The following is a 286,842-nucleotide window of genomic DNA, read 5'->3' on the forward strand; positions in this document are numbered from 1 at the left end:
TAATGCATATATTAACACTAAAGACATGGAAATTAATTGGATTTATTACTCTCACAGCTGCAAAGATGGCTCATTTCTAAGTTTATTTTACAGAAAGTGGCAGGAGGAGTGGGATTTAATAGTCAGCTCAGTTAAGCTAATGAGCCAAAACTAATGGTCTCTTCTTGTTCAGAGAGGCCCTGGCTCAGTGGAGCACCTGAGTGTGTGGCTCTCAGCATGGTGAGAGTCCAAGAGATGCTTGGCATCTGCTGGAATGTTTGCTGATGAGTAGGACATGCACAGATGCTTAAAGTCTGGCAGGAAGAGGAAGCATCTTTCCCAATGGCAGCCAAAATCTGGGATGATCCGTGGGGATCAATCTGTGCTGTCATTTCTGTCCTGAAGAAATGCTCCAGAGACAAACAGACAATGAGAAACTCTGTCCATTTCCAGCCAGGTTCGTTTGCTGCTAATTTACCAAGCACAGCCATCTTTCCAAGAGGTTGGATCCATTCCAAAAGAAAGCCACAGCTCTCTTGTGCTGGCTCCAGCAGGTAGGACACTGAGACAGGGAGGCAGGAGCTCAGCTGCAGCTCAATACTGGCACCAGTGTCCCTAAATCTCAGCCTCTCTCATGTTTTCTAGGCTGCGTCACTTGAAAGGATGTTAAAAAGGTTTCTAAAGGAGCTCTCAGAGATCTGTCCTCTCCTGTAGATGAAGAAAAACAGAAGGTTTTTGATGGGAAAACTGAGCATGGAAATGGTAAGATGAGTGTTGTTTACAGAGCACTTACCTCAACCCTCCGTGAGAGGATTTGGAGGATTTTGGTTGCTTCCTTCCCGAATTAGAAACCAATTTTCTGAGGCAAAGGCAGGCTGCCTTGGGCAGGGAGGTGTTAAACCAACAACAAAAGGGAAAGGTGCAAAGAGGGAACAAATGGAAACTCATTTAACACATAATGAAGGTGCTGAGAGCAAAATTAATCAAAGCAAAGAAGGAAGTGGAGAAAAACGCTTTCATCACCTTTTCACCAAAGGTAGGTCCTGGCTAATAAACAGGAATCTCTGTTGTACAGTAAAAATTTGGCCTAGCTGGAAAGATGGAAACCTGGTGGGAAGCTCATTGGAGTGTTAAAACCATGGTTTTAGGGAGGCTGAAGTGAGGATAAGATAGGGACCTGTTAGAAATGGGAGCATGAGCATCCAGGTCATTGGACTCAGTAGTAAATGAATCTGAAAACTGATAGCTCAATCATCTAAAATAGGAAGTACAAAATAGACCAGCCAGTGTCTGCAGTGGAGCACAAAATCAAACCTGTGAACCATCTGAACATCCCCCCCGAGCAGCTGCCAAAGGCAAGGAGGGGGAAAGGGCCAGATTGTCACAGGGAAACTTCAAATGGAGCAAATCTGCAGGAAAGCTGCCTCCAGCACCGAGACAGGCGCCGGGCTTGTGAGGGATGATGGTGATTATTTGCTATCTCAAAAGAACTCACACATCCAGCAGGGAGAACTGTGGATCAGACCTTTTTTTCTTGGCAGATACAGAGAATTTGATCACAGCACTGAAAACACACAGTAGCTTAGGTGGGAAGTGATTGCCACTCGAAAACATTTGTTATGTGCAGATGGAATAAAATCAAACCCAGTCAGACATTGCTTTGCTGCTCTCTCAGGCTGCTGTTACCAACCTGAAAACAATCATGGGCTGAGTTCAGAGTAAGAATTTAAACAGAAAAAAAACCCCAAAACAACTCAAAAAAAAAAAAAGAAAGAAAAAAAAAAAAAAGAAATCTCAAGAATGATAATAGGGAATATTGAAGAACATTTCTCCATACTAACCAAAAGCCACAATCTGACAAGTGAGGGACTGTTCTAGTGGTTAAAACAATACTTCTTCATCAAGAGGAGGACAGAGATATCCTTTATAAACAAGTGGGGAACAGAGATGCTGAAGGCAGTGAGTACAAATCCAAAGGTAGGGTCTATAGATCATCCATATGGGAAACAAAAGGGGAGGAGACAGCCAAGAGAATTAGGGCAATTGCAGCTTTTTTTTTTTTTTTTTTTTTAAGTACAGGAAAACTTCTTATTTTCCATGTGGGGGGCAATAGCCCTGCAGAAAAGGCAGCAGCAGAAAAGTACCAATTTTTGTGTGTGTCCTTTGAAAACAGCCAGAGGGTCAAGTGACATCACCTGGGGCTGATGACAGAGCTTTCCCCCCAGTGGGCAGTAGGGTGATCATTAGGCTGAGATCAGATATTTTTAAATAAAGGGGTTTGTCCAACCTGCAGCAAGGCAGAACTGTCTGTGCTGGGCTTTTGCCTCCCAGTTTCCCGTTGATGCTTGGCTAAGAGAAGGAGCTCTGGGAATTCCCATGCAGAGGAGAGGCCAGAAAGTGTGTGAGGTAACACTGGGTAACAACAACATGGGTGCAACACCAAAAACACTGGGAGTAGCCTTCCAGTAAATCTCTCCCCCATCTCCACTGGTAGTTATGAGCCAGCTGTGCCATTGGCAAACAGATCTTTCCTGTCCTCCTAAAGAGCAGCAGGATTGGCCTCCTGGATCCCAGAGATTAAATCTCAGGAGGAGCCTGTGCTGTTGTTGCTGGATTTTGCCCTTGGAGCAGCAAGAAGGACCAGGGCATTGGGTGGGACAGGATCTTGCAGACACTCCCCTACAGCTCCTGGGCTTGAGACTCGCTGTGGGATCAAGAGTTTGCCTTTCCAGCAGGACACTCCCAAACCCACCTCATCTGGGTTTGTTAACAGATTGTTTATTGCCAGTCCGGTTTGGAAACTCCATACAAATCCTGCTCAGCCCCTTCCCTGCTCTTCAGCAGAGCTGCAGCCCTTCAGGGAGCTCCCAAAACATCTTCAGAGTTACCAGAAAGGCAGAGTTAGTCATGAAAGCTTTTACTGATGCAGACAGGTCCAGAGCATGGCTGAGCCCAGGGCAGCTCAGTGAGCTCATGGCCAGGCTCACTGCCAGGACAAGGCACCACTCTGCTCCCTGTCCCCCTGCCTGGAGCCACCTCGCTAGAGGGAATGGCAGATCCTCTTTCCACAGTGGGGGACTGATGTCTCTTGTCACCTATTTGGAGGACAGTGGCCATCCTGCTACTGACCCACAAAGCTGTTCCCATTTCCACTGCAGCTGCATGGAAATCAGCTCATCTAAACACCTCCCACGGGCACTCTTGGCTCAGCTGTCAGTAGCTGAGCTGCCCCACTCGTGGCACACGTGGAGAGACATCACCAGTTGGTATCTTCACCTTCCAGTGCCTTAAAAAAATAAGGAAATCTACAGAGAGAGGCACAGATCTGCTGTATTTGTGGTGAGACAAGGCTCTAAGCAATGTCCACACACACCCACCTCCACTTCCCCAGAAAACGCCTGGGACACCACTACAAAAACCCTCATTTATTGGCTATTAATGAAAGCATTCTTCCAAGAGGTGGGAAGGAGCAGGGAAGCTGAGGAGCCCAGCCCAGCTCACCAGAGCCAGGGATGTGGGGCCTGCAGTGCCAAGCAGAGATTGATGCAACGTGAGCAGCCCTGAGCCAGCAAACTCAGGGGATGGGGAAAGAGGAGGCAAATCCCTGCAGTGCACAGCCAGGGCCTGGAAAAAGACATTTAGGACAAAAAGTGAAGGGCAAAGCTTGAGTCACAAAATTCACAGAATCACTGGGTTGGAAGAGACCTTAAAGATCATCGAGTCCAACCCAGCCCCAGCACCTCAACTCAACCCAGCCCTGGCACCCAGTGCCACATCCAGGCTTTGTTAAACACACCCAGGGATGGGGACTCCACCACCTCCCTGGGCAGCCATTCCAGAACTTTATCACCCTTTCTATAAAAAGCGTTTCCCTTATATCCAACCTGTATTTCCCTTGGTGCAGCTCGAGGCTGTGTCCTCTGGTTGTGTCAGTGCTGCCTGGAGAAAGAGCCCAGCCCCAGCTGAGCACAGCCACCTCTCAGGAGCTGCAGAGTGATGAGGACACCCCTGAGTCTCCTTTCCTCCAGGCTGAGCACCCCCAGCTCCCTCAGCTGTTCCTCACAGGGTTTGTGTTCCCAGCCCCTCACCAGCCTTGAGTCCACCCTGAAGCCACCATAAAGAGTCCACCCTGAAGCCACCACACTCCTGCTGGCCCTGGTGCACCAGCCCTTTTTACCCCAGACTGTCATCTAGCAAGGAGACAAGCCAATGGAATAACCCACTGCAGGTTCATTACTGTCAGCTCGCTCAGAATTATGTGTATTAATGACCAGATTATATCTGTTTATATCCTACAAATTACCATAGACTGACTGCAGGCACTGAAACGCTCCTTGTGTGTTTGACACACATAAATAATGGAGGAGCTCACGCTGCATTTGGTACACATGAGTAACCTTTTATCCCTGGCACCCCGGTGCAGGCTGCAGGGACGGCTCGGGTTTCAAATTCCTCGCTCCAGCTGTCATTAGCCTCTCTGAGTGCTGGCGAATTGGCAGCTAATTGATGTCCTTGTTGGACATTATTTTATTGGTCAGGCCTGGTGAGCATCAAGTGGCATTTTAATGCCCTTCTGTCCTTGGCTCCACGTGGCCCTGAGTGTTAAGGCTTGTAAATAATTAACTGCTCTCCAAGAGTTTTAGGAAAGGGTGAATAAGTTGTCCTGGGGGTTCGGGCTGCTCCAGCCCTCCCTGGTGTTGTGACCAATGTGGGCTCCTGGCAGGACCATGGGCTATGGGGAACCACCCAGAGCTCAGCCCTCAGTGATGGTTCACACCATCCTTGGGGGTGGATGGACTTTGGGAATCTGCCATGGGGAAGAGGGAGAAGCAGGAACGTGCAGACAGCTTTAGGAGAAGGCTCAAAGGAAGGTTCAGTGCATAAAGCTGTGCCAGGCTGCCCAGTGCTTGCTGCAGCACCAAAAATCCATCACTGCATCGAGCTGTCCCTGACATGTGGGGAGGAATAAAGGATTTTCACAACCTGCTGTGAGCTGCTGGCTTGTCTGAAACGCCCTGTGCCAGGTCACCCAGGGGCTGGGGCTCAGTGCTCACCTCACTGCTGGGCCAGGGCACTGAGCAGCATCCCCAGCTGGGGACCCAGGGCACGCTCAGGGGACTGTGGGCAGGGAGGTTCTGCTGTTCCATGTTGCCTCAAAAATACTGGCCTTTTATCTTCTGCTTTTTGCTTTAAAACTGGCTAAATAACCTGAAATTTGAGACTTGCAAATCAGGAACAAAAAATTATTTTAAGTGAAACATTGGGAATTATTTACTTCTTTAAACGTCTTCAATTTTCTTTGTGATTTTTAGCAGCACTGGAAAGTCCACCCTCAGCTCAGACCTCCTGAGCTCACTGCTGGCAGACCATTCCCTGTTGATCTCTTGGGATTTCTCCCCTTCCTTTCCCTCCTCTACCCATCACTCTGTAACCCCTGTGGGACAGGAATTGTCTGTTCCTCCATGAGTTCTCTGCATTTGTTCTCAAACAGAGCCCCTGGGGCAGCAGCATGATGCAAAAAATAAATAATTTAAAAATCAAACCTTGATCAATCTCATGAGATCCCTTCTCCAGCCCTGCTTAGGTACTGCATGGGCTTTTCCAGGAGCTGAGTAAAAATGAACGGGCAACTTGAGCACACCAGGCTATTCATACATTAGGCAATAATTATAATGTATATTAACTGCCTGGGTGTTGAAAGAGCCCCAGCATGAGACTGCTTCCCTAATAGGAGACAGGAGTGATAAAAGACAGTAATAGATTGCCTTTCAGATGTGGAATTAAAAGCAGCAGCTCATTAGATTATTTTTTTTTCACAGCCTCTAATCGCAAGTAGTTTCTTTTCAAGTCAGATTTCCATTTCCAAGGCTAAGCTCAGCAACACAAACAGAAATTAAAGAGGATGGGGGGTCCTATTCTGACCTCTCCAGGATCACAGGAAGGGAGAGTAACGAGCTCAGCTCTGCAGTGCAGCCCAGCCCACCTAGGCAGCCTTCTGAAGAGACTGTCATCAAAAGATCAGGATTTGGCAGCTTTTTTTTTTTTTTCTGCTTTTTTTCTCCTTTTAAAAGGTAACTGCAGCCCCTAAATTTCTTTTTTTTTTTTTTTTTTTTTTTTTTTTTTTTTTTTTTGAGATAGCCTAGAAGATAAAGCTTTTGAATTAGAACAATCAAACAAAAAAAAAATCAAGTTTCTTCAAAGCAGTGGTGGAGATTCTTAAAAAACTGACATTTCCACTTACTGATCCAGTTTGTCTCTAGCAAGGAATGGTTTCCAGACAACTTTGGCTGCTGTTTTTAAAAGTAAAGTATAGAAAGCAAGAGAAGAAAGAGCTGGATTTTTGCTGAGCTGGGAAGCACAGTAAATAACATTCATTAGGTTCTCCCAGACAGTTTTAATGACTCAGAGTTTTAAACTGTTCATTCAACATCTTTACAGGCCAAAATACAGTAAGGTTTCAAACTCAAATCCTTTGGCAGGAGCTGCATAATCCATAAAACATTTTAAGGGCAGGAATACAGGGGAGAGTCAAAAAGGTATAAAATTAGGCTGGCAATGGTGTTGCTGGTCAAATTTCATCTAAATCAGCAGCAAAGTCTGATTTTATCTGTACTGATGGCACCTAAAAACACAGAAATCTGGAGCACCTCTGCCTTCCCACCCCCAGAGCCAGGACAGGCACAGCCACATGCAGATTTTGGCTGCCAGGCAGGGGTTAACCAGGCTTCCCCATCCCTGATTTTAGTGGCCAAGCTCTTAAACACAGATGGACACTTGGATCCAGCAGCACAAAAGCTGCATTTTTTTTTTCCCCACTGTTCCATCCATTTCACCCTGGATGGGAAATGAGCTCTTCACAGAGGAGGGTTTACACAAGATTGATGCAGGAATCCAGGCCTGGGGTTTAGGGCTGGCTTAAGGCTCCAAAAGTGGCATGATCCATGTGCCCTGGGAGCAATCCTGCTGTGTCCTGCCAAGTGGGGTGCCAGTGCTGCTGGTCCTGGCTCTGGAGCCAAGGGCTGGTTCTGGAGGCATCCCTATGGGGTATGGTCACTGCAAGCCCACCCCCTTGCCCAGCTCACCAGCCTGAGGTTGGTTATGGTGTTTTTCCTGCCCTCAGCACTCTGTGGTGCCAGTTAAAGAGAGTTTTCAGGGTGGTTCAGCACCTGAACAGGGAGAAAAGTGAAGCCCAGAGCCCAGCAGGGCCATCACCCACAGGAGCCCCTCTGGAGACCTGAGCTCACGTGGTGCAGACCTTGCAGCAGCAGCAAGAGGTGCCAAGGACCAGGTGACAGCTCTGCCACGAGCCAGAGCCCCCCAGAGTGCCCCAGGGTGTCACAGCAGCCATGCCTGGTCCCAGCTGGGGACACAGAGCCAGCTGGGCTGGAGGAGGATCTGCACCCAGAGGAGCACCCCCAAAACCCAAGTGCAGCACCTGGCAGGGAGGGAGCAGGGAGGGAGCAGGGTCAGGGGGATGGAGCAATGGTGGTGGGGCAGGAAAGGCTGGCCCAGGAGCTGCTCCCAGGGATACACACACTGAGCAGGGCCCTGGGGAAAAACAACCTGTGGTGGTGGGGGGGTTTAAGGAAAGCTTTCAGCATTTTGGGACCTGGAGAGGCCAGGGGTGCTGCAGAGGCACCAGCTCATCTGGGGATGGCTGAAGCTGAGCTGACTTTTGTCATTTTGGTGTGAAAGCACTCGGGGTGAGCACAGTCAGGGCCCAGCCCTCAGCTCCAGGGGTGGCAGTCAGGAGAGCACTCTATCTGCAGGGCAGGGCTTGCCCAGAGCTGGTGGGAAGCAGGGAAGGTGCTTTTCTGTGTGCTGGTTTGACAGACACGGGGTTGTGGTTCAGGAGACAGCAGGAGGGGAGGGAAGGGAACCCACAGGATTTCCCTCTCATCAGCCACAGCCACCTCCTCCATCTCTGCTGGCAGACAAGAAAGGCTTTGCAGAAGTCCCTGTGCTCTGGGCAGGAAGGGGATTTTGTCCCTATCACCCCACACCACGGCACATGTGATGGCTTCCCTGGATCAGAGCTGCTCTCCCCAGATCAGGTTTGCAGCTGTGTGCATTTATCCAGGGCTCACCAGCTGGAAATCAAACCCGGGGTCAAAACCAAAAGCCCACAGAGCCAGAGCCACACTCCAGCCTGGCTCTGCTTCCCAGCTCTGTTTGCTCCTCCAGAGGCAAAAGGCTCAAGCCCTTTGAGCATTTACTTCCCAGAAATAGGATCAGGACCTAAAAGTAGCCATTGACTCCCCCCCAACGCCTCCAAAATTCATTTTTGTTGCTAAATATCCTCTCCCTGCTCCCCCTTCCTCCTGGTATCCTGTTGCATGGAGAGCTTGAGCACAAAAAATGCACAGCTGAAAATGAAGCAACCCCCTGAGAAAACCAGGAAACCAACCCAGGAGTGAGCCCTCCCCTTCACTGCTCCCTGTGCTAAATGCACTGGAGATGAGCAGCTCAGCCCCAGAAACCCCAGGACTTCCCATTCCCTCTCTCTTTTATGATTACCCAACCCCACTACAAGCAGGCAATAAAATCCTGCAGCCACATCAACAAAATTAGATCAATTCCATGGTTTCACTTCCTCTTTAAACCTTATCAAATTACTCCTCATCCTGAGGATCCTGGGGAATAGCTCTTTATGGGGAGAGCACAAAATCAAATTAAAGATTCATTCAAATTAAAAGGTTCAATTTTGAAAGAGGCAGGGCCAGGCCAGAAGGAGCTGAGGAAAGTATTTTTTAATGAACTCAGTGGCAGGAGTATCTTTAATAATAGATCTGATGGGGGGACCCTGGAACCTGGCAGCACATGAGGCCTTTCCCTCCACACTGGGATAAATCAAAGGCAGGGGTGTCCCCACACACTGGTGTTAATGGTCCCTCTGAGCCCCAGATTAAATTTTGGTGACCTGAAGAAAAATGTGGCATTGGTCTTATGGACTGGCTGAGCCAAGAGCAGAAGGGAGAAAGCATCTGGGAGAAAAAGGCAAGGTAAGAGTTGTGAAAGAAAATTTATTCTCTGGAAGGATGAGACCTCTGGTAACTTGGCTGTGATCCTTCCTGGTTCTGGTTTGAAAACAAACTCTGCAAGAGAATCAGAGAATCACAGAAGGGTTGGGGTTGGAGGGGACCTTAAAAACCATCTAGTTTCAAGCCCCTGCCATGGCAGGGACAACTTTCACCATCCCAGGCTGCTCCAAGCCCTGTCCAACCTGGCCTTGGACACTTCCAGGGATCCAGGGGCAGCCACAGCTTGTCTGGGCACCCTGTGCCAGGGCCTGCCCACCCTCACAGTCAATAATTTCTTTCTAATATCCAATCTAAACCTACATTCTTCAAGTTTAATTTCTCCTTGTCCAGTCACTCCATGCCTTTGTCCAAAATCCCTCTGCAGCTCTCCTGGAGCCCCTTTAAGCAATGCAAGAGGCTCTGAGGTCTCCCCAGAGCCTTCTCTTCTCCAGGCTGAACAACCCCAACCCTCAGCCTGTCTCCAAAGCAGAGGTTCCCCAGCCCTCTGGTCACATCTCTGCTCCATCAGGTCCATGTCCTTCTGATGCTAGGGAGCCCAGAGCTGGATGCAGCACTCAAAGCATTTTCTTACTGAAATCACCCATCCACATCCATGGCAGAGCTTCCCCATTCCCAGGACAGAGCTGGGCTTCAGTTTTCCTGCTGTTCACAAGGTAATGTTGAAACTGCACTGCTGCAGGTCAGGGCTCTTCCCAAGTCCTGCCTGTCCATCAGTGTCACATTTTTCACTGTAAAATTCTTGTACCAGGATCTGGGTCGGGGTGAGCAGAGCTTGTGAATGCCAGGACTGCAGTGCTGGAGCATCAATGCAGATAATAATCAATGCAGATGCTGATCCCAGCAGCAGGGAAGTTTTCCAAGGCAGTGCAGAAATTGAAGACCTTCAGCCCCACTTTGAAACACCTTCCAGTTTGGGGTGAGGGAGGGAGAAGTTTGGGGGGGTTGGTGATGTGGGACTGTGCCCTTGGATAGTGTCAGGGAGTGTCAGGGCAGCACCAATGTACAGATGTGCATGTAAACACCTGCACATCTGCATGTGTGCCACACTGCAATCAGCCTGGCTGCAGCTGCTGACAGGGGCAGCCCAGCCCTTCCCCAGGAGGGAAAAATCAGCTGGACTCTGCTGAGAAAAGGGAGGAGGATGCAGAAGTCACCTCAGAAAATTAAAGTGAAAAAAAAAGGACTGACTGATCTGCAGCTTGAGGGTTTGGGGCACCCTTTGCTTTTCTCTTTGTTTTTCTCCTCTTTCCCCACTTGCCTCTGTGCCTGGCTGAGCTCTTGCCCCTTCCTGCTGCCAGTTTGCTTCCCTGCAGCCCATTGCAGTTGGCAGAGGCTCCTGGAAAGCCTCTGCATGGCTGGGGCAGGAGGTGATGGGTTTGATGGTGCTGCCCACAAAGCAGCACCACCAGACAGGGATGGAAGAAAAACCATTTGCAGATTTTTCTTAAGCCACAGAGCTCTCCCTCTCCTCCCTCCCACAAGAGTTCCTGGCTCACAGAGAGTGCCTGTCTCCTCTGGCTGCTCCCTCCTCACTCCCCCACCAGCCCAGGAGGATGGGATGGAGCTCTCCCTCCGTCAGGATGGAATATTGGATGGTGAATTTTGATGGAATTGACTGAAAAAGCCTGGAGAGCTGGAGCAAAGCCTGAAAAAAGCCTGGGGAGAAAGACTCCAAAGTGCCTCCAAACCCTGCTCCCTGCATGGGTTAGAAACAGGTTTTTTGATAATTCTCTTTTTCTCAGGGGCTGTTTCCCTGCCTTGCCTTGCCCTGGGTGAGATGTGGCTGCTCAGAGCTGGGCAAGGAGGGGTGTGAGGGCTCAGAGCTGGCAGAGGGGCTGTGAGGCTGCTGGGCTGTTCACTCCAGACATGGGGCAGGGAGAGGAGTCACCCCCACCCAGCCCTGGCTGTCAGCTCAGAGCCCCCTCACCAGGAATTTAAACAAAATCCTTTATTCACAACTTGTGTTTTGCTTGCCATGGAAGCACTTCTGCTTTAAAGAGGAAAAAAAAAAGAGCTAGAGGGGCATGTAGTGATAGGACAAGGGGTAATGGCTCTAAACTAATCCAGAATCCCTTGGGATTGCTGGGTCACAGAAGTGCCAACATCTGACCAGAGCATCGAGGGAACAACTTTCCCTGCTGATGCTTCAGTTTTCCAGCATGGCCATCCACTAAATCCTTGAGCTAAAGTGGATTTTTGTACTTGCTTAAGACATTTTTGTCCTCAGCAAAGCACTGCTCAGGGCCCCCAAATGGGGAATAGTCAAATCCCCTGAGCTGGAATAGCCTGTTCCCTTGTGCTGAAATTGCTGCACTCCACAAACACATTTTTAAATGTTTCTGCTGGCACATGGCAAATGCCCTCAATCCCCACTTGGAGTAGGTCCCTTGGAAAGCAATTTATGATGAGTTCTGTTTCTTAATTAGAATGTGGCTGCATGAAAAGTTATAAAGAGGCCACTGAGGTTTTTTTTTTTACTTTTTACAGCAGCTCCTTGGGGAAAAAGGCCTTGCTTGAAACCATGAGAAGGAATCCAGAGGGCTCTGGCACTCTCCTGATGAACTCAGGGAAGCTGATCCCGGGGGAAGTGGCCAGACAGGCAGCTCAGGTCCATCACTCTTGCCTTCACCCACCCCAAAATCCCCACCACCCCCCTGCAGAGGACCTGCTGCAGGTTGACTTCCACTCAAGGATGTTTCAAAAGGTTCAATTTAGCAACAGATGCAGGAGCACCATCAGTGGTGGCATCACCTCCAGTCACTGCCCCAGCACTGCCCCTCTTCCCAGCTGCGTTGGCCAAGAGTAAATTGAAGAACTGGAATGAAAAATAAAAAAGAACAGAAATGGTTTGTTTCCATTTTACATGGGATCTGGAGGGGTTCAGGGACTTCCATGATGGTGCAGCACTGCCATTGACAGCAGGCTGGCTGAAGACAAGACTTTGCTAGGAGTCAAAAAAAGCTCCAGGAGAGCAGCCCAGGGGCATTTTTCCCTTGCTGCTCACAGAAGTGTCACTGAAGGGTCTGCAAAATTTCTCCCAGCATTTTGATTTTCTCTTTTTATAGCTTCATAACCACTTAAAAACACTTCTTCTGGAGGAGCAGGGGGGCTCCAAAACAGGGAAGATAATAGTTATGAAAGGAAATAATTCTACAATAGGATGAGACCCCCAGTACTCAGCTGTGCTCCTGCCTGGTGTGGATCTGAAAACAATCTCAGAAGGAGATTCATGGAATCACAGAATGGTTTGGATTGGAAAGAACCTTCAAGAACATCCAGTTCCACCCCCTGCCATGGGCAGGGACAGCTTCCACCATCCCAGGTTGCTCCAAGCCCCATCCAACCTGGCCTGGAACACTGCCAGGGATGGGGCAGCCACAGCTCCTCTGGGCACCCTGTGCCAGGGCCTCACCACCCTCACAGGGAAGGATTTCTTCCTTAAATCTAATCTAAATCTGCTCTGTTTCATCTTGAGGCCATTCCCACTGTAAAAATACCTGGATCTACAGATGATGGAGGCAGACGTCTTTCCTTGCTGGCTGCCTTTGCAGAAATACACAGAGCAAATACAATCTGCACAGCAGCTCCCATGCTAAACAAAAGGCAGGCAACAGTTCAGCAGTTTCCCTGCTCCTGAAGGTGGAAAATCTGTTTGGCTACACTCACCCACTCCTCGAGTTGTTGGCATATCCCAAAGGGAGCATGATATCCCCGTGTTCTGTAGGAGCAGCACAACAAACCAGACAGAGCAAGAAATCCAGGAGCAGCACAAAAGCCATAAATACCAACCACAGTGCTGAGCCAATTAGTGAAACAAGAGAAATGCAACCCAGCCTTGGGTTTTCACTCAGAGGCAGGAATGTCTCTGCTGCAGCCTGGGAAGTTCAACAGTGCTGGCAGCTCTGAGAATTCACCTCGTGTAAACTCAGCAGAGATGAAAACTACTCTCCTGCTCCAGGCAAAGCTGCTGAGGAGCTGCAGAGTGGCTGAAAGAAAGTGGAAAGATTAATTTGGGGATCAATGGAGTAGCCAGAGCAGCCAAAGGAGCTCAGCTGGACACGTGAGTGGGTCAGTGGGGCTGTGTGAGCAGTGGGCAGTGAGTGAGAGCCATGGGCTGCCTGGGCCCCTCTCGGGTTTCTGTGGCTGAGATGACTTTTGAGGTATTAGAAAGTCTTTTTTTTTTCTCAGCTTTGCAACTGAAGTTGAGATTCCTCAGTTTTGCTTTTCAAGGTTGTTTATTTTTTTTTATCTGTTACATCCTTTCTCTGCCCTGCTGAGATCTGCCCAGCAGGTCGGGTTGTGGCACAGCCCCTGCCCTTGGGGTGGTGATGGCTTTTTATACTAAAAACTACCTGTAATTTATTTACAATAATTTCCCAATACCATCACCTATGTCAGACAGTCTGTCTCTGCTCTAAACCAATCCAGAAGTGCCACCATCCCAGCAGAAGATGGAGGACAAAAAGAAGGAGAAGGACAAGAAGGACAGGACAGGCCCAGATTCCTCCGTCCTGCCTCTTGAACCCCCGTTCTAAATCCCCAAAATTCTCCTTTTTCACCCTGTGACAAATTAACTATCATTCTACTCAAACTCGTGTGCCTTGTAACTCCTCACACAAAGTTGGTAATTGTTTCCATGGGCTAAAATCAAAGGCACAGGTGTCACTGACTCTGTGCCAGGGTCTCTGAGCCCCTGCCAGGGTCTTGGGTCCTCCAGGGCAGCCAGAGGAATGTCCTGGGTCCCAACAGGTCACAACCAGCACCTGGGAAATAAGGCTGGAATCAAGGCTGATCTCATCTCCTCGCTGAGTGAGGAGTAACCCCCCACAAAAATTACAGCAACCACACTGCTGTGGTACTTGGAAGGTCCTTGAATGGCAGAGAGCACAGGGAGCACCAAAATACCCTGGAAAAGACACACACAAAAGAGGGACAGAGTGATTTCTGGCAGTAGCTCTCACCCCTGATGGAGAGATGTCTTCCAAGCTGGGATTTAAATTCAGTTCCTGAGCTCCTACTGGTTTAAAGTCAACGACTGAAGCCCCAAGCAGCAGAGCTGCTTTGCCTTTATTAACCTGTGACCAAATAAAAGCTCTAAATCAGCTCTTCCACAAAGTTCCTGTATCACTGTCATTGCTTTTTGGCTGCAGGAACCATGGCTTTCTGAAAGTCTCTTTACAAACAGAAGGCACCAGGAACAGGCTCTGCTATTTTAGTTCATACAGACATTTTGGCATTGCAGCCAGTCCTCATCAGCAAGAGAAAATGTAACTCTGGAGACTTCAGAGCTGAAGAGCAGGCTGTGAAACTCCTCATAATGCTGCTGTTTGACCACTCATCACACTCAAAAATGGCATTTAGAGGAGGTGGGATGTGAACTGCAGGCTACAGAGGACAGAGCAGCCCAGCCCAGCCCAGCCCAGCTCAGCCCAGCTCAGCCCAGCTCAGCCCAGCTCAGCTCAGCCCAGCTCAGCTCAGCCCAGCCCAGCCCAGCCCAGCCCAGCTCAGCCCAGCTCAGCTCAGCCCAGCTCAGCCCAGCCCAGCTCAGCCCAGCCCAGCCCAGCCCAGCCCAGCTCAGCCCAGCTGAGGGGATGCAGAAGCTCAGACCTGAGGCAGGGTGAGGTCTGAGCACCCCAAGGCTGGCTGGATCACCCAGGGAGCAGCAGCACAGGAGGGCAGGGGCAATGGAAAGCAGCAAACAGGCTGAGCTGGGCACCTCACCATGGCCTTGCAAGAGCCAAACCCACCACCAAACCATGTCCCCAAGTGCCACATCTAGGGGGGCTTTTACATCCCTCCAGGGATGGTGATTCCCCCACATTCCTGAGCAGCCTGTTCCATGAAGAAATTTTCCCTAATATCAAATCTAAACTTCCCCAGGTGCAACTTGGGGTTGGTTCCTCTGGTCCTTCACTTGCTACCTAGGAGAGGAGACCAGCCCCACTTCACGCCAGCCTCCTTTGGGTGGTTTGCTCCCTCCTCTAGCACAAACCCAGGGATTTCCAGTCATTTCCTGCTGCCACAGGATGCAGGGAAGGGTTGGATGATGCTGGCAGGGAGACAGGAGCAGGAGGTCCTTCTGCAGCCCCATCTCAGCTCAGCTGGAGCAGGGGGTGGTGGGGTTTGGCACATTCATCCTTTGGACATCACCTGTGAGGGGTGCACAGGGGACAGAGCACACCTCCCTTCTCCCCCACCAGCATCTGCAGCAAATCCCTCAGCAGGGACAGGAACAGAGGACAGGGAGCAGCCAGAGAAATTATTTTATTTAATCTTCACTGCAAGCATCAGGAACCTGTGTGTAAGCTGGCTTTGCAGCACCAGCACCCCTAAAGCAGCATTGCCTGGGTGAGAGAGAAAGTTCTCTGTTAAAGAATAAACTTAACAAAAGACAGATTAAAAACTGTCTGCATCTAACTGAAAAACCCAGATTCCTAATTTCTGCATGCTCTGGCTGCCCTGAGGCACAACATGTGAATCCACACACACCAGCCCAGTCTGAGGGCTGAAATCCTACACCCACCACTTTGTCTGAGGGAGGAAAAGTTATCAGATTAAAGATCAGCAAGATTTAAGGACTGCTAGAGCATTTATCACAGTGGGTTTTGCACTTATCTGCTTTATGTACTCAACCAAGACTTACTTGGAGTTGTCACTATTTGGGCTCTGAGGAGGAAACATGCTGACTCCTTCTCCTTTCTCATCCACTGAGACATCTGAGCCTGTGCCTAAATTTACCCAAGAGAAGGGGCTCATTGAAGCTGGTACAAGTATTCTTATATTTAAATGTAGGGATGTGTTTAAAATATCTTGTGAAATTAAATCTTGGGCACAGTAACCCAAAATACTTCCATGTTTCTAAGCTTGTCCCCAGCCCTGCTCCTTTCAGAGCTTCTTTCACATTACTAAAAATGTTTGCACACTCAAGTTTTCCATTTGGTGTGGATAAATTTTCCATTTGGTGTCAGTTTTACCAGCAGCAGCAGCCACACAAACAATTCAAATACTCCCAGAGACATGGAAAACCAGTATTGGATCAGGTGCTTGGGCTGCATCAGAAATGTATGCGTTACTTTTACCTAACCCTAAACCACCCAATACCCAAGCACTGTTTTCTTCAGCTCATAGAATCATGGAATATTCTGAGTTGGAAGTGACCCACAAGGATCATCCAGTCCAACTCCTGGTCCTGCACAGAACAACCCCAACAATCCCCCTCTGTGCCTGAGAGCATTGTCCAAGTGTTCCTTGAGCTCTGTCAGGTTTGGTGCTGTGACACTGCCCTGGGGAGCCTGTTCAGTGCCCAGTCACCCTCTGGGTCAGAAACTTTTTCCTCATATTCAAGTCAAAACCTTTTCCCAATATCCAAAAATCTTTATCCTAATAACCAGATGTTTCATTTGCCATGTGAAAATTAATGATCACAGTTCAATTCCCATTACATCAAACACCTTTTGGAAAAAAAATGTAATCTAAGATGGTCTTTCTCTTAACAAAGACACCTAGCAGGATGCAGAAATAGCTGTAAAAATAACAGAAGCAGCCCAACAACTGTCCTGCATCCATGCAAGTTTGTGCCATGTTTCTGCTGGTGGCCACAGCACAGAGAAAATCCAACCTGTGACAACTGCCTTGCATTTCCTGAAAACCACAGGAATTCCCAGTAATTTCTTCATGTGAGCACTGCCTTTCCAAGCCATCTCAGAGCTTACAAAAGCTTCCTCACAAAGAGGGACGGGCATGGAACTTTTTAAAGGCTCTGCAAGAGGACCAGCCCTGAAAACCCAGATTGGTTCTTCTCTGCTTCTGTTTAGGAGCAGCATTCCCAGGCTGCATTTCCAAGAGGTTTTTGGTTTTACAGCTGTCATGACAGCAATTTTCTCAGCTTTGCAAGGTTCCCTCATATCCTGTTTGAGCTGGCTTATCTCTGTTTAGAAGCCATGTTCCTACATGGTGTTTTTCAGGAACAGATGTTCCAGCTGATCCCACATTGCAGCATTCAATGTATTTCACAGCCCCATTTTGAAACAATTAGCCTGTCACTGCTGAAAGAAACCTAATGCTTGGCTACTTGTTCACTTTGGAAATAAAAAAAAAAAATTAAAAAAAAGAAGAAATCATGAGTAACCTGTGATTTATACTTTTCCCAAATATGCCAAGATGCTCTAAATTTACAGCTCATTAAAATGGCAGCGTGTCGTGGTTCAGCTGCTGGTCCCAAGATTTGTTATCTGGAGAAATAGATCTATGGGCAGAGCAGCTGGCAAAGAGATCTCCCAGCCCCAAAAGTGACCAAAAAAAAAAAAAAAGAAAGAAAAAAAGAAGTAAGGAGAATAAGGAGAATCTTTATTTACACAAATTAAAAGCTAATGGCATCTGTAGCTTTTGGACCACAGGCTGCTGTCAACACACCCAATTTACTGTGCAATACAAGGCAGCCTAATTAATAAGTCCTCAATGGAATCACAGAATCCTAGCATGGATAGACCTTAAAGCTCATCCAGTTCCAACCCTCTGCCATGGGCAGGGACACCTTCCACTATCCCAGCTTGCTCCAAGCCTGGCCAGCCTGGCCTTGGGCACTGCCAGGGATGGGGCAGCCACAGCTTCCCTGGGCAGGAGCTCTGGATTGCAAACACCCAGCAGAGCACCTTGGACCCATGGCTGGGATTCCAGTCACCCTCAGGCTTGGGAACCACCCAGGCACAGGGCCAGTGAATAACAAGGTGCAGGAAATGGCTTTGGTGCCATAAAAGCCAAAGGAGCCACAGGCAGATTTATATCAGGGAAGAATTTGATCCCCAACATTAATACCCACCAAAAAGGAACTTGCAGGCTGCTGTAATAAAATTATTTCCTTTTCATCTCATCGAGATTCCCCCAGCCTATTTCTACTTGGAGGAAGAGATCTCCTGGTCATACAGATCCAGACCCAAAGGAGTGAGCACCCAGCACAGAGCCCATCTGCCACCAACACACACCCCTGCCTGTCCCTACCAGCTTGGCACCTTCTGGTGCCATTTGTAACCTTGTGTACCTTTGTGACCTGCTCCTGGTCAACTCCTTTTTTTCCCTTGGAGCAACCCGGTCTAGTGGAAGGTGTCCCTGCCCATGGCAGGGGGGTGGAATGAGATGATCTTTAAGGTCCCTTCCAACCCAACCCATTCCATGATTCCCTGTGCCTACCTTTCTTTCAGAGGGATGAGGGGGATGAGCCAAGCCCAAGCTGGCAGCCCCTGGCTGACATTTCCTGGCCAGCACAGGGTGCAGTAACAAGGAAAACGACAGCAACCGAGCTTCCAGCATGGAGCAGCTGCCAGGCCACGTGTCCCTGCTGACACACAGCCTGGCAGGGACAGGTCCAGACTGCCAGGCCCAGTCTGAGCAGGAAGAGCATCTCCAGGAGCAGGCTGAGAGCCCAGGCAGGAAGAGCATCTCCGGTGACAGCTCACGAGACAGAGATAGGAGCCCAGACAAGGGTCAGGAGAGGCACACCAGCTTCAATTAACTGAAAACAGCAGAGGCTGCCTGAAATAAAGCTCTTTCTCATATCAGCTGACACTCAAGGCAACTGCATTTTTGATCATCAAAGCAAAACCAAAAAGCTTTTGCTCTCTGCGATTGCTCACAGACCTTCTCTGGGAAGGCATCCTGCCACTCACAAGTTTAGGGAGAGAAAAGCTTTCTCAGACTCCTGGAAGGATCTCACAGCCCAGACATGCCAGAGCCATTCCCTGGTATTATTTATGTGTATCAGATGCAAAACTCATTCCATAAGTGTGTTTTACTCTCAAGCGAGGAGTGGCTGAACTAAGGACAAGAGTGGAGCAGTAATTCTTGCATGGAGCTCTCTGGGCACTGCTAATTCCAGAAACAGATTTAGAAGCCAGTACTCCTCAAAGAAAGGTTGGAAAATGAGGTTTGCTCGTGCAGAGGCTCTCAGAACAACGGTCCTAGTGGAAAATGACCAATGGGGTGGGCTCATTTCTACCAGCCCTGATCCCAACCATCCAGGGATGTGGGGAATGAACAGAAAAACTCACCTTACCCCAAAGGAGGAGTCTCCAAGAGGTGGCTCACATCCTAGAGAGCCTGTTCCAAAAACCATGAGGAGGTGCAGAGGGGTAGCAGAGGTGTGGACACTTTCACTGCCCACCAAACAGAAGAGTCACAGCAACAGGACCCCTGTCTGGCCTTACCTGTTACACACACAAAAATAGTGTTCTGCACTGAAAGGCAAAGCATGGATCCAATATTCCCCAAGGAGTATTTCTACAGCATTCATCACTGATTAAAGTGAATTTGGGTGCCACCATCCCCCCCTAGACTGGCCTTTCTGCCTCTGGGTTCTTGCACTTGACTGGGGGTGCAGCAGGCAGGGACTGAATTACCAGGGTTATAATTCTTGGCTGGGTACTTCTAACTCTGGTGAGGCACTGGCAGAGCTCAGCTCACTAATTCACCTCCATGTAAACATGATTATTTTAAATGAACTCCAGACGAGGCTTAACTGTAAAAACATCTCCAGTTTTTGTAGCATTTTTAAGTGTTCAGCTCTGAGTTGTTTTCACTACAGCAGGAACTTACCCTTTCTTCATCTTACAAAGAATATTTTCAGAATTAATGATGCCCAACACCCCCCAACTATAACACAAAAAGTCACAAGTCTGAAAATTAGGCTGCAGCAGGATTTCACGGTCAGGATTTTCCCTTTCTTAGCCAACCATTCCTTTCCTCACAAACAGGAATGCTTTCAGCTTTCAGAGCCAAGCTGAAGAGAAGTGAAAACACTAAGAGGTATTCACTTGGCTGCATTTCTTTGAGTGTTTCTGGTGCAGGGTTCCCATTACAGCTTGTGAGGAGAAGTGGCAGAGAAACACCGTGTGTACATGGGAAGGGTTGTACTTTCTCTGAACAGACACGTTTCCAGGAGGCAGCAGATGAAAGAACTGCTGGTACTTCAGACAGGGGAAAATAACATCTTGCCAGTTGTGTTTATTTATGTGATTTATGCCTTCCCATTTGTAGAGGGCTTGAGAGAGGTGGATCACGTGGGCTCTGTTTAGATAATCCCCCAGGAAATTCGGAGTACATCAAGAGGGGAGAGATGGGGCTTGTTCTCCTACATGAGAAGGGCTGGGAAGTGGCAGGGAGATGTGAGATTTCCTCAAGATCCTGGAATGAAGTTCAAGGCTCTGATTTTCTGAGAAGATTGAGTGTGGGTTGTGAGAACGAAGCAATTAAGATAAGAACACAAGCAGTTCAGGGTCGGCAGGGATGAACAGTTCTTTGCTGTTATTTACTGGCCCAGTGCAGAGAAAAACAAGGAGTTACTCCCTCAAAGAGCTTTACCTGTCAAACAGTACAAGGAGAAGATGCAGAACTGTTGCTACAAGAATGAAAGCAGAATCTGTCACCCTCTGACTCACATTCCTGCTCTTTTTATTTTCCATAAGAATGCCTCTTTGTGGTATGGTCCCCATCTCAACCCTTTGGAGCCTCCTGGATTTAGCAGGACTTGCAGAAATCAGCCACTATTGTCTGTATAAGGAACCAACACTGGCATTTCACACCCTGGAAAACATCCTTCCCACAGTTAGAGGAGGCAAGAATGCAACTGTTTTTAAAAAGAAAACACTTATGGCAAAGATGAGTTCCCTTAATTGATCTGGGGAAATAAAACAAAGCAAAAGGCTAGGCTGGATGGGGCTTGCAGCAACCTGGGCTAGTGAAAGGTGTCCCTAGATTAGAACCTTTAAGGTCCTTTTGAATTCTGTGACTCAAAATCAGCTGCACAAAGAGCCCCAGCACAGGAAATCCCCCTCAGCCTTGAGTTGCAGAGCTTAAGGGCCAGAGGAATCCCTGAGTCTCCAGCCCCTGGCACGGTGCTGCTGGAAAGCTGCTTTAAACACCCAGCATGAGCAGCCCTGAGTGCTCCTGAAGCAGTTCCTGGGTGTCACAGCCAGGGTGGCACTGAGCCCCATGGCTCAGTGCCTGCTGCTGTGCCACAGGTGCTGATGAAGGGAGCACAGCAGGGAAGGAGAGAGGGAGGATGTGATTCTGGTGTCTCTGTCACATGCAGGATGCTGAATGCCCTTGGCCAAGGGCACATCACACTGGAGCAGTGATTTCCCAGACTGTCAGGATAAAAGGAAGGGAGGAGGAAAAAAACATGACAGGATGCCACTCACCCAGCCAAATCCCCCATCACTGCAAGAAGCAGCTCCCAGAACCCATTAAAAATAAGCTCTAAGTCCTCATTTCAGTGGCAAGATTTTTCCATGGTGATCAGACACTCAGCTCTCTAGGTGATAACAGGCTGCAGGGATGTACAACTGCACCTGCTGTAAGAACAGGCACCAACCAGGGGAGACTTTTTCATCTGACAGCAACAAATTGGAGTGCTGAGACCTCTAGAAGACCCCAGTGCACCCCTGCCTGCAGCCAGGCCAAGGCAATAGGAAGTGTTAGCAACCCTAATTTGCAGGGCTGGGCACCCCTGCCAGGAGAGAAGAGAGCTGAGAGTGTTCTGAAGAGTTCAAGCTGCTGCCTTGTCTGCCCAGGGCAGGCAGGATGAAGACTGGCACTGCTGGGAGTTCACTGCCTTCCTCCCAAACCTCCCTCCTGGAAGCTGGTGATGATTCCAGCTCATCAGCAGAGTAGCAGGATTGCTGCTTCCCAGCTGCTTTTAGGTTTTTGGGTTTTAGTAAAGGTCTTTGCTCAGCACCTGCTCAGCTCTTTATGTGAGTGATTTTTGTATCTCTTCTTCCCAACTGTTTTTTTAGGAGCTGCCCTAGATCTGCAACAGCCTTTCCAGGGGCAAGAGCCCCACTGGCTTTTAGTTCAAGAAATTTCAGGGGCTTCACATCCCCCTTCAAGGTCCTCAACAACTCTGGTGCAGGTTCTGCCAGCCTGGGAGCCTGGGGCCTTTGGGATGAAGTCTGACCAGAAGGACAATGATTCTCTGTCCCAAGTAAATCCTACAGAGGGGGTGAAAAAGCACCTCTTCCCAAAATGACCCTTTCTTGCATTGGAAATATGTGAGAATTACCTCCCCCATGATCAAGGCACCTCACAGGCTTCTGATTCCACTTCTTACTTGACCTTTCTCTCCCTTCTCTATTTTAACTTAAATATGGAGTAATGTGTAAAGAACAAAATGACCCCTGAACTATAAGGATCCCCCTTCTGTACTCACCTCTCAAGGCAGAGAATGAGAGCAAAAGACAAAGCCAGGCCTCCCCTTCTATCCAAAACAAAACAAAAGCTGCAGACACGGCTACAGGACTGTGGGTTTGTGTTATTGCCATCACAGGAACAAAGCCCAGCCCTTATTCTGGCCTCTGCTCAGCTGGCCACACCACCACACTGAGATTTCCATGATTTTATTTGGGATTTCTGGAAAAACCTTTTGTTGCAGTTCCCTAACCTGGCTCAAGGATGCCACGACATTGAGATTTGGATAAGGGATCTGGCCACATTGACAAGAGCAAAAAACCAAAATCCCATCCAAGTCCTGCAGGGTTGGGGGAGGCATCAACACACAATCAAAATAATGAATATTTTGAGGTAACTTATGAAAGACATGCATCTAAATCAGGAGTGCAGCAGAAAAAGGGGAATAAAAAAGAGATCTCCATAGGAACAATCTTGCCAGGCAGGCAAATATCTCAGTGCTTATAGAGAAGCTTTCAGTTCCACACACAAAACACCACTGGGACACCTCTGGCAAGGATGGATTTCCCCTGTTGTAACAATCCCACAGGATGCAATCCTGCCCCCAGTGCTTGTGCCAAGTGTTCACAGTGAGCTGTTAAACAGTTGCAGGGTTCCAGCTCTTCTGTGGCTGCATTTCAGACTGGAATCCAACAGAATTTTTGCACATGTGTCATTTTACACATCTGAGTGCTTAATCCACTGGGAGGAGGTTGGCACACACATCTTTCCTCCATCAGGACAGAAATGTTATCCTGCAGCAATTCAGAAAGCACCTGGGAAGGTCAGCTCATGTTTTTAGCAGCTAATTTTGACAACTTCCATCTCTGAGCTATGAACAGGAATAACAAAAACCTCACTTTTATCCAATTTCCCACAATTCAGATAAGATGGAAGTGTGCACATGAAATTTTTTTGCTTCTGATATTGAAAACCCAGCTAAGCTGAGCAGGGAAGGGTGACACCAGCTGGAGTCCTGTCCAGAGTCAGGGCTGGCCTGGGAGATGGGATCTCCCCCTGTGCCAGAAATCTCATGTCCTACCACTCTCACCATACAGCAGCTCTCTTTTACCTTCAGGAAGAGGAGGAAAAGGGAAAAAACCCCCATGGATTCTTGAGCACCTCACTTCCAAAATGTCAGATTTTCCTCATCAAAGTCAGAAAAAGATTCTCTGCAAATATAAAAGCTTCTGACATTTCAGTTTCGTGCTTTCCTAGCACTGCCAGTCCAATCCATGAGCAAACAGCCTCGTTCCAGAGCTTTCCCAAAGTAAGGCATGAGCAAACTTCACCAGGAATTCAATCAAAGCAAAAAATAAAGCCAGGGGTTTGGTTTCCATGCTACAACCCTGAAATCCAATAACACCCTTCCTACCCCCTCACCTCTCTGCTGCTGAGATTTAACTGAAAAATAGAGCTGTATAGAGGTGGGGTTTTAATACTTTTCCTGGATGGAATTCTATTTGATGCTGTTAAGCTTTGATGACATACCCCAATGAGTGGCTTGGAAGGAATCCATTTAGCAAGCTTGCAAATCATGCTGTTTCAGTTCCGTGAGTGCCCATGAGAAATGTGCATTTTCAATCATAAAAGCTGTAGAAACAAAATGGAACTTGGAGATGCAGACAGAAAAATTCCTTATCAAGGCTTGGCTGTGCTCACAGAACATGTGCTTACCATTTCCAACTCTGGAAAACTACTTACAGGAACCTGAAATACAAGACTGAATCCAAAAGTAAGAAATAGATAAATTTCTAGAAGATACATTTAGGGTTTTGGGTTTTTTTTTTCCATTTCAAAGTTAAAATGGAGACTCAGATAAAAACTAAAGCAACCCTCCCTTCTCCCCCTGGCTTCTCCTAGGAATATAAAGAATTGTAATATGATCCATGCACGGAGTGCCAGATTTACAGAGGTTCCCTTATGTTTATGTGGCAGGACACATTGTTTTGGGGAAGCCTGAAGGAAGGAAAAGCCAAGAGTTTGCACTTCTTTCACCTCTCCAAAATGCTCTTTGAAGAGGAGCAGCAGAGGTTGCAGTGGGGATGAAGGATTAGCAGATCCCAGTGCCATCCATGGTGTAATCCCCACCAGCAGCACATCTTTGAAGCTCAGTGCCAGGAACCCAGAAGCTTCCAAAAAGATCAGTCAGTCACAAGCTGGGAAAGAACACAGCCCTGTGGGGACTTTTAAAAACTGACTGAAAATGGTATTCACTGGGCTTTTCCTGACATATTTTCCTCAAAGTTTTTCCACAGTTCTGTCAATGACAATGACAACACCTTTGATTAATTGCAAGAGAAGATAATTGGAACAAAATGTGAGATGCTCAGCATTGCAGACAATAAAACCCCATGCAGTAATTTTCCTGGGATTATGAGCTGATGGCCTCTCCCACTGGTTGGGCTGCCTCATCCTTTCCTAAACAGCCTCCTTGCCTGTGTATCCATCTGCTGCCTCCCATCCCATCCCCATCCCTCATCTCACAGCTCTCTGCATGTTCTCAATTCAATTACTGCACTTTGTTTAGCAAAGCACAGTCCTGACCCAGCCTTGCAGCCCTGGGCACAGGAACAGCTCAACTGCTCTTTACACTGCAACAAAGGGGACCTGAATTATACATCAGCACCCTGAGCCATGCAGGGGACTGACAGAGCCCTTGGAACACAGCTCCAGGAAGGATTGCTCTTGCAGGGAAGCTTTTTAAGAAGCTCTTGCCCTCTTCACTACATTTCCTTATCCTCTCACTTGTTTTAGTGCAATCACTTCTTGTAGCAACTTGTACTGCAGAGTAAAAGAACGTTTCCATCCTCCCCAGAGCAGCTGTTGTTTATGGAAAGCATTGATTGGGTCAATAGTGGGATTTAAAGTGCAGTTCCACAGAGATCAGCAAGGAGCAGAGCTGTGCAGATCCTCATCACAGCAGCAGAACGTTGAGAAGCAGCTCCCTGCTGGTGCCAGGGGTGGTGGCATCACATGCTGGAACCCAGCTCCCAGAGATCCCATCCCCTAGACTGGATTTTAGGAAGAAATTCTTCCCTGTGAGGGTGTGAGGCCCTGGCACAGGTTGCCCACAGAAGCTGTGGCTGCCCCATCCCTGGAAGTGTCCAAAGCCACGTTGGATGGGGCTTGGAGCACTCTGGGATAGTGGAAGATGTCCCTGCCCATGGCAGGGGGTGGAACAAGATGGTCTTTCAGGTTTCTTCCAACCTCAACCATTCCATGGCTCTGTAGCTCTCATTTGTGCTTTTCCTTTTTTTTTCAAAATGATGTTGCATTTTGCACAAAGCCTGAACCTCTTTTACCCCCACCCAAATCTGCTGTTGGTGTCTCTCACAACAGACAGGCACAACTCTGCAAGGTGCATAAGAGACACCCTTGAAAGCTGAATCCTGGGCATGTGGCTGACCTTGGAGGCTGAAGCTCTCTCTCTTTTTCCATTCAGCCTGCAGATGCTGCAGCAAATTAACTGAACCTTGTGGTCAGTGAGATCAACACAAAGCCAAAAGGAACTTCTAATATTTTTCTGTTAAGGAGAGAGGAAATCAGTGCAAACTCCAGAAAATAAGAGTAATGGGAACTGCTCACAGTTCTAAGTATCTGCAACAACTAAATGCCTCTCCTAAGTGATGAGGAACAGAGCAAAAGTTTTGTTTGCCTTGCTTAGAAAACAGCCTCTTTCCCAGATTTTCTACTGGAACATATCTGAATTCCTGTTTTTCATTTTTCTTGGATGCTGTTTGGGACAGGTGATCCCACCTTCCCCCTGGATCAACCACCTTGTCCTGACAGAGGCTCCACAAAGGTGGAGCAGTCCCTGGGAGAGTGGCACTGTGTCCATGCACTCCTGCTGTTAACCATTACTGTGGCATTCCCAGCTGAGATTGTCATGATTCTGAAGGGCTGAGACTGCAGGAATTATTTTTGTCTCATGAGAAGAGAAAAAAATTATATTAAAAGTGTAAAAAAACAGCCTTACTTACACAATCTCTTATTCACAGGCTTCAAGACGGGGAAAAATCTTTAGGGAAACTAACATGAAATGCTGAGAAATTCTTGGAAGTCTAAAAAAATAAATTCTTCATAATAATGAAACAAATTCTAGAGGTCTTTTTCACAGTTTTACTGGCTTGTCATAGTGGTCTTCTAAGGATGAACAACCTCTGATGATACCTAGAAAGAGAAATTTCTCTAGCAGACTTTGGTTCCAAATGCATTTCCCTTTGGCTCAACATTTTGACAGTACTGATGTGATATTGAGCCAAGAGGTTTTCCATAAGTAAGACACACTTCTGCATTGGTTTTTACACCAACCACTTCCACATTCACTTATAATAATAAATATTTATAAGGTCTTTATTGACTTAAACTCACGACGATTCTGGAAAAAAATTAATTTTATTTGCTTAAAAATAATTGATATTTTCACAGACAGAATCATTAAAAATAATAACAATTTTGTAAGAAAAAATAGTAGAAAATAAACAGTACTGAAAGACTGTTATTTTGATGGAACAGCCAGACTATCACACTAGACAGACAAACCTACCAGTGACAACATCTTCAGACAGAGACTGCCATAAACAGCCCTGAGCTTTAAAATGTCTCTGTCCCTGAAGAATCTGAATCTCCACGTGCACTGCTCAGACTCTGTGTTTCATTGGCTGTGCTCGTGCCAGGCAGCTGCACTGACACCCCTGCTGCAGAAAGATGTGGATTCAGATGAGGGGCAGCATCTCCTAAAAAAAAAAAAAAAAAGGGAAAGGAAAACTGAAGTCATTATTTGCTGTCTGTGACAAATGATTGAACTCTGCTGAAATCATCTCCATTTTTCCATTTTTCATGGAAATGCAGGTACACAGACACCCCTGCTGCCCACAGTTCTGAGGCACTTCAGAGGGTGCTGCTTTAGCCAGCAGAACTCCTTACAAGGTAACAAAGGGATGAATTTCTGTGCACATACAGGATCACAGAAGGGTTTGGGTTAAAGGACCTTCAAGACTACCTCATTCCAAGCCCCTGCCATGGCAGGGACACCTTTCCTTTCACTATCCCAGTTTGCTCCAAGCCACATCCAACCTGGCCTGGAACATTGCCAGGGATGGGGCAGTCACAGCTCCTCTGGGTACCCTGTGCCAGGGCCTCACCACCCTCACAGGGAAGAATTTCATCCTGCTCTCCAATTTAACCTTACTCTCTGCTAGTTTCAAGCCATTCCCCTTTGTTCTGTCAGTCCATGCCCTTGTATGAAGTCCCTTTCCAGATTCTGGATGCCCTTTAAGTACTGGAAGGAGTTCTATAGATACACTGGGTTGTATTTACATACACCCACCACACACACACACATGGATCTATAATCTTCAGCAGGCCCAGAATAATTTTAAATATGTGTGCTGGTGTTTCTGGTGTTTTCCACAGCACTGGAATGGGATCCATAGAAAAGTCATGGGCAAAAATTAATGTATTTAGCCAAAGGAAGGAGACCAGATGAATCAATTCATGGAGCAAGGAGAGGAAGTCATGGATTAGGGTAGAAACAAAGAATGAAGGAACTCAGGAGAAATGGCACTGGCACTCAACTGCAGCAAGAGCATTTTGAGATTTCAGTTGTCCTGGGGGCATTTAAGTGCAGCAGCTACAAGCAAAACAAACACATCTGAGTCCATGTACAACAGCAAAGTCTTGGAGCTTGTTCTTATTCCAATAAACTGTAACAATTCTCCCTTCCTCTGTGGCAGACTAGGTAATTAAAGCACTGTTTTCCCAATAAAACAAAAAAGTTAGGCTTTCTTTCAGCCCAGTTAATTATCTATTATGTCACTGAAGCAGTCATCTGCATTCATCTGACTGGCAGCAAAGCACGCTTCGAATGGCTAATTAAAACAAAACCCCACTGCTAAAATGAAATTCCATGGGTGTTTTTCCTGCTAGAACAGCAGCCAACAGCCTGGGAAATCAAACAGGAGTGAGGCCCAAGACAGTAAAGGCAGGACAGGCAGTGACTGTGCCAGCACAGCCTCTTGCTGTTCAGGAAGGCAGCAGGAGCACAAGAGCAGTTTTTGTGTCCTCAGGGAATCAGCACATCACCTGGAGAGGAAAAGGATTTGGGGAGATCTTAGAGCAGCCTTCCAGTACCTAAGTGGAAGAGAGCTGGGAAAGGATTTTCCACAAGGGTATGGAGTGATGGAACATGGGGGAGTGGCTTTAAACTAACTAAGGGCAGACTTAAATGGGATATGGGGAAGGAATTCCTGGCTGTGAGGGTGCTGAGGACTTGGCACAGGGTGCCCAGAGAAGCTGTGGCTGCCCCTGGATCCCTGGCAGTGTTCCAGGCCAGGCTGGATGGGGCTTGGAGCACTCTGGGATAGTGGAAGGTGTCCCTGCCCATGGCAGGGGCTTGGAATGAGATGAGCTTTAAAGTCCCTTCCAACCCAAACCATTGTGGGATTTTGGGATTCCAGTCTGTAGCTGTGTTTGTGTGATACAAAAAGGCTGCTGAGAAGAAAAGCCAAGGGTTTGTTTGGTCAGACATGAAAATGACACAGTGAAGACCTGACTGTGCAATGCCCAAGGAAACCTGGAAATCATCCTCTACTAAAGCCCCTCTCCAACACTAGATGTAGTTTGATGCTTTCAAAGCTTGACTTTCTTAATAATTTCCACAGTCATGTCACATTCCATGATGTCATTGTTTCAACAGCTGTTTTCAGGTTTGTTAAAAAAAGGGGGAAAAAAGGAAAAAAGAAAAAATGAAAGGAAAAAAGAAAGTAATATTCCCTTATCCCAAAGCTCTGTCAGAACTTCTCAAGTCTTTGATTCTGGGAGTGCTAAAAGAAAGTATCATATTAGTCTGCATTCCTCTAACATACTCTAATATATTTTACAGATATACTACAGACCAATTTTACAATAGTCATAAAGTGCTAAAAGACAGAAAAAATAAAAATAGTAATTCCATCTACTTGCTTGACAGAAAATTTACCAGTTCCTGAGCTATCAAAATATCTTTAACTTAAAAATACCCAAAGTCAACACTGCCCTTTTTTCAAAGGCAGAAATCTGAAGTCTCTGACTTTGTTAAATTCACACAGAAAATACAGAACATGGATTTTCAGCATTTTAACTGTGAAAAAACTGTGGATCTCATATTTCAGCTAAATGGGGGATTCTGCTCCATGACTGTAACTTCCCAGGATAGAAAGCTGCTGGTCCTGAAACTGCACTGGCCCCAAAAATACAACTACCAAGTTACTCTCACATGTGTTTTATCATTATTACCTTTTGCTGAGTGCAACCTCGTGCACACCCAGTGCATAAAACACTTTATATACACATCCAGGGAGGGGTTTGGGAATAAAGACACAAATAGAGGCAGACTGCTTTAAATCCTTGTACAGCCCCTGCTCTGCTCCTTCTTTAATAATGTGATATTCCATTTTATGTCTTTCCCTCATCAGAGAGCAGCTCATAACCAATATTAAGATGGTTTCCTCTTTAACACTGAGTTCCTTAGCAGAATGGTTAAAATCTTTTGATACACCATAAAAATGGAAATGAATTTTTTTTTTCCTTTACAAAGCACAAGAGGGCAAGCAGGCAGGGAATCTTCATGGCTTCCCCCCCCCACCTCCTTTTTTAGAAGCTCTGGGAGTACTCAGTACAATTTTGTAATCATGTAGTTAGGAGTATTTATAAAAATTTTCCTTGTTAAAATCCAATAAATGGAGCATGTGACCTTAGGTGACCTCCAGTTTTCCAAATTCACTATTCTAATAGAATAAATTCCTATGAACTGTGAAAACTGACACTCTTGGTAAGAGAGTGCTTGGCTGGTAGAAACTCATCAGTGACTGAAAACATCTTGGTGACCCACTGATGGAAAAGGTCACATTTCAGATCAGAGATTTTTCCTGTTCTTGGCACTCCGTAACAAATTCATGTACAGTATTTAATTTCCAGACCTTTGTTTAACAGGAGCATAAAAATTAATGGTGTGTCAACCATCCAGTGACCTGTGAAGGGAGTTTTTCTCTAAGAGGTACTGTCACACTCAGAATATGCCATATACAAAGGGTGTCATGAATGTGTGCCAAAGGAAAAAGGAATCAACCACACTGAAGGGAGGTTGGGTTGCTCACACCATATAGCAACAGTAAGAACAAAGAAAAATGTTTAAAATCTTTCTTTTTGAATTTTTCTATTTGGCAAAATAAAAAGACTAAACAAGTCTGACTTCTAAGCCAAATGAAGACCATGTGCTTTAACTCCTCTGACTGGGTGTCCATATCTGAAATAAAACTATTTTAAATCTATCTGGGGATGAAAGAGAGCCATATCTTGTAAGTGAAATTGTAATCATGGAATCACAAAATGGTTTGGGTTGGAAGGGACCTTAAAGACAATCCAGTTGCAACCCCTGCCAAGGGCAGGGACACCTTCCACTATCCCAGGCTGCTCCAAGCCTCAATGTCCAACCTGGCCTGGAACACTGCAAGGGATGGGGCAGCCACAGCTGCTCTGGGCACCCTGTGCCAGTGTCCCACCACCCTCACAGTCCAGATTTTTTTCCAATATTTAATCTAAACCTGCTCTCTTTCATTTTGAAGCCATTCTCCCTTGCCCTGTCAGTCCATGCTCTTGTAAATCATCTCTCCCCATCAAGACAATAAATAGGGAGGGTTTGAAGGATCAGGACCCAGGTTATTTTTCAGTATAAAACCAGAACCATAATTACTGTAATTACCTACCTATTGCTTCCTAAAATTTCAAAACAATCCTCCCTCTATTCCCCAACTGAAGCAGCTCTCTTCAAGAGCAAGAATAAACTCCCAAGACTGTAAAAACAACTCCAGTGCAGTGCTCTCATTCCTTTAATAGCAAGGGCTGATAGGAATGGCTTGTTTCTTCTTCTGCCAGATTCCAGCTGCTTTTTCTTTGTTTATTCCTGACTTCAAAGTTTCAAACACTGTCCTGTCCCAACAAATAACTTCCTCCAGATGGCATTAGCTCAAGTGCTCTGAGCACTGGGATAGCACAGCACCTGCAGATCTAACTCAGCATCTTAAAATCTCCACTGAAGGTGCCTTTTTTTTTCTGTCATTCCCCATTTTGCTTTTTCCCTACATAAAAAGATTTACATCTGGCATACAGTTACAAAGACCATTAGAAGGGAAAGAGAGTTGTCAGAAGTTCTTTACACTAATGGCTAAAGCAAAGTAGAAGAATGAATGTCTACAGGCTCTAAGGTAACAGAATCACTGGCAGTAGAAATATTTTATAGAGTCACTGAATGGTTTGGGTTGGAAGGGACCTTCAAGATAATCCAGTTCCACCCCCTGCCATGGGTAGGGACACTTTCTACCATCCCAGGTTGCTCCAAGCTCCATTCAGCCTGTCCTGAAACACTTGCATGGATGGGGCAGCGACAGCATCTCTGGGCACCCTGTGCCAGAGCTTCACTGGGAAGAAATTTTTTCTAAAATCTCACCTAACCCTGCCCTCTGTCAGTTTGAAGCCATTGTCCCCTGTCCTGTCACTCCATCCTTTGTCCAAAGTCCCTCTCCAGCTCTCCTGGTGCCCCTTTAGACACTGGAAGGGCCTTTAAGGTCTCCCTGGAGTCTTCTCTAAGCTGAACATCCCCAGCTCTCAGCCTGTCAGCCTCTCTGATCTGCACCTCAATTCTCTCTTATCTGTTCCTCTCTTTTCTCCTCTCTCAGCCTCTCCTGTCTGGAGGATAGGATAGCTTGGAGGAACCTGGGACAGTGGAAGGTTCCCTGCCCACAGCAGGGGGTGGAACTGGATGCTCTTGAAGGTCTCTTTTTACCTGTGAGGTCCATTTTGGACCAATATGTGTCCTGGCTGTGTCTCCATGGGTTTGTGTGGTACCACACTGAAATCCACTCACTTTCACATGTGTGGTTGTACAGGTGAGTTCCCAAGCACAGCAACCCAAGAAGTGGCATTTTTGGCCAAATCAAAATTATTCCAGGCTTGCTGGGTTAACACATACTGATAAGAAACATCCATATTTTCATGTAAGTAATTCTAAAGGCTGAGCTGAAAAAAGAAATTACACTGCAATGTCAGTCATGCTACTAATTATAATGATATTTAGCATTTCCAGTTCAGAGTCACAATTAGCTATATTGTGCATACTGGCTATTGAATGTTTCTGGATTCAATGGCTTATAATGTTGAGAGTAGATAGGTTATAGAGCTAATGAATACAATCTTTTCAGGAATAAGCAGGACCATCAACAGGTACTCAAATAATCCAAATTTTTGGGCAAATTATTCTCCATGTATTAGAAATGAGAGTTCCTCCTCCAGAGCTTTTCTTGCTCTTGTCACCTTTAGGTTATTGTGGAGAAGTTGGCCTTTCTCAGCTCTGCCAAAATGTGCTTTTTAGGGCAGGGGCTCTCTTGTTGTTGACATCACCTGGCTGCAGGTGAGAGCTCTGCCTTCCACTGGGACAGAAACACAGAAAACCAGAACAAGATGTCCTGCAAATGCCTGCAGGTCTCTTCTTTAACCCCAACCCACACTGCCCCAACTTAGCTGTTTCTGACAAACAGAAAAGACTCGAGGCAAAACAAGGCCAGATTTCTAGGGCTGAGTTCCATGCAAGGGGTACATTTACAATTAAAACACTTGAGCTGTTTTACAGAAATGGACAGACATCTGGGGGAACTGAGCCAAAAATGTCTGGATTTAAAAGCACGAGTCTACTGCTGGAGCTGAAAAAACATGGTTTCATTCTCAAAGGCTGCAGCCAACTCATAAACTTCCATAAGTGGGCCACAGACACCAGTGGAGACAGAAAACTATATAATGTGAGTTCAGTTCAAGTTCTGACCTAAACTTGGCAAATTCCACCTTCCCCTTGGTGTCATGTACTTACAAAAACCCTGCACAGAGCACACAGAAAATAAACACGTGTATACACACACTGTGCTTGTGCTGTTTGTTTGTGTAGCCCCCAATGTATAGCCCAGCTATAAATATTTCCAAAAAGAAAATAAATGCAGATCCCCAGCCAGTAAAGGAGGGTGGGGCCAGGCTCAGCAGCTAACAAATATTTCAAAGCAGAATATTTGAAAATTGGTTTTCTCCTCCTCTCAAGCTGGAGTTCAAGGTTCAGTGGTTTTTCCAAAACACTCTATATTCCCACCAACAGCAACACTAAACAGAACAAAAACTAGAAATACATTAAATAAACTAGAACCAGATTTTTCAAAATCCTAACACAGAGACCAGCAGGGAAGGGCAGACAGAAAGCAGCTCCAAAAAACATCTAGAAATGAGATTGCAGATTTTACTAAATAAATATTTCCTTTTGGTGCCTAAAATCTACTCTGCTCCATTAGATCTGGCATCTTTTGCTCTGTAGAACCTCTCACTGCTTAACAAATTTTTTCCCTGGCCACATCTTTTGCTGCTGTTTCCCACCAAATCCCTTCCAAAACTGTGTAATGATCTTTCCAAATAACTACAATAATTATTAGCACTAAGAAGAAATATTAAAAGTGAATTTGATTTTTCCATACAGATGGCTGTGATTTTTGGATGTGCAATTGGCTCAGAACAAATAGTTTAACATTTAAGCACTGCAGTTTTTATTTCAAAATAAAAAAAGGAGAAGGAGTTGGTTCCTTACTGGTCCAGAGTCTTTGAAAAACCCCCAGGAAAACGTGTATCTTGTGCAAGGGCCAGGGGGAGGAGTAATCCCTAAATCCACAAGAGACAACCTAGGTAAACAGCTGGTGGAATCAGGAGAATCTGATGAGTGATAATTAAAAATCTGCAGATCTAATGGTGTAATTAATATTTTACTTATTCAGTAAAACTAAGTATCACCTACATACCATTTTTTTTTCTAATTTTATTCAAAATCTAACCAGCAAGTGGACAGGAAGGTAATTTCAAAAGCATATTTCTAGAATATATTGGGTTCTGTCATTCATGTTTGGGGGTCCATACATTTTAATGCTTATATCTGAAACAAAATAAAGAAGCTAAATAAAAAAAGCAACTTGAATGATCAATCATGGGAATTCACACTTAATTCTAAGATAAAGTTCTGCTGAATTCCCTTAGGATGCAGAGTCAGTCAGTGCAAAGCCAGCAGTAGCACTGGCTCCACTGGGACCTTGTATCTTAATGATATTAATTGCAGCAATACTGCCTCCAGCTTATCTGCAGTGTGCCACAGTGCCAGACATAACAGCATTGACAGCCTTCTTGGGGAGTGGCAAGGAAAAGAAATAAAAATCAAAGCATCTTTTAATTCTTAGAAGTTACATGGCCTCCTTTTATTGAAAAATAATTTAAAATATTTGTACCTGAATAATTAAAGTTGAGCGACCAAAGTCAAGTGATGTTTCACCACCAATTAAGATCTGAAAATTAATTAAAATCTTCCCAGTTCACAGCTGAAATGCAGGTGGGGTGTCCCTGTGAGGCTGTGGATCTCCATCCTTTGAAGTGCCCAAGGCCAGGCTGGATCTTGGGGGGACAGTGGAAGGTGTCCCTGCCCATGACAGGGGGATGGAACTGGACAATTCCAGGCTGCCCAGGCCTGCAGATCCCCAGATACCAAAATATCCTGAGGAATCTCAGAGCACAAGTTTCAGTGAACCCCTGTAAGAAGTCACAAGTTACTTTTCATCACTAACAAGTTCAGTGAGAGACCTCAATGAGCTCTCCCTCAAAGAGACAAGAGGTTTTACCCCACGGCTGCAATCTGCACCCAGATTTGACTGAAAGTCAGGGAATGGGCATCAGAAAGAAAAGAGAAAACTTTCTGCCTGAAGGGAAGTGCTGCAAGGCAGAATTTTCTCATTTCAAGTCACTCCTCACATATAATGGAGGGTCTAAATTAATCCTTATAATAAAAAATTAAATAAGGTATACTCAGTATAAAGAACTTCAAATAAAAAGTGTTTTTCTAGATGACCACAAGCAAAATAACTTTATTTCTCTACTCTGAATACTTAAATATTCACATGATCCTGTGATTTGTTTTGATGATTTTCACTAACAAAGTCATGGGATTCCCCATCTGGAAACAGTTTGCCAAGACTCCCTTTACTGTACTGCCATTACCATGATCTGGAATATTAAAAATGCTTGTACCTACAGCACAATTACCCAAAATTTTTGTAATTACACCTTTTCAAAAGAAGATGATGAACATTTTCCCCAGGAACAAAACAAAACAAGACAGAACAAAAGCCAACCCTACAGAGTTTGCATTTTCCAATGGTCAGTCTAAGAAATTCCAGAACATCTCTATGCACATTTCTAGCACATGGACAAACAAACTTATAAAAAATACATTTTCCAGCCTTTTGTTTAGCAGCAGAGGGTGGCCACTACAGGCCTTACCATTTGTGGATATCAATGACCTTTGAAAATGGGTAGGAAGAAGCATTTCTAGGAAGCTTAGGGAGGCAAAAAACTTTTCTGTTAGCTCAGAAAGAGGAGTGAATAAGTAAGCACATGTTCAAACAAGGAAAACATTAAAACACTTCTAATATCAAGTCCAACCATTAACCCCTAACCATGTTCTCCCCTAAACCATGTTCCCAAGTACCACATCCAACACATTTTTTCCAACATTTTCAGGGATAGTGATTCCAACCCTCCCCTGGGCAGCCTGTTCCAATGTCTGATCACCCTTTCAGTGCAGAAATTTTTCTTAATATCTGATCTAAACTTCCCTTGGTGCAACTTGAGACCATTTCCTCTGGGCCTGTCTGTGTCCAGACCCTATTTTGACCTGCTCTTGAAATGAGCACTCAGTGTGATGACAAGTAACTCTGCCTTCACAATCCTGTGACCAGAAACTTGGAAAGGTCTGGGAGTAAATATATGATTTTATCTTGTGCTATTTTAAAGTTTGTTGAAATCTAAAATGATTAAACTTTGTGCAATAGAGATAAGCATTCCTCCTTATAAAAAAAACCCTCAAAACAAACAAAAAAAAAAAAAAAAAAAAAAAAAAAACCAAAACAAAATAACCCCCCAAAAAAACCCATAAACAAAAAAAAAAATCCAAAAAAAATCAAAAAAAAAAAATCCAAAAAAAACCCCTTGGCCCGTTACATGGGAATGAGTAAAACCAAAATTCCTTTGCAATACTTGGGTGAATCTGAGCTCTAAACCAGTAGAATAAATGAGCTGGAGAAAGGTATTGCTCTGCATTTATGTTGCACATGAAGCACAGTGCACCACCTTCTCTACTCTCTCTTAGACACATCAGTGATTTCAATATCATCCCACTCCATCTGTGCTAAGTGGTACAAAACAACAAAACACAGGGGGAACTGCAGGCAGCTCCCAGCAGCACCAGAGAAACCAACAACTCTTGTCAGGAGTTGCAGGGCCTTGAGCAGACCCTTTTCCATCAGGTTCTCATTTGGGCAGGTGCTCTTTGCCTCTGAAGCTGCAGCCACATGCACACAAATTGAAATTTGGGATGCTGGCTCCACCAGTTTCCTTCAGGAAGTTCTGCAGCTCTGACTCTTCCCAGCTCGAGCTGTTGGTGCCAAACCTGGTGAGCACCCAGATCATCCCTCAGTGCTTTGGGCCATTGTGGAAAGCCAGGGAATATTTCTCTGTCTGCTCTGGGGTGTTCTCCCCCAGGGGAGCACTGACTTGGACCCTCATTCATGGAGAAAGTTTCCCAGACTTCAAGATAGACTGGAATCCACAAAAGTGTGAAATAGATTGTAGAGAGCAGTGTAGGTGTGTCACTTGGTGAGAAATTGAGATTTTGGGATTTTTAGTATGTTGTGGATGGAAGCAAGATGGAGGGCACAGGGTGTTGTCCTGGGTTTCTTCTTCATGCTTCTTCTTCCTCCTTGTCCATGGGTTTGGGTGGCATTTTGTAATTGGGCAGAAAAGTCCACTTTGGGGGCTCTGAGGGATCAGTTGTTGGGTTAAAAGGGAAATAATCTAGGTGTCCTTTCTTAATTGGACAGTTTAGTCTTAAAAGACTCTGTAACAAGAGACTGTTGGCCATTTTGTGCCTTCTAATGAAAAGCTGCCAAACTCACAGTAAAGAGACTGTTTTACTGATAAGAAATAATAAACACCTGAGTCTGAACAAGAATTACTGTCTCAAGAGCCTTCAATGCAGACCCAGAGAAACCAACAGGCCATAAGCAGGATTAACAGAGCTTGTTGGCATCTGAGGGAAAATCATTTATCAGTTCTCTGGCTTTAAATATGCCTGGCCAAAACACAGGGAGATGTGCACTGCAAAGGAGCATGCATGGAAATCCAGCCTGCAGGTGTGGGAGCAGAGTGTGGGCTCTGCCTGATGATGGACACAACTTGGAATTATCCAACCACTGAGGCTGGAAAAGTCCTCTCAGGTGAAGGGCACAGACACCTGGCTCTGTGCATCATTCCAGAGCACACACCTGAATTCAGGAGCTGTTACAGGAACAGCAATTACACAAAGCTCCTCAGGAAAGTGGCTTTTGCAAACCCTCCACAAACCTGACAATGGCACAGACTCAATTATTCAGCACAATCCTGATGTGACATGATGACACCCAGTGTGTGCCAGCAGGAAAAGCACAATGGCAAAGGAAGTCTTATCTTGTGTGCCTCATGGAATTTAATGGCTCCCAATATGTTACCTGAAGCAAATTCATTCACATATCCATAACAACACACTCCCAAGCTCAGGAACACTTTCTCTGCAAGTATCAAATAAAGCAATTTGTTTTCTGGCAATTTCCCTCACATGCTACAATAAAACCAGAATCTTAAGGAATATTATCCATTATTTTCTTTCTTTCTGCCTCTTAAATATCAGGGAAGAACTCAGTCTGGAATATACTTAAAATTCAATACATCTCCTAGTTGGGGAATATGTTTTCCCTCATCATTACTCTGTCACTGAGCATTATGCTGCCTACACAAGAGCAGGAGAGAACAAAGGCTTAAAGATCATCTTTCTTTAAACACAACATTTAAGTGTCACTGTTATTTAATGCAATATTGGGGTTTTTTAAAATCTTGGAGGCAGAGAAGACACGTGTTGCAAAATCTCTTGCAACAGGACTGTCTCCTAAATTGTTGGAAGCCTGGAAATGGTCAGGATCATGTCTGGGGCTTCTCTCACTAATTCTGCAATGCAAACTGCAATGTAGTTTTAACTCTACCATTACAGAGTTCTCCAGTCATTCCCTGTTCCTTCAGATGAGAAGTAAATAGGTTAATGCAGATTCATTGTGCATTGCTCTGCATTTTTAGAGAGCTACTTGGAAAGGCAGTAGTGGAGTATCCAAAGTGCAGCTTTATTCACACAACCTACATTTATCATGCACAGAAAGTTTCCTGAAAACCTATTCTAAAATCTGATAAGAAAAATCCTCATTAAGAATCATTTGCTTGTTTAATTTCCACTTATTGAGCTTTAATGTACCATAAAAGTAATAACAACAGTGCCTTAACTAAATACTGCTTGTCTTGTGTTCATTAATTTCAGAAGAACACAAAACTGCCTGTAGATATAGGAAGCTGCTGGAAAATAAAAAGGAACGAATTGCATAAACTTAAATGAGAGAAAAAAAATAAAATAAAAAATTCTTTTTTTTTTTGTGGAACACTGAGTTCAACAAAAATGTATTCTGTTCACTGTACACACGACACCAATGGGAATAAGAGCCAGTTCAAGTTCTAAGTTACCATTACTTGGGTAATGGCTTCAAGCTGCAAGGCACAGCTGTATGGGCCCAGCCAGACAGGCTATCACAGCAATGCTTTGATAGCATGGGGCCCTTAAGTGTCAGGATATAGAAAAGGCAGCAGTTGTTGGCTGTGAAAACAGTCTGATACAAACCAGATGGGGACTCACTTCATGGGCAACACAAAGGAAAACAATTGGCTCATTCAACAAAGTCAGGCCACTGCCCCAGAGAATTAACAGAAGACAATAACAGTCAACCAGAGTTGATGCAAACAAGAAACAGCCATGTGGTTAGGGTTTAAGGAATTGTTTCTCCTCAGACTAAACATAAAGTTTTGATTTCTAATTCTCATATTCATTAATTTCAGTCTCGTTTACAAGCCCCTTCTTCCTCCAAAGTCTTCCGTGTAATTCATGTATGTAGCACCAGCCTTCACACACCTACTTAAACAAGAAAAAAAAATCCATGACAAAGGCAGCTATATTAATCTAATGTTTCCTGAGGAATTCCAAGACCACAGACAACTTTCTGAACCGTGGCAGAACAAGATTACAGATACACAGAGGGTTATTAGACATATTTGCATGCATATGGCAATATATTTACTGATTCTTTTTGATTTGAAATGCATCAAGCCCAATAGGTCACATGCTGGGTTACCAGAGTACAGATGTCCTCCAGTTCTGTGAAGAGTTCTTCTGGTTTCTTACTTAGGTTTTTTTAAGCAAACTTCAGATCAATTATGTTGCCACATAAGAGTTTTGTCAAGCTACAGTTAAAAAAAAATCTATTAAAATAGCTATTACCAAACCTTTTTGAAGCAATCAAAAAATTTAAAAACTGCCTATTTCAGCCATAACTCAAAAAATCCCCAGCCCACTCATCTTTAGAAGCTTGTAGAAGATTATGGTCCAAAATCTTAATTGCTCTTGCTGTTTTATTACAGGAAATATGAAAGTGACATGTGCAAAGGTATTTTGATTACAAATTACTTACAGAGATTGCACAATAACTCAGACCTCTAAGGGCCTTCTGCAATTTCACTCTCAGACTGAAAACATCTGAACTTTCTTTTCATATACTTCAGCCTATTCCCTCTGGCAGACCCTGCACTCTGAGCTCCACAGCAGTGTGAGAGCTTGGATGGCACCAAGGAAGCCACACCTGGAAATCCAAGCAAGGACCTGGATTTGGAGATGTCCTGGATATCTTGTCAATCAGTGTCCCACACATCATGAAACCACAGAATGGTTTGGGGTGGAAGGAACCTAAAAAACCATTTTATTTCAACCCCCTGCCATGGGCAGGGACACCTTCCACCATCCCAGGTTGCTCCAAGCCCCAATGCCCAACCTGGCCTTGGACATTTCCAGGGATGGGGCAGCCACAGCTTCTGTGGGCACCCTGTGCCAGGGCCTCAGCACCCTCAGAGTGAAGATTTTTTTCCTAATTTCTAATCTAAACCCCCTCTGAATGTATGGCTCTCATTTAACAGGCTGCCTCTGGAACGACAGAGGGAGTTTGTCTTTGAAGAAAGTGAAAAAAACCCCTCAGAATTAATGAATAAGAGATTCAGAGGCCCTAATCATCCCCTTAAGTGGTTCTAGCCTTCAGCTGCTGTGGCTCTCCAGCCTTTGAGCATGGCTTCACTTCAAAAAAAGGCCAAAAAAACCAAACCACCACATACTGCAGGTAGAAAAAACAGGTTTTACTTCAGTGCCCTGCCATAAGCACAGAGCCAACATTGCCATTGTGTGCTGTGCTCTCTCTGAGCTAAAACATCTCCCCAGCAGAACCACAGGGCTGATTTCCAAAAGTGCAGCCAAATTCTTGAACCCTCTGCTGCAGGGTTGGGCTGTCACATCATAGCAAGAGAAGACTTTGCCTGCAGTGCTGCTATTATTCATTTTTCACATCATATATCTCGAGGTCAGACCACATTTTCTACGTGCAGCTGAAATTTTGGGTCGAGTCCCTCTCTGTTAGGTCGTTACCAGCAAATGCTGAACCTTAGGAACAGAACAGCCTTTATTTATCAAGCCTTAAAACCTCAGAGACACTGGCACTGATAGTCCTGCATTAAAAGCAGATGAGAGAGGAGCAAAAACCTCTTTAAACCCTGCAGAGGCAAACCCCAATTGCTGCTATAAAAAGGGGTTTGGACATGGTCTGTCAGAGAGCTCCTGCACATAAAGGGCAGCGGGAGCAGGGGGAGGCACGGCTGCCCCGGCTCCCTCAAAGTGAGGATTCCAACAGGAAACTGCTCCCCCCTTTCTCTTTTTTTTTTTTTCTTTTTAATCAGGAAGGAAGCTTCATCTTCAGCAACAAGCATTCCCTGTGTAATCTCCCTGCCTGGCTGGTCTAGGAGCGGGTCCAATTACTGAAATAAGCAACATGCGCTTCTGAGAAGTCACTCGTGCATTTCCACTGTAACTCAAACTTGTAAATATTTCCCATTTCTAACTCTGATTTACGTAACAGGGCACAGTGGCAGCTGTTAAGTAAATTAAACAATTTTCTCAAGATCTGGAATTATGGTTTCAGGATAATAAAAACACACTAAAAGAAAAAGTCAGAAATTAAGCAATTTGCAACAAATTCCATGCTTTTTATTTCTCCTGAAGATACAATGGCCTGACAAGGACAGACACTGCAGCTGTTTTACTGTCTTCAAACAAACACAGCTCTGCCTAACTCCTGCAATATGCACAGTGCCTAAAACAAGGTCATGACATGCAACCCTGAGATTATTAATTTACTCTAACAACCTGAGTTAGGATGGAGTGCAGCAGATAACCCATGAAGTCTAAGCCACCTTGATTGGCTAATTTTGAGCCAAAATAAAAGCATAATTCTACCAGACCTAGAAAAGGTGAGCTACATTTTCATTGTTTGCATCTGGTTGATGATTTATTAATTTGGATTAAAAATACATGCCTATAGGACATTAAAAAAAGAAAGAGTTAACTGGAAGGCAAAGTCATGCTGTACACAAAGAGAAACATTTACTTCCCTACAGCCAAAGCACTGGGGGAAAAAAATGGATTTCACAGACCTGCTCCATATTTTGTGTCACACTCAACAACTTTCACTCAGGTTGTAGAACTGTGCTTAAAACCAGCTCTTCCTTCTTTAAAAGCTAAACATAAGTTTTAGATTAGAGCAGAATGACAGGACATACAAAGGTTCTAAATTTAAATTAAGTTTTTCTAGGTGTAGGGATTTTTTTTTTCTCTCCTGAATGACAGCACAATGATAAAAACCAGAGCACAGTAGTCCACAGACAAAGTTTAACCCATCTCCATCATTTACTACTGTTCCTTGCAAAGGTAGTCACAAAAAGCACATTTGCAAGTGGTATTTCAGAGCTGAGGATTTACTGTACTTCACTTACAGAATCAGTTGCATGGAAGATGAAGAGGGTTTTACTCCAGCTTTATGTTAGGAAATGTTATTCCACAGAGTTACAAAACACAGCCCCATGTGCAGCCTCAGCACTGAGCAACAGGTCATGCATGACAACTTTAATCTTCACTCACCAGCCCTTACCCCATTTTTTAACAAGAATGCTACTTTGGCAGCCTGCATTTCTCAAAATCAGCATGTTATCAAAGAGGAGCATTACCAGTATTTACACAGTGTTCTTCATTTGGAAGACATCCTAGATAACATTTACTCCATGCTGTTGCTTTATTTGAAAATTTCATGGGCTCCTATTCTTAAGAAATTAATCCTGTGGGCTTGGGAACCCTATATTTATATTTAATTCTAAGCAGCCTTTGTATCACTGTATTGAGAAGGTGGAGCTGGACAAACCTGGCTTCTCTTTGGTGCAGGAAGTTGAGGGTCTGTTTACTCCCAAAGCATGTAGAAAAATAAGAAATAAAGTACCTAGAAACAACACTGGTCACCAGCATGAAAACTGCCTGTAATCAAGCCCTTTCACAATCTAATAAGCAGTAGAATTTTAAAAATATTATTTGATTGTGGACACAAATTGTCTTAATATCCATCTTTATTGGCCACTTTGATTCTCTTCATAACTTTGCAGCTGTGCCTTGCCTCTCCTTAGCAGTGCCAAAAATTTACAAAGCATTAAAAAAAGAAAAAAAAAGAAGTTTATTGTCTGAGAATGACAGCTTCTGTCTGCTTTGTAGAAGAGGTCTGGGGGCAGACAGTCAGAATTTGTAAGTTATTCATCACTCACCTCATACACACTCATGTCTCAGGATTTCTCTCCTACCCACCCCCCACACTAACAGCTGGCTCCTTCCAGCTTTTATGTAGTGCTTAAAAAAGCTGAATTGAGAGCTATTTAAGAACAGGTAAAGCTGAAGGGAGTCCAGCTGCCCCTGCCCAGGGCTCAGCAAACCCAGCCCAGTGGGGAGAGCAGAAGCTGCTCCTTCTGTTGTGCTGCTCTCAGACTTGCACCAGCCACTGAATTATAAAAGGCAACATCTGCCTTCCCTACCAAGCAGAAAAATGTAACCAACTCAGCACATGCTGAAGACATAAAGCCTGCATTTCTCCTATCACAGTGCTATATATGTTTCTCCAAGTTGAAATATGTGTTTGTAATACTCCTTGTCTTCACCTGTCACCAAACAGTATCCAGGCAATGTGTTGCCAGCACCCAAAAGCATCAAGACTTCCTGCTCTGATACTGATGCCTTTTATAAGAAAAAAAAAAAAGAGAAAAAGGGAGATAAAAGATCTACTTAAATGACTGTTAATCCAAGTAAGGATGGTCATCCTAGGAAATCCTGTGGTGTGTGTGCCAGCTGAACTAAGCCAGCCAGCAGCAGGTCTGCCTGAGACCTGGAATGGTTCCTGACTCAGCTTAGCTGGTATGGATGCATCAGGCTGTAGACAGAGAGTGAATGAGAAGTGGAAATGCATCTTATTCAGAAATCTGCCTTTGTAGGCTGGAATCTGTGTGAGAAGCTGCAGCAAAATTCTGAATGCAGTAACTCCAACCAAGAGCCCTGCTGGAAAGGGAATGCTCTGAATCATGGAATCACAAAATGATTTGGGTTGGAAGAGACCTTTAAAGCCCATCCAGTTCCAAACCCCTGCCACGGGCAGGGACACCTTCCACTATCCCAAGTTGCTCCAAGGTCCATCCAAGCTGGCCTGGAACACTGCCAGGGATGGAGCAGCCACAGCTTCTCTGGGCACCCTGTGCCAGGGCCTCCTCACTCTCACAGCAAAAAACTTACTCTTCACATCAAATCTACACCTGGCTCTTTTCAGTTTTAAACCATTGCCCTTCATCCTGTCATTCCTTATCTATAAAAAATCCATCTCCCTCCATCTTATGACCTCTTTAAGGTACTGGAAGGCCAGAGTGAGGTGTCCCTGGAGCCTTCTCTTCTCCAGGCTGAACAATCCCAGCTCTTCCAGCCTGTCTCCACAGCAGAGGTGCTCCAGCCCTCTGGTCACATCTTGTTGCAGTGACACACTGAGGCACATCCTTTAGAACAAACAGGAATCCCAATCTACATCCTTTTACCATCACTGCTAACAACCAAGCATGTGAATTAAACTAGTACAAGACCACAAAAATCAAATGTCTGTTCACAACATTATGACAGCAGATGATGTGCAAAGGGATTTCAAACTCAATTATTTGTCTACAAATGAGCAACAGGTTCAGGAGAGACTGTTCTGATTCTCTTGCACGACCCACCACAACACACAGGCCACAGAACAGCTAAACATGCTTACTTTCTAGCTGCACATCAGTTCTTTCTTGTTAAACCATGGGCTCAGAGCTGTGGAACCACTAATTTGTGAGAAACTTCTCCCTCCAGAGAAGAACTAACTGGAAACAGCCCTGGGGCTGATGTAAGCATTAAGTACATGGGGAGTCTCTGTCCTTAGGTGGCTTGCCCAAGCCCATTAATTTTTTGTGTGTGTGTCCCCCATTTATATAAGCAATGTTTGCATGAAAGGGGAAAGCAGGTCAGCCTAGTCAGCCTGCCACCATCTGCTTTTATTCAGAGTTGCTCAAGATCAGTGCCAGTGGGATCAGTGCCCATTAAAGGGGTTTATTGTGTGTGTTTATTTTTTGCTCTTTACAATGAAGGCAACAGCAATTACTGTAAGTTTGTAAAAGTGCATACAAATCATAATCCTCAATACAAAGCTGCTTCAGTCAGATCCCAGCATGTTTACAAATCCTAGACAGCCTGTGAGAAAAGCTGTCCTGGCACAACCATTTCCACAGGCTGGGGAGGAGTGTGGTAGTGTCCAGGAGATCAGAGACTTGTATTTAATAGTTGTTATCAATTCCATCCCCTGTTTGCAATCCACAGCAACTCCAGCTGATTCCCCACCACCATGAGAGTCTTTGACAAAAGGAAAAGCCTCACATTGGAGCTTCACCCCCAGCCAGGCTGACAAGAGATGGATTTATACAACTAAAACTGGAACTGGTGAGAGATCAAAGGTAGGCTGCCAAAGTGGAAATAGCAATTTAGAGCTTTCAGCTAGTACATTCCAAGTCCTGAGAGTGGATATGCAGCAGCAAGAGGTACCCTTTCCTTAAGGAGATTTCTACCTAGGATATGCCTGGTCACTAGAGACAAAAGATACCAAAACCCCAGAATTGAAACAAAATATCAAACCCCCCCAAACAATTAAACAATTGTAAAAAACCCCACCCTAACTGGCAAAAAGATGGGGAAAAAAGGGAAAATACAGAGAATTGCAATGGTAGAACTGTGCTGCTTTGCTTCCAGGTCATCAAAGTGTTTGAAAAGTAAATGCAATTATGAATCTTTTTTTTTTTTAATAAATTCCAATTAATTTGGATGTGAAATCCTTTACACTTTTATGACATACTTCAGAACAGAAAATCCTCTGAACCTTGTGGTGTCTGGCTGATGTGATGTAGGCAGTTCAGCAAGCACCTGGACTAGGCACCAAATGTTATTTGAGGCAAAAAGGGTATAAAAAAAGTGATAGGAAAAGGGGGAATGGCCTTAAGCTGAAGGAGGGTAGATTTAAGTTAGATATTGGGATGAAACTCTTTTATTATATGGGTGTGAGGCTCTGGTACAGGGTGCCCAGAGGAGCTGTGGCTGCCTCATCCCTGCAAGTGTCCAAGGATGGGGCTGGGAGCAGCCTGGGACAGTGGAAGGTGTCCCTGCCCTGGCAGGGGTGGAACTGGATGAGCTTTAAGGTCTTTTCCAACCCAGACCTGTCTGTGATTCCACAATTCCATGAAAAAGTTCCAACTCCAAATGTCCATTGGGTGCTTTGTGCAGCAGTGCCACAGGTTTTCAGCTCATCTGCATGAAAAAGGGACTGGACCCTCAATATTTTCACATTACAGCCCTCATATATGACTGAAATAGCAGTTTAACTGAAGTTTAACTTGTGATCTATAAAACACACTTAGAGGGATGCCACAGGTCACTGGATTAATCATCTGGATCCTTTAAAATCTTGGCTCGAAGAGGGAATCAGATGAGATTTTGTAATATTTTACTTTTGAGCCCCTAAAAATCTGAATAAAGACAAGCAAAAAATCAAAATATTTGACAGTCTCATAAGAAGTAATGCTTTCAGTAGTGATCACATCACTTTGAAGAAGTTTTTCTTTCCCTCTCTGCACAAAAATCCCACCTGCTTCTGGAATTTCACTGAAAATCCCTGCTGCTGTGTTCAGACCAGAGGAGGGGCTTGGTACAGGAACACACCCTGAAATTCAGCAAAAAAAAAAAAAAAAAATTTAAACACAAAAATCTTCTCAAAAGGGAGGGTTTATTCTTTTTACTGTATGAAAATTGCAAAATGGTTCCCTCCAGAGATCACCCAAACACACACAGAGCAGGGTGGGATGCAGGAGGGAGGTGTGAGGATACAGAAAGCTGTGCAGGTGTCATGATGGGGGTAAAGCACCATCACACAGGCACCAAGGGAAGGTAAAAAGGGAAATCTCCTGCCTTTGCACATGGCAAATCCTCAGCACAAGGTCACAGCAATGTCACTGCAGCAGGGAGAGCTGTGACACTGAAGGCTGCAGGAAGAGAAGAACAAACTCTCAGCTTCTTAGAAGTTAAAGGAAATTACCAAGTGATAAAGATTGGCAATACATGGTGTGGACCTGGCCTCCAGAGGAGAATCCCTCCTCCCTGAGCACAGCCCTCAGCAGCAAAGCCTCAGACTGCAGGGCAATGTGACACTGCTTGGGACAGTTTTCTTCAAGTATAAACTGTGTTCTCTTGTTACTTTAAATTCTCCATCTGACCACTTGTATTTCAATTCATTTAGGCACCTCAAAAAATCAAATTACATTCTAGGAATCCAAACAATAAACTAGAGTTGTGCTTCACCTGCCTGTAGTTACTATTCTTCACACCTTTAGGGCAAGTAAATGAGGGGGAAAAATGCCAACTGTATGAGACCAGAGGAGCATTTCCTTGGAAGAGATTTTTTTGGGAATGGCTACAAGGATGTGCAGAGTCCCATGAAATTCCAGCAGTTCCTGCTGTTTGGTTCCTCATGACTCAAAGCTGAAGCAGCAGAACACACCCACAGCAGGACACATCATCCACAGTGACAAATTCACACAAGACTTTGCCTTAAGCTATGAGAAGTCCAACTGCTGGTTAAACATTTTGTCTGAAAAATAACTGAAGTAACTCAGTGGGAAAAGAAGCAGCCACAGATATAAATGACACTCGTTAATAGATAAATAATATTTACAAAAGCCAAGAAATTAAAAGCTCCTTTTCCAAATGTACTATAACACAGCTAAATATTTACTTAGAGGAATTCACAGTAGAAACTCTCAAATGTGGCTAACTGAGGATCTGATGTGGGATATTATTCAGAATGCACACTTTATCACTAATATGCATGTTTTCTACTGCATGGGCTATTGTGCAGCTCGTCTGGACACATGCAGAATAAACAAAACCTCCCTGAGAACTGGCACTCTAAACCACTAGGAGCACCTAAAAGCTAAGTACTACACAGAGAAAAGCCAGAGCCTCTGTAGGAAATGCAGCCCTGCCTTTCCTGACTTGCCCAAATGTAAAATCCATTAACTGAGTGATGTCAATGAGCCACCTGATAGCACAGAGAGGTAACTGGATAGGAAAAGCAGAGGAAAAATAGATCAGAAAACATCCCTGGAAGAGTTCAAGGCCAGGCTGGATGGGGCTTGGAGCAACCTGGTCTGGTGGAAGTGTCCCTGCCCATGGCAGGGGGTGGAACTAAATGATCCTTGAGGTCCTTTACAACCCACACCATCCTGTGAGTCTGTGACAAGAATTCTGAAGAAACCCTGAAAAAAACTTACATGAAACACTTGCCTGAAAAATGCCTTAATTACAGCCAAGTGATTTCATTCCTCCAATTTTTAAGATCTTCTCAGAAATTAGGCAAATTCAAGGAGCAACACAGGCTGCACAAACTATTTCAGCCTCTCAGGTTGTGGTGGTTCTCCCTGCTCTGTGGAAGAAGAGCTCTGCTTTGCTTCCCTGGCTGCTATATCCAGGGTGCTGTGGAGAGTCTTTAGCAAAAGCCTTCAGTGAAATTCAGGCCAAAAAAAGAAACAGCAGGATATTAAGGGAAAAGTAAGCTTTCAGTAGAATAGTCCTTGAGTTTGACCAAAACAGTTCCAGTTCTAAGAAAAAAAAGAAAGACCTTTAGCCTTATCCTAATCTCCTTCCTTCCTTGAAGCATCTGTTACACATTTGCCTCACTCCACAATAGTTTTAAGAAAAAATTACCCAAAACCTAACTCAGAGCAATTTCTGGCTGAAGAAGAAAGACAAAGAAGTATTTAGTTATAGCCATATTTTCAGCATTACAGCTTTCAATACAGCCTAATGTCAATGCTAACACAGAAGCAGCCCATTTTCAATACTGAACAAGGACTATGGAATTTTTGTTTTTATACAGATTGTTTCAAGGGCTTCTTGTCATCTTATTCATTTATTGCACAGATCATCTCCTCCCACAAGCAGTTGTGCAATCTCTCCGTGGCAACAAAGCCAATTGCTTAGTGTCCCAATATTCCTTTCCCATGTATTTACACTGCCTGAACATAATTCACTGGCTGGAGATAAAAAGGAATTACTATCATCAAGTTGTGCTCTCTAGGTCACATTTTGAGAGTCTATGCTGTAGGAAAATAATTAAGTGAAGATACATCTACCTCTGAGCTGCTCATATTAAAGTTTAAAATTGCTCTGCACTCAAGCATTGCCACCTGTTCTTTCATTTTAATTTTAAAAATTCTGAATCCCTTTAATGTAAGCCTGAAAATGCTTAAATCCTGGAAATATGAGCATTCACCAACCACAACAATTACTCTCCTATTAAATTCATGAAGATATATGAAAGAATGGTACAAAGATTAAAGGGTATTGTAAAGCCAAAAATATATATGCATGTATATTATGTACTACAAGTCAATGTTTTCAAACCACTGTCTCCACTGTGTCTAGAGAAGGCACACATTTCAATTAATAATACATCCAGGCTTGATTTTCAGTTGTAACTTTTCAGGAGACTTTACCCTTTCAGGCATGATATTGTAGCAGTCCTGAACTTCAACTTTCATTAGAAGCCATCAATCAACTTTCTTTCAGTAAAAACACATGTTCACTGCAGACCACAGAAATTTTTAAACAACAAAAGAAAGCTCTAATGTGTATATATGTTTATGGCCACCAAAAGATGAATCAATCTTGTCATGTACTTACCAATTACATAAAAATGGCTTTTCAACATCCAGCTTGAAGTCCAAAACAATCTTCCTTTTCTCCCCACACTGCGAATTCACACTTCATCTCAGGGCTTTGGATTTCCTAAACTCTAATACCAACCACACCACTTACCCTTTAAACTCTGAAAAAGCACCTAAATGCTCCTGACTCCAGAATGCTTCTCCATTTCCAGGCAAGCATTCCTTGTCCCTTGCTATCCCAGGGAAGGCAACCATCTGACATGAAACTTTTATAAACAAGGTGCTTTGAACTTATACTAACAGATGTGCTTAATTTTAAAATGTTGTATTTACTTAAACCCACGTACACTTATCATGTTGCAAGCTTTCCTTTTTCTTTCAAATGCTTCTTATTAATTTTTACCCTCAGCTTTTGGCCTGATTAAGGTCTCTGTGGTGAAGCTTAGAGAGAGGAGACATTCTGGTTAATAGTGACAGACAGTTGTTTCCATTCTCTAATCATTGAGATTTTTATTGGCTTATTAAATATGTATACTTTGAATGAGATTTCAATTATCCTGGTATATAAATCATCCTTTTTTTTTTTCCCTCTCAAAGAAAATTGACTACTGCCATCTCCTGGTCACACGTTTTCAGCTCACAGACACAGCTGGGCCATGCCCAAATTCCTTGTGTTACAGTACAGATAAATGCAGAGGTAAAAACAGGTAAACACAGACCTGCACTAAGTTGTGCCATTTCAGCTCTGGATGCTTTTCCACTAATTATCCACAGATAATTTTTACATTATTCATAACTTTCTTCATATGCAAACCGTGGTTTTGAAATCAGGTTCCAAGTCCCACGACCAATAACATTGGCCTGGGGCTTTTCTTACCACTTATAAATATTTGAAGCAGAATAATTCCCTCAGAATTCGATGAGATGTTCTTAAAAAAATTAAATGGAAGAAGTTCAAAGAATTATTTTTAAAAGGGCTTGAAGGAAGAATTTCTCAGTGCTAGGGTGGAGCAATTATAATTGCATATATTGCAGACAGGCAGGTTTTTAGATTCTTGTTCTTAGAATGTAAGATTAAAACTGCTACACAGCTCACTGTAGCACCTCCACAAACTTCTTATCTGCTAAAACAATTACCCATGGCAGTCATGTGCACAGTCATGCTATTCCCACACTGACTTGAACTACAATAAACAAAAGATATTCTCTCCCTCTCTTTCATCATCCTGAACACCTTTACAAACACTGTTAAGCAACCTCCAAAAATAGCAGAGATAATACTTAGTGTCCTTCAGAACAGAAAATCTTTGTTACACACCAGCTTGAAGTCCATCTCATTTTAACATTGAAAATATCTTTTTTTTTTCCACACTTCCATGATCTTAACTTCACATTATCTTTCAGGTCTCCTGCAGCAATCCTGTGTTTTCTCAAGCATAGGAGCCACTCCCTTTATCACAACATCATGAACATCTCCTTTGCTGAACAGCACTCTATAAAGCAATCAAGATTCAGTTGACTACAGAAAATGCACATTGCAATGCTCTTGGCAAATCCAAATTTAAATAAATACTTAATTGCCAAGATTCTCATGACTTCCATACAGATACATTTCATAGAATCATAGAATGCACTGGGCTGGAAGGAAACTTAAAGCTCATCCAGTTCCACCCCCTGCCATGGGCAGGGACACCTTCAACCATCCCAGTTTGCTCCAAGTCCCATCCAGCCTGGCCTTGGACCCTTCCAGGGATCCAGGGGCAGCCACAGCTGCTCTGGGCACCCTGTGCCAGAGCCTCAGCACCCTCACAGGGGAGAATTTCTTCCCAATATTTCATCTGACCCTGCCCTCTGTCAGTGGGAAGCCACTGCCCACTGTCCTGCCACTCCCTCCCTTATCCAAAGTTCCTCTCCAGATCTCTTGGAGCCCATTTAAGCACTGGAAGGGACTCTAAGGTCTCCCTGGAGCCTTCTCTTCTCCAGGATGAATTTCCCATCCTTTCCTTGCACCCCCACAATAACATAACTGTACACACACAGCCATAACTTTGTGCATGTGTATAAACTGCATTCAGAAATGGCTGGAAATGTTGTAGAGCAATGAAAACCAAGTTTAAAAAAAAATCAGCACTCTTATGTCAGTATACAACAATATTTAGAAGTGATGTGCTTAACTGAGAGAACTCTGCATATTGACACTGATTTACCTTCTTGTTGCATCTCAGATTTCCTTCTCACAAAGATAACTCGGGGTCTCACAGCCTGAACATGGGCAGCTCCTTGGCTTTCCTCCTAGGTATCATGCATTAAAATCACATTACAAATCTCACTTTTGATGTCAAAGCACAGCAAGATTACACTCAGCTTCAAGAAACATCCAAAGAAGTTTTTAAGGATTTATTAAACACGTGCACTTGTTCTCCCTACATCTGACTTCAGGAGAATTCAGCTCTGTTACAGCTATTCCCTCTAGACAAACATCCTGGGAGCAGCAGGAATGGATGCAAAAGTGCCATTTTGGACCTGAAGACACAAGAGACTTTCAATTTTTACTCAAAGCATGTAGTGGAAAGAACATAAAATTTCCCTGGCTTTCTTCAATCTCCAGGATATCTCCCTAGGTATTACCCACCTGACTAGTAAGAGAAAGATGAAAGAGAAAAGAAATATAAAAATTTCAGCACTCAGGTTGGAAAACCCAAGCCAAATCTAAAATTTATTTCCTTGGCCATGTTTTTAGAACTGGTTGCTCCAAGCCCCATCCAGTCTGGTCTTGGGACACTTCCAGGGATGGGGCAGCCACAGCTTCTGTGGGCACCCTGTGCCAGGGCCTCCCCACCCTCCCAGGGAAGAATTCCTTCCTCATCTCTAATCTAACCCTTCCCTCTGGCAATTTAAAATCACTGCCCCTTGTCCTATCACTATGTGCCTATCTGGAAGACTTAAACTTTCTCTTAAAACAGACAGAGTTGGGATTATTTTCTGAGAGCATGAAGGTCTCATGGAAATGTGACTGAAGGACACCAGTATATTAAATGAATATTAAATATCAGCAATATAAAAGTTCTCATGGATCCATCTGAAGTGTTTTGGGTTTTTTCTATTGGATTTGTAATACAGCAAAACTCAGTTTAAAGTGAACCAAGCTGCAAACAGAAATTTAGAGATAACACAGATTCATAACCTACAGTTCTGCATTCCTGAAGATTAAAAAACCATGTCTTTTGAAATACTAAACAATGAAAGCTAATGAGAATACCAAAGTGACAATCCCACTTGAAAAATGCAGATTGTATAAAAACATCCATACTTACAAAGGAATATTATGAAAATATTTTGCAACCAAGTGATTTTCTAAGATTTTAACAATGCATTTGGGACTTCAAATTATTTAGATTTACCATCTCTGGCATGTGTAGCCACGCAAATATGACTTCAATGTTCCTGTCCCTCCCATGATCAAAATGATTTATTTAGAATAGGAAGACCTCAGCTTCCTCCAAGTCATTCTCTTGCTTCTTAGAGCTAAGACCATGGGGGCAAAATGGCCACAAAAACCACTCAATTCCTGCATTGTTGCACAAGAATGGACAGGAGGGGTCAAAGTCAAGATGCATTTAGTCTGGCTTTCTGTCTAACAGTGGCTAAAAGCATATATAAATCTCAAAAAAAAAAAAAAAAAAGAAAAAAAATCTAATGCCAGGAATGGAGGAACAGCCAAGGAATTTGGGTAGATAAGAAAATTCCTGTATGACTTAAGCCATTTGTTTTGGACTGAGTGACCACACAGACTTCACTCTTCATGACTAAAAGGCATTTGTTCCTGCCCTGTGGGAAAACTCAGGGCTCTTTCTGCTGGTGAAAACCTGACCTACACACCAGTGCCAGGGAGCAAACAAATCTGGCAGCTCCACATCCCTGCCAAACCCCCCTGACATGAGGATCCTGCTCACTCAGGCTGCAGGAACCACCCAGGCTGTGCCATCACCTGCCAAGGCCAAGGCCCAGCAGGACAGCATCTGAAATCCTGCATTTTCTCAGGTCTCTCAGCAAACTTTGCTCCTAAATAGATTTGTCTTCTGCCTTTGTACCTAGGTGATACAGTTTGATTTCAGTGAAGGCAAACACTGTCTGGAGATGAAGAACAAGATGTGAGAGTCAGTGATTAACCTGTGAGGAAATCCTTCAAGTCTGAAGTGATTGCTGCCTCAAACATTGCACAGAATGAATGAATCATCCTGAAAGCCTCAGTAGCTCCTGCTCTCTTTGCTGGTGTAAAATTACCAGAAAATCTGTTCCTGCAGGCAGGTGACAAGGCAGATCCAATGGCAGAGCTGAACACAGATGCCATCCTTAATTAAAGCAGGGGAAAGCATCATCCTTGTCACAAGGTAGGTAAATGCTGTCACAACAAGCTTTCAAATCACCTGGTACAGGGGTTATTCTTTAATTTCACAGAAGGATGTAAAGATCTAGTAGAGGATATTACAGAATATGGCTTAACCACAGTAAACATCTCTCCTGGATGGGGCAATCACTTGTAAGTATGATCACTTCATAAAGAGTTATCCTGTGAGAAAGTGATGTAGAGTTAAATCAGGAATAACCACACTCAGGAACAAACCAAACCCAACAAAACCACAGAAGGTTCTGGGCTGTGGTTGTGTGGTTTGAAGGGAGGGTGAGTTTTACATGCCAGTAGGCAAAAAAAAAAAAAAAAAAAAAAAAAAAAGAGCCACACTAAGGGTTCAGATGCAAGAAAAAGTTTCTAAAGATAAGATAATGTGTATCTACCTACAGATAAAGGAAAGGATAATATATAATTATCTGTATATCTTCTGTGAAAGGCACATGTGTTACCATCTCTATCCCTGTTACTTTTGGCTAGAATCCACTTTTGCCTGTGAACAGTAATTCCAAGAAAGTCTGTTCTGGTGAGCTCAAAGTAACAGAGGTGTTACATTAAAAAACTTCTCTAATAATGCAGAACATCACTTCAGGTGACAAATTTAAGAACTGCTCAGACACCAATGGCACAATACACATTAAGGCTCAAAACAGACCCAAAGGCAGTTTAATGCAAGATACTTTAGATTATTTTTAATACAAATAAAACATCAAATATAAAAAAACTTCTGGGAAGGACAGAATTTACCCATGAATACAGCAACCATGGTAAGTATACAATGCTTTCAAACACACTGTGAAGCCTCACATACTAGAGAGCAGACTGCCACCTCATTTATAGCTTTTGCCACTTGTTATTTGAATTAGTTAGCAAGTAAACCATCATCTCTAGGTAACAGCACATACTAATAAAGTAGCCAAAAATTAACTGTCTAGGCTTGAAGCAGAGATCAATAGGATGTTCCTCTACCTTTAAGTGCTCTGAGGTTCATCATCCTCACTGCCTTTCCAACCATGCCCCTGGTAGGACTAATGAAGCTCCTGGAATGCTGAGTGGGTTACAACCCAAGAGGGAAATTTCTGTATTTCTATTGTCACCTCCTCAGCCATATATCCAGCATGTTACCCTGCATTTGAAGGACTGAGGCCCTAAAACTTGGGAATGCCCCAATGAATGTTGTATAGGACTGGATCCTGTGAGACCACTGAAGCTGTGAGGAAGTGCAGAAAAGCTAAAAAAAGAAGGTCTGAGCTTTAAAGAAGGGATTTTGTAAGGATTTGTCACAGGAAACACAGTCACCTTTACTGCACACATGCACTTTGCTCAGCTGAATGTGTCACTCAATGAACCAGTTCTGTGATGTCAGGCATGAGAGTGAAACAGCAAAGTTTATTTTCCCAGGTTTCAGTTTGCTCTTTCTGACAAGGCACAGGAAAAATCCTTTCAGCTCACCTGGGACAGATCCTCTGGGAGTGGTGTCATTCTGCAGCTTGGCTGGGCAGCTGGCAGAGCAGGATTTGAACCTGGCTGTGACTCCAGTTCAGCCAAAAGCATTGGACTAGGACTTGTATCTGCATCTCCAAGAACTTCTGCTGAGAGAAAAAATTTCCTTCATGAGCTGGAGCCATAATCTCCTGGTCAACTCATGTGACAGAATGTGCAGCCTTTCAAACTTCCAACAGGGGGACACGCAATGTTAAAGAGAATTATTTCCTCCTTACATGGCTCATTGTATACCCCTTAAATTGCTCCTGAGAGGATAAAAATGAAATAAGAAATACATGTCTGTGGAAATTGAAAGAATAAATCAGCTTTATCATCTGTAGATTTCTAATGTGGCAGCATCTGAGAAAGCTTCAGAGCTGTACAGTTCATCATACCATTATGTGCTTAATGAGCTTTATCACACTTACTGCAAAGAAATTGGAAAAGCTTCTTCATTAAATATTTCACTCCTGTATGAACTAAAAGAAACCTGTATATAGTCTCTTTTAAAGGGATAATTTGCTCTCTAATCCAACATTTATCATGGCTTTGCAGCCTGCAAGTGTGTAAAACATCTTTATGAAAAATGTACTGACAGCTCATGAACTAACTTTAGCCTTCTGCTATCATACAGAGCCAAAGAATTAATTTTAAGCCTAATTAACTATAATCATTGCTTAATTAACTGTAATTATTGTTCACTTTAAGACTGCATGTGCCACATTTCATTTGCATGTTGGTTTTTATATCCCTGACTTTTAGCATTGAAAACAAGGGTTTATAAATGACTGATCATCAAGATGCTGCAATGGACCTACGTGAGCAACACCTTCTGCATCCCACAAATGGACACTGTGTTCCCATAATACAAATAAAAACTGGTCACAAAACTTAAAACAACCCACAAAAAACCACACAATCCCCAAAATTCCTGCAGACACCTCTGGGGGTGACTCATTCTGCCAGAGGAGCTGAGTATCCACTGCAAGGTTTCATGTGCAGAGATGCACACCCTGAAATAGGTGAAGTCTGACACCCATGGTTTAACTATCATTAATTACCAAATAAAATGATGGCCCTGCATTGTAGCTGCTGTGGCTGTCAGGAAATAGTTGACTTGCACTGAAGGACAGGCAATCACATCCCAGTGCAGAGAGAAAAAAGGTCTGGAAGGAAAATGGAAACAATCACAGATCATTCCTTCCAACCTTCACCTGACCCTCCCTCCAAAACCAGATTGTTTTCTTCTATTCAGTGTTGACTTCAGTAACAAAAGGACTTAGAAACAAGGATTTCTGTTCCTCCTTGATGTGAAAACAACTCCTGTCTTGAAAGCAGATCCAAGCTTTTATACAATGTTGTTTCCTTAGCAATGCAACAAATTACTGTGCTGTGCTCAGAGGTGGGGAGGGAGGGAAGCTAAATTAAAAATCATCAGAATGCAACAGAACTCAGTCTGGGATTATAAAGATTATGCAAAAGCACAGGACATTGCCCTATGGTAGTTAGTACAGGACACTTGCCTCCTCTCAAAAATATGCTGCAAAAAAAACTAAAAACAACATTACAAGATTTAGGGATGAGTATAAAAATCAGTAGAGAAACACACTGCTGGTGGATTATCATCACATGCAGGAGCTGGTTTGAAAAGTGTTAAGATATTTACTGGACTGTCAAAAATTTAAAAAATTTTAAAATTGCTTTGTAAAAATACAAGGAGATACAACCCTGTTATGCCAGATACAGCCACGGCTAGTGTGGGAAAGGAGGGCAGAAGGACAGACAGACATAGAGACAGGTTCTGCCATTAACAGGCATCTTCCAACTCCATGGTCCTGAGCACCACTACAGACTTACAGAACCTGAGAAATCCCAGAATGGTGTGAGCTGGAAGGGACCTTAAACCCCATCCTGTTCACCCCCCTGCCATGGGCAGGGACTCCTTCCATATCCCAGGGTGCTCCAATCCCCATCCAGCCTGGCCTGGAACACTGCCAGGGATCCAGGAGCAGCCACAGCTCCTCTGGGCCAGGGCCCCACACCCTCACAGGGAAGAATTTTTTCACCACATTTAATCTAAATCTCTCCTGTTGAGTTAAAACCATTCCCCTTGTCCTGCACTATCTGCAGATGATCTGATCACTGATTTATTGCTACATCAGTGTCCTTAGTGCTGACTGACCTCTACCAACACAGAGTCAAACATGTGACTCAGAGAAATCTCTTATCTCAGGAAACCTCATGCAACCAATTCTCAAAGAACCTTCAACAAACTACTTTAAAGAAAAAGTTTGATAATATATAAAGTATCAGAATATATTTTCAAGGCTGACACTGGTGTAGTTGTCCAAAATGTTAGGTCATAGCTGGTTTAAAAGGTTACTCTCTGTGTGACCAGTTCAAATGTTAATCACTTCAAAACCAAGCAAATATTTTATTTTCTCCAAGATTGTTTTTGCCACGTGTTAAATACATTTAATTTCAATCCACTTCCTACTGGTCAAGGGTTAATAATGTGAGATAAGCTTCTCTTGTCAAATTCATAAATGTGAAAATTAAAAGGACAGAAAAGCAGCTGTTTGATCACTTTAATTTACACAACTTTTGATGAATCAGTGCAACCACGTTTGTGTTGCAACAGCTAAGTAATTATTTCAGTTTAGTTTAAACATATTTAAAAACACAGTCAACAAAATAAAGACTTTCTACATGCTTGCAGCAGCTACATGAAACAATTTTAGAAGCACATTTTCAGATAACAACAGAGAACCTGGGATAAAAAATAAGGAAGAGGAAGAACCACTGCTTTCAGCACTACTTTCAACTGAAATAAAATAAATTTTCCTGCTTTTCCAACAGCAACTCCCTGCTTTGTACAAGATGTGTGTGCCTCAGCTATCCATCTGGGAAAAAAATCCATTTCCACATCATTAGAGGAATATGTGAAGCTAAAATATATTGCCATTTATGAGGCACTGCAGTATCACCACGATGGAGTGGTAACAGCAAAGAGGAGCAGGGCTGAGCAAGGGGACAGAGAGAAGCAGCTTGAAGTGCTGGTGCTAACACCTGTCCAATGGAAACTGCTTCCATCTGTTACTCAGAACTGAATTTGACTTAAAAGAATAACATACACACTTTACAAGTTAACTTTTGTACAGGCAAATGGGTATTTGCCATGATTTTTATTCCAATTGTAGGAAATTGCTAAGAAGAGTGAAGACAAGGCTTGAATTAAATCCACTTCTTGAAAGAGGAACACTAATCATTTCATTGTAGGAATTGCCTGTAAATATTGGATTTTGAATGTGTGGTCTGAAATGATTTCAGATTCTGTTATGGAAAATCCTCAGAATCCACATGAATATCATAGAGAAGAAATAAGAATGTAACTGTAACTGTACCTCCAATTTGGGCAAGCTGCCCTGGAGATGCAGAACGGAGAGCCTGGTATGGTCTGTTCCCAAAGCTCTGGGCAGCTGGATGCTCCATAAAAATGGAATTTCCCATCAGGATTCTCTCCTGTGCCCTGGACAGCCTTGGCCTCTGACCTTCACTGAGCTCCCCAATGCTGCCATCAGAATCCTGCAGAGAACACCAAAACCACAGCACATATAAAAACCCAGTCCAAGTCTTCCAAACCCAGGTATTGTTTTCTAATTACATTAACCCTGAAAGCTTTTATAAACTGAAGTTTATTCCATTTGCATTGGATGAAGAAAACAAGCCATGGAGATATCATCTGGGTTTGAAATGAAAATCTGCATTTATCAGAAGGACAGAAAAGAAACACTTGCAGCCAAACATCATTTATTTTGTTAGTGGTATCTGTACATGATCAGAACCTAAGCTACATTTTTAGCACATGAAGCCTTTGATATTTATAGATTTGGCCACTGTTGACTGCCTGACCTTGAAACATTGGCAGCATCTAAAAGCTATTGACTCTCTGCACTGCATGTCAGATAAAAGCTTCAACTTTCAAGTAGGTTTGGAGGGCACTAAAAATAGGGATGGTTCCTTGGATCCTGACTTTTAAAGCTGCAGGTTAAATCCAGCTTGCTTCCACGTCAGAAAATCAGGTGGAATACACACACACATGTGCACAGTATCAGTCTAAGGCCATACAGGGAACATCCAGGAGAATCTTGATTCTCCTCTGAAGGAGAAGAGACATCTTGCCAGAATCTGGGGGGAGTTTATGAATGACTTGGATGGACAGACTGACTGGTCTGTGACTATGGGAAAGGGAAAAAGCAAAGCAGAGCAGGCAGCACTGACGAGAAAATGGCACTGCAATTACAGGCAGACTTGGGAGTTAACACTGGAGAACGCTTTTCACCAAGTCCAGCCACCAGAGCTCATTAGCAAAATAAAGACAAAGGAAGAGCCAAGGAGGTGAGTCAAGTTGGTAATTATTTAGACTAAACTGACCAAGACAGAAGGAAGAAACTGCATATGCATCAGTAGCATCACAAAAAAACAAGATCTGCTGTAAATAAATGTGTTCATGAACCATTGCTGCAGCATTCAAAGTTCATTTCCTTCAAACATTCCTCCAGCTATGTCAGTTAGAATGAACACTCAGTACAAACTGCTATTTTCCAACACAGAAATAACTCAGATGTGTGACAAAAAAATTGTGATGCAGATAATTTCATTTTTCTGTGAGTCTCTTTTTTTCCTGCCAACTGAATAGGAATTTTTGAGGTTTTGTTCCAAGATCAGTATCAACAGCATGTGCAAAGTACATGTAAACACTTGCTGAGTTGTTCTTCATAGCTCCCTAAAACACTCCTCTGGCTGTTAAATGCAGTGTATTTGTACTGTTGACAGTACAAATACTTAATTGCTGAAATGACAGAAAATTCCCTGGTACTCCAAGTGACAGGACAAACCTGGGACATGGGGACAGTCACACACCTGGAAAATGAGGTACACAGGATGTACAGTTTGTTTATAGCCCTGAGACTTCAGTGTTTTTTAAGAGTTTTACACAAGAATAAAGCCAACAGAAGTGGGATCACTTGCAGCAGGGAATGAAGTGTATGAAGCTGTTTTTACAGCCAACAGCAAGGATAAATTTGAGATATGTTATCTACTTTTGAGTAGGAAAGAATCACTTCAAAACTACTGTACTGGAAAGCTAAGGACTGTAAGTTACCTCTGAGTGCTCTATTCTTTCTTGTACAAAAAGAGGTGCTTGATTTAATTTGGTTAAAAGAGCCAGGACAGGATCCCTGTGACAGCCTTTGCCCATTCTCCTCACCACCTGCCCTTCACTTGGAGGATCATAATCCTAGAACAAAGAAACAAACAGAGAAATCCACATAATACATGCTTCAAAACTGGGTTTTGGTAGGAATTTGAATCATTCTTACTTTAGTTCATAACTAAGCTTTTTTTAACAGTAAGTTTCCACACTGAAAAATTATGTCATGAAAATTCAAGCATTTAAAAATAAGCAAACAGATGACACACTGTTTTCTTTTACCCACAGACATGCACATTCTTTATTTGATAAAAAAGACTGCAACACTTCAAGGGGAACAAGACCCTTCAGGCCTCCAAAGATCAGGGAAACAGTTAAATCTTCACACATCCTCTGCTAGCAACAATCTGGCTGCAGAGCTGCTCTCACCAGCAAGGAATTACCTTCCTCAACCAAACAGCCTGAATTGAGGATGGAGAAATACTAGAAGGAGCTCCAATCCAGCTGACAAAGAGAGGGAAGAACATCTCAGCAAGCAAATGCTCCTTTGATGAAGAGAACTTTAATTTAGGGTTGTCTGTTATCAGAGCTTTAAGCCCAGAGTTTAGGGGAGAAGTGTGGCTGACAGAGGAGGCACCCAAAGATCTGCCAGTCCAGGGCAGTCTCACAACTGTGGTGGATGTTTTGGGGGGGTTCTGTGCAGAGCCAGGAGCTGGGACTTGATCATTCTCCTGGGTCCCTTCCAGCTGAGGATGTTCTCTGATGCTGGGACTGGAATCATGGATGTTCATGGGAAGCTCTGTACAGGGAGGTGTGCCCAAGAATGTGCAGAAATGGGTAGGAAGGATAGGCCAGGAGAAGGGGACTCCTGCTCCAGAACATTAAACTTGCCTTGTGGAGCTTGGAAGGGACCTCTGGGCATTGTCTAGCCCAACCCAGCTGCCCAAGGCAGCTCTTCTTTCAGTGCTTGGCCACTCCACAGTAAAAACATCTTCTATGTTTCAACCAAATCTCCTGAATTCCATCCTGTGTCTTTGTTACTTCTTTCCACCACATATTTATACATGGATAAGGTCCCCCCCAGAGCTTTCTCTTCTCCATCATGTCTCCCATAATTTATGTCACAGCTACATCTTACCAAGAGGCTTTACACAAAGTCAGAGAGGGAAAGTCCAGGCATTTGAGGAATACCAAAAGAGAAAGGGAATGGAGACTATCTTGACTTGGGAGGCTTCCAGAACCATGGACTACAGCAGACATTGGATAAAAAACTATTCTGATGTTTTAAGCAGCTTTAACTAACTCCAGCCTCAGCTAACCCACTTGAATAATTTAATCATGCAAGCAATTAAAAGATGGCTCAAAGCTGCAACAGCTCAGAGCATAGCAATGTTCTATTCTGTTTAAGATGCCTTAAAACTAGAAACAATAAAGAAATGAAAGTGCATAATAGCTATCTCTCACCTACAGAAGTATATGAATTATCCAACTTTTTTAAAACATAAATTAGTTTGTATAATGTGGTTTCTTTTCCTCTGGTGTTCTGAAATTCTAACACTCTTTGTCAGTATGCAGTTTAAAAGTGTGAGTTAAAAAAGTTGGTGAGCGAAAATGTTTAAAGCACATCCAATTCAGCAGGATGCCCAAGGTGGGACCCACATTATCTCTGATTCTCTGTGAAAGAGTTCCTTACCATTTCATTGGCATCTTGGAGAGTACTGGATAAGCTCTCAGCCAGGTTTGGAAAAGATAATCCTCCTTCTGCTAAGGCTGAAAAATATTTTATGTTACAACTATTAAAAACATTCAAGTTACATGACAGGAAACCCAAGCCACATTCTTTAAGTGCAACACTGTGCTTCAGTAAATTTGGAAATTCTTACTGCTGGATGTCTATTATGAAGACATATTTTCATATTTCTTTTCCTATTTCTTACACTTCACAATAACAACTTAGTACCACATGGTACTTAAGCAAGACAAGTCCCAATTATTTTCCAAGTTGATCTCATGACAAAAGAGCAGATTGAATATTTTTTTCTTTAATCAACAGCAGCATTTTGTTCAGTGACAGGAAAAAGAACAACAAAGCCTTGTCAATCTTTGCTAACTGGAAGTTAATGCTTGCAGCTTTATAAGAATAAGAAATAATTCTAATTCTGATTCCCACAGTTGGTTACCTGCTGCAGGCAGTGGCTGTCCATAGGGGAAAAGCACCTCCCCTTCTGAGAGGGGTCTGTCTGTGGTCTCAGTCCCTGTGGGAGTGAGGCTGCTCTCCTGGCTGGACACCCCAGAGCTCACCGTGGGCACAGGTGATGGCACCTGGGCAGGGCAGGGCAGAGGCTCCAAGGGCCTCCCTGGCAGCTGCTGAGATGGGGAAACCAAGGCCTCTGGTTCCTCATCATTGGCCACTGACATCTCCCTGCAAGGACACAACGTGCACTGTGAATACACCACGACACACCCAACAGTGCAGACCAGCATCTTAATTCAATACTGAAAAGAACTAATTCTGAAAAGAACTAATTCTGAAAAGAAACTAATTCTGAACTATTTTTTCCAATGTGAGAGCACAGCATTTTACAGAACAGTTCAAGAGTTAATATGGTTAAATAATGTTATCTGTGAGTTTCTGGTTATAACTAAAAATTACCCTGTGTATTCCCAAGGAGGTAACCCAAAAATTTAAATGCTAATAACACAATATTTCATTGTCACTCTACGTGTTAGTGGCAGGTGTTGCAAACCAAGTACAGTGTTCAGCAGGGCAATGAATAAGGGCTGATAAACCCTGAGAAAGGCCCTGATTTTATATTTTTCTCTAAACTGCCCTTCAAGCAATTAAAAAAAATGAAAACCCAGTCCTGCCTTATCTCAAATGCCTCCTGATGTATACATTAAGCATTTCTTTCTCAGTTTTTGAGCATATCTGTAGAAAGAATATACATATTTCAGTTTTTAAGAAATGAGAAAATTGTGCAACCTGTTGAACTCACACAGTCTCAGGGCAGAATGGCTCTTCAGGGACAGGACTGGGGTTCTCTTCTTCCAGAGGAAGTTCTGCACCATCCCACGGGTTTGGAAGCTTTGGACTTTCCCTTTTTTCAGCCTGGGAGCCCCATTCTGAGACAGGAGGGCTTGGTGTGGCTACTGGGGAAGGTGTGATGACAGGGGTGACCACAGGAGTGACCACAGGAGTGACCACAGGGCGCGTGGCAGCTGCAATCTCAACTCCTGCACGTGGGAAGCCAAATTTCAGATCAGAAAGGAAAGCAGGAAGTCTGTATCAGACAGAGAGAGTCAGTTCTACCAAGCACTTGCAGTTTTTGTGATAGCTTTTGATAGTTATAAAGGCTAGATTAAGAATTGCTTCTTTTAAGTACAGTGCTGGCACCTGAAGAAGTTAGAATAAAACCTCAATTTCTTCCTTAAGGGAGACTGCTCTGCATTTAAAAAAATCAAGCTGCTTTACTTGAAGAGTGTACATTTGATTAAATTAACATTACAAGCACAGGAAGGAGCAAAAGATAGCTATTTTTCTGATGTGAGAAATTGTGGAGGGGTTGGGAAGGGTGGAAATCACACAGACCATAGAAATGTGCATTAATTTTCAAAATAGAGCTGTTACCAAATAAAAGATGTTTGCTTTCTATATAAATTAGACCATAAATTTTTGTAGAACATGAGTTTCCACTTGAATTATAGCCTCAAGAATATTTATCGTGAGAGATAACATTTCTTTGAAGAAGAAAATTAAAGGCAGTAGATTAAAGCATATTTGCTACATCTAAACTTCAATTATTATTTTCAATACCTGTTTCTTTAATTTTTTCATGTTCATGAACATCCCCACTCATCTCTGGAGGAGATGGAGATGAATCTGGAGTTTTGACCTGAGGCAATTCTTTTTCTGAAGGTGGTGTTGGTGGTGGTGTGGCCTGGGGTGTTGGCACTGGAGTAGGCACAGGAGCCTCCTGAGGGGAAGAAAAATCATAACCACAGCTATGATCTCAGTGCAGAATTCCTGCTTTCCCAGGAGCCCCAGAGAGAGCTGAGGAAGAGGGGGAAAGGCAGCTCATCACACAACAGCAAGAGCTGCTGCTTCCATGGATCTAACTCCTCCAGGAAGCTGCACCAGGACAAAATTAATTAAAACCAGTGAATTAAGCATTAAAATTATTAAATTGGGAAATGATTATGTATAGAACAGAACAGACTATTTCAGTTGGAACTACAATCATCATCCAGTCCGACTGCCTGACCAGTTCAGGGTGACCAAAACCTGGAATTTGTTGTTAAAGGCATTGTCCAAATGCCTCTGAAACACTGACAGGTTTGGGATGCCAACTGGCAGAACCCTGGATGCTGAGAATGTCAAACTTCCTGTGCTAAAAGGCACAGACCCACAAGAGAATACTTTATTGGACCTGAAGCCATGGGAAAAGCTTCCAAAATTGATTGATAGCACTGGGATTACAAGTGTGAAGTTTGAATAGAAGTGTGTAATACCACATGGTGGAAAACTTAGAGTTTAAGGTTTTAGAATACAGCAAAATATAAAAAGCAAGATAGAAGTTTTAAGGCAGTGGCTAGCTGATCTTCTTCACCTTCTTCTTCCTGGGTTTGGCTGGTATTTTGTAATTAGTTAGAAAAGTCCACATTGCAGACTTCAGGTGATTAGTTATTGAGTTAAAGGTGAACATAATTCAGGTGTTATTTCCTAATTAGAGAGTTTAGCCTTAAAAGACCTTGTAAAAAAAAGATAGATTTTGTAGCTTGTTAGAATGCTGTAGAAGTCACAACTTGTAAGACTGTAATAAAAAAAAAATAAATAAAAAACATTTGAGTCTGAACACAAAATATCATCTCAAGTGCTTTCAACCCCAAGCTTAACAGAGGCAAAAAACCCCCAAAACCCAACATTTAATGGTACCAACCACCTCTCCAGGAAGCCTATCCCATGTTTAACATTCTCTTGGTAAAGAAATGCTTCCTCATGTCCAGTCTATGAATTCCATTATTATATGGATTTTAATAAAGCATTTGAGACAATGTTAAGGAAGAAAATAATTCATTACATGGATAAAATTGAGTCAGTATGATGATTTTATGGTAAGAAGAACCAGCTAAAAGAAGATTACAAACAAAGCAATAACCAAGACAGCAAAGCACTAAAAGAAGCACAAAGAGAATTGGGATGTTCCTTAAAAAGATGACAGCAATGGACATAAATCTGACAAGCAAACACGATGGCTGTTGTTTGGCCTGCTGTGAAGGAATATGCTGGACCTTTGCAGGCTTTTTCCCAGCCTTGTTTTCTGACATTTCATGAAGAAAACAAGGCAGAGAAGCTATAGGAAGACTTCCAGGCTAATTTCAGAAGAGTATGTTCTCAAGCTGATGATTTTTATTAAAATTTCTCATGGGAAGTGGAACCTGCAGGAACATTTGGCAGCTCACACCCAACTGTGTGACATCCTGAACACCAAAGAACTCAGTAACAGCTGAAATTCAGATCTAGATAGGAAAATCCACAGTGGGAAGGGAGAAAACAAGAATGCATAAAGTACATATTCAAGAAGTTCTGCTATGAGCCGAGTACAAATGGAAAAAGAGGAATGCAAAAACTTTGCTAGCTATCCTTTAACTTGTGCTATCATGCTAAAAAATGTGGAAAGACTTTAAAAAACATAATTAGCTACCTAGGATTCCAATAAAGGCAGGAGAGAATCACTACTACAGCTCAAGGCATTGAGGAAACCCCATCTTGAAGACCACATTATTATTAAAAATGTCAATTAGCATTTTACTATTACCTGTGCTTGAAACCAATCTCAACTGGAAAACATCAAAGTGCTGCCCAACAGCAAGAGTCAAAAAATGGATGATTGCTTTCTTTAGACTAATCAAAAAAAGGCCAAAGAGGAGAAAACTCATCTCTTCAAGTGCACAAATATATACAGCAAGGAAAACCCAACCACTTCAGCTAAAGGATATTTCAGTTTAAGCTGATAAACAAAAGGGAGATCAGTAAATGTAGAATGGATAACAGAAGAGGTTTCTGGGCATCAGAAGAACAAGCTGAGAGGAACATCAGGCCCTTCTCAATCTGTAATGGAGTGGAAGAGATGCTGGGGGGCTGAGGTTGAGCCCTCAGCAGGGAAACCTTTACTTTTGCCTATTGAATCACCTCTTGGTCCCCTGCAGCAGGCAGGAGGAGATGTTTCAGGCTAACTGCACTGCAGCAGAACAGAATGACTGATCCCACATTCAACAAAGCCTTCCATAGCTGGATTTCTAAACACAGCAATCTCCACAAGCATCCCAAAGTCATTACACAACACCAGATTGCAGCACAGTCATGTTGTTATCAAAGTAAGAGCCAGCTGTCATTTGATTATCAAAGGGAACACAGGAAATTATCCTGTATTACAGGAAGCTCTACTCATCAATTAAGCATTTATTCAAAACTACTGAAGTTAAAACTCAGAAAGAATTAATAGTCATTTTAACAGATCTTAAAGAATGGCTGCAAGCCCATAAGACCAAAAATAATATTGCTCTCAGCTTCCATTCCTTATTAGATGAGGAAATTAATTTCTTCATCTCTCATTTGTTTGCAAGAAAGCAGAATAACTATTTTTGGTTGAAAATAACATGAGCTATCTTTCAACAACATGAAATTAGGTAGCAAATCCAGCAGAACTTCAGCAGAAAAGCTTGAATAAAACAGACTCTTACCATCACTGAGGTGGTGCTGGGAGGAAGAGGATCAGGAACTGCTCTCTGAGGCTGGCTGTCACCCAGCATGGTTGCAATGGTTTCACTGAGAGCTTCCTTTACAAAATTATTTATCATTTCTGAGTCCACAGGGACACCAGCATTGACAAAGAGCTGGAATCCTCCACCACCTGCAACTTCAACTGAAAATGAAGGAATGTGAAGCACACAGCCAGGTCTCCCTTCCTAAATCCATGTACTGTACTGCAGCCACTCACTCTCTATGGAATTTTAAACATTCCTTTGCAAAAAGTGATTTTTTTTTTTTAACCTTTCAGATAAACAACAGCAGAGAAACAAATCAGGAGCATAAAAGATGGCAACAGCAAAGGGCAGTGACATCACAGGAGAAATGCTTTTCTCTCCATTCTCACACATTCCTAAGAGAAGGAATTTTTGACATATCTATTAAAAAAGGAAAGGCAAACAAACATTACAGGCTCAGCAAAATGCCAAATGTGATTTAGGTGGCCAATAACAGAAGGTGATTTGTACAGTGCTGTTATTCTAAGTCTTCTTTTTATTTTAAATAATTTCTTTCAATGGCCTTGTAACACTGGCTGTGTCTCCACATAAATTCAGGTGTGCACTGCTGCTTTTCACAGTTTCACTGGTTCAGGATTATCCACCTTTAGGTTGAGGCAACAGCCACCTACACAGCTTGTTAAAATTAGCCAAAAATTGAGCTAGTCCATCTGCAGAGAACAATAATTCCCACTTACCAATGCCAGGGGTTACAGCCTCACTGTCTTCACTCTTTATGGAGCTGCTAATGCTGGGTGCTGCTTCTGTCTGAGCTGGGCACATCTCACTGATAATTTTTGCCATTATTTCTTGTTCCACCCTGGCAGAATAAAACCCATTTAAGTATCAGCAAACACCAAGACACCTAAAAGCACACAAAAGAGCATTCTTGACATAAAATACAAGACAGCTTAAAGGAAAGTAGATAAGGGAATGGAGGTGAGAAAAAAGGGAAGGTTAATTAGGGAATCATTCCTCCTTCCATATATATTCTTTGCCACTTTGTTAAATTGAAACTCACCAATTTACCAACTTGTTTTCTATAGTTTCTCTCTTTTGAATCAGTTCATCCAACACATCAGCAGGCTGCTGAGGAGCAGAAGCCACAGGAGGAAACAAAGGACCATTGTGTTCTGGAGAGGGAACTTTAAACTGGCCATTAAGCTCCAGAATAGGCTCAAGGAATTCTGGAATTTCATCCTTCTCCTCTTCCTGATCCTAATAAATAAGCAGTAAATTAAGTTATGGTGCATTTCTGGAAGGCAATGTCATTGAGGTAGCTGTCAGGTTTTTTTCTTTAAGAAACATTTGTGGATGTAGGACAGCACACAAACCACATTCTCCCTCCTCAGTGTGTTGCAGTTAATTGATACAACTCTAAGCTTAGCAAATCATAAATCTGTAGAGGTATAAAGCCATAGGAACTGCTCAGTAAAACATGATTTGGCTCATATTTCCTGCCTGTGCTGCACAGGGCAGGGAGCCAGTGGCAATGCTAATACTTGAAAAATTTACTTGTGGCCTATGTCAGGTTTCTTTAATGTCCCACCAGAAATGTTCCTCCTCTGAACAAAAAACTTTAGGAAACATTCTCCAGTTACTTGTTGGGTTAGGGCTTTTTTTTTTTTTGTTTGGGTTGGGGTTTGGTGTTTTGGTTGTTTTTCTTAAAATAATTCAAATTTGTTCTTTAAAGTCTCCAATCTGAAAAGACAAATTCATTAACAAAAGTTAACGAGCATGTAGCCAATCAAATCTCTAATGAACCTGCCAGCACTGAAAACTAGAAAATAGTTTACACCTATGTCACATGTGTGTTTACACTTCCATTAACTTCAGCTGCTGAAAGGTAGAAGGTATTTCTGGGCAATAATTCAGACAACCCTCACAGATCTCTTGATTTTAATGTTAAAGTTTTATTCCTAAAAAGTTAGAGAAATGACTTGGTGAGTTAAAATACTTGGGTTTTCCCAAAGATGCCTCCTTCCTTTTCCCCTGGAGCACAAACACAGCACCAAGTATCAAAAAGCAGCCACTAAGCCATCATACAGTAATGCCTCCTGATGAATGAGAACCTGCAACCTCCACTTCTAATATTAAAAACAAATGTCTCTAATAGTAATATGACTCTCTAAGAAGAAAATCTGGCATGCCAGAAAGAGATGAGGAGCTGAGCCCTGATTTACCAGTGAGAAATATGTGATGGTGCATAAAACTCACTGTAAATCTATATTTACTGAGATTAATCTCCAACACAGTGAAAGAAGTAAAAAAGTCTCCTTTTCCCTTATATAAATTAAACTTATTTTCAACCCATAAAATAAAAAGATCCCATGCTATAGATTATCTATGAAAAAAGAAAAACAAGAAGAAGAAAAAGTGAAAAGAAAAAAGTGAAAAGACAAAGAACAGAGAAAGGGGAAAAAAATAACACTTTCCTGTCTCCTTCCCCACGTCAGCATTAACACTTCTCCTGCCTTAACACATTTTAAACCTGCAGAGTTAGAGAGGTCCCTGATGGGTATTACACAAAGAACTGCTGGGTCTTTCTGGATCTTTGAATAGTGATAATCCTCAAAGCAGGGAGAAAACAGAATATGTGTATTTGGGTGATAGACAAAGATTTTTAAAGCATTCTAGGCATAGAAATGAGCAGAGGAGTTGGAGTCAGAAGGCCCTGGGTGCCTTGCAAGCTGCTCAGCAGCTCATGATGTTGTGATATGTGTGCTGAGAACAGTAATTCATTCTGACAGCAAATGTAAAGATGTCTTTGTCCAGCATTTCATTATGTATTTTCCTCTGCCTGCATTACTCCATAAATTTTCTTTGATGTTGCCTATTTAATACCTCTGAAAGTATGCAAAATACAAACATCTGGATTAAATAAAGCAAGTACATACAATACATCTTACATCTATTTAGTAACTCTGACAAACTTTTGCAGCACTACTGCATTTCTAAAATATTTTATATTTTATAGCACACAAATCCATAATAATGCACAAAATCATATTCATTTGGGGGTGATATATTCTCTCTGCTGAAATAAAAAAATAATGTAATAGTCAGTATTTAATTATACAGATTGAACTTGAACATATATCAACTTGTAGACCAATCTTGAATACTCTGCACTCAATTCTGCATTTTGCTTCCCTGGGGACTGTTGAAAATATTTATCACAACCCCCAATCAAAATATGGCATAAATTAGAAAGTCTTTCAGATATGATTGGAATATTAATCACTGTTCTTTATTATAAAGTATCAAGCCAAAATTCTATTTCCCAAATTACATTCAGGTAATTAAAAAAAAAGTTTGAAAGTATTAGATGTTATAGATTAGTTTTGTTCCATTACCAAACATGTGCATGCAGAGTCTTATTAAAGACTCCTGAAACTTAAGCCATGGATTTCTTCTTGATGGATTTCTAAAGGAATTCTCAGGAGCAAGGTCAGGCTGTATTGCAGGTGTCACCTGTGAGCTTCTGTCTGAAGAGTGAAGTGTAAAAATATCAATGTCCTGCCCAAGAGCATCAATGGGAAATGAGGGTTGAGGAAAATACATTTCCATTTATAATACCTGAGCTCTGCAGGTTTCATATTTTGCTGTGGCATTTAAATTGGAAGCAAAAACTCTGAGAAAAAAATCCCCTCCCTTGCAATTAGGGCATATTCAGAGAGAGCAAAAAGTGCATTTAATTTGAAATCCCAGGGAGTTTGCTGAAGGAGCTGCAGGATGTGGCTGCTTGTAAGAATTTGAGAGCAGACTCAATAAATCTGGGAGTCAGTTGTGTGAGCTGAGCAAGTTGCTCACTCTGAAATAATCCCAGGATGGTTTGGGTGGGAAAGGACCTCCAGGACCATTTTGTCCCAAACCCCTGGAATGGGCAGGGACATTTCCACCAGACCAGGCTGCCCCAAGCCTGTCCAACCTGGCCTGGAGCACTGCCAGGGAAAACAAACACAGAAAAAGGAAACAGAAACAAACAAGAAAGAAAGATATTGCACACAAATACTTATCCTACTCAGTCCTAACAGAATTAAACTTTCATAATAAAAGGGGAGTGGGGAGAAGACAATAAAAGCTTTTTTTTTGTATAGCATTTTATGCACATACTTTCATGAATCTGAAGACTCTTTTATAACAATAACTTTGCTTTCTTTTGATGTCTTAAATACCCCTGCCACTCCAGAGACTGATTTTATGCTCCCCCATTGTGTTTGCCTTGCACATTTTTAAGAACATTGTCTGTGTGGTCATAGGCCAAACATATGTTTCACTTGGAACATTTTTGGTATTGTGGTTAAAATAGATCCCACTGCCAAAACTAAAAGATAAAAGCAATCCAGGGAAAAAAAATGAAAAAAGAAAAGATGAGTAACTATTATTCACATAATAAAAATTTAACATTGCAGCATTTTTTGATAGCTCCTAAAATGATTTCTTTAAAGCTTTTTTCTTGTGCTAACAGAAGAACAATGTCCACAGAGATTTAACTCCTCCCCTCCAGTAACATAAGGTAATCTTGCAACTATAAATGAATAAAGCATTTACACACTCTTGATAGACAAACCATCAAATTAGGGCTGTTTTAATGAACTGATAATGTTAAATGATTAACTCATTTTAAAAATAAATCTATCTGTAAGGACTAGGGTTAATATTTGATGTACACTCTAATCCTGGGATCAGGAACACATGGAAGTAAAAAGAATAAATTTTTGAATAAATTTTGATTACACACAGTGAGTTTTGTTCAGTAAAGTGAAATAAAGGCTGGTTCACCAACCTTGTGATTCTCATGACCCCCAGACAAAAGGTCAGCTACACAAAGAAAGGATTTGCTACCTGAAAAAATTAAACTGTGAAAGAGGATCTCAAATAAACCTGTGTTACCATAAACCAGAAACAACAACACTGTCAAGAATTTCTTCTTAAGATCTAATTCTAACCCTGCCCTATATGAGGCTGAAGCCATTCCCCCTTGTCCTGTCTCTCCAGGCCCTTGTCCAAAGTCCCTCTCCAGCTCTCCTGGAGCCCCTTTAGGTGCTCCAAGGTCTCCCCAGAACCTTCTCTTCTCCAGGATTGAAGCACCCCACTTATCTCAGCCTGTCACTATATTCATTACATGCACAGTTTTAAACTGTAAACTCTTAAGTCCTATAATTATTGAGAGAAATACTTGTATTTCTGGTGGATTCTAACATATCCAAATAAAAGCTAATTTTTCAAAAGCTCCTGTACTCACCAACACACAGTAATTTCTAATATCCTCTATAACACTGTAAACAGTTCAGTTTTGCTCACAAAGTGTACTTTTAAAGCTGCTAGGAAAGCAAAATAGTTTCTTTACACTGTGTCTCCAGTTTTGACAGAATAATATAAAACAAATATAAAAATCCTTAAAGGGAAAAGACACCTTTGCAATGGGATTACCTGTGTGACATCAGTAACATCAATGAAGTTAACTCCTGGAAGCTTTGTGTCTTCCTCTTCACTGTGTATTTCTTCTGGAGTCTTACAAAGACAGATTGCAGTTGTTAGGTATTTCATCTTGGGGGGGTGGAAATGCATTAGCAGAAAACCTTCATGACAAGAATCAATTAAATCACACCTTCCACTATCCCAGGGTGCTCCAAGCCCTGTCCAACCCAGCCTGGAACACTTCCAGGGATGGGGCAGCCACAGCTTCTCTGGGCATCCCATGCCAGGGCCTCAGCACCCTCACAATCAAAGATTTCTTCCCAATATCCCATCTAAGCCCACCCTCTGTCAGTTTGAAACCATTCCCCCTTGCCCTCAGCCCTGTAAATAGTCTCTCTCTTTCTTGTAGGGTCCTTTCAGGTACTGGAAGGCTGCAATGAGGCCACCCCAAAGCCTTTTCCTCTCCAGGCTGAACAATCCCAATTCTCTCAGCCTATCCTCATAGGAGAGGAGCTCCATCTCTCTCATCAACTTGCTGGGATGGAGTAATAGAATTTTAAATACAAATCACTATTTTTGTCTACAATCTCTGTCTGATTCAGTGAATACCTGGATCACAGGACTCTGGAGGACTTAACTCCTGAAGTAAGGAAAATGGAATGTACAATAACCACACAAAAATAATCACTGCTTCACCAAGCCTTCTCACACACTGTCCTTATCACTCAGCACACAGCAGTTACCCCTAGGGCTACACAAAAACCTTCCTTGCTGCTCAGATCAAGATTAAAAACACTTCTGAAAAGTTGTAGGGAAAGAGAATAGAGTGGCCACTGCAACACCACAGGCTCCTGGGCTCAGTGCCCACACCACTGAACACTCCACAAGAGCCAAGCAGCAGAGGGAGGGATGAGGAACATCCTCAGAGCACTGAAGCCAGTGAAAACAAGGCAGGCATGGGCCAACAGGGATTATAATTCTTTACAGGACACAGGAACACTGTTTTTCTTAGAGTTTTACCATGGTGATCATTTAATCTTGGCAGAAGAGTGTCTTTCTACAATTTTTCATTTTCTTAAACAAATACCTTGTACTATAAATTCTTTAGAGTAATTACTCCATTTTTCCTAGAACTGTCTCATTTCTCTAACTAAAGAAAGACAATGAGAACTTTGCAGCAATTTACATATTTTCCTTTTGAGTAAGTTTGAATTCCCAGACAATCAGTACCTGTATTACAGCATTGACAGGAGGGAGCAGAGGCTCAGAGCTTGGAGGAACAGGACTTACAGCCCTGGTACTTGAAACACTGTCAATATCAACATTTGGCAACACCTAGAACAGAAAAACAAAAGCATCAATATAAAAATCTTTACATTAGCTTGGCTATTAGCATTGAACTTTTTAGATGTTTCAGTGCTCTCCTTTTCTCATGCCTGTATCTGATGTCAGCTTGGTTCTGAAAATCAAATTATTGTCATTTAGGCACAAACTAACACCAGAAATAGTCACCTCTTCTCTTGCAGTACCTGATTTCTCCTGTTCTCTAATTCCCTGACACTTTGTCTTGCATGAAACAGAAGGGGATTGTATCTGTAATAATTACCCATAATAGAGCAGAGGTGTGCTGGACCTACAAGTGGTTTAGAAGATTACAATATAGTTTGTAATCAAGGCATGACCATTACAGCATTAAAATGTGTTGTATTTCTGTTAAGAACAAAGATTTCAGTGCTCAATTCCTTTGGGAAAAGAAAAATCACCTTAAATATTTAAGAACTGGGTGAAATAACAGCAAAATGCAAGTGGGTGGGATGAAGTGACACAGCAAGGGAACAAAGCACAGAACACCCTACCTGTGTTTAACTCTGAGTTCCATGAATCATTTGTGTCTGAAAGGTGTGTGGGGGAGTGGGTGCAGTCTCAACAATTGGAATCCAAAACAATGAACATGTAAGAAACATTCACTTCCTTGACAACAGACTCATGTAAAAAATGAAAACAAACCCCAACCCACGAGGTAAGGACTGCAAGGGTTGATTAATCAGGAGTGAAACCCTTGGGTTGACAATCATGCTTGAAACAGAAATCTTAAAGGCCAAAGCAATCATCCAAGAAAACTGACATTTATATTTATACTTCTTTTTTTTCCAAGTTTGTTCTGGCTCAAAAATCTCATGAAAAGAATAAAATGTGACACAGATTTTAAAAATACCCTGCATAGGTGACTTAGGAAAGAAATAGTTTTCTATTTTGGCCAAATAATAAAGACAATTGTTAAAATATGAATAAATATATTACTATAGCATGAGAACCACTTGGTCCCTCCATTCCATATTTTTCTAATTCTTACTGAAAACCATCTACTGATGTCCAAGTGTTAATGATGGATCAGGCTGCCTAGAGATAGCACTCATTAAAGTAAACAAACAAATCATCATCACTCTTGACATGTACCTGTACAGAGAGCTGAGGTGGCTCCTTTTTCTCTGATTTCATCTCTATCACAGCTACATTTGGTTTTTTTACCTCGACTGGAGGCTTTGGTGGCACTGGAGGAAGGGAGGTTGTAACTGTCACAGGGTGTGGTTTATCTATGATTACTCCAGCAGGCTGCACTAATGTGTTGCTGCTTTGGGTTTGACCTAAAGACAGTTGAAAAACAATTAAAATTTCATCTCTCCATCTCCAAAGGCAGCAAATTAATAAATTAATTAAAATTATATTCGGTGTGTTTCTAGATTCTGTGTGCAATTACAGACCAATTAAAAAGCCCCCTATTAACTAAACTACAGTAATTCACCAGCTAATTTTAAGCTTTCCCAGCAGAAACTATCAACTCAACACTACCTGCTTTTAAAATTGTTCATTTTTCTTGTCTCTGGTGACATCTACTGCTCAAAACAAGAATTGTGTTTGCCATTCAAAAACTACAAACCATCACCCCCAAAGTACTATTACACTTGGTGTAACAACCCACAAATTTTTGTCTGAAACAGCCTTTTAAAAAATAATTACTTTATTTCAATGCCTATATCATACTAACCCTTCTCAAAACAAGCCCTGTATAAAGGTTCTATTGAAAGTCTAAAACTCCAGAAGTCATGAGAAGGAATTAACTGTGCTTGGCACAGTTGTGCTGAAATTGTTGGGCTGAAGTCATTGCAAAAGTTGAATCCAAGGGCGAGTGATTCAGTTCCTGCTTTGGATACCAAACTGAAAGCAAGAACATGAAGCCTAAAACCAAAATGAATCAAATCAGGTACAGCTAAACAAGTAATTGCTCTGTCAAGGTGTCACCAGACACCCAGCACTAAGGATGAGGAAAACCAGAACATTTTCAACTGATCCCTCAGATTTCCTATGAGAAGGGCAGGTACAAATCTCATGGAATGATTTGAGTTGGAAGAGACCTGAGAGATCATCTAATCCCAAGCCCCAAACCACTGACTTACAGAAGAAAAAAGTTCTATTTCCATGAAATAGCAGAGATTAACCTGCACAGAATCTGCTCCAGGTTATTTGCTCCTACCTAGAGGAATGGCCATGGGGATGAGGTGGCCTTCCAGAGGACCAGAGGCAGCAGGGACATCCTGGCTGGGGCTGAAGAGGTACTGGCTCTGCTGGGCAGGGGCATACACAGGATCCTTCTTCTTAGGGCTGCTGATGACCTTCTGTGTGTGAAAGGAGGTCTGGGTCCTTGCTGACTTCACCTTTGTGCCTGAAACAAGAGCACACAAACTATAAAGGTCACAAAGCATGCACAAACCCAGTGACAACACTGCTGAGCCAAGCCTTCCTACTGAATCCACTGCACATTTTTGCTGTGGGATGGAGGGAATGTGGGAGGAAGTCCCAAAGGGCAGAACCTGAAAGTGCTATAGGTAGATGACAGATAGATGTCTTGGTATTGGCAGCAATGAAGGAGTTAAAATTGCAAATTTTTAAACTTGAATCTAGCAGATAAAGGCACAGAAACACAAAAAGGACCAAAGAACAGCAGTAAGTTGGAATGAAAGGTGTGATATAGCAGCTAAGAAGAAATCCATGATTTAAGTCTGAAATTTGGAACTGAATGTGTGATTTAGCAGCTAAAAAGAAATCCAGAATTTAGGTTTGAAATGCAGCCACAAAACAGACAAGTACTCAGAGGAACAGGTATAATCTGTAAATTCCTGCTTTAACAACTCAGTGCTACTGCAAAATCAAGCCACAGCTAATACCCAAAAGTTTTGACTTCTGTCATCAAGGAAATGCTGATTTCTTGGCCCAGATTTCAAGTGTGCTGTAAATAGCCAGCCAGAAGTAATTTATATGTAAAAATGTCTTAAGCAAAGAGCAGAGGAGAGCATTTATTGCAACGTGCATTTCTCACCATACAGTCATGCAAGGTCTTACTCAACTTACAGCAAACAATGGATATTATTAGGGAAATTATTAACTTTAATATAAATGGATAAAACTGCCTGAAAATCCCCCCCCAAAAGGTGTCAACAATTGTCAATCAGGCAGAAGTGCTTCTACTGTTATTTTGTAGGTGTTAGGATAATGAATTTGGAAAGAAACATGCTGATAACCAACTCCATGCCTTTATTACAGCCAAAAAAATGTCATTTTACTCCTCTGTTGTTTCTAATAATCACCTCCCTGTACCTGCAGCCAGCTAACACGTGGCAATAAGCACTTTTAACTCTGTTCACATTTAAGAGCTTCCTAATTAATTGAAGAATGAAAGTCAATGATTATAAAATATAGGGATAATAAAGATGGATAATGTGACTTTTGTTAGATGCAGACAAGCAGATAAGGCAGTTCACTAATAAAGTGGTATTTTTGTACAGACAAATTATGGGTTATAAGCCTGGAAACAAGAAGAAGTCATAACTCCTCAGTGAGAAAACACAGGTCAGAGAGAAGCATCTCTAGAAAAGGGTTTGTGGTCATGTTGGATAAGCAATGGAATGAGAAACCACAACACAATGCTCTGGTCAACAGGATGGATGTAAGCCCCAGATGGCTCAGCAGAATGTCTGAGATGGAGCAGGAGAAGGCTTCCATAGATGATAACACTGCATTCAGCACTAATTCTCTATCTCTGCAAATATTAAAACAGATTAGACATTAATAGGCACTCTTCATTTTTTAAGGAAAAGTCACCTGGAAAGTGAAGTAGCTGTAAACTGAAGCCAAAACCTCACTACAAATCAGATGATAAATCTGAAGTGTCCTATTTGCTTTTGAAGCACAAGGTATTTTGTGATGGGAAGAAGCAGAATTTCTTCTGTTTTTAAATAATGAGTTTGTGCCCTTCTGCAAAGCCCAGGTTAGCCAAAAAAACTGTTCTGCAGTCAGACAAATGCCTGGACTCTGTAACAGATACAGTTCAGAGGCTTGTGATTTAGAAGAGGTCATACTACATGATCTAACAGTCCCCCTTGGCCTTGGACTTTTGAGTAAAAGCAGAAATTGGCAGTGTATCTGTAATGCTGCCAACTTGTAAAAACAAGGTTTTCTCAGTGAGAATGATTAAGTACTGTATACACACAGCACCTCATTTTAATTGCTTGCAACTTTTCATTTTTCCCTGCAAAGTTTATTTGCACTGGGCAGAAACTAGACATTTAATAAACTTAGCTTTAAAAAAACAGTGTTTTACATGTATTTATCAGTTCATATTATGCAAGAAAATAATTCCAGCTTTTTTTTAGAAATGATCTCTTAATCATAAAAGTGCTAGTTGAATTTTTTTCCTAACTTCCCATAAGAAACTAAGCATTAGTCACCATAGTTTATTTGCAAAGAAAATGGTTGAGAGTTATAAAATGACTGAAAAGAGACTCTCCAGATGGCCATTTCAGTCTTAAATAAACATCCTTATTCTAACACTAATTTAAAACAAGCTCAGTGGACTGCTCTAACAAAATAGAGCCATTTAATGAGTCTGGATTTTTCAGCCAATCAAACCCAAGGCCAAAGATTTCCAATCTTTTGAAGCCTTTGTCACCTGGTACATCAAGGCCAGGAAGGGAATCTGTGGGTGCAGATCTCTGAAGGGAAGAACTCCCCATGCCTAACGTGAAAGAGATTTGTTTATTTCCTTCTTTCTTTGTTTTTTTTTAAGAACCTGGTGCTTTGAAGTGCTCATTCAACCTTGGTGCATTTTATTTACACTCCTACTATAGAGAAGCACAGAACTGGTCCTGATTTTGTTATTTATACTTTGCTTCGCCATAACAGCTTCTTCCAGAACAGCAGCCCCCAAAATGATTGAAGTGTTTTGTCTTTGTGAGACCCATGTGAAACACCAGGGATTTTTTTTCCATTTTATTGGTATGGTAAGGAAAGGGCAAAAATGAAGCAGTTTGATCAATAGTCTTACCAAGAGGCAAAGATAAATAATGCCAGTATCAAACAAACCTCAGTCTCAGTTAAAATCAGAAAGTCTGGAATAGGACACTCTCATTGGAGTGGTGCTCCTTTACACAATGTGCAAAAAATTCCATTTTTCCCTCAGATAAGAACACAAGGAGGTGTCTTGTTTTATTTACAGTCAGGACAGAGACAAAGCCATAACTTCCCATAACTCCAGCCTGATGTTAAATAGAGAAACAAATGTTATGGTGGCTTTACTGTTGCAAACACACGTTTTTCTCTGCATCATGACTTCATGGCTTGGAAGGGAAGCACTCTGGGAAAAGGCTATCCAGAGTTCACTCTGTGTTTTCCAGCAAAGAGCTTTGAAGCTGTTTGTCACACACAGGAGTTCTGCAAGATTGAAGGCACCATTGATCCAGTTTTCCCTTTCATTTCTATTTGTACCCAACAGAAAAAAGCTGAAGCACAGGAGCAGCTCATTCCAACTGCATAGAACCTTTCATTTCTCTGACAGCACTGAATTTCAACTGGTGGTTTCAAATGACCAAATGACCTATTTGTTATAATTAGACTGGGGAGGGGGGACACTCTTTCTGCCACTTCACAAGATATTGTTTCTGGAATGATGAAATTTGCCTTCCTGGAAAGGTTACGACCTTCTGTAAAGGACAAGAGCCCAATAAATAGAGAAGAAAATTCATTTAGGACTCAGCAAAAGCAGAACTGCTGATAAAATATTTTTAAAGAAGTGCTTGTTCTAAATCCAAATCTTAGTGGTCACTGTGTCACTGTTATTACTACCCTAAGTGCTTACTAGCACACATTTCACCCAAAAAGATCTACACAGAATAAATTAAATTATGGGTGTACAGCAGAGCCAAAAGTCAAAAACAGTGTTACATCATGCTTCAAGTGAGTATAGCAGAGGATACACTGTTTTTCACCAAAGAAAAGACATCCAAGAGAGGGCAAACAAAATACCTAAGACACAGGCTGGCAGTTTCCATGTGATCTTTTAAAAAACGGTGAGCTTTGAAAAGTTTTCTAGGTTTTTGCCAGGACTATAACCCACATTTTCCAGGAGGGTGCTGAGAATTGTGAATATTTTCTACCAATAACACTTTCTCTTCACAGATCACAACTGGGCTCCAGAGCACAGGTAAGGAAAGTGCCAGAAAGACCAGGTCAGGCCAAACAAGAGATTCTTGTACAATTTGAGGACTTGCCACTGTGGATGAACATCATAACCACAGAATCACAGAAGGGTTTGGGTTGGAAGGAACCTTCAGGATCAACCAGCTCCAAACCCCTGCCATGGGCAAGGACACCTTCCATTAGATCAGGTTACTCAATAATATTAAAATAAATAAATACAATAGAAAATAAGAATAAAAATTATAATAATAATAGTAATAATAATAGTAGTAAAAAAATCTCCAGCTTCAAACCCCAGCACTGCCTGTCTTCAGAAACACAGGTATGTTTTACACCATCCATTCCAATGGCCTAAAAACATGACTTCATCAAGTGACTGGCTGCCTTCTGATGTTAATCTCTCCTATTTCACACAGAATGTAATGTTTTGACAGCAGTAATAAAAACCCAGGCAGCATTTTTAAACATGGCATTTAAGACTACATCAAGTATATTTTCCCTGCATGGGTAGCAGCAGCCTAAGTGCAAGAAGCATGGAGGGAGCCAGTTAATATTTTTCCATGGATGCACATCCTATTAACTCCATTGTGCCCACCACCACCTTAATCCCCTCTTCCTCTTAAGCCTCTCTCCCATCTCCACACTTTCCCTTCATCATTATCCTTTTTCATGTCATTTCTCCCCAGTAAAATGATCCACACTGTTTTTTTGTTTTTTTTTTAATACCAGTTAAAGATGATTCTTAGTTTTTGCATTAAGAATCAGGTAAGTTTTGTAAAGGTAACTAAGAAATGAAACAGATCAGATTAAAACATTACTAACTCTAGATGAAGTCTATCTACACTGACCTGTGTCAGATATCATACAGTCTCCCTTTGTAATTATTCTTACACATTTTTAATAGGTTAGAAAATTAGGACCCTCTTATCCCAACACTTTGCCATCAAAACTAATGAACAGAATTCATTATTAATCAGCTAAAAACCTTTGTCAATTAAATAACCTTAACAAGCTATCACAGAAAGGATTTCCACTCTGCTTATAACCCTTAACTGGATGAAGAAAAAGGAGTTACTTGCAGAGTGAACTTAACCAATGATTCTGATTACATCTTTGACTGTTTTCATCTTCACACCCATATACTTAATTTTTCATATTTCAACTGATGCATTAGAAACAGGAAATTAAATATCAGACTTTCTTCAGTTTTCAAGTCTCAGTACATTTCTAAACTCTGAATAAATTATGTATTTAAATGAAAAATCACTGGATAAACCTGACACAAAAAAATACATCTTCCAGTGACCTGTAACAAAAATTAAGCTCATTTTTTAACACACTCACTCGTGATTGATTTTAGCTATTCAGCTCATTAAATCTTAGACAACAATAAATACATACTAATAAATTTATCATATTTAGAAATAAGCATTTATTATATAATCTAAAATAAGTGAGAAACACATTAAGCAAAGTTGAAAAACTTCTGATATTTTTTAATTTTGAAAAGAGGATCTTAAACAGAAATAAACTATTTCAAATGGATGGGACCTACAACACCATCTAGTCCAACTGCCTGACCACTTCAGGGCTGACCAAAAGTTTAATTAAAGGCATTTTCCAAATGCCTCTTAAGCCTTGACCAACCTGAGCAGTGACCACCTCTGAAAAGCCACTGCAGCTGCTTAAGCTTTATACTGAAGAGCAGATGAACTAAAATGAACAGATTCATTTCCACAAGGAATTCCTGGTAAAAAACAGGGAAGGAACACCTTGTTCCCATCAAAGAATCACTTACCTCTAACAGTCTCTATCAGCTTGGGTCTGGGAAGTTTAGATTTGGGAGAGGGAGAGTTGAATCTCAGGTAGGGCCCTTTTTTAAGCGTGCTCCGGCGGCCATGGTAAATGGGCTTCCCATAAACTTGAGCCAGATAATCTTCATTTTGCACCAGTGCAGTTCCACCTACAGCTCCCTGATGGACACCAAAAAGGAAATAAAAAGTTTACAATTCTTCATTGATGTAAATTGGAGCAGGACAGAGCTATCACTTTCATTTGGAATTAGTACACCTGCACACACCATTATTTTTCATGTCAGTGCTGAACAGTTTTTTCCCAGAAAAGAAACCAACTACTTGGCAACTCACATCTGCCTTTTTTTCTTTGCTTTGCACATCTTCAGAAAAGTAAGTTCTAAACTTCTGTTTCCTTGTGTTATCTTCCACCTGCTTCTGCACTGGCTGAGCTGGAGGTGAAAGCTTTTTTGTCAAGCCTCCCTGGATGGTTTCAGTTTTCTCTTTAGTTTCTTTCTTGGTCTTCACAGCCCTGAGGTTTTGGGCTTTCTTGTTCCATGGGGCTTTTTGATCACATTTCCCTTGTTCTGAATCACTTTTTGCCATTTCAGCCTAAATAGAAAACATAAATGTAATAAATGGAGATTTTTGTCTTCCAGGCTATCAGCAGAGTGTGTGGGTAACTCTGAAGCTCTGAGAAAGGGCCTGTTCTTCATGTTAGCCAGCAAGTGAGACCAAGGATTTTCATTACACAACCACAGTTTTAAAACAGAGGTAAATATTTTATTTATTATTAATTAATTTATTATTATTATTATTTATTTGTTATATTTATCTTACTATAACTTACTGCATGCCAGCAATAATAGGCAGCTTTCTCATGTTTTCAAGTGGTGAGTAAATCACTTTACTGTGGACATGAGAGAACAAGGCAAGGTGGAAAACCACAAAAATCTGAACTCACAAAAATCTGAACTCATTTTCCCAGCCCCACCTGGATTTCCTCACTGATTGCCTTGATCCACTCATCCACAGTCCTTCGGATACGAATCTCTTCCAGGACATCTCTGAAACAAAAGAAAGAAACATCTTAGGTCAGTGCTTCTCAAATTGCACAGATTTGTTCCTGGGAAAGTAGTGACCTTTAAATGCTCTAATAACAGAAGTTGAGAACACAGACAGTGAGATTCTGCACCTCTACACTGGTGCCCAAAAGGCACCAGTCCCAGCCCCAAATCTCTTCTTGCATGGTGCCACCTGCAAACCCCACTCTCTGCTGGTAAATATTGACATTATTACAAATATTTTAGGAATAAGAGGCAGCCATGTGTCACTTTCTACTTTGATCACAACTGAAAAAACAAGGAAACAAAAATATTCCAACTTAATAAAAAAGCAGGTGACAAATTACTACCTCCTCTAAAAGGTAATGAGGGCAGGTAACATGCCTCAAAAAAAAAAAAAAGCCCTTATACATAAAGAATAACTACCTTCCTCAGGAAAATGCAAGTTTAGATTGTATTTTTATAGAAAATTTCCATTATGATTCAAGCAGGAGTATTTAACACAACTAACAAAGCAAAAGTTCAAAAGCCAAAGATCTGTTGTGAGGTGATTAAATTTTGTAAATTTACAGGTGTATGAAGCCTCTTCTGCTCTGAATAATTAAATTAGGCTTCAATTTTCTTTTTCATGCAAGTTGGTATGGAAATAGTTAAATGCCCTGGCAGCAAAGCAGTTTGTCCAGCTGATAAAGCCTCAGAAATCAGATTTAGGCACCTGACAAAAGTCAGTTCACATCACAAGGGTTGAAAAACATCTGAATTCCAAGAATCAGACAATGATTGCTAGCAAGAGTCAATAAATCCTTTTTGCAGGGAAGGACACAAGTTCTCAAATGTCCAGATTTGGAAACATCAATCTCACAAAGCACTGAATTGCAGGGTCTGACCTGTTTGTAGTCAAGGAGTTACTGAAAGCATACATGGCCTCTCCATCTTTTGCATGAGTAACAGCTTCCAGATTCTCCTCAAGGACTTTTTTATTGTTCTGCACTCCTCTCAAAGTCCTTTCAGCATCTGTCAGAATAGACTTTGGCACTTGGACATTTTGAAGGATGGATGGTTTGCTGACTAGATGATGTTCAGGAGGATCAGGTGCAACAGGAGAATTTTTTGCCTAAAATTGAAACAGAACCTCTAGCTTTTAATCAGAGATTGTAATTTCCTATTAATCTGTTATCACATCAATGGCATCATATGAAATCCTGCCCATGTGCACTATCAGCAACTTCAATTAATCAAGAATGTTCATTATGTTGCAAATATATTTAGAGAAGTCAAAGACATCCAAAAGATCTCAAATAGAAAATTATGGGAAGTATGAGAGGCAATGCTAATGAGGCTAATAAGCATGTGAAAAGATGGCAATTAGAAACATGAAGTATCACAAGCAAATCTCTCCATGTAACACTAATTAAATATAATTAAGAGCCTAATAAAAGCCCAAGTCCTCTAAATATATGCACTTGTTTGGCATCAATCTACCCCCAAGAAACACCGAGCAATACTTGTAAGCTTTAACAAGATAAATCCCTCAGCAGCCCCTGGATCCTCTTTCACTCATTTTCCCTTTTCAGAAGGAACAATGAAACCTCTCACTTTGCAGAACCATTTTGCAGAGATAAAAATCGAGCATAAATTAGCTGCTAAGTACAAAAGCAAGGGACACAAACACAGGAAACAACTTCTCACATTCATTCTCATAGTCCTGAAGAAAAACCCAGGGGCCCATGAAAACTTCATCAAACAGTAAAAAAATTTCAAAGTGATAAATGTACATTAAAAAAAAAAAACCTCAGACCAAAACCAAAATGCCCAGACTGTAAAAACATCAACTGAATGCACAGAAAAAAGAAAATCTCACAGGTCACAATTCAGTTTTGGGTTTAAGGCTACTCTTTCTTCAAATCGCAATTAAACAAAAGTTTATGTTCAAGCAGATGTTCTGCCAAAATGCCACAGCAAAACAGGAATCAACACCCTGATCCCATGACCTAGGTTTTGGCCTGGTGAGTAAAAGACAATATACCAAATTATTTATCAATTTTATAGAGGCTTTCATTCTTAAATAAAACTTTTTGACAAATACTAACTCAGTAAGACAGGTAAAATCTGTGAGAAAAGGTAAGAGATAGACATACATGATAAATTGTAAAATGATGTAGTCTTAGTGAGACCCAGATCATGAAATGGTAAGTGGATCTGTTAAATCTGTAAAAAATGGTAGCAGGAGCCCACACTGTGCCAGTCTGAGACAGCAGCTTCCTGCCTGACATTAGCCCCTCAGGGATTTCCTAGGACTGAGCCAGACAGGAGGAATGTGATCTGTACAAGAGCCACCCTTTAACAAACAGCTGGAGGTGTGCCACAGGCAGGCAGTGATGTCTCATTGCAAACACACTCAAAACTGCTTCAGCATTAGAGCAGTTCATAGAAAGCCCAAAAACCCACAAAAGAAACATACATAAAAATGTCAATTTCATACCTTAATAATATCAGTAATGTCAGTTTTCCATGAACTTGCTTCCTAAAAAGACAGAAGAAGAGCTGTTGAAACTTGAAGGTAAAATCCATAGGAGACATTGGATCAGTTGCTCTGGCCACAATGAATTCCTTGGGTTAGAGCACCACCTTCTGTCCTCAGCTAACTCACACCTTTGCTTTATGACAGAGCTGGGTTCTCATTTACCCAAAAATGTATCCTTTTATCACTCTACAAACCTCTCAGTGATGAGGAGTCAGTAGCTAAGTGTTTAATTGACCCAACTCTCCATTTGCTAAGTCATCACATCTCTGTCTTTCTATTCATCTTTTTCATAAGAGAGATTTCAAATAATTTCTCTAACTGTGTCCTTCTCCCCTTCCTTATCCCATCTCGTTCTCTTGCCTGTACAAAGGTATATTACTTGTTTAAGCTTTTAGCAACAGTGGTAAGAAAATATTTGCAACCTCAGTGGCACCTTTTTCCATTCTTAGTAAGAATGGTTAAATGCAAAATCCACAAAGTGTTACAAAATCTGTAAAAAATACATCAGCTATGCTATATGACAGATGAGGCTGCATTTTATTCAGATATAGCAACAAAAACCAGACAGGTAATATAAAATATTTTTAGGGAAATATGCAAGTTGAAACTTCCAATCACAGAAATGAACCAGCAGAATCAAAGTTAGTACATTTCAAGCCAATTCACAGAGGTGAATTTTCACTTTTTTTCTCCTTTCTCACTGTGTATATCGACAAGGACAGAAAGGACCACGAAATGACAGGTGGAGCCACAAATGGCACCAGGTTAAGAGATAAAAGCCTCAGTTGTGAAAAGCTCCATGTTGCCAGCACAGAAGCAGATCTTACACCCCCAAAGGTACAAAATTCTAGCACAAGAAACAGCACAAGGATTCTATGCCAGGCAATTCTTTGGAGAAAGCACTCAATTAAAAAAAAAAAAAAAAGTGGCAAAATGAGAAAGGAAATGCTTAAATTAGCCCTAAAGCTGACTGGAGATAAATGGAAGACTGCTCTTTCCCAAATGGGAAATTACATCAGCTCTGTAGCTCTGCAGAGAACAGGCACTGAAAATATCCAAAACCTTAAAGCAAACAAATAAACAAACTTATTCTATTTCTGTCCTTCTCTCTCTCTCTCACCTATTTTATGTCTGGGACAATGGCAGTCAGAATCCATTGCACACCCAGGACATTATTCAGGCTCAAAGCTCTTCCACACACAGAGACTCCAATATTTCAATTAATTGTAAACAGATGTGGATCTTTTTGCAGGTGTAGAAGAGCAACACTTTTACTAGATATCAGATCTCTGTTTTTCTCCACATTTTTACTCCCCTTCTTCAAACCCCTGCTCATTGTGATTAGATTGACTTTACCTGCAGAATGTTGTGCATTTCTCTTCTCAACTTGCCAAGATCTTGAAGAAGATCATCTGCTTTTTGCACTGCTTTCTCAATTGAATTGTACCTCCCAAAATAAGGAATTAGGTCTGCAGGCAAACCTTTTTGTCTGAGGGGAGAAACACTCCTGATTACATCTCTCATGGCTCCTGAGGTGGCCCAAGAAAGGATTCAACTCTGAAATCAAGCAGGAATTTACAGTGCAAGTACCAAACTTTCAGATAAACTGGAACTTGCTTTGGCATCTGAAGTCACACAGAGGGTACTGGGTTTTCTCTGTTCACCACTTAACACCTTCAGCCCAATCCTTTTATTTTCAATAGTGAAATTACATCTAATAGAGCAACCCTTAAACTTTAGATATCTTTCCATTTGAAGCAATTAACATCTTTGTGCACAGTTCTAAATTAGTACTTATGAGACATTTCTCACTGTATTAGTGAAATTATAACTTTACATTATTGCCTGGGGAAAATATGCTTCAGATTGCATGGCTAAGAACATTTTTTCACCCATTTTAAAGCTTGGGAATGGTTAGGTGGATGCTGCTCCTGAAAAACACTCCAAGTGCAACCTGCTGACCTCTGAAAAAGGTGTTGTGAGCTGTTCTTAGCAACAGCCTTCATCTGCCTGCAGTTCAACAAGAACCTCAGAATCCTGGAATATTACAGCTGGAAGGGACCCACAGGGATCAGAGTCCAACTCCTGGCCCTACACAGACACCCCAACAATGCCACCCTGTCCCTGAGGGCATTGTCCAGACTCTGAATTCTGTCATGCTTGGGGCTGTGCCCATTCCCTGGGGAGCCTGAGCAGTGCCCAGCACCCTCTGGGGGAAGAACCTTTCCTGATCTCCAACCTAAACCCACCCTGGCACAGCTCCAGCCGTTCCCTCAGGTCCTGCCAATAGTAAAGCAAAAATAGAAATACTCCAGCACAGCTGTGCCAGACTGCAGGACCACACCAGGGACTGTTAGACCATCAGTGTCTAATGCACCTCTCTCAATTTCACTGAAACAGAAACTCCCCCTCAGGTTTGGATTGTTGTGTTTATCCACCTGTCTCTCTCAGTATTCCTGCTCCTTTCATTGCTGTTTAATGCTGTCTTCTTGGAATATTCAGTTTGCTTTACTGGTGTTTCCTGAGAATTCAAAATGTGTTCCACACCTTTCCCTTCACCTACAATGAAGTGAAATGAAGCAGAAAAAAAGAAAGTTAATTCAATATATTTAATATTTTCTTTTCCTTTCCAGGTATTTTACTCTACTCACCAAGGAAAGTAAAATATTTTAAAATTTAAATATATAGATCTATTTCAGATAAGGCAAGTCACTTAAAACCACTCACACTAATCAGTCTTACTGAGATTGCTTTAAATTAGCAAAGCTAGATGGAGCTGGGATGGCAATGAACTGAGTCATTGAGAATGAATCTGTGACATTATGGACAGCAGGCTTCTTCTTTTGTCTTGTTTCATTTATTCCTGGACCCACTGAACAACAAGAATACCTGGCAGCTTTGTAACAGAGACAGAACTTGATCAAAAGCAGCAAAAGAAAATTACTTTACATTTGCTTTACATCTGTTGCTTTCAATACAATAACCCAGAGACCTTGTGGACCCATGAAAAAATGAAATAAAAATTCAGTTTAACCAATAATAATGGCAAAGTTATCGAGCAGCTCCCAAGTTTTACATTATTCTGACTATTCTTCCTGAAACTTGACTTTGAAAAAATATTTCAGTGAGCAGTCCTGCTGAAACTCTATAGATTAAATCAGCACTGTCTTAAGTCTTTAGTTACTTATGAGTAAGTGACTTATAGACAAAACTAACCCTTCCCGAATGGAGATTCCAAATATTCTCAATATATGCATTTAAGTGCCAGCAATTCAACAGAAAATGTCAGAAACACACAAAGTAACCAGCAGGTCATACTGGTTAGGCCAGTGGAGAACAATACCTTCTCTTGTAGGTTTGGAAGTATTTTCTTTTTCTACTACAGAGTTTTCTTTCTCTGAGATTTTCCCATTTTTGGGCACAGGTTCTGGAGCATATCTTCGAGGAACTGGTGTCTTTAGAGGAGATTTTTGTGTATGAACCCCATGACTTGGAAAATTGCTTGAATATGCTTCAGAGAACACTAAAAAAATAAAGTTATTTAAATGCTGACAATTTTCTTCACAGGAAATTATATCCTAGAATCACAGAATGGTTTGGGTTGGAAGGGACTGTAAAGATCATTCAGTTCCAACCCCCTGCCATGGCAGGGACACCTTCCACTAGGCCAGGTTGCTCCAAGACCCATCCAACCTGGCCTGGAACACTCCCAGGGGTCCAGGGGCACCCACAGCTTCTGTGGGCAGCCTGTACCAGGGCCTCAGCACTCTCATTAGAATTTCTTCCTGGCATCTAATCTAAACCTACATTCCTTCAGTTTGGAGCCATCCCCCTTTGTCCTATCACTACCTGCCCTCACAGACTCTAGGAAAAAAAAATCTAGGGAAAAAAACCCCATGCCAGGTCTATAAATTCTGCACAAAAATGCAAAGCATTACTGCACTAGTTAAGTAAACAGGAAGAAAATTTCATACTTCTGACTGCTATCATAAGGGGATTAAAAAAAAAAACCCAAACCCCACTGTAGTTCATCACAGGCTTCCACACAGATCATGTCTCAATAAGATTATTTTATGTCCAGGCACCTCCTAATGCAGACTTCAGTAAATCAAAAGTCTCACTTTAATTTAAACTGGAAGATGCTGGAACATCTTCAGAATGTCACAAAAATTATAAAGAGCATTGGGCAATAAAACAAATTACACAGAAGAAATATTTACTAGTCATTACTGATGTGATACACAATCCAATATTAATGGACACAAAATTAATGCAAAACTAACAGTGAAAGTAAGAATTTGTCTCCACCTTGGGCAGGTGCAGCACTGGCAGGGAATAAACCCCTGTGAGATGAAGGTGCTTCATTAGTGAGTGATCTCTGCTCTGGCTTCTCCCAGTGCCCTGCCAGGGGCCCAGGGGCAGGCACAGGACCCTGCTGTAGGCCACGGGTGTTCACTGCAGAGCTGATGAGATGGGACTGGGAGACAAAAGTACAGAGTATTTCTGGTCATTGAATCACAGATTTGTTAAGGGTGAAAAGACCTTCCAGATTACCAAGCCCAAGTCTTCTCCCAGCACCACCATGTTCCCCACCAAACCAAGTCCTTCAGGGCCACATCCATGATTTCTGAACACTTCCAGGGATGGTGACTCCACCACTGCCCTCTGCATGTTCCAATGTCCGACCACCCCTCAGTGAAGAATTTTCCCTAACAGCCAACCAAAACCTACCCTGGTGCAGCTTGAGGCCATTTCCCCTTGTCCTGTCCCTGCTTCCCTGGGAGCAGAGCCCAACCTGCACCAGCCTGACCTTCCTGTCAGGGACTTGTGCAGAGAAGGTCCCTCCTGAGCCTCCTTTTCTCCAGGCTGAGCCTCCCCAGCTCCCTCCAATCACTCCTGGGACTCCAGACCCTTCCCCAGCTCCCTTGCCTTTCTCTGGACATGTTCCACTCCCTGAGTGTCTTTCTCACTGTTGAATGCTTTCACTTCCTTTGATCCACTTCCACTGAACTTTCTTTCTTTCTACTACTAAGAAACAATCAAAATTATTATAACACTCAGATACAGAAGAAATTATTAACCTGAATATTCATTTGTTGCTCCTGTAGCTTTTCCAGGTGTTGAATCCTTTGCACCATGAAAGCATTCATTTGTTTTTCAAGCTCACTGACTCTCTGCTGGTAGTGGGGTTCCTCATGTTGAGCCTTCACATTTTTTTGCTGTTCAGACACTCGCTGCAGTTGCCTGTCTGTCTCCTGCAGTTTCTGAAGCAGTTCTGAAACTGAGTTCACTTTTGCTTCCAAATCATTTTGAACCTGCAAGAAAGGATTAAAAAAAAAAAAAAAAAAAAAAGGAAAGGTGGGGGAATAACACATTATTGCAGAAGATGGGTGAGCATCAAAAGAACAAAACATCCTTCACAGAATCCTCGATTTGCATCCCAAAATAAACAAAATTCTATTTAGCCATTTAGCCTTAAACTTTTGGTGGTTTAGCAATACTGTGAATTTCTAAATAGATAAACCAAACGTTCTCTGTCTTCTGCCCATTTAGTTAAATCCAAGTTAGTTCCCTCTGGTATACTGGTCAGCAAGTCTGAGATGACAAACACACAAAGCAGTGAGCAGACACATTCAGGCTCTCTGGAGCTACAATTAACAATTTCAGGCTTGTTTGGAACATTTACTATTTTAATAGGACAAAGAACTGCTACTCCCACTGACCTTGAGAAGTGGAGCTGTGGTGGCAATGGCAGCAGCAGTGGCTGCTGCAATGGTTGTTGCAGACTCAACTTCCCTGGGTGCTGACCTGGTATCACTCCCAGCACCTTCCCTTTTTTCTGTGGAGGCACTTCCCAAGAGCTGCACCTTCACCTCCTTATGAACAGGAATAACCTGAGTTCTAGAAAAACAAACATGTGCCTGTAAACAGCATTTTCTCCATATCTCCTCCAAGCAAATATTTCCCACACAGCATTGATATAATGTATAAGCATTTCTCCTGGAAGTTCTGACACAAGATACTCCAGGGAATAAAATACTGAAAGCACTGTCATACACAGAAAAAGAACACTGACAGAGAACTGTAAATTCATTTTGGCAAAAAACTGAAGTGGTGTAGTTGTACAGAAACAGAACAGCTCGGACACCAACAACAATTCACACTCACTTTTGCATTAAAGCTGCTCTCAGAGCCTCCTTCTGGCCAGTAGCATACTGGGAAATAAAAACATAATCTGTGGAGAAGGACAAACATCCTTTGTTGAGATAATTGGCACAAGATATCTATTTCACAGGAAGAGACAAAGTATTATTTCAATACATTTAATTTTGCTGTGAAGAATCTGTTGCCTGCAGGAACCACATCATCTACTGCAACAACAAATTGTTTCCTTTCAGTAAGCAGAAAATTTAAATAATGGTAAGAGTAAGAGCAGTGTCATTTAACACAATTTTTATAGCATTGAATGCTGGTATCAATAAAGTCCAATAATGGTGAGAAAAGCCTCAGTGGTAACTTGAGCTCAGACAGCCCAGTCAATAAAATGCTGCAAATTCTAACTTGAAAACAATTTAATTAAGAAAACCCCAGAAATAGTATTTCCCTCCCATCATCATAAATTACAAAAAAAAATTTCTTAATAGGTGTAAATCATGCTAAAAGCATTGCAGGCTCTCCCTCACCCACTGTTTGCTGGGCAGAGGAGGCAAATGCTGGTAAATCAGGCAGCTGCAGCCTGTGAGTGTAAAAGTACTGATTTCTGGTCTTAACTACGGTAATGATTTGTATTTTTTCTCCTTTAGACAGCTCCAGATCTCCAAGAAACCTACAGAAATGTGTTTTCTTTAAAAAGCCTTCACTTCCCTAAATCTGATTGAAATTGGCAGATTCAGAAATTAAAGGAAAAGACCCTGACATTGTGATTTCTAGGATTCCTAAGGATTAGAAATACACTTTTTTGGTTCAGGCTGCTTGAAGAAAAATATGCCTTCGTAGTAGAGTAATTCACAAGAGGAAAATGGAGCAAAACAAGCCCCTTCCCCAAACTGTCTAGTCAGAGACATGAATATTTGGTTAACAAAAGGAATCTCAACTCTGGCACACTGGCAGAAGTCCCACTCAGTTAATTAAAAAAATGTAATGCCAGCAAGAATTAGATAAAATTTGCAAAATTAAAGAATGCTTGTTACAGTTATCATCTTTTTATCAAAGCAACGTAAGCAACCTTTGAATATTTTCATTCAGAAGTTTTTATAATTAAAAAAAAAAAACTAAAAGCTCCATTTTCCTTTAATTAATCAGTCTCCTTACAAAAAAAAAAAAAGGTGATTATTGTGTTTTACCTTCAGGTCCTCTGCTATTTTCCAGCAGCACCAAAGGACCATCTTGTGCTGCGGCTTCTTTAGGAGGATCCTTCAGAAGAAGAGCAGAAAAAGCAGAGATGAAAGCCCCTGTAGCCAAAATTTTAGAGGCAGATGGAATTGCTGAGCACACAAATGGAACCATTTGCACACAGCAACACAAAGGTCTTGGCACAGAACATTTGAAGACCTCTGCAACAGAAGGGTCTGGACATTGCTGGCAAGAACTCCCATGGCATTTTAGAGACTGAAACTCCACAAACACAGTTCAAATCAAAACCATATATTCTACATGCTAAGTAAGTTTATTCTCCTCATTTATGGCCAAAGAAGCAGTAGTGAAACTATACCTGCTGAAGTTTAGAGAAGTTGCTAATCTTGGACAGCTCAGGATTGTTCACACAAAGATAATTAAGCAGACAGAGAATTAAGTGTTAAATAAATTCCCTCCAAATGCACCTGCAATAACACCACATCAGCAGCAGCTCAAAGAGAAAACGCAGCTGCACAGTTGTGGTGCAGAGGCTGAGCCAAAATCTTTGTGAAATACAAAGCTGTGCTCCATGTCAGGTACAGACAGGCAATGTGTGTATTTGTGATTGTGATATGTGTGGAGTACAACAATGGGACAGTTGTGAATTTTAATAATAACTGAGGAAAGTAAAGCATGGCAGAAGGCCTTTGAACCTATCTTTTGTTTGCAATAACCTTGGTTGATTTAGCAGCATTTGAATTAAAGCATTAAGAATTGTTGCTTTTTGCTTGTAGTCAGGCCTTAAAGAGTGCTGCAATAATAACCCTTTTGAAGTATAATTTTAGAATATTACTTTTATCCTTGAAACTATAGCTTTGGAATATATATAAAGGAAATATGCTTATATCACACCTTAACAAAACAGAGAAAAACAGCTTGAGAAAGGAAGATGAACATCTTCTCAAGGACTTATAGATTCAACCAAGGGAAGCTGAACCTCACTGTTATGACATTTATAGTCCTTGTAATTAAAAAGGTGGACCCACATCTGGGGAGCTGGACTCCACCAGATGGGATTCATCTTTATTCTCTAGGAAACCAGGACCAACATCTCGGAAACTACTACCACCATCTGGGGACCCTCCTTTTTGGGACACGTCCTGAGATCACAATAGTGTATAGATCTGTGACATGAAAATTGGGAATAGAAACTGCTGATGACTAAAAAATTGGAATAGAAACTGCTGAGAAAGCCTACGAGTACCCCTACAAATACCTGTAAGCCCCAACTATTGGTGTGCAGTTGGAGGAAAAACTTCCCCCTCTGTAGCCAGTGCTGTGTTGCTCATACTTTACCATATTAATTAATAAATTGATTGCTGCTTGAATATTGGCATTTGTAACATCTTGTGCTGCTTTTAGAGGAGCTACAGCTTTTTGAGGAAAACAGTGTTCTCTTAGCTTAGGATTACAGAAAGGAGCAGCAGCTTTTCTTACCTTTTGGGATAAAAACATGGGCTCGGAATTTTCAACTGGAAGGAGGCGTTCTGGATATGCTTTGGTGCCTAGGACTCCTAAAATAAAGCAGTTTTACTGTGGTCAGAATCCCTTGTGGTGCATTTTCTGTACAGCTCCACATTTCCCTTATCTCTGAATGCCTAAACACCACGACCCTCATAACACAAATGAGCACAGACATTGAGCTAAAGCTTAAAAGCATCAATGAATACTGTGAGTCTGATTGAGAAATTCAATTTACAGCATGGGGAAACCTCTGAAAAACAGAATATTACTAAACAACTGATGCCTTGTGAAGGCTGACCTAGAACAGAGACTGGACAGAGCTAAAGAATAAAGAAGGGATTTATTAAAAGGCCCCGGCAGATCCACCCTGGGCAGCACAAGAGCCCAGCCAGGGCTACACCCAAGATGAACCAAAATGGTCACAAAAATGGACCACAGGTCACGGGGTTTCACACTTTGATAAGTTCTGCTTCACTTGCATATTGGAGTTAATTGTCCAGTTCCAGCTTTAGCAAATGCAGTCCCATCCCTCTTGTTTTTCTCTCTTCAGCCCACGTTGTTTGTGCTCTTGCGCCTGAGATTTGGGTCATTTGTCCTTGGTCCCCAGCTAGAGAAGGAATGGTTTTGTCTCCCTACTCTGTGAAGAGAGATCACGATCCCCTGATATAGCTCAAACCCACACACTAAAGCAGCACAGAATCTAAAAAACAGAAAAGCTAAAACCTGAGGGATCACATCCTTTAACCAGGGATGTTTAACAGGTATTAAGCATCCCTGCCCCCATGGAGAGGGACACCTTCCACTGTCCCAGGCTGCTCCAAGCCCCATCCAGCCTGGCCTGGAACACTTCCAGGGATCCAGGGGCACCACAGCTCCTGTGGGCACCCTGTGCCAGGCTCTCCCTGCCCTCACAACTCACATCCCGTGTGCAGATCAGCTCGGGAAAACAAACACTGCTGACAGCTGCGGTACGAGACTGCAGAGACTCCTTAATTACTCAACTCCCCCGTGGCTGCAATCGCCTCGCAGCTCGGGTCTGTGCTGAACGTGGCGCTCACGGACCCACCTGCAGCGGCGCCGGGGGAGTCGCGGGCGGCGCCGGTGCCGCCCGGAGCCCAGGCCGGGCTGGCACGGGGAGCTCCGTCCGCAGCCGAGTCCGCGGGGCAGGGCGAGCCCCCGTCCCGGAGCTTGTGCACGGCCACCGGCACCTTCCGGCCGCGGCCGCCGCCCCGGGGCTGCTCCCTGCGGGCCGCCGTGGAGCGCACCAGCACCTCGGCCGCCGTCAGGCTGCCCAGCGAGTCTCGGCTGCCGCCCGAGCCGCTCTCCGCCTCCATGGGGCAGCCTCAGGGCTGCGCCCAGCGGCGCCTTCTCTCGGCAGGGCCGGGCGGGCCGGGAACGGGAACGGAGCCGGGACAGCGGGAACAGCCCCGGGGCTCCGCTTCCCTCCCACGGCTGCAGTCCTTGAGAGAGCACCGCTCGCTCCCGCTGTCCCGCCCTAATCCCAGCACCGATCCCACTGTCCCGGCCCCGATCCCGCTATCCCGGCCCCGATCCCGCTGTCCCGCCGTCCCGTTCCCGCTATCCAGGCCTCGATCTCGCTGTCCCGGCCCGTTCTCGCTATCCCAGCCCCATTCCCGCTATCCCAGCCCCGATCTCACTACCCCGCCGTCCCGTTCCCGCCGTCCCGTTCCCGCTGTCCCAGCCCGGCCGGCGGCACCGGAAGCGCGCGGTGCCATGGCCACGGCGTCCCCTTAACCGGCGTCCGGCGGGAAACGCGTGGGTCCTGCCCTCAACGGCGTCCGGCGGGAAACGCGCAGCCCGAGAGGGTAAATCGGGCGGCGGCTCCGCGCGCGGCCGATTCGCCCGGTTCCGTGGCGAATCTGCGGGGCCCGGCCCGGGACGGGCCCTCCTGGTGCGCGCGCGCGCGCGCGCGTGGCGAATCTGCGGGGCCGGCGCGCGGGCGGTGAGTGCGCGCGGGGCGGGCCCGGAGCGCGTGAGGGAACGGGCGCGCGCTCGCGAGGGACCGGGAGAGTCCCTGAGGGGCCGGGAGGGACCGGGAATGGTTCCGTGGCTCGGGAGGGACCAGGAGCGTTCCCGTGGCCTGGGAGGACCTGGGAGATACCGGGAGCCTCCCCGTGAGGGCCCAGGAGACACCGGGAGCCTCCCCGTGAGGGCCCAGGAGACACCGGGAGCCTCCCCGTGAGGGCCCAGGAGACACCGGGAGTCTCCCTGTGAGGGCCCAGGAGACACCGAGAGTGCTCCCGAGGGTCCTCAATGGGAAATCCCCGCTCTGTGCCCGGTGTTGGGCCGGGGCTTGGCTGAGCGAGTGATTTCCGAGGGAGAGGAACTCAATGTGCCCTTGGAAGGGAGAACTGGAGGGTGGAGAAGAAGAAAAAGAGAAAAAAAATAAATAAAGCTCGACTTGTTGGCCTCAGGTTTTGGTTTTATGGGGTGAGAAGCGTCAGCCAGGTGTGATTTCACTTAAAGACGAGAGTGCTGGCGGGGAAATGTGTATTTTTCCTCAGGCCTGATGCCTGTCCACGTGAGGCTCTCCTGGTGCCTGAGGTCAGGCTGACTCTGGTAACTCACCTTCGGTGCTCGATTTCCACCTCTGATCCCTTCTCCTTCAGAGCAGGGTTCAGGCCAAAGGCAGGAGGCAGTGAATGATAACAAGCTGAGCACCAGCTACATTTGATTATCCAGCTCCTGACTACCCCTTCTCACTTCCTTAAATGCCCCTGGCCTCTTAAAATCGATTTGTTTGGGTGTCTTAAATCTCATGGCAATCCAGTTGTACCCTAGTGAGCCCCCATGATAAAAGAACTTTCTCTACAAGCTGTGGGGAGTTTACCTTGACACAGTTCTTTGACTAGACATTTTTATTCTTTGACACATTTCCTTGGCTTGATGCTTTTACCCTTCTTTATCCTTTTCAGAAACACTTCCATGGTGTCCTCTGTGTGCAGCTGGAAGCAAAGGTTTAAAGAGACATTCCAGCTTTCTTTTTATGAAGTAGATGGTAGTTACAGCTGATTTAGATGGTTCGTGGGGATTACAAGTGTGAGGGATTTATAGTGTCTCTCTATCACTCTTCTTCCCAGAAAAAATGCAGCTCTTCTCAAAAAGATGGGGGGAAAAGTCTTAAACACAGGGCTTGTTTATTTACAGAGGGACGTCTCTTAATGAAATTTCTATGTTTGGAAGAGCCCCAGGGCCTTTCAAGGGGGGAGATTTCCCAGTTTTTGCTCCTTTCTGGTGACCCAGCACACCCAGACTGTGTGTCCCTTGGAGCAGAGGTTTATTCAGAGACCTCTGCATCCTACAGTGTGAATATCCTTGCTTAGAGGGGCAGTGCTGAATTTTTAAATCGTGTTTAGCCCACGGGATTAAACCTGAGCCTGCAGGAGTGGTGTCTGGGCTGGGCTGGCTGAGGTGCTGGGCACTCTTTCATCACCCTTTAAAAGCTTTTTTCAGAGTTGGAGGGAAAGGGGAGAATCAGCAGGAAATCTTGAAAGAACACATTTAGCACATTTTGAAACGAAACAGGTTTGCACATTCCTGGGAATGTTCAGTAGCTCATTTTTAGATGTAAGGCTGATTTATGGCTGAAGGTGCAGCAGAGCTGTGTAATTCCCCTGTGGAATATGTGAAATGCCTGTACAGGGACAAGAGCTTCAGGCACTTCAGATCAGGTGGTGCTGATGTGAATCAGAGCCTTTCCCAGGTGCCAGAGCTCTGTGAAACTCCAGTTTCAATCTGCCATTTCCAATCTTGCCAGATCAGTCACAGAAGGACAGGGATCAGGTTTGCCATAAACACAGATCATGAGGCAACCCTGAGTGTGGGAAAATGGCACCGACAGGTGAAACTTTGAGCTTCCTGCCTTTGGCAGAGGACAAAAGTGCTCCCTGCAGTTTCTGTTTAATTATCCACATACCCTGCCCTGGGAGAATTGTCACTGGTCTTGTTTTCTCACAGGCTGAGAAAGGAGAGTGGAGTTACCATCACTTCCCACTGGTTACTCCAGTGATGGGCATGTCCATTCTCCTGAAACAAATTAGGGTTTAGGAGAGAGGCTGGAGAGGGACTTTGGATAAGGGCAAGGGGTGACAGGACAAGGGCAAGGGGTGGTGGCTTTGCACTGCCACAGGGCAGGGTTAGATACTGGAAGGAAGTCCTTGGCTGAGCGTGGTGAGGCCCTGGCACAGAGTGCCCGGAGATGCTGTGGGTACCCCATCCTGGCAGTGCTCCAGGCCAGGCTGGAGGGGGCTTGGAGCAACCTGGGATAGTGGAAGGTGTCCCTGCCATAGCAGGAGGGTGAAATGAGATGATCTTGAAGGTCCCTTCCATCCCAAACCAGTCTGTGATTCAGTGACCACCTGAATAAAACCTGTGTCCTTGTCACCACCATGTCCTGCAGGTTCTCCTTCAGAACAACCTGTGTGACCTGCCTGTCCGTGAGGAGTTCTTGCATTTTACATCCCAGAATCATCTGTGCACTTGGCCTGCAGTCAGGAGGCAGATGTCACCATCCCTGTGCTGCTGGCAGAGGCTGTAGGGACAGTTCACTCTTGTGAGAGCTCCCTGATGCTATTTTTATTTGCTTCATTTTCTTTCTGTTGTAGAAATAATTGTTGCTGTCTCTTTGTTCATATTCAGGCAGTTTGTGTACCCCTTCCCTCCTCCCTGCTGGGAGACTGCAATAGCTAAAGCTCTCTAAAACATGAATGTCTTGCCCAAAAATTGGCAAAGCAGAATAGAAGATTAATTGTAAGTAGCCCTTGCTAAAGGACTAAAAGAACTTTTTTCCCCCAAGTGATTGCACTTCAGTGCTCATTTTTCTTCCACAAGTTGAATTAAACTAAGGAGCTTGTTCTTGCTGACACATGATATTAGTTTGCATTATCATCTGTGATAACAGGTCTTAGATAATATGGAAATTAAGGGAAAAGGAGACTAGGCCTCAGTCTTCTAGGAAACTTGCAGGGATGCTTTCAAGCCTTAACTTGTTCACTGTGTTGGATTAGGAATGTGAGTCTTCCTTGAGGACGCTTGTTTAAATTCTTGGATCCATGGCTGTTAACTTCTTCCCTTTTTCTTTGTCTGTTTTATTCCATTTTCATTGTTCTCTGTTTTTCTTGCATTTAATTCACTACAATAACCACAACATTTGCTGTAGTTCAGGTGTTTGGTGCAGCTACACAGAAACCAGGCCCTGCACTTTGTGCTGCATCTGTTCAGTCACTGCCAGTTTATATTTGCATTTTTTCCTTACTTTTTACAGATCACATCTAAAGTCACTGAAACTCCAAGGCTAGAAAGTGTTATGACTTTGCTTCTTCCCCAGCTCCTGCCCTAGCTTATTCAGTAAATTTGGCAGCACTTATAATAATAAATAAAGGTATTCTGTAAGTCACATTAGCTGTCTGAAATGCCCAAAAAGTCTTTAAAGGACAGCAATTAGCAGGTGGCTCTGGTAAGGTTTCATACCTGGAATTATCTTGGATGGTTTTTTAACTGAATACATTCCTAACAGGTAACTTCCCTTTGAGTGAATGGCTTGGAAGTTTGCTAGCAAAGATGCATTTAAACACTCTTCAAGGATGCACAAAAGTCCATTCTGATGTAAAATGTTGCAGTTCGTATTTATGTTTTTTATTTAAAACTCAACTTTTATCCTCACCTTTAGGTGACCGAGCCACAGGTGGTGGAACATGGCTGGACAAATATCAGAGGCTGATCAGATCAAGCAGGTAAGATGCTGCATTTGGGAAGGGGGACTTTGAAAGTCTTGTGCTGCTCTGTCACAGGGAGTGGAAGGTGTGGTGCGTAGGGAAGGACAGAAACTCTGAGTTATCTGAGTTAACCAAAATTTCAGCAGGTGACCATTGACAAACAGCAGGTTTTGTGTATGAGCAGCTTTTGCTGCTGAAATCCTCTGACCAAGAGTAAATTTTCCTAGGGACTTGTCCTTCAGATTTTCTTATACCATGCAGCTGTATGTAAGAAAAATAAACACTGATTTAAAATTTTTTAATATTTATTGTCCAAATTTTATTTACAGTTCAAGGAGTTTCTTGGCACATACAATAAACTTACAGAAAACTGCTTCATCGATTGCATAAAGGATTTCACTAGCAGAGATGTGAAACCAGAAGAGGTAGGTGATGGCTTCTAATGGCCCTTTGGTAGAATTGCTGTGCAGCTCTCCAATTTCAGAAGCAACTTAGAGAGTTTTGATCTTTAAACTAGGATACAAAGCCAGGCAGTGGAGTGTGAGTGTCCCATCCCAGAGCAGCTTGGACAGAGCTTGGAGCAGCCTGGGACAGTGGAATGTGTCCCTGCCCATGGCAGGGGGTGGAACTGGATGCTCTTTAGGGTTCCTTGCACCAAAACCATTCTAGAAGTGGTTGTCACACACAGAATCTGCCCAGTCCCCACTGAATATTGGCTGCTCATTGCAATTCTGTGTGTTTCATTCCCTGAGCTGTCAGTGGAGGTTCCTGTGCCTTAACTTCTCATGGACGGTGACTCCATGGACACAGAAGCTGCCCACCTACAGCCTGCATCTCATTCTTTGAGGAATCCTGCTGAAATATTTGTTTACCTGCCCACGTTCCTGCTTTGTAGTGAGTCATGGGAACACAGCTCTGGCTGTTCAATCCACTTCCCTGCACTGCAGGGAGCTCCCTCATGCCATCATCTGCAGAAAGATTAAGCTCTCCATAAGATTAGTTGCATGGTTTTGCTTCTCCTCGCCTGTTGAGAGGCTGTTTCAGAGCCTAATCATCTTGTTGGTTAAAAATCTAATAACCTTTACTTGACTCTGCTGGCAGGAAAAGAAAAAAAAAAGCCTAAAATTTTAAACTAATCATTGCTTTTGAGCCTTTTCTGCTTCCTTGGAGTTCAGCTCCTTACTGCAGGCAAAACTCATGTCTCCTTTCAGCTTTGGTTCTGCTGCCCTGAACAGAGCTCTCTTAGCTTCCCAAGACAGATTTCTTCTTTCCCTATTCTTCTCTGCATCTGCTTTAGAGGAATTCTATTACAGGTCATAATTATTCTGGATTAAAGATTACTTAGGTCCAAAAAATATTCTTAGATTCTTAGAGCAACCTGGACTAGTGAGAGGTGTCCCTGCCATGGCAGGGGGTTGGAATGAGATGATATTTAAGGTCCATCCCAACCCAAACCATTTTCTGATTGTGACCTGCCTTTTTTTGCTTCTGTGGATTGGAGGGGGTTCATGTTTGGTAGCACAGGAGCCATCTGTTAACAGAGGAACTAGGAAGAAACCTTCTTATGGGAACTTCTGCTATATTGTCCATGATGGGATTTCCTGCAGAGCACCTGTCTCTGGAAACAGGACACTTGTCTAGATGGACACTGCTGTGGAAATAGCCATGTTTCTCTTGAGACTTGTAGTTCCTTATTAAATAATTGAGATTAATACCTCCACAGATCCCCTTTGGGATCCTACACTTGAAAAAACCCCACTTCTGATCTCTTTCCCCGCCCAAGTGCCAGTGCAAGTCTGGACTCCCCAGCAGCGGGTCACACACGCCGCTCCCTCTGGCAGCACAGGCCTGGGGCAGCTCCAGGAGTTGTTTCCTAGGGAGACTCCACTCCTGCTCAGCAGGTTTGGCTGTAGCTTGTGCCAGGCTGAGGGCACAGAAAGGCAGGGGCTGGGTGGTGTGTGGAGCTTGCTGGGGTTTTGTCCAGTTCATTTCATCCCATTCTGCTTTTCACATCCCTCTGGACTGAGAAGAACCAAAGCAATGTCTGTGTTCCCAGGCAAAGGGGTTGCCTTTCCTTTCTATCCAAATCTGTTACCTTTGCAGTGATAGCAAGGTTTTGAGCCGTGGCACAGAATATCCAATTAGGAGGCCTGTAGCTCAGAAATAATCTCACAACTCTTTCTCTACACTTTAAATTTGAAAAATACTGTGGATGGAATAGGCTCTGGTATTTATGTTCCAGTCCAGCTGACTGATGTACTCTGGTGGCAAGGCAGGCACCAGAAGGCTGATAGAGCCAATAGGAACGAGGGTAAAAAAGGGTTAACCTGAGTTAGCAAAGAGCAGATCATATTTGGCTGTCAAAACCAGTGTGTGTTTGTAAACAGAATTAAAACAAAATTTACTGATTTAATGTATTTATTATTAATTTCAAAATATGTAGTTCAATTCTACAAGAGGAGCCCAAGGACAAAAGGATGGTATCTCTTGGGGTCCAGGGTGTTTTCCATGGAAACTTTAATATTTGAGTGAATATTTGTAAATGTTTCAGGCATACCAGAAAAACTCAACTTTACATTTCCTACTGCCCTCATCTTGACAGTATGAGATGTACTCACCCAATTGTTTATCCCTGTCTGCACTGATATTTTGTGTCATGGCTGGGGACATGTTTGACTTACTGTCTGAAGCCCTGTGTTTTCCTCTTGCTGCAGATAACTTGCTCAGAAAACTGCCTGCAGAAGTATCTGAAGATGACACAGAGGATCTCCATGAGATTCCAGGAGTACCACATCCAGCAGAACGAGGCTCTGGCAGCCAAGGCAGGACTGCTCAGCCAACCTCGTTAGAGCAGAGCACTGTGCTCAGACTTAAGCTGTGCCAAGAACACTGGGGGATTCCTACTGTCAGGATGTGTGTCCAGCAGCTCAGAGCAGAGCTGTGGGTGCTGCTCAGGCAGTGGGAGCAGAAGGGTTAAACAGGAGCTCAGTCCTGGTGGCCTGGCAGTGGAGTTTATTTCCACAAGGCAATGATGCAGATAAAACTTCTCCCAGGGCCTGGAGTCTGAATTTCAGGGGTGGTGGGAGGGCTCACCTGCCTTTTGCTGAGACTGGTTGAGATGAATCAATGTAACTTGGGGAATACACTTTTTTATTTAATTCAAATAAAATCAGCTGGAGCCATGTACATCTGTGTGTTCTTTCCAAAGAGCCATTTTTGGGACATCTGAAAGCAGCATTTTGTTTGCTGGGGGTTCTTTGCTCAGCTGCTCCAGAATTCTGTTCATTCACTGCTGCTTTAGGAGCTGACAGATGCCAGAGAGAGCTCGGGCAGGGGTGTCCCAGGTTATCTTTGGGTCACTCACAGGGGACAGGGGGGCATTAGCAGCACTTGTGCCTGAGGCAGCTCCTGTGCACCCTTTGTTTCCCTCAGGGAGTCCCGTGGGATCCTCCCAGCCCGGCCTCCTGGCCTGACACACTCCAAGCACTGAGCTTGCTGCAGTTTTCACAGAATTCACAGAATCACTGGGTTGGAAGAGACCTTAAAGATCATCGAGTCCAATCCCTGCCCCAACACCTCAGCTAAACCATGGCATCAAGTGCTACATCCAGGCTTTTTATAAAGACCTTTCTCCTGTGAATGCCAGCAGGAAATACAGGCTCTGCAGAGCACAGGGTCTGTCCTGCTGCTGCATGAGAACAGAGAGAGGTTTGGAAGGCAGCTGGATTGGGTTAGCAAACACAGCAGTGCTCTGGAAGGATCCTGACAGCTGAAATCCTGCGGCCAGGGCATTAGTGCAGTGGAATGACAGTCAACAGGCACCTGTGCTTCGGTTCTCACTTATAAAATACAGGAACAATGAGAACTGAACATCAGGAGCACCAATTTTGAGACTCCAGGTGATGAGGAGTGAACCAAAGCTATTTCCTGTCAGCTGCCAGGTTCTATTATTGATAGAGAGGCAACAGCAAGGAACAGAAAGAGCAGGAGTAGTTTTTTGTTGTTACCTTCTCTGCCTTTCTATCTCCAGCAGCAGCTTGAATGAATTACTCAGCTGTGCAAGCTGTGGATTCCTGGCCCCTGAGGGCAGCACGGTGCCCCCACCACCTGCAGCAGCCACTGCTCTCTGTGCTGCAGCTCTCCCTGGAACCCTGCTCCTGTGCTTGTGAAGGTGGAAGGAGCCAGGGGGAGCCTCCAGTCTCCCATCCCCGTGTTTGTATCTCAGCCCCTTCCTCCTTTGCCTGTGCCTTGTTACCGTGGAGATGGATGAGAGCTCACTGAGACAGTGAAGGCTAAAAACCAGCCCAAATAAGGCAGCAGGTCTGCAGTGTCCTGTTTCTTCAAAGGAATTTCAGGCTAAAACTGTCCAGATTGTTTGCTACCATCAGGCCACAAATGCTGCAGCTAAATTGAATCAATACATGCATAGTAAAGGCATGTATTGATTCAATTTGGAGGTTTTCCTTGAAGCAGTCTCTTTCTGTTAAACATTTGAAAGTAATCTATGATCGAGATTTTCCACTGGATCTTCATCTGTAAAGAGGTGCTCAGAAAAGTGCCTGAAGAGTTTAAGAGATGGAAGTGGAGGATTTTCATGTCTTCTGAACAAAGCACCTTGGAGCTGAAGTGAGGGGGGTTAAAAAATGAATGGTTTTCTCTCATTTCTGTATTTGGAGTTAGGAAAATATTTAAATATTTATTAGGACAGATTTCCTTTAAAAAGGGTTAAGCAAGTTTTATAGGGACTTAATTACCCACTTTCAGGTTTGGATAAGCAGTTTTGTCAAAGCTCTGTTTCTCTACAAAAATCTTGTGGTGTTTCACATCCAGGTGACAGGTTGCATACAGACAATACAAATCTACTTGAGCTTGGAAATAAAATGTCTCCATGTAACTAAAGCATCCAGGTGATAAAAATAATTAATATAAAACAGGATAAAAATGGTTTTACTCTGGATCCTAACAGAAAGACAAGAGCATTTTCTTAAATGCCATTAAGGGGTGTGAGGAGGAGGTGAATCACCTTGCTGAGGCACAGTAGGTGCAGGAAGGGATCCCACTCTGATGGAAGAAGGAGCAAAGGGTGAAAAATGGGAAGCTGCTGAGGGAGGAGTTCTGAAAAAGCTGTGGAAAAAGTGAGCCAAAGTGGAGGTGGGAGGGGAGGGAGCAGGAGGGCAGCCTGCCAAAAAGCAGCTCAAGGAAACTGAGCTGGTAAACAGACACTCATTAGGGGGAGATGCTCACTGCAGCAGCAGTGAGGGAACACAGATCCTTCCTGCTGCAAACACACACAGTTCCTGCTCAGCCCACACAAACCAGAACCTTTTCAGCAGCAAGGGTCAAATGAGAGCCTTGCTCCAGAGTGCCCTGGACAGCACAGTGCTGGCACAGCCATCAGATCAATCAGCTGGAAGATTATAATAGAGGCTCCTTATTCTCTCCAGGATAAAAGCAAAGCCCCAATTTATATAATCCCCTGCTGAGAGCTTCAACTGCTGAGCTCTGTTGGAAGGCAAGAAAAGGAGTGACTGCAGAGCTGTCAGGGAGTGTGGGTGAAACACTGAGTGTGGCTGTGGCTGCAAAGCAACGAGGCAAATCCTGTGTGCTCTGACATTCCCCACTCTGGGAACTGGAGCTTAGCAACAGCTCTTAGTTCAGCATCTTCTCTTAGCTGGCTGGGAAGTCAGCACTTGGCATTTGAGGAATCCAGTTCAAACCTTAGGAAGTCTATTAAGCTCAGCTCCAAAATTACTTGAATGAGTCTGGCCCAAACTCTAAAAGCTGTAAAAGCAATTAAAGCCTCTGACACCTGAACTTGCATCATGTCTGCACTTTCTATTTCCAGAAGATAGCATTAAAAGAACTCAAAAAGTTACAATTCTGCCCCATTTTGGAGGGTTTAAAAAATTATGTTTTACCTTAACTTCACGCTCCTTTGCGTTTTGGTGCCAGGGAAGAGCAGGTTCTTCAAACTAAATGTCAGATAAAATGCATGTGTTACAACATTTTACAGCAACAACTGGAATTAGATCAGGGGAAGTACATTAGTGACTGTTTCTGCAGATTGAACTGTTGTTGAATCACTGGACATATTGCACCAGAAGGCACAGGAAGGTGGCTGGGTCACACCAGAAGGCACTTGGAGGATGGATCCTGGGGCACCAGGAGAGGGCAGGGTCACCCTGGGAGCACTCAGAGACCACAGAGAGTGCTGGGGCACAAGCAGATACTCCTGGGGGGGTTGGAAGTAGATGATCTGTCAGAGTCCTTTCCAATCCAAACTGTTTTTTATTCTCCAGAGACATAAGCAAATATCTTATGGAAGATCTGGAAGAAAAGACAACACATTTCACTGCTTGCCTGCACATGCCCAGCTCCAGCAAGGCTCTGGGGCAGGCAGGACACTGCAGTGGCATCCCTGGGCACTGGGACAGCCCAACAGGAAAGGTTTTATATAAAACCAGCTCTGGGCTGAATGTAACTCAGCTGATCATTCAGAGGCACAGAGAGGTGTTACCCTGCATGGGGATGCTGCCCAGGGCCTCTGAGCCAAAGAGAAATCACATTCTCATCAATTGTTCAGGGCTCTCCAAAGGAAAAGCAGGGAACAAGAACAGCAGCAGCCAAACCACAGCCACAGAGATCAGCTCCCTGCTGCACTGCCCGTGGATAACATTACTCCATAATTATTCCCACAAGATTAAGTGGGGCTGCTCTCACATTCTAAGTTAATCACATTCAAATACCTGCACAGACCAATATAAAATTTCACCTCTCACTGGTTTCAGTGCCAAAACATTTCCTCATCAGAGAGGAACTGACCTGCCCACCTGAGGGAGCCACTGCCCTGAGCACCTGCCCCCATCCCATGCCACTGGGATGGCACACAGGGGTCACCTGCAGGGTGGGAAGCAGAGCATGTGCAGAAGGAATCAAGGGTTGGGGCTTTCCTTTTAAAATAGCTTTATTTATTCATAAGGGAAATAAAGGAACATCAAGAGAGATGGTTTTAAGTTACAGATAAACAAGTTCCTTGTTAAAGCAGAAAGAAAACACACTCTTGTGCAATATAGCAAAGTATTTAATACAAATTCCACATCCTACCCCTCCTTATGAAACTGGCATAGCTGGCAGGAGCAGAGTAAATTAGGTCAAGCTGTACCCAGATGAGGGATTAGAGAAGGAGTTTAGGAACAGCTAAAGACACAGACAGTGCTGGAATGGAAATGTTGTTGGGTTACTCTGAACAGCAGGAAAAGTGAGAGACATCACCAAGCCCACAGCACCAAGCCAGGGCAGTGTCCCCCAGCAGCAGGCTCAGGGTCAGGGTTAAACACAGAGTGACAACCCCCTGCAGGCTGTCACAGCTGCAGCACAGCTCCAGGGCAGCTTTTCTTGGCTGGCAAACACTGACAGAGGGAAAGTGAAGCAAAGCTTCCATGGTTAGTGCAGTGAGGGAGCTGTGCTGGTGCACTGAGGCCAAGTGGCATCAAACAAAGCCACTTCTCATCTCTGAAAACTCCTGGAGGGGATAAGCAACACAGAGGGATGTTAACCAATGTAATCAGCTGCAGAGCTGAAGCAGAACCAACCTCTTCTGAGCCAGAATTTAGGGTTCCTCTGCAATGGGAAGGAGCAGGAATAACAGCATAAACAGCAAAGATAATTCAAAACAAAGAACACACCAAACAAGTCCTATTCTTAGAAAAACTGCTTTCACAATCAACAGTTTGATCCTTCCAGTTTTCTTTAAATGACACCATGGTGAGTATTTGTCATTGGGCTGTGGCTAATCCTAAAATCCACCACTCACTGGCATTGAAACAAATACACCATCAAACTAAAACATTGGAACACAAAAAATAAATTTACATATCCATCCAAAGCAATGGATGGGACTAATAAATAAATACTTGTGCAACTTGGGGAACTCAGAGATCTCCAGAGCAAACAAAAGATCCCAAATAAATCCCAGCTCCTCAGTGGTAACTGATAAAGGTGAGTAATTTTAAAACACTGAGACCTCTTGAAATCCCATCCTATTTGGTGTGAGGCAATATGGGAGAATGACAGATTTTCTCAAAATCTGAGAGCAGCAGCTTAATAGTGTGAGCTAATTACTAAATGTCATTTTCCTTAGCCCTGGAATTACAGTGAGTCAGCCTCTGGCAACATCCCCTTTGGTTCCACTGTTTTATTATGGCCCCCACATCTCCAGAGCCTCACACTGTAGCAAATAATAAAATCCCAAGACCAGAGAAGGAAAAATAACCAAGATTTCAGTGCATAATTTTTGCAAAGGGCATGGAAGCTTTTTTGTAGTGAAGTAAACAGCTCAACATACTTTTGTGAACACATTAATCTTTTATTTCAGCTGGTAAATCTGGCTCATGTCAGATTTCTTTCAAGCCATCAAACCAAACCTGCTCTTTTCTTAAAAAGAAGACTACAGCATTTCTTACTTACTGCTGTTAAAGAATTCCAGTAAATGCTGCCCAGAAAATCCATTTGGCTGCCTCAGCTATCCAAGAATATTTTTAATGGGGAAAAAAAGAACATGTTATGAAAGTAATAATTTTTTAATGTAATATTCCATCTGGTTGACAAACCTGTCTGCAGAGAGAAGGCTCTCTCAGCAGTGAATTTCCTGACTGAGGCACAGGAGTTGACAATCCTTAGATTCAGATTCTCTTCCCAGCTCCACATCAAAGCCATAATGAGTAATTTTGGTTACTCATTATGAGTAATTTTGGTAGCCACTTCTGCATGGCTCCCCCTACAAAAAAAAAAAAAAAAGAGAATACATAACCATTTAAAAAATTTCTGTCTGTTCTAATACTGCACCTTCTAAAAAATTAAATTGAAGTATGCACAAAAGCACAAACAGTGATTTAATCACCTTTTCTGCTGCTCCCTCTGAAGGTCAGACACATCATCCTTCAGGAAGACAAACATTTCTTTGCCCTTGTTATGCTTTTCATTCACTGATAATTACTACTGAAAATCTGTTTAACCTCTGTCCAAACAATCACTTGTTATTATTGTTCTGACAACTCTGCTTCTCTTGCCTGATCTGTTCAGGCTGATTAAACAGGAGAAACTTTCCCAGCCACCAGCAACCTGAGGGAGGAGCCAAAACCAAGCAGGGATTTATAACTGGGTGTTCTGGACTGTCACATGAGAAAATAAAAAACTCACCAGTACAAATGTAGCTGATAGACTTGATGGAAAGTGAAAACTAAAACAAGTAAGGAAATGAATCTAAATGAATCTTACCTTATGTCCTTGCATGGAAGCATTCTGAGTTTTTCCATCTTTCAGATTTCTCCTAATACAGAAGTAAGTTATCTGCCAGCAATCTGACAGTTCTTTGTATCAATTGCAGAAAATGAAGGAAGAGTCTGATTCTCCCTTCAACCTTGTTCTTTTTAACAGTGTTGGATCCCATATCTTAATTTTTATTTTACCTCCTATGGAATCTTGAAAAAGCAAGTATCATTTTGAGGAAAACCTGTACATCAGAAGGCAAGAGAACAGCACAAAGATTGCCAAGAAGGTGCTTTATTTCTGCTTGGTCTCAGAAACACAATCTCATCTCTTATTTAAAAAAATCCCAATTCTGTATAATCATAATTACTGTCTCTTCAACAGGACATACTTCCAGCCAGTGAAAGACACTTTGGAATTTTTATCAACAAGGCTTCAATAAGGGGATTATTGTAGAGTTAGAAATCCTAGATTTTATTAGGGTTTCTTCTTGATTCCACCTTTAGCCCAGGACAGCCCAATTCCAGGTAGTTTTCCCTGTAAAATTCTACAACAACACAGGAAACCACTGCAAACTTCTACTGAATAATCTGATGTGCTCCTTCCCAGAAAGATAAAAGCCAGGGAATCAGTGACATGCTGGGGGCTTTGCCAGTGCCTTGGCAGAAAGTGCATCTTTTCCTGCAGGTTCAGTGCTCTGCCGGAGTAACACCAGCTGTTTTTGGGCTGAGCACAGAGAGGGAAGCAGGTGGGAGAGGCAGCAAGGAGGAAGTTCTCCCTGTCAGTGGGCTGAAAAGGGTTTCCATGATCCATGGGAGCATACCTGGAGCCTTCCAAGCAGGGTTTTAAACATTCCTAAGAGACAGGAGCAGCAACCAGCTGAGAACACACGTGGGGAACATCCAGGCCAGGGCAGCAGCTCCTCCATCCTCTGTGCCTGTTTAAGATCTCACAGTGTGCACACAGGTTAGATATCAGAGATCTGCACAAGATGTCATTAATCCTCTCATTTCCCTGGGTTTTAGATTGCTTCTGTAAATATTAAACATTTGACCCATGTTACTTCCTTTTAAATGAGTATTGCTTTTTATTCGTAGCTATTAGAAGATTAACAAGTAAAAGTTAGCTCTGAAAAAGTCTTTACAGTAATTTAGGGAGATTAACTTTCCTATTTAGGGTAAAGTCCAGACATTTACAAGAACAATCACTTAAATAAAAATAGAATATAAAGCCTATGTTTAAAACATGGCCTTTATTAGCACTGTCTAGTGAGCTCCATATTTATCTTACATTGAAATAGTTCTGCTTTGCTTAAGAAAAGACAGAAAAAGTGCATTTACAAGAGTACTTTTTCTTTAATTTTCTGCGAAAATGGAAGGAATTGGAATCACAAGTTGACAAATGCTGTAAAATGAAATTTCAAGAAACATCAATTTTAGTAATGCTACGCCATCACTAGTGTTTCCTCCTGACCTTCTGCTGTGTGGAACCAGAATATCCTGATACACAGTCTAGAGCATCTATGTTATTACTCTACAGCATATTAAACACAGAAAAAGGGGCTCAGACCCCCTTTCAATGTACAAACATGAATAAAAAAATCGTTTAAAAAATCACTTTTTATACATAATGTATATGCAAACTGCTTTAAATACATGGGTTTGGAAGAGTTATTTACAAGCTGCATCTGCCCGTGGGACAATCCACAGGCAGAGCACACACAGTTGCTTTTACTTTATTGGTGCATCTCAACTTTGGGAGATATAAATTTATTCGGCAGTACAGCAAACACAAGAACTTGTGACAAAGCATCTTGAGGGCAACCCAATAAATTTTGTTCCTCCAAACAAGGTTAAGTACTAGGACTGCCAAAGTTTCCAAATCAAGTTTTATTTTAACCCAGATGCCTGCTGGCAGATCTGTGTGGTGGAGGATATGTAGACAGACCCATTGGAAGTACAGGTTTGGCTACTGGATAACTCCTCCTGAAGAGCCAGAACTGATAAGGATGTTTTGTCCAAAGAGTGAACTAACCTAGAATTTTTTTTTTTCCAATTTTATTAATATTTTAAAAAATACATAAAAATACAACATCCAATGTCTGAATAAATATATTTAACAAGTTGCAAGATACCTTATTTTACACAAAAATTTCAGCTTTAGAAATCTTGTTAAATAACTTCATTGTTGTTATATATTTCATTTTTCGTCTTTTTGTAACAAAATAAAAACTCTGAAATTACATAGAAAAAAGACAAAATATTTTTGTCAAGGGATAAGATAGTCCACTGAAAACCTATTCACAATTCCACTGTAAACATTAATAAACATTAAAACATTTGCATAATTGTGTGCTCAAAAATCCTATAAAAAGTGGAAGACTTATTACAACTGTAGTTTTCAGTCAACTACACTTCCTTTCACAATTTATTTTGTCCCATTTACAGCTTTAAAACTGGGCACATTGCTGAACACATACTTTGGCAGTTCTGTATAGCAAGTGCTTCCACAAAGAGGAACTACTCACCAAGAGTTACCCACAGCTTGGTGAAAGTGCAGCAGTTGCTCAGTTCTTTTGGATAATACTCTGATGTCTGCTTGGTGCACTTGCCTTTTTTTTTTTTTTTTTTTAAGATCACCCTAGAACACCTGAATGCTTCATTGGACATAACTTTGCAAATTTGATAAGTGCCCTTCCTCTGTGTTAGGAAAAAAAAACAAAACAAAACAAAAAGAAACAAACAAGAAACAAAAACAAAACACAATGACAAGGATGTCACGTTGTGCCTACAAACCTTCAGTTACCAATGAGCTTAAGTTCTCTGAACAGTAAATTAAACAAAAGAAGAGGGTAGGAGGGGGGAACAGGTACAGTCCAGCAGTGGAAGTGTGTACAGGATATACTTGGCAATGTCCAACCAGTTGAGTGCTTTCTGTGGCTGAATTTCAGGGTTTATGTCCATGGCAGAGAGCTGCTGGCAAGGCAGAGAAATGTTTATCACCTGCACTCCACAGCCAGCACATTCTGGGGAGGAGAGGATGATGAGGGGCTCATTCCAGTGTCTGAGGAAGCAGATGACATGGATGCTCCTGTATGGGACACTGAACAGACAGAAAAACAGGTCAGCATCAAGTTATCCAAGTACAGCTCACAAGGAAGGTTTCCTTGGCTCTTGGGTTGTGTAAAAGACATCAAAGAGCAGCACAGATACAAAAAACTGATATAGAGGTTTTGCCAATTGCTTTCCCTGCTGTATTCACAGACACTGGATTAACCTTACCCAGTTATTGAAAAGGTAACTCAGATGACTCTGATGGAAATACTTGCACTAGAAAGTCCAAGTTTCTACTACACAGTTATAAAAGAGTCAGCAAACATTTCTGTCAGGTTTAAGTTCCAAAAAGCCAGAAATATTCTTTATAAATATATATGCAAACAGATGGCAACACTTTCCTTTCTTCTAAAATATCATCAGTTCAACTCAAATTGCTGTGAGTTATGCATTTCCAAACAAATGAACTCCTCATGGGAATCATAAAGCAAATCTCAACCTCACCTTCTCTGTCTTTCTTTTTCAATCGTTTCCTTCTCCTGTCTATGGTTGCTACTTCTGACTTCAAGGACATGTAGTATTTTCGTATCTCCTGGAGTTTTTCTTGGAGGAAGGAGATCCTTTCAGTGCTGCTCATATTGTCCAGTTCATCTGCAAGTGGAAAGAACAGAAAAAATAGCTTTGTCAAGGTGATTATAAACAAATAAATGCAGTTCTTAAGAGTATGTAAGACACAGCAGGGAAGATAACACATTTCCATAACTATGCCAGAAAAGGCCCACACCTAATCTGGAATCCCACAATTTCCATGTTTTTCTTTCAGAACAAATTTTCTCACCAATTCCCTGTAATCAAGTCATTTCTAGAATCCTTACTGAGCTGGAAGCTCCATTTGTACACTCTGGGTGAAGCATTCTGGTGGTGGTGCTTGTCCCTGTGCTTGTCCTTCTCTCCATCCTTGATGTGAGGAGAAATCACCCTGGCAGGGGAGCGAGAAATCTTCTGGGGTTTGGATGCATTGATGTGTTTGACAGGAGTACATTTACTGGAACTGTCCAGGACAGGGAGATCTTCACTGTCACTGCTTTGTCCTGCAGGAAAAAAAATTAATTTTAAAACCTCCATCTTGACATTTTAAAAATTGTGGTTATAGTAAAAAAAAAAACAATGATTAAAAAAACCCTGCTGCTTCTTGCTTAGAAGATCAGAAAACACACCCAAGGAAAAATTATCTCAGATTTCATGGATAACCTGATGAGACACAACATGCACTGAACTCTCAAGTGTAATAATCATAATTGATGCAGGAGAATTCAAGGGCTGACTAGGCCTAGTTAAAAAGTAATAGCCAAACTTCTGTAGAGAAATAATAAATAAACTTACCAAATCAGAATATTAAAGCACTGATAAACTGCCTTACATCACTTATTTTAGCTTTCTCATATAAAGCAGACACTAAAACCCCTTTCCTAAAGATTAACCCTGTTTTACTATGGGTAGGTAGCACATGATTGTATTTAGCTATAAAACTGTTTTACACATCTAAAGGAACAATTCAGAAACATGACTAAAACAACAGAAGTTTAACATGTCACAGAAAATTTTTAGCTCATATATTCAAATATTTTATATTCCCACAGTAACTGCCAAGTTCTCCACAGGCATGTTAAATATATCTGAATAGTGTATGTCAGATAAGTAGTATTTTAGTTTGATATTTAAAAATATAACAGTGTTGTCACAAAGCCAAAACCACTGATTCAGTCATGCAATGATTGCCAAAAATTTTGTGACAGGACAAGAGGGAATGTCCTTAAGTTGAGGGAGGGCAGGGATAGATGGGATATTAGACAGAAATTCTTCATTCTAAAGATGGTGAGGCCCTGGCACAGGGTGCTCAGAGTAGCTGTGGCTGCCCCATCCCTGGAAGTATTCCAGGCCAGCTTGGATGGGGCTTGGAGCAATGTGGGATTGTGGAAGGTGGCCCTGCCCTTGGCAGGGGATTGGAACAAGATGATTTTTAATCATCTTGTTTCCATCTCAAACCACTCTGCAATTCTCTGAAAAATGAGCTACAGAAACACAAAAATTCAGATTTCCACAGCAAGTTATAAAATAAACAGCTGCTTGAGAGAAAAACTAGACAAGATCCCTTTGGATGAAAAGCTTTTCCTTAGCATCCAACATTTTTCTGTATTTCAAAAACCTTTTTTCCCCCAGGAGAAACACCTGTTTTAAGACTTTAAATGTGCCCTCTGCCAAATTCATAACCAATCCAATATTTAAAAATGAGCATAATGTTAAATATGTACTAGTTGCTAATATAAATAATAATTTAGACATTTTTCCTAAGTAATATAAAACAGGCAAGAGATTTCCCAGTTGCACTGGGAGAGAGCTCAGAACTCATCTCCAATTTATCACTAATAATCACAATAAATAAAAATGAAAAACCTTGAGAGGGAAGCCTCATTCACAGGAAGTTGTTTGTAACATGAGAACAGTAAGTTCTTACATATATTTACAGGCCAGGACAACCTTCCCCCTCCTTCCCCTGCAGGAATATACCTGTTCCATTCTTTTCATTTTTGGCTGCAGCACTGGTTCGCTTTGGAGTTCGCTTTTGCTTTTTTGCCAGCGTTCCACTATTGCTGTCACTGGGTCTTTTTTGACCTATGAGAGGAAGGAAAAAAATCAAAAATAAAATACATGACACTTGAAATACTTCTGCTACTTAAAAGTTCTTTTTATAAGCAACAAAGAAATCTAAAACCAGACAGCCTGTGAGAGTTGAGGCTGTTCACAGTCTGGAGAAGAGGAAGCTCTGGGGAGAACTTAGAGCTCCTTCCAGGGTCTAAAGGGGCTCCAGGAGAGCTGGAGAGGGACTTGGCACAAGGGCCTGGAGTGACAGGACAGGGAGAATGGCTTCCCTCTGCCAGAGAGCAGGGTTAGGTGGGATACTGGGGTGGAATTCTTCCCTGTGAAGGTGCTGAGGCCCTGGCACAGGGTGCCCACAGAAGCTCTGGCTGCCCCATCCCTAGAAGTGTTCAAGGACAGGCTGGATGGAGCTTGGAGCAACCTGGGATAGTGGAAGGTGTTCCTGCCCATGGAAGGGGACTGGAACAAGATGGGCTTTGAGGTCCCTTCTAACCCAAACTATTCTGTGAATCTATAACCAGCAGACAGAGCAGCAGCAACTATTAGCCAAGTGACACCAGCCTCAAGCCACCTTCAGCAAGGACCAGAGCTGGAGTGGCTCCTCCAGGAAACGCTCACCTTTCTCTCCCGTCTCCCTCTCCTGCCCCGCCATGCTGCAATTGCTTGACGTGGTGCTGGCCTCGAATCCATTGGCAGACTCACTCTCACAGAGCCCTTCCTGAGATTCTTCTGCCACACTGTCCACCTCGATGGTCATGTCACTCTCACTCTTGATGCTGCGTGACTCGTCCTGGCTCAGGGCCAGAGGAGAGGCCACCGGGAAGCTCGAGGGGACGCCGGGGGCTAAGGCAGAGGGGGCAGAGTTGGAAGCACTGGGGTCTGGCTTTTCTGCTGTTGTGTCTTCAGTGCCACTCTTCTCCTTCTCATCCAAGTCATCCAGGTCTACTTCATGGCACAGCAAGGTTTCAGGACCAATCTGAGGCATTGTGTCATCCTCGTCTTTCAAGGGAAGGCTCTCGTTGGCTTCGGCCGGCCGCTGGAAGTTGTCATTCCTCAGCTCCGGACCGTGCGGAACTGATTCCGCCACCAGGGACGGCATCTCCTCGTTTTCAGTTCTGAGGGACTCCTCAGCATTCAGCCCTCTACATTCCTCTGCTCCACTACATTCATTGGTCCTCTCTTCAGAAACAATATTTGGCACTTCCATCTCACTCTCTCGCCGATTTCTCTTCTCAGGTGACGCCTGTTCCAAAGTTTTCCTTTTCAAAAGTTTCTTATCCTTTGTGGAGGGCTCTGTTTCACTTTCAGTAGTGCTGGAAATGTCTTTACAGTCCAAGGAAGACACATCTAACCTTTCAGGTTCTGTAAGAGATTCATTTGTCACCTCTTCCTGGCTTCCTGGTGCAATCTTCGCATTCTCCAATGAGGGATCTTTTGTCTTGCTCCTTCTCCCTTTTCCCTTAGGTGATTTTTCAACCTCTCTTTTGATTTCTTCCATTTGATCCGTTTTATTTCCAAAAATTTGAACAATTTGTTCACTTTCCTCAACTTCCAGTTTCAATGTTTCTAGCTGCTGTACTTGAGTCCTGTCATTTTCCTTCAGCACATGAGAAATCTTTGGGTTTTCCTCATCCAGCTTCTCATCACGGAGTTTTTCACTTTTTTCCAGTTCTGAAGTTTCTGGAGAAAATTCTTCATTCAAATTCTTTTCAGATGACTCATCTGCTTCACTGTCAGATGTGCCAGAGTCTAAAAAAAATTTTAAAAGAAGCAAACAGCACCCTAAATAATTAATTGCAGCATGACTTTTTATTTGAACCTCACAAAAACCCTGCTTTCAGTAATCTATGAGGTCAACATCAGCTTACAGTAATAATTTTAAACTTTAAAAATCCTGCATTACTCAACACACTTGCTACACTTCTTATTTTTACCTAAAATGTCTATGGAACTGCAGTAGTGGTGGTGCTGTCAGGGTTCAGGAAGCATCTGGATGATGCTCTTAACTCAGGTGATTTCGCTGAAGTCTGTGATTCTCCTACTATTTCCCAAATAAGCCAATACAAATGAATTACATTTCATTGCAGCAAAAATAGGATTCCCCTGATCCCATGGATATTGCCTCTCCCACATGACACTACAAAACCAAAAAACAACACTTCCCTCCATGCAGAGAAAAAAGCCCAACCCAAACCCAAAAATCAAAACCTTCTAAAGCTCAGTATGGACATTTCATTGCCAAGCTATTGTACAAATGCTGCACCATACAGAGAGCAAGCATTAGTACATTACCAGGAGATTACTCAAGGACCTGTACTAAAAGGAGACAGTGATTTCACTTCAGTTCTTGTTCAGAGAGGCTTAGAAACACCAAAGATGTGCTGCCATTTGTGTATAATTAACAGCTCTGCTGGATGATGGTGTATTGAGGTTGAGGACTTAATTAGCACAATAAAAACTATCATTATAGCACTGGATTTGGTCTGTTCAGGACTGAAAGGCTCTGGCTGAAGAACATGGGATGACTTGTACAGTCACTGCTCTTGTGTGAGCAAGTTGTGCTCCTCAGTAGTGTCAGCTCAACTGCTTACTCAACAAAATTTACCAGAAGAAAGGAAAAAAAAACAAAAAAGAAGGTAAAAAAGCAAAAAACAAAAAAAAAACCCACAAAAAAACACTGAACTTCTTTTCGAAAAGGTACTGCAAAAGCCTCCAAAGCATACACAGGGCTGAGATCACTCACCGTTTGATCCTCTATCAGAATCAAACATTCCTGAGCTACGTCTGGTCTGCCTGCGAGGTGTTGCTAAAATTAAAATCGAAAGAATTAATTTGTATCGATCGGCAGGAGCGCCCAGCCCCGGCGCTGCGGCCGCGCTGCCAGCCCGAGGGGCAGAGCGGGAGCTCCGGACTCCCACCGCACCCCCGGAGCAGAGGGCAGCGAGCTCAGCCCGGGCTCCCGCGGAGGGCAGCGAGCTCAGCCCGGGCTCCCGCGGAGGGCAGCGAGCTCAGCCCGGGCTCCCGCGGAGGGCAGCGAGCTCAGCCCGGGCTCCCGCGGAGGGCAGCGAGCTCAGCCCGGGCTCCCGCGGAGGGCAGCGAGCTCAGCCCGGGCTCCCCGCACCACCGGAGCAGCATTTACCTTCGCTGCTGGGCGTTTTGGGGAGGCTGCAGGACGTGTTGGATGGGAGAGTGGATTTCAGTGGGGGCCGCCCACGCTTGGATTTTTGTTTCTCCTCGTCCTTCTTCTCATCCTTTTCACCATCTTCTTTATTCTGCAGGGGAAACAGTGGATTTTTATTAATGTTTAACTGCTGATTATCAAACCTCCTGCTCTATTAAAAACTAGACTGTGGCATGAATAACTTTTTTTTTTTTTAATACAGTACTAGAACAAAATTATTGAAATCATTACTTTTGTTTTTTTCTTCTGTTTTCTCTTTGGTCCTCCTTTTTCCACTGGCCAGATAATGCGATCAGCTTTCACCCATTCATCATACCTGAAAGGGAATGAAACTATGCTGTTATCACTGCACATGAAAATGTTTGAATATGAGGAGTAAAAGACTTGAATTAACACAAAATATTTATTAATGAGGTAGGAAAAGGCCAACACTCAGAGTACCCAGGGGTAGTGGAAGGTGTCCCTGCTTATGGCAGGAGGGTGGAATGAGATGAGATTTCCTTTCCAACCCAAGCCACTCCATGATAGCAGAGCCTGTATTTACAACTCATGCACTATTCTGGCCTTAGAAAGGTGAATGACATTTCCAGTCCATAAAAAAACCTTATGGGATGAGGCACAATTAAGGCACAAACGTCCCTGTTTCTCACTGGAGCACTCAGGGGGCTGAATCAGCTCTAAATTGTCAGTTATTCCACATCATACACATAAGAGTTTTCACCACATCATACCTCAGCAGGAAAATGTACCTTTTTTTTTTTTAATTATGGCAATAAACTGAATGAGATTCTAAAAAGCACAAACACACTAATGCTCCTCAAAATCTCCTAAAGGCATTAAAAATGTAAAGAGAACCTGTAAATATTTGGGGAATATTGCCACACTCAAACTTCATGTTGTCACATAAAGCAATTTGCTTATGGATTTGGAATACCACATGTTATATACCAGAAGTATATAAAGTACCATGAAGCATCTTTACAATCCCAGGTAACATTCAATACAAGAATATATTTTATTGCCAAAATTCCAGTGCTTAATACACTTGGTTATAAATATCTTCAGCATTATCAATGGCTCCCTTAAAGGAAAGTTTGCTAGTGCTAACACTGATAGACACTATCAGGGAAGGGGTGAAGATCACTAAGGCAGATGGACACTTGGAAAAATACAAGTATATTCTGACATTTCACTGCAACACCATGAACAAAATCATCAATATTGAAAAGTGAAGAAGTCAGAGCCTGTTATGATGATAATTCAATATGCAGCCACATCATTGATCATATCTCACTTTATTTCCTTAAAAACAAAAGTTTCTTTTGCAAATAAGCCTGTGAACCAAGCAATGAAATGCAATTAGTTATCCTCACCTTACATTCCAACCGTAGTAATGAACTAAATATAAAACCTCCCCATCATCAATTTCTGTGCTTTTAATACTGGCTTCATAAATTTTTTGAGTCTTTCCACGTCCATATTTTACTTTCACTTTGGTTCCAGTCAGGCAGGGTTCTGTGTCCTCCTCATCTTCTTCACCTTCTGATTCTCCTTTGTTCTCAATTTCTTCCCTGCAGTAAAATGTATTTTAAATGCTCACTAATTAGTTACAATCATATTTTTAAATTTAGAGAACAGTCAAGGTAGAAAAAGGCTGCAACAAAAAAATTAATTTTCTGCACCCTGTCCTGTCTCTGAAGCTTGCTCAGAAACAGATTTTTTAAATCAAGAACAGAACTTAGGGAGAATAGGGCTAAATGCCAAAAATATCCAGAAAGTTTTATTAAAATTTAAACACAATTCATAAAGCATACAACTACCTCAAAGCTTAAAGATTATTTTTAAATTAATGTTTGACAATACAACGAGGAATAAAAGTTAACTCTGTGTGTCTCCTAAACAGCATAGGAAAAACTAACTTCAGTTTCTGAAATATTTGATTTTGACACATTATTTATAAAAAAATGGTACTTTTACCATTGGCTTAACATGCTACAGTTTATTAATTGCACATGAGATTGAACTGCCATCACAGCGATCCTCTCACAACACAAACACCATTCCACTGGAAAAAAACTTGATCACAAAAGTGTTCAGCCAAGCTTAAAAGTGTCTGCACAGCTCTTTATTAGATACATCCACCTCTCACTACACCTTTAGCTACTGTTTAAATATTATACTCAAACATATTTTGAAGAACTATAATCAAACCTATTTTTAGCTATAATTCCTTCCCTACTTAAGGGACAATTTAGCATAATTTAGAAGTTACTCTACAAAGAAGTCAGCAAGAAATAAAATACTAAAAAGGACTATGGGTTTGCTTTTAATGAAATAGATTTGTTGGCCTTCAGTGAAAGATCAATTATCTTGTGGCAAGCAACTCAAAGGACAAGTAGCATCCACACAGCTTAAAGAAAACTTTGCTGCCCTGATCATCTGACACACAGTAAAAACAAGGAGCCTGCAGCTTCACCAGCCATCAGCAAACCTTTCAAAGCACAGGAGAAGAGGGATTTGCCATTTCTGTTTCAACTGCCCAGGGAAGTGTCCCTAAGCTGTTCCCACCCTCTCACAGCACCTGGCAGACTCACAGCCTGGTCAGCTTGGTGCCTGGAGGTATTGGTGTGATAAAACACCAACACAGCCTTGGCAAGTAAAGTGACAGTGAAAAATGCAGCCTGGCATCGAGCACAAAAAGATGCTTCCAGAAAGTACAGCAGGCTCTGCAAGCATGAAATAAAATGTTCCCTTCCCTGTCTGTCTGAGTGAATAAGGCTTCTGATTTTCACACTTCAGTAAGACCAAGTCTCTGTCCTCCTGCCTGGAGAACAGCTCAATCATGGCACAGAGAAACTCAGAGAAGGTGATACAAGTTAGTGCTTACCTCTCCCTCTGCCTCTCTTCCTCTTCGTCTGACTCTTTATCAGAATCCTCCTGTTTTTTAATTTTCTTCTCTTTTTGCTTTGGTGTGCTTTTCTTCCCTAGAGGAGTTTCATTTTCTTTCTTTTCTGCATTCTCAGGCGTTTCTTCTACATCTTTGTTTTCTTTGTTACTGTCTTTTAATTTGTCCTGGGTTTTATCCTCTTCACCATCTTTTTTAGCAGGGGCTGCATCACGGGCAAGTCTTCTTCGTCCCTGGAACAAAAATAAAATCAGTTTAAGGACTATTGTCCCCTGCTTTCATAAACTCTCCAAATCCCAGCAAAAAAGTGAGACATGCAATTCCTGTAGAGAAGAAAGGATGGAGATGACAAAAAAATGCAAAATATTCTAAAATAGTAAAATTAAAGCTTTAAGTTTTTATATCTGCTTCATCTGGAATAATAAGGATGAATTTCTGATTAATTGATGGAGGATTTCAGGACATTTGCTTGGACTGTAATGCTTGTTACTCTGATAGAAAGGGCCAAATGTCTTGTTCACCTACAGCAATATCATTATTTGAAGTACTTGTATAGGAATACTGAGGGGAGGCATCTTCGATCCTAACAGTCACCTGTGGACCTCAAGGGCAGAAATTTGTCAGCTTTCAAAAAACTCTAAATATCCCATTTTTAAAAGGCACCTTGAGTACTCAAGGCAGTTGCTGCCTGGGACTATCTGCAACTAATTCTTAGAGATCTAGCACAGGATTATCATTTGATTTATTAGAAGTCTCTTGATAGGATCATTGCTTTTTAGTCAGAACAAGGAGCCAATTATTAAAAAGACAAAAAATTGTTATATTTCTTTATCCTTCTTTTCAGCATTGTAAAAAAGAAAAACAAACTCAAAAATAAATGAATAAAGCTAATGTCATGTCAGGAGGTTCACTGAGGCTGATGCAGCTTGGAACAACACTCTTTCATTTAAACAGAAATACAATACATAATAGAAGCCTCAACCTGTGTTTACACCATGTCTTTTCATCTATTAATCTATAAGGCCATATATTTGCTTGAAAAAGCTGCTTTACAAGGAGGACTACAACAGAATGACATTTTAGTCAAACAGAATCTTTAGAACTTGAACAATTCAAAAGCAGCAATTCTTGTCCTTCAGTAGTCATACTCTGTTGAAGAACAAAAAATGTTCTTTTAACATAATTAAATGAGTGCTACAGTCATATTCCAACACCTTTAAAGTACTGTCTGTATTCCTCATGGTGTTCAGCATCCTCCAGCTGATGGGCCACTGATCTGATCTATGTAGCTACTAACACAACCCTCATCTCTATGGCTTTGAGAGACAAATGAAGGCTAAACTTAATGGTTCTTCCTTCTACTTTTGTCTATATGAGTGTTTCTTCTATTATAAGACAAACTGTGATAAAAACCAGCTCAGAGAAATGGGTTTTCCTTTGATTCTTAGATCCATAGCAGGTTTTTGATATTCCTATTTCTTGCCAGAAGGCTCCAGGTTCCATGTGCCTGTGGAAACCCTCACCCAGAACCAAGTCTGCCCTGCTGTGTTTCTCTGTTCTGATGAGAACAGCTCCAAGCCATCCCTGAGCCACAGCACATCCAACTGAGCCTGAGCAAATCCCATGCATGGCTTGGAATATGAAGGAATAATCAAACCTGACTCTGTGTCCAGGTAGAACAAAATTAACAATTAACACTCAGAGAACTCCACACTGCAACAATTCCAACGTGCAGCTGCTCCACAGGGAAAACTCACTATGGAAACTGTTCACTATACAAGGGGGCTTTGTTAAGGACTAAACAGAAATCAGTTCAGACCACTCACCCTTGGGGATCTTAGTTCAATTTCTTCTTTCTCACTTTCACTGCTGGAATAATTTTCTTCTGCTTCTTTTTTAACTTCTGTTGGGGGCATTTTTTGTTCCTCTTTCACACTTTCCTCCATTGGTTCCACGTGTTTCTGTGTCTCTTCTACCACTTTTGGTTCATTGTGATGGATGGTCCTAAACTGAATGTTTGCAGAACGGCAGTACTCTTCAAAACCATAAAGATACCTACAGACAAGGAAGGTCCCATTTACATTTCATGGTTTATTTTCCATTTATTGAAGTGCATAAAACCTATTTTCCTGCTCAGTTAACTTCAGGAAAATAATAATGAAGAAAAAACCCAACAAACAACCAAACACAAATAAAAATATAAAAGCTAGAAAAGATTTTGAAGTGAAACAATTTCATATCAAATGCTGAAAAAGAATACACAGAGGTGCTTCCTAAATATTTAACTTCATTCCCATCCAGTTAAGAATTCATGACAGTAATGCCATGCATGAGCTTGTTCTCTGGAAACTGCCTGTGCACATTCTAATCCAGTTACAGGTGAGAGAGGTATGAACTAGCTCATTCCTCAAAGAATTAATATGCAAGTTACAACACACTATCACTGTCACAACACATTTTCCTGTGTCCAAACAACATCATCATTACTTCCACTCTAACAGCAACCCAGTACACATTTACCAATTACTCTTTCCAAGGTAAACACTCTTCTCTGTAAAATACAGACCTTAAACATGTGCCCAGTTCAAATCCCACTGAAGAGAGTCTCAATATAGTCATCTTCATTGACATGAATATGAATTGAGTCATTACTCATCCCTATTTCCAAACTTCTTAGGTTTGAGTCAAGAGAATCTCATTCTTCCCTTTTACTCAAAAAGCCCAATTGTTTCTTGTCCAACTTCCAGGAGGATAAACAATAAAAACAGTTTTTATTCAGAAAACGAGCTTGGAAAATGTCATTCCTGAAAGGTTTGCAATGCAAAAGTTACAATCCAGCTGAAAAGTGAGGGTCAGAAAAGAAGATTTATGCATTTGGTCAATGTAAGCAATGATTTTACTATTTAATAACTCTCACATTGACCATAGCAATGAACACAGTTAAGACCTAGTGCCATTATTCTACAAATTCTGCCAAGAATTTATGTAAATATACAACTGAAATATGTCTTTTTTCAGCCAACACCTTTCATGAAGTTAAAGCAAATGGTATAAAATTCTCCTCAATGCCTATGAGATTTAAAGATTAAGGAGTCTCTAAATGTTAATTGCCTTAACTGGCAAAACTGAATCTGCCAAAGCTTATTTTATAAATTTCAGTGGTTTACTCTGAAATGCTGTCAACACAGGAGGAAAGTGAAAGTTTCTTGGTAAAAAATGAGCAGAATTCTGATGTTTTGGAGCAACAGGAACTTCCAGCCCTGATTGCTCCCTCCTTTCCTCCACATCAGTACTGGAAAATGCTCAGAACTGTTCATTAAATGAAGAATATCAACTGCTGTCTCTAACTACCAAAAACCTCTTGAATGCTGTACAAGCTACAGCTAGGAAGAAGAAAGGAAGAATGTTTTCACCACTATCCAATACAAGAACTTACTTTCTATAAGCAGTTTTTACGTTGTAGGAAGCAGCTGAGTTCAAAATAGGAATGCCAAGGTCCATATAAATTTGCTTCCATACAGCACCACTCTCAATCTTTGAGGGAAAAAAAAGAAAACAGGAAGTTTATAGATTTTGTTAAACAAGAACATTAAGGAAAAATATCTAACAGAGCTAAAAAGCCAAAGTCTTTTATAACCATTGAACAGTTTGGGTTGGAAGGGACCTTAAAAATCATCCAGTTCCAACCCCCTGCCATGGGCAGGGACACCTCCCACTATCCCAGTTTGCTCCAAGCCCTGTCCAACTGGCCTGAACACTGCCAGGGATGGGGCATGCACAGCTTCCCTGGACAATCATTTATAGATATGAATGAACAGACATATTTAGCTCAGGGAACATCCAGAACTTACATTGTCACACCCACCCTGCTGATAAACCAGCCTAAAAAGTTTGAAGAGGTTAAGGTCCTTGTAGCCCAGAACTGGTGGTTTATTGATAGGAGTACCTGAATAAAATAAAACAGAAACAAGTTATCCCCAAGAACAGCAAGGTGCCTCTTCCATTTCTTTACCACACATTTGATTACAAGTATTCTTCTAAATTTTAAAATCTGTATTTAATGGCTTAAGGTATGCTCCCAAGTCAGTAAATTCCAATGACCAGTTAAGGCTTCACCCTGCTCTGAATGCATCATTATCTCTGGGTGGTTTATCAACCTCCCAGCTGGCTGCATCCCACTGCTCCTCTCATGAGCAGGGAGGACAGTCAGAACTGCAGGAAGCTCCAGAGAACACCTGAGGAATGCTGGAATAGAGCAGTGTGTGAAGAGATTCAGTAAAACCACCGTGGGCTGAAAGGAACGAGGAAGAAGCAGAGACTTTGGATTAGGAAGAAACACTCAGGCAAACTGTCAGAATGTGGAAAAGCACAAGGACCTGACAGGACATGAATATTTGGGGCAGTTCCAGGGAAGAGAAAGAGCTCAGATCAGCTGAGTGGCAGTGACACACAGAACAGTAATTATCTGCAGAAGGAGAAACCAAAAGTGACTTAGGGCAAGTGGCTGCATACGTAGACAATAATCCTCCCAGCAAGGAAAGAATGCCAAACCTCCTCCCTGCTGCTTTGTATCTTCCCTCATCTTCATGCAATTATATTTGGAATCATTAAAATAATTTTATAGGACTTTGGGAATACTGTCATGATTCCATGAATCAAAACATTTACACTGAGAGAACAGAATGCAGAACAAATCTGCTGGGAACAGAAATCTCACTATAAGGATGGAGAAGGAAAATAAAAAGCAAACAGGCAAGGGGAAAGTCCCAGTACTGAAGAAGTCCTGCACATTGCTCAATCCACACACTGGCTTGAAAAATATTTCATGGACTGAGTCTTCAAATTCATCATACAAATGCTTTATTCTTCTGCCTTGGCAAGGTCCTGACATCCCTACCTGTTTTGTAGTCTGTGAGTGTTTAGGAAAGAGAATGAGAAACCAAGAAAACAGGAAAGTGGGAGGAATCAGGCTACATGAAAGGAACTCTCTGGATTGGCCCAGCAGCAGAATGATTTCTTTTTTTCCCCCCTAACTTAGCCTTTTATTCCCCTAAGGCAGCTTATTCTCCAGAAACACTGGTTATATACACAGGAGGCCTTCAAAATTATATTGGATGAGCTCCAGAACAATTTGCTATAATACATGCTCAATTTCTACCTATGATAAGAACTGGCAATATTGAACAGCTTTTGGATTGTGCTTTTGTGATTCTGTGGTCTAGAACACACCTCCTTAGAACAGACCCTCTTTTACAAAGGCAGCTTGATTTCCCCATTAATTTTAACAACCTCCCACCCTCAAAAAAAGAAAGGGGCAAATATCCAGACTCTGCAAGTACTTCATGTTTCACCCTTAGCTCTGGTCATTTCAAATTCAAATACATCAACATTTGCTGCACTCTGTGCTGCTATGGAAATATCATTCAGGTAGCTGCTGTCAAGAGAAAAGAAAGATGAAAAGAAAAGGGAAAAGGGCAGTAGTTACACCTATAATCTACCTCCACACCAAGGCTACTGCAGGATGAAAATAGCATTTGAAATACAGGACTGAAATGGTGACTTCATGTGTAAAATTTATCAAACCAATATATTCTAAAAGACAAAATTCTGCAGGATTGAATACAGATTTTTAAAAAGGAGCATAAAAGCTTCCATTTCCATGTCAGTCTCATCACAACTGCACATGCCTTATGCAACAGCAGCTCTCCCAAGTCAGCAGGTACATCCTGCTCCCTATGCAGAGCACGTGCACTTCTGATACTGCTCTGAAGCTAAGAGTTCAACTACTCTAATTTATTAAGTCTCACTTAATTCTGTAAAGACAGATGTTTAAAATACACTATTTTCTTGTTGTGGCTACAGGATAAAATAGAATCTTTTAGGTTGTCTCTTCAGGTATCACTGCTCCTTTTGTGCCCAAGACTAGAGGATGGCACATCTCCATTCTGTGCTGGTTGGATTTCACCACCCATGGACAGACCCTACAGCTTCCAGCCTGGGATTAACAGCAGCAGAGCTCTCAGCCATGGCTGTCACAAGCAGAAATTAACCATGGGCTTACTTAAGAGGCGTTGTGAACATAAAAAAGGCTTTGTGAAAGCAAAACAAAACCAAAACACCTCAGGGAGGATTTGAGTTCCCTTTGAGTGCTATGCCATTAAAGAAGTGGACTGGAGATAAAAAAAAAAAGAAGAAAATTCAGTGGTACCTCTGTCTTCCATAAACTTGTAAAGCTGTTGGAGGAAGTTGTCCCTCTCTTCAGGATCAAGCTCTTCCTCAGGCTGTGAAAATAAGTGCAGTCATAAATGAAAACAGCAAATATGCAAAGTAACCGTTTATTTGTACAAAAGCCTAAGAGCAAGAACTAAACCCAAACCACTTCCCATTTGGCCCTGAACCCATGTAATGGTGAAATATGCAGAAAACAAAATTTACTCAAGAAGACTGAAGTGGTACCTCAGGAGGAAAAGAAGAAAATGCAGGTCAGGGAAAGCATCAGTCCATGACAGAATGAATGAGTGACCTTCAAAATGAAAACACTAATACACAGGTGTGCTAGCATACCTGCCTAGCACAGAAGAGGTCTGGTATTTACAAGACTGAAAGAATTCACAGGAATTCCAGGGGGTTTTTTTGTTTGTTTGGTTGGTTTTTTTTGTTAGGTTCTTTCTGTTTGTTTGGGGCTTTTTTTGTTTAACTCATTTTCCTTATCCCTTTAGCTCAGATTGCAGAACAATTCTTTCTCCAACCATACCTGCTGGAGATGCTCCAGACAGCATTTGTTTTATAATTAAGTTCCAATGCTTGATTTCAGCTTATATTTGGAAACACCTTTAAAGTCACTTATATAATTTATTATTATTATAAATTCCTTAGTTTAACCTTTACAACTTAAAGTCTCAAAGAGATAAATACTATGAGATAAATTTATGGCAAGTAATCCACAGCATGAAATAAAGATATTCCTTTTATTCCAGTGAAAATTATTTAAAATACAGTAAATTTATTGGAGGGGGTGGAAGGGGCAGGCAGAGGAAATAATGTCTACGTATCTTCGTGGAACTTTGAGACTCTAGCAGAGACCAAAAAAAAAAAAAAAAAAACAAATCCTTTTCCCTGCAATGCTTTCTGCATGCCACTTTCTTCCTGCCAGCCTGGCAGTTTGCACAAGGCAGGCTGCAGCTGTCTTGAAGGAAAGACGTACAGTACGTGTCAAAAAATCTTATCATTACATTATTAAAAATAACAGGAATGTGACAAGCAGTTCCAGAAGGAAACCAGAACAACAATTTAGATTTCAGTCATCTCTGCATTCTGTAAACTTTAAGCTTCAAGGCAAGGAGATAGGCAGGGAAAAGGGGATGTACATGCTAATGCCCTACTAACCAGCAAGCAATCTGCCTAGCATCAGAATGAATCCCAGCCCTGCCTGCTTCACTGAATTCTGAGCTTCTAAACCCAACAGGGCTCAGCTACAATCAGGCAGAGACAATATCTGTGTCTTACTTCACTAATTTTTCTTCTGGAATAATTGGAGGAAATTAAATGTGTAATCACAACGCTGTACAGCATCAGTTACCATTTGCTCAGCACATCACAGGGATTATATAAGGAGAAACAGTTATCTATAGAATTAGCATGCTCTTCCAGGTTATCAAGTGAAGTATTGCTATAGAAACCACAGCTTTTTTCTCTCCATCCAGACTGCAAAATAACTTCAAGATCGAGAAATTTCTACCATCTACTGTAATGTTTACTGGCTGAAGGCAATACAGCTCAAACTGTGCAAACTAAATACATCTAATAACAGTAAACATCCAGAAATACTTCTGAATAGTTGAATTAAAGCCATTTCTTCTGTGTGGGCACAAAGCCAAACCAGAACTGTAGGTCAGAACAGCAGAAATGCACATTAAAACAGCAATCTTGCAGCCAGAATTTAGCCCTTCCACTGAGACTGAGTTCTTTCAGTTGAAGAAAAGCAAAAAGGGAAGATGAAAAGTGTTATAGGGTGGGGGCATAAAACCTGGCTGCAATAAGCATCCACCTGTGTGAGACATCCTGAAGTCTGCACCTGCTTCTCTCTGTTGATGTTGTATGAGCCCCTTGACAGAGGGAGGCTGAACTGTGCCTGGTACTGATGCCAGAACAGGCACCAGATCCTTCTGAGAAGTCACTTGAGTAAGCCCTGAGTGACTGCCACCACAGAACACATCTTGGACCAGCTGTTCTTTTGCTTCTGGCCAAAATGAGGAAGACCAACCCTTCCTGGATATGCTTACTGCAACATGAGGGTAAGATGCCTTTTTTTTACCAGGGTTATCTGTTTGGAACTGGACATTAAAGAATTCTAAAGAGTGTTTGCTGTTCTGAGTGAGTTTTACTTTAAATATATCAGCCATCATAAAATTATAGAATGAGTTTGGTGGAATGGACCTTAAAAACCATCTAGTCCCAACTCCCCTGCCATGGGGGGTCATCTAAGCTGCTGTAAATCTGCACACAAATCAAGGAAACATCTGAGAAATGCTGATGCCAGAACCTGTGATCACCATCAGAGAGCAAATGGAGAGCTGAAATTCCCAGCACTGTTTTCCAGCAGGAACCAGGATGACAGTGCTGATCTCCAAAACTCACTGCTATTATAAAGACATTTGTGCCCATTTTAGACTGGGCATAAGTAAGTTCACAGTGATAACTGTTTAAAACCAGTTACTCAATAGAGTTCTGTCTGTCCATTTCATTTTTTCTTATACAGATGTTGCAAAAAGGGGGAGACTATAGCCAAAGGTAAGTCCAAGTGAAGGGCAAAATAACATGAAAATTTTAAGCTGCAAGAGTTCAAAACTGAGATCTTTCTGCTGTTCATCCAATACCCACAGCTAAATGCAACATGAGAAAAACTTTTTAGTTTCAGGATGAGAGGCTAAATTTCATTTAAATGAAAATAGATAAAAAATCTCTAAGATTCCCCTTTTCTAATGTAAAGATTGAAATTTTATGGGTTTGAGATTTTTTTTCCTCCTTTCTGACAAGCAGGCCACATCTGTTAGGGAACACTGGAAACAGTAAAACAATAAAATTGACCATGAACATTATCTTTTTATCTTTGTATAATGGACATTTTCTCTTCCCAACTCCATTTCTTATGGTCTTCCAAACAACATGAACAGCATTCATGTATTTTCTAAAACTATCTGGTAAGCACCACCAACATGAAGCACACAGAAATGCATAGAAGGTGTTGCTTCGTTTGGTTTTGAGTCACCTAATTCACCATGAGCTTTGCCTCTGTCCTTAGCATGATTTTCAACAAGAATGTGGCTCTGTTATCCTGACTCATCATTTACTCTACAAAAAGATGTTAAAGCTTCTGTGGGCGCCAACCTTTAGAGCTGAGTGGGAGCACGAAGGATGAAATAGTTTCTTCTACAAAAGAAAGAATGAATCTCTACCTCCAAGCACGTACACCCTCAACTCAGGCAATCCGAGGTGGAGCTACCAGGGACAGATCTCTCTTTTATGCTATAAATAGACTGACAAGACCATAAATGCTTCTGTGAAAGAAATGCAGGTGAAGAGGAAGAGCAGCATACACAGGATTTGGAGTTCAGAGGAAGAGATGATCAAGACAAGCTGCCAGAATTACAGTAAATGTAATTTTGTTGCTTCACAGTTCTTCAATGAGATTTCATCACTTGCACATTTGCTTTCTAACGCCGAACTTGAAAACTAATTAAGGAAATGACAAGAATTAAACTGATTGCAACAAGTTAACAGCTTTAAACCACGTGGAGATGAGCATGGTCTTAAAATGTTAATTTGTACCAACAAGAAACCAGAAATTCCACAAACCAACAATGACTCATTCCAGAGCTGTGCCTCAGTTTGCAACTTCCCTTGGAGTGACATTCTGAGAATGCCTCTTTGCATAAAACTGTGAGCAAGGAAGGCTTTAAAGAACATTTGTGCATGGCATGATGCAGGCTGTGCTTCACAGTAGCCAGAACTCCTACAAATGCACACATGCATGAGAAGGAGGATTAGCTAATCAATGTTTAGCTATTTTTAAAGGCTATTCTGTGCATTACACATCACAGCTGCTTGGGGGATTTTATATATATAAATCACAGAATCTTAGAATGGTTTGGATTGGAAGTGACCTAAAAAACCATCTTGTTCCATCTCCTGCCAGGGGCACACCTTCCTCTAGACCAGGCTGCTCCAAGCCTCATCCAACCTGGCCTTGGATATTTCCAGGGATGGGGCAGCCACAGCTTCTCTGGGCACCCTGTGCCAGGGCCTCACCATCCTCACAGGATGTATTATTTTTTTTGTATTTTTTCTTAGTATCTAATAAACTACTTCTTTCTGGATATCACCCTTCATTAACTTTGAAATTACTCTTTTCCTGTATTGAACTTTCAGAGTCAGCTATTTCAGCATTATTTTAAAATACAGATAGGTTGCAACAGACACGGCAATTTGGGTATGATTTTATGTGACCTCCCACAGTTACTTAGAGCAAAGCCTACACAGGGAACAAGAACTATTTTGAAGCAAAATGTAAATATTTTAATAGTCGACTACTGATTATTTGTAGGAATTTCAAGCCTCCTAAAACACATCATGGATTTCTCATCCTTCCTTTATGGACTTAATGCTAATAAAATATATGGAAATAACTTATCATGAGAACTGAAATCCTTGCTTATTTGCAGAATAGGAACATTGGAAAATGCCTCTGGCATCTTCCCTTTTCAACCATGTAAAGCAACTGTGACTGATTTTTTTGATGCCGTTGTGATGCAAGAACCTTAAAAAGGTTAAATGAATGCACCCCAATTAACAGGCTACACATACATCCTCCAGGTGACTGTCACAAACAAGCCTTGAAGAAAATCCCTCTTAGCAGACACCCGGAGGTGCCACAACTCTGCCCTCAATGAGCCATGGAGACCTGGAATTTTTTTCTGAAGAAATTCCTTGCCTTTACTCTGGTCTTCAGTGAATGTATCTGTTGAGAACGTGTACTGAGAAAATATTTGAAATAACTGCAGGTTAAGACTTTCATTCTAATGGAATCAGAATGGCTCCCAGGGAGACAGAGCCAAACCCAAATATTGCTTACACATCCCCTGTAAAACAGGGAGTATTTCAATATTTAAGTTTGAGAATCAAATGTGATGGATCACAGTGGATTCCACAGCTTCCCCTATCAGCACCATTACCTGTCTGGAATCCTTTGCTTCACTACTTTATGTTTAGATTAGATTCTTCTTCCCTGACAGAACAACTTCAAGACAAGCAAATACACTAGTAAATACAACCTGTTTTGAATAAAAATCAGGTAATGTTCAATATTCCAAAAGCTTTTGTTTCTGTGTGGAGATACTGGAGTTGAGATTTTCTCTTTCCTTTCAGCTGCAGTGCACAGACTGCCAAATGTACCCTCCAAACACAGTTGACTATCTTCCTCTGACATGTTGAAAAATGGGTAAGAAGCAAAAGCAATATTCAGGTTTTTATCTGGATTCAAATTAATGGAATGATTCTTTTAATTTTTATTCAATAAAGAATTTATTTTTATAATACTTCTGGATTTTTTCCACTTTTTATGAAATGTGCTATTAAAATCTTAATAGCTAATAGAAAATAATCCTGAGTTGCACCATATATCACCAAAATTCCAGCAATCTGAACATGCTGAGTAGCTCTGTGTAATGCAATCCCTGTTAGAGGCCATGACAAGCAATTTCCACATTGTCCTCCTTCCCAGTCAACTCTGGACCACACAAGTCACTCACCAGGGGTGAGGAGGAGGAGCACCAAACCAACCCCATGTTTGTTCCCCTTCCTTAGCTTAAAAAAGCCATGTAAAGCCTGGAAACCTGGTAGTACCAATTCTACCACCTCTTGAGATGGTACAAAAGGCAACACAGTTAGAAAGATAGTTTCTGTCAAAATAAAGTTGCAAATTTTTAAGCTAGCTACTGGAAAAATGGCAGGATCTAATGTCAACAGCTACAGCAGATCTCTCTGCTCCATTATCACTATAAAAGATCCTACTTCAGAAAAATAGGATCCTTTCCATTCCAGAACTAGACTTTTCTGACTGACTTTATCCTGTGATTATATATTAAGTAGGTCTGTGTCCATTTGATTATTTAATGATGGCCTATCACGGCTGGGCAGCAGCTGGACAGGCCCTGTCAGCAAAGCTGCTGTGCATACCAAAAGATGGGAATGGGGGGAAATAGAAAAGGTATTTTTAATAATCTTACTTCTACCTCTAATAATATAACCAATTATAGTTCTAAAACAAAAAGCCCACTGAGAATATTCTGGGAGAGGATGGACAGAAGCAATTTTTGACCTTGATTAATAAAAGAAAACACTGTATAAAATGTCAAATTTCAGTAATTTAACATCTGTATTCAAATACAGGCAAAAAAACCCTAATCACTCACTTGTCAAATCTCTCTGCAGCTAGTATTACTGCCTTTCTAGGGGAAAAAAACCCAGAAATTCCTTAAATTCCCTAAATGTTGTCTGTTGCAATATCTAGCACGGCCCACAATTAAAAAGATGTATTTTAACAGCTGAACCAGGAATTTGACTTAATGGGCCATCATGTCAGTTCTGCTCTGACATTATCTAAAAAGACTCATATCTACCCTCTGCTACACAGCTTCAGCATGAAGATGCTCACCTTACATTCCTACTTGTCACCTGGAAATAATGGATTCCACAGTTTCTCCTATCAGCACATCCACCTGTCTGGAATCCTCTGCTTCACAATTTTACATTAACATCCTTCTTTAGAAATAATCTCTATTTCCTTTACAGGAATGCATTTTTTTTTTTTTTTAAATCACCAAGCTTCCCCCTCCCCCTTCTTTGTTTGAAACACACAGCATTTTATGCAATGGGCATGAAAAATTATAATAAAAATGGATACTAGAAAACTAGTACAGCAATCCTTGATTTTCAGTGACTGATACTCTGAAATTTTAACCAATGTTAATACAGACAGAGCAATAGAGCCTGCAACAGCTCACACCTTGCAAAATGTGGCCTATTCAGTCTTTTTCACTGCAAACAGAGGGGAAAAAACCCAGAGGATTTTACATTTCTGCACACATTTATCTCAGATTTATCTCATCATACCATTATTCTTACACAGACATCTACTCCATTTTCCAAAACACTCATAACCGAGCATAAAATTCCCATCTAAAAATAGATTTTTATTGTCTTTTTTTAATTTTATTTTTACCTGGAAAGATCTCCCCTGGCTTCAAGCTCCACCAGACAGTTCCCAGATCAGAAACCCAAGTCAAACCCCCATCCCCAACCACCACGCTCACATCACAGATTCAAGCACACGATCCTTACCTAGCAGCTGCATTCTTTCAAACGTAAAATGGTTTTACTTCCTTTCTATCTAATCTGCCCACTGCCTGGACATATTTTCAGCCTGACTTCCAAATATTCGCTCGCGTTCGCTCTCTCTCCCCGCGCGGCGGCCGCGGTTAACCGGCATTACTTACATTCTCTTCCGCACGGGGGGAAAAAAATAAAAAAAATAAAAAAAAACAACTAATAAAACGAACTAGTAAGACTAAGAAGAACGCGAGGCATTAGATGAAAGGCAGAGGAAGGGCCAGCCCATCTCCGAGCCCCCGGCCAGCCCCGGCTCCCGCGGCCGCTCCCCGCGCCTGCGCCGCGCCCGCTCCCGGTTGCCCTGGGAACGCCGAGGCCGCCGCCAAGCGCCATCGGCCATTCCGTGTGGGAAGGGAAGGGAAGGGAAGGCGAGGGGAAAGGGAAGCGGCCTTTGACCTTCTGCCGACACACACAGGCCGCCCCGGGCCTTCGCGGGTCATGGTTTTGGGGTGTATTGTGAGAATGGCGCGGTGGGGAAACAAATAAATCCCGCAGTGCCTCCTCTCCCCGCCCCCCACCTCCGCCCATGCTTCTAAATCCAACATCCAGGTTACAAGCAGGGAGCAGAAATAGAAGAGAATTCTGTAACAGCACTTCTGATGGCATGAAGAAACTGGTTAACTTCATGGAAAAGGAGCCACTCGAAATATTCGAATGCAGAAAAACTGTTATTATGAGAATCATGGAATCACATTCCACAATCTGGGTTGGAAGGGACTTTAAAGATCATCCAGGTCTAACTCCCTGCATGGGGACACCTTCCACCAGATCAGGCTCCTCCAGGCCCTGTCCAACCTGGCCTGGAACAATTCCAGGGATGGAGCAGCCACAGCTTCTTTGGGCAGCCTGTGCCAGGGCCTCAGCACCCGCACAGCCAAGAATTTCTTCCTCATGTCTAACCTAAATCTCTCAGTCAGTTTAAAGCCATTCCCCCTTGTTCTATTACTCATCCAAAATCCCTCTCCAGCTCTCCTGGAGTCCCTTTATGCCCTGGAAGGGGCTCTCAGGTCTCTCCCAGAGCCTCCTCCAGGTGAACACCCCTGGCTCTCCAGCTGGAGCAGCTTCATGGCCTCCTCTGGAGCAGCCTCCACAGCTCCCTGTGTGCTGAGGACAAAGGGCTCCAGTGGGGTCTCACAGGAGCAGAGGAAAGGGGAGAATCCCCTCTGTCAGGCAGCCCAGGACACGCTCAGCTCTGAGCCACGAGCGCTCATTGCTGGCTCATATCCAGCCTTTCACCCCCAAGCCCTTCTCCACACGCTGCTCTCCATGAATTCCTCTCCCAGTCTGGACAAGCCACAGCACGTCAGACAAAAAGTCCATCCACCACATCATTCTACGATTGCCAACCTAACAGGCACAAGGTCTGTCCTCCACTGCTCCTAAGTAGCATTTATTGCCCTGTGAATCAGTTCATAGTTTCAGTCAACCTCCTGCTTTTGCTTGAAATTTTTGTCTTTTTTAAATCACACTACTGTTTTCTGAAACAAGTTACTTTTATAAAACCTACATACACATGAGCTCTACAGTATTTTATTAATAAGTTATAAAACAGTTTATTGTTTTTATAGGTTTTTTTAAAGGGTAAATTATTTAATTAGGAAATTTAAATTATTTTTATTTTTAGTTTAATAATTAGTTATTTGAAGTCCACAATGTGGACTTTTTTGTTTGATTATAAAATATTACTTAAATTTATGAAGAAGAAGGATTAGCTTTGGTTTTATATTTTTTTTGTTTTATATATATATTACTATGTTTTAAAACTTTAAATTCTAAGGTGTTTATTTTGTGATATTGCAAGTTTTTATTTAAATTATATACTGATAATTTTAGTGTTATTAATTATTTTTGGCAGCTTTCTCCATAGCTTCAGGTAAAATGTAGTGTTCTCTTGAGGTTTTGTGTTTTTTAGTATAGAAAGCTTAAAATTCTTAGTATCTAGAGTTCTAACACATACAAAGAAAAATAAAAAAGGAAATTACAGAAGAGAAATACAAAGATACTGCATTTAAGGTGGAATTAGGTTCAACCTAAGTTTTTAGGTCTTGCCTTTTCTTTTGACTCAAAACCTTTTACTCTTCTCTGCCTTGAATTTAGCTTCTGAGATTTGTCTCCGGTTTCCTCAACGGGTAACAGGAGACAACTTGCCACGGCTCACAAATCCCAACAGAGACAACTGTAGCAGCGAGAAAATGAGCAGGACTGAAAAGACACTGAAGTGAGCTGAGTCTGAGAATAGTATGTTGGAAAGTGCAGGATTTTCAGGCAAGCAAGTCCTTAAATTATCCCTGAAAAATGACTGAGGATTGTCTGAGAATGGCTGAAATTGAGCAGACTCACCGCTACTTCTTCTGTTTTCTCTTCTCTTTTTGGCTCCTCTTCATCAGTTTCTGCAGCAGCTCCATCCTCCTCATCACTGCTGGAGGACTCCAGGATCTCACTGATGTCCATTTTCCAGTTCCGAGGCACACCCTTGGTGCTGAGAAACGTGGTTGCCTCCTGTAGCCCTAGAGAGGAAAGGGCCCTGGCTTTACCTCATCTGCAGCATTCACAGCCACAAAGCATTTTTTATTTCCTTTTCACCTTCTTGTAAACCACAACACCAACTTAAATGCCAGGAATCCATCACAGATCAAGCATCATGGCTTACTTTGCTCTTTCCAAAATACCACGGTTTAGATTTTTAAAAAAAATTAAAAAAAAAGAGCACTGCCCAAAGAGATTTGACATTAATGTTTGGAACAGAAGGAAAACATGTTAGTGAGAAAAGGAGTGATGAGACAGGCACAAGTTACATTTGTAGAATGGAAATACCTCAAATTCTTTTCCTTTAAGAGGAGCTCCAAGGGTGGAAAACAACAAAGCAAAACAAACCCAGATAACCCCAAAATCTGCCCCTCAGTCACAATAAAAGACTTTAATAAAGGAGCCAGAAAAACACCCAAAAGAAGAACATACTGCAATGAACTGTTCAGTGTTACCAGAGAAGAAAAGGCACCAGTTTTTACACTGCTGACAGAAAAACCTCCAGACATTGGTCTCAACTCTCTTTTTTCTTTTTTTTTTTTTGAAACCATAAACCATTAGTACCTTTGGTTCCAAAATATTCCCTTGTAGCAAGGAATGTCACAACCCAATCATGTTCTGCACAGAAAAAAAAGTCCCTTTCTTCAATTTATCTCAAACCTGGCATCTGCTATTTTTTTTTGGCTGTTCTAAAGTTCTTGTACTGTGAAACAGCTATTAAGAACAAAGTAGAAGAGAAATCATGTAATATTAGACAAATCAATCAAAACCACCTCAACCTTTCATTTGAAGCATTTTAAATCTTGACTTGTTAAGCAGCTGCTGCACACCTTTACTCAAACCAGATACTGCTGTTGAGTGAGGATTTTCTTGTTGCTGGGTGGCATTTTTAATTATAATTTTTAATAAATACAATCAAAACATTTCTCCTTAACACATTTCATGTTTTGATGGATTCTGGTATCCATGTCATCTATCCATTCATCCAATTCCGTAATTATATTTTTAAATTAAACATTATTCACAGACTGTTGTTGTGAAGTTTACACCTTGCAGTCTGGGTATCTTTAAAGTAAACAGAGTGTTTTGAGCAACAGCACAAAATTTTAGCATTAGGAGAGGTAACTATATATTCCATTGCTCACTGACACTTCAAATAGACTACATGGAAAATATTCTATTCCTTTTCCACAAATTTGGACTGGATCAAAATAATGAAATAAAAATCAAATAAAGAAGATTTCTACTAGACAAAGCTATATCCAAAGGTTCTCTAACTTCTCCCTTTTAAAATTGTTTACAAAATATCCAAGAACAATTATCAGAAATCAACAGGTCATCATTTATCAGCAAATGTTAAAAGTACCTTTGCATGAATACTTATCTTAAACACCTAGAATTTATTCTAAATTACCTTTTTTAGGAGAGGACTCTGATTTTGGTAAGTTTTGAAGATCTAGTTCCTTAATGTCTTTTCTTGCTATTGAGTAACTGTAAAAGAATAAGATTTTGTGATTACATCACAGAATAGCAAGCATTTGACTTAGAAAAACAGCAATTTCTAAAATTTTCAAGTTATCATTCACTTGCAAGGTCCTTGCTAGCAACTAACTGCCTAAGGCACTTGTTATTGTATGGTCCAAATACAAGAGTAAGTTACCCAAGGTAAGTTTCCAATCTTTGAAATCCAGGCATTAAAGCATCATTAAGTAATTAAGAAAACTTTGTAAATGTCCTTTATTTTAATTGCTTAACCTGCACAAATTTGCAAAGGTTAAACATGCAGGCAAAAAAAAAAAATTTTCTGAACTGAAAATATGCACAAGAATCAACAGCTGCTCTCCAAAACAAGGATCTAGCTAAGAGGAAAGAAGCAAGTCCTCTATTTTCAAAATGCCTTTTTACTAGCACAGAACAACAGTGAAGCCAATTCACAGATTTGCATTGATAGACAGTTGATTTTAATTTTTAAATTACAAAAGTGTTCTCACAGCAAAACATATGGAGGTTGCTCTGTTCCAAAGTCATACTGGATATCCAGTCACTGAGTTACAAGAGAAATCCCAACCAAAATGCAGGGAGAGCCTTACAAGTGAGTTAGTCTAACACATTTTTTTTCCTTCTTTCATTATTTCAGAAAATCTGGAGTAAAACTTCACGAATCAGAGGCTGCCATTTTCTGAAATTAAAGCTATTAGGCTATGGGGAGAAAAAAAAAAATCAGAGCAGATCTAGATGTTCTACCAGCAACATTCAACCTTCAGCACAGCACCAGGCTTATCCAGAAGGCTGATGACATCTCCACATGAAGAGGCCAAAATGAATCAAGTCTTCAGGTACTTGAAATACATTTCAGTAATCAACTGAAATACCTACTCAAAATCATGGCTATCAACAATCAAAAACTGCTCACTTTGAAAGAAGGAGGGTGACAGGTGGCCTTTGGCAAGGAAGTTTTTAGTTACAATGTGTTACCACAGATGCAATGCAATAACAATGAAGAGAAATAAAGGGCAGCAGCCTTTAAAAAAACCCAAAAGCAGTCTTCATGCTCTTATCAATACATAATTCATTATGTAAGACACATCTCTTGTCTCTCTCTCCTCCTTCTCCCTTTTGGAGTGGAGGATGGACTAACAGGACTTTTCCTCCTTCTTGAAGGAATATGATTCCGATTTTGTAAACATTTTCATTAACAGTTCTATTTGAATTCTCTTTTCTATTAAAAAAAAAGTAGATTAAACCCTTACGAAGCATCTAAGCAGCTATGGACATCTGGGCACTGAAAGTAATGAAGCAGATACCCAAATTACTACAACTGACACCCATACAGAGGGTAATTTAAGGCAGTAAGGGAAATAATGAAAACCAAAATGTACTTTAAAGGATAGAAATTATGGAAGAAAAAAAAGTAAAAACATTCAGGTGTTTACACTTTAAGTTGTTGGTATTTTTACATGATGATGCCCCAGAAACTTTTTTGATTCAATGAATTCTTATTGTTACACACAATGGAAAGAAGGGTAAGGAAGCACAGAAGGAGTCAGCCGGAAAAAGACTGTGAATGCCAAATGTGTCCATCCAACATTACAGAAAACTGTACCCTCTCCTTTTGGAAGAAATAACATCTTAAGGAGCAGTATGTGCTGAGTTTCCCCCCACAGATATCTAACCAAAGTGAGCTACCACTTACAATTTGGAATCTGCAAAGGATCGAACCAAACACTGGTCCTTCTTCACGGTGACATCATCATTGCAGCTCGGTGACACAACCTGAGGAGGCAAATAAAACATTCCTTTATTAAAAAAACAAACTACACACCAAAAACAAACAAACAAAAAGCTGATCTTGAAAGGAAAGAAAGATAGACTGCAGGAAAACTGCTGTTTGCTGTTTCTTCTATTATATTTCCAGTATTGGGTAAACAAACCTAGTTCCATTTATACAACTAAGGCCAAAAACAACAAATTTCAAGAAGCAATTTACCCCAAGCTATTGACTTGTTCTGTACAAGCCAAAAAAGTAAAAAATTTCATTTGAAAACTAATCTGCTGAGGTCACATCACAGGATCCTGTTCATTCACTCTGCTTTTTTAGTTCTTGTTCACACAAAATTTTTTAAAAGCATCTATTTAAAATGTCACAAACCTACTTATTTTATACTAGCTTCTGATCTTTGGCATTTAAACTGAGACTTAAGTTGGTTTTTTGGTTTGTTTTGTTTATTGAGGTGTGGATAATATAAACCACTGTGAAATCCACCACATCCTTCCACAGAAGTATCATCTCTAGGTCTAAAGCAAGTGATAAAAATACATTTGCAGTATTTGTATTACCACAAACAGAACAAATTTATATTTTGCTCTAGAAAATATACAAGCAGGCAATGTTAAATGCAAATATATGACCGCCAAGTACTTAACCCACCGGGTCAGAACCATGTTAAATAAAAATCTGTCATTACTAAAGGGAGCTGCAACCAGAACATGTACACCACCACATTTTAAATTGAGGTACATACAGGGGGATAAGGCAGTGTCAACTGTTCACCCTACATTACACCATGTCTGAAAATAGCAAAAAGTTTTCTACAGAAAGCAACTTTTAATATGCACATGTAAACTTTTTGTGTGTATCAATAAGATGCAAAGTGTCTGCCTTTGCAATACAGGTCTACTTGAACTTCTATATTGATGATAAATGTATATTTATTATCAGCAGTGGCAATGAACAGCTGTATCATTTATTGACAGTCAAATAAAAATAAGCACCAACATCTGCTTCTGGAGTAACTGACCACTGGTAGAAATGCAAGCATCAAAGAAATCAGTATTTCACAAAACTGAAAGTCTAGGGAAAAAGACAATTACATTAAAAAAATTCAAATCCCACTACAATTAAAATTCATAAATCTAGATCCTCTTAAACTGCCTGGGAGGGCAAATCCTAACATACTTTATTTTTAGAAGAAAAGTATCATTACACACTGATCATTTTGTATGCAGTTCTAAAACACTTGAATGCCATGAAACTAACTTACACATAAATGTTAATCTCTGCTTTCCTACTCTCCAGAGCTACTGCAAAACACTTGTATTTTTAGCCAACATGGGAGTAGAGCTTAGCCTGACTACATTCACAGCTTTGCTGCAAAAGGAACTCACCAAAGCTGGGTACCAGTCTGCCTTCTCTGAATTACAAGTCACACTCACAACCTTGCCAAGTAATTCATCGTTGAGGCGCCTCTTATCTTCATCCTCTTCTTCACTACTTTCCTCTTCCTTTTCATCTTCAGTACTGAATTATCAAAATGTATAATATTTTTAAGTTTGTCTGAAGTTATTACTTGAAAACCAAAAAGAGCTTACAACAAGATTTTTCTTCCTATTTTGCAAGCTTCAAACAGTTATAATTTTAAGAGCTGAAATTGCTTGAAATACACTTAAATATTAAGTGCACTTACTCAGTAAGAGGAATTTTGTAGGAATTCTTTCTAAGTAGCAGTATTTTACAATAGCCTCATGTTAGAATTGGAGACATGACTCAGGTTTTGATTGTGCACAGACATGAAACAGAGAAAAATGCTCTTCACCCCAAAAGTTAAAAAGTACCTTTTTTTTTTTTACTGTGTTCAATATCAAAAAGGTTAAAAAATCCTACATTTCCTATTACATGGAAGTAGCATAAATATTCTTAAGCATACTACAGGCTAAAAATCCTTCAATTTCACAGTATTGCCAGCATATGACCATATGTGCACAAAATTCAGGTGACAGAGCATTTATTCAATGGGACTGCTTCGGTTTTAGCAAAGAACACTAATGGAAAAGCAGAACACTCCCAAAACTCACACAGGAAGAGAAGATCTTCTCCCTCTATTAGATTTCTTCCCAATAACTGGAGTTCCAAAGTGCTCTGGATTAGTTAGTGGCAGTTGATCAAGTGTCTGCATGGAAAAGGGGGAAATAACAATGGTTTGCAATATCTTGTTATAAAAAAAAAAATGAATTAACTATTTATTTTTAATTCCATGCCCACCACTATCTTACCTCACTTTCTGCAAAGTGCCTTTCTCCCTTCAAGCATAATGAAGTTCGCCTCAAGGTCCTTTCATCACCGTCATCAAAAACTAGGGTGAAGCCAAGAAAACACATCAGCACAAGCTGATCAGATCTCAATCCCAAGTCTACTGCTTATCTCACAATCAAGAACATTCTCTAAAACACCACTTTCAAGCCTAATTTACTCACTCTTTAGTCCACAAGCTAAAGGAAAGTCAGTATTCAGGATTCAGTCTTGGAATAGATGTTCACACAGATATTCAAGCCAGGACAAAGTAAGGCTTCGGGTACAGAAGTCTGAGTGTAATTTAGACATTCTTCTTATCAATACAACTACACATTTCAAACCACAGGCCTGGCTGCATACCAGTTACCATCATCTAGCATTCTCAGGTTTGTTTGGTTTTGTGGGAATTTTTTCCCACCCTATACATTTCTTCCTTACTTATTATCATTTAATAAATATGGAACCTTTTACTTCTCCTCTTGCTATGAGCAATCCCACAAAAAGATCAATGGAAAGAAAAACAAGTTTCTGCTACACTATCAATGCCATCTTACAAACAGATCAAGATACTGGAAACCTGCAATTCCAGGTCTTACACTTGGTAAAGAATATTTGGTGCACATCCTGTTGTGTTATATGTCAAGAACAGAAAGTTCCATCAACTTCCATCGGTACACAGCAGAAGAAAGCTAGAACACTATGAGGCTACTGCAAGCTTTGCCTGAGAAAGATCTATTCTTCAGTTTAGATAAAACCTCCTCAGGAAAGTTTCCTTCAAGAGAAGGAAAGCAAAGTTACCAATTCCCCCTAACTGCAAAGAGCAGAGCCCAGGTGGCTGCAGGCTGGAGTCCCAGCAAGCTACAAATTTATTTGTATGGGGCCAAAGTGCAGAACAGAACACTTCTCTATATTTAAACTACTAGAAACAGGCTTTGTGCACTAGTGAAAGAAAGTTTCAAGTGCTGTGCATAGCAGTATGGTAATTTTGGCATACTTATAAAATTAATTAAGCTGGATAAGATAAGCTTTAAGGTTCCTTCATATTCAGAGTAAATACTGCTGTGGTATGCTCCATATGTTCCACTACTGAATTATCTTAATGGCTTAGAACATTTGTACACACAAAACAATTAACTTTTCCCCCACCAAAAATCTCAAACTACTAAATTTTCAAGAATAACCATTTTAGGGGACAAATGGCTGGTGACTGGCAACAAATAACTTGATTGAAAAAAAGCAAACAGAACCTAATACTTGACAAAAAGACCAAACTGCTTCTTTTTAATTATTATCTCCAAAATTGGAAGCTCAATCTCTTTTTTTAAAGCTAGTCCAGTAGAGGGATAAAGCAAATAAAGCGTTCATAAAGCAGATGAAATATATCAGTTTTTTATCCTGAAAAGATTAAATGTTATAAATACTGAAGGTTAAGTAAAATACCTTCAGTAAAATACAGTTAACTCAAATTAAGACACATAAGGAAATTATGATAATCGAGAGTAACAATTTACACTGTGGACATGTACAAAGAACCTGCAACTGCAAGTGTAGCTGCAGATCATGGAGCAAAACATTCTTGCAGAACAACAAAGTGTAAAAGAACAGCATAAACAGCAAGATTTCCTTATCTACATAAGTGATCACTTTAATAAGTTTCAATAGAGAAAGGATAGCACCATTTGTTATACAAAAATATCAATTATTTGAGTTACTAAGGTGGAGCCAATAAGGAGTCTCTCTAATTAATCATGATGCTTGAAGTATTTCATAATTGTAGCTACTTCAAACTTGCTCCTCCTCTAGGGAAAACACTTGACTGTGCCTTACTGAAAGGGCAACCAGAACCTCACACTGATAAACTCAGCACCTTTAAAAATACAAGCATTTCCTAAACTAAATAGGCCTTGTGGTTTCCATCTCACTTTTCAGTAAAATCTGCTACACCAAAGTACTGCTCATATCCATGTCACCCTGTGAGTGACTCTTTAATGCCAGTCCTAGAGGATTTAAGGGAACGTCTGTCCAAGGCACAGTATCAAATATTAAGGATTCTGTAAATATAAGCAGTAAGGCAGATGGCACAGTTTTTGGCTATGAGATATTTTGAAGCTGTGGTAACAGTCGTGTCAGAAGAACTTAATACACTCTAAGCTGCAAATTCATTCCTCTTTTTAATCTCATCCAGAAGCAAGGCTGTTTAACTCTAGCTAAAATGCCTACAACTAACAACCAAACTAAAAACTTTTAATTTAAATGTTGAATAACTTGTATCAATTACTTCATTCTTTCAACAGGTTATTGCTACAACTCCAAATTCTTTAAAAGCAAAAATCCTAAGGGTTGTGTTTTATAAGGAAGATTTACTGGGCAGGGAGAGGGCAGGAAACAGGAACAGAAGACAAGGAGACATGTGCCCATCAACACAGACACAGAGTGAAGTCATCAAAGGATGTGTTTACAGTGTCACCATTCTCATCTCTAAAGAGGAAATTACTGTCCTGTCTTTCCAAAAAAACAAGGGTGAAAAAGCAGAAGCCCTTGAGGTCCTCCCATTGCCTCATCTCGCAGTGAGCAAGGGCTTGCTGGGGAAACGGGGTGCAGCAGCTGATTTCTGGGAAGGGAAGGATACAAACTAGCCAGGGAACTGCTCACTGCTGCTGAACAGCCAAGGGAGCATCCCCGGAAAGCAGGGAAGGAAAGCGACATTTCTGCCGGGCAGAGCCCTTTCCTCCAAACATGTTCCTTAATGAGGAACACTGACAGAAGGGGAAAAGAGATGAGTAAGCAGCACAACCTGGAGGAACAGTCTCTGCCATAATGCTTGGTCTAGGCCCAAGAACTGAGTCCAATATGTTCCATACAGAGCATATTGAAACAGTGACAATAAAATGGAAATTTTCAGAATTTTGCTGCATCTCGCTCGACCTTGTCTACGATAATAGGAAAGAAACAGAATTGGGTTTTTTCTGTTTGTGGAAATCTACACAACCCTAATCTAGGACAGAAAAATAAAAACAAACTTCCCAGTGGTGATCCATACAACACTTCACAAGAATTAAAAAAAAAAAAGTGTACTAAAAGTTCAGTACCTCAAATGCAACTTTAAACTCACTGTTGATGAGCTGGTATCTTCCATTTCCTGTCTACAGCAGACTTGTATACACCACCAGCAAAAATCCACTGACCCTGTCTTTATAATAAGGCTGTCTCAAGTTTTCATGTATTTAAATGTATAATATTAGCCAGTCAACTAATCAAAATCATTTTTAGGAACTGTGAAGAAGCTTGTCACAAAATACCACAGATCAGTTTGACTACATCTTGTTTAGAAATATATATAGCTATATTATAAACAGATTTAAGGAAAAAAAGAAAAAACCCAACAAGACAGAAAAAGGAGAAGAGAGCAGAACTCTAGAGAGAACATCCTCATGGCAGTTATGAGATGACTTCCACAGAGCCACCAGTGTCACCAGGACAAGGCAGTTCTGTGACACACAAGTGGTACAGGGAAAACAACCCTCAAAGCTGCATCTTGCAAACTTCAAATCCAACCAGCTGGGTTACTGCTACTGCCCAAACCAAGAGAGATTAGATTTTACACTGCAAGGAAACAATTTTGTCTCGTTTCCCAACCCATTGAGAAACTTTTAAGTCACCAAGACAATGAAATGAAAGTACATACCACAAATTAAAGCTGTTCCAGTGTCACTGTGCACACTGAATTATTCCCACTGGCTGCCTGGCAAAGCAGCAATTTATGAACTACAAGAGATGCTGTCTAGGAACATCTTAACTAATGTGTGCAGATTTTGCAGATCTTTGGGGCTCAGCTGTGGAAACAATATAGGAAGTACCAGGAGCTGTGCAGTGCTTGTTGAATGGCCTTGTAGACAAGGGCTGTACTACTGATTCATCACTGTAAAAGGACTTAAGAGCAAGTACTGCACTGTACTGTGCTACTGAGACACCACACAACTCAAATGTACTATTTTTAAATGATTTTAAGTGAGCCCAAATTCCTCTTACAAAAATATATTTGAAATATCCCAGAAAACAGGGAAGTTTGAGTGGCCTTTGAGGCTACTCATAGAAAACTATCACCTCACAGACAAAAGCCTGCTGCCTGAAAATGATTTTTTTGAAATGTTAATCTTACTATTGTTACCCATAAAGGGATTAGAGAAAAAACTCTACCTCCTTGCTTTCCCTATTGTTTGTACACAATTTTAAGATATTTTTAACACTCAGTTCACGTAGTAACAAAGGTGGTTTCAAAAGCAAAGGTTAGATCCAGTTGATTTGTAACAAGGTTCTACTGTTAAAATACTATTTTTCACCACAAAATCTTGCTTGTCTACACACCTGTTCCCTAAACATGTGTAAACACAACACACAGTGCTGTTCTTTTTTTCTAGATTCTCCAGAGAGCAACCAACAGAGCTACTGCAGCATTTTTATGTGCCACAGGTGCACCTAAACAACACATCCCATAGAAGGGCTCTGGACAAATATAGGGTTTTCTCAAAATCCACACAAGAGAATTTTAAAAAGAACAAACTTATGGTGGGTCATGGTGGTGGAGAACACCAGCCAAGTGGAGGCAAACACCTGTGGTTCTGGATTCCTGGATGACACATGCACAGCCCAGAGATGATGCTTGTGCCACGTGGACCTCAGCAGGATGCTGGGAACTGGTCAAACCAGCCCTGCAGACATGGCCAGGGCCTGGCACACAGCACAGGATGGTGCTGGTCAAGCTTTGAAGGACAAACCAACAGCTCTCTGGCATGGATGGACTCAGCTGGCTGTGGGGACACTGAGAGCTCCCAGCATCACTGGAGTAAGAGCTTACAGCTGTAGTGCACCCAGAACCAAGCCTATTCTTCTTCTTACCATAAATATCTCCACAAAGCATCAGAAGAAAACTTCTTTTAAAAATAAGAAAATGTGACTCTAAATAGATCCTGTTAGAAACCCTGCTCCTAAAGTCCTGGGACATCAATGTTGGTTCATCTGCTGATAAATATCCTCAGCATTGGAAACTGGGATTCTCAAAATCCATGGAACACCTTTAATTTCCATGGCCTCACCACCACAGTACAGTGAAGTGATGCAGCTGGAGCTGAGACCACACTTCATAGCCAGAACAAGCACCCAGGTCTCTAACCCTGCTCACACACACTCAACTCAGCATTTTCTGCAAACTGCCACCATGATTTCTTGAGAGGAAGAAGGCACCAACAGGGCTGTGGAGCTCACTGAGGTGCCTCAGAAGTGTCTGAAAGGCAAAAGTCTCAAAAAGTAAAGGATCACATTCCCTTTCACTCTAAGCAGTACATAAAATCCTAATAACTGACAGCAAGGTTTGCTAGAAACTGCAAAGACCTCTCACTGTTTCCCTCTCCTATTTCCTACTCATTTCACAGGAAACATTACTAGAAGTTAATAAATGTTTTTTTATTTCTTTCTTTAGAAACACTTTTCCATTAGTCTACCTAGCAAAACACAAGGCTCAATGTATTTGATCTGGTTTTGTTTGAACTTGTTTAAAGTTGTAGAAATTATGTTCCATAATAAAAAGAGAACTAACCACACACAGATGACTGCCCTGAGTTTTTTCAAAGGAGAGATGACATGGGGCAAACCAGGCCATTCTAACAGCAACTCCTGGATGCTTGCTCAAATGAAATCCTGTTTCTCACTTTCATATATATATATTACATCACTTCTAGTTCTGTGCAGAGGTGATACAAAAGTGTTTCCTCGAAGAACATCCACATAAGGATTTATGTTTTCTGAAATTCTGGTAAGGCTTGTAAGACTCCAGGCAGAGTGTGAGAGAAGGAAAATACAACAATGCACTTTGTAAGGTGTGGTCTGGGTTGTGGTTTCTTTGTTTGTCAGTCATTTCAGACATTATTTCAGTATTTACCTGAAGCATTTTACAAGTTAACAGAGAATCAGGTAGATGGTACACTCAGTAAACTGTAATCTGACAGACCATTTTAGTTCTATGCAATTATCACCTAACAATATATTCAGCACTTCAAAAGCATCAATGCAGCACTTTGTAATTTACAAATTAAAGAAGTTCAGTTTAGATAACTGCATTCTGAAGATATCATCAAATCATTGAATCACTTAGTAAAATCGCCAGGTCCAGCTGAACCATTTATTAACCAAAGAACTTAAACCCCTATTAGTGTCACATCACTTTGGATTTGAGGAGTGCCTTGTGCAGTGACATTTCCCAGACACTTTTAAACTTCCACTCCAAGAAGCTTTTGCCTCTTTACCTGCTTATACTGAAAAGCTGAATTTCAAAGGTAACTTCAGAAGTATTTCCAAATCACAGCTGAAAAGTTCAATAGGACTACATGGCTAGATTAACATCATTGTCATATAAAAGGAGGTCAAAAAGTAATTCTGTTGAAGCTACAATAAAAAGAAAGCCTTGTTTATTCTGGGTACATGAACACCATTAACAGATAGGAGATACTGTTGAAACACACAAACTGATCATCACTGTGGCTCCTGCATTACAGTGGTGGCAAAGGAGCCCATTATAGCAAGCTCAGCACTTCCACTGGTTCAATTTATTGACCAAAGCAAAGTTGTTTCAGGTGACTTTTCTCCTTTACATCTCTACATGAAACAGAGAAACTGATATGCAGAAGTGAACATCACCACCTCTCGCTAGGCACACAGGCAGTTTGTTTTGGCATTTTTTTACACATCTGTACTTAATACTCTGAAAATGTTTCCTGTGTATATTCCTGGTTTCACTATCCAGAGATCAGTTTGCTTTTAGATCACTGAGAAAGAGATGTTAGATAACAGAGAATAAATAGTAAGAGAAATGCTCAAACTACTGAAATACAAGCTTTCCCTTGTGCTTTCCATCACAAAATGTTCAGGGAGGCATCCTGTAAATCTGGAGTCTGGTTAATCCACTTCCTTCTCAGCTCTTCAGCTGTGACTGCATCATTCAGAGAGGCTGTGGAGCAGCACACCCACCAGCTACTAAAAAGCAACCAACTCAACTGTTTGCTTTACCAGCACAATAAATATACACCTCATGTCTATCCAAAACTTTTGGCAAAGACACAATGGAAGCAGCAGGCTGAAGATAAAGCTTATTTTTCACTTGTCAATATTCCTGTACTCAACCTAGAACGCTTTCCCAGTTTTAACTGCAGAAGAACCACGATGCAAAATTGATGATCTGCTTACTCTGGTCAATGTTCCCTGTGTTTTCAACACCAACAAGCAACCCTCCACACAGAACTAACAAAAATGTTCCTAAGATCTAAACCCAACAACTACAACTGTATTCTCATAGTTAAAGCACCATGTAACAGCTCTGCATGTTCATTTACCATAAAATTACTTAAATCCCCCCTGAGCTTCAAACTTTTACAAAATCCTAGCAGTCGTAACATATTTGCATATGGAAAAATATTTTATTTTCTCCATTCTGTCTGTCAAAAAGTATTATCCAGGGAAAATTTCAACAGCTAATTAATCCACTGGTTCAAATTTCTGAGGAACAGCACTTAAATGTGTGAAGTAAAAATCATGGCATGCATGATTTCTCTCTTACATAACTGGGAAGAGTTCAACAAGTTGTTAAATATAAACAACAATCCATTAATACAGGGCAGAGCATTTATTCACTGCTCAAATTTCCTGCTCATCAAGTAAAGATTTTTTGGCAGAAATGCACTGCTCAAAAGAAAAGAGGGGAAAAAAAAAGAAAGCAAAAAAGAAAAAAAGAAGAAAACACAGACAAAACTCATGCCCCAAACAAGGGATTTAAAGTTCACATGTCAAATGTAAGAAGACAAATGTCTTCTGGCCCAAATTCAAACAGAATTAGCTGAAAGTGCTACTTCAATTTGAAATCAGTTGGGAGTTCTACAATTAAAATGTTAACTCACAAACCATGAAATTGTGCAGGACTGTGTTTCTTATCACTTCTGGAACAGAATGGTGAACCTCTGAAAATCTATAAAGGGAAGTTAAAGGTCCGGGGTTGTACCTCGAGTATGTCACATCACGGTACTAAACTAAGCAGATTTTAAATCTTAGGCACTCCAAAATAATCCTGCCTTTCCTCCCTGACCTGACATCCACTACAATTTTACAGCAATGTTATAATCCTGAAGGAAAAGGCAAAGAACAGTGAGCTTTGTCAACCAGCTTAGAGTTAAAGCACTCACTAATAATAATAATCATAAAGCAATAAATCCTTCCAAATTATCTGCAGAGCTTTATCCTGATCCCACCAAAGACAACAGAACCTCACCTACTGCAAAGGAAATTCTGAATTACTGAAAACAGCTTATTTAAATCTTAAAAAGGGGTTAATGAACCAAAATGATTAAGAGTTCATGGGACAGAGGACTCCTCAAGAGAGGATGGAAGAATATGAAGTAAAGCTGAATAGATTTGGTACCCAAGGCAGCTAATGAGAAACACAGAGTTTAAATTTACAAGTCCTAATCTCCAAAGAAATGCCCATGAGTAGCATGTACAGGACAATTAACAGGAGCATGTTCCTTCTAGGCAACCAGGAGGGAATAGAAGGCTCCACTGCTGTAAGAAAGTTGTGCAAAAAAAGGAAGGGTGCTTGCAAAGCTCTCTGATTCAAATTCTGTCCTTTTATTTTTGCTTCTGTACTATTACTTGAATATTCCTCAGTTTTGTCATTCTGTTCTTAAAGCTGTTTCAGAAAAACCTGGAGACCAGAATTATTGAAAATAAGGAAACTTGTCTCACAATGAATTCTTGTTCAACACTGACATTTCGCTGACCCTGCATTCTGAACTTTCTATTTCAACCACTTAACACCACATGAGCCTCCAACATGAGGAGAAAAGTAGTTTTCTATTTTACTTTAGATCATTATTCAAAAATTTTATTAAAGGAAACAGCTATTCACATTATAAATTAATGTCTCCTCTTTTCTTTTTATTATGTGGCATGGGAATCTTCTCTCAAAGAGAAACAGATTCTGTCATCTGTCCACGTTTTCCTTGTGTACAAGCTTGCATACAGTGCAAGGAGGCTCATATTTCAGTCAGTCATTTCATGCCACAGATTTTCAGCTGGAAGAATGATTTTACAAGGTTTATGTCTTAAAATCTGCAAAAATTATTCTGAATTTCACTGAGTGCAACTGCTATCATTACAGGTACATTGTGTCAAACAAAACTTGACTATTCAGCCCCGCAATTACCTGTGCAAAAGCCTCCCTGAACAACAATTAATTATTATCCTGCTTGAAATAGAAAAGGAATCAAGATGTGGACAAGTTTAAAAAAGTCCCCTCCAAAAACTACCTTAGATTGTGCAAAACGAGATGTAATTACTGACATTGTTACCTATAATTATAAATATATTGTTCAAAGATTACAGCCCATAAGAGAAATGTGGCCACTCACCTACAGTGTACCAACTGGCATCTGTCAGCTTGCTGATAACTGCTTCCTGAAAAGATCCATCAGGCATTTTGGTTTCAACCATTGCTCCAACCTGCAACAAGGAGCAGCTCAAGGTGACCTGGAAGCCCACACTCAGAAAATTGATAAAAACACATTGATCCTCTCAGCAAGCCACATTTGCTTTTTAAGACTCCATTTAGCCAAATGCTGCTTTGAAAATTTACTTACTCTAAGACCCTGTTTAGTTATAGGTAAGAACAAAGGTCCTTCAGCAGGAAGGCTGAACTACAAGCAGACACCAAAGCACTAAGAAACTCAGAACATCTAAATTCAGCATGACTTCATCATCTCAAGAAATAAAAAGCCAATAGAAAACAAATATCCAAAGTCATTAATTCATTAGTGATAATCATTCAATTAGTAGTATTTCTTATACTTTAAACACAGTTCTGTCAGCTAGATCAGAATTTTAATAGCAGTCTTGGTGTTCCTGCAGGAGCAACACAGAAAAGACAAATGCAAGCAAGATGACCTTCTCTGAGAACTCTATTTGCATTCAGTGCTTATAACACAGCTCTGCATTTTAGCACACAACTGTTACACAGAATGAAAATACAAACACCTTTTTATATAAAATACATCAACTATTCTAAAACACTGAGTAATTGTATTTACTCTTGTCTAATGGGTTTGAACATGGCTTGGCACTCAAGTTGTTAATTACTTCTGAGAAGTTTCAATGTTTCATTATTTATAAGAAGTTTTGTATTTTCTGAGAAGATACAAAAACAAGTACCCAACACAGAGAAGCATAAACAGCTACAAAAATTAAGACTAATTCCTCAGAACTCATCTAATCTAAAGTGATGAGCCTCCTTCTGTTGATTTCAATCCTGAAGAACAGGAACCCACCTAAACAACTTCAACATTTAAGAGTTTTAGGATGTTTCTGTGATTACCAAAAGAAGGCATGCAATATACATACTCTTAGAGGTCCTTTCACTTGGTCATCTTGCACTAACTGAGTTGAGTTATCCCCCTTCAAGACCACCTGAAAAATATTCATGAACTTTTTAATACACATCTAATTTCTTAATAGCACACACAAAACACAAGAAAAGATATATATATAAAAAAAAATCTTATAATCCACATTAAGATTATCAATTAGACTCTAATGAACAGAAAACACCTGGCATGGCCAATTTTACTGACACGAAGCCCCAGGTATCACATTTTATTTTCAATATGAAACATCATAATTAAAGAACAGGGCAAATCAAACACCAGTCATTCCAAAGCAAGCAAAAAAAAAAAAAAAAACACATTTTTAGGTGAGTTTAGAATTTGACACAATCCAGGGCAAAACTGGAACTGGGCTTCCAGATGAGAAGATTAAGCAGCGGGTTTTTTTTCTCTCAGATTCAACTGTAGCATTTCACTGACAACACTTTCAATACTAAACTACAACCAAAATAAAAACCTCTCTTTATTAAAAATGTATCAAAAAATCACCAAACTGGCCATGATAACAGCATTTCTGCCACCTTGAGCAAGTTTTTATGGCAAAGATGTGAACACCACCCATGTGATGAAAATAAGGGTTAGTTCCAGGGTAAGTAAACTTTGCTTCTGCCTTTAAAATCCTACATTCTAGAAGGGAACAGTGAGGAAACAAGAGTGAACATCAGCTTAGGCATTTTAATTTTAAAAAATCCAATATTTCTATTTGTTTTCAGGAACCAAAAGCTCCAGAAGGTTGCTTTGATAGTGATGTCCAGTTTTCTGGCTCCCCCAATTATCCTGCAAGCAGAGACTCCACTGTAGCTGTATTTATTTATAAATACAACATCAGTGGCATGCCAAAACAGCAGCGGTATTAACACACATTCAGGTTAAAAATGCACTTGATGCTGATACAAAATTTAAAATAAAAATTGCAGAGGGATGAATACAGGTTGTGCTCCTGCTCAGGAAAAGGCTAGGGGACGTTTCGGACTATTTGCACTCTTGGCAAGCGTGCCAGGGTGTGCCTACACATCTTAATTACAGTATCAGGCTCAGCTTGTTAAAACTTCTATTGTTATAACAGAATTGAGAGCCAGCGACAGGAATTTCCACCAAGTCACAGCAGCCTCGTGTAATTCCAAATCTTATCATGCAGTAATAAAGCAACTGATCCTAATGAGAAAAAGAAACTCCTACCTATTAACAGGCTAAATACTCTACCAGACCAAAGATGCAGACAAAATCAAGCTTGTCAGACCTGCATGCTGCTTCCTACAGAGTTTCTCATTAACACACATTTCAAAGAACACCACAAGTTCCCCTAAGTACTTATTAAGAACAAGCAAAAGATTCCAGTATCTGAATGACATTTTTTTCTGTTGATGAAAAGCACTCTGATAAAGTGATATGATCTATATATGTAACTGAAGAGGCTGAGGATTGTTCTACTTGATCTAGGCATTAAAGCACACAAGAGCTTGGATGTGTAGTTACAAAAAGCAGCTTTAACCTCAATTTCTTGGGGATTTTGGGTCACTAATGACTTATTTACATATCTTGGACAGCAGGCACTAAAGTAGGAAGTAGGAAGACTTTAACAAGACAAAGAACAACAACAACTTCTGTATTTACTTTCAGTTTTAACTTGCATTTAACAATGCTTTATTCTTATTCTCACATAGTGGCATTTACTACAGTATTACAACATCAAAATGACAATTTTGTCTTTTGGTTGTTTTTCCAAAAGCCCTGTAAATGAGAATGAATACTATGTTCCAATACCATCCTTGCACAAATATTCAGCTATAGCCATGGCATGCTGCTTTAGAGCTGCATCAAGATGCTCAAAACTTAAAATATTACCCTGGGCTTTGCTAAAACTTGGCCTAAGAAACAAATTATTGTCATCTCTCTTGCTGTTGACTTATTTTTGCATTGCCTTTTCAGTTCCCAACTGTAAAAGTGAGAGTGTCAGTTGGTATGAAATAGAACTTTTGCTTCTGAAGAGATTGCTCTTATTCCTTATTATTCATGTAAAGCCATAATCCTTTATTTGTGACATCAAAACTTATTGCTGGGAAACTGATGCATTTAAAAACAGAAGACAAATGCAGTCAGGAAAAAGAAGCAAGAAAGCTCATTTTTGTTCCGGCATCCCACTAAAAAATATAATAAAAAATAACATTTTCCCGCAAAATAAAGCAAAAAAACCCCCACAACCTCATCCTAAACCAAACAACAAAATATGAAAAAAACCACATTTAAGTGCTGTTCAAAATTCATACAGTGAAGTGATGAACTTTTTCTACTCTTCAGAAGTAGGATCTCCTGTGACAGCCCTTTCAGCACAATGCTTTACCAGAAGCTCAGACACTCACCTTGACTTTCACAAGCCTCTTCACCGTCTTGATCTTTGCCTCACAGAAGGCACCTCGGTACTTGGCACTGACATCAGTCCCCACTGTCAGGTAGGCAGGCTCATCTGCTGCCTGCAGGGGAACAAAAACACAGAAACAAACTTCAGCTCTTACTTAAACTTACAGCTGCATCATCATGTATTTCATCTTACACGAGGCTTTTAGACCTGTTGACTTTTTAATTGATAAATTGTCTGTCCTTGAGAATGCCATCCCAGAGTTCTTCAAAAGGGAAAAAAAAAAAAAAAACCCCAACAAACAAGTTACAGGAAGTTTTGGTTTGTCACTGATGTTGACACACACCTCCTGTCAATGCATTGCAGACCTCTCCCAGAAATGTTTTTGAGGGTATTCACTGATACTTGGGACATCTGCGTATAAAAAGGGCAACAAAGTAAAGGAGCAACTATTAACTCAAGTAGGTTCTATAGAAAAAGGCAACAGACAGCTGTATTTTTTCAGCTATAAGCAATCCGATGGCACAGATTACTCAAAACGTTTGAGATTTGTGTCATCCCAACACTTACAATTAAGTCTATAACATTCTATATATAGGATTTCTTTCCTGGTGACTAAAAGGAGACCTCTAGAGAAATCTGTTGCAATCTTTCAAACATCTATTAACAATTATTTTTCTTTCCTGGAATGCCTTTATTAAAACTTAATTGACAGTGCATTTTTAAAGAGAAATAATCATCACGTTTTCCTTAACCTGGACTTTAATACTCAACATTTCACTTTACCGTGCTCATTGCAACCAATAAACAAGGACAAAATAACCACATTGGAAAGACAGGAAATGGGTGCAGAATCTAAAATAAAATTGGATATGTACGGGGTTTTTTAAAAAACTTGATTATTTCATTCAACTCTGAAGGGAAAAGGAAAAGTTTTGTAAATTATACTGCAATTGTTGAGCCTTTGTACTGAGCAAACCGGCAACAGCAAAGGCGGGACAAAAGCTGTGGTTTTGCAAACTTGCCATAGCAGCTGCTGATACAGGAAGCGTTTAAAGACGGGAGCCCGAAGGACAACAACAACTCAGAGGCGATGAGGATGTTCCGAGCGCTCCTGCACGGCGGTGAGAGCTTTAAATCACCTGCACCTCGCCGGGGAGCAGGAACAGCACTCAGAGCTCGCACCGAGCCCCGCGTTCTCCCGCTGCTGCCGTGCCCAGACGGAGAGCGATTAAAAATGAAATCTCCAGAGCGGCGGGCGAACAGGGCGGCGATCCCCGCTCCCGCCGGAGCCGCCTACCTTCATCGTTAAGGGTTATGTGAGCGATTCCAGCTCCAGGACTTCTCCTCGCACGGGCAACACTGCAAAACAAGAGCGGGGGAGGCTGAGGGCTGAGCGCGGGGCTCCCCGCGAGGGGCGGCGGGGGGAGCCCGGGGAAGGCGGAGGGAGGGACGGAGGGAAGGAGCCGCCGCCCGTCCCGGCCGCGCCGAGGGAGCGCGGCCGCCGCTTCCCGCCGGGCGGCCCCGCGCTCGGTGTGTGTCACGTCGCCATTTGCTCCGCGGGGCTCAGGGGCCGCCGCCCCCCACCCGCCCCGGCCCCCTCTCAACTTTCCGCAGCGCCGTCGGGCCCCCTCCTCCTCCCGGACTTGTGCCTCCCGCCCCCCGGGGCAGCGCCGCAGCCCCCCGGCCCAGGGAGCGCAGGGGCCGATCCCGGGGATACCGGGACAGAGTTGGGGGGTCCCGGTCCCGGGGGTCCCGGTCCGTGAGGGGGGCGGCGCGCGCGCCCGTGCGCTCCCACAGGGCGGGGGAGGGGGGCGGGGGGGGGCTTTAAAGCGCAGCTCCCGGAGCCGCTTCGCGTCCCCTCCCCCGGGACGGCGGCGCGGCAGCCGCAACTCCGCCGCCGCCGCCTCCTCTTCCTCCTTCTCTCCTTCCTCCTCCTCCTCTCCCTCCTCCTCCTCGCGCGTCCCTTCCTACCTGCGAACTCCTCGTTCCGCAGCCCCCGCGCCGCCCGGGCCCCTCCGCAGACGGCGGCGGCCCCGGCTGAGCGCGGCCCCCGCTCCGCCCCCCCTCTCTCCCGCCCCCCTCCCCCCCCGCGCGCGCGCGGACCCGCCCCGCGCCGCAGCGCGAGCCCCAATAAACAAGCGGCGGGAGCGGGGCCGCTCCCATTGGCCGCCGCCCCGGCGCCCCGCGCGCATTGGGCCGCCGCGGACAGCACCCCCATTGGGTCCCGGAGCGGCCCCGGGCGCACGGGATTGGCGAGCGGCGGGGACCGGAAGGACAACGGCGCGATGTGATTGGCTCGGGGCGGGACGGGCGGGAGGGAGGGGGAAGGACGGGGCGGGGGCGGGACGGCGGCGGTAGGGGCGGAGCCGGCGCGAGCGGCACGCAGGCGCGGCGGCCGCGGCGTCGCAGGCGCCATTTTGTGCGCGGCTCTTTCCCATTTTAGGCCGCGGGGAGAGGGAGGAGCGGGCTCGCCCGTGGGATCCGCGGAGGGAACGGCCGGAAGGCTCGTCCTGATGTCCGCTGAGGCGGCACCGCATCTCTTCTCGGCGGTACGACCCCCTCGCTGGGTCTCGGTGGCGGCCCCAGTTGCGGCGGCGATGGCGCAGGAGCGGGCCCGGCCGGAGCCGGAAGTGGAGCGGCCGCCATGGAGGCGCTGGGACCGCCCGCCGTGAGGGCGCGGAGCTGCCGGGGCGGCCCGAGCGCCCCGCAGAGACAAACCCGGGGTGCAGGTAGGGGCTGCCGGCCCGCGCCGCCTTCCCGCGGGGGAGGGCGCAGCTCCGCCGCCCTTCATCGTCCCCGTGACGCGTGTGGGGAGGGAACGCGCCCGGCTCTTGCTGCTCGAGCGCTTCCTCACGGTTCCCTCTGCAGGGAGGCGCGGCAGGGACAGGGATGAGCAGGATGGAGGAGGCTGAGGGCTTCTTCTCGGAGATGTGGGGGTGTCGTGGTGCCTGGTCCTGGAGGTACGGCCTTATAAGGCGGGATAGCCGCACCTGTCGGAGTCCTTGGAGAGAGTCCGGTCTTAGAGACGAGCTTTGACTTTACTAAGTAGGAGTTAGAGGCCGAAGCCTATGATAAAACCAAGTGTTTTAAATTTAGTTTCACATTTTGATATATTATACAGAATTTGTTCTGTGTCTTATGGTAATACAGATGCATAGTTTTTATTCTGAAGCAACAGATCCATAATTTTTATTCTAGAGTGATGAGCATCTTTGATAGTGCTCACTGTAAGCTAAAAGGCATCTCTAAGGAGTCCCTAAAGCAACAGTGGGGGACCATTGTGTTAATTGACAGAAGTATATGGTTAATTCGGGTGTGGTTCCCATGTAAGGTCTGTTTTAAAGGTGGCTTTTGTATTTTACTTTTTATTATGGAGTCTGATGCTTTGGAAAGTGGCAGGTAATGGGAGAATTCTCTAGGGAATTCAGTGAGCAGAGGTGTGTGGTACAGGTAAGCTCTCAAGGTTTAATAGTGCACAAAGTACACAGGACTTGTTTGGAATTGACTGCAGGCAAGGCCTGACATGGAGGAAAGGTCTGGAATTTTGGTGTTTGGATCTGGGTTGTAATTATAAAGATGCTTGAAGATTTCTACAGAATGTCTAAAGGTTGAGGCATTTAGTGTTGAGGGAGCTTTGATTCTGTGCTGTCGTTCTGCTTTAAGCAGGGGATAAACTGGGGAGTATCAGAGGGGAACCTAGAGGAGACCTGGAGAGGGACTTTGGACAAGGGCATGGAGTGACAGGAGGGGGGCAATGGCTTTGCAGTGACTGAGAGCAGGTTGAGCTTCCATATGAGGAAGGAATTCCTGCCTGTGAGGGAGGGGAGGCCCTGGCACAGGGTGCCCAGAGCAGCTGTGGCTGTCCCTGGAAGTGCCCAAGGCCAGGCTGGATGGGGCATAGAGCACTCTGGGATAGTGGAAGGTGTCCCTGCCATGGCAGGGGGGTTGGAATTGGGGGATGTTTATAAGATTCCTTCCAACCCAAACCATTTTCTGATTCTGTGACTTAGGATATATTATGCCTAACCCAAATGTTAACAAAACTTAAAAAATTTCATTTGAATGTGAACTTCTGATCTCTGTGGAATATGTTGGGCAAATCCTGGCTTGGATTGTGAGCTTTCCTGAGGCATGGTTTGTATTTCTGTACTGAGTATAGAACCATTCAATAAATAACAGTTTGTGATTGAACTAATCAGTCTTGTTTCTGATTTCTAGCATAAAAATCCTACCCCTGTGGATGTATCAGTTACAGCCAGCACAATAAGGAGGTTCATGGCACATCACCCACCAAGCTGCTGTGAGCAAAAGGACTTTATTTCTGTATAGCCAGTGAGCTGGAGAGGTGACTTGTTCTTTTATGGTATTTTAAGCACCTAAGAATGCCCAGTGGGCAGCTCAGCACAACACAAATGTTCTCACACAGCTTAGGGATGATGTCTGGTGTCATGGAATGAGAACACTGTGCTTTTGGCAAGGCAGGAAAAAAGTCTAATTTTGATTTAAATATCTTTTCATTGGAATAAGATATCCAGGAATCAATAGTTACTCCATGGTACTGAAATTTTTCATCCTAAATGTCATTGTTAAGCAGCTCTGAAACTTGAAGCCATCCTGGCTGTGCTGGATCTTTGTGCCCCATCCTCCTGTGCAACCCCTTACAGGGAAGCTGTGGGGATGAGTGGAAGAAATGAGCAGAGGAGGTCACTTGGCTGAGCCTTTTCATCATGGCCTGGTGTGTTCACTGCACAGAGTTAACAGCTGAGAAGCTCTAGAGTGGGACAATCACAGTAAGTCCTTTTAGGATCTAATCTCTCTGTAAACAGACACACTGTGAGGTAGGAACATTTCATTTTTTAGATCATTGTTCAAAGCTGCAGTCCTTGGTTATCTGTACTGTGTTAGTACCAAAGGTCTTGTAGATGCAGCGCAGGAGATTTGCCTGGGGAAATGCATTTGAGTTTAGCTTGAACAAATTAAAGGCTTCTTAATTTAAAAACAATTAAAAGCATTAAGGCACTCTAAGCATGGCACTGGTCATTGGTCACATGGAATTCTAAGTGATGGCTGTAAGTAAATTAGTAAAAATAACACACTTAAGCACTTGAAAATGTGTTTGGTGTATTAGTTGCAGAATATATTTTTCCAGAAATCTTGCCCAAAGTCTTCCACACGTGTGGCACTGGATAAGAAAAAGCAAATTGAGGAATGTCTGTATCTTACAGCTCTCTATAAGAACAGCAGAACAAGTCACTGTTGAATGTAGCACGTGGCTTCCTTCAGATCACAGATAAAGTAAGAAGATTTCTGGGATAAGTGAGATGGTTTTATTCTGTTCAGTAATCACATACTACTCTTGACACAGTGTTTTTTTTTTTTTTTTTTGTAGCTAAAGGAATTCAGAATACACTTACAATTGCAGCCAAAATTCTGTAGAAACACTAAAAATATTGGATCTTATTTTAACACCGAGCTTCTTTCTATATAGTGAAGTACAGTGCTACTCTGTCAGACTTTGCAGTTGTTAAGAAGACTTTTAGCTTTTATTTCTGTTTCTGTTGTTCTTTTTCAATGCTCTTCCCCTTGGTGTTTCAGTAGTTCTGCAGATCTGTCTATGTGGAACTGCAGTATTTCTATACAAACTAAGGTCACATGCTTCCCACAAAGCTTTATTATCTAAATGATTGCAAACTGCTCAGAGGAGCATGGTAAGAAGTTATGAAGTGCATGTATAAAGAGAAAAAATCCCTATAAATTTGAAGTTGACAGCAAAAAAATTCAGGCAGTAACAGCTGGGTTATAAAAATGGAAGATCAAACCTTTCTGGTTACAGAGAAAAATTAAACTATCAGCATTAACTTCCTTCATTTTTATAATCGTGTATGAGAGAGGGGAAAAGAAACAAACTAACTTGAATGAAACCTGTTGAATGCTTACTTAAATTTTCCCCAGCTCTGGGGCATTCCTGTCTTCAAGTTCAGAAAATGGACATTTAATTATTCAAACATAACTTCATGCTGATTTTAATCATTGCCTTGGGAGGGTTCTCACTGGAGAAGACACAAAGCCTGGCAGCCCTCAGGAAGCCTGAATTGACGCATTTTCTCCACTGAAGTTCAGTGCTGATTTCTTGGCTCTGCTCTGGGGATGTTTTGCAGCAGTGCAGTATGTTCTGGACATGAGTAATGATGAAAATATTTGTGGTGTAGAGCACTGTCAGAAATATTTGTGTGAGAAAAATCTCAGAATTGGCATTTCTATCAGCTCTGCAGAAATAATACTCACTTTGTAGTGCTTTTCCCAGTAACACCAGTAAAGTGATCCATGCTCAGCTGGCCAAGCTCCTGGCAGCAGCCTCAGTGATCTCCAGGGAGGAGTAGCCCAATTTTCCTGAATAAACCATGTCCAGACTTTGTTGTGTTTTGTGGCTGCAGGTCTGAGCAGAGTGTGCAGGAATCAGTGCTGGGTTCATGAGGGTGGTGTTGGCAGCCCAGCACCAGCAGAGCCCTTTCAGCTCTCAGCTGATGGAGCTGGGAGCTCCTTCCCCCAGCCCATGAGCTGTGGCATCTGTCAGGCAATCTTTTAATGCCAGACAGAAAATGTTCCTTGTTTTAAGACTGATTTGGTAATCTTGTGTTTGGACAGAACAAGAGCTGTGTTGTAAGAGGCTATTTTTATTCTTTCTGGTATGGAATTTTATGATAGCTGACATATTTGTATCAAATGTTAATGTTGGCTAATTTAAGAACTACATGCTTATTGCCAGGGTTTACTGAAGCATGGATTCTGAAGCCAGTTTCTGCATGTTTTGGCACGTGCTGTTAAGTAATCTGAATATAGATGTTTAATTTCTGTTTTGTTGTCTAATAAAGGGATGCAGGATATGGAATCTGATTACAAATACACTGAATTTCTTGTATTATTTCTCAGAACTGCAAGTTCATGTTGGTGACAATAGTTACAGCTATCCTGGGGAAGTCGTGCAGTGTTGCAAAACTACACAGCACTGCAGGGAAGCTGAAGATTTGTGCAGCAGCTTTAATTTAGATGTGGCAAAGGATTCTGTCATCACCTGCAATCAAGTGATCAGCCTGTCTTTCAAAACTTGAAGTAGGTGCTTGAAGTCAAATGAGAATTTAGTTACTGTTCTGGGTAGCACTGCTCACAGGGCTGCTGAAGGAGAATGTTCTTACACAGTTTTCAAAAGAGCACTTTGGATGCCAGCAGTAAAGGTGAAGGATCAGATATTTATATCTACCTGTCACTAGTTGTCTTTCAGGCTTTCTGGATAACATTTTTCATGGCAGGCACAAGACAGTGGTTAGTACCAGAAATGTATTTTGTGCAGGTACAGGTTGCATCAGTGCATCAACCATTCCAGTGTTGTAAATTTAGTTTTTTAATGCTTTTTAACTGGCTTCCAAATTATCTCTGTAGCATGCAGCCTTTTTTCTTGGCTTCTGAGGTGGAAGCTTTATTTCTGATGTAAATTCTTTATCTGTGAAAGTTTTGCTCTTTCAAGGGGAGAAAATGTTTTTTTTACAGGAATGAAGGAATAGTTTTGTTGGTAAATACAGTTACCCATCTACAGGTTGAATGTATTTTATGTTCTTGAAATAAACTTAAATGGAAAACATTTAAACTTACACCTGAATCTCTAAATAGTCTGTATTCTACCTAACAGAGTCAAATCTCTAGTTTATAATTACTGCTGCTGTAGTAAACTCCCATCTAAATCAAATGTACAGGGTAAAACTTGAAAGCAAAACCCATGTGGGTTTGGGAGTGGCAATTACTTATTTCATTGCTATGAAAACCAGCAGGAGAAAAAGTCTTTGAAGTTCTGCATGTTGTATTTGAAGAACCTTACTGCAGTCTTCTGAGTAAATTAAGATGCTGAAATAGAAGCTACTCCTCCATAAATATTTAACTTGTAAGATCTACTTTGTAGCAACAGTGTGGTCACTTATTCAGCCTTTTGTGATACCACACGGGGAAGAAATGTTTACTGGAGAGGTGTCTGTGCTGCCCATAGCTCAAATGTGACTTGCTGCTGGCACTGGAGAGCTGAAATGGGTGTTTCATTTGGTGTAGAGATCTAACTCTGGCTGGATTCATTTCTTTACCTGTGTTAGATTCAGGGTCTTTTTGTCAGTAGTTTAGTGATCTGTCATGGGCAATCTGAAGTAAGAATCTTCCCTGCTTATCCTTTTATCCTACCTGTTGCTAGTTTATATGTTAGACTGATTTTTTTCCCTCACTGCTTCCTGTGAAGACTTTTTGCTGCAGCAGTAGCCATATTAAAAAAGTACAAGAAGGAAATAAAGGTCTTAGGAGCCACGCTCTTATACACCAGTGTCTGAAAAAACTTGTGCAAGTGGCTTGCAGAGTTCAGACTTCAACTAAAAGGCATCTTTCCATACTTGTGGAGATAAAGAACAGGGTTCTGACACTGATGGTGAGTCCTTGGACATGGTCCACCTGCCAGCACAGGGGTGTCTCAGGCTTGCCAGCACTGATAAGCTGGTGATTAAAACACTTTATTGTTACAGATGCAGAGTGTAGAGCAACGTGATCCAGCAGGATCAAGACTGTGGATTCACTGTCCTTCCTTTAACCCTCCGGAAGCACTGTGTGTGTCCCTGAAGTGTGTGTGTGACACTGCAGTCTGTGTGTCACTGCCAGCCTGCAGCCTGGCACAGAGGGAGGCAGCAGCACTGCTGTTCAGCATGGCTGCTCAGCAAAAGCAAGCTGGTGAGGGCCGTGGTTACATGGCCTTTCTTCCAGGGCTTTTGCTTGTCCAGATTATTTTGGTCACTGCAGGTTAATTTACTTTTCAGCCTCAGCTAATAAGACTGCAGTTGGTCAGTATTGATTCTTACTTAAAAGTATTCATGCCTTCAGTCTTTTGAATTAAATGTTTTGAGCTGTAAGTAGCTGCTGTTGGTGAGAACCTACAGTTTAGCCAATGATTAAATTCTGGTTTTTTTTTTTTTTCCTGCTCAGCCATCTTTTCCAAAGCTATTTTTCATTTGTCTGTGTCTTTTGGAGGATATTATTCCAGGTAGCTCATTTCCAGGTGGCCAGGGAGTTGGCTGCCCCATCAACACTTAAGCTGTTAATTAATTGCCAGACTGTGCTGTTTGCTGGAGTTGGTACCTTCAGGGATGTGCTTTCCCCTGCAGTGCTCCTGTGTAGTGTCACTTCATTAGCTACAGCTATAAACAGAGCTGTGTTGTGTGACATTCAGAACTCTGACAGAGCAAAATGCATGGCTTTTTAGAGGGTTTTGTTATTCTGGATCAATGGAAGATGTATTTGTGGGAGTGATCTGTCTTGTCCTTGCAAGCGGCAAACAGGATACACTGGTGTGAGGGTAGATACAAGCTGGGGGAAGCAGCTCTTGTTAAACCAACTGATGGAAAACACATTTAGCTACATTTTGGTTCAGCCTCAAAGAGCCTTTCAGATTTGTTTCTGTTCGTGATGTACATAGAAGTGTTTGGGGGAAATAGGCTCTCACTTGGTGGGCTTTGTTGGCTGTGGGAGCACCTGGGGTTAGAATTGAAACTGAGCTTTGAACATTCTGCTGAAGTAGGTGGTGCTTCCTGTGCTGCTCTTGTCACCTGTTAATGCAGTCTCATGTAAGAGCTCTCTGTTCTTTCTGAATATAATGAAAGGAGCAGATTTCCTGCTTCTCTAAAATCCCAACAAACAAGATAAAATTTAACTTACAAATATTTAGGCATCACTTGGGTGGGTTTTGGGGGTGTGTGGGTGTGTTTGGAATGCATCAGTTTTTGGGTGAATTCACTATAATTGAACCTACTCTTAATCTGGTGAAATTGGAATCCTAATGACTGATTTTGGATCTGCAGACAGTATGTGTACCAAATTACATCTAATTTTATGTAGCAATAAAGCACACCGTGTTCTTTCTAAACCCTTGATTGGCTTGTTTTATCACATTGCCTAAAATGGTATTTGCAGTGGGCAGTTCCTACAGTGTTTTTAGGGGAGACTTGAGGGGATTTCAGTTTTTTCCTGTATCTGAAGATAGGGATGTGTTTGGACTACAAACTGTGTGATGCTGCTGCCTGCTTCATTCTAGTTGTCCATTTTTGGTTGGCACAGCAACTCGTAAGAACCATTTTTAAACAACTGTTTCAGAGTCCTTTAATAGCAATGTACTGAAGATGAAAGAGCACTGTGTGGGGGTGGCTGCATCCATCTGCAAAAAGGAGACTTGGTTTGAGCTTGGTTGTAGATCCTGTGTTCTAAAATACTAGAATGTATTTACAGTAAGGCAAGGCTTAACTCTGCTACCACTTGTTTTCTGCAACTCTGGGTAATTAGACATAATAGGCAGCAAGATGCTCTAGAAAGGAAAGTTACAAGCAGTTGGTCTCTCAAAATAGCTCTCAGTTCTTAAGAAGAAGTAACTTCCTTGCTGCATGCAACTTGAAAAACTGGTGGGCAGAGGAAAAGCTGGTCCTTGTCTTACAGACATGCAACTGAAAGAAGAAAATGAGGGGGAGAGAACAGACTCTGCTGTATTTTTGGTGCAATTACAGCATCGGAATTGTCATGACAATCAAAACTATTTTTCTCTGTAATCTTTCAACTGTGTACTTCATTTTAAGGTCATGCTAAGATGCGTTACTGAATTTGCTGTTTTGTGTTCCCTTGTATGGCTGTGGTTTTATCTTCAGGAAGAGATTTGCAAAACAGCCCTGGAGTTGTTCCAAATCTCCTTCCTTAAGGGTGCCTGGGACTGCACAGGCAGGAGCATCCCAAGCAGTGCTGCATCCACATGGACATCACACTCTCAGCATGTGGGGCTTTAACCTCAGGCCAGCGAGCTATTTTTGGTGATGAGAATTTACAAATGAATGACCCAATGCTTGGCATACTTCAGATCTGCATGAGGCACATTCTGCTTGGAATGTTTCCTTTCTGAGAGTCAGCACCAAATACAGATGAGTAGCATTTCTTTTGGAGATGGCCTCGTGGATGTCTGCCACACAGGAAATTTCATATAAGGGTTACTTCTTACAATCTTGCCATCATTTCATCAGCAGTACTAGCAGTTGTAAAGAGGCTATTATCCATGCCAATAACTTTTATGGCCTTATTAAAGTAGCATAAAATTAATTATCTTGATTCAACAGCCTAAACTTGCTTTTTGAACTCTGCAAGTGCACTTTCATATTCTAAAATCTGCCCTGGTGCAGTCATGGAGATGGATGTAAGTAAACCAGATACTGGAGCCTATTGTTTTGTAATTTGGCACCTGCAGTTCACCTTTTCCCCCTCTTAATTTTCTTGAGCAAAGCTGCTGTATGTGGACTTGCTGACTAAATAATTGTAACAAGGAATGTGACATATCCAGCCTCAGTAAACAGCAGAGTAGTGATTCATCAGGTGCTGAGTAACAGCCACTGGATGTGTGAGACTTAAGGAGGAGGAAGCATCTTACTGAACAGGCTCCTCTTGTGTCATCCTTGGATCTGTACTTCTTAAACACTCCTTGGGTGGAGGGATGACTTTGAGCTGAGAGATGACTTGGTCTGTAGACTCTTCCTTCCTGCTGTTCTGTGTAAGCCCTGTGCTCTGGGTCTTGAGCAAGAACACACCATTGAAACCCTGAAGTGTTTCAGCATGGCAAGGACTGGAGTTCTGCATTCCAAGTGGGTATTTAACTTTCTGCTGTATGATGTGTTCCCATAAATGGCCAGAGTAGGACAAAGTAGGTTACTTGTGGAGCCTGAAGGAAGCAGTGCTGCTTTTTTGCTATCTTTAGATCTGAAACTTCCCAGTGCTTTGGGCAGAAATAACCCAAGCAAGACTCTTAGACTCACCTCTTGCTCAAATCTCTAATTCAGATTTCACCGTGCCATTTGTTTGCCTTGCAAAGCATTTCCACATTTTAGTTACACTGAAGTTATAATTGACCCTTTTCAAGCCAGCTGCAAAAGCTAATTTTAATTTTAGGGAAGGGGATGCAAGCCTTACTTCTGTAGGAATGCACACTGCCTTTCAAACCTTCATGTTGGCTGCCTGATCAGGTGTTGTTCTCTGGGCTTAAATCAAACTCCTGTCCTTAGATGTTGTTTAAGCCTGCAGGATATGGGAGTATCTATAACAGAGCCAGATTTCCCCCCCCCAGTCCTGTAATTAAAAGAGAGCCTCTGCTAAATAGAACCTTTTTGGTTTTTTGCAATTTAATTATTTTGTCTTGTTCTGGAACAGATCTAGTTGTCACCTAAATAATCTCAGATCCAGCTTGAGCCCGTCTGGACCTTGTTCAACAAGTGATTTCCCTCAGACAACTCTATATATTTAGAATAAAATGGTCTTCAGCATTAATTCAAGTTAAATCATGCTTGGCTGTCCCACTGCATTTTAGTTCATTTGGTCAGTGTGGCCATAAGCAGCCACTTCCTTATTTTTTAAAGATTTCTTCCCCTTCTCAACTCCACTGTTTTACACAGCAACAAGTAAATACTTCTCAGTAGCAAAACTCATTGAAGTTTCTGTTTAGCCTATCAACTGTGGATTAAACTAGTGAAACATTATGATGACTAATGCACTACTGTATAATTAGTTAATTTTTAAGTAACTAAAATTAGTAAGTTACTTGTTGAATGCCGTGTGGTTGCCTCATGGAACTGCAGTGTTGCAAAAATAGCTGTCACAGGGGAGTTGCAGGAGTTTTACTGCTGGAATGAGTCTCTGGGCTAGAAATCTATTCTAATGTTCCTGGGCCTTGCTGACAAGAGGAAGCAATGCTGAACCTATGATCAAAAAGAATTCTGCTGTTTTCTGTTTCTAAAGTAAAGGGCAATGTGAGTATTAAAGGAGCTTGTTTAAAATTCTGCTGCCTTTTTCCTCTTTGACCCTCTCTCCCCTCCCAAAAAAAAAGCAAATTTCTTTTCTCACCTTCTAATGCTCAATTTTTTTTTCTTTCCCCATTTGCAGTCAGTGAAAATGAAAGTAGGTTTTTTTCCTTACCATAAAATTTTCCTTAACAGACTGAGTCTATACTTTGGTAAATTAATGATTAAATTTGGAAAGTAATCTGACAGTAATAATCATCTTGGTATTGTTTAACTAAATTTTGCCATGACAGGCAAGACACTGGGCAGCATATGGCATGTATTGCAGTCTGCAGCCTCTTGAAATTGCTTTTCATGGGACTTCTTGCTTGTGGTGAAAAGGTATAGAAAAATTAAGTGTTGATCCTCAAAGGAGCTTTTTAAATTGCCATGTTCTCCAAGAAGTAGTTATTTGGAAATTTTGGATAAGCAAGTAGGTGGCTGTGCACCTCTTATCTCTTCATATTCCTTCAATTTTGTCTTTTAAATATACACAGCTGGTGCTGCTGTTCTCACTGTGCCCTGAAATGTGGCTGTGAGTGTTGTTCCAGCTCCTGTCCCCAGCTGTGAGTGGCTGTCACTGAAGGCATTGGAGGGGTGGATGGGTGGGTGTAGCCACACGAGGACAGCCTTCAGTTTCCCTTTAGCAGTTCACAGTGTGTGCTACAAACATCATGGGTCTGATCCTGGACATGATGATCCTTCTGGGTCCCTTCCAACTCAGAATATTCTGTGATTTTAGGAACAGAATCAAGACACAATGAAGAGAATCAGGTACTTCCCTGCTGCCATTGCCAGGGAGTGGCAGATCTGCCTCAGCTGATGCTGTAAGGTGCTGCTGAGGAGTTTCCTGACTGGCACTGGCCTGTGACTCCAAGAGCTGAGTCAGCAGGAAGCTGCAGTAGTAAATTCAGTCTGGAGCCCTGGAATTCCAGGCTGACTCAGTGCAGCAGCTGTTCCTGCTGCCTCAGGAGGAGGCACTGAAGGAGGCTGCCTGTCCTGGCCATGACTAAGGCTGGCTCAGGCTGGCCCCATCTGTCCCAGCAGGAACTCAGGTAGCCTGAACTGACACAGAGCCACCTCCCTCTGCTGACCTTCCCATGTCACAAAAAGGAAGTAGAACCTGTGCTTTGTAATCCTGCTACACAGGAGACTGGAGAAGGCCAGGTATTTTCCAAACTACCTCTTTAAAAAATAAACCTCTAAGGGAAAGCTTCTGTTTTAAGGGCTGGTGAACATGAGTGTGTAGTCCTAAAGCTGAGGAGTTTGATTCATTACACAAGTATGCATTTTAGATTAGCAGGGCCATTAGAATTTTAACTGCATGTACAAACAAGACTTCAAATTTTAACTGAGTTTTAAGGTGGTGAACAGAACAGTTTATTACCTTATAGAATCATATGAGTTAGAATGGACCTGAAAGATCATCTCATTGCTCTCCCTTGCCATGGGCAGGGTCACCTTCTACCAGACCAGGCTGCTCCCAGCCCCATCCAACCTGCTGTTTCAAAACTTTGAAGTGCCTAGAAGAGGGAGTCTGTTTTCCTAGGAAGTGAGGAATGACAGCAGCAAAGCTTGTTTTTCTCTTCTGGAAAGGTCAACAATTGATGAAGCTGATTCAGAAGTGTGTTAAGATTAACTACAGCTGAATAAAAGAGTTTAAAAATAGTTTGGCTCTTCAAGCATTAATTCCAATTACATTGCTTAATAGATCTCACAGCTTTAGAACTTAACACAAGCACTGTTTTAAATTGAATTAGTTTTTAATTCCTCCTACTCCTCCACTAAGCCTAGGCTGTGTACTTCAGATTAACATTCCTTTAGCTGCTCTCCTGGTTCTTACACAGGCTGTTAGGAGTTGTCAGCTGTGCACATCACCTTAAACTGTAACCTGCTGGAGCTGCCATGTTCTCATCTGCCAAGAGCACTCACACACTGGCTGTCAACAAACTGAGGATTGTGCTACTGGTTAATCAAGGAAGAACAGAGTGATCATTTTTAATATTAAACTATGCAGCATTAACAAGAGACTTGTCTAGTGTATAAACAGATTGTTTTTCTGTGCATTGCCTGGCTCAAATGGAGTGCTTTAGGAAGCAACAGCAGCCTGATGTTTTTCCTTTTTAATGTCTCCTTAGATACAGCTGCTGGCCTGTACATTTTGAAATAAAAGCTAACAGACAGTAAAATGGAAAATTTATTAGTGCAAGTTGGTCAGTTGGTTTCTTCCAACAAGAACACAACAGCATCCCATGCATAATGCATTATAAACAAACCTGGTCTAAGATAAGAAAAGTTGGACTTGTTTTGGAGTAACAATGTGTTACATATTGTCATCGTCTGACTCATCTTCCTCTTTCAAAGATTCCTGTTTAAAAAAAGAAAGTATAATTATAGTCTAACAGTTGTTTCACAATTCAGCCTGCAATAAACAAAACGAGGTTTGCTGCAGCTTCACACCCCTCTCACAGTGTCCAAACCCTTGTAGTCAGCAGCACAGTTCCCATCAGTACACTGACTTTTGAAGGAGAAAGACCCCACTTGTGGCAGGCAGTGAATTAACAGTTTCAGAGAGCAGAACTATGCCTGGGTTACACTGTAGCCTTCCCTACTGTCCCTTCCCAGTAACCCCAGCTCACACTGAGGGGATGTGTGGTGGGATGATACATTTTCCAGGCAGCCCAGCAGTTTGTCAAGTGAGGCACTGCAACAACACCGAAGTCATAACTTACCTTGGCATATTTTTCTGCTTCTTCTCTGATGTCTTTGGGAACAATTTCATGTTTTCCATTGGTTACTGCCAATAAAAAGAGTATGTCTTAATTACAATTCACACAAGGACCTGACATGCAGACTGAATTTAAGAAGCAATGTTTTTGCTTTAGTTACAAAAAAGTTATAAATTTTCTGGAGTGTTTATAGAAATTACAGAAATGCATTACTTTCTCCAACCCAGCTGAGTTCCAGCTCAAAAGCTTTATCCTTTACTTCATCGTGAACTATGTAGATTCTGAAAGGAACAGACAGAGAACAGATTAGAACAGACTGACCAAAAGGCTAAATATACTTTGTTCCTGTCACAGATTTCTTCTGTTAAAGTATTCTCATGATTAATAGAAGCTCTCCCTGTGTCTTCTCCCCACCAAACACCATCACAGAATTTTCCAGGCTTAACTGCTAATCTAACACCACCTTAAATCATTACAGCAAGATGAGATGTTCAAGTTGCCCTAACTGGAACAAACATTAAGATTTAGATAGTGCAGGACCAAGGCTGCATCATCACTGCCTGCTTCTGCTAGACCAGTTATAAAACAGCTTGGATTGTCCTGCATTTCCCCTGCAAATCTTACTGCAGTTTACACCTACCACTAAATCCCAAATCACACACAGTATCTTGTGTCTAATCAGAAGTCTGTTCAGAAGATTTCCAGTGTGGTGTTTATGGCAAACATGGAAATGGGAATTTAAACTCCAAGTGGTATCACAGCACACACAGTGCCACCCAGACCAGTAAAATCACTGCTTAGCCTGTGGGATAGAAATGTTAACACTGCAGTAACAAAATTGATTTGATTCATCCTGTGGCAGAACACGCAAACAAACTGGAACAATCCTGGGCTGAGACACTCCAAGCAGAACTCACAATAACCTGTGGTTTCACTGTTTAGGAAGCCTGTATTTTGTATTTCTTAGTTTGCTTCAGAAAGCACTAGTATTCAGAAGTTGAAGGATACCAGCAATTTCTGCCCAACATGGAAACCTTGGAGATGGTGGAGGAAGGCAGGACAACTTCTGCAGCACTTCCAGTCAAACAAATATAAAGACTGAAGGGAACATTGGTGTCCAGGGAAATGCCCCTCTGTGCTTAGAGACCCTCCTGTCTGCTAGCTGAGGTGATCTCTAGGCCTTTCTCATGCTTCAGCTGGTTACAAGCCTTTTGCAACAAAGTGTACACCTTCACAAGCTCCTGAAGAAATCACTGCTCTGGACTCTGCCTACTATTTTAGGTTTAAAAGTTATTAAAATCTTTGCTATTTGCTCAGTGCTACTAAGGAGCTGAATTTGAGCTGAAAAACACAGCCCTGTCTAGAGCTGCTGCTGAGTTTGAGCTGAAGCAGAACTAGAATAGAAGAATTTCATTATTATGAATTATTTTAAAATGTCTAATAATAATACAGCTATTCTCAATATATTCCTTTAAAGAAGTTCTACTTTGCTTCTTTCCCAAGCATTTGAGTCTTTTTTTTTTTAGGCTGGGTCCAAAATGTCAGCATCATTTGTGGGCAGCTTCTCTCTGAAGCATCAGGTCCTTGTTCAAACAACTCCTACTTCAGAAGCAGCACACCAAGAAGCTTCCCTTCATCTGTCACCTGGTTTAAATATTTTAAAACCAGGGATTAGAGACAGACAGTTTAACACACAACACCCAATTTAAAAGGAACAGCCTCAGTGTGAAACCAAAGCAAGCTCACCAGGCAGGATTTTTGTCAAGTTGGAAAAACAGGTTACAGACTTACATTTTTGCAACTTCTTTAACAACATCACGGCAGGTCATTTCCTTCATCTGTAGGCAAGAGACACACAGATAGAGGATTTCTATTAAGAGAATGTAAATCTTCCACAGGGTCAGAACAGGAGAGGCTGTGCATGTGCTCGATGAGCTTCATGGTCAGTAGCCAAAGGAACAGAAAAGGCCAGAAGCACATTTCTTCTCTACAATGCATTTTCCAGCCTGCTCTATGCAAGCCATTCTTCCAGGGAAGAATCTTGCAACGGAAAGATTCTAGGAAAAAAATACTACTTGGAAATTCCCCAGTTTAAAGCACTCATCAGCTGAAATCGTAGAAGCTACACTGGTGTTGCTGGCATCCTAAAAGCTTGACTTGTTCCTAGATGCTTTATGCTCAACTGATATAAAATAACCACATGGGAGAGGCACCATATAGTCACATGTAATATTGGTATTCCTTCTAGGCAGCTTAGGAATACTTTTGGTCTTACCAACATTTTATGCAAGCAATTTTGGGCTTTAAGTAATGCCCCAAGAGGAGGATATAGTTTAACAACCAACTGCCTGCCTGAGCAAGGCATCAGCATCTCATTTCACATTTTCTCAGTTACATCACAGTCTTTTGGCAGCTTCACAGTTAATCAGAACAAATGCTGGTACAAATTTCCAGGAAATAATAAACTTGTGTTTTGTAGATCAATTTTTCTGGCCTGTGAAGCAGTAATATATTTTCCTATATTTCATTAATGCAGTTTATCATCTCTTCCAATTCCCCAAAATATTTTCAAACTCTTTGTGTGGCAGGCAGTTGTAAGGCACTGGTGAAGGGATTAAGATGACAAGAGTTCATGTGGAATGTCACAGCCCTTTCTGGGGTGAAGCAACAGGCACAGAAGAAATGCCCATGGCCTGGCTAGACATATGTGCCATCACAATCCCATCTGAAGAGGTTCCTTGAACAGAGACCCACTGCCTTTGTGACACTCAGTCCAGAACAGAAATGTAACTTGTGTCACACAAACATTTAAATGATGATGTGTATTCATGCTTATGAAGTTAGCAGTCAAACAGGAAACCCTAAAAGCTCTACTACTGTCATGCATATTTACAAAAAAAGAAAACTGATGTCAATTTAATTTCTGCCATTATCCTTTTCCCATCCCAGGTATGTTAATTCTGCAGACAATGAAAGCAAACAATGTGAACAGTTTTATCCCAGGAGTTAATCATGATCATGTCCACATATCAAAAAGCTGTATTAGTGTCAGAGCTGCAGGAGATGAAGAGACTAAAGCAGTCTCCACACAACTGCAAGTTTTCCCACAGCTGAGTTTACAGACATAAAATGCAAAGGATGTGATCAATGCAGGGCTTTCTTCTTGCCTCCTCAGCTACAGCAGTTTCACACACTGTATCCTCCCCAGCCAGAGCTGCTCTGCAGTCCCCCAACGCAGGTTAAAGTCCTGGCTCCCTGCTTGCCTCTCCCTTTCCACCTGCACTCATCTCTCCCAACAAACAAATCTTAGCTGACCATCAGCTGGATCACCCCACAAAACCTTTTGTAATTTGGGCTTTTCCCATCTTAGCTTTGACAAATTCACCTTGTCAAAATCAGCTGTGACCTGGAAACCTGCCCAGCCCACAGTGAACAAAAGTTATGGGCACGTGGGGCTGCACTGACCCCACAGAGCTGTGGCAGGATCCCACACTTCATTACTGGGGACCCCCCTAAATGAACACCTCAGCTGGGCCCTGTGCCACACCTCTGTTCCAGGTGTGCATTTACAGCTCTGCTGTCAAGTTCCAGGAACTCACATCAGTAACTGCAGAAGTTCTGGAAAATCTCAGCATTGCACAGAAGATGAACTATTTGGAGTAAATTGTGTGTTACCCAACACAGCACTGTCTTTTGCCAATGTGCACACACAGGAATTGAAATTATGATTTCCCAGGTGCCACAATTCCAGTATAAAGATCTAATGATCATGCAGGCTTCTCACCTTTAACATGGTATTCAAGCATCTGAACTAGATTCAAAACTGAGTGAATCAAGTCTAGAACATTCTCAGATTTCCTGCAATTTTTCAGTCATGGCACTACAGCACCATAAATAGGCTATTCTTAAAAATGTAACAATCATAAACTCTGAACCTTTCCATGAACAGCTGGGACATCCCTCTGCAGACCAAAATAAGATATACTTATAACAGAGTTTCACATCAGTACATCAGACAGCCCAGGAAAAGGATTTGGTTCCGTGTTGTCTCCAACTCCAAGGGTGTCAGATATTAATACACATGAGGAAGGTGGAAATCTTTCAGGATTCTAACTCCAGTCAGCTAAAAGGACACTTCAATACTTTTTGGCTGTCTTCTCTACACAGACCAGTTTTTCCTTAGCAAGAGCAGCCTTTGTGAACTTGTTAAACAAAAGAATCATCTAAAACCTTTGGGAAAAAATAAATACAGCACCCTGCACAATGCTGCCCTGTGGTTTTCATTCAGAATTAAAAGCACATTTATATTTTTATATTCACTCACTTGGCTCACTGGCAAATGTACAAGGAAATATTTCACCCACTTCTCCTGCATTTTATGTATTTCAGGCACCCAAAATGTAACATGATAAGCCAGGAATATCTGTCTTGAGACAGCACAACACTGTTACACCATACCTGAAGTTTTTCTATCTCTGTTTTTGCAGCCTGCCTGGCTTTACCAATGGCACAACCCCAATAACCCTAAAAAAAAAAAGAAATAAGCAATATGTAAATGTAATCAAATTCCAGACCCTCTACACCTCTTGCTGTCACTTAGCACATGACAATCCCACCCCACTCATACTGAGAGGCCAAAAACCCTTGGGATTGTTCTCTCTTGGGGCACATCCCCAAACTGCTGAATAGAGCCCAATTACTACATCAGTACCACCACTATTGATAGAAATTGTCCAATAATTCCTGGACAGAAATTTATCAGCTCAAAATGTTGTAACAGATTTTTTAAAATTGCTATTACAAAAATGGAAGAATAAACTAGAATTAGTTTGAAGAGAGAAGTTCTACATGAACTACAGAAGTTCTACAGGATCCAAGCAAATCCCAAGCTAAACCCACCTACTGTGCAAATGTATTTGAAGTGTAAACACATAAAAATTTAGCATTTCTATTTCTCTCAACATCCATGGTACTGCATATACTGCAAGAAAATTTTAAGAAACCCAGCAGTATGAGTGTGCATTGACCCGTGTGTAACACACACCTGAAAATGCAGCACTAACAACAATTAATAACAATTCTACTTTGATTTGGTTTGCTGCTGGCAGGCAGTGCCAGAGGAACAACCCTCTCTTAGCTGCAGTATTTAGAGAAGGGGTATCATTACAATTCTTGCTTTTTTGGAGCAGTGCACGGGAGTTTTCACTGGACACAGCCACATGGATGAACTCCCAATTTCTGACAGACAAGCTTTAAACTCATTTCTCAGACTGCACTTCTAAGAAATACACAGTGTTTGTTTAACAGGAGCAAAGGAGCAGCAGTGATTCAGCAGAGATCTTCCCAGGCAAAAGGAGAAAACAACAGCAGCTCTTTTGGACCAACACTTACTATTTTCCCAACTAGAAACTTTTAAAAGAGGAACTTATGCTAAGATGGAAACATTTTTGACACACTCACGTATGAAACTCCTGATGGATCAATCATGTACAGCTGTGCACCATCATCACTATCATAGGACCCCAACATGAAACTGGAGGAGAAAAGAAAAATTAAAACCTTTCCTTGTACCAATACACACAGAACTAGAGAGACTACACCAGCTTGGATTTCCTACACCCTTCCTGGAGCAGAACCCCTCCTGTCCTGCTACACTCTGTTGAGCAATTTGCCTCACAACAGCACCTGCACTGCCAGAAACCTTTTACTGATCAGTTACCTGGCAGCAGATCTCTGTTTATCAGCCCCTTTGCACCACAATCACATGGGAGCTGTAACCTGCTCTTTGGGTGTCAGGGCAAGCAGGGTGACTGCACAGCAAAGTTCTGCTTTCACCACCAGCACAGACTGAATGGCACAACCCCTCAAACTTTAAAAACCTGGGGAAAATTAACCAGCTCTGTAGAAGGCTGGCAGAGCCTTATGGGAATATAAATTCCTCACCTGGTGTTAGACATACACAATAAGAAAGGGGAAGGGATTCTTTAGGAGATTAACTGTGGGTTACTAATTCCAGGTTCCAAAAAAGAACTCAGACAAGTGAAGCAGTTCCAGCAAGTGTGAACCAAAAGATATTTACAAACAGAGTGTGTCTGCAAGGCTCACCTGCAGCCAAAAGGCCTGACAGCACTGTACAGGGTGTAGGCATGCACATACATGGCCACTCTGTCTGCAAGATGCTGCGTGCGAAAAACAGGAAAAATAAAACAAGGAATAAAATTTCATTCTCATGTCAAGAATAAAAGGCAAAAGCCCCGAGAGCTGCTCTCTTACCTTGAGGGGGATGTCATAGCCATAGTTAGACCTGAAGTTGGAAGCCTCTTCGCGGGCGATGTCTGCCAAGGAGCGCGCGTCTGCCAGGAGCCCCGCCACGGCCTGCAAGGAGAGCAGCACAGCTGCTCACACCCAGCACACACACACACCCCTGCAGGGGCTCAGCATCCCCTGCCATGGAGCAATCCACACTGCCCATCTGCCACCAGCCTCTGAGCGTGCCAATGCCATCGTGTGTTAACAGAGTTTTCCTCTAGGAAGGTCAATAACCGAAGTTACCTTTGTTAATTATCACCTCGTGACTGACCATGACTGCACCAACCCAAACAATGCTGCACATCCCCTGTATTCACAGGCTTCTCTCACACTGCAACCACTCCCTGACACCATTCTCACACCTACTGTGGACAGGCCTGTCCTCCATACACCAAGCTTTAGGAATTCAGGTGACTTCCTCACTGCTGAGAGGAAAACCTCATATGCAGCATGTTTTCCCTAAACACACCTTATTAGGTAATTGTGTAAAAAAGTACCATTTTAACACTTGTGTTCATATTTACATACAAGTTTGAACAACTGGAAAAGCATTCCTAAAAATTTAAAACAGCCTCAATCTTCTACTTTAAGTTTGGATTTTACTTATGTATGTCTTAAAGAATAAATTGTAAAAAACACTGGCATTTCTGACTTTGTACACAGACAATTTAACATTACTTCCTTAATCTACTTATTTTTGATTCTCTGATTGATAAATTTATCCTTTTGAGGGGGGGGGTCACCTTACAATTTCTGCAGGCCTAAGTGAAGTGGCACCTTACCATCCCAACGTGTCTGTCGACATTGAAGAGGCGTTTATTGGAGCCCTCTTCGTAAAGCTTGGACAGGACTAATTTTTCTACTCCAAACACAACTCCATCTTTGCACCTTATCCCAATTGCTGTACTGGAAGACAAGAAAAATGTCAGTTTCTCACAATGTAAAATACTTCACAGATAATTACCAAGACAGAAGAAACAGAAGATTTCTCCCAAGGTAGGTTGGTCACAACTCCAGCACTGAAGACAGCAAGGGGGTGCAAAATGGGCTTTAAGGTCTCTTTCAACCCAAAAATCATCCTGGGATTCTGTGATTCTAATCCTGATCTGGAGCAGACAGACCCCTGGGTGACCCTGCCAATCCATCCTGCTGCCCCTAAAGCACAGCTGGGATTTCCAGTTCCCAACATTCCTTCACACACACTCCAGGGAGCAGAGACACTCCCAGAGCAGCTTCAGCAGCACTTGGATGTCTCCATGTCCGGAGGAATCCCTAGGAAGCTGATACACATTTACAAAGAAGGTTCTGAGCATGCCTCAATCCACATCCCTAAAATGGGCTTTTAGATCAGAACTCATTTTACCACCACAATTTTACCCTCATGTTTCTCTAGTCCATCAGCACTGCTGTAAAAGAGGCCAAAAGAGCAAATATTTGATGCAGACATTTGTATCTTACCTGCTATTCTCCACAGCTTTCATAGCATATTCCACTTGGAACACTCTGCCATCTGGAGAAAACGTGGAAGCTGACAGGTCATACTGAAGAAGAATACACAATTCTCAGGAAGAAAAACCCACATAGTATCACAGCATTTTCAGATCAAGCCTATTCATTTAAAAAATTCAAGACTGTCACTGCTAGAGATGGTGTGAAGTCCCCAAAGCAGGCTGACCTCTCACACAGGATACAGAAACAGAAGAAAACAGAGACTAAAAGCCAGGAGAGGCTATTTCACAGTGCTAGATGTGAAATCACTGAGCATTACACAACACTCCAAACCTCTGGGAGCTTTTGTCTGCCTTAACATTTCATAGAATCCCAGAGTGGTTTGGGCTGGAAGGATCATCCAGTTCCACCCCTGCCATGGCAGGGACACCCTCCACCATCCCAGGCTGCTCAGAGCCCCATCCACCTGGCCTGGGGCACTGCCAGGGATCCAGGGGTAGCCCCAGCTGCTCCGGGCACCCTGTGCCAGGGCCCCACACCCTCACGGGCTGAATTCCTCCCCAGAATCAACCCTCCCTTTCCCCTGTGTCACTCCGTACCCGCATTGCTCTTTGCAATATCACTGCAGCTCCCGACCGAGAGTCCCTCCCCTGCTTCCCCGAAAGCCCCCACTTAATTTAAACGTATGGATCACAGGAATATGTTTGAAATGCATAATGTATATTATATAGAGGGGAATAAGAAGAGTATTTGCCCCCGCGCCCGCCCCGCCCCGCCGCCGGTTCTCCGGGCCTGCCGGGCCGCAGTGACTCAGCCGCCCGCAGCGCCCCGGAGCCGCCGCGCCGCGCTCGCCGCGGGCCCGGGGCGGCCGCGGGTCGGGCGGGGGCCGGCGGGGGCGGCCGGGCGGCCGCGCTGTGCCCGTGGCGGTGCCGGCGCTGCCGCCCCTCACGCCGCACTCACCCCGGTGCCGATGGAGCTCATGGCGGCGCCGCTGCCAGCCCGTCCCGCGCCCACCGCCCAGCAACGCGCGCTCCCATTGGCCGCCCCGCCACGCTCCCGGGGTGACGTCACTATCTGCTACAGCTAATTAGGTATAATGTGACAGAACTCTGCAGCGCCCGGCTAGCTCAGTCGGTAGAGCATGGGACTCTTAATCCCAGGGTCGTGGGTTCGAGCCCCACGTTGGGCGCATTAATTTTGAATTTCTCGAAGAGTTCCAGGAGGGACACGCCAGCTCCTGAGGGATAAAGCCTCGGTAAATCAGTGGAAAATCAGTTTTTGTAAGTGATCTGCATGCAGGAATAACGTACATAACGAAATGGGAGCCTTGAGAAGCTGGGCAGTGACCACTAAACACCGGATCCCATGACATTTTATTTTTAATAAACAATGCAAGAAACAGATGTTAATCAAGTAGTAGCTCTGGGCTCCCCCACAGACAGAGAGAAATTACAGAGATACCTGGATAAAGCAGGGAACTGGAAATGTAACAAGAGCCAGGGTGGGATTCTCCATCTAGGATGGGGCAACCCTGGTTTAACACAGGAACTACAGGAGAGCAGCCGGAGCAGCCCCATGGGAAGGGATCTGGGGGCTTCAGGACAGCAGGAAATTCATCCCTGTGAGGGTGGGCAGGACCTGGCACAAGGTGCCCAGAGAAGCTGTGGCTGTCCCTGGATCCCTGGCAGTGTTCCAGGTCAGGCTGGACGGGGCTTGGAGCACTCTGGGATAGTGGAAGGTGTCCCTGCCCGTGGCAGGGGTGGAACTGGGTAAGGTTTAAGGTCACTTCCAACTCAAACCATTCTGGGATTCTGTGGTTTGCATTGGTCCATCACTGAACAGGATCTCCAGGGAAGTGCTCACAGCCAGCCAGAACTCAAGGAGCATCTGGACAATGCTCTCAGCCATAGGATTTACTTAATGGAGTCCTGCCAGGAGCAGGGAGTTCCACTCCATGAGCCTCAGGGGTCCCTTCTGACTGATGACAATCTGATTTCATGAAAAGGGAGATGAGGGGATGAGATAAAGCCACTTCCCCCAGGGAGCAGCTCCTGCTGATGCAGACCACAATGCATATTCCAAAATCCTCCTCCAGTCAGCAGGACTCACCTGGAGCTGTCTGCAATTGGCCAACACCAAGCTGCTGGAATGGCATCCAGTCCAGAACGAGGAACCTCAGAGGGAAATCCTCCCGTTAGTTACTGCAGGGATTTGTGTCTGTCACTGTCCTTCCTGCTAAACGAGGCAGGCACTGTCAATTTGTCTGCTGGGAGGATCCACAGATCCCACAGCTGTGCCAGGGACAGAACTACAAGTCAGGGTGAAAACCCAGCCATTTCTACACCACTACACACTTGGGTGCGATCTCCGAGGGCTTTTCAGAGCATGCCATTAAGAGTCTTTCTCACTCCTTCAATGAAATAAAAATCTGCCTTAGCAGGTCCTGGGACTCTGCACTTAACCCAGCAGTAAATGGGAGTTAGGAATTCTGTCCCTGCCACGTGAAACAGAAACAGCTGAGGCTGTTCAGTGATGCAGAAACCCCACAGGAGGAGATCTGAGTGGGCAGAAGGAGGATGAGGTGGCAGAACACGCTGGGAGAGGTCCCAGGGTACGTGTGCAGAGCAGCACAGAAATACCCCTGAAAAGGAAGGGCTAAGAATATCCTCAATTTCCTCAGCTGCAGTCTGCTGCAGTTCAGGAAAATGACATCATTGCACCACCACCACCACAGGCTCTGTAGGAGTTCCAGCTCCTGACTCCTTCCCACTGAGAAGTGAAAGAGCTCCCAGCTCCATGGGACTCGTGCTGATGGCAAATTCCTCTCTCAGGAAGCTCTGGCTCAGTTCTTACTGAGGTAAAACATAACCTGCACCCCAAATTACCCAGACTGTGACTGAAAATAAACAGCACAGTCCAGGCTGCATGCTCTGTACACCTGAGCCTGGCTCCCTGTGCCTGGCAATGAGATCCTGTCTGTTTATCCAGCCTGGAACGGCACCAGGAGATGATCTCTGAAACACCAACCTCATCCCACAACTATAAAAACTAACAGCACCTGTTAAGGTAAAATACACTGACAAAGCCATGCAGGAGTCACTGGAGTGCTGCAGCACATTCCCTGTGCTAGGGTTCACCAGAAGAGGATTTCTTTAAATATCTGTTCGACTTGCAGAGTCGTGCTTCAGGCACACAGCAGGTGGGCAGCAGGCAGCACGGGGAGATCTGTCACAAAAAGCATGTTTGTGCCAATAAAAGACTTCACCACCCCAAAAATGTTATATTTATCATCCCAAATTTGAGACAAAAATTGCTCCTCAGGGTAGGATTTGCACCTCAGTCACCATGTAGCCAATGAGTCAAGTTTGACCTCAAACCTGTTTATAATTAATTTATAATAATTTATAGTCTTACACTGCTGAAATCTTTCTTGGAGGAGACATAAGGAGAGGTTGTAGCTCAGCATGATGAGAGGATTACAGGCAGAAGAGTTCTCTACTAAAACTCTTACAACAGGGGAAATAATGTTCCACTACCTTTGCTAAACAGCCCCAAACCATTTCTTCACATGTGACTCAAGGGTGGAATATTTTAATACAGAAGTTGGCACTAAAAATTCCCATAGATGTTTCCCTAGTGCTGTTCATTCTTCTCAACATGCTTAAAATGAAAACATCTTAAACCAAATTCTCTCAGCAATGCCATTTACTATACAGATAAATAATAAACAAATCAGTAGGGAACACTTTGCAAGGGGACAGAATTTCTCCAAAACAAGACAAAAGAGCAGAGTTAAGTTTGTAAACTATAACTGGACAGGGTTTTAAATAGTGTTAGTGCCTACACCCTGACAACACCCACACTGTTCATGTTTAATAGTGCTACACACAAATTAATGAACAAAAACCAAACCCCAAAGCACGTGGGTGCAGTTGAAATGAGGCAGAATCCTTGTGTGGAATTTAAGTGCTTATTTTTCTGTGGAAAAAGCTCTTTTCATCAGCGGTGGGGGTGCTTTTCCAACATCAAACATCATTTCCAGAGGGGGGTTGTTGAGGCAGCACCAGTCGGGGATGCGGCCGGTCTGGCTGTAATACTCCTTGGACACAGAGCGGCTCCCAAGGATGTCCTGGAGAGCTCCAAAAATTGCTCCTGCCAAAGAAAAAAATCTGCATTAATTCCATGGAGAATTTCTCCATCTAGTGCTTCCTATCAAGAATTTCAACTGGGGTATTTCAGCTCTGCCCCTCAATTTAAAGAGATGAATGGATATTGCTGTTTTCCTTCTCAGTAGCCCAGCTAATCCCAAACTGCTCCCATTTATATCCCTGGAAAGTAACTGAAAACAAGGAATCATCTGCTCTCTGCTGACAGCAAACCTGGCCTGGTTGACCCACTTCTTACAACAAAGTTTTTATTTGAAGCACTTCAACCAAACCCCATTTTGTTCAATTTTTACCCCCAAAAAGTTGCACCACAAATTCACACCAGCTGTGAGAAGATTCAGCCCACAGCAGCTGACCAGGGAAGAAAATCATCACAGAATTTGGTGCACAGAAATCGTTCTGGTTTGCTGACCCTAAGAATAAAAGGTTTTATTCACCACAAACCCCACTTGGAAGGGTTTTTTTTCACCCCTGCTCCCCAGTTGTTCCCATTCTTACCTCCCAGCCAGGCCACGCAGTTGGATTTGGCAGGGGGAGTGTGGATCCTGAAGGTTTTAGTGGCAAGAGCTTCCTTGTACTTGGGTTTCTCCACCAGGTGTCTGATCTCAGCCATGAGCCTGTGCAGGAAGCCCGGCAGCATTGCAGTGCCCCCGATCACCACCAGGTTCTCTGCCAGCTGCTTCCTGGTGTCTATGGGGCACTAATGCACACAGGGACACAAAAAAAAAAACCCCAAATAAATCAAACTGCCTGAGCTTGAAGCCATTCAGAGGTCTCTTAGAAAGCCAGTCCATTTCTATGCCCTCCAATTGCTGTTTTCTCATATTTAGCTGGAAAATAACCAAGATAACAATAGAAATGCAAGGGAAATGGCTGGAGGTGCAAAGGTGAAGGCTCCAGGCACAGAACTTCTTAAATAATTTGTTTTCATAAAGAATTCTAATTGAAATGTTTGTCATATCAGCCAAGTCCATGGCTCTCCAATAAATTGCATCTCAGCAAACTTATTTAAATGGCATCAATAGCTACAGGGAGCCAACTTTAATTAACATATATACACCACCACATAATGAAAATTTCCATTTATAGTGGTTTTCTAATGCATTTTTTTCCTAAATATAATCACAAGTGAAGCATTTGTATACGCCAAGAAAAAAAAATCTGTAATCAATTTAATATACTGCCTGCAATAAAGATGTCCAAATTAATTTTCTTCTAGCATAGGTAAACCAGCAGCCTGCAGGACTCAAAGTCTTGAGTCATTTCTAACCGCAGGTTGTCTAAGGCTGGAAGCATTCCCTAAACTGTTTCTAATATAAAAATACCTGAACCAGTGAATCCAAGATCAAAGTGGCAACAGATGTCTCTTCATTATCCTGTTCAAAGAGGATTTCCACCACGGAGTCTCTGTGGCAGAGACAGGAAGTAAGTGAGTGAGTGTTAACGAGCAGCAGAATCACACTGGGCTGAGCTGCAGATAACTCCAGCCCTCTGCTGCCAACACTTTGTCACTCCTGTCACACAGCCCATGCACCCAGCAGTGCCAGCAGGGAGGGTACAATCATGGACTCCTTGGGACAGTCATGGAATCCTTGGAAAAGACCTTTGAGATCATCACATTCAGCCCTCAACCCAGCATCAGCACCTTGTTCACCACTAAACCACGTCCCCAGGTGCCACATCCACACGTGTTTTGAACACTTCCAGGGATGGTGACTCCACCACTTCCCTGGGCAGCCTGTTCCAGTGCTTTACAACCCTTTCAGTGAAGCCATTCTCCCTACCATCCCATCTAAACTTCCCCAAGTCAACTTGAGGCCCTTTACCTTTGTTCTGTCCCCTGTTCCCTGGGAGCAGAGCCCAACCCACAGCTGGCTGCGTCCTCCTGGCAGGAGTTGCAGAGTGAGGTTTTCTCTGAGCCTCCTTTTGTCCAGGTTCAAATGCCATGTTCACATTACTAAACATGTCCTATTATCAGGCTTTGATACTCATTTCTCTTCCCCCATCCCTCCAACCTCTCTGCTCTCATCCTCCTCTTGGGGCTCTGCAGAAACCACTCCCTCCCATGATGGGTTTGCACTGTGCCCAGCACACAGCCTTCATTTTAGTGGCATTAAAAGCATATGCAAGTGTCTCATTAAAATCCAATTTTATGAAAATTTATGTGCTTTTAGAGTTGAAATATATCCTTGTAATGACAAATACTCTGCCATGGCATTTCTCACCTGATGGGGCCAACTACATGGAGAATCTTTTCTCCATCCAAGGGATAGTCCACATCAGGAGGAGGTGAGGGACGCTGGAAACAAAACCAAACATGTATTATTATTTTAGAGCCCAAAAAGGCTGCAGCCACCTCAGAAGAGCAGGAAGAGCTTCATCCTCCACTCACCTCAGCACTGCCATCAATGTTGAACTTGGCTGCCTGGATTTTCAGCCCCCGCTGGAGATCACTGACAAAGCAAGTGCGGACTGTGCAGAGGGGAAGGAAGAGAAGGGCAGAGTGAGGCCCCTTCATCACCAGCAAAACCAGCCATTTTCTTATTTAGAGAAGAACACACACTCCAGGCCCTTGCTGGTCTAAGATATTATCAAATAAATGCAAAGAGAAGCAGTCTCTCCTCTCCAGCAGAGTTAGGTGCTCTCTAGATCATGAGTTAAACAAAGCTGACACTAAAATTATGCTGGAAATCCTGCCTGTCCAAACCACACAAGATTTAAAGCCAGAGGGATGCTCCTAATGGTACCTCAAGGTGCCAGGGGTTGTATCCTGCCTTCACTGCAGGCTTTGCACCATGGCTCCAAATGAGGCATTGCTCGTTTCCTAAACAAACTCCTACCTTGCAACTTATTCCTTACTGCAACTCTTCTACACCCTGAGAATTCCAGAGTTTTCTGCTTCCAGACAACACTGACAGAGCACAGCCTCATTTGTATCCCAGCTGCTAGTGTTATTATACTCTTAATTATTTGTATTTGGCACAGGTGAGCATCTTCCCGATAAACTGCTGTCACAATGAAACAATCCTTCAACACACAGACAACAACAATTTCATCCCTAGCCTGGGGTCTCTGGTTCCAAAAGACTGCATGGAAAACACAACTCATCAGAAAAAAGGAATCAGAAAAGCAACTTCCATTTCACAAAGCACCAGCTGCATTTATTTTGCATTTGACTGCTGGATTTCTTCTTAATTTGACCCAAGGGATACATACTAGTTACTGTTTTCTAGGAAAACACATCTTTTTCTATCTGTTGCACATGTAACAATCACATAGGAATTCATCCAAGTTCTGCCCAAAGAAAGACTCTACTTTTTCTGGTGTAGTAAATGTAGTTCTTGTCTCCTCTTGCCTACCTGAACACACCAAAACATCTTTTATAAATACTTTTTTTTTGGAAAAATTTACTTTAAAGCAAACTGAGCCTTTCTAGTTCATCTATAAACAAGACTACACAACAGTGCAACCCTCTTTCTGTGCCCACCTACCAAATACATCTAAAAGTTGCAACTCAGCAACACAGAGGTTAAAGTGAAAGAGGATTTCAAAACCTGGTTTTGGTTTTGCTTTCAAAGAGGAAGAACAACACAAGTTCATCCAAGAGGTAATAAATACAGCAGAGATGAGAAATAAATTCCTAAATGTAAAATATTGCACACTTGTTATTATCACAATCTACTGCACAATTTCATACACTAGAGTTTCACAAAGCAAACAAGTTTACCTTTTATATCCTCTACTATGTCTTCTGGGACTGAGCCTGAAATAAAAAAAAAACCAACTTAGTTTCATTCTTAAATTCTCTTCCTACTTAAAAAAACCCTTTTGTTCTAAGTTGAATTGCATTTAATAGATTAAACTTTCACTCTGACAGCAGCTTTCAAAGATTTCCAAATAAGAAAAGATATTAAGAACAGAAATATGTTTGTCTTTGCTCAAAACAGACTGAAAAATTACTGCAGAACTTTTGTCTCAGCCTTTATTCCAAACTGCTGTGAGAAGAGGCTTATCATAAAAATAATATACTTGTGAAACTACAGAATCACAAGGTTGGAAGAGACCTTCAGGATCATCAAGTCCAACCCAGCCCCAACACCTCAACTCAACCCTGGCACCCAGTGCCACATCCAGTCTTTGTTAAACACACCCAGGGATGGGGACTCCACCACCTCCCTGGGCAGCCATTCCAGAACTTTCTCACCCTTTCTGTAAAAAACTTTTTCCTGATATCAAACTTGTATTTCCCTTGGTGCAGCTTGAGGCTGTGTGCTCTGGTTCTGTCAGTGCTGCCTGGAGAAAGAGCCCAGCCCCAGCTGAGCACAGCCACCTTTCAGGAGTTGTAGGGAGTGATAAGGCCAGCCCTGAGTCTCCTTTTCTCCAGGCTGAGCCCCCCCAGCTCCCTCTCCCTCAGTCATTCCTCACAGGGTTTGTGTTCCCAGTCCCTCACCAGCCTTGCTGTCTCCTCTGGACATGTTGTTCCATTGTCCCAATGTCCTTCCCAACCTGAGGGCCCAGAGCTGGGCACAGCACTCCAGGTGTGGCCTCAGCAGTGCAGAGTACAGGGGAACAATGACCTCCCTGCTCCTGCTGGCCACACTGCTCCTCACCCAGGCCAAGGAAGAATTCATGCAGTAGGGCCACAGGAGACACAGTGAATCCTAAACCCATTTTATTCTCTGTTAGGATTAACACCCTGTCCCCAGAGCAGTTCCCAGCACAGATGCCCCATGCCAGTCCTTACCCATCACGGAGGGAAGGCTTTGTCCTTTGGCCAGTCCTGTGTCCACTGTGCACTGCTCCAGCAGCTGATACTCCAGCTCCCTAAAACAGTGCCCAGGAGGGTGGGCAGAGACATCCATGAACCCAGCCTGGCTCTCTGGACTACACCCCAGGGACACGACTCATTCCTTGCAGTTACAGCCTTCCAAATATAAACTTAAGGACACCCCATTCCCACAGTTTTTACCACATCAGCAACAGCTGCACAGTTTTAACTCTAAAAATTGGATGATGTTACAGCAAGTTGAGATTTAGAAAAGGAATTTTTGTTCATGGTCAAAGAGGAACTTTCACAAATAAATAATTCGTAACCTGGAATGGGTAACTATGAACTTACTTGTGGATGGCCTTTCCTCCCAGGGGGAGGGAACCCCAGCAACTCAGGATAGGAATTCCCTCATAGATCTACAAGAAGATCAGGAAATTCTCCTTTTTTTCATTAGTTTTCAGTCTGCTGGAATTAAATGCCTTTTCCCTTCTAAAATCCCTTGCATCAGCCACCGTCTAACTACTTTTGTCCAAAATTAATTTCTAGTAAAAAAATTCTCATGTTTCATGACAGCCCCACTGAAAATGAAAGGATACAGGCAGCACTAGGCTTTCTGCATATCCACAGTCCAGCACCATGGCAGAGTTGATCCCCAGTGTCAGGAGAGACATCAGATGACTTGGAGCAAACAAAACAGAAGGTACCTACACAGAAACCAAAAGCAAAGCTGGCAGAAGGAGGAAAAAAGAAACAAAGTATTGATGCCTTCCCTGAATGGCATTTTAAAAGCAAACCCCAAACAACTGTATCTTGAATTATTCCAGTACTAATCTAATGAACAAATAGAACAGGATTCCAGATTCTGTGTCCATCTTCTCTGTGATGCACACCAGGTACTTCAGTAATGATGGATGTTGGAATGGGCTTGTAAGAAAAGCAAGTGTTGGCTATAAAACTCAGGTCCAGTTTCTTATGGTTATTGAAAAAATGAAAGAAGCTGCAGTACAGCTACTTCAAAAGCTGTAAAAACTTGAAGCTGTGAATAAAAGAGCTAGAAAATCCATAAAAGTGTGCCTTGACAAAAACTGCTGCAGCCAAAAAGAAAAGGCTGTTTGAAACATTCTCACAAAAACAATGTGGAAACTCAAGTTGAAATTACATGAGAATTACCTCCTTCTCCCAGAATTCCATAAATCAAGTATTCTAGAAAGCAACAGTTCCATTAAAAGAACACTTTGAAGTGTGAAATAAGAAATTTCAATAAATCCTGCACTTACAGGAAACATACTGACCCTAAACCCAGAGCCAGAAGGTAAAATATTGACCCTGTATTAATAAACCATTCTTTGCACCAAGTAGAAGAATGGAAACCAGAGAGAATTTAATTTCTATCAGTATTAACTGGCTTTTTAACATGTTACAAAGTCTCTCCATCAAAATATGACTGAATACATGAGCCATTTTCAACAAACCATTTTGCATGGGATGTGCTTTAGCTGAGACATTTTATTGCTGCAAAAGGGATTAGGGAAAAAACCTCAAAAAACCAACTCCAATTCTTCACCAAGGTGAAGTCATCAGAAAACTTCACCAATAGTAAGAAAGAATTATGCAGAAGTTTGTGCTTAGTTGGTAAACTGTGCTGTGGAAGGGCAGTGAAGAAGAAGTACTGCAGTCAAACTGGTTTCACTACTTTTTATAGAAAAACCTTAAATTTTCTTCTGTCGGAACTGAAGAAGCACGGAGTCACCTTCTAAAACATTTCATGTTACAACTGAGAAAGAATTAGGTTCAGACTTTTCACAGAATCCCTGACTGGTTGGGTGGGATGGAACCTTAAGGACCATCCAGTTCCACTCCTGCCATGGGCAGGGACACCTTCCACTATCCCAGGTTGCTCCAAGCCCCATCCAGCCTGGCCTTGGACACTTCCAGGAATGGGGTAGCCACAGGTCTTTTTTCCCCACAACTTTTCTTCAAAAAGACTGATTAGGCAGAGCAGGTATTTGATTTCAGGTAAGTTCTTCTCTAAATGAGCACAGCCATGTGCTAGGCAGCTATTGACTGTGGCAGAAATCAGGAGACTTGCTGACAGGGCACTAAGAAGTGTTTAAATATAAATCCTGGCTCCAGGCAGAGCTCAATGGGGATTATTGGATCTGTCTGGGACAGTGCACTGTGAGCTGTATTATCTACAAGCCAGGGAAACCTTACAGAGCCTTGTTAATTGCTGCTGCTGCTTTGTGGCCTCATGAAGAGTCAGAATGGAACAAAAATGGTCTTTAATCCAACTTCCATGCCCTACTTCCTCACACCATCATCTGACTTTTCTTCTTTATGCCTCTCACTCTTTTGTTACTAGTTCCGCTTTTATTTCCCACATCTGGTACTGATGGTAAGCAAAATTCTTCCTGGCAAGTGGAGCAAATGTACACATTTCTGTCAAACACTCACCTCAAAATGCTTGAAAAGGACCCTGGTGAGGGTGTCCCTGAAGTGTGAAGGGCACAGGACTGACTCTATGATCACAACACGCCGGTCCCTGGGATTCACCAGCAGATGCCTAAAAAATTACAAAGATGTGCAAAATAAAACTGGGAAGTATAAGCAGGTATTATGAAATCTATCCTACAATCATATTCCACTTTCCTCAAAAATCTTAAAGATTTCCATTTAGATAGCATTTGCTACAGCAGACCCCAAAGATTTTCACAAATCTAAAAACCCCAATGCTTTCAGGGAATTCATTCTACATTTCTAAATCAATATAAAATAATACAAAAATAAGCCATCAATGGCTTGTCCAGTGTCATAAAGCACATAAGAATGATGATACTCTGATATTCAGATGCTCTGATTTCAGTGGAAGAGGATGAAATTGTCCTGATTTCAATTGCAAAGTGGTGGTCCAGGACAGGAGAAAAAAACAACCCAGCCCACAGCAGATCTGAGGTACAGAAATTAAATCCTCGTTTCCCTGTGATGGCTTTCACTGTGGAAAAATATGGATTGGAAGCAAAGAGAAAAGACCTAGCCCAGTTTCATTATTCACTAAGGGTACTAAAAACAGAATAAAGGAATGTATTGCTGAGGTAAAAACATTCCACAGGCAAAGACTCCTCCTTCCAAACCACTGTGGAGAGAGTTCTGCACTGACAGGAGCTTCAGCCCTACCAAAATCAATGCAACTCCTGAGGGAATGCCTTCCCCTTCCCAGGCCCTTGATAAATCCCTCAGCTGAAAGGTAATTGATCAAACACCTTCTGCTTTTACAGAGCAACTGCTGCTGCAGGACAGGAGCTCTTTGTAAGAGAAGCTGGATTTCAGCACCCCCCCAGCCAGGCAGCCCCTTGCAAAGCCTTATCTCAGTTTTCTTATCTAACCAGGCAGTGCCCATCCCCTGCTCACAGCCCTGGAAGTGCTCAGAGAAGGCCTGGAAGGTCTCTTACCTGAAATACAGCATGTGGATAAATTCCTTCAGGTAGGAATACAGCTCCTCTGTATTGATGTTGTACTGAACCACCTTGACAGGCTGGGAAGGGAAAACATCCACAGTCAGTTCCAATGCTGGCCAGTGATTATTTCTATACATATGTATATGTATGTATGTTCACATATGATATATAAAGATATATCTAAGATACATACATAATATATATTTAATCTGACATTATATATAATTATTCACTCCTGCCTGATTTGCTCTTTGTCCTTAACACACCACATAAACCCACTCTATAACTAAATTCCACAGTTAATTAATGCTAATTTTTCATACAGGCAACTTAGAATTAGTTTTCCAGCCTCTACTAAATGAAAATAATTATTATTCTAATTATTACATAAAATAATAATTATTATTATTATATTAATTAATTATATAAAAATATTAATTCTCAATAAATGCCCTAAAACACAAGCTCCATGGGGGCTGATTACTGGCATCACACTTATCTGCACCTACCCACAGTTTTTAATAGCAGCAGTTAAAATAATAAAAAATATAATAATATTTCAGAATATTTTATTCAGGCAGTGAAAAATGGCTTGTGGTGGACATAAAAAGCATCTGCAAATTCTTACTATGCCATAACACACCAAACAGCATAAAACCAGTTCACCTTTGAGATATCAGGTTTCTTGATTTCACTGGGGATGATGCATCTTGGTCCTGTTTCTCCTGCAAACCCACACCTGAAAGAAAATGTTAATTTTATTAAATTATCTGAAGTCACCACTTGACCCCTTGGGCCTAGGGACCATCCCAGAGTAATGAATGAGGGAATTCTGTTACTGCAGACAGGGGTTTTGCACACAGTTTTCCTATCCAACCACTTGGAGATAAATTAAAGGTGGACTAAAAGATAAAGGTTTTGTATCTTTTTTATTGACTCTCTCATCAAAAGGATAAAAACAGCAGCAACCCCAAACCAAACTTTTCAGAAACCCACCTGATCTTCCTCAAACCCACAAGAACCATGGACTGAAGAAAGGAAATTAAAATCAAAATTATTTCAAAGTTGATTTCAGCCTCAGTGCCTGATACTTGTTTCACCCCTGTCACTCCCAGTAACTACAAATCTCAGAAGAAAACCACAGTTTTCTGTAAAGCTGCTGGACTTGCAGCACTTTTAATGCAAAAAGTCAATTAATGCTTGATTCTGGTATTTGGCAACCATCAACATGTTGGATCATTTCAGAAAAAAAAAAAAAAACCTTGAAACAGAATTTTGACTTTCTTGAATTCAGAATTTAATTTTCTTCTTTTGTCTCAAAAAGATGCTTGTGCAGTCCCAGTGTGAACAGGCAGTTTTCCTTGAACTTTCAGCTAATTTCAGCCTTATTTTGAACAGAACATTTCTCACACAATCCAGCTGCAGTTACTTCTGTGAGAATGAAGGCCAGAAACAGATCCTAAAAACACACTATTCAGGGAAAAGGTATTTCCAAAAGAGGGTTTAATTGGACAAACAATGCCCAAGGAATAAAAGCACACAAGCACCAAAAACTTGGGAAAAGCTGTCAATGTGAATCCACAAAAAGCCACCCATGGGAATCACCTGTCCCCATCTATGAAGGCTCTGTTAAATCCTCCCATTCCCAGGTAACAAAGCTTTTGGCCCACGAGGTAAAATACCAAAAAAAGAGTGAGCATTCCTGCTTCAGCACTCGAGCTAAATCTTGGTTTAGGTTATTTAGATTTATTTTGATTACTTATTTAGATTAATCTAAAACACAAGATTAAAGTCATAGGCTGTTCATTACCAGCTCCACACCACACAGATCAAGACAGAAAGGGGAAAACCTCACATAATTATTCTTGTAAAAATGGTTGGGATGGGAAGAGGACTTAAAAACCATCTCATTCCACCCCCTGACACAAGCAGGGACACCTTCCACTATCCCAGGTTGCTCCAAGCCCTGTCCAACCCGGTCCTGAACACTTCCAGGGGATGGGGCAGCTACAGCTTCTCTGGGCACCCTGTGCCAGGGCCTCACACCCTCACAGCAAAGAATTCTTTCCCAACATCCTACCTAAGCCTGTGCTCTGGCAATGTGAAGCCATTCCCTCATGTCCTGTCACTCCAGCCCCTTGTCCAAATCGCTTTTTAGCTCTCTGGAACCCCTTTAAGCCCTGGAAGGGGCTCTAAAGTCTCCCTGCACCTTTCCCTTCTCCAGACCGGTCATCCCCAAATCCCGACCTCAGCGCGGGGCACTCACTTGGTGAAGGCCTGCCCCAGGTCGATCACCACGGCGGTTTTCTCCCCGCCGCTGCCGAGCCCCTCGTACAGCGGCATCGCGGCGCGGCCTCCCTTTCTCCCTCCTCCCTCACCCGTTCCCTTCCCCGTTTCCCTGCCGTTCCGCCTCCCTCAGCCGCCGCTACACGGGCCCTTCCTGCTCCCCGGCGCGCCGGGCTGCCCGCGGCGCCTGTCCGCCCCGCCGCCGCCCCGCCGCCTCCCTTGGGCCAGCACCGCCGCTCCCGCCCCATTCTACAGGGCTGTAGCGCGGCCGGGAGCGCCGAGGTGCCGGCGGCGGGCGCGGGGCGGGGCGGCCTCCCCTCAGCTCCGCTCCGGCGGCAGCCTGGGCAGCCGCGGGGAGCCGCGCGGCGCGGCCATGAGGGGCCGAAGGGGCGGGCCCTGCGTGAGGGCGCCGGGGGAAGCGTGGCTGGGGCTGCTACGGCTCGAGCAAAATCGTGAAAATTAGAGAATCATTCAGGCTGGAAAAACCCCCCAAGGTCATCGAGTCCATCCGTTGCACCATTAAACTATGTTTCCAAGTGCCACATTCACGTGGCTTTTAAATTCGTCCAGGGATGGGGACTTCATCAATTCCCTGGGCAGCCTGCACAGCCGTTTCTGTGAAGAAATTTTTCCCAATTTTTCAACCTAAACTGCCCGTGGGACAGCTTGAGGCCATTTCCCCTTGTCCCTGTTCCCTGGAGCACAGCTCGACCCCCCGGCTGTCCCCTCCTGGCAGGAGCTGTGCAGAGCCACAAGGTTCCCCCCTGAGCCTCCTTTGCTCCAGGCTGAGCCCCTTCCCAGCTCCCTCTGCCTCTCTTGGTGCCCCAAACCCTTCCCCAGCTCCATTCCCTTCTCCAGACACGCTCCAGCCCCTCAATGTCCTTGTTCTGAGTGTCCCAAAACTGCCCCAGGGCTGGAGGTCCCTCAGCAATGCCAGCACAGAGGGACGGGCACTGCCCTGATCCTGCTGCCACGCCATGGCTGATACAGAAAACAGCCACGTTTAATGCAAAAAGCCATTTCTATGAGGTTAAACGCACAGTACCCTCAGGGTACAGCATCCTCTCTCCTGAGCAGAAATAAAACAACGCGGGGACTAAAAAAGCCACATCGCTCTGCTGCTCCTGGAGTGTGGAGGTTGGGAGTGAAGATGGGAGCTCAAAATACAGTGAGGCTAGAAATGATAAACCCCATGGTGGTCACAGCTTGTGCAGGGCCAGGGGTTGGACACAGTGATCCTTGCTGATCCCTTTCAGCTCAGGACCTTCTAGGAATCCGTGCTTTCAAGACTGGGTGGCCTGAGACAGGTGATCAGAGAGGCAGATGATCAGCTGTGCTTAGTAGTGTGAAAAATTCCAGTCACTTGTTTTTAAAATTTTAACAGTTTAACAGTAATAAAATGGTTATAAAAATAGTAATATAATTAGAGTAGTAAAAATTTGGACAATTAGGATTAGGACAATATGAGAGACAATAAAAACAAAGAGTTACGGACATCCGGGTACCTTTTCTGGGCAAAATAAGCCCAAAAAAGGACCCACATTGACAGAGGATTAACCCTTAAAAGCAACAGCCTGTTGCATATTCATACATCTCATACGTGATGCATAAATTCTATTCAAACACAGGATTCTGTCTGGTCAGTGTCAGCTTCTTCCTCTGAATCCTGATGGCATCTCATCTTCATGGCTGAGCAAGGCGGGAAGAAGTTCATTCCTTCTGATAATGGAGCAATAAATTCTTTTCCTCTGAAAGATTTAGGTGTCCTGTGGCTGCTACCTCACTGTCAGTCCTTTCTTTAGGAAAAAAAGTATCCTACATAGCACAGTTTCTATTTTAACATTATGTTATAACCTAAAACTATATTTAACACACTACTTAAGAGAATTAATACAGCATAACTTTCTAACACAACACATCTAATATTCATTTTAATATTTGCAATAAGCCAATAATAAAATATGCATTTTTCACAGTACAAATAACCTAATCAATAAAAGGTGTTCTGATGAATATTGTCTGTGGTATGTGTCTCTCCATTACTGGATCCCCTGGCTGGGAAAAGGGAATTTCTAACAGACTTTGGTAGTTGTAATGCAAATTTGGGTTCACTTGTGGAAGAGATTCCAAAGGTAGTGCTTGCCCCAATCCCAACAACCATCTTCTCTCCCCTGCCAATTCTCCCCTTCCCCACAATAATCACCCCTGTAAAACCTGCTGCTCTTCAGGCAGTCATGATGTCCAGGAGTGTGACTGTGGCCCTGCTTACACCCCCAAAAGATGAGTCCTGGGTATTTATTTCAGCCAAGTGCACGAGACCCATTTCTTCTTCAGGGCAGTAAAATAAGCATTGAAAAAGCAATTAACTGGGGAGTTGGGTCTAGACATTTGCTCGTTGCCAGCCAGGCCAGGCTGAGAGCCTGAGGGTTGGTGCAGAGGAGCAGAAGGGTGCTAATGAAGGCAGAGGATTTCAGGGAAGGCTGAGGTGACACTGCTGTGCTCTGTTGTTACTGAACCCAACCCCCCTGACCTGTGAGCTGCTGCAGCAGCTTGTGGAGCTGTGCTTTTTGCTGTGTCCCACATCCACACTTCCTATTTGCAGTCCCTGAAGGTGGAGGTGTGTGGGAGTCGGGTGATGAGGGGGAGTGATGTGAGACGCTGAAAGCTGTCACTGCCACCATCTGCTGTGTTGCCTGGGCCAGCCCCCTCACTAGCCCAGGGGCTAGCAGCTCTGCACAAATGCTTTCTCTGCTGCTCCTGTCACAGCCTTGTCGTGTTCCCCCCTTCTGGTCACCCTAAAGTCACCAAGGTGACAAAGCAAGGTCAAGAGGCAGCACTGAGAAGAGAAGGTCCCGGTGTGTGTGGAGCAGAAGTGTGGACCAGGGGAGCTGAAGCAGATGGGGCATCCTGGAAGGGCTTTTGGAGGACACATGAGGAATCCAGGCAGTGCAAAGGGAATGCAGGAAGGGTGTGAAGAAGGGGAACTTTGCAGTGACAAACTCAGGGAGACTCCTCTCAAAGCAAGGAGATCATAATAAATCACAGTCCCAAGAAATCCCTGCTATCTCTCCTTCAGGCACCATCCCACAGCTCCATAGGAGCCCAGGCACTCTTAAACAACCCATCAGCAGCTTCCCATCCTCTCCTAGGAGAGGAAAACTGAGGAGCAAGGACAAGGCTGTAGTGGCAATGTGAGACACAGAAACAGTGATGGGACCAGCACACACCCAGTGGATTCTGGAGGAGGAGGGATCATTGCCGAGGCAGCAGTGGAGGATGCTGACACATGAAAAAATAAACAAATAAAACCCTGCAGTGATTAAACATTGTGACATCGATTTCAACTTGCCTTATGATTTCATGTGGTTTTATGTTTTTAATGGCTTTTAAAATTATTTTTTATGGTTAGTATTTTATGGCCTTCCAGAACATGGAAATGTAGCTGAACTTTAAAGGATATGCAAACAACGAGGCATGAAAATATGTTCAAATGTCATTTCCACAACAGAACCTTAACTCTGCCATGTTTGAGCAATTCCCCAGTGCACCAAGAACATGCACGCAGTGGTAATTACACCCAACTGAGATGGGAATTATATTCAAGAAATTTTTCTGTATTTGGTTTTTCTGTCAGGGAAACAATCCCAGAATTTCCCAAGTGCTCCTAGAGAGATTCTGTTCAGACACAAGGTAAATTTTTCACAATGCCATTGGAATAATCTCCCCAGGGAAGTGTTGGATCCCTCAACATTGTACACTTTAAGATTCAGCTGCACAGGGTGCTGGACCATCTTATTTCAACCGTGATTTTGCCCAGAAAAGTTGTGTCAGATAATCCTTGAGATCCTTTCCAACCTGGTATTCCATGATTCTGATGTAAATTACTACCTGGAATGCTGTCTGCCCTCTCTGTTCAAGGACAGCACAGGGAAGCTGTGCAGTCACTGCCTGGTGAGAACGTGCTCTCACTGGAGTGTGAATATTCTTCCTCTCAAATTCTGTAAAATCCTCCTGAGTATCTATGTGATAGAGGTCCTATAAAGACATAATATACTATACTTAATGTTGTCGCTCTTGAAATACTTTAGGTGTAAAAATTGGAGTAATTTAGATAATATATGACTAAAGTTTAAGCATGATGTTTGCATGATCTGTTTTCATCCCCAGATCTCACCCATTTATATCTTTCTGTGCTATAATTACATATTTATGGCACTATGCTTATGTTTTAAATACAATGTTTTATGTAAAATAACTCCTTAGATATGTTTTGAAAAAATCAGGGGCCCTAGTTGAAACCACAGCCCGTGGCTTCCTCCTGAACATATTATCCCTGGGTTAAGAATGATCAGAGTTTCCTGCTAATCACATCACCATCTTTATAGTCCATTGGAAATCTCCTCTTAAATTATGTTAATCAATCACAGTTAACATGAGTTCTGAAATGCAAGCTGCAGCTTAAAAGTGGCTTAATTTAATGGATGGGCTTTTCAGAGTTATTGATAATAGGAGCCTGAGAGTTAGAGATGTGCCAGGGTTTCATAACAAAATCCATCCACGCCGAGCTGGTTTAATCAAGAAAGCTGCTTGCATAATGTGAAGAGCACTCGCTCTCCCCCGAATATGTGACTGTTGAGGAAACAGATGGTGATGCTAACCCAAAAGAATCAGGCTATAAATACATTCAGGATAACAATATAAATGGAGATAATTATTCACAGTCTAAGGAGACAGTGGGACAATTAAGCCAGCTCGTAAGCAGAATGTCCAGCAGAGTGAAAAGCAGGATTTCCATAACATAATAAGAAATTATTCCCTGGGTGCAGGCAGTTCATTCAGCTCTTGGGAGCGGTGCTACCTCTGACAGGCAAGGAAGAGGTCGCATAAGGACCTAAAAATACAAGAAATTAACAGTAGCCCATTGAAATCAGTGCAAACTTTTATATCATAAAATTATAGACTGGTCTGGGTTGGAAGGGAGCTTAAAACTCATTTAGTTCCACTCCCTGCCATGGGCAGGGATGCCTTCCACTATCCCAGGTTGCTCCAAGCTCCATCCAGCCTGGCCTGGAACATTTCCAGAGATGCAGGGGCAGCCACAGCTCCTGTGGGCAACCTGTGCCAGGACCTCCCACCTTCACAGCCAGGAATTTCTTCCTAATAACCAACCTAAATGTACTCTATTTCCGTCTGAAGCCATTCCCTCTTGTCCCATCACTCCATACCCTTGTAAAAAGTCCCTCTCCAACTTTCTCTCAGCTACCTTGAAGCAGTGGAAGGCCACAATTAGGTCACCCCAAAGCCTTCCCCTTTCTTTTCTGACTGAGCAATCCCAATTATCTCAGCCCTTCCTCGCAGCAGATCTGCTCCATCCCTCTGCTCATCTCAGTGGCCTCCTCTAGACTCGCTCCAACAAAACCAAATTTGTAGGACAGTTCCTTTTGCCTAGTGCGGTCCTTTTTCTCTCCCCTTTTTCGGGATTCTGTTGGTATTCAAGCCGCTGGCAGAAGAAAGCCCCTTTCGGATGTCCTGCGGACTCGGCATTGTCACAGCGCAGCGCTGCGCTCTCTTCCGCGCTGCCGCCTCGAGGTGGCAGCTGCGCAACCCGCCCGGAGGGTTAAAAGGGAATATTTCTCATAAAGAAAATCACTTTTCTGTGCTCTCCCCGAAACAGGCAGCTCTCAGCTGAATTAATCCCCGCGGAGCACTTGGGAACATTGCAAACATAAAGGAATGTGTCCTGCAGCACAAACACTGCGTGGCTCCGGCACGGAGCAGCACGCCCAGCTAATACTCTGCTCCCTGAAAGCCAAAATGCCTGCCCAGACCCCTGCAGGGACTCGGATTTCAGCTGGACCCAGGCAGATCTCAGCAGCAGAGCATAATTATTTTTAATTGGTCATAAAATAAGCGCTCTTTTGTGTCCCTGCATTGGCTGGCTTAGTCTGTTGTACTTGCTTTTAGGTCTCCCTAATCTCTACAGGCTAACTGAGGCATGGACCCATTCCCTCCTCACAAAATCAGGGAATTGCATACTTAGGGCCAGCTTTAGACCTTCTGGAGATCACAGAGTGCTTCCCACCCCTTCCCAGCTCAGGGATTCAAGGGGATCCACGTATCAGCTCTCTGAAGGGAGAAAAAGGATAAAAGCCCCCTGCTTGGGGTTCTGCTAACAGCTGGATCTGGTTCTTGCTGCAGGATTTTGGCTTAATTAATTTCAATGTTTCCAAAACAAAAATGTGTATTTCTCTGCTCTTAACCATCCTCAAGGGGAAAAATGAAAACACTGGTGGTGTCTGGTGCATTGCTGTTTCACTCTAAAACACAGTGGCATCCCAATTTCATACGTTATCCATGGGAAAGACCCCAAAAGCCTCTGTGGGGGGAGCTTTCAACCCCTCTTTGCTATTTTAGAATGGGCTGTACAGGGAGGGATGGACTGGCAGTACTGACACTGCACTTCTTTAAAACCTGTGGATTTGGGGTTTCAGTTTAACCTCAAGTTTTGAAAAGCAAAAGAAAGCTGCAGTTTCTAAAGTCCCTCTGGATATATTATGTGTGTGAACAACCATATGATTCAGATGATGGAGGCTGGACTCAATGATCTTGGAGATCTGTGTTTGATTCTCTGTTTCTGTGAATCTGTGAAGCTGAGGGTTTAATGTCAGAGCAGGGCTTAGGGTCAGCCTGCTTTGGGGTGGTGAGTCCAGTGCCTTTTTTTATTGTCAGCCTAATTTTGCAGTGGAATTTGTAGGATGTGGGGGGGATATCCAAGGGAACTGACAGATGGTTCATGTTTTAGCTGAGACTCCAATATGCACGTGGAGGGCTTCCTCAGCACTTTATCTCTGGGGAAATTGTAATGTGTGGTGCACCTTGGCATTACAACATCGATTTTGTTGAAGGATATGAAGAAGAGTGAGGGCTGTGCTGTGATTCCATTATGGATGTGAGCACTGGTCCTCCTGGGCTGCATTCCCAGAGCAACTGCAACGGATTCCAGTGACCTTGGGCCAGTCAGCAGGAGCCTGGTTCTACTCTGAAGAGTAAGCGTGTAAAAATGGCATTTCCTACTCAGCAGATCTGGGCTCTGTGTGCTCTCCAAGTCACATCTGCTAACTTTGGTGACAAAAATAAGTTCTCATGGTTTTCCTGCTCTGTGAGCACTTCAGGAACACGAGGGCTGGGAAGCAGAAGCTGGATCCCATGCCTCCTTTTAGGATTGATTACTGTAAATCCCAGCCAGCAGTGGGGCTGCACTGGCACCACTTGGCCTTGCCCAGCTTTCCTGTTAGTGCCAGCAGTGAGATGCATGGAAGAAAGGAATCCAAGTAGATTATCCTGACTGAGTTTCAATTGCAGTTGACATTTATCAGGTTTGCAGATGGAGGAAGAAGAAATCTATTCATCCATAACATGGTTACATTCAAAATAATTCCTTGGCCACAAACTTTTTCAAAGTGGAGTTGTTTTAAACAAACTTCCCTCTCTGTGGCAGGGGATGCTGTTCTCACTCTCCCTGAATTACTCATGGCTACTCCATTCCAGTGACTGCTGTTTAGTAGGAAGAGAGGGCCCCCTTTAAAACAGATGCTACCAGCTGGTGTAAAGGTGAGTCTTGTGATGGAGATGTGCACTGATTTGTGTGCTGGATGTCCCCAATATTCAATTTGGGAAAGTCATTCAGCAGCAAAATTAACGGCAACTATTTTAAAATTGCCTTTACCTTCTGTGGCATGTCCTGACATACTTAGGAGAGCTGATACATCCCCTCACAGGTGCCAGGAGTAGCAGCATAAGGTACAGCATTCTGCTGTCAGGACAATGATTTTTTAGTTCATTTTATACAGGCAAAATATATCTTCATATAAATTTTTATGTGACCTAGTCTCTTAATTAGGACGTGCTGTTGGTACTTCTTGGGTTCTGCAATAAGGCAGTGACAGGAATATCACCTGTGAAAGAAATCTGATGTGTCATTACGTTGTACAACAGAGCCAGCTGCTATAATAATACACAGATTTTACAAGAGGCTCTTACAAAAATTAGGTATTGTTATTTTACAGAAGAAGTGGAGGCTGAGAGCAGTGCAATTCAGTTTGAAAATCCTCTAAAAAGGCAGAGCTGGGAATGGGACATGAGTCCCACTCTTTCCCAGCTATGCTACCTGCATGGAAGAATGAGCCTGCTTACATCCAAATTTAGACTCTGACTTCACCTCAGGTGAGAAGTTCTGAAGGGCAAGACCAATAAAGGGTTGTACTGAAATGTCTCAACCCAGAGTAAGGGTGAGAGGGGAGAGGAGTGGATGTTTCTTACCTTACTGTGGAAGTGGGGCCTGTTTTGCTTGGTTACAAAGCAAATGCTCCATGGCATACTGATCTGAGTTAAAAATCAGTATTTCCAACTAACAAACCATAGAAAGGAATAACAAAAGAGAGCTCTCTGATGATTTCTGATTTCTGCCTCTTTCATCATGCCTCTTTCTTACAGTCTGCAGATATTTCTGTTGATAACGCAGAAGCCTCTGATTTTGGCAGGTTATGCAGGGAAGAGAAACTTGCAGCATACAGGGAATGTGCAATTTTAGGCAGGGAAAAAACCACAGATAACCAGCTATTTTGGTTCCAGTGCTTAGGAGTGAAATATTTAACCTTGAGAGGACACAGTGCCAGTCTGGGTTGGGAGTCAATGGCAAGGGGGAAGTGAAAACCTCTCAAGTCTATTAAGTGCTCTGCATCCTTGGAGAACACTAAATCATCCCTTACACACGCTTTACATTTTAAGTAACTTTCCCAATAATTGTAAAGGTTAGATAGAAATGGAACTCAAAACAGCCAGAGTGGTTTGTGTTGGAAGGAACCTTAAAATCATCTCGTTCCCACCCCCTGCCATGGGCAGGGACACCTTCCACTGGAAGATTCCTTGTTCTGAATCCCAGGCCAGTTCTTAGGGGGGAATTGTGCAGCTGCTGAAGCCCAGCCCATCCCTGTGGGCTCTGATTTCTGCTGGAGTGGTCCCTGTTTTCCTGCCCCTTTCCCCACAAACGAATGACTGAACAGCTTGGGAATCAATCCCAGAGCCACCACAAGGTGCAGTGCTGCTCTTGAGAATTGATTTTGGTCTCCTGGAAAATCTGGCTGCACCTTTAACTTGGGAGGTGGCACCTCCTGCCTGGCTGAGCCACCCCCTCTTCTCAGGCCAGAGCCCTTGGCCAAAATGAATTGGCCAGGACAGAAATTGAACCTGTGAAGAGTTTTGAGTCCCTAATCTGGGAGTTAATGGTGTTTAAAACACATGAAAAACACAGCTCTTGCCTCTTCCTTCCCTCACACCCCATCTCCCCTAGAGGAAAGAGGAAACATCCTTTCTTTTCACATATTTGTGTTTTATTTATGAAGATGCCACAGCACTAGAAATATTGATTAATGAATGATTTCCTCGGATTTTACAGTTCAGAGAGGCAAAGCCAAAAGGGACTTTCCCCATTGTTTTAAGTGACCATTTCCTCCCCCAGGCTTAACTCTGAAATTTTTTCTGATGCCTTTTGTCACTGGCTGTCTTTATTGCTGACACAGGCACTTTGACACTTTATTTTCAACACATGCAGGGGTTAGCAATATTTCCCTGAAAAAAAACTGCCCTAACTTGCAACAAATCTGTCTTTTGAAAGTTTTAATATTGGATGCACAGTGCTACAACCAGATGAATTGGGTTGGATCCAGTTTGGTTGGAATCCAGCAGAAAACACACTGTTTCTCTAAAATCAAACAGGTAAAACTTTGGGGTGTGTTTAGAGACACAAAGAGAGCAAATCACTAATATAAATGTTATTATCAGTAGCACAATGAACAGAAAAAAATAATGATCAATTTGTCGATAAGGAATATCTCCTTTTCTTCCACCAGGTCTGTTGCTTATTTTAAGAGCTAAGTGACCTGTGACAGCAGGTTACATCTCCCTTTGTGCAGAAAAAAAAAGTTTATTTTGTAGTTTGTTATCATACCTGGAAGATTCTCTGATTTCCTTCATGTGGTAGAGCATGTTCATTAGGCAGTCAAGATTTTAACTCACCTCTCCTACACCTTCCCTCTAGTCCTTCCTAACAATTCCACCCCTCCAAAATCCCCCCACCCCAGTCATTGCCTCCTGTGAGAGATCATTATTTTTGGTCTCTCCTCACCTGTCCCTGCCCAAATCAAACTCCTTGCACCTGCTGCAGCCCTGGCTGAGAGGGTGTATAAAACCCTCTGTGTGCAGCAAGGATTCTGTGCTGCCCCTAGCTCTGGGGTTAGGGCAGCAAGGGAAAGCTGAACTGCTCTCATCTTTGGGGTTTGGAGTCAAGGTATGGGCTTCTGAGTTGCTCTTTGGCAAAGTGATTTGATGTGTGAGCCAGGACCTGATGGTCTAAAGTTTTTTTTCTCTTGTTAGTTATGGGGATTTTATTGAAAAAAAAAAAATAGGTGGGTGGAGAAAAGCAGAAGTAAAGCTGTTTACCCTTCTCTGTGCTGGCCAAATAGGTGCTTAAAACAAAGCACCAAAAAGGGGAAATTGACTAAAGCTCTTCTAATTCGGATGTTGTTATTTAAGAACTTGTTTCCCTTTGCAGAGGGTGTATTAGGGGAAGGTGACCTCTACAGCTGAAAACACTGGAGGACAATCTGTAATAGATGGAAAACTACTAAAGGGTGCCTTAGGCCTTGTTTTTTCAGCTCCTTGTAAGCAAAGAGCGGCAGCTCCTCGGGTCAGGCGCTGAGGAAGAGTTGGGCGCGGGGACCGAGCGCTTGGATGCTCAAACTTCCCTTTGGAGAAGCAGCAAACGCCAAACGCGGCTGCGGGCGGCCCCTCCCGGGGGCTGCGGGTGTCGGGGAGCACGAAGCCCACCAGAGGCAGGCGGGGGCCGGCGGTCGGGCGGAGCGGGCCGGCCCCCGACACCGCCCGCCGGTGGGCGGCCCGCTCCGCTCCGCCCGTGCGGCCGCGGGGCTGGGGGAGCGCGGCGCCGAGCACCGGGCGGCGGCGGCGGCGGGAGCCAGGTGAGGCCGGGACACACACGTACACAGCCGGCATCGCACCCCCGAGCCGCGTTCGCCCCGGGGTTACGCGTTTTGAATCGATTTGTGTCTTTTTCCGACGATGCTCGCTGCCCGCGGGGCAGCGCATCCTCGGCGCGGCTCTTTGTTCCCGGCGAGCGGCCGGTCCCTGCAGCCCCGGGGGATGGGGAAGGGGCAGCGGGGCGAGCGGGCGGTGCCGTCCTGCCGGGATGGGGGTCCCGGTGGGCTCCCTCGGGAAGTCTTTGGGGGCGGGTGTGTGTTTGTCGCGGGGGTGGTTTGGGGGTGACCGGCGCCGTCCCTCTGTCCTGCTGTGGGCCTGGGCAGGAGGAATCCCCGGGCGGGTGTTCGCACTTGATCCCCTGCCCGGTGGGGAAAGAATGCAGTTCTGGGGTGTAAAGTCACCTGTAAATATGACTAAGGAGGACGGGGAGATGGAGCTGTGCGCGGCAAGCAGGCGTGCTGGCTGTAATCAAGCTTTGAGCTAGCCCTAATCCCCTTCTCTGGACCCTAAGCCAGAAGGGCCGGACAAGGTGCATTTAATCTGCTCTTAAACCTTCACCTGCAGGGACTCACGATCCTCCAGCTCTGCTGTGCGGTGTTTCTGTCAGCGTTAGGTGAGGCGCTGAGATAGTGGAGCGTTTCTTGCCGATTGGAATCTGAGTGCTGTCCCTGTGCTCCCAGGCAGGCTGGGGAGCGGCGTTTCTGTCCTTCTGCTGCTTGGAAACTGCTGCACCCTTTGGCCTCATTCTTCACCCCCCCCCCCCCCCCCCCCCCCCCGTCTTAATCCCTCAGGAATTCGGTAGACCTTAGACTTTTGTGGTGCCGGGGACCTGGCACGGGTCAGAAGCCACGGGGAACTACGCAGCTTTTACTGGCAAATCCAAGTAGGGATTTCCATAGGTGGTCCGTGTGCCGTTCCGAACAAAGCAAGTGATCGCTTGGTGGCTGGCGGATAATGCCTAAAACATGTCATGTCTCTGGCTCCTCCAAGAACTCCAGCTGGAATGCCGAGGCTGGAAGTGGAGGTGATGTATTATGTATTAAGGTGCCTCACTGGGACTGGTGGGAAGCTGGCCATACAGAATATTAATATCGCATTTGTTTGCTTTTAAGGATGCATCCTCAAGGGTAGGCGAGGATGTGCCCCTCTGGTGTGTGCTTGTCTCGACATAATTTTTCTCACCTGACTTCGTGTTGCTGGCTGGCATAGAGTTGTCACTGCTGGGATTTTACTGGTTTCACTGTTGGTGGTGGTCAAACTGGTCGAGGATTGCTTACCTGAAGTGTGTGCTGGAAGGGCATCAGCCCCCAGTTCACTCGGTTGAACTGGGCAAGGACATTAAGCGAGATGAGATGATGGCATTTTTCTCGGCTTGTGCACAAAAGTAGGAGATGGAGCTCTGCAGTGTATTATCTGCTGCCTTTTGTATTCAGCACAAGTAATGAGGCTTGGATGGCATACATTAGCACCCTGTAACAGAGCACTTGACGGCTGGCAGTGGTTTGACTTGTATGTTTTGGCTAAATCTTCACATTAAAAGATTTGCTGCTTTTTTTGTCCGGTTCTCTTACTAAGTCTCAGTGAATTTTCTCAGTGAATTTCGGAGCTGAGCACACCCTGGACTGTTCAGGCAGCCCAGGCTGGCAGCACGCTTGTGCTTGGAGGCGTGAGGAGCTCTTTTCAAAGGCAAGGCAGATTTGGCTGGGGCTGACCTGTTCGTCTCCTGCTCTCTGCTTTATGATGCATGCAGAGTGTCCTCCCTGTGTCAGAGGGATTGTTAGAGCAGAGTTATTAATTCAAGGGAGTTTAAAACTTGTGGGTTTTTTTCATAGTGTTTCCACAATTTGTGTAGAAACATAGCCATAACTTGTCAAAGACAGAAAATAACAGCTAATTTTTTTTTTTTGGGGGGGGGGGGGAAGAGGCGGTAAGGGGGTTGTTTTCTCTAAGTAAGCTGGCTGGGTGAAGCTCTTAAAAAGCTCTAAGAGAGAGTAACTGCATGCAGCTGGGACGGAGGGGAACTTAATCCTTTGCAGCATGTCTCCACAAACCACTGGTCCATGCAAGGAACAGCTATTGAAGGAGAGACATCTGCTCTGCTCTGTGCTGGTCCCCTGCAAGCCTGCCCTGCAGGAGTGACCATAACAGGCTGGGGCTCCTTCTGAGGTGGCTTTTGTTGGGCCCCCCAAGAGCTGATCTCAAAGAAGTCTCCAGAATTCAGAGGGGTTAATGGTTTAATAACTACTGCAAGTGCTAATTGTATGGAGCAGGCAAGCAGCCTGGCTTAGAAAGATCCAACTGAGTCTGAGACTGCCTCAGCTGGTGGCCAATTTATATTTATTGTCCTTCAGCTTCCTGACTTCCCCACTGAGGTAGATGGTTCTTATTCTTGTGGGTAGCTCCTGGAGATGTCCAGTTTTGGCCTGTTTTCAGCCCAGCAGTTCTTTGTGTGTTTTTTTTTCCAGCCTCCCAGGTGTTAAAAGTTATTATTTTCCATGCTGAAGATAAAGCTCCCTGGCTGCCTGCAGTTGCGCTGCCTTTGCGGCTGGAGGAACTGCATCCCCTGGGATTTGTTGTTATTGAGTGCAGGGGAGGTAGCTGGCACTGTCTCTTGCCCTCAGTGTGTGCTTCCTATTGGAAGCAAGGATTAGTTTTCCACTGAGAGCTTGTCCAGTGCTTGGCAGCTGCCTCCAGGGCTTCAGCTCTGAGGATGCCAGGTGAAATCTGGGGACAAGGAGTTCCTGTTTTATGAAATATTGAGTTACTACCTTCAAGCTGCTCACAGGAAAGCTCAGCCTTACTACAGAGGAGATGCTTGGTCAGGGCAGGGTGCTCCAGCCTGGCTGGGGCTGGAGAGCAGGCTGGCTATAAAAATAGCCAGATGGGAAGATAAATGTAACTCGGTGCAGCTTGAGGAATAGCCTGCTCTGCAGCCAGGTACCTGCAGCTTCTGCATTCAGTGGAATTGCTTCAGCAAGGTGTCAAACTCTGCTTAAGGAGATAGCCAGGTCACTGCTGTTCATACACTCTCTAATCCAGCCTCTTCCTAAAGCTAAGTAGATCTTAAGCCCTGACTAATCTTCTTTGAAGTGTGAACCTGTGCCATTATCCTGCAGCAAGCTCTGGGCCACTATCTCCTGCTTTCACTGAGTGTCGAGGTCTAGGTTAGCTTACATCTGCCTGCTGTGGATTTCCTGAGCAAATAACTCTCCAATATGGTTTTTGCCCTATAGAAATGTAGGATTATGACCAGCAGGGCTTTTCAGATTGGTAGAAACAATATGAAGCTGCCCTGAAGGACCTCAGGAACTCTTTTATCAGGCTGGTATTGAGTGCCCATGTTATCTACCCCCCAGAAGGAGGAAAGGTTCTAGTAAATATAGAGTAAGTTTGTTGGGAGCAGATGAGCATTTTGGTTCTTCTGCTAACTATGTCCTGAATATCGTGGGCTATTTGAGAGCCTAGAGCTAGAAAGCTACAAAATATCTGTACAGATGTGTATATACACATATGTATAATGTATATGACTGCAAGAGAAGTGCTTTTCAAGTGCAGCTGGAGTTCTGTTTATGTTTAAGCACTGCTGAAAGCATTTGTGCCACCTAAATGCTCCTAACGTCTTCAGATGCTGTATTTAAAGCCAAACTATCTTAAATAGAGAAAACCCAACTTCTTGATGTTTCAATATGCCTGCTCCTAACAGGCACTTGCTAAAGGGGTCTTGAGGTGAACATGATTTATATTCATCTGCATGGTGAGGCAGATGCATGTAGTTAGGCACTAACAATTTAACTTGCATCATATATTCTTAGTGTTTTTTAATTACAAAAGTACATAAAGAATTAGCCTGGGAAAAGAGCTAAATATTGTCAGTTTCAGCTATTTTTTTTGGGAGGGGATAGAGAAAATAGATGGGTGGCCACCCATCCTTCAGAGATAGAAGATACTAAAAATAAAGTGGAAGGTCTAGGCTGGTGAAGAGCTTTTTGGTGGCTTCTGCTTGTCCCTGAGCGCCTGGTGCATGTGTGTGGCCTGTGATGGGGAATTATTCCAGCAGCTCAAACTGCTGGGATGAGGCTTCAGGGGGCATGGAAAAAGTGACTCAGTGTGCCCTGAAGGCTCAGCCAGATGCTGGAGCCTGCAGTGGTTAATTCTGAGCTGTGTTGCTGCACTCTGTGGGTACAAATGTTGAGTGATACTTCTGGATGTGCTGTTTGGGTGGGGAAATGAGGAGTGTGGTGAATTCAGGGATTTATCCTGGTGCCTGTGAGCAGTGATACTGCACAGGGTGACCACTGCTGTTCTTTGGGAGACTGAGGGGTGGTTCTGACTACCCCAACCTCTTTCCTTACGAATATTTGTTATTCCTGCAGCCCAGAGGGAAGAGAAATTCACTTGGCAATGATTAAATCTCACCTCATTCCACCCCCTGCCATGGGCAGGGACACCTTTCACTAGCCCAGGCTGCTCCAAGCCCCATCCAGCCTGGCCTTGGACACTTCCAGGGTTCCAGGGGCAGCCACAGCTTCTCTGGGTAACCTGTGCCAGGGCCTCATCACCCTCAGTCAATAATTTATTCCTAATATCTAAATCTAAACCTAGTTGAAAAGACATTCCTCCTTGCTCTGTCTCTCCATGCCCTTATCCAAAGTCCCTCTCCAGCTCTCTTGGAACTACTTTAGGCACTGGAGGATGCTCCAGTGTGTCCCTGGAGCCTTCTCTACATTCCAGCTCTCTCAGCCTGTGTCCGTAACAGAGGTGCTCCAGCCCTGTGATCTGCTTGGCGGCTCTTCTTTGGACTTATCCAAACAGGTCAAGCTCTTTCTCACGTGGCGGATCCCAGAACTGGAGGAACACGCGAGAGAAAGAACTTGAAGCTGCTGATGGCTGGAGGCCCTGCAGGAGGGCTTGTCTGTGCCCCTGAGCAGCTGCCAGATCTGCTGTGACAGAGGGATGTTTGTTGTGTCATGGCACTGGTGTGATCACTGAGTAGAGCCTTGGATGGGCTGGTCCTCTGCTCTGGGATGTTCTTCTGCTCTGGAGTGGTGGAGTAGCAAGCCCAGGGCTGAGGCACATGCCCAAGGGAGGTGGCTGGGAGCTGGAGCTGTGTGCCTGGAGGCAGCAGAGCTTGCCAAGGGCAGGCTGTCAGCTGGCTGCATCACTGCTGGCCTCCAGGTTCAGTGCTCTCTTGGAAACCTTTGGTGATTCTGGACATGAAACTTTCTGGAAGTGCCTCGGTGGTGCAGTGCAGCACGGGCACTGTGCTAATGCTGCAGTGCTGCTCTCTGGGCTGGAGCTTCCTCTGTGGGGCCAAGGAGCTCAGCCAGGACATGATGCAGCCCTAAAGCCTCCTGGTGTGGCTTTGGTGCTGTGTTGTCCCCTGCAGACCCGTCAGGTTCTCTGTGCAGGTTCCTTGGTCTCCTCCTGTGCCAATGCACAGAACAGGGCTGGCCAGGACAAACCTGAGACTTCATGGCCCTGACAAGCATCGTTTTTGGATTTGGTTCAGGACCAAAAAGTTGATCCACACCATTGCTTGCAGGTCTCATGCCTGCTGGGTAGAGCATAGCATTCTGCTGTTGGGGTGAGACCTTGGCAGGGTCTGTCCTGGGCTTCAGATCAACATTTGGTTTTTGTCTGGCACCTTCAGGTAGGGTAGGCTGAGAAGAGTAAAACAGATGGGGGAATTCATGGCTTGGAATGTGTGGGAGTGGACTGCTCACAACTGGCCATAGTCTTGGTCTCCCATTATTTAAGGCCCTGGGTCTGTGGTTGATTATGAGTTGTGTAATCGTGGTTCCTTTTTCCCCTTCTAGGTCTCTGGATTTGTCAGCCTTGCAGGCTTCAGGACACATCTCCTCTCAGCCATGAGGAGATCAAAAGGATTTAATATCTGTGTGCTCACCTGCAGCATCCTGCTCTTGTCCTCCAGCCTGCCATGCCTTGCTCAGCCTCTGGAGGAGGAGGAGGATGTGACAAAGGTCCATCATGGCCCCTGGGCAGGGAATGGGCTGGAAGATGAAAGGACAGCCATGGTGGACTTGAAAAACAATCTGGACCCTTCTGTGCAGACAGTTTCTGAAGAGCCATGTGCAGTGTCAGCACAGCCATCTGGGACACCCTTGGGTGAAGCTTTCACTGCAGAAGGAGGAGCACTCCCTGCCAGCCTGAGCCATGTTGTGCCCAGCAGCCAGGGCCTGGGGGGTCACCCCTCTGCTGGGGCACTGCCTGCTGGGCATGAGGAGGAGCTGGCTCCCACTGAGCCACAGCTGGATGAGGATGAAGCACTCAGGGCCATGCTGACCACAGCTGTGACCACGCTGAGCCCTCCAGTCCAGGAGGAGTCTGGTGGCCCTGTTGGTGAGGCCACAACAGAGGGTGGTGTGGCAGTGGAGCCCAGCTCTGCTGGCCCCTCAGCAAACTCCCTTTCTGGAGCCACTGTGGAGGAGGAAGCAGAGAGCAGCTCACACCCCTCAGCTGTGCCCCAGCCCACACTGAGCCCCAGCTCTCCCAGCTGGGAAGCAGCAAGTGACCACCTTGTCATCCCAAGTCCCCAGGCTGCAGGTGTGACCTCTGGGCTGGGAATGCTGAGAGCCCGCACAGGGAGCCCTCTGAAATCCCTGGCTCCACCAACATCTGTGGCTACCAAATCTCCCCTGGTGGCAACTGAGGCCTTCCTTCACCCAGAAGCTGGGACAGGTGTCACACAACAGGAGCTGCCCATGACGGCTGGCACTGGCACCATCCCCCCTATGGACACTGTGCCACCTGACTGGGATGACACCAAACTGGGGGACATCAGTCAAGGGGGCAGCACGTCTCATGAGGAGGTGACAGAGGAGCTGGGGACAACAGAACCATCCCAGACCACCCAGGAAGGTGTGGGGGAGGAAGAGGATGCCACAAGAGCAGTGCCCTCCCCAGTGTCCCCTCCACCAGCGCCTGAGCTTGCCAAGGAGAGCAACTGCACAGTGCCAGTGCAAGGGGAGGAGCTGCCAGCAACTTCCTCAGGCAGCAGCACTGCTTTCCACCCTGGGAACCTGTCAGATGCAGGCACAGCTGATCTTGGCTTGCTGGAAAACATAAGTGCAGTCACAGCAGAGGAGGAGAAGAGCGTCCCTCCGTCACAGCCAGAGGCTGCTGTGGTGACAGATACCCAGCCTGAGCTCTCTCCTACTCTGGAGAGTTCATGGAAAGGTAAAACTTGCCTGTTACAGACACTTGCCTCTCATTTCTGGGATTTAAAGTGAGCTGTGCCAGCAGCCTGGGAGCCACTGATGTCTGAAATGCCTTTACAGGGGTGCTCAGGTCTGTGCAGAGAGCTGCTGGCCCTTGGGACAACCTCCTGCTGTGGTTTCCTCACCCCATGGTGAAGCTGTGGCTGCCCCAGTGCTTGTCCCCACTCTTACCTGCAGGCAGAACTCCTCCTGGGCAGCCTGCCCCAGGCTGATGGGGTCACCTTGCCCTGCACATACCTCCAGAGATGGCTCCTTCAGCCTGACAACAGTATTCCTACTTGGTGCTTAAAATGTAAAGGAAATGCTAAAAAAACCAAAAGGCAGGTCAGGTGTTGGGCATGTTTCTAGGTTGATGAGGACTTGTTAATTGCTGGGCATCTTTATTCTTCCCTCTTTGGCTGCAGATGCAAAAGGATGATTTCCCTTCACTGCATCTGAAAGACCTAATTTTTGCTGTAAAAGAAAGGAAGCTAATTGCAGGCTGGTGCTGCAACCTGACTGATTAATTTCTAGATTAATTTATAAGCACTTGACTTGTCAGCAGGCTGCCTCTTTGCTGTTTCCCAGATGTTGGGGAAAGAACACTGTCTATTGACTTGTGCCACAAAAATCAACCCTTCTGCATAGCTGAGGCTTCAGTGGGAGCTGGACATTGAAGGCTGGCCCTGCTGCTGGCCCTGTGGCTTTGGAGTTGTTAATTCATGGAGTTCTGCTCCTTTCATATTGCTTCAGATGTGTGCTCTGCTGCTGTCAGCTGTCCTGTGAGCCTGCCCTGACACGTGTTCTTGCTGTAGGTGCTGCTGAGGAGGTGACAACAGCTGCCCAGGAGGCTGCTGCTGCTGTGTCAGCTGTGACAGAGGTGCCTGGTGCCACCCAGGGAGCAGGGGCTGCCAGCTTTCCTCAGGAGAACAGCGGGGAGGACACCCAGATGCTGACAGCTCCCAGTGCCACCCAGGTGCTGCTGGCAACTGGTGCTTCCTCCACAGGGAGCCCTGTGGATGCAGAAGGTAGGATTCTGCTTCAAGGACACAAGATGGGATGGTACCTCTGGAACCAGTGTCACACTCCAGTCTCAATGCAGGATCCTTGTTTAAGTGACTTTTTTTTGCTAACCTTTTGCCCTCTGCCTCTAAACCTGGGCTGCCACTGCTTTCTGTGCATACCATGTAATTTGCCAGCATATGGATTTTTTTGTCCCAAATAAGTGGAGTTAGGGGTTAAAAAAAATGCCCAAAGCTTAACAAGCCCCCTTACCTGTCCTTGTTAGCAAGCTGCCTTTAGCTTTAGACACTTGAACAATTTATATTTATGGAGGGAGAGTTCTTACTTCTGGAACCCAAAGCAGTCACAGATTGCTGATGCTCAGTCTAGGAGATAAAAATGTTTCATCAGGGTCCATGGGAGCCAGTTTTGGGGGAAGGACCCCCTCCTGCAGGAGCCTGGCAAGCTCTGGGTGTGGAAGCCTGCAGTGATATTCACCTCCACTGAGGAGTGGGGTGTTGTTCTCAGGCTGGTGTAGCTCATGCAGAAATGCTCTAAGCAGTCATGTTCATGCAGCTGCTGCCTGCTGCTTTGGTGTCACCTTGGCAGGTGCATGTTGGAGCCTGTCTTCCTGACAGGAGTGTAGCAAGGGCTCCCTCACCACGAGGCTGACTTTGAGCTGGAGTGTGTTTCTGTGGTAGTGAGGACCATTGTAGTGAAAATGCTGCTTGGCAGCTTTCCTGGCAGTTCTTGTGTTGCAGGACATCAAAAGAAAAAAGCTGTTTGCATTGTATCTCTGAATTTAGGGTCTGTTTGTAAGGGGGAGAAGGTTCTTCTGGCAGATTCCACTAATTGAATTTGCTTCTGGGATTTAATTATAAATTCAACTAACTTTTATCTTTGTAATGAACTGTTAGATTTGTCACTTGGCTCAGTTCTCAACTGGTGGCTTGGTGCTCTGATCTTGCAAGGGTGTGGTGATGAGTAGTCCTTAAAGCAATGGAATTAAAACCTTTAAGGGTTCCCCCCTCATTAAAGGGAACTTCCTTTGCTGGATGCCCTTGAGGAGAAAGTTTCACTACAGTGGAGTCACATCTCAAAGGAAGCAAAAGTTTAGTAATTTCCTTTGAGTTAAATTTTCATTAAGGAGTTTCTTGGGTTTTTATAAAATCTTGTTATGCTGAATGGTTGCTGTGTGGTATTCTCAGGGTGGCAGGAAGGAAATGATGAATCTGACTCCATGTTCTTAGAAGGCAAATTTATTATTTTATGGTATTATATTAAAGAATGCTATATTAATCTATACTAAAGAATAGAGGAAGGATACAGACAGAAGGCTTAACAAGATACTGATGAAAAACCTGTGACTCTCTCCAGAGTCCTGACACAGCTGGACTGTGATTGGTCAGGAAGTCAAAACAATTCATATGTTGGATAAACAATCTCCAACCAGCAAAACACAGGAGAAGCAACTGAGATAATATTGTTTTCCCTTTTCTTTGAGGTTTCTCAGCTTCCCAGGAGAGAAATCCTGGCCAAGGGATTTTTCAGGAAATGTGACAGTTGCTCTTTCCTGTCTCCTGTAGATCTCACAGATGGGATCCTGGTCACCAGTGAGAAAGCTGTCCCAGCCCCTGGTGGGATTTCTTCTACCCCAGCTGGACAGACAGAGGAGCCTGCCAGCAGAACTGTGGTCCTGGTAACTCCAGCATCAGTGGCCTCCTCTTTCAGGAGGACAGCTGTCCCCTCTGCCAGGAGGACCAGCACAGCTGGCACCTACGGGCTGGACCGCCTGGAGTCTGAAGGTACCCCTGGGCCCCAGGGGCAGGGGAGCTCCTGTGGAGTGCCAGCCCTGCCCTGACAGCCCCCAGTTTGTCTGTTTGCCTCACACCTGTGTGCACATCTTACTGTTCCCAATAAAGGTGTTGGACAGCCTGTGCTCTCTCAGGAGGCACGGGAAGCAAGCAGTGAGCAGTGTCCTGGAGGATGCCTGAGATTCCAGTGGCTGTGGTGGATGGGGGTGGGTTTTCTCCTGGTTGGGGAGCAGCAGTGCTGTTGCTGCTGCAGCAGGGTGTGGCTCTGCACACCTGTAATGCTGGTGTGTGCACCCACTGTGCCAGGGAACCCCCACCAAGGGGTGCTGGGGCAAAGCAGATCCTGCACTGGAGCTGGGCTGCAGCTCTGATCTGCCTTGTGTTCACCTCACCCACAATTTTCCTGCAGAGAACTGTTCCTTGCTCCTTTTCCTACTTGAACTCCTCTCTGCTTGCTCATCCATGCAGTTCTGTGCTCCAGTCTCTGGGCTGATACCACCTGGCAGGAATTAATCTTTCTGCCTGTTTTTGCTCCCCTTCCTTTATCTTGACCTTCTCTTGCCTTAGTGTTTTACTGCAAAGGTTGGCAGCTCTCCAGGGGTGGCACTGCCAGATGGTATTTCTCCTCTGAGTAGAGGTGGGGTGCTCTAGACAACAGCTCATCAGCATCTTTTCTCTGCAGGAAGCAATAACTCTCTCTCCTGTGGAGTTTAGAGGGCAGCAGAAGCTGGGAGTCTTCCCCACTGCATGTGCCTGGCTTGCTGCTGGCTTTGAAGCCTTCCCTGAGGTCTCTGGGACTCCAGCTGCAGCATTTTGCCCTTGCCAGGATGAATCTTGCATGTCTCTGGCAAGGCAGGGATGTGGGGCTAATGGGAGAGTGGCAGCAGGGGAAGGAAAGGTCGTGTGTGTGGGGAAAACCTGATCCTTCAGGCTGGGAAATAAGGTCTCTGCTTAGCAAGAGCAGTGTGATTGAGGAGGCTAAAGTGTTTTATAGCCCTCTGGGATCTCTTTTAGAAGCCTGGGTTTCTGCTTGGGAAGATAAGAGGGATTTCAGTTTCAGCTGAGCATTGGTCTCTCTATTTAATGAGACCTTCTGCACAGGCATATAAAAAAAAAATCTTTCTGCTCCAATACAGGACTGATGCAACTTTCTTGAATTCCTTCTGCACTCTGTTTCCTCTGTTCTGGGCTCCTCTAAAGGCAATATGGGCTGTAGCTGAGGACTCAAGTGGAAATCTGGGTTTTTTGGCTCTGCAGGTGCCTGTTCTCCAAGGGACATGGGGCTCTTTGTGCTGTGTGCATTTGGCAACTGGCACAGCTCTTGTGGTCTAAATCTCTTCTGCTCAGCCTGGACCTCTGTGCAGGGAGCCAGAAGGTTCCTTGGTGCTGGAGATGATGAATCCACATCTTGTAAAATGGGACAATTCCAATTATCATTTGGGGAAAGGCTTTCTGCCTGGGGATGGTGCTGCCCCAGTTAAGCACAAAGGAACATTTTTGAGCTACAGCTCTGCTCTCTCAACATTTTATTTGCTTAAAGGCAATTGAGGGGTATCACATCCTCATGATAGTGGCATTTGGGAGCTCAGCTCCTAAAATTACAGTTCCTGCTGTTTACTCTCAGAATATTTAGATGCTGCTAGATCCAAGATGTTTGGGGGTGCTTTCCTTTAAAGCTACATGGAGCTCCAGCCCAGGATACTCAGGTTTTTGGGGGATGCTGTTGCAGGCACTTGATTGGGTCCCTCATGAGGGATCTTGGCCCTTTGGGGAGGGGCTCACTGTTGGAAGAAGTGCAAGGAGCTGAGTGAGCTCTGCTGCCTTCAGTGGGGTCCTGCTGACTTGCCTCACTGAAGGCCTGGCTCATCATTAAATATCAACCCCTGCTGCTCAGCTCACTCTGTTTCTTGGGGACCATCTGTGCCAAACTGCCTGTGGTTAATTGCATGTGTGTATTCACCTGCCTGGCTTGGATGCAAAGCTGTTTTAAAAATCAAATTGCACAGGTAAAATGAAAATGTCTAGATGAGCTTATCCTCCTCTCTGGTGGACTCTGGAGAGATGAGCTGGGTAACAAATTTCCTCCTGCCTTGACTCCTTGGTGAGCTTGGTTCTACTTTGCCCTTCCTAGTCAGAGAAATCCTATAAAGGGATTATAGGATAGGGGGACAGGACACAGCAGAGGATAAGGCTTGCTTGTCTGGGGGAATTGATTATGTATTTTGTCTCTGTGCCTAGAATTTGTATGTCTCTCTAGCAAGCTGAGCACTGCAGCTTTCTCTGTAGGGCTTCTGGCTACAGAGAGCTACTGGTGTTCAGTTTGTGAGGTCTGCAGGATGAGGTGAAGAGATGAGAATCTGACTCCATGTTCTCAGAAGGCTGATTTATTATTTTATGATATTATATTAAAGAATGCTATACTAGAGAAAGAGAAGATACAGAAGGCTTCACAAGAATAATAATGAAAAACTTGTGACTGATGCCTCAGTCTGACACAGCTGGTAGAGATTGTTTGATTGGTTTCATGTAAATTGTTTTTACTTAATTGACCAATGACCAGTTGGTAAACCAGTCTCCAGACCACATTCCAAGGCAGCAAAACACAGGAGAAGCAATCAGATAATTGTTTTCATTTCTCTCTGAGACTTCTCAGCTTCCCAGGAGAAGAAATCCTGGCAAAGGGATTTTTCAGAAAATTTGACAGTGACACTACTGGCTCAGCTGGCTTGGGACCACTGTGGGAGCCTCTCAACACCCTTCAAAAAGTGACTCTTTGGAAAGAAACCACATTGCTTTTCAACTTGATTCCTGTGCTGTAACATCTGCCGTGGTATTGGCAGGGGTGGCTGCATCTCCCCAGTGTGGCAGCGTTTGGCAGGTGGGGCTTTCTGAGGTGGCAGGACATGTGCCATGCTCCATCTTCTGCAAAATCTGTGCAGCTTTCAGCTGAAACCTGCTTCTAGAGCACACCAGACTCTGGTTCTGTCTCTGTGGGTGAGGGTGAGTCTGTGTCTGGCCCTGCAGACTCAAGATTTGGTTCTCTGGAGTGCCACCACCCTGCCTGGACAGCAGAGACTTGTGGCTCCACAGAGTGGGTTGGGATGGAAGTGACCTCAAAGACCCTCTGATCCCAACCCCTGCCATGGGCAGGGACACCTTCCACTATCCCAGTCTGCTCCAAGCCCTGTCCAGCCTGGCCTTGGACACTTCCAGGGATCCAGGGGCAGCCACAGCTCCTCTGGGCACCCTCTGCCAGGGCCTCCCCACCCTTCCAGGGAACAGTTCCCTCAGATCTCTTGCTGGGAGTGAGCTGCTCACACAGTTCAGGGGTGAGGAGAGCTGCTGGCTGTGGAGGGTGCTCAGAGCTTTGATTAAGGCAGGAGCTGCTGTGCCTGTTGTGTGGTGTCAGGAGCAGCCAGTAGCTCTGAAAATGGCAACTTGAAATCAGTTGCTCCAGAGGAGGAGGCTTTAACCAAGTAGCTCTTGAGTGTGGAGTGTTCCCAATTAATTAGGATGGCTCTCAGCTGGCAGAATTTGGAGTTTCATGTGCATTTGCAGCCTGCTGTGAGCTATTTTGTGTACCACAGAAGAGCTTAGGTTGGAAAAAACCTTCAGGGCCGAGTCCAACTTTTGACCAAACACCAGACTACATCCAGTCTTTTCTTAAACACCTCCAGCCATGATGAATCCACCACCTCCTTGGGCAGCCCCTTCCAGTGTTTAATCACTCTTTCTGTGAAGAAATTCCTCCTGAATACTTCAGAACTTGTAGCCATTTACAGTAATTTATAAAAGATGCTTCAACTCCCCATTTTTGTTTTGATCTGTGACACAGTACAAGGAACTTCTTTTTTTTTTTTTCCTTTGGATGTGAAGGGTATTTTTCCCAGAAATGAAGGCTCTGAAGGGGATTGTTATTTGGACCCTTGACTGTATGGATTAAGATCTGCCTCATTACATCTCTACAACCCTGTTAAAAATTTAAATTAGGATGCAGAGGTGTAAATAAAACAGGCACTTAACCCAGCATGGTTAACTAGCCTGATATTATAGTTCTTCACCAGCTCTTTGGCTATCAATTAAATTGGCAAGGAGCAGAAGACTTAAAGCATGAGCAGAATGAATTATTAAATGGTTTTGGTACACACTTTCCTCTTGCATCTTGTTTATTGCTCCCACTGAAATGGGAACTGCTCTCTGTTGACCTCTATCTTCTTCACAGCAGGTGCTGGCTCATCCCTCCTTTTCCTTTGTAGCAAAAAATGGTGAAAAAAGTGACTTTTTTTTTCTATCAAACCCAACTTTTTTATTTTTTTTCCCCCCTCTCTCTTCTGGAAGTGTTTGATACAGACATGCACAGTTTTTCTGTACAGCCTCAGCCAGGGCCTCACTCCACTCATGGGCAAGAATTCCTTCCTAACCTCCAGCCTAACCCTGCCCTCTGTCAGGTTGGAGCCATCTCTCTTCTCCTGTCATGCCCTGGTCCAAATTCCCTCTCCAGCTCTCTGGGACCCCCTTTAGGCACTGGAAGGGTCTCTGAGGTCTCCCTGGAGCCTTCCCTTCTCCAGGCTCTCTGTTCTTTGTGATGTTCTGCCTCCAGCAGGTATTTCTTAGCCTGACCCACCTTGGTTCCTGTTCTGACCAGGCTTTGTTTGAATTTTGAACTGGATTAGGTGTTTCTAATACAGTTTTAGATGTTTAAATTTGTCCCAAAAAAATGAGAGTTCACTTAAATATCACTTCAATGTTGTAGCTTTCCCATGCTTATCTCCAAGCTTGGACAAAAGCAGCAGATCAACCCCCACAGCTGCTATTACTGAGATGTAATTGGGCTGTGGGAGTGAAAGTTTTTAATGAGTTTCTGTTTGTTTTAATCTGAGGATTAAGCAGTTTGTCCTCCTGGCCCAAGGGAGGTGGGTGCAGATAAGGAGGGCTGTGGCTCTGCAAGGAACATTTTCTGCTGGAGCTGCTCATGGCTGGGGTTCCCCAGCAGCTGGGAGAGTGTTGCTCATGGGGGTTTTTTGGGAGCTTTTGGGATGCTGCAGGAGGGGGATCAGGATGGGGAAGGAGCAGGAAATTAGACTAGAAACGAGCTGAGTGGACTCCCTCTTACTCCTCTTATTGCTCACAGGATCTGAGTTAAAACCTGGAGACTGTAGCCCATAATAACACAGCTGACCCAACATGCCTCAACTGTGGTGGTCCAGGCTGGGTTTGTCTAGAAAATAAAGCTGAAATTAAATGTTTTCTTAACTCTTGGCCTGTTGTTTGTTGTGTTCCCAGGCAGTGGGGTTGAATTGAATGCTTCTGGAAGAAAACACCAACAGCTTTTTCCAGTGAAAATGGAATTAATGTCTCTGCTGGTGGTTTTTTTGTGGGTTTTTTTTTTTTTTGGTTGTTTGGGGACTTTTTTTGTGGTTTGGAAAAAAATGTCCTATGCCCACAGCCCTTTTCCTGGGGAAAACATTTTGTTAAGAGATGTTGTAAACTGTTTATCTGTCTTGTTCTGCCCTGTCCACTCACAGGTCATGGGCATTAAATCTGGACTGATTTGACTGCCCCTCACTTGATAAATCACCACTTTCTTGTCTTCATTTCTACCCTGATTGGTCCAACACCTGTACAGCCAGGGGCAGAAGAGCTGTTCTGCAGCAAGCCAGGGAGCAAACTGGTTCTAGCACGTGCAGTGTGTTCTGCAGCATTTTGGGTGTTTTCTTCCCCTTTAAAATATTGTGTTGCTGAGCTGACTCTCTAGCCTGGCTCAGTGTGAGAGCAATTCTGAGGTGAATACTGCTGGAGATAGAGTTTGGTTTTGTTTTAGTAGGAGATCCTTGATTTAGACAAGAGAAAACAATCTTAAGTTCCACCAGGGAAGATTTAAATTGGATATTAGAGCAAAATTTAATCAGTGAATGGTTGATGGTGGAGTCAGCAGGCCTGGAGGGATTTAAGAGATGGATGGATGTGGCACTTGGGGACAGGGGTTAGGGGTGGCCTTGGCAGTGCTGGGGGATGTTGGACTCAGTTTGAGATCTTTTCCAACCTTAATGATTCTGTGATGTGTAAATCTCTTCTAGGGGTAGGGTTATGTCATCCTGCTTTGTGTGTAGGATCTGACCCACCAGGTTTCCTCCCAACATCCTTTCCCTGTCTCTGTGCAGTTGCCCAGATGAAGAAACTTCCCAAAAGATTGATTTTTCCAGAGCACAGACAACACCACATCCTGCAAATCCCTTGGATGGCTTTGCAGTGCAGGTGACTGGGCTTGCAGAGCCCATCCCAGGGGGGTTTTACTCTGATTTTTGGCAGAATTTCTGTGCCTGGGTTGTTGCCCCACCCTGGCCCAGCACAGGAGCTCTGCTTGGTGACAGCCTGTCCACCTTCCTAGCAGCTCTGTCCTTCCAGGCTGGCAAAGGCTCCTGGCAGCATTTTGGGGCTGTTGGATGGTGACATTGACTGATCACATGAAGGCAGCACATTAATAATAAAGGATTTGTCCTGGAAAGGCCTCCCTGCCTTGACAATCAGCTGGGATCACAAAAGCAGTGCAGAAAGTGAAGCTCAGTGTAGAAAACACTTGGCAGATGCTCCTTAGTGCCTCTCCCTCCTGCTCTGGCAAGAGCTGGGAGTCACAGACCTCCCCATCCCTGATCCTGGTGTTATTTACACAGCATCATTTACAGATTTCCATGGTGGTGGCAGCACCCAGGGGTCACCCTGCAGCACTGAGCACCACATAAAAGCACAGCTGAAACTGCCAAGGATCACTGCAATCCTCTGTGGTACCATTCAGACATCTTTACCCACTGAGATGGGTGTGAGGGAGGCTGGGCAGGGAAAGGACACAGCAAATGGCAACTCCAGGTTTGGTCCTGCAGCTGCTTTCCTTTTTAGTTTGGGTTGGGTTTTTTTTTTTGTTTTTATTTTTTAATGGATTTTTTGGGGCTTTTGGGGTGTTTTTTGGGTTTTTTTTGTTTGGGTTTTTTTTTGTTTTTGTTTGTTTGCTTTTTGGGGGGTTGGGTTTTTTGGGGTTTTTGTGTGTTTTTTTTAATTTTGTTTTTTGTTTTTTTTTAAATTTATTTGGGATTTTTTGTAGGCATTTTTATGGGGCTTCTGGGTTTTTTTTGTTTTGTGGGGTTTTTTGGGTTTTTTTGGTTTTTTTTTGTTTTTTGCTTGAGTTTTTGGGGGTTTTTTTTTGGTTTTTTGATTTTTTGGGGTTTTTTTTGGGGGTGCTTTTGGGGTTTTTGTATGTTTTCTTTGTTTTTTTGTTTTGTTTTTTTTAATTTATTTGGGATTTTCTGTAGGCTTTTTGGGGGGGGCTTTTTTGTTTTGTGGGGTTTTTTGTTTGTTCATTTTTTGGGGGTTTTTTTTGTTGGTTTTGGTTTTTTTGGGGGGGTTTTGTTGCACTTGAAATTCCCTTCGTGCCTCTGAGTGAATCTATCACCTTCCACTGAGAGCCTGTGGCTGCTCAGGGCACAGCAAGATCTTTCTGCTGTGTGTTCAGCCTGACAGAACCATGCTTTCCTGGCTCTCCTGAGCAATCCAAGTGCTTGCAAACATTAATGGAAAATACCTAAATATAGAAACATCATTCTTCAGTGAAGGTTTCTTCAGCTGAAAACCTGCTGTAGCTCCATTGCCTTCAGCAAGGTTATGAGCACAGTAGCTTCAGCTCCAGCTTCTTCCAAGCCATCACACCCCCAAAAATTGATTTTGGGGTTTTTACCTGCTGGATGCTGCTGGTTTGCTTCAGATTCCACAGGTTGTGAGTTCCTGCTGGCTCAGGGAAATGCCTCACAAGGGAGGTGTGAGGTGGTTTCAGTTCTGCCTAAGCCACAGAAATCCTTGTGGATGGGTAGTTTAGTGGTGAAAAGCCTCACTTTTGGAGCAAGCACAAGGTGAAGAAGCAAATCCCATCCTCTGGATCTCACCTGTGTCACTACTGGATCCATTCAGGGTCCCATGATAAAGGCCACTGGTGGCTGTTTCTGTTAATAAAGCTGGAAACCCCCAAAAACTCTGCTTAAAGTGTGTTGGTTTAGCTCAGACTTCTTTCCTTGGGGTTCCCCTGCAGCTTCCCCAGGTAACAAATGATAGGACAAGGAGAAGCAGCCTCAAGCTGCACCAGGGGAGGTTTAGGTTGGATATTTGGGAAAATTTCCTTAATAAAAGGATGGTCAGGCCTTGTGCCAGGCTGCCCAGTCCCCACCCCTGGAGAGGTTTAAAAGATGTGTGGATGTGGCACTTGGGGCTTAGTACAGGATTAACAGTTGGACTCTAATCTCAGAGGGCTTTTCAAACCTAAACCATTCCATGTCACACAAAAATAGTTCACACTGTGCTGCAAATGCACATGGAACTCTGGATTGCTTCTGAATCTGCTGGGCTTTGCACTTTCACTCCTTGCTACATTCAGTCTTTCCCAACAGTTTTCTTTCAGTCTGCTGCTGAGGCCTTTTGAAGGCCAAAAAGGTGCCAGTTTAGGAGGAAAAATGTGACTTTTGTAGAAGGCTTTTGTGTGAAGCACAAACCTCCAGCTTGAGCTTTGGCTGTGTGCTGCTCACTTGCATTTCCCATCTTATGGGAGTGCCCAGCCTTCTGCACAGTTGTGCCTCCTCTGCTGAAATCCCACACTTGGGAAGTTGGTGGGGTTTTTTTGGAAGTGTAGCTTCCTCCTTGTGACCACCAAGTGGTGCTCTGCACTGCACCTTGCAGCTAGGCAAGCTGCTGGCATTTCAGGATGGGGCTTAAAAAGCTGATTTCAGATGCAGGAATGAGGCAGAGAGGAGAAGGGAACGAGCTCAGAGCCTTTTCCTTCCCCCTTACAGGGGCTGTGCTACAAGGATCTCATTATTCCCAGCTCTCTGCTGTGCCTGCCTGCTGATGGATGAAGCTTGGTGATCATCAGATGTGATAAGTAGTCTCAGCACTTTCAATTTGGGTGTTCAGCTTGGCTGCCTGCAGCTTTGGAGACAGGGAGATGGCTATCTGGTTTCACACTCCATCCTGGCAGGTGTGTGTCACTTGGATTGCTAAAAATCACAAGAAGCTTCTTAAACCCTTGTCCCAGAGTAGTTTTTCAGAGATAAAAATCCACTGCCTGTTCTCTCTTGGCTGCTTTTCCCACCTAGTCTAGGGAAAAGCTCTGTTCATGGTCCTCTTCTCTGGTGTTCTGGCTGTTCAGAGTCTCTGCTGCTAAGTTTTGGGATAGTTCAGCATTTTGGGTGGTTTTTTTTCCCCTTTAAAATAGTTTTGTGTTGCTAAACTGAGTCTCTAGCCTGGCTCAGTGTGAGAGCAATTCTGAGGTGATTGCTGCTGGAGATACAGTTTGTTTTTGTTTTAGGAGGAAATCCTTGAATTTGGATAAGAGAAAACAACCTTAAGTTCCACCAAGGAAGATTTAGATTGGGTATTCTAAAACCCTTGTCCCAGAGTAGTTTTTCAGAGATAAAAATCCAGTGCCTGTTCTCTCTTGGCTGCTTTTCCCACCTAGTCTAGGGAAAAGCTCTGTTCATGTTCCTCTTCTCTGGTTTTCTGGCTGTTCAGAGTGTCTGCTGCTAAGTTTTGGGATTGTTGGTAGCTGTGCTGCTCTCAGCAGAGGGAAAAGACCTACATTCACTTGTCTTTGCAGTGAGCACTCTCCAGGTGCCACTCTCAGCTCCACAGCTGTGTGTTTTGTATGAAAACATGCATTTTGACAGAGAAAATTCTGATTTGATTCGAAATGCTGGGCACATTATAATACAGAAACTGCCTGTAAAAATGCAGTGGGAAATCAAGGGGCTAGCTACATCCCTGGGAGCTCCATTAGATGCTCTGTGTGGTAGGAATGATCTTTCCAGGTACCAAAAGCCAGGCTCTGGCAGGGTGATGCAGCTAAATCCCAGCAGCAGCTCATTTGTATGGAATACAGGAGCAGGACTGAAAGGCAGCACTGGGATTGTCTTGTCTGGTGAGCTGAGGAAAACATGCAGTAGTTGGAAGCAAATCCTTGAATTACAGGGCAGGGAGATGCCATGGCACAGCACAGTGGATCAGTGGGTTTATAACAGGCACTGATTTCTCATATTCCCATCTCATGTGATATCCCAATTTTTGGAGGCCATTTAATCCAGGCTGGATTGCCACCAACCTATAGGAGGTACAACTACAGCAGAAATAAAGGGATATTTGGGTTACAAATGTAATAAATAAAGGATTTGGTTAACAGAGGGTGGTTTGTTAGTCTTTCATGCCTGCATGCAGTGATGGACTCTCCCAGGCTGACCAAACCAGGAGAGAATTTTTCTACAGGGCTGAGCAGAGTTGGTGTAAGTTAGATAAAAGTGCATAAATACTGAGTTTCAATTCTCAGCCTTGAAAAAGGAACTGTGAGACATTCAAAGCATGCCATTGTTCCAGATTTTATCTTTCCCTAATGGGTGGCTCCATCAGCAGCTATTAAATAGCTCCAATGCAAATTCTGGCATAGGATGTCCCTGAGACTTTGGTAGCTATAACTTGGGAGAAAAACCTGTGGGAAGGTTGGCTCAGTATTTGCCCTGCTCTGGACTTCCTTCAGCATCTGCAGCCAGTTGTGGCTGGAAATAGGAAAAAATAGGAAAAAAACCCTTTGGTTTGATCCAGTACAGTGGTTCCTGTGTTGCCATTTTAGTGATGAAATACTGGCTTAAATATTTATTTTTCCATATGCTTACAGTACAGACAGTTCTGGAATAAATGGGTATCTGCTGTAGTGGAGAATTCATGGAATCACAGAATGGTTTTGGTTGAAGGGACCTTAAAGATGATCTTGTTTCAATCCCCCCCTGCATGGGCAGGGAGACCTTGCACTGAATTCATGGAATCTCCTCAGAGTCACATTTCTCAGCTCTCCTGTGAACTGCTGGCTATGCTGCCTTCTTTCCAACCCTTTCCAGGTGGGATGGAGCAACCTGGTCTTGAGAGCAGTGTCCTTTCCAGAGCTGGGAAAGACTCAGTCAGAGTTAAACACTGAACCAACTCACTGCTGCCTCCAAGCCTGGAGACCAGGGGAAGAGCTCTCCCTGGAGCTGTGATGAGTTCAGCAGGGAGCTCTGTAGTTACAGATGCCCAGCTGTTGGTACACATGCACATCCTTGTTTGCACCCTGCTGCTAGGAAGCAAAAAAAAAAAAAAAAAAAAAAGAAAAAAAAAAGAAAAAAAATTTGTATTTCCCACTAATTTGAGAGTCTGAGATGACATCTCCTTGTTTGCCAGCAAGTTCCAGTGGTGATGAGCTCCTCCAGATGAAGCCCTGTGGGTGTTTTCCTGCCAGAGAACAGGCACAAGTTCCTGCAGCTGCTCTGCCTCTGGAGGAGCTCAGCCTGGTGCTCACCTAGAGAAATCTGTGAACCTTCTGCCTGCTGAGGTGTTCCCTGACATTTCTTTTCTGTCTCCCTGGCCAGAGGGTGAGGAAGAGGAAGAGGATGAAGAGGAGGAGGAGGAAGAAGAAGAGGAGGAAGAGGAAGAAGAAGAGGAGGACAAAGACATAGACCTGATGGATGAAAGCATGGAGGGTGACATGGATCTGCCAGGCTTCACACTGCCAGGAGAGACCTCCCAGGAGCCCCTGGCTGGCCTGGAAAACCCTGTGGCCCAGCTGGCTGGGGTGTCCTACCAGGTTCCTGACACCATTGAGTGGGAGCAGCAGAACCAGGGTCTGGGTAAGAGAAAAGCCCCTTCCTTCCTTCTTCCTTTACCCTTCACCTCTCCTGCTCTTCACTCTGCATGAGACAATCCCTCCTGCCAGCCATGGGTTGGCTCTCAAGCTAAACACAGAGCAGGTTCATTCTTGAGGAATCCCAGTTCCACCAGTGACAACTGGTGAAACTGGGATGTGTCCCAGACAGCGTGACCTGACTTGTCATTTTGGGGAAAATATGGACACTCCAATCCTGCTCATTCATTCCCAGAGCTTAGTGTTGTCTTGCTCCAAGGTTAGACAAAAAAAAAAAAAATTCTCAGGTGAGATTCCTGGGCAAATTTCAGTTCCCTTTGTCCAAGATGGGCTGGTGCAGGGATATTTGTCCTGTGGGGACAGAGAAGTTGGGTATTTGCTCTTCAGCCTGTTGACTACTTCAGTCTGAGTTCCACCTTTCTGACATTTAAAGAGGTCCATTTATGGTGCAGCCTTGGGAAGCTGTGCTGGCAGTGTGAAGACAAACTTGCAAAGCTTCCATAAAGCTTTATACAGTTTATTCCTGCTGTACCTGCAGGCCCTGTGTTTCATGTCTGGCCTGACTTTCTCCACCTGGGAGTCAGTCAGTGTTTGTATGTGTGAATTCCATGTGCTGCAGGTCAGAGCTGCTGTGGGACAAAGGAGATCTGAGAAAGGAACTTGTCCAGCTTGGCAAAGGCTCTGGAATAATTTCCCAGCATACTCTATTCCCAAGCCAAGCCCTGTCAAACACAGTGGAAACACTTCAGGTGAATTTGTGGGAGCTGAACCTCATCTAGACAGAAGGTCTTTGTGTGTGACTGTAGAATTAGCTGTTCTGAGAAGCCCATCAAATAAAAAAACAAACCCCAAGTCTTTTATATGTTCTCTATCACATATACCTATGTGATTTCTATCACTTCCCCTGAAAGCATAATTCTGATTTTACCTGGAGGTTCTCCTCTGTGATGCTGTTTCCAGCCTGCTTTAGTGATCTTGGCTTCCTTAATTGAATCAAAGATTGTCTTTCAAGAACTGTGTGGGAGGCTTCATTTCCAGACCTCCGTGGGAGGGTTGGCCTTTGAAGGGGAGATGGAGTTTGCAGCAGGACTGATCCCCCCTGTCACACTAAATCCTGCTTGAAAAACACTCTCTTGGGTGCTGGCTGTGTCAGGGCTGTCTCACGTGTCCTGCTGTCCCCCCAGGAGTTGTGTGAGAGGAATAATTTGTGTCCTTAAGGGTTTCTGGTTGTCTTTGGCAAGCTGGGTGAAAGAGGGGTGTGGGGCTGTTGTATGTGACAGTGTCTGCCATGAACTTTGGGGTTACAGAGGAGGTTCTGTGTCAGACACAGCTGATGGTTTGTGCAGGTCTGGGCTGCTGTCACAGCTGCATTTCCAGCTGCTGGAGGAAGAGGCTCAGGGCAGGAGTTGCAGATGTGGTACAGCAGGCAGGTGAGAAATCAGTGACCAGGGCCTGGTGCTGTTCCTCAGAGCCCTGAAAGGGCATCTTTGCAGAAGTTTCAGACAAGGAATAAACAGACTATGTGGTGAAAGGCAGGATTCTTCTCCCCAGCTCATGTTTTATTGACTTCCCTGTGCAGTGTGAGCTGGCTCTGCATCAGAGTGATGGCTCTGAGCACCTGGAGGACTGGGCAAATGAGGATTTTGGTCTTCTCTGGAAGTCCCCAGATCCAAGTCATTGGGATTTCCTTTTGTTTTTAGGCTGCTGCAGCCAGTGCAACACCCATGAGGGAGAGGATGAGGCTGTGGCAGAGCTGAGTTCATTTTTAGGATTTAGGTGGGACTTTTGTGCAGTGCTGTGCTGGCAAAAAAAGAGGGGACACAGTGGGATCAGCCTCTCTGCTTGTGACTCACCCCTCTGATTCCAGCAGATTTCCATTCTGTAAAAAGCCATTTATTCCTTTCCTGTCTAGATGACCTCAGTGGCTCTGTGACACTGCTCCTTCCCCACCTGCAGTGTGCTGCTGCTCAGCAGAACTCCTAAGAGAAAGGGAAATTATTTATCTTTTAGAGGCACAAAGAAAATGGAACTAAATGAGGAGATTGGAGCTAAATGATCTTTAAGATCCCTTCCAGCCCAAGCCACTGCATGATTCTGGGATTCTGTGAAGACCAAGGGCTTGCATGAGCTCACACTGATGACCTAAGGCCATGGAAGGAGCTGAACCCAGAGGGTGAGAGCTGATTTCCTGGGAGTGAGTGAGGAATGGGAGCTGCTTCTGCAGGAGCCCTTCCCCTCTCCAGCTTGTGCCAGGTGAGAATTTCTGCCCTGGTTCCCAGCTCTGGACTCATGGGCATACATCAGGCTGCCTCTGTGTCCATACCTGGACCTGGCCATGTGCTTCTTGAAGGAGTGGGTTTGGGAGAACAGGAAAGGTGGGGAAAGCACACAGCTTGTGTCAGCACAAAGTGAGGGGTTAAGAACAGAAGAAATCCCCCCAAACCTGGCAGGAAGCTGCAGGAGCTGCTCCCATTGTTCTGCTGGAGCACCTGGAGAGACCAGACTCACTGTAAAAGACTTGTTAAGCTTTAGATCTGCTGGCTGGGCTATTTTTCTTTGAAACTCTTTTTCTCCAGGTGATTTTCATCTCTGAAGATCCAGTTCTTTTAATTTGGGGACTGCTCTGTAACTGCTGGACATCCCCAGAAGAGCTCTGTGTGTCTCTTCCTTCCCTAAATAGCACTGGGATGTGAAGAATTTCCCTGATTGTGTAAATTAAGCAGGGTTTGGAAGGGGAAGTTGTTCTGCTTCATCTGGGATACAGCACTGGAAGGGGAGACCTGAAGGAAGGTGACAGCACCCAACAGAGAACAGGCTGAGGGGACAACATCCGAGCACCAAACTTTTACAGTTGGAATTTTCCATTTTTAAAACACTTTGCACACCTGTCTTCCTCCTGGGGATGCTTCTGTCCTCTAGCCTTCAGAAATTTGACATTTAATGCTAAAATCTGTGGTGCAGAAGAGCCCAGAAGTGTTGGAATAGCTGTTCTCAAGCCAGTTATTATCCAGTCTGCTTGCTCTGATGGCTGACACAACTGCAAATCCCTGGAGAACAAAGAACTTGATCCACAAAACAGCTTGGCAGAGCAAGAGACAGTTTGGATTTTTGTAGTGGTCAATGAGAAGGCACTGGAGGAACAGAATCATTAAAAATGTCAGTTCTGGGCAGTCAGATGGTCCCACATTAACTCCAGCTGAGCAAAAGCCATTTATTAGTGCCAGTAATGAGACTGACAGTTTTACAGCCCATCAACTGGCTCTCTAACCAGCAGTTTGTAGACAAAGAGTAAAGCAGAAAATGAGAAAATCTGTGCATTTATAAAATAGAATTTGACCCTCTAAAAGCCGTCCTGGCATCCTGCAGCTCTGGGGAAACAAGGTCTGAATGTGATTTGGGATCTGGTTCGGTGTCACAGGTTGCCAGTGAAGGACAGAGCAGCACTTTTGGACCTCTCTGCAGTCTCTGTGAGGTGGCTTTGGTGTCTCTATGCTTGTTGCTTGATTTATGTGTAGGTGGTGTGGGGTAGGCAAACACTGAACACCTGGAGAGCATCAGAAGAACACAAAGACCAGGTGGATAATTTGAATTTTCAGGGAATAAATAAAAATACCTGATCTTCCTCTGCATCCTCTTTTGTGATGCATGACCAGGAGAACTGCAGTTGGCTGAGGTGGGTTCCAACCTGGTGAGCAGTTTATGGTCCTTTAGTTCAGTGTAGTTTATGGTCCTCATGCATCTTAGAGCAGGTGGTCTTTGCTGTGCAGCTCCAAGGAGATCAAACCCCTCTGCTTCTGCTGCTGGTGGCTTCTTCTCCCAGATCTCAAGAGTGTTTATTCTCTCAGTTCTGTGAGAATTCTTAATTTAACAATAATGAGCCCAGAGGAAAATGGCCTCAGACTTCCAAGCTATTTCCTGATGCCTTAGTGCTGCCTGTCCTCCACATCCCAAGGTGAATAACTCCTGCTATCCACAGCAGGTAACAACAGGAGGTCTAGGGCAATTTACCAAGCCTTTAATTTTACCCCACTGGGGCATGCAGTAGTTTGCTTTGTGCATTTAAAATTGTATGGAGTTGGTGTTTTATTCTTTCTCCATTTAGGGTCCACTTGGTGTAATTTTTCTGTGTTTGCTAACTTGGCTTTGTACTTTTGTCTTCATCAACCTGCAGTTCCATATTACATCTGAATTTACTCTCTGTGGTGGCTTGTGTTTATGCTAGGTGCTATTTTGTATTCTCTGTTTTAACCTAAATTAATTTTTGTCTAGGTCTGCCTTCCTTTGGCTGACCCTTTGGGGTGTTCCTGCATCCACCTGTTCATGGCAATTCCACATTACAGGGTTGTATCTTGTGAGAAGTTGCCTGGTCCCACAGCATTTGTTTTTGATTTCCATCTTCCCATGGAGGAATTGTACACAGGGGAGTTTGGGCCATCCCTGTGGATAGGATTTAGAGATTAAACAAAAAAACCCCCAAAACAAACCCAGCAATTTAGGAAGAAGTTATGAAGTGTGACTATATAATTCTCAACATGTAGTTTCCAAAATAGAAACCATGTCTGTGTTTCATGTACTTCTGTGGGTAGGACATTAGCTCTTACTATAATGGAAGGTTGTATAACTCCCTCAGGTAATGACAAGGCACTTGCATAATAAACACACTTCTGTAATGTGATTTTTTATATATTTTTTTAATATAATGGATAAAAAATATTTGCAGCTCTGAGCAGCTCCTTACAGAGAAAATAGCTCTCGTTGTGTTGCAGATCTGTGGTCACAAATTACACTGCATAAACCATATAACAGATGCCTCTGGTTAATGATGGGGAGGCAGAGGAGCAGAAGGACAGTAGTGGAAGATGATGAATGTTTGAAATGTCATTTTTACAGGAAGATAGGATTAATGCTTTTATGGGCAAAAATAACCAGCATTAGGAAGGCAGGAGCTGAGACTCAGAAATTAGTAATATGTTCTTTAATTGCTGCCCCAAATGGATCTATTTTAAGTACTCTTACAGCTCATGGCATTGGAACATTGGAGTGCCTTTTAATCTTTAATGCATTTATCTCCTTAATCACCCTGGGAAGGCTCATCTGTGTTTTAAAGGTGGTGAGAAAGCCACAGAGAGGCCCAGTGACCCCTCTGGTTTCAGAAGGGAGCCTTTGGCAGAGTGGGGATTTAAAGGAGGGGAATTCAGTTAGTGCTTGGGCATTGCCTTTCCCTTCTGGAGGCAGGATGTGCACAGCTGCATTTCTCCCTGGAATGGACCCTCAGAGTCACCATCCATAGGAATCCAAGGTGGGAGAGGCTGGCAGGAGCCAGGATGAGGAGAGTAATCAGCAAATTTTCCTTCCCCACATGCTCCAAGTGCAGCTTCCTGCAGCAATCCTGTCCTCTGTCCAGGTATTTCTGGGAGTTCTGTGGCCATGCAGGGTCTGGGTTCCACATGGCTGCAGACAGAAATGAGCAGTCTCAGGAACAGAGATGATTATTCTTCCTGTCTTTCTGGGTGCTCCAAATAATTTATACAGTTCCATATGTTCCCCTTCCCTCTCCCAAGCAGCAGTGAAGCTCCCACCATCAATCTGTGCCTAACTCAGGTTTCTGTCCCTCGTGAGGGATGTGCACTCCCTTTGGAATTGCTTCTTTTTTACTTAAGAGATTGTTCATGGGTGCATCTTAATCCTGGAGCAGACTCATATTTAATCAGGTTTGTCTTGTCCAAGGGAATTGTGCTTGCTGTCTGTGAGCAGTGGTGATCCTCTCTGCCAGCTCAGGGTGACATTTGCTGTTTCCACAACAGAGCAGCTCCCAGGAGGGGACAATTCACATCTGAGATGGCTTTTGCTCCTCATCAGATCTAATTCCAAGGTGGTTTGAGGAGTGTGTCTCTCTAATATTCCTGCTTTCTTCAACCTGCACAGCCCTGTGTGGGATCTTGGTCCGTGGGACCTTCCCAGAGACACAAAACTTGGACAGTTCTGAGCCCTGTGGTCCTGACCTACCACCCTTTGGTGCTCTTCCCTTTTTCCATCCAGCACAAGACTGCTGTGCCCTTGGGAATGAGGCCAGTGTCTTTCAAAGGGAAGACAGGAGCAGTGTGTCTGCTCTGTGAGCTGGGATGAGGAGATTCCAACCACGGAGTGTGGTGTTTGCTGCGTCCCCAGGATGAATGAGGAATTGAGAATCTGACTCCATGTTCTTAGAAGGCTAATTTTTTCTTTTATGTGACTATATTATATTCAAGAATACTATACTAAAACTTTACTAAAGAATAGAGAAAGGATACTTACAAAAGGCATAACAAAATACTAATGAAAGACTCGTGACTTGACAGAGTCTGATGGTGATTGGTCATTAAGTCAAAACAATTCACATGTTGGATAAACAATCTCCAACCACAATCCAAGGCAGCAAACACAGGAGAAGCAATCAGATAATTATTGTTTTCATTTTTGTCTGAGGCTTCTCAGCTTCCCAGGAGAAGAAATCCTGGTGAAGGGATTTTCAGAAAATATGACAGTGACAATGGAGCACGAGCCCCTGATGAGCTGGAGCCACATCATTCCTCTTGGAAGCACCTCAGCTCTTGTCCTCAAGGCAGAAATCAAGGCTAAGGGAAGGGGATAGAGATGAGGGAAGTGGTTGAGTCCCCATCCCTGGAGGGATTTAAGAGCTGTATGGATGTGGCACTTGGGGACATGGGTTAGTGGTGCCTTGGCAGTGCTGAGGAAATGGTTGGTCTTGATCTTTGAGGAGCTTTTCAAACTAAACAGTCCAGTGATCCTATAAGTAAATCAGGAGATTAGAGGGTGTCTTGGTCATTCCCAGCTCAGCTATCAGAAGCAGGTGACACAAAGCTGTTGCTCACAATAATCAGGCTGACATTTTACCCTGACATTTTTGTTGGAGTGTATTGGGAAGCAGCAACACTAAAACATCCTTGGATACATTACTTTGGAACACCAGCCCTTCCACAATGTTTATGCATCCAGTTAAACCTGTGTCAGAGGAAGACTAAGCCCATTTGTTACCAGCCATTAAGTGCTGTCTCCAGGGGCTGGAGGAGGATTTTGAGGCATTTTCTCATTTTTGGCTCTGCCTGCCCATCGGAGAATTTATTAAACTGAAGTTACTGGCTATTGCAGGGAGGAGTGTAGAGATCCTGTCCATCCACAGCATTTCTGCTTCTTTTCCTTCAGTTTGGAGAGAGCTGGAATCTGAAGTGCAGGGAATCCTCAGAACTTTGGGCCTGTAAGCCAAAGCTTAGAATTAAACCCAGGATTTGATGTGAGACCTTGGAAGAGGCTTCCAAACTGAGGTGTTAGAAGTGAGAATGTGGATTTGTAGTTTAAAGCAGAGACATACTAAGTTAAGAGGAGGAAAGTTTAGAGTTTTAGAGTTTAAGATATAGAAAAAATAAAAGTAGTTCCAAAGGGAAACAAGAAGTTTAGAATGCAGTGCTGTAGGTTTGTGTGTCATGATTGGCTAAGAAAGCTTACACTGTAACCTGAGTCCTTAAGACAAAATATTTAAGGATTGGGTTAAAAACATAAATATCCTTGTTGGCAGTGTTTCATTGATGAATAAATCCTTAAAAGGTCTTGTAACTAAAAATCTTGTGACCTTCTGAGCCATGCAGAAAAGATGTGAGTGAGCTCACTCTTCCTGCCTGTGTAGACAATAAGAAAAATAAATCACATCATCTAAAAACCTCAGAGGTCTTGTCTCTAAATCATTCAAAATTCCTTCAGAAATCCCCACAGAGAGAGTTGGCATGAAGGCATGGAGAAATCATCTGCCAGGCTGTGGGAGGAGAGAGGGAATTCTGGTCACCATGGTTGATGTGAGAGGTCCCAGTGACTGGGGAAAGTTTCTAATGGATGAATCCAAGTCTGAGGGCTGCTGCCAATCCTGCCTGCCCTAATCCCCATTACCCTGCTAGGCAAAAATTCCCTGAAATACCTGCAAGGAAGATTCAGCAGCTTCTCTGGTGGAAACATCTGTGGAAGACTGTTGGAACCCTGGTTTTACTGAGAATTTCAGACCTTCTGTGCTGACAGGCACTGACCCCCAGGAGAACACTGCTTTTGACCTGGGCCCATGGAGAAGCTTCCAAAATGGAATGATAGCACTGGGATTGTGGGTGTGGAGTTTGGATGGAAGTGTGTGATATCACGTGGTGGAAAACTTGGAGTTTAAAGTTTTAGAATATAGCAATATATATGGAGCAAGATGGAGGTTTTAGGGTGGAGGCTGCTCCTTCTTCTTCACCTTCTTCTCCGTGGGTTTGGGTGGGTTTGTGTAGTTTGATAAAAAGTCCTCATTGCAAACCACAAGTTATTAGTTATTGAGTGAAAAGCAAAAATAATTTAAGTCTTTCTTTAATTGGACAGTTTATCCTTAAAAAGCCTTTTAAAGAGAAAGATTCAGCTCCATTTTTAGTTGTTAGAGTGAAGTGCTGTAGAACTCAGAGTTTGTGAAACTATAATACAGATAAGAACTAATAAACATCTAAATCCAAACAAGAAATACCATCTCACACATTTAATCCCAACCCTAGCAAAAAAAAAAAAACAAAAAAAAACAAAAAACCACCAAAAACTTAACAGAAGCCTGCCCTGCACAGCTCAGGTAGGGGAGTCTTGGGTGATGTCTGTGTACAGAGAGTGTTAGGGAAGGTTTGCTAAGGGGAACTGTTCCTTCACCAGGAGTTGTCAAGCTTTGGAACAGGCTGCCCAGGGAAATGATTGTGTCACCAGCCCTGGAAGTGTTCAGAAATCTCCTGGATATGGTTTAGTGATGGAAATGGTGGTTGGTGCTGGGTTGGTTGGACCTGATGATTGTCATCTTTTCCAGTGTTCATGATTCTATGAAATTCTCCCTCCTTGGCTTGCTGGGTAGCACAGAAGGGCAGCTGCAGCAGCACCAGCTTCTGGATTTCCCAGCACAAGAAGACTCCTGAAAGGCTTTCTGCTGCACCTGCAGTTTCTCATCAGCTCAAGAAAGCAAAGTTAGAAATCTCAGGCACGTGTCTGAGCATTTCTGACCTTCCCCAGCTGTCTGCCTCTATCCATCTGTTTGACACATCCTTTAAAGTTAGCATGTGTCAAAGTTAGTACCTTGGAGCATGACTTTGCATTTGCTGCTCCAGGTCATTTATCTTGGAGTGGTTTTTTTTGCCTGGATTCAGGGATAGGGTCCATCAGGCAGCAGAGCTCTGTGCTCTGAAGGCTGGGCTGCACCTGCTGCCCAAGCACCATCTGGGTTCCTGCACAGCACAGGGAGGCAGGAATCCTTCTGGGCTGTCAGCTCCCTTGGATTGCCTGTCCCCTTGCCCCACTGGAATGTTAATCACGGTCTCTTTGCTCTCTCTTTAGCAGTAATCCTGTCCTTTCCCATCCCTGCAGATTCATACATTTACCTGTATGACACTTCTCAGTGTGCTTTGCCTCCTCTGCCATCCTTCACTTTCTCCAAGTCAGAAAACTTGGCTCCATTTAGGCAGAGGAGCTGGTTTTGAGCCCCTCTCTCCTTTCAGATTTCAGCACTTAGCTTGATTGAAGAGCACAGGCAGGGCTGTCCCTGCCCTGGGTGAGAGTTTTCCCTGTGTGTGCCTGTCTGGGTGGCCTTTGCCATGTCAAAAGAGGCTTGTCCTTACCCTGGAGAAATCACATTTATTTTCTAATAGTGATCTATACTGCAGTGCAAAAATCTGTCTGTTTTCATGGCATTCAAAAAATGGAGAGGGGGGAATGTGAAGGTTCACCAGCCTTGAATTGCCTCTGTCCTTCTGGGGATTTACATCAGAGGCTGATCTTTGGGGTTAAAATGTTGGCCCCATGGCAGAGCTGGTGAGAGAAAAATGGAGGAAAAGAGCTTTTTGCAACAAGTAGCAGGGAGAGAGAGGGTAATTTATTGAGAGGGTAATTTTAAAATGTTCCTTCCTAATGAGAATGTAGATGCACTTTCTGCTTGGACAGTGCAAACCACAAATGACTGATGCTAAACCTGTCTCCCCTCTGCTGTTCACTCTGATTAAGAGCCCTTAAGAATCAAAGGAGATCCAAGTTATTTCCTGGAAGGATCTCTCTCTCTCTAAATATATATACATCCATCCATATATATATATATATGTATATATATATATGTATGTATGTATATATAAATCTATCCATATATATATAAAAATTATAAAAATAGATATAAAACATATTTTATATATAAATAAAATAATAAAATAAATAAAAATAAAAATTATATATATATAAATTATATATATATATGTGTAGAAATTCTGCTCTACCTGAAGAGTGAGTTAGGAACATATATTGGAAATAAGCAAATTGCTCACATTTTTGTCTGACAATAAAATAATTACCACACACCTCCAGGAGTTGTTGTCTTGCAAAGATGTTGAGCATCAACATGAATCACAGGCAGGGGTCGATATGGTGAGAATTACTGGAGGCTTTTGCTTTCTTTTTTCTTTTTCCCTCCTTGTCTTTGAGCAGTTCTAATCACAGCCTTATCCGAGCCTGGGCTGTAATAAAGAGTTTCAGCCAGGCTGCTCCCTGATAGCCTATCATTTATTTTAATATACCAGCAGCACCATCTGTGCTTGAGGCTTAATCAGTGTGGGTGAAGCCAAGAGGTTCTCCAGTCTGAGTCCTTTTTGAGGCTCTTTTTCCCAAATCCCCCTTTCCCTTCTGAGCACTCAGGTGTGTGAATGGATTAGTTTTGCAGGAGTGGCTGCTCACCCTTCTGTTTCTTGTCCCTGTATATTTAGCAGTGTCACATGCTGTGCCACTGTCACTGTCCCCTTAGGCTGGATGTGCTGCTGCACCCCTCATCCCATGCCAAGGTGATCCAGAGGATGCTCCAAGGTCCCTGTCAGGAACACAGCCCAGGAAGCCACCCCTGGCACATGTGGCATCTTGGTGACCCTCCTGTGCTTGTGTGTGTGTGCTGGTTATTGCAGCATTTCCTTCTGCACACTTTGGGACAAGTCTAACACCAGCAGAGGATTTCCAAGACCCCTCTGTGGTGTTTGTGAGGTCCCCAGGATGAGGTGAGAGATGAGAATCTGACTCCATGTTCTTAGAAGGCTGATTTATTATTTTATGATACTTTATTATATTAAAGAATGCTGTGCTAAACTATACTGAAGAAAGAGAAAGGATGCATCAGAAGGCTTCACAAGAATGAATAATGAAAAACTCGTCACTGACTCCTCAGAGTGCAACACAGCTGATGGTGATTGGTCATTAAGTAAAAACAATTCCCATGGAACCAATGAAACTTTTACCTGTTGGTAAACAATGTCCAGACCACATTCCAAAGCAGCCAAACACAGGAGAAGCAATCAGATAATTATTATTTACATTTTTCTCTGGGGCTTCACAGCTTCCCAGGAGAAGAAATCCTGGCAAAGGGATTTTTCAGAGAATATCACACTGACAGCCCTCAATGGTTTTGGTGTGTGCTCTGCTTTAGGAGTGAGGAGAGATCTCAGTGTCTGCCCTTCCAGTCCCACCAGAAGCTGTTTCTTCCTGAGAGGGAGGGAGTTGCTTTGCCCTGCTCAATCCTGGCTTTCCTTACAGTTACAATAAGAAAATTCAGGAAAATTACAAGATAGGGTTCAGTATAAATATCCTGCCAGGAAAATAACTTCCTTGTGGATTCTGTTAAATACAATTTAATTTTCTGGTTAAATACAATATTTAACCAGAAAAATATAAATTATTTTTATATTATTATAAAATATAAAAATACAGTCTCTTTTGATTTTTTGGTTTTAGGGGGTGTTGGGTAGAGGGTCAAGTATCATGTTAGATAGACCTGGTGAGTATCCTGAGGGAAGCAGTGCTTTCTACTTATATCTGCTCTCCCATAGCCAGAACGTGTTCCTGTGTGTCCTGTTTCACCTCTCAAGTCACAGTTTGCACTCTCCATGGTGAGTCAACCCTGCTCCAGTACAGCTGGATGGACTTTTCCAACCTAAACAATCCTGTGATTCTTTAATTGCACTCTGGAGCAGGAGAGGCAGGGAGTTAATTGAACTTTTGGTAGACAGAGGCAGCCAGGAGCTAAGGTCTTAATGGAGCAGACAGAGTCAGAATCTCAGCTGGCAAAACTCAGCATTGCTCTGGTGAATGCTCTGTTGCCACAGCCTTGGAGCTGCAGAGGGATCTGTGATCTTCTCTGGGACCATCCTTGGCTGATTTCAGCTTCTGCCTCCTGACAAGCTCAGAGCAAGAACCACACTGGTTGTTTGGGCCAGGTTGAATGTCTCAAACCCTGCCAGATCAGCCCTGACAGCACCAAGCAGACAGAAATGCCTTTGGGGCAGCTCCAGGATCCTTCCCAAGGCCCTGCAGGGGATTCTGGCCCCAGGGATGTCTCTGGAGCTGTGACTGCAGCTGGTGGGAGCTCCTGGGGCAGTGCATGGGCACGGCCTGGCACAGACAGTGGGACTTGATGATTTTAGAGGTTTTTCCCAACCCTGCTAGTTCTGTGAGATGCTGCAGCACCATCCCTCCACACCAGAGCAGGCAGCCCCAAACTGGAGTCACCTGCAGGAGGAAAAGCACATTAGTGGTACTAATTAACAGCAGCAGTGATTAGTTATTAAGGTTTGGTTAGTCACTTCTGTGTGGGCTCTGAAGATGAATATGAGGGTTTAAAGAACAGTGGGATTTTCCATTTTTTAAATAAAATCTGGATGTTCTTCAAGCTCCTGCCAGCTGTTCCCCTGGATATATTACATAGTGTGGGTGGGCAGGAGAGTTCCCCTGTCCTCATCTCCCTGGGATGAGCCAGGAGAGGTCTGCAGCTACCTGGATTGCTCCTGAGGGTGCTGGAGTCCCCTCTGATGGCCTGACAGCTCAGGTGTTTCCCTCCTCTGCTCTTCACTGCCCAGAAGTTAGATTAGATATTATGAAAATATTCATTAATCAAGGTATTGTCTGGCACAGCTGCCCAGGGAAAGGGTGATGTCCCCATCCTGGAGGGATTTAAAAGCTGTGGATGTGGCACTTGGGGACATGGGTTAGGGGTGGCCTTGGCAGTGCTGGGATAATGGTTGGACTTGGTGATCTTAGATGGCTTTTCCAACCTAAACAATTCTATAGTTCTATGATTCTAAAAGCAGATTTCACTACAGGCTTCCCAGGTGATGAGTGTTGGAGCCATCCTGCCCTGGCCCCAGCCCTGAGCAGGGATGCAGAGATGTTCCCCACAGTCCCTCCAGGCTTGGGATGGGTGGCTGTTAATGCTCAGGGTAAACACATGGGGGGAAAAAGGGCTTATTTATGCCTGGGTAAGTAGGAAAGCTTGGATACTGTTTCTGAAATCCTGGAGAAGATCCAAGGGACACTCCAGTTCCAGGGGGAAATTTAGGCTGAGAGTTGTCTTATTGTTAGTCCTGTAACCACAAGAGAGTGAATTGGAATGGCAAACTGGGGACTTGTGGCAAAAAGGAGAAATTAAAGCAAAGCCTCTGCTCCAAATCCTTAGAGAGGGGAGGATGATCTAGGAGGAGCACTGGCCTGGAGGGATGTGGGGAGATAGAGAACAGAGAGAAAAATAACCACCAGCATTTTGTCTCTGAGTCTCTGTGCCATTCTGCCCCTCTGTGCATCTGGAAAGGGACACAGCAGAGGTGGGCAGGGTATGAGGGAGAAGGAGGAAAACCAAGAGGATAAATTAACATGGATAACCAGAGGAAAATGGGATTGTGTGCAAGGAGTGACTGCAGAGGTCTTGTCCAGAGTGCCAGGAGGGTGTGCCAGGGGAGTGTTGCTGTGTGCTGTCCTGGGGCATTCACATTCTCTGGAAAAATCCCTTCTCCCAAGATTTTTCTCCTGGGAAGCTGAGAAGCCTCAAAGAAAAAGGAAAACAATTTTTATCTCATTTCCTTCTCCTGTGTTGTGCTCATGTGGAATGTGTTTGGAGATTGGTGATTGTTTCATTGGATTCTGCTGTGAGTTGTTTTGACTCATTGGCCAATCAGGGCCAAGCTGTGTGGGGACTCTGGAAAGAGTCAGGAGTTTTCATTATTATCTTTATAGCATTCAGTAAGTATCCTTTCTGTATTGTATGGTATAATATTCTCTAATATAATATTAGAAAGTAATAAATTAGCCTTCTGAGAACATGGAGTCAGATCCATCATTCTCCCTGCCACGGGGATCCCTGCAAATACAACACTGTCCCATCCATAAACTTTTCCTGGAGAAATGTTCTTGGTCACTGCCAGCCTCCCTAAGCCAGCCTGGCCTTTGCTCTGGCCCAAACTGCCTCATCTCATTACAGCCAGTGCTGCTTTTTCATCTGAATCCTGGAGCAAATCACTTCCCCACCCTGTGCCTGAGTCCTGGTGTTCACAGATGGGACAATTCAGTGCTCTGGGGGATCTCATTCTTTTAGCTCCTTTTGGGCAGATACTGACTCTTATTTGCATGCTTGTAGAGCATTTATCACATGTGTGTGTGATCTCAGGTGGCCTTTCAGCTCTCACAACAATAGGAATTATAACAAGAAATTCAGTCTCTCCCTCCTGTGTTACATTTTGCTCATTAAATGTTCACAGTTGCTGGGACAAAAATCTGCAGTGAAGCCGTGGATCAGCAGTGAGTTGGTGCAGGCAGGAGAGTGAGGAGGGGCAGTATCAGCTCTGTTTGCCTTTTTCTGGGAGCATCTGCCTTCAGGGAGGGGATGTGGGGCTCAGCTGATCCAGTACAACCATCCTTAACTTCTCTCCCTTTGGCACCAGGTTCCCCCTGCAGCCCTTAACCACATGCTGGGGACAGAAAACCCAAAAACTGGTTATGAGACTGGCAGGGAGCTGTGACTCAGGAAGGGAAGGGACCTTCCAAAGCACTTTCAAATTCACCAGGTGAATTCCCCAGCTTTCATGTCTTCATACAACTTTACAACACAAAACTAACCAATATTTTGTTCTTCACACAAAACACCAATTTTGTCAGATTATGCCTTTTTCTGACCCAGAGATGGGGCAGCTGAGAGGCATTTTAAAAACTTTTATTCCATTTTCAGTCTCATGTGAAGGGTGAGACAATACAGATGTTATAATTCACACCATCACAATCAGAAGCCAAGTATTTCTTTAATACATTATAAGCATTTCTTGGCCTATCAGCTTTAGCTACACCATGCTGTAAATGCCTTAAATAATCTAAAATTGCCCTTCATGGGTCCTACTACAATGCATCTTTCAGAGCTCTATTTCCCCAAAGTATCCAGTCTTATTTGCAAGGCCACCCTTTGAAACTTGTTTCTAGTTCCATTTCTCTCCCAACAATGCCTGTCCTGTTCCAGGGCACTTCTAAGTCAGCATTTCTTATCTCAAAGTTTACAAACACATACTATGCAAGCCTTCTGTCAAACTTGAAGAATTCTCTACAAATCCATTTCCCACAACCAGGCTCCACATAAAAACCACTTTCATACTGAAATCAGAGATGTGACCTTGTTAATAATTTAACTGAGGGACCAAAGAGAGGCAGCTGAGTGCAGATTTCAGTGGAAGTCTGTCTTCCCCTTCCCTGGATGAAAACTTTGCCTGTTTTTTTTTGTGGTCAGGCTGCCCTGCTGTTGCTGTTGGACTGAGTTAATTTCCCTCCTGCATGATTTTATTTCAGGTCTTCAAGGCACAAAAGCTGGTGCAATAGCACAGAAAGTCATTGCATTTCCAGCAAGGCACCAGGTTTGCTCTGCTCAGCTTCCCAGGGTCTTGTTTGCTGCTCCCAGATACCAAATGGAAATTTTCCTGAATGCACAAATTACCTGTGGGTTCCCAAAGCTGGTTATGGGTCCACCAGCTCACATGGAAATGTGGGGGTTGTTGCTCCTTTGGTTTTGGTGGATCTGTTTCTCTCTTTGAAATGGACTTTAAAATGAGACTTCAGCTCCGGTGTCCCTTTGGGTTCAAGTGGACAAAAAGCATTTCTCAGTCTGGAGGGATTGATAAATCAGGATGTTGGGATGAACTGGTTTGATTCAACAGTTCTTTGGGTCTGTCAGTCAAACCTGTAACTAGGTTATTTAGTTCTTGCCCTAATCTGTCAACTGATTCACAATATTACAGGGTTAGGCCAGTAAACCACTTTTAATGTTTAGGACTAAATTTTAGAAGTGCTCTGCAGTTTCATTGTTTCTGCACCCACACAGAATTTCAGATTTCAGGTGGCCCATAGAGGTTTTGTTTGTGCTGTGCAAAAGGCAGCTCCTCCCCTGGGAATTCCCTGTGCAGAATATTTGCACTTAAAAACAAAAAAAATGCAGCTACTTCTTTAGAAGACTAAGGGGAGATTTTGACAACCCCAACCTCTTTCCTTGCTAATATTTGCTGGCCTTGCAGCTAAAACAAGAGCAGTTCACTTGTGAATTATAGACTAATCTTGTTTCACCCCCTGCCATGGGAAAGGACACTTTCCATTAGACCAGGTTACTCCAAGCCCCATCCTGTGGTGTTGTGAGGTTCTCAAGACAAGGTGAGAGATGAGAAGTTGGCTCTATCTTCTCAGAAGGCTGATTTATTTTTTATGATATGATAAATGATATTATATACTAAAACTGTACTAAAGAAGAAGATACATCAAAAAGCTAAAACAAGGATAATAATGAAAACTCCTGACTAACTCCTCAGAGTCTGACACAACTAGCTGTAATTAGCTATTAATTAAAAACAATTCACATGTTTAAATAAACAATCTCCAAACCACATTCCAAAGCAACAGAACATGGAGAAGCTGAGGCTTCTCATCTTGCCAGGAGAAGAAAACCTGGCAAAGAGATTTTTCAAAAAATGTGATAGTGACACCATCCAAGCTGGAATTAACACTCCAGGAGTGGGGCAGCCACAGCTTCTTTGGGCAAACTCTACCAGTGCCTCACCACCCTCAGCATGAAGAATTTCTTCCTGACTTCTAATCTAAATATCTTCTACTTTTAAAACCACAATGCAATGAGGCCACTACAAAAAATGAGTTTAGAAAGTGTCTTCTGCTTATTTCTTCCTTATGGTTTGTCAGTGACTTCTTTCTGTGTCTCTCTCTGCAGAGTTTGTCTTCCTAGGGGGCTGAGACCACCCTTGTCAAGCCAAAAGCAAATTTTCTGGCCCATTTGGTGGTCTTTGGAAAGCAAGCAGTACCAAGTGGCTCTCAGCACTTGGATCATAAACATTTGCTGCTGCATTGAAAGCAGATTGGCCTCTGAGGCTTTGGGCAGATAATATTGTGAAGGTTCTCTTGCATCAAATTGTTTCTTCATTATTTGAACAGATGATGGCAGCAAAATCAGGAGTTCACTCAGAGATACTCAAAACATCTTTTTAGAGCCACATCATATCAGTGTCCTAATCAGAGAGTGGGCTCTGACCTGCTCCAATCAGGGTAATGCCCTCTCAGGGTAAGTAAATTGTTACTGATTATCCTAATCTGCTTGGAGAAACGCCAGATTTATTCATTTCTGAGTGGCAGGAGTGGGATGGGAGGATGCCCCAGCTCTGGGTGTGTGTTTGGGATGTATTACATTACCCAGACTGGAGTCCCACAGGAGCAGTGCTCTGTGCCATGTGTCAATACATGGGAAGTGTGGATAGCAGAGGATCTGAGGATAAATCAGCCCTTTCACTGCAGGGCTGTGCAGAGCTTGTCTGGGAGGTGATGGTGATTTTATGAAGTTCAGTGGGTGGCAGCAAACATCACCAAGATTTTGGGATGTTAATTTGTCTGCAAATCCTCCCCTGTAACTGCTGATAGGTGCTGCAGAGAAAAGAGAGGTTTTGCTTCACAGCAGCCTCTCCACTGCAATCAGACTTCATACATGAGGACCCAGGTTGGAGGTACAAGACCAGAGGGATGTGGAGGGAGAGCTGGTGCTTAGTTATGGGGGTTTTTGGAGGATTTTTGAATGAGTTAGAGACAGGACCTCAGAGTTTTTTAGACAATGAGATTTATTTTTCTTATCTTTTACACAGACAGGAAGGGTGAGCTCAGCTCACATCTTCACTGCATGGCTCAGAAGGTCACAACACCTTTAGTTACAAGACCTTTTAAGGATTTATTGACCAATAAAACACTGCCAACAAAGATATTTATGTTTTTGACCCAATCCTTAAATATTTCATCTTATGGACTCATGCTACAGTGTAAGCTTTCTTACTCAATCACATTATGACACACAAACCTACAGCACTGCATTCTAAACTCCTTGTTTACCTTTGTAACTGCTTTTATTTTTTCTGTATCTTAAACTCTAAAACTCTGGCCTGGAACTCTGCAAGGGATGGGGCAGCCACAGCTTCTGTGGGCACCCTGTGCCAGGGCCTCAGCACCTTCACAGGGAACAATTTCTTCCTAAAATCTAATTTACCCCTGCTCTCTGTCAGCTTGAAGCCATTCCCCCTTGTCCTGTCCCTCCAGGCCCTTGTAAAAAGTCTCTCTCCAGCTCTGCTGTCAGCTCCCTTCAGTGAGGTCACCCCAAAGCTTCTCTTCTCCAGGCTGAACACCCCCAGCTCTCCCAGGCTTTCCTCCCAGAAGAGGAGCTCCATCCATCCCTCTGAGCATCTTGGTGGCCTCTTCTGGACCCACTCCAACAGCTCAGTGTCCCTCCTGTGTTGGACACCCCAGAGCTGGGTACATCCTGTCATTGGTTTCTCTGGGTCTGCATTGAAGGCACTTGAGACAGTAATTCATGTTTGGACTCAGGTGTTTATTGTTTCTTATCAGTAAAACAGTCTCACAACCATGAGTTTGGCAGCAAAGCACAAAATGGCCAACAGTCTCTTGTTACAAGGTCTTTTAAGACTAAAGTATCCCAATTAAGAACTGACACCTAGATTATTTCCCTTTTAACCCAATAACTGATCCCAAAGAGGATCAGATGCTAACTGGACAAGCCTTAATCCCACATTCCTCCTGCATCCAGAACTGAGCAACAATTCCCACTGTGATTCTCTTGTGATCAAGCACCAAATGGAGCCCTAAAGTTCCTGACACCTGTCCCTGACTTCTTGTGTAACTGTGGGCAAGTAAATTGGTCTGTCATTCAGTTTTCCATCAGAGGATCAGTCAATGTGGACTTTTCCACCCAATTACAAAATGCCACCCAAACCCATGGAGAAGGAAGAAGAAGAAGCATGAAGAAGAAGCCCAGGACAACACCCTGTGCCCTCCATCTTGCTTCCATCCACAACATACTAAAAATCCCAAAACCTCAATTTCTCACCAAGTGACACACCTACACTGCTCTCTATAATCTGTTTCACACTTTTGTGGATTCTACCTTGAAGTCTGGGAAACTTTCTCCATGAATGAGGGCCAAAGTCAGTGCTCCCCTGGGGATCAAGGCACCCCAGAGCAGACAGGGAAATATTCCTGGTGCCCTGGGTTTCCACATCCTGTCAGTGCTGTCAGCTTTGGATCCCCAGCCAGCAGATGAAGATGCTTGTTTATATTAGAGAACTGTTGTGAGTGCAATTAATAAAGCTGCGAAGCTGAAAAGTAGTTGAAGAGCTAAATATCATTATATAATGAGACCTCCTTCCCAGTAAATGATGTGAAAAATGATTTCTTGCAAAGAATAACTAATTGCTGTGGCTTTTTACCCTAATTGTAGATGCTTGATTCTAATTTGTTGTTTGTCATTTCCATGTAAATGAAGAGTTTTAGCTATAATTACTGCATTTATGGCAAACGAGATACTATCATTTTCCAATGCTCACGAAGCACTGGCATGTTTAGAAATAGAAGAAATGAATAATTATCCCCCTTGAGCAGCTCTAGGGAGGGGTCTACAAGTCAGAGTATCCAAACAGGTCTTGCACAAAGGCAGCTGATGCCATTAAGCCTCTTCTGCATTTGGGGAGCCAACTCAGAGACATGAAGTGACTTTCCCAGAGCACTCAGCAGTGCTCCAGGTGCCCAGATCCCTCTGGACAGCATCTTCTTCTCATCACTCTCACAACACAAACGACAGCAGAGCCATCATTTTGGTTGGCACTGAATTTCCTGGTTTGTCCCAGTTATCCCAGAGAAACTGTGGCTGCCCCTGGATCCCTGGCAGTGTTCCAGGCCAGGTTGGATGGAGCTTGGAGCAACCTGGGATAGTGGAAAGTGTCCCCTCCCATGGCAAGGGAGTGGAACAGGGTGCTTAAAATAATGGCATCCTAAAGAACATTTGTTTCCAAAAAATCCCATTTTACTGTGATTTAGTATTTGTACTGTCTTGGATCCCAGAACATCCCAGCCAGGTGTGGAGGTGTTACAGGAGGGGCTATTAAACTGTGAAGGAAGAGGCTCTGACACAAGGAAAAGAAACACAAGTCACCTACTAGATATGATCTCTTTTATCTTTAATATTCCCATAACAAGGTTAGAAAATGGAATAAGAGACCAATTTACTTGCTCATCGTTACACAAGAAGTCAGGGACAGGTGTCAGGAACTTTAAGGCTCCATTTGGTGTTTGATCACAAGAGAATCACACTGGGAATTGTTGCTCAGTTCTGGATGCAGGAGGAATGTGGGATAAGACTTGTCCTGTTAGCAGACATAAGCAAGTTCATTTTCCTTCTGTGACTGACACTGGACAATGCTGCTCTTCCCAAGGATTTGCAGGAAAATGAGTCTCTGTGATAATCAGATCTTATTTTTAGCATCTAATCGATGCTCAGGGCTTTGTGGTTTAATTAGTGGAATAATTGTTGGCTGAAAACACAGTCTAATACCTGTTTTTTCCTTCAAAGGTCAATTCCATCATTTTTGTTTCCAACCATTTGGTCCTTTATTGATCTTTATGTCATTTCATGGGGAGTGCTGCATCTTGACAGATGAAATAAAGGCCAAAACTTGAAATAAGAAAAATATATCCTTTTTCTTAAACACAAAAATGGAAAATCCCCTATTTCATCCCTTGCTGCTGGCAAATCCTTCATACAGTGTCCCCTGGAAATGGGATTCTGAAAATTACTTTTGTTCTTTATGGAAGGAAAAAAGCAAACCAAGAATCTTTTCCGATGCTGATTAATACCGACATGAACTGAAGCACAAAAATGAATTTTGCAGTGTATCTGCTGATCCTTTAAAGTAGATAAGGCCATGAGCTCTGCCAGGAGGGCAGGAAGATCTCTGGGGTTTGCATTTAGAGAGGGCTGAATGAGAAATGTCCTTTCCTCTCAGAATGGGGGAGTACCACGTGGCTTCAGCTGGAGATTTGGGAGGTATTTGATCAAATAACTGATGCCTTAAGTTTTGGCTTTCATATTTTTCATATTGTGTGACTTAGTGTGTGACTCTGAACTTCATATAGAGTGTTAGCAAGTTCTCCTCATAGTTCAGTCAGACAAAACAATCCTTTTCCAGCCCCAGAACCAAGGACACTGGTGCAGCTTCAGCCCCAAAAAGTGCAAACAACAGGGAATTGAGGAGAGCAGTCTGGGAGGATGGGACTGCATCACCTGGAGCTGGACTTGGACAATTAACCCCAACATGGAAATGGACCAAAAGTTATAAAAGTGTGAAAACTCGTGACTTGGGGTCCATCTTGGGTCAGTCTTGTGCAGAACTATGGCTGGGCTCTTGTACTGCTCAAGATGAATCCTCTGAGGGGCTTTAATAAATCCCTCCTTTATTCCTTCAGCTCTGCCCAGGCTCTGTTCCAGGTACCCTCTCAAGGCATCATAACAGCCAACACCACATTGCTGCTGTCCTCCAGATGAAATGAGGTGCTCTTGGAGCAGAGGGCACTATGAGGTGCTCTCCACCTTCAGCTTCTCCACCTTTTCTACTCCTCCCATCACTGTGACCTGACATTTAGTTTTTATTTGCAAAAATCTATTCTGTCTTTGCCAGAATCTGTTCAGTCTTATACCAGACTATGGGAGAGGCTGCTGGGTGATGGAGCAGAAAACAGGCTTGGAGAAAAATGGGCATTAAAAGATAGCACAGGACCAAATTCCATCTTGGGGTAAATTTCCAGGGTCATCCCTCCAGTCATCCCTCAAAACCAGCAGTGATTTTAGGAGGACTTGGTGCCAGAAAGAGTTAAAATACAGGCACAGAGATCCCCACATGGTTTGTGCAGCTCAGCTCTGGTGCCTGGGATGGGATGGTGCAGTTTTCCTCCTGCCCTGTGTGACCTGCTGGTTCCCTCTGATCCCCCAGGGGATGTGGGCAGACTGACAGCACAACACAGAGCCAGCTGGCAGGAGGAAGGATTTCTCTTCCAGGGCCACATCCTCAGCTGCTGTAATGTAATTTCCTGTACAGGTCAGGAAATTGAGGATCTAAGGATCTGCAAGCTAAGGATGGCAGTGCACCTCCAAGCTTCTCCAGAAATCAGCCAGTAAGGGTTGAGATCCTGGAATCTCAGAGTGTTGGGGCTGGAAGTGACCTCAGAGACCCTCTCTGTTCACACCCCTCTGCAGGGTGGTGGCCAGGGACACCTTCCAGTAGCCCAGGTGGCCCCAGCCCCATCCAAGCTGGCCTTGACTGCACTTGCTGGGGAAGGGTAATGTTTCCCCTCAAGGCATTGCCCTGTAACTCTGCACAAGCCACGCCAGTCATTAAATTTGTTGGATTTATATTCTGTTGTATTTAGTTCTTGATAGTTTTACCAAATTTTAACTGTTTGGACCAAGATTTTTCCATGGTGCTTGTCCCAGACTTCTTAAGAAAACTGACTGAAGAAGTTCACCTGCGCCAGTGGATGAGAAGAATAAACCATTAATTAATTTTTTACTGGAGACCTCTGAGAAAAAAAAAAAAAGGTACAGCAAAATTTTAGAATTGAGTGTGCAGGGATCAGCAGAACTCTGGAAGAGGTGTATCAGTGCTCTGGAAAAGCCTGAAAGCATTCTTTCATAGAACCTGCCTCTTCAGCTGCTGCTTCTGGGTGGTTCCATTTGGGTAGTGGTATGTCAATAAACAGCACACAAATGCCACCTTCAAAAGCTGCAAAGTCAAGGCTCATGAGTAAGGAAAGATTTTTCATCTTCAGCAGGACACAGCTTTGATGGGCAACCTCCAGGGAGAGCTCAGAGACCCTTCCAGGGCCTCAGGGGGCACCAGGAGAGCAGGAGAAGGACCTTGGACCTGGGCATGAAGTGACAGGACACAGGGAATGGCTTCAAACTGCCAGAGGGCAGGGTCAGATGGGATATTGGGAAGGAATTCTTGGCTGTGAGGGTGGGGAGGCCCTGGCACAAGTTCTGTGCCCACAGAAGCTGTGGCTGCCCCATCCCTGGAAGTGTCCTAGGCCAGGTTGGAGGGGGTTTGGAGCAACCTGGGATGGTGGAAGGTGTGGGGGTGGGACAAGCCTGTCTTTAAGGTTCCTTTTGTCTCGGGGTCTCTGGCTGGTCAGAGTGACCCTGAGAAAAGTAGAAAGTCTCTTTTCCCAGCCTGGCACTTGATGAAGGAGTCAGAGCTCTTCAGTTCTCAGTCTCAAGGTTGTTTATTGTATCTCATCTATAAAATTCTTTCTCCTGCCCTGCCGAGGTCCACTCAGCAGGACAGCCCAGGACACTCTGCCTGCCCCTGGGGTGGTGTTATGTCTTTATACTGAAAATTACATGTACAATGTTTACAATTACTTCCCAATACCTATCACCTATGTTAGACAGTGAACTTCTACTCTAAACCAATCTAAAAGTGCCACCATCACAGCAGAAGATGGAGGCCAAGAAGAAGAAGGAGAAAGGTTGGACATGCCCAGATCCCTCCATCTTGCCCCCTGAACCCCCATTCTAAAAACCCCAAAATCTACTTTTTCACCCTGTGATAAATTCACTGTCATTCTACTTAAACTATCCTGGCTTGCAATCCTTCATATAAAGGTTGGTAATTGTTTTTTCCAAGGGCTAAATCAAAGGCACAGGGGTCTTGGGCTCTGTGCCAAGGTCTCTGAGCCCCCTGGGCAGGGTCTCGAGCCCTCCAGGGCAGCCAGAGGAATTTCCTGGGTTTAACCCAGACCAATCTGTGTTTCTCTGACAGCTGGTGAATACAAACATTTTCAGCACACAAGAAGCCCATGAGCTGAGGCAGGGTGGGTTCTCCCTGCTGGCAGCTCCCTGTGTTGCTCCAGGAGCTGTGCCAGGGCAGGGTGAGGGAGAAGCTCATGCCACACGTGCTCCAGCAGAGGTGTTGCCATTTCCATAACCAAAGTTTGCATTTCCTCTCCCAGAGCAGACACAGCTTTTGAACACAGTGTGATCAGTAAATATTTAATCACACAACAAATTGTGCCAGCCAGTTCACAGCAACGTCCTGCTGATGCCTTTTTGGATAATGGGAGGTTTTGTACCTTGGCTTGGCTTTAACATCTTGTGCCTGTCTGAGGCCACTGAAGGAGGAACAAATAGATGGTGTGTAGATGTCAATATGTGTTTTGAAGGTCCCACAGAAGAAATGAGTTCACAGAGAAATGCCAAGGCACAAGGGCAGTGCCTTTGCCAGCCTCAGCAAGGGCAGGTAAAGTGGAAAACAACTTAAAAAGTGGAAGGGAAAAGGAAAAGGAGGAAGCACACCTAATGCCATGGGGAAAAGAGTGTCAAAAGGTCAGGGAAGGAGTTGGGAAGTCCAGTTTAGGTCCTGCTTTCTGGGTGAGTGTGCTGAGTTGTCTCCCCATCTCCGTTTCTTTTCCAAGAGACTTGGGCAGGTTGAGGAAGGCTTGGGTTGCAAGCAGGCTTGGGTTGCAGCTGGAGAGGCAGGGAAAAGGGGGTAGATGGTGCAGATCAGGGGCCAGACAGTGCCATGGTGGCTCTTAAAGCTCACTGGGTTAATTCAAAGTTCACCCATGCAAAATTTTAATCTGAAAACATAAATGGTAATTGTCAGTTTGACATTTGTTTGATGATCCAGCTGTTCAAGTCTTCTCCAGTTGGGCAATTCATGCATCAGCATTCCCATCAGGTAGGTGTAGTTGTTCTGGAATTAAAAACATGCTGCCTTCCAGGCAGATGCCATTTTCTTTATTATTTATTTGTGCTAGTAAGTAAATTGAAAATTGTGCTTTTTTAAGGGAAAGGAGCAGATGCACCCTTGTGCCATTAAGTTGTCAGAGCTGAGCAGATGAAGCACGAAACATTTCTGCAAAATTGTTCTCACAAGTCTCATTTGGGAAAAAAAAAGTTTAACCTGCAAGAGAAAGGGATGAAATCTGTAATGGAACAGGGCAGGTTGCTTGGTATGTACAGACTGATTGAAAGTAATCAATCTTTTCCTTATTTTCTGCACTTTAACCAGCTCTCCTTTGCTGAAGGAATGCAGATTTGGAGTAGATATTAGGAAAAAAAAATCTTGACTGTGAGGATGGTGAGGCCCAGAAGTTGATGATCCCCCATCCCTGGCCTGGGGGTCGTGGTGGAGAGTTTTTTAAAGGAAAAGTGATGGATGAAGCTTCATCAGTAGCAGGGTGGAGTTCTGGAATGAAGCTGTAAGTGCTGGATTTGAAAGCCAGGCAACATCTGCAGGGATGAGTGATAATGTGCCATGGAAAACCAGAATTGCTTTAACTGATGATTAAAAATGAGGATCTGATTAAAACAAGCTGATCAGATGAAAGCAGAGTGACAAGACAAAGCAGCAGGGCATCCAGAAGGGGAGGGGGGAGACACAACTGATGGCAGTAGGGCATGAATTATTGATTGAGATCTCCACCAGAAGTCTTTGCATTTCCTTATCTGGGAAGGCAGAGAATGAATGAGAAGAGAACAGAATTATTAAGCAGCTTTATCATTGCATTGGAGTGGATAATTAGGCAATTAGGATTACTAAAAGTTGGCAAAGCAAGAGGCCCTGAGGACTGGTGCTCCTGATTTCAGAGGAGGGTGGAGAGGGAAGCAGGGAGAAGCTTTTGGTGAGAGATTTGGTGGTGCCTTGGGGTGAGGCTGAAAGGCAGAGCCAGGCTCTGGCACCCAGCCCCCTGCAGCTGCCAGGACAGAGGGGCACAGGAGACCTGCAACATGAAAAAGAACTTGTCTGAGGATGGACAGTCCTTGGAACAGCAGCAGGGAGGGAGATCAGGAGTGAAGGCCTCAACATAAAAGGGATCTGGACCCGAGTGAGTGCAGAGGAGACCCCAAAGATGCTCTGAGGGCTGGAGACAGGCTGGGAGAGGTGGGGGTGTTCAGCCTGGAGAAGAGAAGGGGCTCTGGGGAGACCTCAGAGCACTTTCTGATTTTGGGCATCCAGTGCCATACACCCTCAGGTGTCACCTGCTGTCCCCCCCTGAGCCTCCTGCCTGCATGTGCCAGAGCCTGAGCTCCCAGAAGGGTTCTGCTCACAGGGACTGTGACTGTCCCTCTGGGCCAGGTCCCTCCAGAAGGGCCAGGCAGACACCACAGGCTGCTGCTTACCTCTGCAAATGAACCTCACTTCTTTAGCACCAGAGCTTCTGGATAGCTGGCTGCACATCTTGAAGGGGAAAGCTGGGTAAAACTGCCTAAAAATAACACATTGCATCTGGGACTGTCTGAATCCATCCTGGGCTGCTCTGAGGCCAGTGCCAGACCTGTGTGCTCCTCCTCTGTGCTCCTGCCTGGCTTAATCTTAAGCTATATGTTATTTAAAATTAATTTGCAGAGATGCAGACATTATATAAATGACTGAGGAAATGTCAGATTATGTATGTGATTTGCTGAAGTGCTCCACACTCATCTTACTTAGGCTCCCCATGAAACCAAGGGATCAAAATTCAGCTGAGGCAGAGAGTTTGGACCAGCCACCATCCTGAAAGTGCTGTGGAGGATGAGCCAGCACTGCAGACACTTGTCAGGAAATCACACCCAGAGAGACTCTTGGAATTTCTTCAGGACATTCAGTGATCAGAGAAAGGAGGAATAAAGGGGATGATAAAAAATACATGGACTGGAGTATTTCTTAGTAATTATTTGCTTGCCCTCATTGGCAAGTCACCTGGTGTTCTTGGAGAGTGCTGCCTTTTCATGGGAAGGTGCCAGCCACAACCTTCCTCTGCCCAGACCAAGCCAGAATATTAATTATGGATTCTGTTGCATAATTAGAGTCTGAAGCCCAGAATTAATTGATGGTAGCTGCTTAGCATAGATATCAGTTCTGCCTTGGAATAATGCTCTGTCTCCTAGCCACACACAGATGAGTAAATCACTGCAGCAGTGAGTGCTGTTTTGGTGACACTGACACAGGGGTTTGTGATCTCCTGCCAGCTGTTAGAGCAGTGCATTGGTGACATGGGAAGTGTTTGTAATTCATGGTAACCCAGTGCTCCTTGGCTTGTCCTGGCCCCAGCCTGACAGGGCTGGGATCTTGGCTGTGACAGCTCCACACTCTCTGCTCCTTCCCAGTGCAGCCCTGCCAGAGCATTGAGGGGTTTCTGCCTGAATCTCATTAATTTGGGGCCATTATTTTCCTCTAGCAGAGATCAAAGGCTGTGGCTGTACTAGAGCATCCCCTGGAGAGGCACCTAGTCAGGGGGAATCACCTTGGGATGTTTTTCCTGTGGCCTGGGTTGATTTCCAAAGGCACCTCATGGCTGAAAACAAGGCTGGGTTTAATAACAAACAAACCTGTAACAGCAAATAAAGATTTGTACTATGGAGCTGCTGCTTGATGGAGCAGAGGGGAACAAAGCCAGCATCTGTGTTCATTAAAAATAGGTAATAGAATATTCTTAGCTCAGCCCCTGCCTCTGCCTTGGCAGAAATACTCTGGAGTTAATTGCTGCTGTTGTTCAGCTGCAGCAAAGTGGGTCAGCCTTTGGTGAGATCACTGATCCCATGGAATTGTTGGGAGAGGTGTAAAAATAGGCTTTGTGCTGTGCTCAGCTGGGGTCTGGGCCAGCTGAGCACTGCAGGTGCAGGTGTGGATGCTGTCCCCAAGCCCTGGGGGTCTGCAGCTCTGTGGCTGAGCCACTGTCACCACTTCTGGCAGTGTCACACCTGGAAAGGCTGCCCAGGGCAGCCAAGGGTTTCCTTCCTCTCTGGGATTCCACTGGGAGTTCCCTCAAGCTGCACCAAGGGAAATACAGGTTGGATATCAGGAAAAAGAAAGGGTGATGAAGCTCTGGAATTGTCTGCCCAGGGAGGGGGTGCAGTCCCCATCCCTGGGTGTGTTTAACAAAGCCTGGATGTGGCACTGGGGGCCAGGGTTCAGTTGAAGTGCTGGGGCTGGGTTGGATTAGATGATTTTGAAGGTCTCTTCCAGCCCAGTGATTCTGGGAATTCTGTGATTCTGTGAATCCAGGGCATGCAGGCTTGGGCTGGCAGAGGAGGATTGTGGTGGCACCTTCATAAACTGAGTGTTGTATGGCTTAGCCTCTGCAGGCCAGGACTAAGGGTGGGAAGAGCTGACAAAACAAGACCTCTTGTCCTCTTCTAGTGCTGTGTGTGTCCCTCTCCTGGATAATTCATCTTTTTTTCCCAGCTCCCCATCAGAGATAAGTGCACCTGTGCCTCTTTCACACGTGTTCACCTTTAGCTAATTTGGGATCCTTCTGTTTGGTGTTATCCTTCTGAAGGTGTTGTGTTGCTAACACTTCAAAGGGAGCATTCAAATGGCTTTGAACTTGTCTTGGATCTGAGACATAAAACAGCCATTTGCTGCTGGCCCTCCTGTGCCCCCTCCCCACTCACAGAAAGGCTCCTTTCAGAAGGGTGCTCTGAGTGATGCAGACACTGATATTGCTAATTCAAGCTTTGAAGAGACATTTTATAACAAGGCAGGCGTGGAGATCAGGTCTAAATCCATGAACTTTGTGTTGCATTTGGGATTTAACATGCCCTGGAAGAAACATCCCTCAGAAGGACATTGCTGCATCCAAGAGTCCCCTGTGCCTTTAGCATTGTCCTCTTGGAGAGATGAGAATCCTTGAGAAAACACACTTGCTGAGCCCTAAAACCCCAATATTTAACTGTTTATTGCCTCTCAGCTATGAGCAGGAATTTGTTAATACCCTGGCAGATCCTTGTGGGGATTTTGTCTCGGTGCAGTGCAGACACACCCAGTGCCCTGTGGTGTTTGTGACTCCTGCACCCACTGCTGAGCCCTTGCAGCTCTCTGAGATCAGTGAATATCCCATCCCAAAGCACCTGCCATTACACAGTTTTACTTCTCAGCTGTCATATTTCATTTTTTATTTAACTGTCAGGAGAGGAAAGATGCAGTGCTGGCAGTATAAATTTGCTTGTGTTGGTGATTTAGCACCTCCAGTGCCATCCCAGCCCTCTGGAGGCTTCCAGGAGCAGGCAGTGGCTATTCCAGAAAAGCAGGGCAATAAAAGGCAGTGAAAAATACATTTTTAGCCATCATTACAGGCTATACAAAATACAGGGGAGAATATCCTCATGGAGGAGGCCAGTGGAAGGAGATAACTGCACTGAAAGGTTTTCTCCTGGTCAGACACCCTGGTGTGTGTATGAGAAGTGATGGTCAAAAATCCACAGCCTGAAATACTGGGTTTTATTTTCCTTTTTAAATCACTCTGAAGATGGGAATTGCTCAGGCAAAGGTGAGCTGCTTGCCTGCCAACTCCAAGAGTTTCTTGTGTAGATTTTCTGCATTTGCTTTTTCTCATGAATGAGAAAAGAGGAAATCTACTGTTCAGCCTTATCAGCTTGTCAATTTAATTGCTGTCTATTTTAATGTTATCACTATCATTTGCTACTAATTAATAGAAGCAACATGATTGTAGCTTTTATTTTTCTTTATTTTTCAGTGAGAAGCTGGATGGAGAAGCTGAAAGATAAGGTAGGAGGCTCAGTGTTTCAGTTCCTTTCAAAGCAAAGCCACTTTTACTTGCAGGAATAAATAAATTCTTGTCAGTGCAGTTCTTTATCTCCATACAGACAGATGAGAAAGGGCCTAAAATTTTTTCTGGGAGGCAAATGAATCAGATGCTGCTGGTTTAGAGTGGTGTGAATGCACAAAAGCATCCCTGATGGGTTGGACCTAAGGGCAGGAGGGACAAAAGTGTTTGATTGATTTCTCTGCACCAGAAAATGACCTTGTCAGATAACCCAAGTTACTTTTTTTTATTTCCTCTTAACTTATCCTAGAATAGTTTTGGTGGGAAAGGACCTTTGGAAGTCCATCTAGTCCAGCCCCTCTGCACTGAGCAGGGATATCTTCCCCAGACCAGGTGTTTAGGACCCTGTCCAGCCTGACCTGGAATGTTTCCAGGGACCCCAAGGTAAAGAACTTAGTTCCACCCCTTTTAGATCTGCTGCAGATCCCTGCAAGGAGGATGATCAAACACAGCAAAGCTGATAAACAAGGTACCAGACCCTGATCCTTCCTCCCTGGCATCCCAGGGGCTGCTCCATGCAACCAGGAGCTGTGCCAGCCACAGGCACTGATGGCTTTTTAGGCTCTGCTGCCCTGGAGCAAATATTGACATTTCAGAATGCTTGTGAAGCCTTCCAAGTGTTGTGTTGCTGACAGCAGAGCCATGAAGCTGGAAATGAGGTGACAGCAAGAACATTTTGTGACTCGACAGGCCTTGGAAATTCTTGAAGAGGGTCAGAGGCAGTGGAAACAAAAACCACCTCAAGGAGTGGGAGTGATGTCTGCAAAGCTATCCCTGAGCTTAGGCAGACTCAGCCAGCCAGCCCAGCCCTGCCCCTGCTCCACAGCAAATTCCAGCAGCACTTTTACATCAGGTCAGAGCAGAGAAGCAGGGCCTGGGTGTCTGCTCTGCAGGACTGGGGCGGGAGGGTTTCGGGTGGGCTCCTGCCCAGCCTTGCTGAGTTGCCTTTCTGCCTGCACCAGGAGGGAGGCAAGTCTAGAGCAAGTCTGGAGTCCCCTTGGCCTGGGATTCATCCAGAGCAGATGCTGAAAGGACAGAGAGTGGTTTTCCCAGCCCAGGTAAAGAGCAGCCCCCGGGCTGGCAGTGTGCCTGGGGGGATTGCAGCATGCACAGGGCACTGCTCATGCCAGCACATGGCTCAGCACCAGCCTGGGGACATCAGTGGCTTCTCCCTGAGGCTGTAGCTGGTCTTTCCTCTTGTCACCTTGTTGGCCATCTCTGTCCTCCCCTGCTGCAGAGGGGCTGCATGTTCCTGTCTCCAGCAGAGCTGTGGAGAGGCTGAACCTCGTGCAGGCAGACCCTGGGCTGTGGCAGTGCCCAGCTGTCACTGGCTGGGGGCTGTGTACAAATCACAGATGGGATGGGGCTGCTAGGAACAGCCTTGAGCTGTTTTATTTTCCAGCACCAGCCTCCTGACATGGTTTTGACAATGGGAAGATGCCATCAGCTCACATCTCAGGCAGCAGACTAAGAAATTAATGTTATAACTTATGAAGTGAGTTTTTTGACCAATCACACAAAGCAAAAGCACATTGACAGTAGCTCCATCCAACCCACTATAAGCACGTGTACCTTCAGTTAAACAATGCTTGCTTATTTCAAATACAATACCTGCTTGTGAGCCTTCAAACACAATGCACACAGCTCCATTATTCAGCTTAGAACTTCCAATATCTCACTAGATATACTTTTCTGCAGCTTAGGGAGTTATTCTAGACAAGCTTTAATACACAGACCATTGTTCTGTTTGCCCTTACTTTTCTACTTTTTACATGATTTTTCTGCTGACCAATCTCATGGCCACTCCTTAGCTCTAATCACAGTTCTGTTTCTCAGGCTGCCTTTTGCAGCTTTCCCAAAACTTTCTGATTTTATGGATTCCACACCCAGCACAAGCACTGCTGTCACTGAGGATCCACTGGTGCCCACTCCAAAGGGAGACTCACTCCTGAGCCACCTCCCTCCTTTGGGATCTTTCACCTGGCTCACATTTTTCCTTAGAAAAGCCCAACAAAAACCACTCCCCCCCACTCCCAACCAGTTGCTGGTGTCACAAATCACTTCCAAATAAACCTGTTCATCCCATTCCCTCCTCTTCCTAACTGAGTTTTCCAGCACCAGTCTGTGTGCCCCTCTCATTTGCCCCATCCTCTGTTTTATAATCCCTCCACCCAGAAGAGGGTTCCAGCACATCTCTGAGAGAAATGTCCTTCCCTGTCCCTCAGGTGTGGCTGTGGGACAGGAGCACAGGTCAGGGACAGGTTTATGTCTGGTTTCCTGCAGTCACTGTGCAAATGCTGCATTTGGTGGGGCAAATAATGGACATGGAGTTCCTCTCAAGTTCTCTTGCTGTTATCTCAAAGCCCAGCAGGGCCAGGAAGGTCCTGAGCATGGACTGGGTGTATTAAAAGCATCCCTAAAGAAGCTACAGCTTCCCCATAAAGGGGTGAAATGGGGCTCTGGCCTGTGAAATGGGGTTTTCTATCAAGGAAGTGCAGAAGCCCTCAGAAGTTGGGCTGCAAGACACAGAAGGGCTGGATTTGCATCACATCACAGGGTTTTGGGGTATAAAACATTGATCTGGGGGAAACCTGTAAAAGGCCATGGGCTGGTCAGGTGTGATAAAGGCTCACAGACAGGCTGAGGAGCTCATTGTGATTTCTGACATGGAAACTCAGCTGGGCAGCAGCTCAAAGGCATTTGCAGCCTCCCCTCACTGCCCATGCCAGCAGCAGAGTGCCAGAAATAGAAAACCCCACGCTGCACTAATTAGGTCACCCAATTAAGGCACCCTAATTGCCTCCCAGAGACACAGCCTTCAGCTGTGTCCTCACTCACCTTTGTTGGGAGCTGGGCTCAGGCTGCAGCCCCTTCCCAGCACCTGAGCTGGACAGGGCTGGGTCTTCTGGGAGGGGGTTCAGGGAATCTGAGCCATGCAGCTGAAGATCCCTCAGGCTTTGGGATCCAGACAGAGAGGAGCTGTTGCTGTTTAAAGCACTGAGTAGGATCTGGAGGGGCTTGGGGCAGCAAACCAGCCCTCCTTGGGGGAGGAGGGAGGGGACCCTCGATGGGGATCCATAGAAAAGGATCTGGTGCTGCTCTAATCCAAAAATCTAATCTAGTCTAAAATTCTTATCCAAACCCTGATCCAGTTCCAATCCAAACCCTTATCCAATTCTAATCCAAGCTCTGATCCAAACCTGGCCCAAACCCTGATCCAATTCCAGTCCAAGCCCTGATCCAGTTCCAATCCAAACCCTGATCCAATTCCAGTCCAAGCCCTGATCCAAACCTGACCCAAGCCCTGACTCAAACCCTGATCCAATGCCAGTCCAAACCCTGATCCAATTCCAGTCCAAGCCCTGACCCAAACCCTGATCCAATGCCAGTCCAAGCCCTGATCCAATTCCAATCCAAATCCTGATCCAAACCTGACCCAAGCCCTGACCCAAACCCTGATCCAATTTGTGCCTGCCCCAGATGAAAGCTGTTATTGTCATTCTCCAGGTAAGTGTACACAGGCAGGCTAGTGCACCTGAATAACTTTTTTTTCCCCCCACTCCGTGGGTTATGGAAGAGAAGTACTTGTGTTGTGTGTTGTATTTTGTATTATGCTGTGTTGTATTTTGAGAGCACAGGTGAAGGCAGGTGCTTGTAAGCCATGGGCTGAGTCTCGCTGGGAGCTCTCTGGTACTCCTCACAATTGGTGCCTGTGTCCCTTGGCTGGTGTAAAATCCATTTTTGGGGGGTGTAGCTGGCAGAGGGTGAGGCTGTAGTGGCACAGCAGAGGACTGTGGCTGCAGTGTGAGGAGAGGCAGAGCTGCAGGGGGGAGCCAGGCTGTACCTGCCTCCCTTGCAATGCTGAGCCCACCAGCCCAAATTAGGTGAGGATTCTGAGGCAATACTTTAAAATTGGGTTCCTTTTTATTTAAAGCAGTAAAATATAAAACAGCAAGCACTTGGGAATATTTTCCTAAGGATTTAGAGTGTTTAGGTGTGTAATTTTAGATTAGCCATGCTGTCTGTATTTTGTTTTAACGGGCAGTGCAAACACACTGGTCACAGTGATTGAATTAGGGCTGGTTCATTTTACTGTGCTCCCCTTCAGGCCAGCTGAGGGTGTGAGTGCCCTCCCTCTGTGTCACCATCCTGCTGCCATGCAGGGGACCCCTTCCCATGTGTGAAAAACGCCAATCACTTGTTTTTAAAATTTTGAAAGTTTAATAATAATGAAATGGTTATAAAAATAGCAATATAATTAGAGTAATAATAATTTGGACAATTTGGATTAGAACAATATGAGACAACAGAAACAAAGAGTTACAGACAGTCTGGGTACCTCTTTCTGGGTAAAATAAGCCTGAAAAAGGACCCACGTTAACAGAGGATTAACCCTTAAAAGCAACAGCCTGTTGTATATTCATACATCTCATACATGATGCATAAATTCCATTCAAACACAGGATTCTGTCTGGGCAGTGTCAGCTTCTTCCTCTGATTCCTGATGGAGTCTTTAAGCCTGAGCAAGGCAGGAAGAAGTTCATTTCTTCTGATAATGGAGCAATAAATTCTCCTTCTCTGAAAGGTTTAGGTGTCCTGTGGCTGCCATCTCAGTGTGAGTCCTTTCTTTAGAAAAAGTATCTTACATAGCACAGTTTCTATTTTAACATTATGTTATAACCTAAAACTATATTTAACACACTATTTGAGAGAATGAATACAGCATAACTTTCTAACACAACACATCTAATATTCATTTCAGTATTTGCCAAAAGCCAATCATAAAATAGGCATTTTTCACACCATGCAAAGCCAAAACGTTTGGCTCAAAGATTTTGAGTACAAAGCCAAGGAGGCCTCGAGATCACCTTCCTTTGGCAGCCAAGGTTTTCCTTCAAAACAAAACCACACACCCCTCCCCAACATTCCCAACCAGCTGCTGGTGTAGCAAATCACTTGGAAATAATTGACCCCATTGATTGACTCTTCCTAATTGAGTTTTCCAGCACCAGTCTGTGTGCCCCTCTCGTCTGCCACATCCTCTGTTCTATAATCCCTCCACCCAAAAGAGCATTCCAGAACACAATGGCCCATCTCTGAGAGATATGTCCCTCTCCTAAAGGCACACAGTGCAGGGTGTCAGCAGTAAATATCTGTCAGGAAAAGCTGAGTTGTGCTGGTGATCAGCTGGCTCCTGGAGTGAGGAATCATCCCATGCAGGCAGGTGGTGGGGGCTCAAATCCTGTAAACTTGGAGGAAATCACCGTAGGGATAAATTGCAGACCTTGGCTGGTGAAAATGGCTGTGAAAGGATGGTTTTGGGAGTGTTGCTCTGCTCCTCTCTCCTCCATTTAGGCAGGATACATGTCAGGGATGCTGGTTCCTGTGGGAGTTGGAATAGCTGGAGCTCTCTTCATCCTGGGAGCGCTCTACAGCATCAAGATGATGAATCGCCGGAGGAGAAACGGCTCCAAGAGACACAAAAGGAAGGTATGGAAGCTGTCAGGGGAAGGTATGGAAGCTGTCAGGGGAAGGTATGGAAGCTCTGAACCCTCCTGGCTGGAAGGCAAGCTCAGCCTGGCTGGGGTCTGTCTGAGCTGGGGCGCCTCGGTTACGGGATGGGGGCGTCTGAATTCTCTGCATTTGGTTCCTTCCTGCACCTCTCTGATGTTTGTTCTCCTCCCCCAGCAGAGGGAATTTAACAGCATGCAGGACCGAGTGATGCTCCTGGCCGACAGCTCTGAAGATGAATTTTGAGTGGAACTGCAGTGCCCTTGGGAGGGAGAGCCCGTGACTTTTCAGAGGAGGGAGAGAGGGGGAGGAGAAGAACAAGGGACTTTTCTGCTGCAGCGCTGCTCCCTCGGCTGCCCCGGGCAGGGGTGTGTCCCCAGCCCAATGACAATGACAATGCTATGCTCTACGTGTGCCACCCGTGGTGTTTGTTTTGATACAGTAGTGGAGATCTCACACTCGGCGCCTCATTCAGAGCCACAGCTGGAGCTGATCCATGTGGATGGTTATTTTCCTCTTGCCCTGGTGTACTGTTTTGGTCCTGGCTGGCAGTAATCTAATCATAACAATAGCTCTCACCCATCCCAGGAATGGAAATCTTTACTGTGAATGACTTCTGTCCAATTCATTTTAAATGTTACATTACCTGAGCTAGAGTTCCTTAGTGCTAAGATTAGCTGCTCTGCTTAATTAATGAGTTGTAAGCCTGGCCTGTACCCCTGGCTGCCCCAGAAGTGCCCGTGTACAGGGCTCTTGATACAGTTTGAAGCACATTTCTGCCCTTGGGTGCCCCCTCTCTCACCCCTTTCTTCCTTCAGCTCTGCTCCACACTGCTTGGAGACACACACAGGAATGGCCTCTGCATTGATTCCACCTCAGAATTCCCTGTCCATTTCCAACCAGCACTGTCTGTTCCAGCACAATAAATACCAGCACTCATCTACTGATGGCTGCTCTTGCCTGCATCTCTTGGCTTTTGCTCAGTGTGCAAGGAGGTGAGAGAAGAGGCAGGTCAGAGACTTCCCAGCTTCTGCCTCCTCTTGGAAGGACACTAGCTCCAGGTTCTTCTCTTTCCAAGGCTGTGTTCCTACAGGGATGAGAGTGGAGCCTCTGAACCCCTTTACCCCACTGGAAAATGCATTTTCAGCCCCTGAAAGCTGCGTGAACAGCAGCACCTTTGGGGGATCTGCATGGGCCTTGTCTCACAGGATCAGAGAATGGTTTGGGTTGGAAGGGACTTTCAGAGCACCTGGTGCCAGCCCTGACACCTTCCACTGTCCCAGGTTGCTCCAAGCCTCGTCCAGTCTGTCCTGGAAAACTTCAGGGATGGGGCAGCCACGGATTCCCTGGGCCACTGGTGTCCAAACCATGGGATACAGAAAGGCACTAAAGCTTGGGGAGCAGGTGCAGTCACTCTTGAGGGATTTGTGGCTAACAGTGGGAAAACAGGGAGAGCTGGAGAGATGTCAGCTGTGGAGGGGTGAGATGACCCCACTGGGAACCCTTGGCTGTGGGGAGAAGGGTGAATCCATAGCACAGATGGGTGCAGGGGGCTGTGGAGGTGCCCTGTTGGTCCTGAGTACTGAGGGACACAGTGCTTGAGGTGTCAGAGGCTTTGAGCTGGGGAGAATAATGCAGCTTTGCCCAGAAATGCTGACAAAATAGCCAGGAAAAGGGCTGCACTATGGGGCTCTGCTTCCCACTACGGAATTATTTCAATCTGACGTGCAAAACATCCATGTTTCTGAGGGGGGAATCCATGTTTCTGAGGGGGGAATCACTGTTCTGTGGGGAATCATCCTTCCTGCAAGGAACAGTGGCTGTTGGCAGAGGAGAAGTGAGCAGAACAGTAAGGGCAGGGCACACACCTGCTGAGATTCAATCCCTCTGAGCCTTTGGAGAATGGGAGGGAGGAGAGGTTGAGGAGGGGCAGGAGCAGGATTTGGTTCCCTGTGGAGGTGGAGAGGCCTGTCAGATGGTGGGGAAATGTCTTGTGGAAGTGTCAGTAGGATTGCAAGGCAGGGAGGACTTTCAGGAGCCCCTCCTGAGGTGAGCTCTCTCTTGAGAGGGTCAGGGCCAGCTCTGGACATTAAATCATCAGGTGTGGTGGTCAGCTCTGGACAGCCCCTGCTCAGCAGAGCCCAGGCACTCTCCTGAGCCTGTGACACCCACTGGGTCACCTGGACAAGGACAGGTGGGGCACCCTGGTTCCAAAATGCTGCTCTAATGCTCAGTCTTCCAGTCCAGCAGCTGTGTGTGGTACCTCAGTCATCCATGCCATGGGTGCATGGGGAGCAGCCTGGGGAGACAACATTTTTGGGGGTGGGGGGGACTTCATACCCCCCAGCCAGGGCTCCACAGTGCATCTCTGCCTTTTTGTTCCTGAAGCTTCAGCCAGGAGGGTTTTGCCTTGCTAAAAGCAGCCCCACATCTTTATCAGGCACTGACTGGCAATGAAATCCAAAATTCAGGCCTCTTTCTCACACAGTAAGTGGGCACTCCAAGTCAGGATGAAGTTTTCCCTCCAGAGTGATCCCTCCCTATTTCCTGCTAGTTCCTAAGTCTCTTGGAGCTTGGAGGTGCTTGGGAGGTGTTAACAGTCCAGCTGATCATTCCTTCACTCTTGGGGATTGGGAAATCTTGTCCCTTGGGCTCTTTGATGATTTATTCCTGGTAGGGCACGGTGGGGATTGCACGGTGGGTACCTGATGAAATACCTGATCAAACACAGAGCTGCTGGGTCAGTCAGGAGGAGGAGGAGGAGGAGGGATGGCTGAGGAAGGCTGCAGGTTTAAGTAGCCCAGCTGTGGCAGCTCAGGAGGATCCTTGTGGATGGGCTGTCAGTTTGATGGATTGGGAAGGGCGGTGGGGAGGTGCCGTGGCCTTTTGTTGTACTAATAAATCCCCAGTTTGGGAAACACTGCCTTTCTGCAGGGGCAATCCGTTTCCCTGTCTCTCTTCTCCCTCTCCAGCATAATGAACTTGAGGAATTAAAGGCAGCACTGCCAGTCAGAATGATGGAAGTGGGGTTTTACTGCATCTCTGGGGGCCCTGGTGTCCTCAGAACCAGAGAGGACATGGCAGGGGTGGCTTGGATGCTGGAAGTCTGCAAGGAAGGGAGGCCCAGCTGCATGCACAGTTCAGTGTGGGCTCTCTGTCTCAGCCTTAGGAGCTAGGTGGATTTCCCAAAGGTTTTTCTTGTGATCTGTCTGCACTGCCAGGCCTGACTCTGGCTCTGAAATGCTTCATCCAAGGATGGGACCTGAGCACTGCTGGGCAGCAGAGATGGCAGCTGCTGACCTTTTGGAGGGGAGCTTTCTGTGGAATAGTTGGTTTTGGTCAGCCCTGGAGAGTCCCCATGTCTTCAGGATAACCTGGAAGCAATGTGGGCAGTCAGAGCCAGCTGTGGCTCGAGGGAAGTTTGTGGGAGCCTTGGGAACTCAGAGTTTCCTGTAGGGTCTGCAGGTCCTTGAAGCACCAGCACCACTCAGCCCCTTCCCTCCTCATCCAAGGCCAACAGACTTTGGATTGGACTCTGAAAAATATCCTCCCCACAGCTCCTGGAGTTGGATTCATTCCCTGGGGTGATCAGGTGGCAGCAGGGAGGGGATGGGGGGTTCAGGTGGGAGCTGGAGCTCCAGTGGCCCAACACTGCTGATTGAATCTTCGCCTCTGCCTTGCCAAACCAGCAGCTTCTTTTGGAAGAGGCAGGGCAAGAAAGCAGCCAAGAAGGGCCCTCCTCCTCCTCAGTGCTGGCTGAACTGCAGGGCCCTGAGTGCTGAGGGTGGTGACATTGGCCCAGCAATGTCCCTGCAGCAGTAACAACCCCTGGACTCCACACAGGACCAGCACTCGCCTCCCTTTTGCATTCTCCTGACAGCACAAGGCAGAATTTCCTTGCAGGCACTGCACAGCAGCTTTGGCATCTCCAGCCCCATTTCTGACAGGAGGAACCAGCCTGCCTGGCAGCTCTTGCCCCCTTGGAATGCACCTCCACCACACAGCTGCTGATCCTAAAGGTGTCTCTGAGGCCAGGTGTTCACCCTGGCGAGGCTTCTCTGGACTGCTCTGCTTCCACAGAGAGGTGTGAGCAGTCCTCCTGCTTCCTTGTGGTTTTCTCTCGTGGACAGGAGCAGCTCCTCATCCTGTAACTATGGAATGTAGCCCTTTGTTAAAGGAAAACATTGGGGAATAAAAAGCTGTCCATCAGAGCTGACTCTGAGTGCCTGTCTCCCCGAGCTGGTGTTCATTCAGTGTCCCAGGCAAAGCTGGGAAGTGATGCTTGGAGGAATTGAGTGTTGTGTTTCTTTCTCCAGGCTGCATGGTCAGTGCAAGGACTCAGGCTGGGCTTTCAGGGGACGTAGGAGCCGTGGGGACCCTCAGGCTGGCACTTTTTGGGTAGGAGTTACTTGGAAGTAGGGGTTTGCTATAGGCTGGGATGACCCCAAAGTCCCTTGGTGTCTTGGTTTGAAAAGCCAGGAGTGTGCTGAGGAAGGCAGGAGCCTCCCCTGAAACGGAAAATATAAACCCCTTCCCTCCAAATTTTTATAATTTTGAAATTAAGGGGCTCTCAGGCAAAGATATGGAAGCAGGAATAACAATTTTTGTGGTATTTGCAGGGATCCCCAGCACGAGGTGAGAGATGAGGAATTGAGAATCTGACTCCATGTTCTCAGAAGGCTGATTTATTATTTTATGATTTATATTATATTAAAGAATGCTTTACTAAAACTATACTAAAGAAAGAGAAAGGATACAGACAGAAGGGTTAACAAGAATGAGAATGAAAAACTGGTGACTGACTCCTCAGTCTGACACAGCTGATGGGGATTGGTCATTAAATAAAAACAATTCACATGGAACCAATCAAACAATGACCAGTTGGATAAACAATCTCCAGACCACATTCCAAGGCAGCAAACACAGGAGAAGCAATCAGATAATTATTGTTTGCATTTTTCTCTGAGGCTTCTCAGCTGCCCAGGAGAAGAAATCCTGGCGAAGGGATTTTTCAGAAAATATGTCAGTGACAAGTTCTTTATTAGGGAAGAAAACAAAATAAACAATGCAGTGATACAAACCAACACTGCCAGAGTGAGACCATGCCCTGTCCCCCTGTGTGTCAGGGTGGTGGCACAGCCCCATCCCAGGGGGCTCAGGGTGGTGGCACAGTCCCATCCCAGGGGGGCTCAGGGTGGTGGCACAGTCCCATCCCAGGGGGGCTCAGGGTGGTGGCACAGTCCCATCCCAGGGGGGCTCAGGGTGGTGGCACAGTCCCATCCCAGGGGGGCTCAGGGTGGTGGCACAGTCCCATCCCAGGGGGGCTCAGGGTGGTGGCACAGTCCCATCCCAGGGGGGCTCAGCCCTCCTGCAGTGCCAGCTGTGGTTCTGCTGGAGCAGGGATCCTGCACAAGGGGGGAGTTTTCCTCTGCAGCTCCAGGGCTGCTGGAGATGGGCCTGCTCTCCTCTGGGAATGCAGGGCAGCAGAAAGCAGCTCCTCTGGGAATGCAGTGGGCAAAGGCTGCTGGGCTGTTCCCAGGGCAGATTGGATCCAGGTAGGAATGCTTGGCTCCTCCCCTGGGCGGAGCATCTCCCCATGGGATGGTGGAATTTGATCAGCCCTGCAGGGACACTCAGTGGCCATGGACAGCAGAGATCTCCTGGAGGGAGGGTTGGCTGTGGCAGAGATAAAGAAAACTGCCCCATGAACAGCAGAGAACAGCCCCAGCTCTGACAGATGGGAAATAGAACACACAGCCCCATTTCCCACCTCAGACTCTTGGTTTGCAGTGGCAGCAATGTGCCCCAACAGTGACATCTCTGGGCTCACCAGGACACTTTTTCTTTCTGTTTTGTCCTGTTTCTGATTTCTCTGTGCCCAGATCTCCCAACCCCCCAGTACCAGGGTGTCTGCCTGCCCTTCTCCCATCTCCCCCCACTAACAAGAACCAGCAAGAGCTATTTGTCACCGTGTGTGTTTTCTCTAATGGAAAATGGCTTGTTCAAAACAAGAAATTCCCAGGGAAATAGCTGCTTGGGGATTGCATGAACACAATCTTTGCTAATTGGTAGTTGCCAAAAACAATCTGTATATTCATGAAGCTGTTTGCTGCACTGCTGGCTTTTTCCAGTGAAGAAACAAGACCTGCTGAAAGAAGATAAACAATGACAATGTTTTTTGGGTTTTTTTTTTCCCCCTAGGTCTATTTCCTTAGGAAGTTACTCTCTGTGATCTCGCTGCCTCACTCTGAGCCTCTGTCCATCAGCTGGTCTCCTTCTAATGTCCCTGACTCTGCCAGCCAAGCCACGGGGTTGTGAAAAGGGGGGAGAGAAGAATCCATAATAAAAACAAACCAAACCAAACCAAAAAAAGCCAGAAAAAAACCCCCAAAAAAACCAAAAAACCACACCAAAAAAAAAAACCCCACCCAAATAACAAAAATCCAAACTAAACAACCAACCAAACAAAAAAAAACCCAACCAAAAAAAAAACCCAAAAACCCAAAACAAACAAACAAACGAAAAAAACCACACAAAAAACCCCAAGAAAAGCATGTGTGGAGCTGTCCTGAGGCTGCAGATTTCCAGCTTTTTCAGCATTTATATGTGGCTTGATGGAGAGGACAAGCTGGATGTCCTGGAAATCACTGGGGTTCCTGCCCTGTGTGGGTTCCTGAGCCAAGCCCAGGGATGAGCCTGGCACAAGGCTCAGCCTATTTCAGTCCCAAACTGGACCCTGACTGTGCAGAGCAGCACAGACAGCCCAGCTTGGGGTTGTCTTCATCCACGTGTTTGGGAAGGACAAACCAAAGGCATTCCCTGCATGTTCTGGTGGTAAAGGCACACAGCAGGAGCTGTGCTCAGGGCCAGGCACAAAAAACCTCCTTTATTTGGGGCAAATCTCATCCTCCCCCCTGTGAAACCCCTGGCACGTTTGGGGGTCACAAGCACTTTAAGGTGCACAGAATTTCAGTGCACAGGGAATTTCAGCTCGCTCTCAGCTTCTTTAAGGCTCACAGAGGTCTCCCCTTTTTTCCCCCCAGTGGTGATGCCATCCCAAGGGAAGGGTTTGGGTCTCAGCCAGCAGCAGGGAGTCAACAGAGATGTTCCCAGCAGAAATGTTTCCTTTCTTAATGAGAAGTGCAGGGCACCCAGTGCAAATCCACGTGGTGTTTGCAACCCAAGTTTTCCTCCTCCCAGGCACTAGGGGTTTTTTCTGATTCACTTTAAGTCTTTTTGGCTTAGCTCTTGGTCTGATTTCCTGGTAAAAATCTCTTCCCAGAGTGATGGAAATGTGCCATGCTCTGCTTCTGTCCAGAAAAAACTTCTTAGCATGGGCTGAAAGACCTTGTTCAGCAGAGCCTTGATGTCCAGGCAGGACCATTCATGGGTGGGGGAGTTGTTCTCTTCTCCCAAGAAACAAGGACAAGGGGAAATGACCTGATGTTGTACCAGGGGAGGTTTAGGTTGGATAATAGGAAAAATTCCTTACAAAAAGAGTTGTTAAGCTCTGGAACACACTGCCCAGGGCAGTGGTGGAGTGCCCATCCTGGAGGGATTTTAAAGCCCTGTGGATGTGGCACTTGGGGACAGGGGTCAGTGGTGGCCTTGGCAGTGCTGGGGGAAAGGTTGGGTTTGATCTCAGAGGGCTTTTCCAACCTCAAAGATTCTGTGGTTCTCTGGCACTAAAAAGTTGCCAAAGACCTGAGCAGCTCCTGGCAGTGCTGGGCTGTGCAGGGACATAAATGGAGATTAATGGCAGCTTTTGGCTGTCCTTTCCCAAAAATATCCCCAGAAAACTCCTGGGTCTTGCACATGGTGCATGAAGAGGAGTGTTAACCTCTGTGTTGGGCCAGCATTTGGGAGTGAAGCTGTACTTTTACTAATTTTCCAAATCTTTAATATAAAGTGACTGGAAGGGCAAAGTGCAGTCAATGAGGCTCTTCACTAAGGATTTCATCTGAGGCAGAGGAAATGGAACTGGGCAACAAAGGAGGATGATGTTAACAGATTTTATTTTTCTTTAATGGAGGGAAAATTTGTAGCGTGTTAAAAAAATTTAAATCCCTGCAAAAAATGTGATTGTACTGATATAAAAGGAAATTCAGAATTAAATCAAGAGTGTCTGATGTAAATTTAAAACATCTTCTCTTACACAAGCAAAGTCTCAATAACAAAAATATTTGCCAGGATCAGGCTGTAACCTGACCTGGGATTTGCAGTCAAAATGTTTAGATCACTGGATTTAACTGTACTTTAGATCAAGAAGCTGAAAAATCCTTATTTTAAATAATTTGTCAATTAGATATTTTTTCAATTTTAGCTCTTTTCCCAAGGTTCATTCTTGCTGGTCAATATGCCCTTTAAAAGTTATTGGTTTGCTTCTGGAAATCATCTGCCCATGGAGTTGTGCTTTATTTTTTTCCACAACTTAATCTTCAATTATGGAAGCAATATCAGGATTTCTGATTTAATTTTTTATCCCAGATTACTTATACTTTGCATTTTTAATATTAAAAAAATAGCAAATAACAGTCTTCCATTCCCCTGACTTATTGCATTACATTCTTGTCTGGTTAAATCTCACTTGGATACAGGCTGAAATTCAACTGAAATACCCAGAAATTGGATTTTTGTTACAGGAGCAGCAGCAGAGCTGCAGAGTGGGAGCTGCATTGCTCTGTGAACATCCAGAATGGTTTTGTGGTGACAAACAAGGTAATTTGGGCACAGGAGCTGTTTGTGAGATTAAATAACACACCAGCAATGTCAATCCTGCATCCCAGAGGAGTTTGGAGCTGCTCCCACTTCAGCAGGAGCAGGAGTGAAGAGTTAACTAGGTAAAAAAAATTGATATTATATTCAGGACACAGCTAGATCCAAGGAGACCTGCATAAAAAAATACTCTGGCCTTGGGTTTAAAATGGAAAGGAGGGAGGAAGTAAAATGCATCATTGAATCCAGGCTGGAATGAGGGAAAGCTGAGCTGTGCCTCAGTGCTGGGCACGTGGGATTTATTTCTGGGCAGGAGGGTGCCAGGTCTGCAGCTCCTCTGGGCCATGGATTGCATGAGAAAAGGTGGCAGAGCTTGCTGGGTTTGCTGGAAGTGACAGAAAAAGCTTCCAAAGCCACCATGGGTCACAGGATCTGCCTGCTGGGCAGGAGGGCACTGCCAGGGGCTGCAGGAGGGGATGCACAGTCCAGGGAAGACTTTCCTCTAGAATGGAAAGTGAAGAATGTGGCTTAATAGCATGAAAAACAGAGGGCTAATCAAGGGATTTGGCTGCATGCAAGCTGTACAGCAGCTATTAAAAATAAGGATTTAATTGGATATTTGTTTTGCTGTCAGCATGCTGGGCTTAAAGATACACAGCTATTACCCTGAAACATCTGAGTGTGGAAAGGAGATGAGGCTGTGGAAATACTGAGGCATGGGGGGATTTTTTTTGGATAGCAGAGTATAGACTTTGAGGAGACAGGAAATAGGAAAAAGATGTTATAATTTCATATTTATCTGGTGAGCCACAGCAGGGCTTGTGGTGCTGAACAGCATCCACATTATTAGAATCTGCACAGGACTCTCCTGGACACCCCAGCCTGACAGAAACCTGGAGCTAAAATCTCACTCTGGATTGCTTGTGAGCTTCACTGCCGTGACAAACCCTGAGCCCTGGCACTGGTGCTCATGAGAAAACCACAGTTTGGGAATTTTCTGTGGAAGAGGGATCTCAACTATGAAAATAAAATGTTAATGTGGTTCTGTGGGCTGGACATTGAATCTGAAGAATGGTGAAGTGAAGGAAAGGCTCCTGCTTACCTGGCTGTTCCTGAGGTTGTAAACCCATGGCCACTGCTTGTAGGACAAAATGGAAGCAATATATGTAATTTTGGGTCTAGTCAGCAGCAAATGAGTTTATAAGACATCAAAAATTGATGCAGTGGAGAAGGGAAGTGGTGCAGTGATCAGCCTGGATTTAGCAAGTGAACCTGAGCACTGGAAATGCTGCAGATTAATTAAAATCTGCATCCAGCAAAGCCAGGGACCCTGCCATGGAGCTGGCTGGACCTGCCACACTTCAGGCAGCAATGGAAACATTTGCATGGCCGTGGAACTACAAGAGGCACTGCAAGTGTGAAGTGTCTGGGCAGGGACACCTTCCAGAAATCCATTTTAAGTTGATTTAAAGGATGGGGAGGGCATGCCCTGGATAGATAAAAGTACCTGACAGAGATTTGGTCATGGCTGAGCATCCTGGCAGCTCTTGTGCTACCAGGGAGGAGGGAAACTTGTGTCAGGAGAGAAAAGGATGTCTCTGCTTTTAGGAGAGCAGCAGGGCACGAGAAGCCAAGCCCTGGCTGGGATGTAGAGACTGAAGGTCCCATGCCACAGGATTGCTAAGTGATCCACCACCAAATGAATTTCTTCAGCCTTGGTTTTTCCTTTTCTAAGAGGAAAAGTCCCCTGACATGCTCATGTCCCTCTGCCCACGACAGCCAGTGCTGCAGGGCGTTTTTCCTAAATGGAAGTGTCAGAAGACAAAAACATTTTTCTCTGCAGTTTGTTTCTTCCTCTCTGGTATACTGGAGTGTCCAAAGACCAAGTTGAGCACAGATTAATTTTTTTTGTTTACTAAAGCAAATAGCCAGCTCATCACAGGGTGGGTGAGGTGCAAAACTCAGCACCTTCAGCCCCACACCTTCCTCCTGTGCTTCCTCCTCTGAAGAAGGAGCTGAGACCTGGGCACAGCAGAGCCCATGCTCATTTCTCCAAATCCCTTTGCCCATTTGCTCCACCCTGCAGATCATTTAGCATGAAGAAAGCAATTTTTGCCTTTGATACTGAGAGCAGGGAGAGGGGTAATTGGAGCCTGGGAGGCTCAGGAGCTATGGAGCCATCTCAGCCCTCACAGGTCTCTGATGTGCTGTAAAAGCAGAGAGGAGTTACAATTCCTACCCATTTCTTGCCCTGGATGATGATTTATCTTGTAGCCACATGAAAGCAAAATTCCTCTGATCTGGTTCTTTTTTTTTTTTTTCCCCTGCACCTGATCAGGATGTGTCATATTTCAGATTAAAGGGATTTTCTTTGCCAGCGCTGAAGGAAAACCTGTGTGCAACATTTAATTTTTCTGTCCTTTAAAACAAAATCCCCTGTCAGAAGGGAGTTGTTGCCATGCTGGTGTCCTGAGAAATTGGATGCTGAAGGGGATACCTGAAGCATCTCATGAGAGCAAATGGTTTAGTGGATCTTTTTAAAGCTCCTTTGGAGGGGGAATGATGATCCATTTGTTGAGAAGTGACCTGGGATGCAGGAAATGAGGCCTGAGTTTCTTCTGTGGCTAGAGATGCAACAGGAAAATGAGTTACAGGCAGGACAACAGATTTGGTGGCCGCCCTGGGACATGTGGCCTTTGGGATGCCAGAGTGTGGAAATGTCACACGGGGTCAGAGCCCTTCACCATCCCCTCCCCTGTGCTCTGGTCAACAAGTGGCACTTCAGGATGAGATCTGGGCTGAAAGGGGCTAAAAGGGGCTAAAAGGGGCTAAGGCTGCTGCCTTATTCTGGGATTTTTATTTTTACTCAGGTGACTCCTCAAGAGTTGGGTCCTGAGCTGCTTCTTGGGAACAGGCAGCAGCCTCTACTGCACGTCATCTCAGCTCTGTAATAGCATTACACCTCTGGAAATAGCCAAGATGTTCTAAAGTTGACATTTTCCCTTCTTTTCATGGAATAGAATGGCACATCACAGGCGTGGGCTGCATGAGAAACCCTCCTGGCAAGCGGCAGTGCCGCTGATGGGGAGGATGGTGCCTGTGATGTCTCTTTGTCTGCTGCTCCCCTCCAACTCCTCTCTATTAACAGATGCTTTTCAAGGCAAAGAGGGAGGCTGCACATAACCTGAACTCCCACTGCTTCAAGGCAAATCAGGCCCTTTTCTTTCAGTAGCCTTTGGAAGTGCAAGTCACAGACTTGCCAAGTCTCACACACAGAGCAGGGGGAGCTGATCTGCCTCTCGCTTCTCCTCCTGGCTCATCCAGCATCCTTGACTCTGTCAGGAAAATTCATCCACGAACATCAGAGGTTGATGTCCAAAAAGGAGACAGAGGAGCCCTTTTACTTTATTCAAATAAAGGGAGAGGCCATGGGGCATTCCCCTGGGGTCTGTCACATCTTTGGAGGGCTCAGTCTCCTTTTTATCCCAATTTCCCGGCCACATTTCCCTTCTCTCTTTCCCCATTGGCTGAGGTACTTGAGAGGTTCAGACTTCCCAGAATGCCTGATACCAAAGATTCCCCTCTAATGTATAACCCTCCTTTTTAACTTTCAATTCTTATGGAATTTAAGGTTTTTCCTCATTGTTTCTTTCATCTTTCAATGTCCAATTTAATTTATCAGCCAACCTACAGTTTATTTGTAAAAGCAAATATCTTTTTCCATTCATCAATCAGTGGAATCCTTCCCATTGTTTCTTTTATCTCTCAGTGCTGGATTTCATCTACCAGCAGACTCACAGCTTGTTTGTAAAGACAAATCTGTCATTCCTCTCAACTCCACTGCAGATTCAGCTGATTTGGGATCCAGGTGGTGTCCAGGCTGAGGGGAAGTGGTGGCCTGGGGGGTTCCCTTCATGAAACAGCTTTGGCTGGTGACATGGTGTCCTAAAATCACAAATCACAGAATGGTTTGGGTTGGAAGGGACCTTAAAAACCACGAGTTCCACCCCCTGCCATGGGCACCTTCCACTACACCGTGTTGTTTCAAGGCCCATCCAAGCTGGCCTGGAACACTTCCAGGGGTGGGTCAGCCACAGCTTTTCTGGGTAAGAAAAGAATGATTTCTGCTTTAGAGATGCTTGAGATGATCTGTAGGACCAGATGTAAGAGAGAGGAGAGATCCCAGAAAAAAAATAAGGACGTTGGTCCAACATGGGTTTTACATGATGCCACAGGAGAGCTTCAGCCCAGGGCCTGGAGAGCTTTGGTGTCCCTGAGGCTGTGAGTGCTGTTTGTGTTTCAGGGCACAGAGAACACCCTGGGTCTGAACGTGGATCAGAAGGTGAGGAGCAGCTTGTCTCAATCAGAGATGCTCTGCTGCTCTCCTGAAGAAGCTCTCATTTGGGATGGGGATGTTGCAGCAGGGTGTCACCAACTGCTGTCGTGGCCACACTGTTCACACTGTCCCTGCAGCCCCTCTGTCAGTTCGTGGTGGCTCCTGGTGAGGCTGGACACTGAACCACTGTTTCAATGGTCTGTTTGAAAGCACAGAGTCCTTTCAAAATAGTAATGGCCACAAATGAAATAATTTGCTGGGTACAGACAAGAGGCACTAACTGCCCACAAAGCACATGATGTCCACCAGCAGCTCTGGAGTCCGTGGATGAAATGCTGCTGTGACCTGCTCTGCTGTGACAGCTGAGCATTTCCCTGAGAGCATGCACATTGCATTTTTTAAAATAGATATGGCTGGGCCTGCTCACAGGCAACAGGATTTTTTTTTTTTTTGCTGCTCTTAAAAACCTGCCAAGTGCCAGGGGAGCCATCACAACTCTGAGCAGCAGCACAGCCTTCCTCCAAAGAGATCAAGCAGCAATGTTTCATGACTTTATTTAGCTGTATTCATGAAAGACCTTTGCAGAGAGCAGGATCTACCCTGGGTGCATCTTTGCCACCCTCATCTCACCTGCACAGCTCCCAGGGTTTGGTTTCTCCCAAGAATGGAGGAGCCTCTCCAGCAGTGGAAGCTAGGGAGTGTCTGCTGGAGCACCCCCATGGACCCTGCACTGCTGTGCACTTGGATTAGGGAATTACCTGGGTAAGAAATAAACCTGAGAACTTGCAGATTCTTCCCTTGATCTACTGCCACTCCTTGGACTGAGTGTTGGTGGTGAAGGCAGGGGAGGAGAGGTAAAAAAAAGGAAGACAGGGTTTGGTTCTGCTAAAGGAAGCAGCTCATGCCACCCTGAGCAGTGTAAATGGGGAGAGAAAAGTCTGCTCAAGTCCTTGGAGTGATCCAGCAGGACAATTCAGGCTGATAAAGGCTACTCTGGGCTGTCCTGCAGGATGCTCTGCATTTCCTGAGCTGGTGCCATGTCCTGTGGATTGTAAAATATATTTTTTATTCTACTGCTCTCACCACTGGTCTGTGCCACACTCCTGGTGCTCAGAGGGCTTTTTGGAGGGTGCCTGTGGGCCCTGGCTTGGGGCACAGGCAGCAGCCCCTGCTCTCTGAGAGCTCAGCCAATATATGTGTTTTCCAGATGCCATGGGAATGGAAACCAGTTTTTTTCACCCTAAAGAGCAACTGATGCAGCTTTTCCCCTGAATAATGCTTTGGAAAACAAATGGTTAGAGGGCTGTGGCAATTTTCTTTCTTTTTTTTTTTTTCCCCTTTGCTTTCTGGGTGATTGCTGAGCAGACCTTGAGAGGAAACTGCAGGAGGTGAGCCTTGGATTGTTATTTCCAAAGGAAACAGTGCTGGGATCAAAACATCTCCAGCAAAAACTGTCACTCCTGCTCCTCAGATCCTCCTCCCACAGCTCTCCCAGGCTCCCCTGCCTGCTGGGTGACAATTCCAGCTCCTCTCTGGAATTGCCTTGGCTGGAGAATGGAGTTTAAAATGCTCCCAGCTGTGGGAATTTTGCTGTAGCACTTTCCCTGATTTATGAATGGAGATGAGTATGAAAAGAAGCCCAAACCTCCTCTCCAGACCATTTTCATCAGACCCTGGGCAGCATCAGACACCTTCCAGCCCCTGGCCAGAGTGAGGAGGAGCTGGGAAGATGAGGAGCTGGGAAGCTGCCAGGGAGAAAGAAAGCAGAGTTGGCCTTGGCCAATACTTGACCTCTCAAGTGCTCCTGAAGTTTTCCAGCCCCTGGGTTGTAACACATCTCCTCCCCCTTGTATGAATTCCTAGGAACTGCAGTTTCTCCACATTTCTCTGGGGCAAAGGAACCAGCACAGGCTGGGGCTGCACATCCCTGGAGGGCTCTGGAAGTACAAGGTGAACTTTGGAATGGTCACAGAGCCTCGGGGCCTTTTGGAACAGAGATTTCCACTTACAGACACTTCTGACTCCCTGGGATGAAGTGGTCTTGAACAGAAGGGATAGAGCATTATCTTTTCCAGGGGAACACATGGAAAAATTCAGTTCAGCTGGGATTGTGAGGGGTTGAGCTGGCAGGAGCAGCAGAGGACTCAGATCAGAACTCTGTCAGTGCTGAGCTTCACCCATGGTGAGAGAAACAAACTGATCCGTGGTTGTGAGGGCAGATGGAGCAGGGAGCTGCATTTTGAGGTCACCTCTCATGGCTGAAGGTGTGGGGCCTCCTTACAGGGCTGGGACAGGGTGAGTTTCTCTGTCCTGTGATGGCAAAGGGACTCTGTGGAGAATGAACAGCTGCTGAGTGAACGTGCTGCAATTTCAAATCACCACTGCAGAGCCCAGACTGGATTATCATGGTGAAACAGAGCAGGGAACAATTTGTTTTCCACAGGATTGATTTCTGTAAGCTGCAATCTTATGGATATATTTTTTCTTTAGAATGATTGGAGATGCATCTTCCCTCCTGCTGGGATTTTACCCGGATAAAAACTTCACCAAGTTTGTGGCATTACTCATGATTACTTTGGCTGAGCCAAAAGGAGAGGTGGCTGCAGCACTCCCAACACATTTCTGTTAGGCAGCCTTAGGTCTCCAGTTGTCCATAATTAGAAGTGAAACCATTATCCAGATTTTTCAGATGGAGGAAGTGAGTCCCATTTTGGTGAAAACCTTGTCAAAGTTGATTTGGCAGAGGTGGAAATAGCCCAATGGGTTTACAACAACACTGCAGCAGCTCACATGTGTGCAAAGCCCAAGAATATCCAAATGTGAAATTAAATCACTAGTGTGAAGAGCTGAAATTCAAGGAGTCATAGCAGTAAAAATCAATCAGGGATCAGCTTTATTCATATAGTAACTGGAACAGGCATAAAATTGCAAACAGGTTCTTCAAAATGTTGTCCAGGGGTGGTTACATGCTGTGATGATTGATGGGTTGAATTCTTAATACTCCCTTTGGGTTTACTATAAGCTGCTCACACTTATTATAGATCTACTATATTTAATTTTGTTACCAAGTTAATTGTATTTTCCCTAAGAGCTCCAGTAGCCTGCTGTGTATTTCTGTGTCTTTGCCAATGAACTGCTCCACTTATTGGCTAATAACTGACTGTAAGAATTTTTCTTTATAACTGCAGTGCCCTTAAATGTTTCTGGTAATGTGGTCTGCATAAGTATTCTTCTGGCTTCTCTTTCAGTTTGCCTTGCTCTGAGCACAGCAATACTTTGAGCTACTTAAAGGTTTAGTGCCCCTTTGTCATATTTACTATCAGGATGTGAACTGCAAATAGAAAAATGACTGCTTTGTAAAAGCCACTCTAATTGCTCCCAAATCTCCCTTAGTGCAAGTGAATCCTGAAACAAAGGCTTAGAAAGACTGGTTTTGTCAAACTGTGCAGTGTAGCTCGGAGATGTCAGGGGAATAGCCAGGGAAGCAAGGAAAAACAGCCCTTCAGTACCTAAAGGGGCTACAAGAGAGCTGGAGAGGGACTTTTGGGAAGGATCCTTGCTGGATCTGGCCTGGAGATCCAGTGGTTTATCCTTCCATCACATCCCTTGTTAATGTAACCTCACCCTTTGGCTGCCCAGGCTGCTGGAGTGGGTAATTAGATCTGAAATGAAAAGCTATAATGGATATAAATCATCCTCTGCAGACTTACAAGGTACTTACAAAGGAGAATAAACTTTTAAGGGAGTCTATAAACTTAGGTTTATGTCCTGGTTTTGGCTGGGATCATTTCTTCTCAGTCCCTGGCTCAGCTTTGGATTCAGTAGGAGAATATAAGGTTGAATTTTTTATTTTTCCATGGTGACAGTAACTGTCCCTTTGGGGAGTCACTTTGATATTCTCCATCGGGAGAAATCTCAGGGAGCCAGGAGATCACACTGAGGACATGCACGAGCTCTGGCAGCCTGGGAGGCTGAACCTGGAATCAGCTGGACAAAGCTCCCTGGCCTCTGCCATGCACTATAAATGCATCTTTTGTTTCACAGCTGAGGAAGCCTGAGGCAAGAGGAGTTGAAAACTGGCCTAAGCTCACATTGACAGCCAGACATTTCCCATGAGTCACAAATCAGGGGAATCATTGTGATGCTTTCTATGACTTCTGAAACTTTTTTTGTTTAATCTTCCTTGAAGTACCAGTTAGGACATGATGCTGAGTGACAGGCATCTATTCAGGGTGTCATCAAGGATCCTTCCCTCAGGGTGGTTAAAAGTGCAGAGGAAATGGTTAGGAAAGGATCTTGAGATACTAATGAAATGGTAAAATGCAAGCTGACATTCAAAAGTAGTATGTACAGAAGAATATAATCTTACAAAGCATTTACAAAGAGAAGCTGTGAGCTGGCTGCTACAATCCAGAAAAGAAACCTTAAAAGCTGTGGCAATACTTCCAGAGGTGCTCAAAAATGAAAACAGCATGGGAGGGTTATTAGTAAGAGCAGATAACAAATCAGAAAGCATCTCTTGGCTTTTTCTGCACATCCCCAGTGTCTGCATGAGGCTGTGTGCAGTGCTGCTCCCCTGGCTCAGAAAGGACATCTCAGATAAAGCAAACCAGAGAAAGGCACAGTCAAGGACATCAGAGATGGCCAGAGATATGGAACAACTTCTGTACAAGGAAAAGGGAAGTAAAGAACACCCTTCAGCCTGGAACAGAGATTAACAGGGAGAGAACAGGATGGAGTCATGTGAAAGCAGCAGGAGCTGGAGAAGATTTAAGGGAGCAGTTCAGCACTTTCTCAGAATGAAGAGAAAAAGGGGGCACTATCAAGTGGTCAAGTGGGAGGTTTTAAGGCAGCAAAAGAAATTAACTTTCACAGTATGCATTTTAAAGTGAGGAACTTCTTGTTGTAAGACTGTGTTTATAGAAATACCTAGAGATATCCAGAAAAATCAGGGAGGAAAAGTCCTTTTAGATGCAGCTTAGCAATCACAGAAAAACATCTTGCCACCTGTGTGAGGCATTTGAATTAGGATGGGATGGAGCACCCTATGGAGCTGGTTATCTTTCTCCATTAATTGCAGCAGGAATGCAAAGGTTCACTTTAGACTTGACAAGGATGTTTGGAACAGCTAAAGGAAGGTGTGATAATTCTTCTCACCCTTTCAGACAAGTTCTCCTTGGAACTGACTTGCACAAGGCTTGTAGGAAGATAAATCCTTCCAGCTAGAAGCTGATGAGCCCAGCTTGTGACCAAGTCAGCAAAAAGCTGGATTCTGTGGCTCAGTGTTGGAAAAGCACAGGAACAGCAGCTGGTGTCCTGGAAAGATAAGAAGCAGATCCAGAAGGGAGCAGAGGAAGGTGGAGGGGTTCAGAGTGAAGGTGGCACAGGAGGAGGGACAGCCCAGCCCTTTGGAAACATTCCTGGTATTCCAGCATTTCCTTGAAAAGGAATTACAGGTGCTTGAAAGCCATGAGTGTTCCCTCAGCTTCCATAATAATTCTGTGTATTACAGATCCCTCTGGGTTTGGTTTGATGTTCTTGTAATCTCTTAAGTAGCATTTTGAGGCTACTTTTCTAAGTGGCTGCTTGTGTTTCTGTTTGGTTTTGGGTTGTTTTATTATTATTTTTTTTTAACACAGACAGGATGTGTCTTTGCCTGCACTACATAATTTTGGTCTGGTTTCCCTCCTGTATCTCACTGAGTGATGCTGTCCCAGAGGTTTTGGTCTCTCAGGTTCTGTTAAGGAGATTGATTTTTGTTCCAAGAAAGCAAAGCCTTTGTTAGTGTTTCATTGCCAGGCAAGGCAACCAAAGCAGGAGGAGGGATGATAAGCAAGTTTCTTATCCCCTGTGGTCAGGGATTATCAGTGATTTGTTTTCTGAGGTCCACTCAGACACGCAGTAGGTTTGATTTGGGGATGGCTTGAGCTCTCCAAGCCACCCCTGAAGACACTGAGAGCTGTGCCTTGAACATAGGAAGTTCTAAACCACAGTTAAATACCTGGAAAATCGGTACTTTTGTCTCTGCACCTACATCCCTGTGTGTAAAACGAGGGCTTTCCATGCTAGTGGTGTGTTGTGAAGTCTAAAAAGTGATTTTGTTTGCAAACCTCCCAGTTTCTCCTGTGATGAGCACCCAGAGGGAATAATTCATGTTCAGGTCAGTTCATTGCAGAGGTTTGGTGCTGTGTGGGAAACAGGGGCTCAGCTCTCACACAGAGCATGGAAAAATGATGACTTGGTGTCTTGTGCCCACTGTGCCAGCAGGAAGAGACTTGCAGGAAAAATAGTGTACAGTAATTTCATGGAATGTGGGCTTGGATTTAGGAGGATAAGTCAAAGCCAGCTTTGAGGCTGGGCTACTTTTTAAGCTTGGAGATTTGAGAGGGGATGTGTGTGGAAGGAAGGATGGGGATGACTCTGTGTCCAAGACAAGGGGGAGAAGGGGGTGAAGAGGAAGAGCCATCTTTCAAACTGGGCATAAATAACTTTATCATAACATGATTTAAACACAGATTTTGGAAGTGGGGCAGCTGCACAGGGCTGCTTCATAAGAGCAGGGTGGGTAACAGGAATGATTTCACAGGTGGTAAAAACCCACCCAGCACAGCCCTGATGGCACAGAAAACCTAAAGCCTGGTGCTTCTGACCCTTTTAGGGCTTGGCTTTACAACCTTAACCTTAGCAGACTCTTAATGTAATAAATGGAGAGAATCAACAGAAGTTTCAGATACTCATGTCATCTCTTTGAAATAGAAACATTTGATTTATACTACAATTGAATAGCTCACAGGGAGGTAATGGGAAACAAAGGGAAATGCCTGGAAACCAGTTATTCTTCACACCAAATGACAGGAAATGGTTACTTCTCCAAATTTCAATAGTATCATAGTCACAGCCCTGAGTTTAGTAAATTCATTTCTCTTCGAGATGATACAGAAAAAATGTGTCACCTCCATGTTAGACTTGAAATAGAAACCCAGCACTGCCCTGGCTGTCACAGGAGAAAGTTTCCTGCCCTGGAGTGTGACTTCTGACAAGTATCATTAAAAAATTAAAATTAAATAACAAAATAAAATAAAACAACCCTTCTACAGAACCAGTGCTTTGTGGTACCCTTTCATGTAGATCTCAGGGCCAGCCCAAGAACCATTTTTGTCATTGAAAAATGATGCTGCCAGCAGTGTTGGGTATGAATTGAACATTTTTTCTTCCCGAGTAAAGAAAAATTCTGGTGTTTTTTCTAAAGATAAAGATTCACATAGGGCAAGAAGGAGCAGCAGAAAATTAATCACCTCCAGACACTGAAAACATTGTTCATGGTAAGTTTGCATTACTCTGGAAAACAGCAAGAAGTGTTACAATTTAAAAGCAATATATTTAGCTAAAAATAGGAACAGCTGGCTCTGTTCTTGATGAAATCTTTCATAATTTATATGATGAATAGCAATCAGCTTGGACATTTTCTGGATTTTTCAACATGACAGCTCATTCTGGCTGCAGAACAGGTTGGTCTGGGCTGGTATTTGAAACACAAGATCACTGTGAAGACCAAAGACCCCATTTAAATTACTTCAGTGTAATGTGTGTGATCACTAAAGGAAGAACCATATTGCCATTTTCCCCCTGGCAATTTCAATTATAAAAAAAAAAAGTGTGGTATTTGGCACACACAGGATAAGGGGCTTTGTTATAAATAAGAATATCAGATGGAAAGGTTGCCCAGGGCTTGTAGGCAGTCTGGAAAGCTCTCTAAATAAAATATCAGGAAGAAGGAGAAAATGAGATATCTACACTGGGATCCTACCTCTGAGGGCTGAAGCACAGAGAGGAGCCAAGCAGCAGATCAGGAGATCTTGCAGGAAGAAATCTTTAAATGCTTTTGGAAGCAGGAAAAAAATACCATGAGAAAAGTTTGGGTAGTAGCAGGAATCTCTGTGGACACAGAAATAAATCTCCAAATTGAAGAACTCGCACAGAAATTTCAGAGACAGCCATAAAATATGTTGGGAAAAACCTGGATTTCATTAGAAAACTTTGCAAAAGAGATCTGCTGCCCCTCCCAAGTTTCCTCCTTGGACACAGGGACAGATCCCCAAGGAGCAGGGCCAGGTGAGGTGCTGGAGAACAGCCCTGGAACAGCTTTGCCTTTGGAACACGGTAATGGCTGAAAAGTTGTACCAGCAGAGGGAGCGGGACACCAGATTTCTTTTCCTACACGAGTGTCTAATCCAAGGAGTTTCCAGAGGGAAACCAGACTCTGAAATGCAGGCTTTACCCACCGATCCTTTAGAGAGAGGGTCAGTTGATGTAGGTTTTCTCCCATGGCTAGGAAGTAGCTGCACAGGCAGAAGAATAAAGTCTCCAAATATGCTTTGCATATTTGCAAAGGAAAATGAAGAAAAAGGAAATGAAGAAAATGAAAGGAAATGAAGAAAAAGCTCATGATAGATATTATTTTAGGGTACGGGTCAGACTCTTCCAGTGTTGTTTTTAAGGTCCTGTCCTGAAACATCTCAGATTGGAGGCGGATGAGGTTCAGGAGTGAATATCTGGGCAGTGGGGCTGCAGTATGTGATGAGACCTGGATAAAGACACTGGATGAAGTTCCTGGGGTTCTTTGGGGGAAGGGAACTGGATTCCTTTGCCAGGGACTTTGGGAGTGATGCAGTGCTGCTGCTGGGGCCACACACAGAGCATCACAGCAGGTCACAAGTCCTACATGTCCATTTGTGAGGCAGAAGAGAGGTGACAGCACTGGGCTGCAAACCTGGTGGGAGGTGTGCAGGGCTCGAGCCAGATCTCTCACATGGCAAAGGGGCAAAAAGGTGACAGATTCCACTGGAGCACATCCAGGCCATTTGAATTCATGAGGTCCTTCTGCAGAGGGGTCAGGGATGTCAGAGCTGCTTGGCAATGTGACAGAGCCAGCAGGCTGGGGCCGGGCACTGAGGGCTGATTGTGATCTGCTTGACTTAGCCCAGCACAGCAAACAGATGGAAAGCAAAGGATAAAAACCAACCTCACCTCCACAGACAGTTCACGCCATAAAAACCTCACTCCCAAGAGCAAAAAGGCTCAGCTTGCAGCTGTACTGCTCCAAAGGGTGATGCACCATCCTCCTGAGGCTGACAGGGAAAGCAGAGCACAGCTAAAGGTACCACCCCCAGCCTGGGAGCTTTTTCTTCTCCACATATTTATCTTCCTGACTGACCAGAATGTTTTGTAAGGAGATATGCATACACACACAGACTTATCTGAGTGCTTGCTCCAGGCCTCTGTTGAGTTGTGTTGCCCTATCCAATTCCACATACAACTTGGATAATTCAGAACAGGCAATCAGCAAATCCAGCCTTGGGATACAGCAACAGCCTGCTCTTGTGCCTCCTGGAAGTGACTCAGGATGAGCCATCCCAGCCCTCAGAAGTGCCAGGATGATGTTTTTTCCCAAGCCAAGCCACTCAGGTATTTAGTGGTGGCACTGAGGGCTTCATTCACTCAACACTTCAGAGCAATTTTGGATGTGCATCAGAAGGAGCTGAACCTCCATCCTTCCACAGGATGATCTGAAGGACTCTGAAGGGCAGGGGACAGGACTCATTTCATTGCTGGGGCCAGGTTACATCACTTGTTTCAATCTCCATGTTTTTAGAGTGGGTGTGGAGAGATCACTTTCTCCAACAGCTCAAGATACTCCAAAAAGAAGGAGGTAGAAGAGGAGATCTTTCATCTTGGCTTTATTGTCCAGTGTGGAGCAGCCTGAGGGAATTATCTGATGTAGGCAGGGAGAAGTTTGTGAGGATAATACCTTATGTATCATGGGGAACTTTGAGGAACTACAGGACAGATCTGAAGACACCAAAACCTTTGCAGTGATGTGAGATGGTCAGGCCTCAGCCCCATCAGAATCTCTCCTGTGTACACAGACAGGAAATCTCTGCCACCAGGAGGTGGTAGAGATTTTTGAGCTTTTCATGCTACTTTTCATGAACTCTTATTCTCCTCAAAACACCATCTGGGAAACTCCATAGGTGCATAAGTATGAAAAGAGCCAGGAGTTTATCATTTGCAAGAAAGCTGCTTTAGAAGTGCCCAACAGTGCAGATTTCTTGTTTGTGCTCCATTGTGGTTCTGCTGATGTCAGAAGCCATTGAAAAACCATCACAGACAATCTCAGAAGAGATTTCTGACACCACATCATGAGCTCAGTACTCTCCTGACCACCAGCCATCCAGACACTTCCATGTCAGTGCATCTGCCTGGTTACTTCCAGCCTCTAGACCCAGGGGCAGGGATAAATACACAAAATCTTTACCAAGTGCTCAAAAAAGTGGTGTGGGTCTCATCCCAGCTGAGTCCTGAGCCAGTGTGGAACTCCAGTTCCAGACTGCTCAAGGATCAAGTCCCAGTTTGAATGGGAAGGGCAGGAAAGCAGTTCCTTGGAAATGCCAACACAAATTTATTCCAAAAAGTACCCTATGTCCTGTACAAATCATGATTTCATTTTCCTATCCCTACCACTGCAGTCACACTGGAATCTGGAAGTCCAGCAGATTTTGTCAGTCTGAATTCTCACTACTCCCAGGAAAGATTTGCTGGTGCACGTGGCCACAGCTCTACTGAAAAGAGCAGAAGAATTTAGTTGTGGTGGTTCATCATTCTCAGACCCAGCTGAAGAAGGGGGAGTTGTAAAAGTACAGCAATGGATATTGCTGTGTATCTCTAGCTGCTAAAGGGGAAGGCAAAAACATGGTCAGTACTTTGTGAAAACAGGTCTCAGTCCATCTCAAGTGATGCAGAACACAGTGGCTATGTGCTATTTGCATTTGTGTGGAGTTCTGTAACTGTTAGTCTGATTTTGTCATTGAGACTGAGCAGTCTTGGATGATCCTCAGGGAGCAAATACCTGCAGCAACCTTCAATTTCAACTGAGTCTCTTCTCTGCTTCCCTCCCTTTGAAACAGGCATCAATACATTGACAGTGCTACTGCTAAATAAATGTTTCCAGGAAATGTTTGAGTGTGGGCTCAGAGGAATAACTACATCCCCTTGCTATTTGCAAACAAAAATGGTAAGTGCCCTGAAAGCTCCTTTCTTGCTGCCTTTAGTTAGAATGAATGCACTGAGCTGGGGCTTTCATTTTTATACAGCATGGGGGAAAATGTTAATTGCCCCCCCAATTCCTGGTGTCCCAGGTGGCTCAGAGCGTGGATATATCCACACAAACTGCTTTGGAACATGCAGACTGCTCTGGCAGCTTTCTCCTCCATCCTTAAAGCCTTCTTTGTGTCATGGTTTTGGAAAGAATTGATTGTTTCTTGTTCTACCTCCCATCAATGAAATCAACTGGCATTAAAAAAGCTGCCTTGCTCATTGCCAAATCAGATCCTTTTAATATCTGGTGGTGCTCTGAAGTATGTTGGAACTGGGTTTCAACTTTTGGTCCAAGCTGGAATCTCCCCAGTGTTCAAACAGAGGGTGGGGAAAAGCTCTTAAAACTGAGCTGCCAACTTGAGGCATCTTTACAGTAAATAATTCCATATTGTCAAGGAGTCCTTTCGACCTTGAGCCCATCCTTCATCCCTGGTGTGCACGAGGCAGATTAAGCAAGAACTGGCTTTGCTCCAGTGACTTTCATGGTGCCACTTCAGAGGACAATTCAAGGAACTTCAAACACTACAGATTTTCTTTTCCCTATCTATGGGTCCAGCTTCTTCATGTTT

At 43.8% G+C, this 286,842-nt stretch overlaps 6 protein-coding genes, 1 long non-coding RNA gene and 1 other non-coding gene across 16 annotated transcripts; 4 read left to right on the top strand and 4 right to left on the bottom strand.

Moving 5' to 3' along the window:
- Positions 1 to 26,221: 26,221 nt before the first annotated feature.
- KIAA0586 (KIAA0586 ortholog) lies at positions 26,222 to 96,281 on the bottom strand. Of its 7 annotated transcripts, XM_059850554.1 has the most exons (33): positions 95,819 to 96,281; positions 94,726 to 94,802; positions 93,237 to 93,306; positions 92,062 to 92,128; positions 91,617 to 91,794; positions 90,975 to 91,208; positions 90,202 to 90,370; positions 89,237 to 89,416; positions 88,332 to 88,452; positions 87,250 to 87,382; positions 85,852 to 85,893; positions 84,257 to 84,483; positions 83,300 to 83,372; positions 82,660 to 82,917; positions 82,311 to 82,485; positions 76,515 to 76,703; positions 75,440 to 75,627; positions 74,213 to 74,317; positions 72,995 to 73,075; positions 68,580 to 68,776; positions 68,257 to 68,378; positions 67,496 to 67,677; positions 64,569 to 64,728; positions 63,751 to 63,988; positions 62,935 to 63,176; positions 62,448 to 62,524; positions 60,707 to 60,841; positions 58,947 to 59,127; positions 55,510 to 55,649; positions 51,857 to 51,941; positions 46,574 to 46,648; positions 26,785 to 26,974; positions 26,222 to 26,408 (listed from the first exon to the last, which is right to left on the bottom strand). In XM_059850554.1, exons 1-32 carry the CDS (start codon positions 96,084 to 96,086, stop codon positions 26,832 to 26,834), a joined length of 4,812 nt encoding a protein of 1,603 aa, XP_059706537.1. In that variant the 5' UTR covers positions 96,087 to 96,281; the 3' UTR covers positions 26,222 to 26,408; positions 26,785 to 26,831. The 7 variants fall into 7 exon arrangements, with proteins under 7 accessions (XP_059706537.1, XP_059706539.1, XP_059706536.1 ...); XM_059850556.1 differs by lacking the exon at positions 26,222 to 26,408 and having other exon boundaries at positions 26,615 to 26,974; positions 55,510 to 55,646; XM_059850553.1 differs by lacking the exon at positions 26,222 to 26,408 and having other exon boundaries at positions 26,615 to 26,974.
- A 327-nt stretch (positions 96,282 to 96,608) lies between these two features.
- On the top strand, positions 96,609 to 103,673 carry TIMM9 (translocase of inner mitochondrial membrane 9). The gene is made up of 4 exons (XM_059850564.1): positions 96,609 to 96,715; positions 100,442 to 100,505; positions 100,817 to 100,912; positions 103,202 to 103,673. Exons 2-4 carry the CDS (start codon positions 100,467 to 100,469, stop codon positions 103,334 to 103,336), a joined length of 270 nt encoding a protein of 89 aa, XP_059706547.1. The 5' UTR covers positions 96,609 to 96,715; positions 100,442 to 100,466; the 3' UTR covers positions 103,337 to 103,673.
- Positions 103,674 to 110,817: 7,144 nt separating this feature from the next.
- Positions 110,818 to 157,983, bottom strand: ARID4A (AT-rich interaction domain 4A). Of its 3 annotated transcripts, XM_059850561.1 has the most exons (25): positions 157,898 to 157,983; positions 157,224 to 157,285; positions 155,928 to 156,038; positions 153,527 to 153,592; positions 152,542 to 152,632; positions 143,074 to 143,153; positions 142,876 to 142,970; positions 142,189 to 142,321; positions 140,717 to 140,796; positions 138,938 to 139,014; positions 137,338 to 137,504; positions 127,760 to 127,832; positions 125,403 to 125,497; positions 124,988 to 125,085; positions 123,378 to 123,606; positions 121,534 to 121,784; positions 120,020 to 120,217; positions 118,878 to 118,962; positions 118,605 to 118,737; positions 118,209 to 118,271; positions 116,084 to 117,214; positions 115,376 to 115,480; positions 113,683 to 113,898; positions 113,312 to 113,458; positions 110,818 to 112,856 (listed from the first exon to the last, which is right to left on the bottom strand). In XM_059850561.1, the coding sequence occupies exons 2-25, from the start codon at positions 157,227 to 157,229 to the stop codon at positions 112,753 to 112,755; spliced, it is 3,834 nt and encodes a 1,277-aa protein (XP_059706544.1). In that variant the 5' UTR covers positions 157,230 to 157,285; positions 157,898 to 157,983; the 3' UTR covers positions 110,818 to 112,752. The 3 variants fall into 3 exon arrangements, with proteins under 3 accessions (XP_059706544.1, XP_059706546.1, XP_059706545.1); XM_059850563.1 differs by lacking the exon at positions 118,209 to 118,271; XM_059850562.1 differs by lacking the exons at positions 157,224 to 157,285; positions 157,898 to 157,983 and adding an exon at positions 156,945 to 157,079 and having other exon boundaries at positions 155,928 to 156,034.
- A 328-nt stretch (positions 157,984 to 158,311) lies between these two features.
- Positions 158,312 to 170,472, top strand: LOC132329448 (uncharacterized). Its single transcript, XR_009487070.1, has 2 exons — positions 158,312 to 160,716; positions 162,857 to 170,472. It is a non-coding gene; the product is annotated as an uncharacterized LOC132329448 (long non-coding RNA).
- A 511-nt stretch (positions 170,473 to 170,983) lies between these two features.
- On the bottom strand, positions 170,984 to 180,346 carry PSMA3 (proteasome 20S subunit alpha 3). Its single transcript, XM_059850566.1, has 11 exons — positions 180,252 to 180,346; positions 179,301 to 179,383; positions 178,625 to 178,748; positions 177,807 to 177,908; positions 177,639 to 177,712; positions 176,994 to 177,066; positions 175,992 to 176,057; positions 173,325 to 173,371; positions 171,747 to 171,814; positions 171,537 to 171,601; positions 170,984 to 171,172 (listed from the first exon to the last, which is right to left on the bottom strand). Exons 1-11 carry the CDS (start codon positions 180,270 to 180,272, stop codon positions 171,128 to 171,130), a joined length of 768 nt encoding a protein of 255 aa, XP_059706549.1. The 5' UTR covers positions 180,273 to 180,346; the 3' UTR covers positions 170,984 to 171,127.
- A 61-nt stretch (positions 180,347 to 180,407) lies between these two features.
- Positions 180,408 to 180,480, top strand: TRNAK-CUU (transfer RNA lysine (anticodon CUU)). The gene has a single exon. It is a non-coding gene; the product is annotated as a tRNA-Lys (tRNA).
- A 2,498-nt stretch (positions 180,481 to 182,978) lies between these two features.
- ACTR10 (actin related protein 10) lies at positions 182,979 to 194,111 on the bottom strand. The gene is made up of 13 exons (XM_059850567.1): positions 193,950 to 194,111; positions 192,350 to 192,422; positions 191,678 to 191,760; positions 190,683 to 190,791; positions 188,825 to 188,932; positions 188,577 to 188,644; positions 188,202 to 188,281; positions 187,185 to 187,220; positions 185,850 to 185,929; positions 185,683 to 185,756; positions 184,783 to 184,864; positions 183,956 to 184,157; positions 182,979 to 183,443 (listed from the first exon to the last, which is right to left on the bottom strand). Exons 1-13 carry the CDS (start codon positions 194,024 to 194,026, stop codon positions 183,262 to 183,264), a joined length of 1,254 nt encoding a protein of 417 aa, XP_059706550.1. The 5' UTR covers positions 194,027 to 194,111; the 3' UTR covers positions 182,979 to 183,261.
- A 16,741-nt stretch (positions 194,112 to 210,852) lies between these two features.
- Positions 210,853 to 263,011, top strand: ARMH4 (armadillo like helical domain containing 4). Its single transcript, XM_059850568.1, has 7 exons — positions 210,853 to 212,218; positions 213,054 to 213,266; positions 214,827 to 215,045; positions 226,481 to 226,738; positions 256,468 to 256,499; positions 261,913 to 262,047; positions 262,246 to 263,011. Exons 1-7 carry the CDS (start codon positions 210,889 to 210,891, stop codon positions 262,312 to 262,314), a joined length of 2,256 nt encoding a protein of 751 aa, XP_059706551.1. The 5' UTR covers positions 210,853 to 210,888; the 3' UTR covers positions 262,315 to 263,011.
- The last annotated feature ends 23,831 nt before the right edge of the window (positions 263,012 to 286,842 follow it).

The sequence above is a fragment of the Haemorhous mexicanus genome, chromosome 6 (genome assembly GCF_027477595.1).
Source record: "Haemorhous mexicanus isolate bHaeMex1 chromosome 6, bHaeMex1.pri, whole genome shotgun sequence".
Taxonomy (NCBI): domain Eukaryota; kingdom Metazoa; phylum Chordata; class Aves; order Passeriformes; family Fringillidae; genus Haemorhous; species Haemorhous mexicanus.

Coding starts and splice junctions, on each gene's coding strand:
- PSMA3 (XM_059850566.1), bottom strand. CDS start 180,272: ATGAGCTCCATCGGCACCGGG. Junction 179,384..180,251: donor TGAGCTCCATCGGCACCGGG/GTGAGTGCGGCG, acceptor ATTCTTCTTCAG/TATGACCTGTCAGCTTCCAC. Junction 177,713..177,806: donor GCTATGACATCCCCCTCAAG/GTAAGAGAGCAG, acceptor TTTCGCACGCAG/CATCTTGCAGACAGAGTGGC.
- ARID4A (XM_059850561.1), bottom strand. Junction 139,015..140,716: donor TCCTTTGCAGATTCCAAATT/GTAAGTGGTAGC, acceptor ATTCTTTTACAG/TTACTCAATAGCAAGAAAAG. Junction 137,505..138,937: donor AGAGTCCTCTCCTAAAAAAG/GTAATTTAGAAT, acceptor TTTCCTCTCTAG/GGCTACAGGAGGCAACCACG.
- ACTR10 (XM_059850567.1), bottom strand. CDS start 194,026: ATGCCGCTGTACGAGGGGCTCGGCAGCGGCGGGGAGAAAACCGCCGTG. Junction 188,933..190,682: donor TCCTTTTCAAGCATTTTGAG/GTGAGTGTTTGA, acceptor GTTTCTGTGTAG/GTACCTTCTGTTTTGTTTGC. Junction 188,645..188,824: donor CAGAAAGCCTAGTGCTGCCT/GTATCCTTTCAT, acceptor ATCTTCTTGTAG/ATCTATGAGGGAATTCCTAT.
- ARMH4 (XM_059850568.1), top strand. CDS start 210,889: ATGAGGAGATCAAAAGGATTTAATATCTGTGTGCTCACCTGCAGCATC. Junction 212,219..213,053: donor TCTGGAGAGTTCATGGAAAG/GTAAAACTTGCC, acceptor TTCTTGCTGTAG/GTGCTGCTGAGGAGGTGACA. Junction 215,046..226,480: donor GGACCGCCTGGAGTCTGAAG/GTACCCCTGGGC, acceptor CTCCCTGGCCAG/AGGGTGAGGAAGAGGAAGAG.
- TIMM9 (XM_059850564.1), top strand. CDS start 100,467: ATGGCTGGACAAATATCAGAGGCTGATCAGATCAAGCAG. Junction 100,506..100,816: donor AGGCTGATCAGATCAAGCAG/GTAAGATGCTGC, acceptor TTTTATTTACAG/TTCAAGGAGTTTCTTGGCAC. Junction 100,913..103,201: donor GAGATGTGAAACCAGAAGAG/GTAGGTGATGGC, acceptor CTCTTGCTGCAG/ATAACTTGCTCAGAAAACTG.
- KIAA0586 (XM_059850554.1), bottom strand. CDS start 96,086: ATGGAGGCGGAGAGCGGCTCGGGCGGCAGCCGAGACTCGCTGGGCAGC. Junction 89,417..90,201: donor CAGTGCTGCACCTGCCCAAG/GTGGAGACAAAT, acceptor TTATTTTTTTAG/TGTTCTCTGAAGCATATTCA. Junction 64,729..67,495: donor CCAGCACCACCTCAGTGATG/GTAAGAGTCTGT, acceptor TCTTCCCCTCAG/GAGGCTCCTGTGCCTACTCC.